The sequence below is a fragment of the Balaenoptera borealis genome (assembly GCF_965194805.1).
Source record: "Balaenoptera borealis genome assembly, chromosome: 3".
NCBI lineage: Eukaryota > Metazoa > Chordata > Mammalia > Artiodactyla > Balaenopteridae > Balaenoptera > Balaenoptera borealis.
Genome location: NC_138866.1, coordinates 87792372 through 88080729, shown reverse-complemented (window position 1 = coordinate 88080729; position 288358 = coordinate 87792372). Strand labels below are relative to the sequence as shown.

General features: G+C 41.6%; 3 protein-coding genes and 1 pseudogene across 16 annotated transcripts; 2 read left to right on the top strand and 2 right to left on the bottom strand.

Moving 5' to 3' along the window:
- Positions 1-127134: 127134 nt before the first annotated feature.
- On the bottom strand, positions 127135-152526 carry SQOR (sulfide quinone oxidoreductase; the record flags this gene model as incomplete). The annotated part of the gene is made up of 9 exons (XM_082388822.1): positions 127135-127473; positions 128713-128891; positions 129188-129255; positions 131319-131502; positions 136972-137181; positions 138796-138990; positions 142636-142689; positions 149567-149737; positions 152293-152526. 9 exons carry the CDS (start codon positions 152524-152526, stop codon positions 127416-127418), a joined length of 1353 nt encoding a protein of 450 aa, XP_082244948.1. The 3' UTR covers positions 127135-127415.
- Positions 152422-245396, bottom strand: BLOC1S6 (biogenesis of lysosomal organelles complex 1 subunit 6). Of its 9 annotated transcripts, XM_082388852.1 has the most exons (8): positions 245180-245396; positions 243266-243533; positions 241558-241716; positions 233165-233363; positions 201259-201400; positions 196532-196619; positions 193847-193933; positions 190356-193113 (listed from the first exon to the last, which is right to left on the bottom strand). In XM_082388852.1, the coding sequence occupies exons 4-8, from the start codon at positions 233238-233240 to the stop codon at positions 192994-192996; spliced, it is 513 nt and encodes a 170-aa protein (XP_082244978.1). In that variant the 5' UTR covers positions 233241-233363; positions 241558-241716; positions 243266-243533; positions 245180-245396; the 3' UTR covers positions 190356-192993. The 9 variants fall into 9 exon arrangements, 6 of the variants coding, with proteins under 6 accessions (XP_082244977.1, XP_082244978.1, XP_082244980.1 ...); XM_082388854.1 differs by lacking the exon at positions 243266-243533; XR_014243538.1 differs by lacking the exons at positions 233165-233363; positions 241558-241716; positions 243266-243533; positions 245180-245396 and adding exons at positions 152422-152543; positions 206663-206859 and having other exon boundaries at positions 192914-193113.
- LOC309627136 (large ribosomal subunit protein uL3m pseudogene) lies at positions 227558-229849 on the top strand (annotated as a pseudogene). The gene has a single exon. The product of its transcript is annotated as a large ribosomal subunit protein uL3m pseudogene (transcript).
- On the top strand, positions 245127-275577 carry SLC30A4 (solute carrier family 30 member 4). 5 transcript variants are annotated; one of them, XM_082388825.1, is made up of 8 exons: positions 245127-245264; positions 245755-246259; positions 254087-254233; positions 267132-267285; positions 268755-268956; positions 269669-269774; positions 270553-270687; positions 271309-275577. In XM_082388825.1, the coding sequence occupies exons 2-8, from the start codon at positions 245869-245871 to the stop codon at positions 271461-271463; spliced, it is 1290 nt and encodes a 429-aa protein (XP_082244951.1). In that variant the 5' UTR covers positions 245127-245264; positions 245755-245868; the 3' UTR covers positions 271464-275577. The 5 variants fall into 5 exon arrangements, with proteins under 5 accessions (XP_082244951.1, XP_082244953.1, XP_082244954.1 ...); XM_082388824.1 differs by lacking the exon at positions 245127-245264 and adding an exon at positions 245448-245644; XM_082388826.1 differs by lacking the exons at positions 245127-245264; positions 270553-270687 and adding an exon at positions 245442-245644.
- The last annotated feature ends 12781 nt before the right edge of the window (positions 275578-288358 follow it).

Here is a 288358-nt window from a genome sequence, read left to right as displayed (position 1 = left end):
TATACACAGCATCCAGGATCAAATTTTAAAAATTATGAGACACACAAAAAAGAAACACTTTCACACACTGTCAAGGTGTAAAGTAATCAACAGAACCAAACCAGACTGTGGCCTTTTCTTTACATCCTTAGTTGTAGAAAGTCTGTTCTGCTAGTCTTCAGTTGTTCTCAGAGATGTTGTTCTATATGTAGTAGGAGTTTTGGTGTGTCTGTGGGAGCAGGTGAGCTCAGGATCTTCCTAGTCCATCATTTTGACCTGAGAGCCTAAAGTTTCTTTTTTCTCTGGCTGTCTTCAAGATCTTTTCCTTATCTTTGGTTTTCATCAAGTTGATTATCATGTACATATTGAAAGGAAGAAGTAAAACTGTCACTATTTGCAGATGATATGATACTATATATAAAAAAACCCTAAAGAGTCCACCAAAAAACTATTTGAACTAGTAAATGAACTTAGTAAAGCTACAGGATGCAAAATTAATATGCAGAAATCTGCTGTGTTTCCATACACTAGTAACAATCTAACAGAAAGAGAAATTAAGAAAAGAATCCCATTTACAATTGCATCAAAAGAATAAAATACCTAGGAATAAATTTAACCAAGTGGGTGAAAGACTGGTACTCTGAAAATTACAACATACTGATGGAAGAAACTGAAGACAACACAAACAAATGGAAAGATATACTGTGCTCATGGGTTAGAAGAATTACTGTTGTTAAAGTGTCTATGTTACCCAAAGCAATCTTCAGATTCAATGCAATCTCTATCAAAATGCCAAAGGCATTTTTCACAGAACTGGAACAAATAATCCTAAAATTTATACAGAAACAAAAAAGACCTCAATTTGCCAAATCAATCTTAAGAAAGAAGAAAAAACTGGAGAGGAAATCCCACTCCCTGAGTTTGAACTACACTATAAAGCTATAGTAATCAAAACGGGATGGTACTGGCACAAAAACAGACATGTAGATCAATGGATCAGAACAGAAAGCCCAGAAGCAAACCCACACTTATATGGTCAATTAATTTTCAACAAAGGAGACAAAACTACACAGTGGGGAAAAGACATTCTCTTCAATAAAAGATCCTGGGAAAACCAGATTGCTCAAGGGATCAATCCAAGAAGAAGATATAATAATTATAAATGTTTATGCATCCAACAGAGGAGCAACTCAATATATAAGGCAAATGTTAACAACCTTGAAAGGGAATATCGACAGTAACACAATAATAGTAGGGGACTTTAACACCCTATTTACACAAATGGACAGATCAGCCAAACAGAAGATACAGAAAAGTTATAAGAAGATAAAAATCAATCATCTTACCAACTATAAATAACCACTGTTAAACAGTTGAAATGTTTCCTTCCAACTTTAATTCGGTGTATGTATCTCTACAAATACATGCAAAATGTGAATGATACTTGAAATAGCTTTGTAACCCATTAATTTCACTAAACATAATATTCTGAGCATTTCTCATATCACTAAATATGTTTTGTAAATAGCTTTAATCAATTCCCTTTTGGATATTTAATTCCAATATTTTGTTAAAACAAAACATGCTCTGATGAATATTTCATCCTCCTATATAATCTTTACTCACATCTCTGAATATTTACTTAGGGCAAATTCCTAGAAGGAAAATACTGACTCAAAAGGTATGAACATTTTTGGTGCTTTGATTTATATTGCCAGAGTATATCAAAAACTTTCTGAACTGATTTTCACGAACATCAGCAGTTTTCCTTTCGGTGCCAGAATGACAATTCTGCCAATCTTTCACCAACATAGGATGAAAGACTATCATTTTTAATTTTTGATTAAATTGAAAGGCTAAACTTTATATTTGCCTTGTAATAATTTACAATTCTTTTACACTTTGTGTGAATATTTTTTCAAATATTTGTAGCCATGATAGCTCTTGTTTTGTGACTTTGCTTGTTCCTACACTTTGCACATGTGATTTATAAAATCATTTTTATAGTAATCCCATGTTACCTATTAAGTTTTCTACCCAGCTTATCTCATGCAGATAAACCTACTGGGGTTTGTTTTTTGTTTTTTGTTTTTTTTTTTTTTGATAGATGGAATTTTAAAAATTCCTCTTTTGTCTAGAGATCTTGATCAGCACCTACTTTTTCCACACCGCCTTTTGAGTGAGTCAGCAGTCCACGGTTCCTGTTGCTTAGCCCCCATACTTTATACCAAGTGACCCTTCCTTGCTGGTCACAGCTGGTGGATGAGGCATATGCACCTGACCCGAGAACAGCTTCTCCATAAGTTGACCTGCAGCCCATGCCTATAATGCAGCCTGACATCAGAGCAGAGATGTGGTTATTAGTGGAGCTCAATTTCTCTGTCTCACAGATAGCAGCAGAGTGGGATCTGAAAGGAACCGATTCCACAGGAAGAGCTGACAAGCTAAAGGAATATGCAAGCAGAAAGGAGATGGGATCAGAAACGAAAGAAACAGAGGATGCCAAGTGAGTAGAGAGGATAAAGGACAGACGGGCAAGAGAACCGAGGCAGTGCTGCCCCGAAAGAAACCCTGCAAACCCTACCAGAGAGAAGCCAGAGTCAGCCCCTTAGCCTGCTTTGTTTCCTTGAAATTCTACATTTCCAAGACGAGGCCTTGTGTAGGTATATGATAAGCCCCCACGACTTGGCTATGAGACGGCTTTTTTTCCCCTTGCATCTAAAACAATCATTCTAGAACAGTGGTTCCCAAGCAGTGGAGATTTTACCCTCTTGGAAACATTTGGCGACATCTAGAAACATTGTTGGTTGCCATGACGGGAAGGCTACTGCTAGCACCTAACGAGTCGAGGCCAGGGATGCCGCTAAACATCCCGCACTGCTCAACCTCCCACAACACAGAATTATCCAGCCCAAAATGTAAACAGTGCTGAAGCTGTGAAACCCTGTTCTAGAACAAGTCAGATTTTTTTATGGCTTCTCCCTTTGCGTTTGTGCTGAGAAAGTCCTTCTTTATTCTGTGATAAAACAAATATTGTCCTATAGCTTATTCTATTTCTACGATTTCATTTTTAGAGTTTCTTTTTCTTCGACACTTTTAGTAACAAGAAAGCCATGGGAATGGTGAGGAGATCAGGAAACTGACTAAACTCATACAACAGATCACAGTCTTGCCTGTGATTAGCATTTATCCCTAGAAGAGAGTGTGGCAAAGATTCTCAGAACTTTCTTAAGTCCACTCTTCTGTGAAGGTGAACTGGAGAGTGTGAAAATCTGTACTCCCTCTCAGTGAAGAAGCAAATGCTGATAAATTCCCTCAGCAATTGTACTGAAAATATAGAGTCTACTTACTACAAAGTTGCTGACATACAGGATACTATATTCACTTGATCGATGAGATGTTCAAAGTTGCCAGGCTGGAGAAGGTTCAAGAAGGTGTTACCCCTAGGACTGGTGTCAGTATGCTTGCTGATCATTGGGCTTACGGGACAGAAGTCACTTACTCAAATGAGTTTTTAGAGGTGACATAAGTGGGTGGAACTAGGTGAATACTCTCAAAGAATATGCTCTGAAGGGCTTCCCTGGTGGAGCAGTGGTTGAGAATCTGCCTGCCAATGCAGGAGACACGGGTTCGAGCCCTGGTCTGGGAAGATCCCACATGCTGCAGAGCAACTAGGCCCGTGAGCCACAACTACTGAGCCTGCGCGTCTGGAGCCTGTGCTCCGCAACAAGAGAGGCCGCGATAGTGAGAGGCCCGCGCACCGCGATGAAGAGTGGCCCCCACTCGCCACAGCTAGAGAAAGCCGCGCACAGAAACGAAGACCCAACACAGCCATAAATAAATAAATAAATATAAATAAAAATAAAGGAATTCCTTTAAAAAAAAAAAAAAAAAAAGAATATGCCCTGAAGAGTGGAATGTAACTTACATAAATCTTGGTGAAAGTTTACACTTTTGAGCTGGTCTTCAGACATCATATCCTCTTCTTCCTTCTTTTTACCAATACTATGAGGCCTATAAAGTTTTCTAAGATTCTGCAAGGCAGATGGTTCCTGTCCTCACATCACCATAACAACCCATATTCCATAGTAAGTAACAAGCATGATTAGAAAAGACAGATGGTATGAGCCTGCAAATGAAAAATATGCCCCTCAATTTAGAACACTTTGTCCCCAGGAGGGGTTCTTATCTGGAAATCCAGGTATCTTCTTGTGAACTCTTGGGAGCTCATAACAAACAGCACTCTCACATTAACCTTGCTCCTTGAGAACTCAGATTCTCTTCTCTGCATTTACCCTGAACCAAAGATTAATTCATTCTATCCTTCAGTGACCTGGGAAGTGGGAAAAAAAATAGGCATTTTCTGCCCAGTTACCCCAGATTCTATCCCTCCTGCAATATAAACTGCAACCCAAGCAGTTCCCTGAAATTTCAAATAGCAGCATTTTGCTGGTCTGCAGTTGCTGACAAATTATCATCATGACTCTATTAAGGACTTCCATCTCCTTTCTCCTGCCCCTCAGAACGCTGCGTCCTTGTATTCAGTCTTTCTTCCATGCATTCCTTACTTCTGATACCTTTAAGCCTCAGCACACTCACTTCCCCAGTCCTTATGAGCTAAATCAACATACATAAACCTGGCTCTGTGCAAAACATCCACGAGCAGAAACAGGGAGAAAAAGTAATAACTAGGATACAGAATATGACTTTTTCCAAACAAACAGTAAAGATCAGTCCAATAATTGGAAAATGTGCCTTTAAATGAAAAAGAAGTGGAGAAAAAAAGGTTTAAACCCCTGTCTAGTCCTATCTATAAGATCAGATATGCTGATTCCAAAGGATACTCCCAGAAAAATATTAGAATAAGTAAGTGTTCACCAGCAAGCAGTCAAAATTCAATGAGATTATTTATTAAGGTTAAGTTCTTAAACTTTTTCTTGTATAACACTAACATAGAGACCAAAGGTTGGCATGTCTTTTCCGCAAAAAGCCAAATAGTAAATATTTTGGCCTTTTCAGGGTACAAGGTTTCTATTCCAACTACTCAGCTCTGTCATTGTAGCGCAAAACAGCCATAGACGATACAGGAATGAATGAGTGGCTGTATTCTAATAAAACTTTATTTACAGACAGTGGAATTTGACTGTTCCATAGTTTTAACATCTCATGAAATATGATTATTCTTTTGATTTTTTTTAACTGACTTAAAAATCTAAAAACTATTCTTAGTAAGGGGACATACAAAACAGGCAGCAGACTGGATTTGGCCCATTTGCCATAGTTTGCTGACACCTGAAATAGACTGTCATCCTTTGTTCACTTAAGTGATTCCCACAATGCCTCACTGAGAAACACAGCCTAGTAATGTCCAACTCTTCTTGCCCTGTTCCCTGAGCAACAGTCTCCTGAGCTAGAATCTAATCAGGTTTGCATGCAGTCCTTCCTTCTGCTGAATTGGCTCAATCAGACAACCAAAGAATGGATTCTAGGAGCAGAGTTCTCTCTCCCGGTGCATTAATAAGTTGTTTCAAGATTCTAAATAGAATTATGAGTTTTTCCTTTGTTCCCCCAAGTTTATATACCCATTCAAAGCTCCAGATCTCACATCTGAGGGAGCAAAGGATATAATATGGAGGGATAACAGCAGCAATTAAATCCCCAGACAAAGCAGAATCACCCAACATCATTACTACAAATTCTAGTATGTCGTTGTCAACTCAAAGGAAGTCCAAATTAGAACAAGTTATGAGCTTAATCAATTGCTAGTCTGATCAGTGATGATTATAAAGGCATGAATTATAACCATAAAACTTTAGGATCTGCAGCATCCAAAGTGCACACAGAGTTAAAATATGCTAAGACTGTACCTATAGGATAAAGGGAAAATTACACTTTGTCACAGTAGAGTGGAAAATAAACACCTAATAAGCAAATAGCTAATAATATAAGCATATAAGGATGAATCTCGTAAAATTAATGGAAGCATAGTTATCCCCAAAAGAACTGTATAATAAATAAGAACCTAGTTTAATCTGTGCTAAATTTGTCCTATTACACAGTTGATCACTCATGGAATAATGTGAAGCCCATGATTCCCCAGATCTCACCTACTGGGTGATAAAAATGGGTTCCATTACTAATTTTCTCTCATTCTTGTCCTCCCACACTGTTGAGCCAAACTTATATAAGTTTCAGTTTTTAAATGCAATCCTTTTCATGAGGTTTGACTGAATAAAAATAAATTTCCTGTGTGGCTGTCCCACCAGCTCTTGACACAGTGGGAAAAAATAAATAAAATAAGCAAAACTCTGAAGTCAGTGGCAGAGGTGAGATGCAAACCTAGTCTACTGAATCCAATTGGCTGTATGAATTTAGGACAAACTGTTTTACTTCTTTGTGCCATGAAGCAATGGAGAGACCTTGGAGCTTGTCCACTCTAGCAATTTTCTAGCTTTTCTTTAGCAAAGGAATCTTTGTTTAAAATGTGGTTTAACACATAATCCCCAATGTAAAACTGGAAGAGCATAGCTTCTCTATTAAGAGGAGGTCAGGGCATCAGGACCCCTGTCCATTCTGCCTCCCCAAGCCACCTATGGTGGCCCCAAGGCTCCCCCACAGAACCTTCTTCGGAGCACAGTTAGAAAACCACTGATCTTATGTTATCCTCTCATTTTACAAATGAGGAAACTACTGAAAACATGAAAAATGACCCTGCCAGCAGCCAGCAGTGCTGTTAACAGCTGAACAAAAACAACGAATATAAATGGTGCTCAAGGGACTTCCCCGGTGGCGCAGTGGTTAAGAATCCACTTACCAATGCAGGGGACACGTATTCGAGTCCTGGTCCAGGAAGATCCCACATGCTGCGGAGCAACTAAGCCCGTGCGCCACAACTACTAAGCCCGCGTGCCAGAACTACTGAAGCCCGCGCACCTAGAGCCCGTGCTCCGCAACAAGAGAAGCCACCGCAGTGAGAAGCCCGCGCACCACAACCAAGAGCAGCCCCTGCTCACCACGACTAGAGAAAGCTTGCGTGCAGCAGCGCACACCCAACACAGCCAAAAATTAATTAATTAGTTAATTAATTAAAATAAATAAATGGTGCTCAGACAAGGCCACACAGCTGCTATGTTTGGAACAAGATAGAGACATGGCCACTCTATAACCTCAACAATGATGAGACATCCCCTCTTCTGACTAACAGAGTGCTGTTTCTCTACTAATAACTACTCGTAGCCCACCTTTAATCCACCAGCCTCCTTGATAAAATCTATTAAGATACCCAGTCGCCCAATTGCCCCTGTTTCTTGACATCATCCAATCCAGAGCTGGCCCCTGCTCTCCTAACCCCTCCCTAGAATCATCCAACACAAACCTGAATCCTGAAAGAGGGCTCTGCCCACAGTTCCTCTCCAGGGCTTTCTCCTTTGCTCCAGCAAATTCAATAAACCTAACTTTTCGTTTTTCTTCCAGGTGTATCCCTGGTGGTCTTTGGCTTCAACACTAAATTATTCGCATTCTAAGTAACAACCTTCAGAAGAACAGGATTGTTTAAGAGAACAGATAGCTCAGCTCCTAGAATGGTAAGTAAACATGTTAGAAACAAATAGAGGATAATTCAGATCTTTAAAAGACCAAATGCTATTAATCCTGGCATATTCAGCAATGGCAGGGTGGGGGACATGAGCTACTTTTGATGAAAATCCAGGGGCCACTGCTTGACAGCCCCCCAGAGGTGGAAAAGAGACCCACCACCAACTCTGCCTGAAATGCTCTGTGCCACTCACAGCATCTGGGACAGCAGCCAGGGTGGATGGATATCCCCTCCGAGATCAACCAGGCACCCAGAAAAGTCTGCCATTATTTAACCCACATTTGCTTTACAGAAATTCAAAGATATGTTGATCATAAGCTTCTACAAGCAAAGCATATTCTGATAAGCATCCTTCTAGGTTGAATAGCGGTAGAAGGCATGCTCAGAATGACGGACATGAAGTCATAGCAGCTTCCATGCTGGTCCTGAAAGGGAGGATCTGATTTTCTCTGGGACTTGCCCATAGTATGGATTCAACAAACATATCTTAAATTGGATTTCACTGAGCAGAATCATCCTGACAGTAACCCAGTGAGGTGAAATCAGCCTTGGATTCTGTGTGCAGTGTCCTTGGCTTAAGAGGGCAGCTTTTGCCAAGTCCTACTTTGCCAACAGTATTGCTGGTCCGTGAACATTAGGATTTATTTTCAATCTTTCCTCTCTTCATGCATGAGTAATGACAACAGTTGAAGATGTGGGAGAGAGGCTAAAGCAGTAACTATACCAGGAATAAGGGCTTCAAATCCCAGCACAGGCCCAAGACCTCATGGTGACTTTGTAGCCTCCACCCCTTGGGTCCTCAACTAGTTTCCTTACTGTTCACTGAGAGGCTGGCAGGCATGACCCCAATGAGGTCTTTGCTAGTCCAACAGGCTAAGTTCAGGTCTCTGAATACTGCGTGTTCCTCTTAGGATTAAACTCTCTAAACAAAGCTGCCTACCCGGGTCCTGTTTGGACATCACCAATTTTCAGCCCCTCTGTTATTGCCCTTCTTCTCAGAGCCGCCATTTGCTGGGAGGCTCTGCTCACCCTTCAAGGCCAGCACTAGTGCCACCTCCTCTCTGTGCTTTCAATGACTTCCTCCTCCCAAAACACAGCCCACGGAAGAATCAACTGCCCTCTCAGGTTTCCAGAATACATTATGTATTCATTGGTCTAGACTTATTTTGTTTTTTAAGTCATCTCCATGACCAGGGCTCTTCATTTTGAGAGTGGAGTGTCATATTCACCTTTGATCTCCAGACATACAAACAGGACTTTTGTCAACAATCTATGTGTTAGACCGAATTGCCTTCCAAATTTGTGCTTTGACATAACAATGAACCTCGTCCTCTCCCTCAAGGAAACAGAGTGTGACTGCATATAAAGATACTCATATGCTGCTACTTCAACCCTCAGGCTTCGTGCTTTTTGTTCATGGCAGAGAAGATGATCATGGGCTCCCCAGCCAGTTATCCCATCCCACTAAGAAGAACCTAGAAACAACCTCCAAACTCCCCAAAATGCAGGTCTGGCTTCCCAAACCCCTCAGAGGCTTCAGTCTGAAATATTTAGAGTGACTTTCACGCACTAGGATTCTCCCCCAGATACCCACAAAGAGAAAAACACCTCTGATCAAAACTTGCTACAAACAGCCAAAGCTATTCAATGAGTCTGCACCTCCCCGGCCATCTTCACACCAATACATGCTCCCTAGAGCCTGGAGTCTAAACACTTAACCACTAGTGAGATCCCAGGAAAGTCTCTCTCCTCCAACTTCACTTTGAACAACGGAGGGTCTATTTCCCAAAAAGGCAGTTTACCTTGAAAGGCAGTGATGAAACAATGAAACTTTAGCCACCTGTTCTGATAACTACCCTCTCTCAATTTTACTCTGTAAAATGTCTCTTTGTGAAACTGTTCAAATAATGCTAAAGGAATGTATTCCCAAACCCTCACTAGACAATAGCCATGTGGAACCAGCCTACTACCTTGTGATTCTATCCTGCAACCCCACAGGCTATGTTCATTCACAAACCAGAGCTGATTTTCCAAGCAGAAGCACAAGTAAGTCACACCATTAGTTTACCTAGGCATCTATTAGAAGCTCAATGAATGTTCTCTCTATGATATCTTCTTGAAACTTCTATTAGAGTACTTAAAATTTAGTAGTTAAAAAAAATTTAGTAGTAGAGTTTATTTATCCATCTATGTCACCCACCAGACAGAGAACTCTAGAAGGTCAGATAATCAGTTGACACAATAAACGTGTGTGTTTGTATCCCTAGTGGTTGGTACAGTTCCCAGCATATCATAGGGGCTCAATAAGTGGCTGCATCTGTAGACCTGTCTTCAGCCAACCTGAGGGCAGTCCAAGAGACAGAGTGCTCCATCCCTGCAAACTTATTGAGGTGCAGGGACTTCCTAGAGGTCGAGGTGCTACATTTATTTATCTTTAGAGCCCTGGTGCCTTGCATAAACAAGGCATTCAAGAAATATTTGTTGAAATGAAAAATGAGTTGCTTGAACACAAGCCATCAAGTATTAAGGGAGAATCTATCAATACATTTGACACACTCATGAAGCTGCTCTAATAGCACCAATAATCTCATTGTCTTGAGAATGACCTGATTATCAAGTCCAGGAAATCTTCTCGCCCACATCCTTCTTGATTTCTGTGTACCATCCCTTGGTGCTCTTTTCTCTTTGGCATCTGTGACACCCTCCCCTCTACTTTTCTACTTACCTCTCTGGCTACTTCTGCAAGTGTCGACCTCTCTCTGCATCTGATCTTCAAATGATGGATACCCCACACAAAGCTCTCTACTTTTCTGATTTTTTACCCTCTCCTTGGAAGGATTCCTATAAATTCAAATACACATAATTGATTACTTTTTTATTTATTAATAATTCTCAAATCTACATTTCTAGGCCAGACCATTCTTCTGAACTTTGATATCCAACTACTTCCAGGACATCTATAGTAGTTCATCTCACAGGCAACTTAACCATGTAAAAGTCTTGTTCATCTTCTCCTCCTTCCCCCTTTTCTTTACTCCCACCCCAAGCCTGTTCTTTCTCCTATATTTTATATCTTATCTTTGTGAACGGTCCACCATCCCCCAGACCACACACCAGAAACCTTGGGATCGTTCTAAACTCCTCCCTCACTATCTTCTTTCATAAACTAGTCACCAACTAAGTAATTTTCAATTTCTCTCTTCCTTTCCATCCTTCCTGATGTTCACATTAGTTTGTTTCTTCTTCGAAATTGTCCCCAGGGTGTTCTCTCTGCTTTCATTCTCCTCTACCTTCAAGGGATTTGCTGCATCAGCTGGAAGACAGAGCTTCCTAAAATGCAAATCCAATTACATCATTCTCCACTGAAAACACTTTTTTCAGCTATCATCCCACCCCACCCCCACTGTCCCCGAGATGAAGTACGAACTCCCAAGCATGGCAGAGGGGGCCCCTGCCTCATCTTCCGCAGCCCTCCCAGCCCTGGGCTCCCCCCACCGCCCCGCACCGCCTTGCAGTTCCCTCCCCTGGGGTCAGTGCGTCAGGAGAGCCCTTCAGCTCCTCTCTTCCTCGAGGACCCTACATGTTCTCCAAGCAGTTCAAATATTACCTCCAGAAGGCTTTCTCTGTACTTTTCTTCCCCCAGCTGAATTAGAGGCCCATCTTCTGTCTCCCATCCTGCACAAAGACACACGCCTCCACTCTGTGCGAGGCTAGAGATTCTCAACTCTAGCTGCACGCCAAAATTCACCTGAGCAGTGAGTACCCAGATTCAACCACAGTGATTCTGATTTAATTGCTGTAGGAATCAATCAGATTCTCCTGTGCGTTGGGCTTTATGCTTCTCGAACTTTAATGTTAGTACCAATCACCTGGAGGTCTCTTAAAAATGAAGATTCTAGGGAGTTCCCTGGTGGCCTTTTGGTTCGGATTCCAGGCTTTCATTGCCATGGCCCGGGTTCTATCCCTGGTCGGGGAACTGAGATCCCACAAGCCACATGGCGCGGCCATAAAAAACCAAAACAAAAACAAAAGTGAAGATTCTAATTCAGCAAGTCTGGCTAGGGTCTGAGATTCCACATTATAAATAAGCTCCCAGGTGATGTCAATGCTACTGGGCCATAGACCACACCTGGAGTAGCAAGGAGCTAAATAAACTGCATTGGCTGGTCCATCTGGAGGCAATAAAGCTGTAAATAACCAGAGCCACTACAAAAAGATTCCCCCTGTCAAGGAAAACAGAGGTTGCTACAACACCTGACACAGCCTGGTTCCAGAAAAATTTGAGTGTCCATGAGAACGGCAAAACCATAGGTTGTAGAAGCTATTGTCATCTAAAAGTGTAAAGCCCAGAGAGGGAAAGCAATTTGCCCAGGATAACACAGAAAGTAAATAGCAGAACTGAGGTCCAAACTCAGGACACTTGATTCCTCAGTCCTGTATCCTGTTCAGTATACTGAGTGCTTGGGAGAGATGTTGAAGGCTCCAGCACACTAGGAAAGTAGCCATCAAGCAGGACACAATCAACATGAGCAGGACCCAGCCAAGCACTTTGATGCAGAAGTGGCTGGAGCAGCTCCCCTTCAAAAGCGATCCCAGCCAAAAGTTGCTGATGAGAAGGACAGTGCAAAACTGGTCACTTCAGTCCAAGGTTGATGAATGTGTGTTGGGCTCCTGAATGAACTTAACCTTGCCCCAAGAGGGAAAATGTGCACTGTAGAACTCTGGACTATTCTAATGTCTTTAATCACCTTGATTCTTAATACTCCCAGCACCCAGCATAGTGTTTGACACATCAAAATTCACTGGCTATCTCACTGGATAGCTGTTAAATAAAGCCTAACCAGAGAAAGTCTTGGCTTCCTTTACTTTACATAACAGTTTATCTATCTATGTTGTGGCCAACGTCCTTCCTATAGGGTGGTATGATACCAGCTTCTGCCTGGCCACCCACTGTAGAAAGTTCCTCAAGTTTCTGGTGGGGACTGGATCTGGTAGAAGTGTGATATAGTGCGTGATTCCCCAAGCCCTTCACACATGTGCATCTAAGATACAAGGGTTATAGGCATAAACACAGTAGTATTTATTCTTACTAGAGAACCAGGAAGAAGTCAACTGCTTAAGTTGTAGGCAGCTGAGGGACTGGAAAAGGTGACCTCACTGGCTCTCCAGCCAGCAGAATTGTTTGCCAAAGAGAACGTTGAAACATAAGTCATTATTACCTAAAGGTCAAGAGCACAGGCATTCATTTGCAGCAACATGGAGGGACCTAGAGATTATCATACTAAGTGAAGTAAGTCAGAAAAAGAAAGACAAATACCATATGATATCACTTATATGTGGAATCTAAAATATGCCACAAATGAACCTATCTACGAAAAAGAAACAGAATCACAGACATAGAGAACAGACTTGTGGTTGCCAAGGGGGAGGGGTGTGGGGGAGGGAAGGACTGGGAGTTTGGGGTTAGTAGATGCAAACTATTACGTATAGAATGGATAAACAACAAGATCCCACTATATAACACAGGGAACTATATTCAATATCTTGTGATAAACCATAATGGAAAATATAAAAAAGAATTATATATATGTATAACTGAGTCACTTTGCTGTACAGCAGTAATTACACAACACTGTAAATCAACTATACTTCAATTTAAAAAAAGAAAGAAAAGAAAAGAAAAAAAGAGCACAGGCTTTGGGCACAGAAAAATTTGCATTTGAGTGTCATCTCTAACAATTACTCATCACTTTGGGCAAGTAACTTATCTTACTAAGCTGAGGCTTTTTCAGCTGTATAGTGGAGAAAATAAGTAACTTCCTATGAGGATTGCTACAAGGAATAAGTGAAATAATTGTGTAAAGCACCTAACGCAGTGTCTAGGACACTGCAGATGTTAAATAATAATAGTGCAGCAACAGCACCAATGGAGGAAGCCTTCAATGCCAGCTGTGGCTCTGTGACTAATTCTAGAAACAAGGATTGTGGTCACCATCTATATTTTAGATTGCTTTTTTTGCTAGAGAGTGCATGAACTGAAAAAGTACCTTCCTATTTTTTTGTTTTCCATTTTTTAAAGACAAGATTTACCATTTCATTCTAATTGTCTCAATTATATTTTGTTTTTCCTCCACTACTACATTTGAAGTGGGGAAGTGATAGATTTACTGAATAGGCAAGGGATAGCAAATTTCTTCCATCTCAAATCAATGCCAGTTGATTGGGGGTGGCTGCCTGGACCACTGTATTAAGAAGGATGTTGATACTAAATCCAAGCTGAGTGAAAAAGAGAGCTATGATTGATTAGCAGTATCTTCAATGAGCATTTGTCACACTTCATTTTAATCCATAGATGGAAGAATGGTGAATAATAACAGCTGGGTAAGATCACAATGGAACCAGAGGGATGGACAACAGTGGTAGATTGTAAGGGGAGAGATTAATGAACACTCTTACACTGACCCTGAGACATCTTTTGATATAGTCGCTGTGTGTCTGTGCCAATTTTCCCTCCCATCCTTTCTCCACCCTTCTCCACCCATCTCTCTGCCTGGAGGCTAACATGTATGCCGTATATAAACAGGGCTGTGTGCCCTCTGGCTCCAGTTGGTTTGGCCAATGGAGAGCCCCAGTAGGAGATATGAGTGAGGAAAAGTGAGAGCAAGGTCATTATTTCCCTAGATCTCTCTCTGCAGAGTCGCTTGTCTGGCTATGGCCCTCAGTTAGAAGTCATTGATCCTCTCAATGCCCATGACTCTATGCAATTCTCTCTTCTTCCAGGTTCCAAAAATCATCCTCTCTTCCCATCCCTTTGGGACAAAAGGTGATAACAGCTCCAAAGCCACAAGCTCTTGGGTACTGCACTATTCTTGGTGGTTCTTCTCACCCACAATTTTATAGTCTTTTTATAAATGAACCTCATCAAACTATATTATCTTGAAAGGATCACCCATTCCCCCTTGCTACCCTTGGGTTTCCTCTATCTTGTAAGTGAAGTGAGCACCCAAGGCATGCATGTGATAGAACACGTTAGGCAGGGCATCTTTGTACAGCTAGAGAGAAGGGGTGTGTCTGGCAGCCAGAGATGAGATGGACTGAGAAAGCAATACAGATACCTGCCATGCCCACTTCTCATCTATCTTCTCCTTCTTTTTTTTTTTTTTTTTTAAATTTTATAGCTACTTTTATTTTTATTTATTTATTTATTTTTGGCTGTGCTGGGTCTTCGGTTCGTGCGAGGGCTTTCTCTAGTTGCGGCAAGTGGGGGCCACTCTTCATCGCGGTGCGGGGACCGCTCTTCATCGCGGTGTGCGGGCCTTTCACTATCGCGGCCCCTCCCATTGCGGGGCACAGGCTCCAGACGCGCAGGCTCAGTAGTTGTGGCTCACGGGCCCAGCTGCTCCGCGGCATGTGGGATCTTCCCAGACCAGGGCTCGAACCCGTGTCCCCTGCATTAGCAGGCAGATTCTCAACCACTGCGCCACCAGGGAAGCCCCTCATCTATCTTCAATTGCCCACCTATGATGTGGACTTTGCTCTGAAGAGTAGTGTCAACCGATTGAGCAGAGGTAGGTTCAACCATTAACACTTTCTCATTTGACCTGGTGGGACAAGATGTCCCGGACAATTCTGTTTCCCTTACTGGGAGATTAAAACTCAAAAATGTGTTATCTGGATGCCAATGAAACGGAGAGGTACAGACATGCAGATGGTGGCTGAGTTAGGTTATCAGCAGAGAATCTGACTGAGGACAACGCCCTGCCCTTCTAGTCACCTGCCTTTCCCACCAAGCCCTCCCTTCCTGGGGCCAAGTTGTATAATTCTTCTTAGGTCTCTACATTTGAAGAAATAAATACATCTCTGGTCCTATTCAAAAAGAAAATACTAATACCTCGTTGTTTACCACTGACTGCCTCAGTGATATAAGAACCCACACTTCAATATAAGCAGTGCAGATAGAAGCAGGAGAGAAGTAAGCCTGTGAATGTGACCTCTCCACCCTCAAGGTAAGGGTACTTGTCCTTGAGTATCTCATCCGGTGATCTTGTGAATCAATCACACCTGAAAACCCCCATCTGGACTAAGGTGATCCCACTTCTTGGTAGAAGAGAGACCCCTCAGAAGCATTAAGCCTCCTCCCAGTGTCCAGCACCCAGAGATAAGGTCTCCATAGTGAGCACAGGCGAGGTAAAGAACTACAGCTCTGACCCTCTCCTATAGAAAAGATGACAATAAAGCATAAATAATAAAGAGATAAAGAGAAAAGGTAAGGCAGTATACCTCTGAGAAAGCAGACTGTGAGAGAGCAATCAAAACCCTATTTAGGAGATTAAAAGGGAGAGGAATTAGGGCCAAGGAGGGCTGCAGGCCTCTGCCCCTTAAGCTGGGAGGACAGTAAAACTCACCCCAATTCTACTTAAGGAAGATTCTTTTCAAGCTTCTCCAGCTCTTTAATTCACTATCTTCAATAGCCTTTCCATCTCTCGAGGTCCAGATCAAACGCCTTCTCTTCTCTGGAGGCCTCCCTGACCCTAAGCCTTCCCACTTCCAGTCAAAATTAACTGTTTCTTTCTCTACACTCTTAATGCATGCTAACCCTCCCGTTAGCACTCTCCACTTTGTAAGCTGTGAACACGTTTGTCTCCCCAAATGATTTGTGAGCTTGCTAATGTCAGGGATCTGTCTTAGTGATTTCTAAATAAAAATAGTCTCTAGATCATAGTGAAAGAGTATTAAATGTTCACTGAGTTTGACAATAACAGATTTTTACTATCAATTAGAAATTGAACAATCCCTCTCCCCCACCAACTCTCACGTTTTTCCAGGGATGTCATTGGTAAGAAAGTAAGGGGATCTCCAATGCATGTAGAGCTCTTTCACCTTGTCTTAGACTGGGTTCCCCCAAAAAGTGGAGCCTGAGACAAGGACTTCTGGGAATGTGGGTGGAGGGGCTGGGAAGAGTGAAACAGGGAAGGAGGAAAAGCCAAAATAAAGTGTGTTATCAAGCTAGTCCCCTCTTGGGCAACTGGGGTCCTTTCCTACTGGGGACACTCTGAAGAGCCATGTAAGAAGTATTTCAGAATTGTCCCCACAAGGGAAAGAAGATGAGAGAAATTATCCATATGCTCCCATTACCCATTGGTCAAAGGTTATCTATGGGGTCCTACCCTCCTCATACTTTTGAGTATATGGCTGTGTCAGAATGACTGAGCAGATTTCTGCAGGTGTCCCAGGTGATGGTAGCAGAGATGCCCCAGGACAGAAAGCAATTGATAAATGATGCAATTGAGGTGAGGTGCGATCAGGTTACACCTGAGCACAGCTGGTTGCCATAGCAACACCTAGAGTAGAAAGGTGAGCCAAGAGGATGTGAGGCGGGGGCACACACCTTATCATAATTTTTATTGGCCCTTTGTGATTTCTACTCACCTAAGAGAATAAATCTCACTAACCCTAGCATTAGTCATTGGTATATATTGCTAGCAAAAAGAAAGTGTTGGGTAATATAACTAGAATTTTCCCAAGCTTCACCAGGCTGTGGGTACAGAGCCATGACAAATACCAAAATTTTAATGTCTCTAACCCTCTAGCTTCTAGCCAGCTCTGGCTTCTAGCTCTAGTTCTCAAGCTTCTGCAGGCTTCTCCCAGCTCTATCTCTGAGCGTCCTGAGGGCACCTCACACATACTTAGAAAACAATCTGTTGGCAGTGGTCACCACGTGACACCAGCCATATTTTTCCTCTCTTGCTCCAGACCCCCTTCCACAAGCAGCTCCCCACCACCTCTGCCGCCCATACCCACCATGAGACCACACTGAGGGTGTAACCTTCCTTGCTTCCAAAGTCACCATACCCTCCTGATGACACATTTCTTCCCATTCTCCTTGTGCCAGAGCCATGTTGCAGCTCCTACAGAAATGGGAAGATGCTCCTTTCCCTCCAGGTCACACTCAGAGCCGGGAGGGTATAAGAAGTGCTATCTCAGACCCAGTGGCTCTGTCACTGAGGACTGCTCCCTCCGCCTCAGCTCCAGTCAAAGGTGTGATCCCCCTCTCTCCCTCGTCCTCTGTCTCCCCACCTTCACCACCACCACCAACACAGCTCACACAAAATGGCCTCCTTCCTCCTTCAGCCAAAATGAGACTCCCTTATGCAAAAAAGAAGATAAAACTCAAAAAAGCCAGCAGCTTGCAGCCCGTCCTGGCAGTACACAGGACAAGCCCAGGCAGGCCTGAACTCCAGCGGTGCCCACAGCCTTGGCACGGGCCATATCCTCCCTATCATGGCAGCAATTAGAGATCTTCTGTATACCAGTGATTATGTGCATTGAGGCTTAGAGTCACTAGGATGTAAATAGTTTGGCACCAAAAACTCCCAAGGGTTTCGTGGGGTATTTTTCCTATTGCTCTGAAATGAAATCTCAGCAGATATCCTAAATAGCTCTTTATCCTGGCATTCTCTCACATCACTTCACTTTAAAGAGAAATGGTTTTTTGGTTGACAAAGGTACCCAACCTCCAAGTGACCTTATCCTCCAAGATCTATGTGGTATGAGTAACTCTGGGGCACAGCAAGTTTCACTGGATATATTTATAAATGACAGATTTCCCTAAAAGTGAGCTTAACAGACATGCAACAGCAGTCCTTAATTTTGCCAATAGAAAAAAAAAATGTGTTCACAACATGCTGCAGCTTGGTCCAGCTATCTGAAGAACAATGGCTGATGAAAGCCAAGAGCAAAAGAAAATAGCAATGAAATAAGATGGCATGTTGACAGCTGAGATCTAGTGTGACATCTGTAGCTGGTTCTGTGGCTCCAGGATTAGATTGTTCTCACTTCAAAAGAGCCAGTCATGAACTCTGTCAGTCAGCAACTCAGTCATACATACATAAAACTCTTTTCCCCATGCCCTGCTCAAAAAACAAAAAACCTTAAAGGTGATGCTAAGACACAGGGAACTATATTCCATATGCTGTGATAAACCATAATGGAAAAGAATATTAAAAAAGAATGTAAATATGTGTATAACAGAATCACTTTGCTGTACAGCAGAAATTAACACATTATAAATCAACTATACTTCAATTAAAATTTTTTTTAGTTTTTTAAACATGGTGCTAAGAAAATAATGAATAGACCATATGCATTCCATTAGTGAAAGGCAGCATTTTTCTCCTTGACTAACTTACAAACTGAGCTGAATTTTTATCCAACCTTTGCCTTGTCTCACTTTTATAAAAGGAATTCAATTTGTTATTCTTTTCGGACTCCAAATAAAAAAGTAACCTCAAAGTCGAACAGAAAATGAAAGCTCTGGTTCAGACATTATTTTGTTTTCTTCTCCCTCCAGCACTTGCTGGAGGAGCTTATGCTGATGCGTATGTAAATTGAATATATATTTTTATGAGAGGGTAAGTAGCCAGAAACAAAGGGACACAAACCAAAGTTCCCTGGTGTTCTCTTCCAAGTGACCTCCAGCTGACTGTGCAAATGACATGTTTAAAAGGAAGAGGATTTGGTCTCCATGGAAGCTCAGTTTGTGGGCTCTGCTTTGGCAGGTTGACAGCTGTGCTAAATGGTGTTGAAATTACGTGTAATACATTTTAGATTATGACTATTGTCCAGGAAGGACTGAAGAGCCCCACGCAGTGAGAGGGGGCTCAGTTTAGTTATATTCTTAAGGTTCATTCCAGCATAAAAAGGCATGGGGTCTTCTTATTATAAATTGGACTTTTTGTTTGCTGGGGGAGGTGGGAAGTACTAAAGTGGTTTCACTAATTAGAAGCCATAGGCCCAGAATAACCACTGCAGCTCTTTCCTAGAGTGAAACATACCATGCTCAATACATTTCTAGACACAACTCTACCTCAATTTAAAGCTAGAAATAGGGACCTCCCTGGCGGTCCAGTGGTTAGAACTCTGCACTTCCATCGCAGGGGGTCCGGGTTCGGTCCCCAGTCGGGGAACGAGGATCCCGCAAGTCACGCAGTGCGGCCAAAAATAAAATAAAATAAAATAAAGCTAGAAATAAATGAAATGGTCTATTTTTCAATGTCATCATAGTAAATTAGAGTAAAATTAGCCCAAATTGGCATTTGGAATTTAACTCTTTGTAGGACTCGTGGGCTGCTGACCTCCTCCGGGTATTTATTTATTGATAAGCATGATTTTCTGTTTTATTTTGTTTGTGTAAGTGAGGTTTGTGTGAGGAAGCCCAGGAGAGAGATGCAGGTGTCAACCCCCAAGGAAATGAAACAGACGAACAGGAACAGACTTGAATCTGAGCACAGTTGAAATGGGCCCCAAAGACTTCCAGAAAAGATGTGGGCTGGAGGAGGGCTCTGAGGAGGGGTTGAATGGCTGCATAAGGAGGCAGAAGTGTAATAACTGGAAAATGTGGATGTTTAAAGCTACCATACCTATTCCCAAAGACTGGAAACAGGAGGACACAAATGACCCTAAGTACCTGGGTTTAAATGGCGTTCCCTTTGTCATAGTACACCATGACATGGGTCACACCCTACCTTTCTCCTTTTAGAGCAAAGTTGATGTTAATAATTAACATCCCTGCTCAAATGACTTGAATCTCTTTGCAAGGAAGAAAAAAAAAAAAAGCAGTTTATGAAGCCACTGGACAGAGAAGTAGGAAGGGAACCAAAGAAGAAACTAAGTAAGAAAGATACTTCATACGTCACCAAGATATGAAAGAACGTTTCGTGTTTATCTCCTCCAGCAAACTATCACCACCAGCCCCAAAATGAAGCACCGGCCATACAGAGACCAGCTCCTCCTCTGAACTAAGCCAACAAGTTTAGACAAGTATGTGTATTGGTTCTAAAAAGACATTTCAGGAACTGTGGTCTGAAGCTCATTGAGAGCCGAGGGAGACTGCCTGTGACGCAGTCTAGTCACACCCACGTGTGTGGCCCGGGACCAGCAGCCTCAGCAACACCTGGGAGCTTATTCCAACGGCACAGTCTTAGCCCCACCCAAGACCTACTACACTAGCCTTTTTGCAAGATCCCAGGTGATTCGTATACACAGCATAATTCACAGCCAGCTCAGATGATGAGTCCTCTCTCTTTAAACGTATTGGGAGAGGCAAAAAGAACTTAAAAAGAATTCTGAAAATAGTGAAAAGTGGTATCTCACCCTTTCTTTCTTGCCTCTCCCATTAAGAAAGAAGCTTCCCAAAGTGCAAAAGAGCACATTTTGTGTAACAAAGAAAGTGAAATAAGAAGCATATATATATATATATATATATATATATATCTGTTGGTGTTTACAAAAAGAAACACAGGACATTTAAAGCCAAAAACAACAAATCTGGTTACCTACAAGGTGTGAGGGGAGAGAACAGGGTAGAAGGGATAAAAATGGGAGTGACATCTCTCTAAGTACACCCTTTGGTATGTTTCTGACTTATGGGAGCATGTTAATATGCTGCATATTCAAAAAATGAAATGAAATCAACAACTATGAGAGGAGGAAAGAAAAACCTAAACGCAAACCAAAACAAATTACCTAATTGTATTTCAAGTGAATTCCATCTCCATAGTGAAGGAGATAAAAACAAAACAAAGAACTCATCCAAGTAATTTAAAAGCATAGTGTTTGACTGTACATCCGCAGCCTTGGGTAAGATTGAGTGATAACTAGAGCTGCAAATGAATCCTGAATGCTTTCAATATTGATACATTTGTTTCTTGTACCGGTATTGGTGCAGCAATTCTGTAACTATTTTAAGTTAATTACAGGATTGAACAAATGAAGAAATGTATTGGTGTTGTTGGGAACCAAGGGCCAGTGCCTGCTTGAGACACACACCAACAGCCACAGGGCAGTAGCTGTTCCCCTGAGCCTAACAAGAGTTATGGTTTACATGGGAATCAAGACAGAATAAGAGACAGGCAGAGGGAGTTCCCACTACACCCACAGAGGAGAAGGCAATGTGAAGACAGAAGCAGAGATTGGAGTAATGCAACCACAGGCAAAAAAAAACGCCTGAAGCCACCACAAGCTGGAAGAGACAAGGAACAGATTCTCTCCTAGAACCTCCAGAGGGAGTCTGGTTCTACCAACACCTTGATTTCGGACTTCCAGCCTCCAGAACTGTGAGAGAATAAGTTTCTGATGCTTGAAAGCCACCAAATTTGTAGTAATTTGTTACAGCATCCCTAGAAAACCTGTCAAGTAGATGTATTATTATCTCCACTTTCCAGGTAAGGAAATAGAGGCATGAAGAGTTCAAGTAACTTGCTCAAGTTCCAGAACATAAATAGTGGAGAAAGTATGCTAACCCAGGAAATGCAATTCTAAAGACAGCCCTTTACAACCTATTTCAGACTCTTCCTGCCAAGTAGTCATTAAAGATGATTAACTGTCTAGAACAGATATCTTTCCATATCAGAATGACTATGCAGAAAACCAAGTTACAAACTCTATGTAGGGATACTTCGGTATGTGAACACAGAGACTCACCTCAGTAAAAGCTCATAGAAATGCTGGATAAAGAACTAAAAGAAATAGATACTTAGCAGAGCTCAAAAGAAAGGAAAATCTCTAGGAGCCAGAAATGAAGGAGGAACATAAAGCCAAAGTGATAAACTTATGAGCAAGGACCGGGGCTTAACATCCATAAAGGAGCAAGAAGCTTCGTCTTGGAATGTACAATGCAGGAAGTAGGAATTGAACACCCTCTCCCCTCCCCCCACCCCTGTAAAAAGCCAGGACTCTTGAATGGCTATCAGTACAGTGGGGGCTAGAGATGAGCTTCACTCATCAGCTCAGAGGAAAGATCTCCCACTAGAAACAGCAGGCCTAGGCCTTTCCCACACATGTATGTGGAGACTAAATTCATACAACTCACATGGTGTGGGAATCTCCAGCCAAGAAATTAATGTAAAAATGGGACCCAAATAAGTGAAATCCTTGGGGCTTCCAGCAAAAGCAAACACAAAACCGTTTAGAAGCAAGCCTTCTAGGGACTTCCCTGGTGGTCCAGTGGTTATGACTCCACGCTCCCAACACAGGAGGCCTGGGTTCAATCCCTGGTCAAGGAGCTAGATCCTGCATGCCACAATTAAGAGCCTGCATGCTGCAACTAAAAAGATCCCACATGAGGCAACTAAGATCCCGTGTGCCACAACTAAGACCCGGCACAGCCAAATAAATAAATATAAAAAAAAAAAAAAAAGGAAGCAAGCCTTCTAAACCCCCAAACATACAGAACATTCTAAGGCACACAAATACACAAGCAAATATATTCTGGCTGAAAATGAGCTCACAATTAAAAATTACAAAATACAGTCATTGCAAAAAATTAAATTTTCATTGTCAATAGTAGAACAAGCTGAAAGAGACTATGAAATAATTATGTTTTAAATGATAAAATAAAAAGACTTGAAACCCTAAGGAAAGAACCCTAAGGCACTGTGTAAAAAGAACTGGCAGACCTGAAAATGACCAAACAAAACTTCTAGATGTGAAAACATAAAATTCAGCAAATGAAAGAGATTAAAGATGATTGATGAGAACATAGATGTACGGACATCATCCCAAATGTAGCAAGGAGAGATAAAGAGATGGATAAGAAAGAAGGTAAGAGAGATGAGAAGATTAAAAATACATCTCACTGGAATTCTAGAAGGGGAGGAATTAGAGAATTAGGTAGAAGCAATAATCAAAATACAATGACTGAGAAACTGTGAGAACTGATGAATGATGTGGGTATCGGTCAGGATCCAGGCAGAAAGCCCTTGGAGCTTCTGATGTTGCCTCTCATGGACAGAACTCTACTGGAAGCCAAAGGGCCAGGGAGGATGCAATCCACCCATTAGCCTTCCCAGATCAGGACCTTCAGGTGAAGGAGTGGTAATAGCTCCCCACTGTAGCCCCAGGAGACTTTATCAGTTTTCCTGAACCCTGCCCCACCTTTGAAAATAGTCCCTAGGCAGTGTAAATAGGCAGTGTACTACTGCTTCCTGTCAGAACTTTGACAGCCTGATAGAGGTGTGTGTGTGTGTGTTATTTATATAAGTAGAGAAAAAGACACACGGGGGTGGAGGAGGGTCTACAAGTAAATATACCAAAATGTTACCATTTTGGTGATTTGTGGGGTTTTTTTCTTTTTTAGTTACTACATTTTCTAATTCTTCTACAGTGAACATGGAGTACAATGATGCAAAACATCCGTCTTTTAATCAGGCTAAGTGTTCATAGAAAATCTGGATTCTTAATCAATTCATTCCCCACTAGACTGACATCAGCCCTAACCCAGACTCCCTGCCTGATATCACAGCTAGAGACACAAACCAGTGATGTAGCTGGAAAAAAGAAGAAAAAAAAATGAAAAATTGAGCAGTGGTTTGTAAATAGTGAATTTCTCATAGATAAGATTACACATAGCCTTGCTTAAACTCAGTAAAATATAGTATCCCAAATAGGGCATGGCCAGGTTGTGAAGCTGGCATCCAGGCCTGTGAAAGACAACAAGAAATCCTATGAAACATAAGTTGTATCTTAAAAAAAGCTGCATCTTAGGTTTCATAGATGTAAGAATAAATTTTGTATTTTAAAAGACAACAGCTAAATTCTGACTATCTTGAATGCTCCACGAAATAGGGAGTTAAGACTTTACCTTGGCCAAAATTGAATTTTGAAGCTATATGTATAAATGCTTTCTAGGTTTTTTTATTAATCTACCCACATAGCTAATCATTGCTTGCAATTCAACTATCTGTACTGTGAGGCTTGGGGTGAAATCTGGCTTTTGATAGATTTCAGGTAGGTCCTCATTTCAGCTCTTGCTTCCTGGAATGTGACACAGTCCTTAGCCAACTGCAGTACCGGAAATTGGCTTGGATTCAGAGGAAAAAGCGCCACCTACTGCAATAACACTCAACTCTAACAGTTCACTGGGCATTTTCCCCAAAGGCCTTCCACTTGGTCATTCCAGCTCAGACTAGCTCGTGAGAATTAACAAGATTTCAGCTGGGGGTTGGAGGGAAGGGAACCTATAGCCACAGACCAACACTTAACTATATTAAAAATCCCCAAGTCTTTGGCGAGAACTATTTGTTATTAACATTGTAATGCTATTAGGCAGGGATAACAATTGATGGAAGTCATTTTACTAGGCACTCAGATACAAGTGTCAATTTCTTGGAGTTTATATGAGAAATGACATCATCAGCCCAATTCTCTGCTGAGGAGTGCAGAAGGATATAAAACCAGTAGATCCAGTTATAAGCCTTTTGGCCCTTAACAGTAACCACTATTTCCTGACACCCCTACCTACACCCCTGGAGAGAATACCTAAATCCTACTTTCATCCTCTATCTAAGATAGAAACTCATGTTCAGGTGAAGGAGACAGGAGGAGGCATTGTAACTACACCTCGGTGATCCTATACTCTGCAAAAAGTAGACTTTTGTACATCTCAAGCAGGGCAGAATAACAGGCTTAAGCTTAGAGAGCAGGCAAGCAATGGGACTTGGTGGGTCAGGCAGAATCACAAAAGAATCCACCTATCATTGACAGAAAGCTTCACAAGAGACCTGCAGGCAGTCCCCTATGAGATGAAGTGCAAATGCAGCTGTCTTTGGGCTATGACTCAAACCCTGACTGGCATGCAAATGCCCGTTTACCCCCTCCAGCTCTAATTCTATGGCAACTTACACCCACATTAAACTATGTGATAAAACACAGCTCCGAGCAACATCAAAACCAGAGTCCCCTGAAATGCAAATCAAAACCACAATGAGATATCATCTCACACCTGCTAGGTTGTCTATTATCAAAAAGACAAGAGATAACAAATGCTGGCATGAATGTACAGAAAAGGGAACCCTTGTGCACTGCTGGTGGGAATGTAAATTGGTGCAGCCACTATGGAAAAACAGTATGGAGGTTCCTCAAAAAATTGAAACTAGAATACCATATAATCCAGAAATTCCACTTCTGGGCATATATCCAGAGAAAATGAAATCACTATCTCAAAGAGATATCTGCACTCCCATATTCATTGCATCATTATTCAAAATAGCCAAGATATGGAAACAACTAAGGGTCCCTCGACAGATGAATAGATTTTAAAATGTGGTATATATACACAATGGAATATTATTCAGCCTTTAAAAAAGGAGGAAATCCTGCCATTTGCACCAGCATGGATGAACCTGGAGGGCACTATATTGAGTGAAACGTCAGACAAAAAAAGACAAATATTGTATGGCATCACTTATATGTGGACACTTTTTAAAAAAAAAAAGTCAAACTCATAGAAACAGGGAGTAGAATGTGATTACCAGGAGATGGGGTGGGGTGCGGGTGTGGAGGAAGTGTGGAGAGGTTGGTCAAAGGGTACAAAGTTTCATTTATAAGTTCTGAGGATGGTGTCACAGCATGGTGACATAGTTAATAATACTGTGTTGTATACTTGAAATTTGCTAAGAGAGTAGATCTTAAGCATTCACTCACACACACACAACAATGTTGTGAGGAAAAGGATGTGCAAACTTGATTGTGGGAATCTTTTCACAGTGTATGCATATGTCAAATCATCATGCTGTACAATTTAAATATATAACAATTTTATTTGTCAATTATACCTCAGTAAAGCTAGAGGAAAAAACAGAGCTCCCCAGCCTTTCTTCCTGCTTGATGAATTCTTACCCCATCATCCAAAAGGCTAGAGGAGTGTCTTCTTCAACAGCTGTGCCCTTAGGTCTATGCCGTTTCCCTGGTGGTGTGACTTATCTCATCAGATCCTCTTTATTACAGAACTGAAAATTCAGAGTTTGGGGAAAAAATATCTCGGTGCCTCCACAAAAGAAGTTAATGTATTCAATACATAGCAAGCAAATATAGGAATGCCACATTCCACACTTTCCATTGCTTTGTATTTCATTCTTCCTGCCCAGTTAAGAGTCACCTCACCACTGCTATTTTCACCTGTTCATTTGCTGGGTTTTCCAGCCATCTGTGTTGAATTCTACCATCTGGCTGTCTTAATGCAATGACCTAGTAGCTGGGTTTTGAACAGAGTGAGTGAGGTACTCTCTATTTCAGCAAAGTTTTAGTCCTATGAATTGGCAGTATGCTTGCAACTCTTTTTAACTCATCTTTGATAGTTTTACCCAAGGATTAGACTTTGAAGAGTCTGTCACAAATATTCAATGAATCACCAGCTTGGCTCAGGGCCACTTACTACCTTTCCATTCCACATCAGGACCATTAGAGAGAGAATCACACACACACTTTTGTGGGGTGAGAGGGGCAGCACAAAATCAAAAGCTTCTAATTTCTGGGGTGCTTTGCAATCCTCTGACGAGTCCCATTCCCATTCCTCACTTTAGCAATTTCTAAACTTCATCTCCCTTCTTAGGTACCCTGTCTCACCATCTCCCCTCTTTCTGCACAGAGAGAAAAATGGGGCCATGAAGAATCAGCTCCTTTCATTTCCTGCTCTCTGATCTCCACCTCCTTGCCTCCATTCCTAACCACACTTCTGTTCCTGTCAGCTGTTCCTCCTCTTGTCCAGAACACACCCACCCCAACCTTTCCCACTTCTTCACTGATCTTACCCTGTCAAGGAAGGAAGGAAGGAAGGATGGAAGGATGGAAAGGAGGGATGGAGGGAGGGGGGAGAGAAGGGGGAATGAGGGGGGAAAGGAAGATGAAATGCAAAGTGAAGGGAAGGGAAGGGAAGGCAAGGGAAGGGAAGGGGAAACTGCCTCAAGAGAATAACCCTCTGATTTTCACTCAGTCTCTTTCCTCACCACCCTCCCCCAAAACTCCTATCCACAGAATTGTGCGCTCTACTTGTTTCTCCATTTTCTCATCAATTTTTCTTTTTTTTTTTTTGAACATCTTTATTGGAGTATAATTGCTTTACAGTGTTGTGCTAGTTTCTGCTGTACAAAGTGAATCAGCTATATGCATACGTATATCTCCATATCCCCCCTACCTTGCGTCTCCCCCTCCCACCTTGCATCTCCCTCCCACCCTCCCTCTCCCACCCCTCTAGGTGGTCGCAAAGCACCGAGTTGATCTCCCTGTGCCATGCAGCTGCTTCCCACTAGCTAGCTATTTTATATTTGGTAGTATACATATGTCGATGCTACTCTCTCACTTCATCCCAGCTTACCCTTCCCCCTCCCTGTGTCCTCAAGTCCATTCTCTATATCTGTGTCTTTGTTCCTGTCCTGCCCCTAGGTTCATCTTTTTTTTTTTAGATTCCGTATATATGTGTTAGCATACTGTATTTGTTTTTCTCTTTCTGACTTACTTCACTCTGTATGACAGACTCTAGGTCCATCCACCTCACTACAAATAACTCAATTTTGTTTCTTTTTATGGCTGAGTCATATTCTATTGTATATATGTGCCACAACTTCTTTATCCATTCCTCTGTCGATGGACACTTAGGTTGCTTCCATGTCCTGGCTATTGTAAATAGAGCTGCAATGAACATTGTGGTACATGACTCTTTTTGAATTATGCTTTTCTCAGGGTATATGCCCAGTAGTGGGATTGCTGGGTCATATGGTAATTCTATTTTTAGTTTTTTAAGGAACCTTCATACTGTTCTCCATAGTAGCTGTACCAATTTACATTCCCACCAACAGTGCAAGAGGGTTCCCTTTTTCCACACCCTCTCCAGCATTTATTGTTTCTAGATTTTTTGATGATGGCCATTCTGACGGGTGTGAGGTGATACCTCATTGTAGTTTTGATTTGCATTTCTCTAATGATTAGTGACGTTGAGCATCCTTTCATGTGTTTGTTGGCAATCTGTATATCTTCTTTGGAAAAATGTCTATTTAGGTCTTCTGCCCATTTTTGGATTGGGTTGTTTGTTTTTTTGATACTGAGCTGCTTGTATATTTTGGAGATTAATCTTTTGTCAGTTTCTTCATTGGCAAATATTTTCTCCCATTCTGAGGGTTGTCTTTTCATCTTGTTTATGGTTTCCTTTGCTGTGCAAAAGCTTTTAAGTTTCATTAGGTCCCATTTGTTTATTTTTGTTTTTATTTCCATTTCTCTAGAAAGTGGGTCAAAAAGGATCTTGCTGTGATTTACATCATAGAGTGTTCTGCCTATGTTTTCCTGTAAGAGTTTTATAGTGTCTGGCCTTACATTTAGGTCTTTAATCCATTTTGAGTTTATTTTTGTGTATGGTGTCAGGGAGTGTTCTAATTTCATTCTTTTACATGTAGTTGTCCAGTTTTCCCAGCACCACTTATTGAAGAGGCTGTCTTTTCTCCATTGTATATTCTTGCCTCCTTTATCAAAAATAAGGTGACCATATGTGCATGGGTTTATCTCTGGGCTTTCTATCCTGTTCCATTGATGTATATTTCTGTTTTTGTGCCAGTACCATACTGTCTTGATTACTGTAGCTTTGTAGTATAGTCTGAAGTCAGGGAGCCTGATTCCTCCAGCTCCATTTTTCGTTCTCAAGATTGCTTTGGCTATTTGGGGTCTTTTGTGTTTCCATACAAATTGCAAAATTTTTTGTCCTAGTTCTGTGAAAATGCCAGTGGTAGTTTGATAGGGATTGCACTGAATCTGTAGATTGTTTTGGGTAGTATAGTCATTTTCACAACATTGATTCTTCCTATCCAATAACATAGTATATCTCTCCATCTGTTTGTATCATCTTTAATTTCTTTCATCAGTGTCTTATAGTTTTCTGCATACAGGTCTTTTGTCTCCTTAGGTAGGTTTATTCCTAGGTATTTTATTCTTTTTGTTGCAATGGTAAATGGGAGTGTTCTCATCAATTATTCTTTCATCAACTCAATGCAATCCGGATTCAGCCTCCGCCACTTCACTGAACCCTAACTGAGGCATATTTGTGCCATTGTATATGTGACACATCACACATGCCTGGCACATGGTAAAAGCTCAATATTAAACTTATCTGGCCAATCTCCCTCCTAACTGGTAAACTAGCTGGAAGCTTTCCAGTTCTTCCTTTATTGACTTTTTTCCATCAGTAATGCCTCCTTCTCTGGCATCTCCACCATTGGCTTCCAGGTCCCTTATCTCTCCTGGAGTTTCTCCTACCTCTGACAATTCATTATGCCTCCTTTTCAGGCTCCTATCCCCCATGCCTTAAATCAGGACCACTTTGAGTCCTCATCTCTTAGCTGTATACTCGTGCTGAATGACTCTATCAACTCCCATAAAAGCAACAACTATCTTTATGATCATAAACATAATGTGGTGCAGTGATGACTTTAACAGGTCTATACTTGAGCCCCAGAGCTTTATCATTCTCATTTATTTGATAAATACATAATGAGTTTCTACTATGTGCCAGTTCTATAGCCCTCCCCACTGGGCATCTCCACTGGAATGATCCATAGCCATCTAAACTCAGCATGTCCAAAACTGAAATCGTCTCTCTAAACACACACACACACAATTATTCCCCCTTCTCTAGTTCCTATTTAAACAATAGATACCACCCATCCACCAACTAAGCCAAGTGAGAAACTTAGTAACTCTCTTAAAGTTGCCTTCCACCCACCCCCACACCCGAAAGAGTCACCATGTCCTGTGGATTCTACCTCCTAAATTCTCTAGAATCACTCCCTTCCTCTCCAGCCCACTGGCCCTGCCTCAGTTCACACTTCCTCCTTTCTCATCTAAGTTACTGCAATAGTCTTTAACTGGCCTCCCGTTTTAGTCTCCGTCCCTGTCAAGCCATTCTCCACACTGGCCTTTCTAAAACATAGTTTAATAATAGCATTTCTCTGTCTAAAAAAATTCAGTGGATCTCACTGCCTCAGGATAAAATCCAAACCCATTAAAGTGCCAGTGATCTGGCTCCCACCTAGCTGTCAGTGTCACATCTCAACACCCACTCTCTCACGTGTCCATGCCTGTGGTTTCCCACATTCTCTCGTCCCTCCATGACTCTGTACATGCTGGGGTGTCTAGTCAGACCCTCTTCACTCTCTTCCCTGTCTGTTCAGGTTTGCTCACATTTCCAGACTCAGATCAACTGTCATCTCCTCCGGGATATTTTCTCAGCCTTCTCCTCACAACCTCAGTCTGAATTAAGTGCTGCTTTTTTGGGAATCCCAAAGCACTCTGTACTTCCCTCTATCCTATAACCTATCACATTTTTGTAATTAATTATTTACACATTCATATCCTCTACATTTTAAGCTCCATTGAAAGCTCCCCAAGGCCAAGGATATTGATATCCGATATCAATAGTACTTATCACAGTGCCTGAAACATAGTAGGTATTTCAATAAGTGTCTGTCAAATAAATGTTTGTATAGTGAAAGAATTACATTTCCCCAGGCCTCACCAGGGATGGCACCAATGAAGTCATATTAACAATATTAACTCAAGTCCAGTGAACGAATCTAGGCTCTGCCTTTTAATGCTAGATCTCAGACTCTACAAATACACATGAACACAGACACACACGTACACGGAGTGAAATGTGCTCAGGAAAGTGCTGACGTATGATTCATTCAGCCTGCAGGGGGTCTCTGTTACACATGACCTCACCATGGTCTCCAGCAGTCACTGCTGCCACTTTCTGGCGCCCCCACTGTTGCCCCAAAGCCTTCATGATGGTGGTCCTTAGCAAAGGAGGAGAGGAGGAGATCAGAGAAAGCCGGTCTCCTCTGTTAAAGGTGCCCTGAAACACCAGTACAGCTCATGCCAGAGTTTTACATACCTGTGGGTAAACCATCTTTTTAACCACTAATTTGCACACCCCTGCTCTGCATGGGTCCCCAGGTAGGATGAGTAGGGGTGATGTCTGAGAGAAAGCTGAGTGATGGACACTGAGCTGACTCAGTCCCTTTTCCTTTCCAACAATTACAGTTCTTTACAGAGGAAGCTCATCTCCCAGGCTCCTCTCTCCCTCTGCCCTGCTCCAGCAGTTCACTGGAGATGGTTGATTCTCACCTACACCAACAGGGACAACTGTCCTCACCATAGCATGCAGCAGACACTGTGCTGGCACTGGGTGCAAACAGTGAAAAGGCAGACATGCCACCATGGAGGCAACAGGGCACTGAGGTGAGAGGTGGGGGTGCTGGAGCTGGACCACCTGTGTTCACAGCCTGGCTCTGTCTGTGTGACCTTGAGCAAGTCACTGTACCTCTCTGTACCTCAGTTTCTCCATCTGTAAACTGGTGATACTGTAGTACCTACTTCATAGGATCATTATAATGAACAAGTTAATTCATGTTAAACACCACGGCCTGGCACATAGCAAGGTCTCTATAAAAGTTATCTGCTATTATTATAGTCTGGTGGGAGACAGACAATAAAATAAACAGACAAATAAGCCAAATAGTTACTGATTGTAATAAGCTCCAAGAAGGAAATAAAAGAGAAAGCATAACAAAGAGTAACAGGAGCCATGAGAGGGCCAGAGAAGACTCTCCAAGGAGGGAGCTTAAGCTGAGCCCTGAAGGTTGAGAAGGAGCCAGCCACACAAATAACCAGGAGAAGAAAATTCCTGGTAGGGGGACAGAAGAAACAGCAGTGCAGAGTCCCTGAGATGGAGAGGAATTTGGTGAATCCTAACACTGAGAAGGGGCCAGTGAGCTGAGCAGAGTGAGCCAGGCACAGAACAGCGTGGGAGGAGAGAGGGAAGGTCCCACTGGGCAGGGCTGATGGGCCACGGTAGAAAATTTCCATTTCATCCTCTGTTAAATGGAAAGCAACTGGAGGATTTCAAACCAGGGAGTGACGTTATCTTATCTATGTGTTTGAAGATAACTCTGACTAATGGACTTAAGGGTAAGCAAGAGTAGAAACAGGAAGATAATTAGGAGGCTACTGTGGTTTTCCAGGATAGAAATGATGGTGGCAGTGGAGATATAATGAATAAATCATATAAAGTGTTATCTGCAAAGAAAATGCAGTGGTCTCAGCAACAGGACAGAACTGGCTGAGGCATTAAAGGTTAAGAGAAGGTGAAGTGACCTTCCTACTATAACCTGAAAGGGAACAGGCCTTTATTTGTAAACATGCTTTTCCGTGGAAGACAAACCATCACTGTTGTCCACAACACAAAGCAATGATTTACTGGGAGGCCACATGAGGAATAGCTCCGGGGTTGGTGGAAATGACTTTGTCCCAGGATAGATGCATAGACACCTCCCTTTCTTCCTGATCCATTTACCTGCAACCAGTTCTTTAAGTCATCAAAATTATTTTAATAAATCTTCTAAATAATAAAAAAGCAAACAAAATAAATATTAGCTGTAAAAACCATGAAGGAATTAATTGACATGTTTTAAGTCATTTATGAAGCAGTAGGTTTATATCTGATACGTTACATGTGCTTTTGTAGTACTTTGTAGGCTTTTCCATAGTAAATAGATACAGCATATTTAGGTATATTTTCTATAAATTGAAATGTAATTTTATTTTAAATGATTATATTGATTTTATAATATATTCTCCTTTGTAAATATTGGTGACCATGTACATGGCTGGCTTTTTTTTTTAAACAATATTTTTTTTTTTTTTGGCCGTGCCACAAGGCTTGCGGGCTCTCAGTTCAACCAGGGATTGAACCCAGACCACAGCAGTGAAAGCCTGGAATCTTAACCACTAGGTCACCAGGGAACTCCCTACATGGTTGTTGTTGTTTTTATATAGTTTTTTTTTTCTTTTTTTTTGGTTGCTTTGGTTCTTTGTTGCTGTGCGCGGGCTTTCTCTAGTTACGGCGAGTGGGGGCTACTCTTCGTTGTGGTGTGCAGGCTTCTGATTGCGGTGGCTTCTCTTGTTGCAGAGCATGGGCTCTAGGCGTGTGGGCTTCAGTAGTTGTGGCACACGGGCTCAGTAGTTGTGGCTCACAGGCTCTAGTGCACAGGCTCAGTAGTAGTGGCGCACAGGCTTAGTTGCTCCGCGGCATGTGGGGTCATCCCAGACCAGGGCTCAAACCCATGTCTCCTGCATTGGCAGGCAGTTTCTTTTTTTTTTTTTTAATTTATTTATTTTTGGCTGTGTTGGGTCTTCGTTTCTGTGCGAGGGCTTCCTCTAGTTGCGGCAAGCGGGGGCCACTCTTCATCGCGTTGCGCGGGCCTCTCACTGCCGTGCCCTCTCTTGTTGCGGAGCACAGGCTCCAGACGCGCAGGCTCAGTAGCTGTGGCTCACGGGCCCAGTTACTCCGTGGCATGTGGGATCTTCCCAGACCAGGGCCCGAACCCGTGTCCCCTGCATTGGCAGGCAGACTCTCAACCACTGCGCCACCAGGGAAGCCCTGGCAGGCGGATTCTTAACCACTGTACCACCAGGGAAGTCCCCCTACGTGGTTGTTTTTTATGTTACATTCTTAGTCAAGAATGTAGGCCCAAAGAGGGAAATGAAATTTCCTTCATGAGAGTTTTTAGAAACCCACTCTGGCAAAAATGGGGCCTGCCTCCATTCTCTACTTTTTTCCTGGCTGGGATTCACACATAGCAGAGATTTTAAAGCCATTATTTAGTATCCTCTTCTCTCTGCTCCCAAATAATCGAAGCTTTCTCTTTCATAATCTCTTCTGTCACTTAAAAAGTAGGGCCCGTCTAAGAAAAGTATTACCAAAATATTGCAAGTAAAAGAAAAATAATCAAATCAAACCAACATGTATTTATCAAATAACTAATACTTGAACTCCCTTCTCTGTATATTCTACTTCCCAACTCTCTATTTCATTCCATTATTTTATAAAAATAAATTTCATGTAGCAGTGGTCCACATAAGAAAGTAAATCGTTTCTTAAATAGAGTAGAAGAGAGCTACAGTCAGAGAGAAATAAAGGGAAATAAAAGCACCCAAACTTAAGGGCCACTGGCTCCCTGTCCACTTCTCTCAGGATGGTTCTTAAGGTAAAAACTCAAGGGAATTTGGGCTTCCCTGGTGGTGAAGTGGTTGAGAATCTGCCTGCTAATGCAGGGGACACGGGTTCGAGCCCTGGTCTGGGAAGATCCCACATGCCACGGAGCAACTGGGCCCGTGAGCCACAACTACTGAGCCTGCACATCTGGAGCCTGTGCTCTGCAACAAGAGAGGCCGCGATAGTGAGAGGCCCGCGCACCGCGATGAAGAGCGGCCCCCGCTTGCCACAACTAGAGAAAGCCCTCGGACAGAAACGAAGACCCAACACAGCAAAAATTAATTAATTAATTAATTAATTAACATCTCAAGTCCTGGAATAATCCCTTAAAAAAAAAACTCAAGGGAATTAATATTTGTTGAGAGTATAAACTTGGGGAACACTAAGCTAATGTTAAAGCTAATGACATTCTTACGAAGGTCACATTTCTTACCATCCAGAGAATAGGCAAATTCAGCAGATAAATGAATGACACAGTGAAGAGAATAAGCAGCGCCAGCACCAGGAGATAGGACAGAGTTTGCGAGAAGTCAAGTCAATTTTCATTTGTTCAGTCAGTGCATGGATGAAGAAAAGCAGATGGGAAGCCAGCCAAGGGACTCAAGGTTAAAATGTATACTTTGAGTTAAACATTATGCAAACAATAATTCACAGGTACTTGGCTGTTTAAAAATGTCTGAACTGGAAGGTTCTCAAATCCATTGCTGAGCTAAGAATTCTATGCACTAAGTTTATAAACCTATATAAGCAGGGGAGAAACTGCATGTCTCCAAAATGGTCATCCTTCACGTCTATGTGTGGAGGAAGATCTGCTTCTTAGCTGGCTGAGCTGATATTGAAGGATCCTTTTCACCCATTTGGTCAATATCCAAGAAGGCAGACCTAACCGATTTTCTAAGACACTGACTCCTAGGGCCGGACTGGAAACTGGCCAAAAGTGCAGGGAAATTATCAAATCTAAGTGAAAGCAGATTCAAAATGGCTATTTTTAAATGGGGCACATTATATTTGAAAGCCAAGAAAAACAGTAGGTTAGGGAAGGAGGGTAAGAGTGCAGAGGCATGTGACACTGTTAGAAATCCCAGCAAAATAATAGGTTGCCCTTCTCCTAGAAAGTTTGAAGAAAGACCCAACTGGTCTCCCTTGCTTTTGCTCCCATGCTCCTGCAATCTATTCTCAACACATAATCTAAGTAATTCTATTAAACACAAGTCAGATCATGTCCTCCATCTCATCTAAACCTACCAATGACTTCTGATCTCACTCAGAGTAATTGACAAATACTCCAGGGCCCCATGTGACGCTAAATGGTGCAGACCAGAACAGAAGACTTCACGGGACATTTCCCCCTTTTTTGGATCCCCAGCATCTGTATTTCCTTGCAGGTTGGGGGAAATCACCCCGTGATATGGTACTTAGTAGGAAGCAGAGCCTACAGCAGTGGAGGAGGGACTGTTCCCTATCATCACTCTCTAACCATCAAAGCAATCACATGACTCAGGCTAGGCCAGTCCAGTTTGAGTTTCTGCATCACTCCCTCAAGATTTAAAGACAGAAACTGAGAGAAACCTTCAAGATGGAGGAAGAGTAAGACGTGGAGATCACCTTCCTCCCCACAAATACATCAGAAATACATCTACATATGGAACAACTCCTACAGAACACCTACTGAACGCTGACAGAAGACCTCAGATTTCCCAAAAGGCAAGAAATTCCCCACGTACCTGGGTAGGGCAAAAGAAAAAAGAAAAAAACAGAGACAAAAGAATAGGGACAGTACCTGCACCAGTGGGAGGGAGCTGTGAAGGAGGAACAGTTTCCACACACTAGGAAGCCCCTTCACTGGCAGAGACGGCAGGTGGCAGAGGGGGGAAGCTTTGGAGCCGTGGAGGAGAGCGCAGCAACAGGGGTGCAGAGGACAAAGCAGAGAGATTCTCGCACAGAGGATCAGTGCCGACCAGCACTCACCAGCCAGAGAGGCTTGTCTGCTCACCCGCCGGCCGGGATGGGTGGGGGATGGGAGCTGAGACTCCAACTTTGGAGGTCAGACCCCAGGGAGAGGACTGGAGTTGGCTGTGTGAACACAGCTTGAAGGGGGCTAGTGCACCACAGCTAGCCAGGAGCGAGTCCGAGAAAAAGTCTGGAACTGCCGAAGAGGCAAGAGACTTGCCTTGGCTATCAGCGCAGACCCCAGAGATGGGCATGAAATGCTAAGTCTGCTGCTGCAGCCACCAAGAAGCCTGTGTGCAAGCACTGGTCACTATCCACACCGCCCCTCCCGGGAGCCTGTGCAGCCCGCCACTGCCAGGGTCCCGCGATCCAGAGACAACTTCCCCGGGAGAACGCACGGCGTGTCTCAGGCTAGTGCAACGTCATGCCGGCCTCTGCCCCCGCAGGCTCGCCCCGCATCCGTACCCCTCCCTCCGCCCGGCCTGCCCCCGAATCAGCTGCTCCTTTAACCCCTTCCTGTCTGAGCAGAAACAGAAGCCCTCAGACGACCTACACACAGAGGTGGGGCCAAATCCAAAGCTGAACCCCAGGAGCTGTGTGAACAAAGAAGAGAAAGGGAAATTTCAGCAGCCTCAGGAGCAGCGGATTAAATCTCCACAATCAACTTGATGTACCCTGCATCTGTGGAATACCTGAATAGACAACGAATCACCCCAAAATTGAGGCGGTGGACTTTGGGAACAACTATATATATATTTTTTCCTTTTTCTCTTTTTGTGAGGGTGTATGTGTATGCTTCTGTGTGTGATTTTGCCTGTATAGTTTTGCTTTTACCATTTGTCCTAGGGTTCTGTCTGTCCATTTTTTTGTTTTGTTTTTTGTTTGTATAGTTTTTAGTGCTTGTTATCATTGGTGGATATATTTTTTGGTTTGGTTGCTCTCTTCTTTCATTCTTTCTTTCTTTTTTTATTACTTTTTAATTTTTTTAACTTTTAATAATTATTTTTAATTTTATAACTTTTTATTTTATTTTATTTTATTTTATTTTATTTTATTTTATTTTATTTTATTTTATTTGTTTATTTCTTTTTTTCTCCCTTTTATTCTAAGTTGTGTGGATGACAGGGTCTTGCTGCTCCGGCCAGGTGTCAGGCCTCTGCCTCTGAGGTGGGAGAGCTGAGTTCAGGACATTGGTTCACCAGAGACCTCCCAGCTCCATGTAGTATCAAATGGCAAAAATCTCCCAGACATCTCCATCTCAACGCCAAGACCCAGCTCCACTCAACGACCAGCAAGCTACATTGCTGGACACTCTATGCCAAACAACTAGCAAGACAGGAACACAACCCCACCCATTAGCAGAAAGACTGCCTAAAATCATAATAAGGTCGCAGACACCCCAAAACACACCACTGGATGCAGACCTGCCCACCAGAAAGACAAGATCCAGCCTCATGCACCAGAACACAGGCACTAGTCCCCTCCACCAGGAAGCCTACACAACCAACTGAACCAACCTTAGCCACTGGGGGCAGACACCAAAAACAACAGGAACTAAGAAGCTGCAGCCTGTGAAAAGGAGACCCCAAACACAGTAAGTTAAGCAAAATTAGAAGACAGAGAAACATACAGCAGATGAAGGAGCAAGGTAGAAACCCACCAGACCAAACAAATGAAGAGGAAATAAGCAGTCTACCTGAAAAAGAATTCAGAATAATGATAGTAAAGATGATCCAAAATCTTGGACACAGAATGCAGAAAATACAAGAAAGATTTAACAAGGACCTAGAAGAATGAAAGAGCAAACAAACAATGATGAACAACACAATAAATGAAATTTAAATTTATCTAGAAGAAATCAACAGCAGAATAACTGAGGAAGAAGAACGGATAAGTGACCTGGAACACAAAATAGTGGAAATAACTACTGCAGAGCAGAATAAAGAAAAAAGAATGAAAAGAACTGAGGACAGTCTCAGAGACCTCTGAGACAACATTACACACACCAACATTTGAATTATATGGGTCCCAGAAGAAGAAGAGAAAAAGAAAGAGAATGAGAAAATATTTGAAGAGATCATAGTTGAAAACTTCCCTAATATGGGAAAGGAAATCATTAATCAAGTCGAGGAAGTGCAGAGTGTCCCATACAGGATAAATCCAAGGAGAAACACGCCAAGACACATATTAATCAAGCTATCAAAAAAAAAATACAAAGAAAAAATATTAAAAGCAGCAAGGCAAAAGCAACAAATAATATACAAGGGAATCTGCATAAGGTTAACAGCTGATCTTTCAGCAGAAACTCTGCAAGCCAGAAGGGAGTGGCAGGACATATTTAAAGTGATGAAAGGGAAAAAGCTACAACCAAGATTACTCTACCCAGCAAGGACCTCATTCAGATTCGATGGACAAATTAAAACCTTTACAGACAAGCAAAAGCTAAGAGAATTCAGCACCACCAAACCAGCTTTACAACAAATGCTAAAGGAACTTCTCTAGGCAGGAAACACAAGGGAAGGAAAAGACCTACAATAACAAACCCAAAACAATTAAGAAAATGGTAATAAGAACACACATATTGATAATTACCTTAAATGTAAATGGATTAAATGCTTCAACCAAAAGACACAGACTGGCTGAATGGATACAAAAATAAGAGCCGTATATATGCTGTCTACAAGAGACCAACTTCAGACTTAGGGACACATAAATATTGAAAGTGAGGGGATGGAAAAAGATATTCCACACAGAAGGAAGACAAAAGAAAGCTGGAGTAGCAATTCTCATATCAGACAAAATAGATATTAAAATAAAGATTATTACAAGAGATAAAGAAGGACACTACATAAGGACTAAGGGATCAATCCAAGAAGAAGCTATACCAATTGTAAATATTTATACACCCAACACAGGAGCATCTCAATACATAAGGCAAATACTAAGAGCCATAAAAGGGGAAAGCAACAGTAACACAATCATAGTAGGGGACTTTAACACCCCGCTTTCACCAAGGAAATATCATCCAAAATGAAAATAAATAAGGAAACACAAGTTTTAAATGATACATTAAACAAGATGGACTTAATTGATATTTATAGGACATTCCATCCCAAAACAACACAATACACTTCTCAACTGCTCATGGAACATTCTCCAGGATAGATCATATCTTGGGTCACAAATCAGGTCTTGGTAAATTTAATAAAATTGAAATCATATCAAGTATCTTTTCCGACAACAACACTATGAGACTAGATATCAATAACAGAAAAAAATCTGTAAAAAATACAAACACATGGAGGCTAAACAATACACTACTAAATAACGAAGAGATCACTGAAGAAATCAAAGAGGAAATCAAAAAATACCTAGAAACAAATGACAATGAAAACACGATGACCTAAAACCTATGGAATGCAACAAAAATAGTTCTAAGAGGGAAGTTTATAGCAATACAATCCTACCTTAAGAAACAAGAAACATCTCAAATAAACAACCTAACCTTACACCTAAAGCAATTAGAGAAAGAAGAACAAAAAAACCTCAAAGTTAGCAGAAGGAAAGAGATCATAAAGATCAGATCAGAAATAAATGAAAAAGAAATGAAGGAAATAATAGCAAAGAGCAATAAAACTAAAAGCTGGTTCTTTGAGAAGATAAACAAAATTGATAAACCATTAGCCAGACTCATCAAGAAAAAAAGGGAAAAGACTCAAATCAATAGAATTAGAAATGAAAAAGAAGTAAGAACTGACACTGCAGAAATGCAAAGAATCATGAGATTACTACAAGCAACTATATGCCAACAAAATGGACAACCTGGAAGAAATGGACAGATTCTTAGAAAAGCACAACCTTCCAAGACTGAACCAGAAAGAAATAGAAAATATAAACAGATGAATGACAAGCACTGAAATTGAGACTGTGATTAAAAATCTTCCAACAAACAAAAGCCCAGGACCAGATGGCTTACAGGTGAATTCTATCAAACATTTAGAGAAGAGCTAACACCTATCCTTCTCAAACTCTTCCAAAATATAGTAGAGGGAATAACACTCCCAAACTCATTCTACAAGGCCACCATCACCCTGATGCCAAAACCAGAGAAAGATGTCACAAAGAAAGAAAACTACAGGCCAATACCACTGATGAATACAGATGCAAAAATCCTCAACAAAATAATAGCAAACAGAATCCAACAGCACATTAAAAGGATCATACAACATGATCAAGTAGGGTTTATCCCAGGAATGCAAAGATTCTTCAATATACGCAAATCAATCAATGTGATACACCATATTAACAAATTGAAGAATAAAAACTGTATAATCATCTCAATAGATGCAGAAAAAGCTTTTGACAAAATTCAACACCAATTTACGGATAAAAACCCTCCAGAAAGTAGGCATAGAGGGAACTTATCTCAACATAATAAAGGCCATATATGACAAACCCACAGCCAACATCATCCTCAATGATGAAAAACTGAAACCATTTGCACTAAGATCAGGAACAAGACAAGGTTGCCCACTCTCACCACTATTATTCAACATTGTTTTGGAAGTTTTAGCCACAGCAATCAGAGAAGAAAAAGAAATAAAAGGAATCCAAATTGGAAAAGAAGAAGTAAAACTGTCACCGTTTGCAGATGACATGATACTATACATAGAGAGTGCTAAAGATGCTACCAGAAAACTAGTAGAGGTAATCAATGAATTTGGTAAAGTACCAGGGTACAAAATTAATGCACAGAAATCTCTTGCATTCCCATACACTAATGATGAAAAATCTGAAAGAGAAATTAAGGAAACACTCCTATTTACCATTGCAACAAAAAGAATAAAACACCTAGGAATAAACCTACCTAAGGAGACAAAAGACCTGTATGCAGAAAACTATAAGACACTGATGAAAGAAATTAAAGATGACACAAACAGATGGAGAGATATACCATGTTCTTGGATTGGAAGAATCAACATTGTGAAAATGACTATACCACCTAAAGAAATCTACAGATTCAGTGCAATCCCTATCAAACTACCACTGGCATTTTCACAGAACTAGGACAAAAAATTTCACAATTTGTATGGAAACACAAAAGACCCCAAATTGCCAAAGCAATCTTGAGAAGGAAAAACGGAGCTGGGGGAATCAGGCTCTCTGACTTCAGATTATACTACAAAGCTACAGTAATCAAGACAGTCTGGTACTGGCACAAAAACAGAAATATAGATCAATGGAACAGGATAGAAAGCCCAGAGATAAACCCATGCACACATGGTCACCTTATTTTTGATAAAGGAGGCAAGAATATACAATGGAGAAAAGACAGCCTCTTCAATAAGTGGTGCTGGGGAAACTGGACAGCTACATGTAAAAGAATGAAATTAGAACACTCCCTAACACCATACACAAAAATAAACTCAAAATGGATTAAAGACCTAAATGTAAGGCCAGACACTATAAAACTCTTACAGGAAAACATAGGCAGAACACTCTATGACATACATCACAGCAAGATCCTTTTTGACCCACCTCCTAGAGAAATGGAAATAAAAACAAAAATAAACAAATGGGACCTAATGAAACTTAAAAGCTTTTGCACAGCAAAGGAAACCATAAACAAGATGAAAAGACAACCCTCAGAATGGGAGAAAATATTTGCAAATGAAGCAACTGACAAAGGATTAACCTCCAAAATTTACAAGCAGCTCATGTAGCTCAATATCAAAAAAAACAAACAACCCAATCCAAAAATGGGCAGAAGACCTAAATAGACATTTCTCCAAAGAAGATATACAGATTGCCAACAAACACATGAAAGAATGCTCAACATCATTAACCATTAGAGAAATGCATGTCAAAAGTACAATGAGTTATCACCTCACAGCAGTCAGAATGGCCACCATCAAAAAATCTACAAACAATAAATGCTGGAGAGGGTGTGGAGAAAAGGGAACCCTCTAGCACTGTTGATGGGAATGTAAATTGATATAGCCACTATGGAGAACAGTATGGAGGTTCCTTAAAAAACTAAAAATAGAACTACCATACAACCCAGCAATCCCACTACTGGGCATATACCCAGAGAAAACCATAATTCAAAAAGAGTCAGGCTTCCCTGGTGGCGCAGTGGTTGAGAATCTGCCTGCCAATGCAGGGGACACAGGTTCAAGCCCTGGTCTGGGAAGATCCCACATGCCGTGGAGCAGCTAGGCCCGTGAGCCACAACTACTGAGCCTGCGCGTCTGGAGCCTGTGCTCTGCAACAAGAGAGGCCGTGATAGTGAGAGGCCCGCGCACCACGATGAAGAGTGGCCCCCGCTTGCCGCAACTGGAGAAAGCCCTCGCACAGAAACTAAGACCTAACACAGCCATAAATAAATAAATAAAATTAAAAAAAATAAAAGAGTCATATACCACAATGTTCATTGCAGCTCTATTTACAATAACCAGGACATGGAAGCAACCTAAGTGTCCATTGACAGACAGAGAAATGGATAAAGAAGATGTGGCACATATATACAATGGAATATTACTCAGCCATAAAAAGAAACAAAATTGAGTTATTTGTAGTGAGGTGGATGGACGTAGAGACTGTCATACAGAGTGAAGTAAGTCAGAAAGAGAAAAACAAATACTGTATGCTAACACATATATATGGAATCTAAAAAAAAAAAAATTGTTCTGAAGAACCTAGGGGCAGGACAGGAATAAAGACGCAGACGTAGAGAATGGACTTGAGGGCACGGGGAGGGGGAAGGGTAAGCTGGGACAAAGTGAGAGAGTGGCATGGACATATATACACTACCAAATGTAAAATATATAGCTAGTGGGAAGCAGCCGCATAGCACAGGGAGATCAGCTCGGTGCTTTGTGACCACCTAGAGGGGTGGGATAGGGAGGGTGGGAGGGAGACGCAAGAGGGAGGAGATATGGGGATATATGTATATGTATAACTGATTCACTTTGTTATAAAGCAGAAACTAACACACCATTGTAAAGCAATTATACTCCAATAAAGATGTTGAAATAAAGAAATAATGACAGAAACTATTTGCAACAATGGAATCAAGGATGCAGCGGCTATCATGTTTCATACAGTGGCTGCAGCACCACCAACAGCAAGTTGTCTATCTTCAGTGGTGCCCACAGGAGCATGCCAACCAGACCACTGGTGTACGACCCTGGCAGTGTCCTTTTTTGTTTTTTTTAATATTTATTTATTTGGTTGTACCGGCTCTTAGTTGTGGCACGCAGGATCTCTAGTTGCAGCATGCAGGATCTAGTCCCCTGACCAGGGACCAAACCCATGCCCCGTGCCTTGGGAGCATGAAGTCTTGGCCACTGGATCACCAGGGAAGTCCCCTCTGGCAGCATTCTTGCTTGCTGAGCTTTCTTTGATTCCTGCCCATTTTCTGAGCCTGGTTGTAAAGCTTCTCCTTTGATTCTGAGAGTTACTTATGGCCTTCCAATAAATTCCTTTTCTGCTTAGATTAGCCAGAGTCATTTTCTATTGTTTACAACGAAGAATCTTGACCAGTAAGAAGAGCTTTGTTGCACGTTGATGAATCTCTGAATATGGAAAGTAAGGCCTAGAGTCTAGTAGGGTACAGGGATAATAAAGTGGACAGAACTGAGCTTCTTGGCACACCAAAGGGAGGTGGCCTGGGGTGCAATCTTAAAGAAAAGAGAGAAGTCTGGTTAGTAGGGCTGAAGAGCCTGTGGAAGAAAGGGAACAGGAAAAAATCCCAAGGAGCAAAAAGAAAAAGGACAAAGGAAAGTGAAATGATAAATAGTTTATCAAAAAAGCTTAATCTAAACAGACTCACTGTTTAGAATCCTGCCTCCTTCCTTGAATCTGCTCTGCTCGTAGCTCCTTTTCTTACTGGAACTGCTCTTGTGAGGTTTGCAGTTTCAAAGCCTCGGGTGAGATGCCATTTGCTACAGCTGAATTTTTTTAAAAGTCAAAACCTAAGTAAATCTGACAATTTTTTTAAAAAGTGGAATATGACGCATGGGTTATGCTTCTACAGGACCATCGATGAGTTCTGTTGTTTGGTTGAGTAATTAATGTATTTTACTGCTTGCTGGTCGTTATTCAGAGATCGATTAACTGAAGCATGAAACTTTGGAAAAATCAACAAAGAATGCTCTATTGATGAGGTTTATGAGGTGAGTAGTGATAGGAATTCCATAAATCCCACATGGAAGTCTGTATTATTCCAGTCTCCCCTCCTGGATTCCTCTCCATCCCTGTCTGTGTCTCTCCTTTCCTAATCTTTTCTGCATGTTTCTCTCTCCCTCAGCCTGTATGTGTCTGTCTGCATCTGTTTCTGCTTTGCCAATTCCTCATCTCATGTTCAAAAAGGGTTTACTGTTCCTCACAAAAATGCATACAATATAGCAAGATAACAGATTCAAAGTAGATGAGAAAGGAAAGGAAAACCACAAAGTAGGGTCAGAAATGAGACTAATACAAAATTGCAGACTATGAAGCCCTACTCTCAAGCTGTGGGTGCTATAAATATCCTCTATGTTCTCCAGCAGGCATTCCAAAGACGGAAATACAATTCAGTGTCCATAAGATCAAATTATACCAATTGCTCAAGCTTCCTAAATCTGCATGATAACATAATTTATGAAAACGACACGTCACAATGACACAATTGTCAGCAAATTCCTCCATCTCACAAATGGCCCTGCCACACTTAAGAAGCAGAAATCCCTGACAGAGAGTTCACTCACCTTCCCTGGCTGGAAGAGTTGGTTTCCCAGTGTGCTTGATGGGAGTATTACTTCACACAGCAGGTAATAAATTTGTGGAATTCATTACCCCCTGGAGAAGGTGCAGGCAGGAAATAGAAATGGATTAAAAAGGGTTCATCAAATTTATAAATGGTGAAGCCATAAATAGCTCTTACTTTGTTTGCATTTAATAATATTTCATTTCATGACTGACCCCACCCCCATACCAGCTATTCTAAACTACAATCTTACAGCTCCTTACCACTTTCTCCAGTAAGATTTCTGATGATGTATATAACACAATATATACTTATGTCTAGAAATATTATATTTTTTTATTCTTTGTTAGTAGAAGTATATTTCAAATTTCAGTAGCTTTGTTTAAATATAGATAAGATGCTTTAACAGTCTTTACATTTTCAGTGTATTTTATAACTCTACACAACACATAACTAAAGTAATAATTTCAATGCTGCAATTCCGACTTATACCCTGATTTAGCACAAATTCATCATGCTTTGACAACCCAACTGAAGTAAACCTGGCCCTGGGAACATTTTGGAAAACTTTCTTATTGCTCAAGGCCCAAAAGGGAGTGAGGAAGGTAACTGGGGTTGGATTAAGCTTGAGCAGCCCTTTGCCTGGGCAAGGAGAAAGTGAGGTTCTGTGCTTTTGTGTAGCAGCTGGTGCCTCTCTATCCTACGATCCCGCCTGCCTGAAAGAGGGGAGATACGCAGTCAGTGTTTGCAGGGAACCAGCATGGCTCCAGCTGACCCCTTCCAGGAGTCACCCATCGGTGTGACCCATGTGGCGGTTCTGGGAGCCAGGCCCTCTGCAGCCAGAGCTGGGCTTTGCCTATCCTCTCAAAAGCCTCTGAGCATAACGATGAGAGACAGGACTCTGCTGAGCTTCAGGTCACTTTCTTATCTTCAGTTTGGGAAAATTCTGGAGAATTTACCAAGTCTCTGAGTGGCTGGGGAAAAGTAGCCAGAAGCCACTGGATTCACTGTCTTCTCAGAGAAAGAACTTCTGGGCACCCTGGGAAGGAATTGATACCAGGGTGTCTAGTTTATACCGGGGAGAACTGAGGCTTATGTGCATGGGGTTCTTTGGGCCTTTAAATTCCAGGAGTTATTTTTTAGAATGACTTTGGAGGTGGGAATGAGGGTAGTAAAAATAGTTTTGCTGCCATAAACATCTGCTCTCTGTTGTGTCCAGATTTTTGATAACTGTCACCAACACGGCAGAAGCAGGTCTTGAGGCCTAGATTCAGGCCGAGAAAAAGAGGCGAGATGTTCTCCTGGTGTACCTTCCCTGAAGTCCCACTGGGGCTTGCTCTGAATATCACCTTGGACAAATTGCTTACCTCCTTTCCATCTTCTTCCTCAGCCCTAAAAACAGGCAGTGACCTTATGCTGAAGGTCGTTTTCAGCTCCAGCTCCCATCCCTCCTTCCTGGGCTCTTGGCGCCGCTGGAGTAAACAGCAGTGCTAAGTGCCCTGTTAAGGGTGCTCCTGCCGGCTACCTGCTAAACTCACATGATGTTCCTAAGTACTGACTTTTCTCCTGGTGTGCATCTCACCAGAATAGTCCTGCTGAACTGTAACACACTAACATCTGTACTAAGCAAGAACTGTTTGAAGGTTTTCAGGAACCCACCAGAAGAGAGTTGGGAAAGCAAATGCAAGCCACCTTCTCTTTAAAACAAGGAGGAAAAGGAGACTTATCTCAAGTTGTTGTAAAGATCAAATGAAATATTTAGCCACCACGGTGTCCTGTGTACACAGTGCTGTGAATTCTACGGTGCGTGTACTGGGAGGTGACCAAGACTGTCTTTGCACAGAAGAAACTGAGGTTCAGAGAGGTGAAGAAAATTCCCCAAGTTGACACAATTCGGAAGTGGTAGAACTGGTTCTTAAACACACAAATATTTGACTCCAGAACTCTTGCTCTTAACCAGTATATTTATGAGTTGTTTGGCTTTGCAGTGGTCAATGTGTGTGGGCTTTGGGGTCAGACAGGAAGAGATTTAAAAGGTGACTCTACCACTCACCCGGGGTGACTCTGGACAACGTAACTGATTTTGCTGAGCCTTAGTTTCCTCATCTGTGATAATTAAATGAGATTATATGTATAAAGCACCCAACACAAGGTAGGCCTTCAGCAGATGGTTTTTGTCCTGAGTCTGTCATGTCCCTAAAGCGGACCCTGAGAAGAGGCTTTGGAGGCAGTAGTTTATCAGGGAAGTGATCCTCAGAAGTACAAATGAGGAAGTAGGGAATGTGTGACAGGGAAGGAACAAGAGTCAAAAAAGGGTATGTTATTGGCCAGCTAACCACTGTGAGCAACTGGGGCTCAAACCCATCTACACTGTCTGAGGAAATGTGTGGAAGCCAGCACAGAATCATGCCACTAATGCAGCAGTTCTCAAACCTGAGGACACAATAGCACCTCCTGAAGGGCTTGTTAACACCGGCGGCTGGGCTCCATTCCCAGAGTTTCCCGACGAGAAGGTATGCGGTGGGGCCCAAGAGTTTGCATTCCTAACTAGTTCCCAGGTGATGCTGAGGTTGCTGGTCCAGAGGCCACACTCTGAGAACCACTGCACTAAAAGATGGGAGGCGGGGGTTTGGAGACACTGACTTGTTCCCTACTGATTGAGACGCTCCATTGTTCGAGGATGCAACTCCCACGCACATATTTCCACGTCGGCCTGCCGTGGTGAAGCAAATTCAAGCAGCACCTGAGCAAGTTTTCAGGCCGAGCAAAAGAGAAACAGGTGTTTAGAGGTAGGAAGCAACTGTCTCTCACAGCAGCTGATAAACCCAGGTAAGCTGAGGGATAGGGGCAGGGCATCAACAGTATCTGCTCTACTTTCTCTTCCCCATTGTGGCTGCATTTGTGACCATTACTAGTCTCCAAGCTGAAGGGCTATAGTCTCAAGGTCATTGATGGAGAAATCCCTGAACCCAATGGTTGTGAAGGTGGAAAACTCCCTCAGCCTGAGGCTGACAACAGCCCTAAAGGACTCTTCCAGGTCAGCAATTTCTTCAGTGAATCAAAGGAATGAGGAGGAGAGGAATGGAGCCAAGGCCAGAGCAGTCAACAGTGACTCTGCAGTGATCATCAGACCCACAATGACCCAACGCAAACTCCTGACCCCACCAAGGCACTCTTTGCAGGCACATCCTGCAAAAAGGATGCATTTTACATGCAAATCATGCAGGGTACAGAGCTCTCCCACACGTTCTTTGTGCCCTGTGGAGCAAATGGCTAACACTGGCGATAAAATGGGACTGTTCCATTATTCTATTCCACATATATATTTGTCAGCATTGCAATAACTTTAACTGCAAATAAGCACAATCTCATTGCCCATCAACTGTTTGATGGGAGGAAAAAGGGCAGTTTGGAGATGATTTTGAGATGAGAAACATCATTATTATCTTTTTGTATGAGGTTTTGTTTTCATTCTTCACTTCCCTCATCCTCTGCTCAGTGCTTATATTTTTCTACAAATTCAATATCAAAATACTACCGCCGCTACAAGATATTCTAGCATTCCTCTGAGTCCCGAGGGGTTCATTTACTAATTCCAGATAGCTGTAGTAGTATTTTTTTTCTCCTCTCAAAACACTTTTATATCTCTTAATTCCTTCATCCTCTTAAGAATGCCTTGGGCTTAGAGAGTTGGCAAGAACACTATTTGCAAATGAGGAAACTGAGGCACAGAATTGCAAATTGAGTTGTTCAGGAATTGACTGGCAGTGATAGAGCTGATTTCCAATAATCTGCAGAGTATCATGTTCAATTTTGCTCATGTGGCTAGAAAATCTTTGGACATATTAATCAATGAGTATAGAGAATTCCCCATAGTTCCTTTTCCTTTATTCAAGCTAATAGCAGAGCTCTCTGCTCAGTACCCCAGGATAAGTATGTGGTTCAAAAAGTAAAATTAGCACTGGAGAATTCCACTTGTTTCTGGAAGAAGTAGGAAGGAAAGTAGAAGAGCAGAGATGGGGTGTTGGAAAGGTGCGGCAGAGACTTAAGAGGATGGAGAAACATGGAAAGAGAAGACTGCCCTCAGACCAGAAAAGGACTCCCTGAGATTTGGGAAGAGTGGGAAGAGAGGGCTGTGTCCCAAATCAGCAGGGATCCAGACCCCCACTTCCTGGCACTGCAACCAAGGAGGAGGCCAGGCCCCAAGAGGAAGTGCTGTGCGAGGTTCACACCCTGGACTCAACAAAGATTTTCAGAGCCCCGGCATATTCAGGAAGTTACAGTGTCCCAACAACTGAAAGGCCCATGAGGACAAACACATAGGATGTCTCAGTTTAGAGACGATGAGCAATCACAGAGGTCCCCGCAATTCTCCCCATGTCCCAAACTCAGCACTGAGTAATACCTGGATCACTGACCCAAGTCCAGGAGGCAGAGGCTGGGGGGCAGGGGGCAGTGTAAAGGGGGAATCCTCAGAATGGCTATTAAGTATCTATCAGAGGAAGAGTGACTCTGACTTATAGGATATAAAGTAAGTGATATTTCACACACCTGAGTTTGAGGCTGAGCTTTAAACTTGTAATATTTGTTTTGTGTTGGGCTGCACCCTGCAGGCCAATAAGGCCTACACTTGCCCAGCTTTAAGCCTGAAGAAAGAGCCTGGAGTCAGCAACAGAGACCTCAGTGGTTTAATGAATGGGGAAGCTTACATGTCTGAAGCAAGGTCCTGGAGCAACATCCCACCATATGTGTGGTGGGTGGCAGGCAGGCAGGACGTGGAGGCAGTCTTCGCTCCCAGGGAGAAGGGGAGACTATCAGTTATAAGGGAATTGATGTCAGGTGGGCTCATTAGTTACCAGGGAAACCAGTAGACGGGCACGCCCCTCACCCCCCCTTTGATAAGAACAATCACCAGCTGGGGGGTGGGGCAAGTATGTAGGAAGGTCAGTCACGTGCATAGGGTGTAGGTGAAGCAGGGACTGGTGGAGCAGGGGATGTACAGAGAACAAGAGAACAGCCATCTTGAGGGCCCTGACCATACATTTTGGTACCAGCAACATTCTTGAACCAGGGAGAGTCTTAGGTAAAAGAAGTGAAAATTTCTCTAGACTCTTCCATCCTGAAATGCTGGTGCCCCTCCAGGGCTTTCCTCTACTGCCTCCTGGCTCCAGGGCTGCATCTTCCTAGATGCTTGCTCAAGGCACACCTTCCACTACCACCATCAACACACCACCCTAGAATACCAACTAGATTATTTAATAATCTTCATCGTTCTTCTCTCCACCCAACCCCTAGGAGCTATAACACCCAAAGCACAACTTCCATCAGAAAGAACAGATGACCCTTCAGAAATTCTCAAATAAGGATGTAGGAGTAGGGATCCAGATGTAGGGATCTAAATAGAATGATAGGAATAGAAGTGAGGCATGAGGTTCTTATGTTGACCAAAATGGACATAGTAGGAAGAGCTCAAGAAGAGCATCTTCAAAAGCAGGGCATGGTTGTTAGGATGCTGTAGACACATAAGCCATGCAGGACAAAAGGTTCAGAACCACTGCATTATGTTAACTCATAAAAGGCTTTGGAACTATGGAAAGTCAGGAGAGCAAGGAAGATCCCAGCTCTACCATTTATTTACATTGTGCAAGTTAGGACAAGCATCACAGGTCATTGTTATCTCACAGGGTGATACTAATATAGCAAGAGCAGCATCTCATCATTATCATTTCTATACTACCACTTACAGGTAATTCTTAATTGAGAATTTATCATAGAATAGGTATTGTTTTAAGCTACACACAAACTGTTTGTAGAATTATTTTTATTCCTAGTTTCATATGAGGAAACTAAGGTACAGAGAGGTTTAACGGCTTGCCCACACAGACACAGTTGCAGACACAGAGAGTAAACCCTGTGTGTGAAGTGAGGGCTCTGAGCCACTCTGCTGTCCTGTGCATAGAGGGGCTAGGAGGATTATAGGAGACAATCTAGGACAGTGTTACACACATATTAAGCCATGCCAAGGGGATATAATCATAAGAAAACCAGGTTCCTTCCCAATTCATGATGTATTGGTCAGGGTTCTTGGTTGTAAAGAGGCAGCATACCTCTGGGAAATCTAAGCATCAGGGAGTTTACCCAAAGGATATTGAGTGACTCAGAACCATGGAAGGCCTGGCCAACAAGACTTGGGTGGACAGTAAGGGCAGGGAGGCATAGTGAAGACCCTGCCATAAGAACAATCTACTCAGGACCCACCACCAGCCCTGTTGACTCCAGCCACTGACCACAGCTCCACAGAGCTTTGCCACCCCCAGAACCTCCCTGCCATGCTGCCTGACTCTAACAGAGTCACAGCCGCTGGGCAGAAGGTCTGTCTAACACCCACCCCTCTGCCCTGCATCTTTTGCACCACACTTAGGTCACAGACTCACTCCTTATCTTGCTAGGGATCTATCACAGTCAGCTATTGCCACAATAATGCTGCATAACAAACCACCCCAAAACTCAAGAGCTTGTGTCAATAAGCATCTGCTTTTCTGGCTCACTACAGGTCAGCTGGGGTAGCTCTGCTTCAGACTGCAGATCAGTGGGGATCAGGTCTGCTCATTGAGTCTCCCATCCTCCTTATTGGCTATAAGGGGCATGTTTTTCTCAGGTACAACATGCTCAGTGCAAGAGCATAGCTGAAACACATGATGCCTCTTGAGGCCCTGGTTTCAAACTAGCATATTGCCACTTCTACCTATATCCCATTGGCCAAAGAAAGCCGTGTGACCAATCCCAACATCAACAGAGTAGGGAAATACACTCTCCTCACTTAATGGGAGGGACCGCAAAGTCATATGACAAAGGGCATGGGTGTATAAAATTCTAATGAGGGAGGGGGTAACATATTGTAAATTCATTCTATCACATGGGCCATAAAGAAGGGATATGTTTCCATTCACCAAAAAGTAGAAATTGTGTTCAGCTTCTACTCAGCCAAGATCAGCTTCTACTCAGCCCACTACTCATTTCAAGGGGGAGGCCTTCTGGAGACAAGGGGCTCAGACTGAGGAACCTCAGAAATGAGGAATCCTCCCACTTCACACAATGAGTTACAATCCCAGCACGAGGTCCAACTTAGAATCAAGATTCTATTGTAAGCTTTTGAAGATGTGTACTTATTTGGTATGTTTCAGCTTGTGATACCCATCAACTGTGTTATTTCCCTGGATGATTTTTTTTTCAATTCTTATTAGAAATGACAGCTCTTTTATTAAAAAGCAGGAAATATGATATTGAAGGAAAATACAAGCAACAGTAACCAGGTAATAAAGGATATGAAAGTCCTATCTTGCAATGAGAAGAACTAACCACATCTTTAGAAGATTTGCACTTTAAGTGGTTTATTAAATCTGACACCTGGCCGGCAATCACCACCAATTATTTGGTCATTGTGTCAGTTCCATTTAAAGTGAGAAAGTTACTGATGGCAACAGCTTATTTTTAAAAACTGATTTCAGAGAAAACCATTTCGTGTCCAATTGCTACTTCCTGACCTCCTGAACTCCAAAGGAAAGACTCATACCTGTGGGGTTACTGACGTGAACCCCAACCCAGGAGAGCAGTCACAAGATGCTACTGCAGGCTGACAATAAGTTATGTATCCCCTCAACTGCTCATCCATCCTACAAACACATGGGTGCAACCACTTGATGCTAGCCCCTGCAGCAAATTCCTCCTAAATATGCCACATTCATCTAAAATGCTGAGCCTGAAAACTCCCACCCCCATTATGAAGAGGAGTCCATCCTCGGAGCAGGAAGAGATTTCACAGTTTCTTGTGGGGTGGTGATTATGCGTGAGGAAATGCAATTTTCCAGGTCTATAAATCAACCCCTGCTTTACTCATTTAATAAAGAGCTGAGTGTTTTTGTTTGATTGCCTTTGTTTAAATTTGTGTTCCTTGGGATGAAGAAATGGCTCTCAAGTCCCAGGAACACTGGCAGGACAGCATCTTACCTGCACAGGTTAGTGCATGCCATTGGGGGAATAACTCCCATCTTAAGTTGCCCAACTTAAATGAAGTCACCTTTTTAAAATCCACATTTCTTTCTATTTTAAAGCCCCACCTCTTATAAATTACATCAAATTTATATAATTTAGGGACTAAGTATTTTATACCTTAATATACTTCTCTTCTACTTCTAGGCACTTGTGTTTAATATTATGTTCAAGCCTCCCCCTACCCCCCAAGTTCCTTGCTTGACTTGACTTTTTTTATTCTCTGACTCCCTTAACTCACTATTATGATTCTGGAATCTAAACAACAGCAACAACAAAAACCCAGAAAGCATAAATTTAAGACGTTTTAACCATCCAATCTACCAAGATGTCTGGATAGAAAAGGTGTCCAGATTCAGGTTTGGTGTAGAGTAACTACTGGTAAGAGATGAGACTGAGGCCATCTTTTTCAAATTTTGTCAATTTTGATGGAGTAGGAGAGAAGGGAGAGATGGGGGAAGAAGGAAGACATTAGGGGAATCCTACATATTCTTCTTTTTATTTACTTATTTATTTATTTTATTTTTGGCTGCGTTGGGTCTTCGTTGCTGCACACGGGCTTTCTCTAGTCATGGAAAGTGGGGGCTACTCTTCGTTGCAGTGCGTGTGCTTCTCGTTGTGGTGGCTTCTCTTGTTGCAGAGCACGGGCTCTAGGCATGCGGGTTTTAGTAGTTGTGGCACGCGGGCTCAATAGTTGTGGCTCGCGGGCTCTAGAGCGCAGGATCAGTAGTTGTGGCTCACGGGCTTAGTTGCTCCGCAGCATGTGGGATCTTCCCGGACCGGGGCTGGAAACCGTGTCCCCTGTGTTAACCACTGCACCACCAGGGAAGTCCCTGGATATTCTTATTCAAACAGACAAGCAAACAAAGACTGAGAGGACCTTTAAGCCTTGTGGTAAAGGCTTCTCACTTGAGGCAACACATGTCATCATCTGACTCGAGCTCTGAGCCTCTGTCTCTTCAGCATGAGCACAGCTGCTTCAGGAGAGAGAGACCGAAATAGAAAACCAGCCATGGTAATGAAATGTGACGACTTGCTTGAGAAAAGACATGTTTGATGTGTTTTCCAACTGGATGTTTCTAAAATTTATGGCAGTTTCAGACAAGATTTCCAAAGAAGTCCTTTCTCTTACTCATTTCAAGCTTCTAAGTCTATACTACCCTTATCACTGCTGCAGAGAGGCATCAAAGAAAACGTTTCTTCCCAACAGGGTTCACAAATTACATTTCACTCTTCGGAAGATGTGTCTCTCCTTGGCAAACTCGGGTCTCTCTCAGATGGCTCTCGCCCACATTCCCCAGCAGCGCCACCCCTTATTGTAGGTAAATTACTTGCTCCCTCGAGGCCTCGGTTTTCTCATCTGTGCAATGAAGAGGTTCAGCTGAAAAATCTTTAAGCCCCCTTCAACATGTAACAACATTCAGAGACCCAGATTTTACAGCAAGCCTGAAGGCTTTTGAAGGACATATCATATCCATAAGAGTGGGGAGAGGGACGTTCTAGAAACATGAAGAGAAAAAACAAAGAGATGTTTTAAATAAGGATTGAGCTTCTAGTAATAGCCAAGGAAACATCCTGCCCCACATAGGATAAATCCTCTACATTATCCACAGAGAATAAACCCTCCACAGGTAGCTACTAGGAAATCTGGACACATACAGGAACGAGCTATATGGAAGCACAAGAGGGTGAAGAAAAGTAGATTCCAGTGAGAAGTCTGAGCACACAGGAGAGAGTTAATACAGAGTAAACACTCCAATTTCCTGCTTGTCTTCTAGCCTGAGGGCAGGCTCAGTAGCATACATGAGCACCAAGCATGGCTGGAAAAATCATGATTTTTTTGGTCTAGGGAATCAGTACGAGTCCAAGGTAACTACGGTCGTTGGAGAAAGGGAAAATTTTGGAAGGGAAAGAGTCAGAAAGGGAATACCCAAGTTCTGCCTGCCCACAGGTCTGGCTGAGTCCTGACCATGCATGCATAGAGCAGATTCAAAGCCCCTCACCTAAAGGTAAAAGGTATGAACTGAACTGACATTGGTCTTAAAAAAAAAAAAAAAAAAGAGTTTGGAGCTCATATCCAACCAAGTCATGAAAATACGTGACTCACAGAGGAAATTAATAGAATCCATTCTCTACAACATGACATTCACAGTGTTCATGATACAATCCAAAATTACTCAGAATATAACAAATCAGGAAAATGAGGAGCCTTACCATGTCAGTCAGAGTGAGAAAGAGGCAGAAGGGGAAGGCTCTGATATTTACCACTTGTCTCCCTTCCTATTAGGTCTGGCTATAGCAGCCCATCCCACAGTATTTTAAATTTTCATCCCCTTCACACTCTTCAATCCCAAGAGCCATTTTATTTTTCTAAACTTTGTGTTCAGTGAGCTCTCCATTCCAGGTGATAAAAAGGGATTTTTTTCACCACTGCATGCCCTGAGCTGCCAGAAGACCATCCCCTAACATAAAGGGAATTTTACTGCATTTTGCCCCAACTAGCAAGCCTGGATTCCTCCATTTTCCTTGAGGATCTATTGTTTACAGTCTGCTCCCGGTACCAATATTGTACCACCAAGTTTCTTGATGGCAAATCATAGAATTAAACTCCAGCTTGTTAAACAGAAAATAAATTTACAGGAAGGAACAAAGTAGTTCAGAAAAGTAACAGAGAGGCCACTTCTGCTTCTAGCCAAGAGTAACAAGAAATCCACTTTAAATATAAAGACACAGATAGTTTAAAATAAGAGCATGGGAAAATATACCATGCAATCACTAAGCATAAAAAGCTAGAGTGATCACGTGAAGACACAGCAAAGAAGAGGGGCCTCAGGAGAACCTAAGGATACCTCCATCTTGGACTTACAGAACTGTGAGAAAATAAATTTCTGTACTTTAAGCTCCCTCCCCACCACCTCCCAAAAAAGAATTTTAAGATGGTGACAGCAGAGCATTAAACCAAGCTCAGAATCCTCTGTGACTACACAGGTCACACACCCACAAAGCATGTCTACAAAGCTGGCATACCCATGAAGGTACATGTCCATGAAGGCTACTTGTAAATCATAAAAGCCATTCTGTGCAAAGAAAGTGCTATACATATAATTTTGGAGTTTTTTATTATAATATTATTTTTATTACTCTATAGCACTTCTGATGGTATTTCTCTTTGTGTGTTCAAGAATGCTTGAAAAGACCAACTGGTGTCATTTTTTGTAATTTTATTGCAGCAAGTTGAACTAAACTAAAGTGTACATATTCTAAGTGTAAAACATGGAAATTTTCAGCATATGCATCCACCCAAAAAACCATCACCACAAAAAAGAATTATTTCTATCAACTCCCCTCAAAAAAAGCTAGTGACTACATCAATATAAGACAAACTAGTATTCAGAACAAAGAATATTTCAAGAAATAAAGAGGGATATTTCATAATGATAAATGGATCAGTTCCAAGTGACAGGGAGGCTGGAGAGCCAGGCTTAGAATACAGGCAGGAACCAGGAGAGTTGGTAGCAGAGAGCAAGGACATAGTCAGGCAAGGCAACAGCTGGGGCCACGTGCACAGGATGCTCTCCTGTGCCACTGTTTCTGCTCCCATGGTAACCCTGCCACTGCATTTGCAATTCTGCCATCCCATCCTGCTGTGTATAATCTCTAAGTGTCACTCACATCTTCTGATCCATATTCCTCTCAGATTCAAGTCCAGGGCAAGAACAACTAATGGCAAAACCTGCTTCATGTACCCAAGTGTTTATTGTCAGGGAGTAAAGAAGAAATATCTGATTCCTTCATTTCTAAAGTGAGAAGTAGGGCCTTACTTATCACCAAGATTCACACTTTTAGGGTTCTCCCCACAGGAATGAGATTCAGATGTTGAGCTTTCAAAAGCAAATAGCAAATGACTATCTACAATAGATATTTCACAGTGGAAGGCAAGTTGGATATATGTAAATCACCTTACCTCATTTTCCTTTAATTTTTGACCAAGTAATGCTAATTTTAGAATTTTTTAAAAAAATCAGAAATTAGCACCAGGATCTAGGTACAAGAATGTTCAACTGAAACACTATTTATACCAATGTAATCCCATGAAATGATTAAACTGTGGTGTATATCAGTCAGGGTCTCAACAGGAAAAGACGAGACACTCAAAAAAGGATATTTAAGTGACTATTTACAAAGGTGTGTGTCAGGAAACTACAACAGATAGTGTAGTAACCCTGGCCAAAGCCCCTCCATCTAAAAAGGCAAGGGAGAGAAGGGTTACTAGATCTCAGAAGGAGAGAACTCTGTAGACTTAGCCTTTGGTGGGAGGACACAGCCAAACTGAGGTGACCTGCCAGGGACAGTCAAAGGAATAAAATACCTGCCCTTTATATCCTCCCTCACTCTCTTCTCTCCCATCTCCTGCCAGGGCTTCCCATGGACCAAACCCAATGGGAAGCCAAAGGGCCCTTGATATGGTCCATGAGATCAGCCTCTAGAAGCAGAAAATAAGGTGGAGAAGGATAGACAGTGGATCTGGAAAGGCAAATGGAAGATAATACATCTCATATGATGAACTCTCATGCAAGTATGCACTTAAGGTTATTCTGGAAGAATATTTAATAAGGGGGAAGATTCCCAATATAATAACAAGTAGAAAACATGATCTAAACCATCTAGAAATTATGATATCAAATGAAAAAACAAAAAAGCAGACAATTAATTAATAGTTAATATGTAGCATTGTTTTATTTACTTTTTAATTTTTTTCTCTTTTCCAAAATAGCTATAAGTAATGCATGTCATTTTTGTCATCATGAAAAAAATATAGTTAACCAAGAGTTAACCAAAATATCTCAACTAATAAACCTACAAACAATGTTAAGAACTAAGACCCTTATGAAAAGGGAGGGAAAAAGTAAATAGCATGGTTTCATGGATGTACCATATTTGAATCAGCAAGCAGTTTTTGACCCTTTGTCACATGACAGGCACTACTCTGGGTCCTGGGGACATAGGGGTAGAAGAATTTGTCTTCAAGTAGCTTACCTTCACTAAGACACTAAACTTTGGGCTGGAGTGTGGAATTGGGAGGGAAAGGACAGTGGCTGGAACATAGCTGCCCACGATGGCATTTGATAGAAGTTATCAGTGTTTATGGCGTGCAGAAACCTCACAGAGGCTTCCACAGAGTCCGATAAGAGCTGGGAGCAGCTGGCTGGAGCCTGTGCTGAGACTATGCCTCGTGTTGCAAAAACCATAAGGACTGGAAATGTTTTCGTTCCCAATTGCTGTTCTGGGATCTAAACCAGCAGTGTTACATCTGACCACAATATGATAAACAGGGTGACCACCTTCTAATAGAGATTCTTACAGACTGAGTACATGATACCTTGGGGGATGGGGGTAGCAGGCAGAATTAAATTTATGTACCTCTCACATAATAGGTGTTTAATATATTTGATATTGATAAAAACAGCAAATAAACCAATCCTTTACACTTTTTTTTAATGAAGAGCAAGTATAAATGCCCTAGGATTGAGATGTCCTATAAATGTGATTAGTTACCTGAAACCATTTTTAACACTATGAATTAGATATATATTTTTACAAAAATTATAGACTTCAGAAATTTTATGGCAAAAGCATCAGAAAGAAATTAAGCAATGAGTCATAGCACCGTGTAAAGACAATCCACCAGAACCAATTTTCAGGCTTTTGTCAAGGCTATATTTATGGTATGTTACAGCTGGGTCAGTCCTCTTCGAATAAAGGCCATGCACTAAGTCCTAATTACCATTCCCAAATGCCTGTTAGCAGGACCTGATCAGCTTGACAATCAAGTGAGACTGTGATTATATTGAAGAGCTGGCGAAGAGAAGGTCTGAGGCAATGAGGGCGGGTTTGGGCTTTAATGAAAGGATGGGGATGTGGCCGTCATTCCCCCCTGGGGGCTGCACCTCACTTTCAGTCTTTAAGACAAGAAACCAATGACACCAGGGATGTGCCTTCAACTGAAAGGATGCTTAAATAAGCCTATAATCATACAGAACACAAAACTTCACAGGTGTCTTTTCTATGTTGTATGAGGTTTGTTTTCAATCTGGATTTTATAACACTAACAGAAAATATTCTACAAACAATATAAACTTTTTGAAAACTGAATTTATAAATATCTCTTAGTAGGCTCTAGATTTTTTCAAAGAAGATATATTTTTAAAATCTTGAGTAATTTTGTTTAAAATACAGCTTAAATGTGTTACAGCTCTGGAGCCAAACCAACTGAGTTGAAAGTCCGTTTAAGAGGAATGGAGTGACCTTGGGGAAATTACAACCTCTCTGTGCCTCAGATTCCTCATGTAAAAAATGAGAAGAGTAATAGTAACATTCTCATGGGGTTGTTATGAGGACTAAATAAGTGAATACACTTAAAGTGCTTGGCACATAGTAGGCATTTTTTGAATATTACCTATGACTATTATTTTTTTAAGTCATATTCCAGAGAAACCACAAGCCATCAGTATTTCAAAATCTATTTTTAGTCTTTATAGTCTTAATATTAAAAAGCATTATCTTTTGTATGTCTTAAAACATTTTAGAAGACCTCAACTTTCAAACAGTTGAGATTGGCTTTCAAGAACCCAGTAGATGATAATATTGTGGATCCACATCTAATTTGATTTAAGAACAATGAAGGGAGAATTCTTAAAATATAAACAATATTTTATAGGACTTTTAAAATAAATTTTAAACTACTCCTACTCATAGGTAATAGAAATAATAATCTATGATAAAATTTAAGAGACCTCCAAAAACCCATCTGCCCTCAAAATATCTCCTACATTTATTCAAAAACATTTATACAAAACTGAATATGATATGGTCTTGCCCTTGAGGAAATCATGAACCAGGGGAGACCAATATACAAAACTAATTATAATATTAGTACAATATGTTTCTTAATAAAAAGAAAGACCATATACATATTGCCTCTTGCCATCCATTGATGCAGTATATCAGGTATTTGAAACTTAGTTATTCTTGAAACAAGAATAACTACAAGGACGATGAGATTGGGTAGTTATTGTCAAGGTGCACTGATGCTTCTCAGAAATAAACTAGATGCTAAGGGAAATTAATAAGCAATTGAAAACAAGTGTGAAAGACAGAGGACCTCTGTGGTAGCACAAAGAATTCCTTGTCTCCTGCAGTTCAAGGACAAAGAAAACCAAGAGTCAAGGCCAGGATTTAATGGTCCAAGTGACTAAACTTCAAAAATGTTGAATGCCCAACAAGGTGTATCTATTATGCCAAGGTCAGGGCAAGTATTCCCTACTTATGAAAACCTAGGACCTGACATGAAATGAAGACGTCTAGGAGGATACTCCTGAAGATTTTCATTCCCTAGGCTCCTCTGAATTTTCTGAAACCACAGAAGTGGCCCGCCCTCCCTATTCAAAGCTAGTACTCCCCCTTCTACTTCATCCTGGAAGATCTTTCCACAGCAGGGCAGTAGCATCTGCCCTTCCTCCCCTCCTGACCACTAGGTCTATACCTAGGGTTAAATCACAGCATAACCCCGCTGGCAATGTGCTAGGCTTGTATAGGAAGGAAAGGGACTATACTCCCAAAAGAGCTGTAAACCTAGCTGACAGGCATCTTCATGTACCAGCATGTACCAGGGTAGTACATGTGCACACAGGAATGGATTCTGAGGGTGCTTAATCCAGGTGACTGATAAACTTCAAATAGAGAAGTGTTCATTAACTTGGGGGTGGTCCCCCGAGATACAGAGTTTAACACCTTGACAAGGACCCCCAAGAGATGGTGCAAGTTTGCTATGAAAATGACTCACTTCTTACAGTTAGCTGACACCTCTAAGGAGGGGTGCCCAAAATAAAGGAAAGGGACATGGTCTTTACAGGAAATATGTGTGTGTGTTGTCTTGAATATTAGAAGTAACGTGAACTCATTTTGTACCTCCAAACTGGTGAAACAAAACATACTGACTACAACTACTAAATGAAAAAAGCAGATTATATAGAATAGTATGCTTTGTATGAATCCACTATTATGAAATATATATCAATATCTTCACAGGAAAAAATGGTCATAAGGCCAAGAAGTTGTTAGCAATGGTAATGTCAGGGTGGTGGATTCTTATTGCCTAATTTTTCTTATCTGTATTGTCTGAACTTCCTGTGATGACTGGATTTTGGTAACAAGGAAAAACTTGTTGTTTTAAATTTACTAAAGTGCTAAATCTGTTTTCCTTCAATAGATTTACCTTCTTTTTAAGGAGTGATGTGTATTCTTTTCCCAAGAAATACAAACATTTCCCCTTTCTTTCATTTTAGATCATTAGAACAGGGCTGCCAGGTTGGAGGCCATTTCAGATGTCAATCTACAAAGCGGCCTAGAAAGGTAGGAAATAAGCCATGGAACATTTTAAATTGCCTTTATAACCCTGATTACAAAAAGGAGACATCCCCTTTGTGATTTCTGCTTCTAAGAGAAGGGTGTTATGGCCAAGGGCTTGGATGCTCACCGAATCCTCCTTCCCTTCCATAAGCATTATTAAAGAGAAGGTATCACACAGAGGAATTGTGAAAATAAACATGGTATCATTCATATGCTCTGTGAGCTCATCTACTCCAAAGGGCCATCCCTTCTGCAAGATGACCAACATCTGCCCTGCAACATGAGCGTCTCTGTAATGGGGAAGTCACCCCCTACCACAGTTCTACTTGTATATACTACAGGTACCTCAAACACAAAGAACCCAAACTAAATTTATCAACTTTTCTCCCCAAGACAGTGAGTGCATTTTATGTGTTCTATCATTGCCCCTGCTTTGACCGCTGCCCCACTAGCCTGTAAGCAGGTCAGTGACCCTTTCTCATTTCTCCATGTTACCAGTGCCTACAATAGTGCAGATAATATAGTAGTTGCTCAATCCATGCTGTGGAATTATTATTGAATGAATAACAGGTACCCCAATGGTTTTCTTTAAAACTCCAAGTCTCTTGGTAAGCGTTTATCTCTGATCAGCTTATCTGTTCAATTTCTGCCGCCCTTCTTTTGATTGTGATCCTGTGCTGTCTCGGAAGCAATTGGTCTCTGTCAATTCTCTTTTGCTAATTATCTCAGTGCCCATATCCAAGGTCATCTATTTCCAGGAACCTGTTGGGTGTCAACATTCTACATGTAGTCATCTTCTTCGGTTAACCCTCCTAAATAAGATTTGACAGAAAAAGGCATTTTTGAAATTTAAGGGTGAAAGAGTGGCTCAATACAATAAAAGCTCAGTAATTTGAACTAAGTAGAGGAAAGGTCAGTCTGACAGTGAGAAGTACAAATTATTAATTCTTTTTTTTTAATAGAGAGTGAGTATTCTCATGTTTAGGAGGGTTATAGACCAAAATAAAAACGTATCATTAAAAAACTGATGATATATTATGGTTGGGAAGAGAGAGGGACAGGTAAATGCAACCAGAGGCAGAAAGGGGCAACGGCACTGAGGCTAGGACACAAGATACCAGGAAAACACCAAACGTTAAAAACACAACCTCTCTATAGAGGCTGCTGAACTATCCAGAGAGATGAGAGGCAGCTTAGGAACATGAGAGAGATGTTTTGACCTGAACTGAAGTCATGACCAAACAGATGTAGCCTTTAAGGTGAAGCAGGCATAACTCACTGCAGTGGAGAGGAGAGAGGCTGTCAATCAGCAGTGAGCATCTGCTGGACATCTAATCCAGCCCCTGTGCTGTGCCCGGTCCTTGAAGGACCACATACACCCATACAAGTTTTAAGCTGCTCACCTAGGCCCAAACTCCGTGAGGACAAATACCATCTCTCACGAAAGCCTGAAAGAACTAAGCAAGACCCTATGATAGCACATGATGGCAAGATACAGATTATGGAAACCAGGAGTGTGTGCGCCAGTGGAAACCATTATGGAGGACATGGATCTCGAGTACAGTTGACTGGGGAGGATTTGGTCAGACAGAGAGGAGGAGGGAAGCAGGTGCAGGGGGAGAACCGTGTGAGCACGACCCAGGAGTGAGGAGGGGTGTACACTGCACTGGGGTGACAGCTGAGGAGACAGTGGAGGCTCCACACAGGGGATGGGAGGTCAGAAGGCTGACCAGCTGAGGCAGGAGGGGATCATTATGCGGTCACTGTGTGCCGGGCACCGCTCACAGCCCTGGGCTCACAGCAGTGAACAAACAGGGCCCCAGCCCTGAGGAACTCATCAGGAATTACACCAGCTACCATTTATTACACACAGAGATCTTGTTGAAAAACTGGTAGTGAGATGATACGTACCCATAATAAAAAGGGAAGACATCCAAATAAATCTACCCCACCCCCAAAAAAACCCCACAAGTTTTATCCAGCTGATACTGGCCAAGGAGAAGGAAGTAGTTACATCAAATGGTGAAAATAACCAGCTCTGCCATTGTATTTCTTTACAACTCTGAGTAATCTGACAAGATAGGTGAAGCAAAGTTAAAGAAAGAAGGAGGTAAAGGTGGAGAAGAGCCTCCAAAATAATTATGTCACTTTAAAGAGATCATCAAATCAGAATAAATATACTAATGATTCTTTTTTTTTGAGAAATGCTGATTCATGCCTTAAATCATATCTCTATTTACTTACAAAATAATTAACATGTCAAACATTTGCAAACCAATCTAGTTTCAAGGAATATTTCAAATTGAATATTTTCTCATTTGCATGGAAAAGCTCTTCTTCATAGGATAAACTAAGTTGAGAATATGAATGTCTTTAAACGCTTTTATTCCTAGCTGTTCCTTTTCTTCTTACCAAAATAAAGAAAGGGTCATTTCAATTTTCAGCAGCAAATATTATTTTAGAGAGCTGCTACCAAGTGTAAACATTTTCATTCGTTTTCCTTTAAATTGCACTACTTTATTGAATAAATTATTCGCTATCAGGGACTAAACAAGGAACCACGTTACTCTGAAAGAAGTTGAAATATTGTATTAGAGACTGGCAGGCTGTCATGGCAAATTGGGCATGACCCACCACCCCTACTCCCACCCCTAACCCCTACCATGATTCTTAAGCTTCTGTGACTGAATCACAAGTCTGGAAAACTCAATTTGGAAATTGTGGGAAGACAGATCTTAATTGAAAAGTTCATTTCTAATGAAATGCGAGGTGGTTAAAGGTTGGGCTGGCAGGGTAGATCATTTGAGTCTTTATTAATAACACCAATTCATTTTAATTCAGTGAAGCACATAATTGGCATCAAGCTTTTCAAGTTCACCACACATCCCTGTTCTTGGAATCCCTAATATTTAAAACTTTTCTTATTTGGTAATAGATGTTTTAATAATTTGCATCTTTTTAAAATTTAAATCAATAAAGAATTATAAACTTTAATTACATCAACAGGAAGAATTTCAAACCATGTTGAGAATTTATATTTTAAAATTTAAATCTAGTTAATATATTCTAACTGTAACATAGCCCTCTAAAGATAGAAGTATTTGTGATGGCAGATGGGTAGAACAATCATTTAGGTAGCATCTAGGAATATTGTTACAATTACTTTACATAAATAGAAATCCATGTCTTTATTAGTAGGGTGCCAATAATTTGCATTTTAATAAGAGGTTACTTGCAGCTGGCTTATACTAATTATAAGTGCATTGAGTTTTACTAAGCCAGTAGTACCCACCGGTCAGTGAAAAACTTTCTAAGTCTTAACTTGAATTCCCTGTAATTATTCTGCAGTCAGCTAAGACTCCAGCAAAGAGATGAATGAAGCCCCTTGAGATTATTGTACCTTGAATAATCAGAGGTGGTTGGTGGGGTCAATTACTGTTTGAGTTTGTTCCATAGCTGCTATGTGTAAATCCCTTTACTAGGAGCTTAGGGAAAGCCTTGATAACATTTGTTTCATTGCATTTATCTCTGCAACTGCATCCATTCTGTGATGCAAGACCTGGAGGGCTCAAATGGACCATCTCCATGGGAAGTGAGGGCATTGTAGAAGGGCTGTGTTTCTGAGGAAACAAAAGAAAACTTTCTCTTACTTACAGGATGGAAGAGAGGCAGAATTGTTGGCTTAGTGAAAAGGACTTAGGACTAAGAGTTCAGAGACATGAGTTTTCTACTCTTCCTTGGCTGAGATAACCAACCAAGATGAGTTTCTTCTGCAGCCTTGTACTATCATATGATTCTCTACAAGCAAGAAATACAACATGGAGCAGCAAAGGAAAAGAGGCAAAAGGAAAAAGAAAGAGAAAGAAGAAGTCCTATCGGAAAGTAAAAACAAATAAGTGAACAAGTAACCCATGAAGCACCCACCAGTGCAAAATCTAACATACCAATGCCTTCATATGAGCTGAATAAACGTGCACAGTGTTTCTGGTTTAATTTACTGATAAAATTAATACCTTCTGGATGTTACTGAGGTTATAAATATAACTAAAAATAGCCACTTGCCCTCAATCTTACAAGCCCATAGAAAAAAAGACATACACAAAAACATTATTAGTAAACAAATGATGTGAATAAATACTGTTCATTCAAATAAGGTTCAATAATCTTGCAAGATCTGGGAAGTAAACTTTAGAACACAGAGGTTTCCAAGCCCGGCTGTGTGTTAGAATCATAGCACAAAACTTTTTTAAAAAATACAGATGCCTGGATCCCAATCCAAACTTCAGAGCGTAGACCCCCAGAATCTGTACTCTTAACCTGCCTCCTAGGTCATTCTTATTCAGTCACCCTGGCACCAGAAAAGGTGCAAATTCTGAAACCAATGCAGCCACTTTCATAGCTTTCCCAGTTCTAAAGAAAGAAAAAAGGCACCTTCATTAATCCTCCAGGCAGAGAAATGGAAAAACTTCCTTAGTCAATCCAGAACCCAGAGTAGCTTTATCCCAATTCACTTGACCCCCAATCCTTTGTTCTTTACCGTTGGTTTTCTTTGAGACAGTCAGGGATAGGAAGGACGGAGAGAAGGTGTTAGAGTCTCGACCTTGATGGATATTTCTGGGCAGGCTCAGCAGGCAGCACTGTACAAATGCATTGAGATTGCATCTGAGGACAGCTGGAAACACTTGGGAGGGAAAAGCAGCTCGTGTGGCTTTTAACGCCTGCCAAAATGACCTTACTATAAATGAGGAAATAGACAAGGAGCTCACCACAATGACCGTACCTCCACGTGGTGACAATGACAGGACTAGAACGCTGACCTCTGAATCCCCAGTGAGCTCTTTCCACAAGGCCTTCCCCATCTCCCTCCCAGGCTGCTGCTGGCAGTAATGGAAGTAAAACACACATGGCCTAGTTCTCCTGCCAGGACACTTATTTATGTAGGAAATGGATGACTAGGAAAACAATACATTCTGGCTATGCACTTAAGATACATTGTCTCAAGGTTGTTCACCTATTTATTCAGCAGTCAGAAAGCTAAAAGTTCACATTTAGCACTTCCATTTCCCCCTAAAAACGTGTTTGTGGCTAGGAATATATACTGCAACAGCGAGTCATCGTCCCTGGCCTCTGAATTCACCGAAAGATGGGGGAGACCAGGCCTGACACTCTGGGCTGCTGGGGGCCATGGGGCAGGATTGTTTAGCTCCCACAGTAGGACCCATATGAAAGGTATAAGCTGAAAAAGTCCTTGGCCCAGGAAAAAGAAGTGAGGGTAGACAAGTCCATATCCTAGGTCTGTGTAGTCGAGGTGGTGATAGCCAAGATGGGGAGGACCCTCAGTGCGACAAGACTGATGCAGGGGCATCAAATTGTTGTGTTTTTATTTCCATGTGCTTTTATTTTTATGGGGCTATGCCCCTGGGTCTCCACATCACTCCTCCCCCACAGATTCAATGTCCCACCAGATAAAGTGGCTAAACCTGGGTTGAGTGCCTACACCTAGGTACCTAGAGCTAATGAGAGGCCTGGCCCCTCCCAGCCTGCTCCTTAGAAGGTAGAAACCTGCTCCGCATAAATTCCCACACAGTGGGAAGTCCAAAAACACAAACGATAACTGCCTACTATACACACCATCTTTGTCCACATTACCAAGGTGCAAAATCTTCAACTCATCTTGGAATATGAGAAGAAAAGGTTTTCTGTAGCTCAATCTTATAGCCCCTTTGTCCACAGTGTCCCTCCCCCGAGACTCTTCTTGCATTCATAGGCCCTTGTGTAAAGCCTATTTCAATCACCTCCAATTGATTACCTCATCCCCTCCCCTGTCAGTCAACCCTCTGTCCTGCTAGTGGCAGAAAAATATGTCAAAGGCACAGACCTCTGATCATGTACGTTCTCCCTCAATAACAATTGCCAACCAAATTAGATGTGTGCTCTTTCTTTTTTTTTTTTCACATAAAGTCTTCCATATCATGGTCCACCCAAGTACCTTTCCAGCCTCTACTTTCCCACCACTCGCCTGTAACTACAGCTTCCTGCTTCTGTATCTTTTCTCCTGCCAGACCTTCTACCCAGAAACCTTTCCCCATAATTTCTGGTTAACCCTGCTGATCCCATAAAGATCACCATAAATATCTCTTCCTTCAATGAGCCTCTCACAATGATTCCCCCAATTGTATCCCCGGCCCCTGAGTTCAAAATCGTTCACTTGTCCCATTTGTCTTTCTTAGAGCACATTTTACATTGTTTTTATGATTATATCCTATTACTGTCCCCACCCCCAGATCCCATGCCTTTTGAGATCAGGAATCATATCTTATTCATCTTCAGGTCCCTTTTCTCCTCTCTTCTGAGCCCTGTTCCCCTAGCATACACCACAATGCCTCCTATCAGTTAGTTAGTCAATAAATGTTTGTTAAATGTAACTAAATTTTGTGGGTTAGGCAGAGAAAAAGAGCCAGTATTGTCTGAGTTTTATGGTAACTTGAGCCAAAATGAAGTAACAGCCCTGGACTGGCCTTTGCCTTTTCTCCTGGATGTAGAACACACCTGGAAAGCTTTGGTGTCACCCAAACCTTCTCTCATAACTGTCATTACTTGCTTTATGTCCAGCCTCCCCATTAGAATATCAACACTGCTAGGGCAGGAATCTTGCTTTATCTGATTCATCTCTGTATTCCTTGTGCCTACCTCAGTGCTCAGCACATACTAGGTACTCAAAAAACATTTGAAGAGAATTGGATCAAAGTGAAGTGAATCTTATCTAATCTGATCTAACTGCATGGAATCTAAGGGAGGAAAGTGGTAATGGGGTCTTTCACTTCTTACAGTTAGCTGACACCTCTAAGAAGGGGTGCCCAAAATAAAGGAAAGGGACATGGTCTTCACAGGAAATATGTCTTAATAGAAACTGACCCAAGCAGCTGAAGCATTGCCTCAGGGCCACAACTGACAAGGGGGAAAGCATGTAAGACAACATTTCTTTAAAAGAACCAGATGGGGACAAGTAATATTTTACTAAAGGAAGGTTCACCTTAAGGCCTTTCTGTCTTTTCGCTTTTGCTTAAAGCAGTTTTAAATGAAGGACTGCAGTCTAATCTTGCAATTCCATAATAATTAATTCAGAAAAGAGCTCATCTTTGGAGGTAGCTGAATAAATTACTACTCATCTGGTAAAATTTTAAGATCACTAAGAAGACATCCCTCAAAAAATCCTTATAAATGTATCTTCTGATACCGATTATTGTTCCTGTTTTGCACACATTAATTGGGTGACTTTGAGCAAATAGTGTCCCCTCTCTGGACTGCAGAACTAGAGGTCACCCAGTCCTATTTTGCCATATTACAGATGACAAAATCAACCATCTGTGGCCCTCTTATAATTCTAACATTCTACCATGAGAGATCCATTCCTTTTGGTTTTGGAGGCATTTTGTTCTAAGGAGACCACTGTAAAACACAAATGTCCCTGGAAAGGGTTGTGTTGTAATCATGTTTTTGTCTCTGCAAAATTTTCTGACATCCAGTTAAGAGGGAGTAATGAGAGGAATGTAAAAATAGGATAGATAGATGGTAGATTGCCAGAGACAAGAGAGATATTTGAAAGCACAAAGAATGGAGGAAGGACTATTAACAGCAACAATAAAAAAAGCGAATATGAATTGCTAGTCACTGACTTTGTTGTAATTTCACTTACAGCTGGAACAACTAGGAAACTTCTCAGAATCAGTCTAACTGGCTGTGAGGAAAGTAGTTCCAAGGACTATCTATTACTTTTTTAAAAAGATCCAAATAAAAAGCCACCTTCATTATGTAGCAAAACCCTTTTTAAAAATGTAATACCCTCTAGACTAAAGTTTATAGACAATAGATCAATGGAATAGAATAGAAAGCCCAGAAACAGATACACACATATATGGACATTGATTTAAAGCAAAGGTAGCATTAAAGAGCAATGGGAAAAGGACAGTATTGTCACTAACAGGTGCTGGGACAATGGAATGTCCACATGGAAAACAATAGAATTTGATTCCTACCTCATTCTATGCAAAACTCAAATCTAGGTACCTTGTAAACCCAAATGTGAAACAAATAGCAACAGAAAAAACACTTTAAAGAGAATAATAGGAGATTGTTGTTATCCAAGTCAGAAAAAATTTTCTTAAACACAACATGCACACACACACACACACACACAGACACACACACACAAACAAATCAAATAGTAAAAGGGAGGGAAGATGGGAATGATATATTTGACTATCTTTGAATTAAGAACTTATGTTCATGAAGAGACACTACAGAAGAGTATTTTAAAAAACTACAGTGTGAGAAAATATATTTGCAATACATGTTTCAACAAAGGGTTTTATCCAGTATACAAAAGGAACTCCCACAAATCAATTTTAAGTCAGATAACCAGAAGAAAAATGGGCAAGAGATTTGAACACATACATCTGAAGAGAGAATATCTAGATGGCTCAAGTAAACACATGAAGTGGTGTTCAATTTCAACGTCATTGTTATTAGAGAAATACAAAGTAAAACCACAACAAAATACCAAAGTGCCTGCCAGAATAGCTAATTTTTTTAAAGGCCAAGTGTTAAAGAGAATGTAAACAGTAACTTTTATGTACTGCAGGTGGAAGTGTCAATTAGAACACCCATCTTGGAAGAGTTTGGCACTATCTACTGAAGATGAACACACACATACCTATGATCCAGCTAGTCCACTCTTAGGTATATACCCAACAGAAATGTGCACACATACAAACAAAGAAAGTACATACACTTCTGATAATAGCAACATTATTCTTAAGAGTCCAAATGGTAATAACCCAAATTATCCAACAACAGTAAAATGAAGTATATATTTATACGATGAAATAATAAACAGTAAAGGGAAAAATTGACAGGAATACAATAACAGTAGGAAACTTTAACACCCCACTGACATCAATGGACAGATCATCCAGAAAGAAAATCAGTAAGGTGACAGAGGTCCTAAATGACACGATAGACCAGTTGGACTTAATTTATATCTACAGGACGCTACATCCAAAAAAAAAAAAGTACACAATCTTTGCAAGAGTGCATGAAGTATTCTCCAGGATAGACCACATACTAGGTTACAAAACAAGCCACAACAAATTTAATAATTTAGAAAGTATTTCAGGCATGTTTTCTGATCGCAACAATATGAATCTAGAAATCAACCACAGAAAGAAAAATGGGAAAAGAACAAACACATGAAGACTAAACAACATGCTACTAAAAAACCAGTGGGTCAATGATGAAATCAAAGAATAAATCAGAAAATACTCTAAGACAAATGAAAATGAAAATATAATCTAACAAAATCCGTGGGATTCAGCAAAAGCAGTTCTAAGAGGGAAGTTTGTAGTAATACAGACCTTCCTCAAGAAACAAGAAAATCTCAAACAACATGACCCACCACCTAAAAGTATTTGAATAAGGAGAACAAACAAAATCCGAAGTCAGCAGAAGGGAAGAAATAATAAAGATCAAAAAGGAAATAAATAAAATAGAGATTGGGACTTCCCTGGTGGTCCAGTGGTTAAGACTCCGTACTTCCACTGCAGGGGGCATGGGTTCGATCTCTGGTCGGGGAACTAAGATCCCACATGCTGTGTGGTGTGGCTAAAAAACAAAAAATAAAAATAAAATAGACTTGTGACCACCTAGAGGGGTGTGATAGGGAGGGTAGGAGGGAGATGCAAGAGGGAGGAGACATGGGGATATATGTATATGTATAGCTGATTCACTTTGTTATAAAGCAGAAACTAACACACCATTGTAAAGCAATTATACTCCAATAAAGATGTTAAAAAAAACAGAAATTTGGTAATTATTTTTCCAAATTTTCTACAAACATAGATTATGAAGGTTATAGATAATAATAGCTACCATTTATTGAATACAAATTGTGTGACAAATATTGAGAAAGACATAAAACATATTTTTCTTATTTAATCTTTAAAAAATATTCAGCAGGATTGGGCTTCCCTGGTGGCGCAGTGGTTGAGAGTCTGCCTGCCAATGCAGGGGACACGGGTTTGATCCCTGGTCTGGGAAGATCCCACATGCCGCGGAGCAACTAGGCCCGTGAGCCACAACTACTGAGCCTGCGCGTCTGGAGCCTGTGCTCCGCAACAAGAGAGGCCGCGATAGTGAGAGGCCCATGCACTGCGATGAAGAGTGGCCCCCGCCTGCCACAACTAGAGAAAGCTCTCACACAGAAACGAAGACCCAACACAGCCAAAAATATAAATAAATAAATTAATTTTTAAAAAAAATATTCAGCAGGATAAATACAAGTATCTGCATTTTGCAGCTAAGGAGACTGAGGAGGAGTAAATATACAAGATCAAAGAACAGAAAATGGTCAAAATATTTAACCAGGTCTGTCTGGCTCCCCAACAAACACTCCTTTCCACCACAATACACAGTAAGGTTGTATTAAGAGTGAGTTTTATAGCCAGGTTTTAAACCCAAACCTCTCCATTCTGTTTTAAAGCAAGAATTTCTATAAGCTCATAAAGTAGCACACAAAGACCAGCTTAGAAAACAAAAGACCTTAATAGATGCCAGTTGTGATATGAATAGGGAATAGTAATAATAACAACAACTACCATTTATTAAATGATCACCAAGTGCTGAGTACTTGCTGAGTATTATCTCATTTAAACTTCATTATCCTGCAGTAGACTGATTGCATTAATGGCCCCAACTCTCCCTCTTTCCTTGTAGCTGCATTCTTTGCATGTAACTGTGTAGTGTCCTCCCAGTCTGACTTAGAACTTAGCCATGTTGCCTTGGCCAAAAGAATATTAGCAATCACAGGCTTGAAAAGTGCTTCTGTGTTTCTGCTTACTGATCCTGCCCTCTGCCACCACCATGAGACTATGCCCAAGCTAGCCTGCTAGAGGATGAAAGACACATGCAGCACAGCCAGTCACCCAAGTCATCCCAAATGAGGCCATTTAGATTAGCCAATAGCCAGTCAACACCCAGACAAGTGATTAAGTCCAATCAAGATCAGCAACACCCTTGCCAACATCCACATGACTCCAGACACATGAGCAATAAATGTTCTATGCCACTGTTGTTCTATGCCACTGAGGTTTTGTGATTATGAGGTTCTATGCTACATTTCTTATGCAGTATAACTGTAGAAAGAGCTAACTGATACAAGTAGTACTATTATTATTCCTATTTTACATACATAGGAGGAAACAGAGGCTCAGAAAAATCACATAGCTGGCAAGTGGTGGAGCCAGGATTTGAATCCAGATATGTCTTAATCCACAAGAATTGCTTTTAATTACCATACTATATATATTGCCTCTACAAATGCACTCCCAGCTATACTTTTAAACAGAGTACGCATGCACGCAGGTCTTTCTCCACAGCTGCTCACTGACTAAACATTTAAAATTGGGAAGCAGTATTTCTGACTAACTCAAATATCTGAGCTACATTTAGCTCTTTTAAAAAGCTGACTGATTGTATTCTTTGTAGTTTAAACCAACAATTTTGTGCATGGGGACCCTGGTATATTTTTCCTCTCTCTTGCACTCTCTCTTACGTAGTCCACAAGCATTTAATTTCTCAGATGCCCTCAGTGCTGACATGTATCCCAATATTAATTTGTGTGCTTCAAAGATTTATCCTAAAAATGCTGATGACACCAATAGAAGATGTAACGTTTGACCTTCACTTACACAATGATTAGCATTGACTATAATTCCTTATGAGATTTCACATAATCAACATGCTGATATGTGTAGCTAGAGTATGTAATCAGTTGTTCTGTATCAATAATCACTTTGCAGTTGGGGTAAAGGAACAAATTCTCATATTAAATGGTCAGGAGAATCAGTTATTAGATACACTTTCAATAGTCCATGTTAAGTATGTGCAGGGATGATAAGTGGATAAATAATATATCTACCCAAAGTTTTGCCTTCCAACCAGAAATCCTCAAGATATAGGGATCAAAGAGCTCGCAGGTGGTTTGGGGCCAGGTGCTGTGAATTCAGATTCTCTCATTTGGAGGAAAGCATGGCATGCGGACAAGTAGTGAGAGGGAAATCTGGAGACGTGACCTCTAGTCCCAACCCACCTCAGAGTGGTGGGTGTGACAGACCTCTTCCTGAGTTTCTAGATCACTCTCCACCCTTGCTCAACCTACTGGCTGCCAGGAGATTGACAAGTATGGACTTCCTTGCCTCTGCCTTCCAGTTGGGTTTGTTGGAGAGGGAGCACCAACAACAAATCAGCAAGATAGAGGAGATGGAAGCAGAGGTGTTTGTTCCCTTGGCTTTCCCCCTGTGGTGTCACAAACAGGTGGTTGTGTCTTAGTTCCTTTCAGGTGGTCCCCTCCGCACATCCCTCCCTATTGCTGGGTTCTGTTAATCACTTCATGCCTTCAGACTTACAAGTAACAACAGCCCCACTATGTACAGCTCTAGGATTCTGCACTACTTCTTAAGATTTTTCCCTACACCATGTACAAACCTCTGTACAGAGTCTCTTCATTACACCTTTCTTGATGTATCCAACTTTGAGGGTGCTGGGAGTGATCCCCTCTGTGACCCTAAGGAAGACCTCTCACCATGTGTCATCTTCCTGATCTAGAGAATGGAAAATGCCTCCCCTTTCATGAAGGGTGGGAAGATTTGTGGGTTTTTTGTAAGATCCTAATACCAATATCTTTGAAAGGGTTAAGCGCTACAAGATGTAAAGATATTACTATGTCAAGTCAAGTTGATATCTTAAAGTCTTACTGGGGTTGCAGAACAGAAGGGAAATGTACGCTAGAAATATGAAGTGGGAGGAAGTATCTGACTAAATGTAGGAATTCGATATGAAAAGTAACAGGGAGGGATGAGAAAGAACGAAAATCAGACTTTCTTTGAACTACTAGCCTCTATAGGATCTTTTCTGATAGTGAACCTGATGTCCTATCCACCTTCTTGGTTTTTGCTTGTTTCCATCACTATCTCCTACTTGGAGTCCACTCAGGAAAGTCTTTGCTTTGTTAAAAATAAGGTATGTCGGGGCTTCCTGGTGGTGCAGTGGTTAAGAATCCGCCTGCCAAGGCAGGGGACACGGGTTCCAGCCCTGGTCTGGGAAGATCCCACATGCCGCAGAGCAGCTGGGCCCGTGAGCCACGGTTACTGAGCCTGTGCGTCTGGAGCCTGTGCTCCGCAACAAGAGAGGCCGCAATAGTGAGAGGCCCGTGCACCGCGAGGAAGAGTGGCCCCCACTTGCCACAACTAGAGAAAGCCCTTGCACAGAAACGAAGACCCAACACAGCCATAAATAAATAAATAAATAAATAAATTTTAAAAAATAAGGTATGTTAAATTTGCTGACATAAAAAATTAACATACCCGATGCTGAAAAATCTGGATAAAAAGTGAAAACTTCATTCAGATCAACACTTGTTGACCCTATGCCCCACACTTCCTCCTGGCACTCTCACCTGAACAAGGGGCCTGGCCTCTAAAACTGTGCCCCATTGGCTTTTCACATTATGATGTTAACTAACAGGTAATTTGTTAATTTTTAATAAAATTTATTTATTCATTCAGCCTTATTTCTCAGACACCCACTGTGTGCCAGGAACTCTCCTAGGAAGTGGTAAACAAGAAGGACAAGTTTCCTTTTCTCTTTTTTTATTTATTTATTAATCTTTGGCTGCACTGGGTCTTCGTTGCTGTGCGCAGGTTTTCTCTAGTTGTGGTGAGCGGGGCTACTCTTCTTTGCGGTGTGTGGGCTTCTCATTGCGGTGGCTTCTCTTGTTGTGAAGCACCTGCTCTAGGCGTGCGGGCTCAGTAGTTGTGGCACTCAGGCTCAGTAGTTGTGGCTCGCAGGCTCTAGAGCGCAGGCTCAGTAGTTGTGGCGCACAGGTCTAGCTGTACCGCGGCATGTGGGATCCTCCCAGACCAGGGCTCGAACCCATGTCCCCTGCATTGGCAGGCTAATTCTTAACCACTGCGCCACCCAGGAAGTCCCTTCCTTTTCTCTTAGAGCTTATATTCTAGTTCCATAGCCCATGGGATATGCATAACTTCATAGAAAATCTTAAAGAAGGAAAATAAAAGCACTAATATTGATTTACAGTATTCTTTACATACATGCACAGACGTAAGAGACTACTGCGTATTCAAAAATAGAATTCAGATCACTAAATTCAGCCTGGAACCTCATGCTCCCACCATTTCCCACATGCAGAAATTACAATGAGAAAACAGACCGTGTGACCTTGAACAAATAGCCCAACCTCTCTGTTCCTTAATAAATGTCAGAACCAACACTAGAATCCAGGCCTCCTGAATCCCACCATGCGTCACCCGAGAGCTAATTTCTCTTGATGTTTCTGTGCTGTTGTTACCCTTGTGGTGGCTGGGGGATCGTCTTAGAAAAGCATCTCCCCTTCAGGAGGCTGAACACCTGTTGTTTTTTCTACCAGGTCATCTCTCACTCCTTCTTCAAGGCTCACCAGGGAGCCTTCTTGGAACTTCCAGACCAGCCTGGTTCCCCCTGTCATGTGCGTCTGCAGTAACCTACCCTCCCCCATGGCACTGCCCATCCCCCCACTAGACTATAATGTTTGCAAGGTTGGCACCTGTCTCGCCCCTGCACCCAGCAGATGGCAGGCATGCTGAAAGGATTTGTGAATAAATGAAACTTTTATTTAATTTATAAAGGAAATCAGTGAGAAAACTGAGATGTGTTCATAGATTTTGCACGGTGGAGAACACTTAAGAATGCAACAGTTCTACACCTTAATTTTTTTAAGTAATAATAATAAATTATGGGGACACACAGTTTTGAGGGCATTTGCCCACTGTGGCCCCCTTTGCCTGGAAAAGAAATAAAGCTATTCTTTTCTATTTCACCAAAAGATAATAATAATAAATTATGTTTTTGAATAAGAGAAAATAGAAGGCTACCCTCTTTGGTCTTACTACATGAGGAACTAGGTTCTCCTTCCACTCTTTTTTCCCATTCCCTGATGGTGGCCCTTCTCTTGTGCCAATGGTAATGAACACAAACAGTCCCTTTCCTTCACTTCACCCAGAACAGTGCAGAAAACGTCTCTCCCAGCTTAGGAAAAAGCAATTTCCTCCTAGATTCTAAATGGGAGGAGAATAGAGGATTCAAAGGGAGGGAGCCATTGCACTGTCCTCAGGGTGGAAGAAAGACTACAGAGAAGCACAGATGGCATGCTGGCAGTTGGATGAATTAATGTGATTGCATCCCTGTAATGTTTCAAGTGAGATATTCATGTAATTCAGGCAAATTCAGAAATAACTGAGGTTCATGTTTCTAGGATAAAGTCATGGCATTTTGCTTTTCCCTGAACTACCCCCAAAAAGGGTCATTTTTATTATTCCATTTTCAATTATTCATAACCACACACTCATGGATTTTAGAACCATAAAAGGTCAGCCCTTTTTGATTCTGCAATTGTTTTCTTCTGAAGTCAGGAAGCAGCCCATGAATATGCACGTGCACACAATCCTGACCCTTCCCTCACCGTTCATTAACAGTGCGTTCACTGTGTATTTCAAAGTCAAACAAATAATACCTGTCATGAGCATGAATTTTTAATATCTCCTATATTTCGTTTTAAATGAAATGTCAAAATGATGGAAAATATTTCCATGGAAGTTTGGAAAGGGCAGCGTCTCACCAATGCTGCCTTGTGAAAATCAGCACTGGTACAAAAACACCATTAAAGAGATACCACTGCCACTGGAATCAGATTGTTTTGGGTATTTTACTGCCTTTGTCATTGCTGGGAAATGTCAACGTGAAACCTGTTTGTCCAGTCGATACGCTTCTCGGGGCTGATGGGACCCGCTGTCCTCTTTTCATCTGAAAATGGATGCCGTTTGTTTACAGCCTGTTTCAATTCCCTGCTTTTGGGCTCAAACTGCATTTCATTTGCATGTGGTGCTCCTCTTAGCATATGTCCCCTTTGTCCCTCTTCATTCTTTAAACGCTACTTCCCATTTTTAATGGCAGGGAAATCAATCAGCTCTGACCTCCCTTTTCCCTCCAACGCGCAGTCAGAATTTCTTAATTTTCAGCTCCCATCTACTCTCCCAGAAATAGTCTATTTCTTTCCCTAGAAATTGTTCCCTGGAAATTGGGATAGGTCAAGGTCAGAACACAGCTGAGATGGGCTTAGGGGGTGAGAGCTTGTGATGGCAAGAGATGACCAGGAAGGTCTACAGCAGTGTCTCAACCTCAGCATTATTCATACTTGGGGCCAGATAACTCTTTGCTGTGGGGCTGTCCTGTGTGTTACAGGATGTTTAGCAGCAACCCTGGCCTCTTCCTACTAGACGCCAGTAGCACACAACCCCTCTTTAAATTGTAACAAGCAAAAATGTCTCTGGACATGTCAAATGTGCCTGGGAATGGGGTTGTGCTGCGGGAGGGCAACCTCCCCACACCCCTAGTAAACCACTGATCTACAGGTACAAGCAGAAATGACTTTTCCCGGAAGTGCTTTCTCCTCTCAGCACTGAAGACAACAGGAGCCCCAGGAGCTCCAGTGAATTGCACCAGAACTGAAGTGCACAGCTCTCTGATACCCTGAGCAGCAGAGGTTTTCTGTTCTCCACCACTTGGAGATCTGGCCAGGCAGACGTGGCCTGAGACCATGGCTATGACGGTCTACCAACCCTACTCTTTCGACCAAAAGCAGTTTTCTGGTCTCCAGCCTAAAAACGTTTACCCCATCACATAAGAGACTATAATTTTTAGCGTATTTGTGCGTGCCTATCCTTCCACTGCTCTGGTCCTCTAAAGAGGTCTCCAGCTTGTTTATCATCAGGCTCTTCTGCCTGAGTCATGAGGAAAAATTAGGGTGGGCTGTGGCAAGAGCAAGGAAACTGGGGATGACAATTTATATCCTCTTCATGGCGCTCGTGACATCCTAGCACAGGACCTGAGTTAGTCTCCTAGTTCTGAGGACCATGTTTTTTCACGCTGTTGCTGCTCTGGGACTGAACCACACGGGTTATGGACTTTCTAACTATTACACTTTTATTTGGATGGAATTTAATTTATGCAAGGAATCTTTGGAAAACGTTATCTCAGATGGAGTAGACAAAGAGATATTGTAATTCTCATTTTACTGATGAGGAAACTGAGTCCCAAAGAAGTCAAGGAACAAACTATAAGTAACTTCAGTACAAGTGTTTCCCATTTTCAAGTCTGCTTTCTCCACTTAAACATCGCCTTGAAGACAAACATTTCTCAGGCACACTGCTGAGCTTGTGATATCTTTCTGTCTTTTTTAAATGGTCTATATATGTTGGTTGGTTTTAAATGGTTTATGTGTGTTAAATAAGTATGTCTAATGTGTTGGGAAAGTCCTCATTTTCATAAGGAGAGAGGATTCAGCCTCGGCAGCCTCAGTTAACCCATTAATAAATCCCTCCATGAGGGACAATGTGTCAGGAATGGGAAGCCTCCTACCATTCCAATGGGCAGTTTGCAGAGCCCAGACTCTCAAGGAGAGGGGAGGGGCTGGGGTATGTGGTGGTGAGTGGTGCTAGGATCCTGGGCCAAGCCTGGGTCTCCAAACAGCAACATTTCTTCATAGGAGTAAGCGTGGCGGGTATGAACCCAGCCTCACTGTCGGGGTGTGAGAGAATAGGAGGATCTACAGCTGCTTTTTTTATCACAGCTTCAGTGAGCTCAACACTTAATAACTGAATGTGATTGTTGGTCAGAAAATAAAAAGAAATGCACAGCTTCCCTCCCCCCGACACACATCCCAATAGGGAAGAGGGGTGGGCACAGTGCATTCTTTCTGGGAATCAGGAGAACATGGGAGCTAGTCCCACCTCTGAAACTTACCTTAATCAAAGCACTTCTTGCACACATTCTACAGGTGAGATTTAGCAAAGGTAATGCCCAATCCAGTTGTCTCAGAGGGAGGGGCTCGAATTAGATATCAGATGAAAAAGCACTTGCAAACAGTAAGGTATTTTATAAGGCATGATGATACCACCAAGTGGATGAGGGACTGACTTTCAGAGGAAAGGAGGGTCATGCTAGGTTGACCGCTATAGCGGATTGAATAGTGCCCCCCAAAATCCATGTCCACCCAGGACCTCAGAATGTGACCATATTTGGAAATAGGCTCTTTAGACATATAATGACGGTAAGGATGGAGATGAGATCATACTGGATTAAAGTGAGCTCTAAATCCGATGGGAGTGTCCTAATAAGAAACAAAAAGGACACACAGAGACACAGGTGATGCAAAGATGGAGGCAGAGATTGAAGTGATGCATCCACAAGCCAAAGGATGCCAAGGACTGCAGCTCAGCACCAGAAGCAAAGAGAGAGGCCTGGGACGGTTTCTCCCTCTGAGCCTCCAGAAGGAGTCGACCCAGCCAACATCTTGATTTCTGACTTCTGGCATCCTCAACTATGAGAGAATAACTCCTATTGTTTTAAGCCACCTAGTTTGTGGTCATTTGTATGGAAGCCCTAAGAAACTAATATAGCCACTGTGAATCTAAAGGACTAGAACTTTAATTTTCACTCCAATTTGGGAGGATTGGAGCATCTTCAGCCAAACTGCCCCTAGCCTCATAGTGTGGGTAGGGGTAGCCACTAACAAACACCAAACCCTCCTACAAGGAATCAGGCACCACTGAAGAAGGCTTTCTCTTTCAGCCAAGGGAGGCTCACAATTAAACAGCCACAGCAGTAATCTGAAGATGCTAAAGATTTAACGGGGGCTTCCCTGGTGGTGCAGTGGTTGAGAATCTGCCTGCTAATGCAGGGGACACGGGTTCGAGCCCTGGTCTGGGAAGATCCCACATGCCGCGGAGCAACTAGGCCCATGAGCCACAACTACTGAGCCTGCGCGTCTGGAGCCTGTGCTCCGCAACGAGAGGCCACGATAGTGAGAGGCCCGCTCACCGCGATGAAGAGTGGCCCCCGCTTGCCGCAACTAGAGAAAGCCCTCGCACAGAAACGAAGACCCAACACAGCCAAAAAAAGATAGAAAGAAAGAAAGAAAGGAAGGAAGGAAGGAAGGAAGAAAGAAAGAAAGAAAGAAAGAAAGAAAGAAAGAAAGAAAGAAAGAAAGAAAGAAAGAAAGAAAGGAAGAAAAGTGATGTGCTTAAATAAAAAAATACACTTTAAAAAAAAAAACGATTTACGGGAACACAGATTTAGAGGAAGGTTTTCCCATTCTACCTTCCAACTTCTAGATCACAAGCATGTAGGAGTCCTTCTCTAAGTGCATCAGACCAAGGGGTCCAGAGGGAAATTCTGCAACCCCTATAACAGAGTTAGACTTCCGGCAGAATCCCAGTTGTCCTTTGTACCCTGCTACCCACTGCCCTGTGGACAGACACCTTTAAGAATGCTTAGGACAGGTCTGCAAGGATGTATGTACACACTGTCCCGCACTCAACTCCTACCACAGCAGAAGACTAAGTGTACCTATGAGATTTTCTGTGCCTTGATAACGTGACCTCACACAGAAAGGATGAAATGGGATTTTTTTTCCTGCATGGAAGTCAGTGTGAATGGTAGAAAGAGATAAACATTTTCTTAGCAACTAGGCTTTGCTGGGAACTTTGCACATGAGCCAGCACAGGACCTAGAACATAGTAGGAGCTCTGCAGTAACAGAACAACTGTAAAGGAGAAATCCTGATGAACCAGGACTAGAGGGGAAGGTTGGGAGGTGGATGGGCAGGAGCCATGGAAATGTATGTGGAGGGAGAGAAGCAGACCACCCACAGATGGCAGGAGAAAGAAGCAGATGGTAAATGAAGATGATGGGGGAAAAACGTCAGAGATCCAAAGAGTCCTAGGTCCACAATGCTATGGAGGACTGGTCCAAGTTCACTTAATGAGAACGAGAATGATTAAATGTCCATCAACAAGGAGGATTTAAATCTTCTACTCTTTTGAAAATAAGTCTATTTTGATTTACTGATTTAAAGAGCAGCTCCATCAGGAGACAGCTGGCCGCCAGCCATCTGCACAGCCCTCAGGGACAACGCTGTTGAGCTGGGCAGCCAGTCACAGGGAATGACTGGCTACCTGGCTTCAGAGAATATGGGAGACAGAATCGTGTCCACAAGGGTTCCCAGCCATTTCCTGAGAACTTCTTTTATAAATGCCCCTACCCAATACTATGTTTTGGCAGTGTTTTTGACCATCAAACAAACTATGTTTGTTGAGTCATTGTCTCTCCCCTTTTTCTATTAATCACTGATACACCTTAGAAGTATACATGGCTTCTGATTAGTGTTGGATAATCACTGTTCCCACTCTCAAGCAATAGAATCCCACACAAAAGCAAAGAGACGTGCTCTTGCTAGCCCATACAGCCATTTCAGAGGGAAAAGCATGATTTCTGTCTGAATTTTAGAGATTCAGAAAATTGCTCGAAGAGTCCCAGCACCATTCCACTGACCTCTAGGGGCTCAGGATCCTAGACTGGGAACCACTGATTAACTATGATTTTTTCTAGAAGCTGGTTAGCCCCCTGGTAAGTCTGTAGAGTGGGTTCCCTCTAATCCCCTATTTCTAAGACTTTTTCCCTTCCTGTCATCTCCCCTCCAATCCTTCCTTAGAGATCTAATATCTCCCCACCATATCAGAACTTTGATCAATTTATTTTCTTTCCCCTTTTTTATAACATTATTACATAGGTCAGATAATCCTAAATAATAGTATGAGAGACACTCAAATTCTTAAAACCTGGATATAATTATTTTCTATATTATAATCCTTTTTTCAGTTGTAATAATTATAGACAGTGACTCAGTCTTCAGATGCAAGGAATGTCACATTTATTTTTCTCAAGATTGGTCCAAGTTCAGCATTACCTTCTAGGAGTGCCCCATTCTCCCTTGGATGGTTCAAGGCCCCCAGGAACTTACAGAGTCTGGAAAGGAAGCCCCTTCAACTTCCTGTCTGAGAGGAGGCACCATGGGGTCTGTTTCAGCTGCCTCCCCTGCCCTTGCCTTTCTTGGCCCCGCAGTGGTGCAGTCAAGCCTTCCTAGTCACTACTGGTCTAGGCAACTTTGATTAAGCAGATCCCACTCCACTCCCTCTGTGATGAGTAACCTAGGCTCAAAATGCCACCACCATTAGTTACCAACCGGTTCAGGGCCCCAAGAGGTCATTCTCTGAGATCCTGCTGCCTTAGAGGCACGATGCCAGCATGAGTACAGGCATCCACCCATCCATCCATCCTTGTACAACTTGCAACTGCTCTTCCTCTCCCAGGGGTGCCTTTTTGCCCCCCTGAAACCAAAGTGTCCTGCCATTACCTTAATAAGATTGTATAAATAAATAAAACACCAAGGCCTGTTTACCCCCCATAAGGGTCAAGGGGTGGACAGAGGAAGAGGAGGTTGGTGGGCAAGGAGGGAATTCCTTCCACCTCTTCCTAATGAGGTGCTCACAGACAGGAGAACTTCATGCTACAGCAGTGAAAAGCAAAATCAAAGTTAAGTTTTCATCAGGTCTCTCTCTCTCTCTCTCTCACACACACACACACACACATACACACACACACACTAAGTATGGGCATCCTACTGCCCCAACTTCATAAAATTTCAAGTGAATTTTATAATATATTTTTAATTATAAATATATATTCACTGAAGAAATTTAGAAAATGGAGAAAATTTTTAAAGCCTTATGTAACTTTTATGATTCAATAAGCTACAGAAGCATGGGTTAGTATAAAGATCAAAATGAGATCTTCCATGGAAGCCACACTAAGAAGATTGCCACTGAACAGCAACAGGACTATGGTTCGTGTATAGGTTTATAGTCCCTCATCCATAATTCTGACATCCAAAACCAGAATCTTTTCTGTAATTCATTTGGCATTAAAACCTGACCTGAAGCCAAAGCAATCTTGAGAAAGAAAAACAGAGCTGGAGGAATCAGGCTCCCTGACTTCAGACTATACTACAAAGCTACAGTAATGAAGACAGTATGGTACTGGCACAAAAACAGAAATATAGATCAATGGAACAGGATAGAAAGCCCAGAGATAAACCCACGCACATATGGTCACCTTATCTTTGATAAAGGAGGCAAGAATATACAATGGAGAAAAGACAGCATCTTCAATAAGTGGTGCTGGGAAAACTGGACAGCTACATGTAAAAGAATGAAATTAGAACACTCCCTAACACCATACACAAAAATAAACTCAAAATGGATTAAAGACCTAAATGTAAGGCCAGACACTATAGAACTCTTAGAGGAAAACATAGGCAGAACACTCTATGACATAAATCACAACAAGATCCTTTTTGACCCACCTCCTAGAGAACTGGAAATAAAAACAAAAATAAACAAATGGGACCTAATGAAACTTAAAAGCTTTTGCACAACAAAGGAAACCATAAACAAGATGAAAAGACAACCCTCAGAATGGGAGAAAATATTTTTAAACGAAGCAACTGACAAAGGATTAATCTCAAAAATGTACAAGCAGCTCATGCAGCTCAATATCAAAAAAACAAACAACCCAATCCAAAAACGGGCAAAAGACCTAAATAGACATTTCTCCAAAGACATACAAATTGCCAACAAACACATGAAAGGATGCTCAATATCACTAATCATTAGAGAAATGCAAATCAAAACTACAGTGAGGTATCACCTCACACCATTCAGAATGGCCATCATCAAAAAGTCTACAAACAATAAATGCTGGAGAGGGTGTAGAGAAAAGGGAACCCTCTTGCACTGTTGGTGGGAGTGTAAACTGGTGAAGCCACTATAGAGAACAGTATGGAGGTTCCTTAAAAAACTACAAATAGAACTACCATATGACCCAGCAATCCCACTACTGGGCATATACCCTGAGAAAACCATAATTCAAAAAGAGTCATGTACCACAATGTTCATTGCAGCACAATTTACAATAGCCAGGACATGGAAGCAACCTAAGCGTCCATCGACAGGTGAATGGACTTCTTTATCCAAAGAAGATGTGGTACATATATACAATGGAAAATTACTCAGCCATAAAAAGAAATGAAATTGAGTTATTTGTAGTGAGGTGGATGGACCTAGAGTCTGTCATACAGAGTGAAGTAAGTCAGAAAGAGAAAAACAAATACCATATGCTAACACATACATATGGAATCTAAAAAAAAAAAATTGTTCTGAAGAACCTAGGGCAGGATAGAAATAAAGATGCAGATGTAGAGAATGGACTTGAGGACACGGGGAGGGGGAAGGGTAAGCTGGGACGAAGTGAGAGAGTGGCATGGACATATATACACTACCAAATGTAAAATAGATAGCTAGTGGGAAGCAGCCACATAGCACAGGGAGATCAGCTCGGTGCTTTGTGTCCACCTAGAGGGGTGGAATAGGGAGGGTGGGAGGGAGACGCAAGAGGGAGGGACTATGGGGATATATGTATATGTATAGCTGATTCACTTTGTTATACAGCAGAAAATAACACACCATTGTAAAGCAATTATACTCCAATAAAGATGTTTAAAAAAATTAATTAATTTAAAAAAAAAAACCTGACCTGAAGAAACAACAACAGCAACAAAACCTGACCTGAACTGATATGTGGCTAGTTGTGGTCTTCATTTATCACACTTAGTATGAATATTCCTATTTTGCTATAGATATACTGGCATATTTGATTATTAGGTGCTGTTCCAGACTGTACAGGAAGTGTTCCATAACATATATGTTACATTTCCAAAATATGAACAATTGTGAATTCTGAAATCTATCTGTACCAAGTATTGGGGAAAGGCACTGTGAGCCTATAATATCCCAGTCTTTGAGGAACAACCACTGCCAGTAGGAAATAGGACTAAGAACACTCATTTCTTCAAGATCTTAAGCAGGATATTTTGTTTTAACTTTGGGTCATTTCACAAAGCCTAAAACTTAAACCATCAAAATGCACACCTTTTTGTCACTAAGATTTGTGTGTTACAGACATTCTTATCTCTAAACTCCTGTCACCTCTGGGGGTCTTGGGATAGAGTGAGATTCAGGGACACAAGGATGATAAGGGCTTGAAAGTCAGGGATGGAGTGAGGGTTAAAGACATCACTTGATTTTTTTTAAGTTCAATAGTTATGTTTTATGGCCACAAATTAGATATGAATATCATTACAGCAACGAAATGGCTAAATCGAAATGTCATGAACCCCATGAGAGAAAGAAGGAAATTTTTATAGCTACTAAAGGAGAAATTGTAGCTGTTCCCAGGAGGCCTAAGACCCCCGAGAGAGAAACAGCACCCAGAAATCTGGCCAATAAAACATATAAGCCCATAGGTCAGAACCAGAAAGCCACAGGCCTGCTTTGTTAACACAGCACAGCATTGGTCCTCATGGGCTTTATTTTGTTTTGTTTAATGTGAAGAGCTTGCCACCATTAAAACTTGGAAGTTTTCACATAATACCTTGGTATCTGTCTTCTCTTGAAAAATCTAAAGACCTGGCAACATTGGGCCCATGTTCATGCACAGCAACGATCATCTTGAGCTCGGAATAAGCCATTGCACCATTTAGACAGATGTGCCCTCTCCATTTCACTGCAGTACCCATACTTTCCCGGGAGGTCCACATGGTCCTGCCAGCATTTGGGAGTGAGACACATGTTTTGGCCACCCAGGACCTCTGGGGTACATGCTAAGGATTCTGAGATATACCAGGACACATTAGGGCTACACATGACTGTGGAAAGTGTCAAGCTGGGGAAAGGGTCTTTTTCTGCAGGGGGTACTGACAGCCTTGCTCCAAAATATATATTTGAGCAGTAAGGACTAGTAAAATGATCCAGAGAAATCCCAAAGGGAAGCGCTGAGCAGAACTAAGAAATCAGTGAAGATTTTTGCAGAAGTAAAATAACAGGATTGGAGAGCAGTGTATCAGGTACTCTTAGTGACAAGAACCTTAAGGAACAACTAATATAATTATTTTCACTAATGAGCAATTTGTTGCTTTTCTCCCAGTCATATACAAACATCCCTAGTAGTAATAGAATACCTACTAAGTACAGGTGTTTTACATCTGTTGCCTCATTTACTCTTTACAACATCCCTGGGAGGCAGGTACTATTATGTCAATTTTAGAAATAAAGAAACTGAGCCCTAGAGATTTCAAGTAACTTACTCAAGGACACTAGCTTATCATTGTTATAACCAAGATTCAAACTTAGGTCTTTATGACTCCCAAATTAATTCACTTTTCATTATACCACTAGACCAAAAGCAAATATTTATCTTTGCTCACCAAGAAAGTAATTACTCAAATAATGGAGACAACTTAACTATCTCCTGTCTCCTTTTAATAAACATTACTCTCAGGATCTGACATAAGCTAAGTATAGCTTAATGTGAGTTTGACTCATTTTGGAGTCTTAATGGAGACTTGAAAGATTTTTCACCCACACAAAGAGAGAGAAATATTCTAGGGAAGAAGGGCACTTCCTCGTGTCGCTGAAGTCACAACAGCCTTTTTTAACCACATGGAAGTGTTGGAGGAGGTCATCCAGAGGACGTGGCCACTGGTTAACCCGAGAGCTGGACCCAGGCAATTGGAGGCTCCTCATCCCCTCCCCTATCTTTGTAATGTATGTTCTGCCCACGGTTCCCAGAGTGAGAGCTGTTTTCAAGGACGCAGCCTTGAGAGAACAATGTGCTGTTGAGACCATCTGGATGGTATATGTGACTGAACCCAGTAAAGGCTTCTACATAACTTTTAAGATTTGGCGGGTGAGTGCAGGGATCTACGCATCTTTCAGCATCTCAAGACAAGCCTCGTATATGAGCTCCCTTGCTTATTAAGCCTGCCACCTACCAATCTGGAGTGCTCTGCCTCATTCTTCAGTCTTGTTATCCTCCCTGTAGGGGGCCAGCTTGCAGACCAACATTAAGTCCTCACCAAACTTACAAATATGGTCTGGGAGGCATGCTCAGGGGTCACGTGTTAAACCCGATGGGTCTGGTCACAACCTCCTGAGCAGGAGACAGTTTAAAGAAAGATAAAGCATTGATTTTTCAGGCAGTGCAAAAATCTCTGGCATCCAGGTACCTATCACATGATCTCAGAAAACTCAATTATTAATATGAGTATATGAACATCGTTTTGTTGTGATTAGATTTAACTTTAATTTAAATTCTGTTACAACCACAAGGGAGCAAAGCAGCGGTCTCGTGAAATAAACGAGTCAGTCTCAGTTTTATTTTTCATGTTTGCAAGCCAGGATTATCGGTAAATCTTATCAGTCAGGCGGCAAATTACCGAGAACTGCATTAAAAATGTGTATAGTCATTTTCATTTTTGAAAGATTCAAGACTATAAATAATTAAATGCATTAGACATCTCTTATTTATGAGCTGGAATGACAGTTTTAATTTAGTTCTTCCTTTAGCCGAGCCTGACGTATTGTGACTCTAAAGGAAAACACAGGAAATATCTTAAAATGACATCTTTCAGAGCCTGCAGTGACCATAGGTGCAAATCAAAACCTGGTTATTTTCACTTCCCTTCAAGGCCTGTCAAGACACAATCTTCATCCGTGACCTTGTGTTGTCTGTCCTCAGGAATTCTGATTGGCTGACAAGGCAGCCCTCATCTGCTAGTTTCACAATGTAAATCAGGCTACTTAGTAGGAGCTGTGAACATGCTCCCAATTAATTATGCATGCAGAACTAAGTCACTAGATCAGATCTACAGACCACTTCAGGGAAATGCCAAAGAATTTTAAATGCCTGCTCTTGCCTTTTCCCACACTAGAGAAGGGTTGTTATTTGGGTTTCCCAAAGATGGGCAAAACCTCATGGATATGGAAAGAAAGAGGCAAGAAACAGATGCAGGAATCGTGATTTGGAAGCCAAGGGATAATATGTTAATAATTAAGATGCACTGCAGTCACTAACAAAAGTCGGAAAATGAAGGAATCATTTTTGGAAATGTAGGCTCCCTAATCACAAAGCCCCATAAACCCACACACATCAGCCTGGTGCCCTGTGACAGGATACCTTTGGATTCCTGGCTCAGAGGAATTGCAGTTATCTGCAGCTTGGAGCATTTCAGAACTGCCATGAATCCTGAAGTGACCCCAGCCTCCGGTGATGAGGAATTACAACACCTTGGCCTCTCTCTGAGCCTCTGGAGGTAGGACAGGTCATATTACCTGTGCTCAGCCAGCTAAGATGTGTGCCTTTTGATTGAGCACGCCAAGCATTGGCCACAGGCTATAGTTTGGAAATTACTACAATGCTTAAATGTTTGCTGATTCCAAACCACAGATTGACTGACTGATTTACTGTTTGTAAATTTTAAACAATTTGCCTGGGGAATTTTTCTCTATGTGTTTGTGTTTCATGTGTACTATGCTTAAAGCACTAGGACTCCTGAGGAAAAAGGACCAGTGCAGAATTCGGTGAATTCTGAGCCTCTAGAATTGTTTAACAAGCTAACATGGATGTATGTTTCAGGATCATTTACAAGCACAATCTCTTTGGAGAAAGGAGGACCAATATGTTGTGTTTTCCAATATATAAGATAGAAATCAGGGAGCAAACCAATGCATTCCAGCAGAAATGGTGCACATAAGGTAACCAACTCCTCTGGCCCCCTACTCCTGTGCCTTTCCAAACCCCCAGCTGGGGCCACTCGGCCCTTCCTCGGGCCCTGGGGCATATCCTGTGGTCAAAGAAATAGAAGGAATACTGGAGCTCAGGGACTCACAACCATTGCGCCTGCGGTGCTCCTGCCCCTGACCATGGATCCCAGACCCAGTGCTGGGACTCCTTCTTGCCTTGCATCTTACAGCAAAGACCTGCCTTATCTACCAGTGTTGTCCTCAGAGCTCCCAAACCCTTGCCTTCAACTCCTCTAGTTTCTCTGGGAGCTGAAGTCAGCCTTGCTTGACCTTCTATACTTGTTCCCCCAGAAACCAGTGTCCTAGCCTTTAAACCTACTGCCATTAATGAGGTCACACTGTGCTGCAGCCAGCCTGGATGCCTGCCCTGACCTTCCTGTGCCTCCCAAGGCCACCAGCCAGGACAGCCACCAGGTGCCTCTGCTGAAACTGCCCAGGGTCTGTTTTGTCCCCGTTCCTTCTCCAGGGCCGGCCTATTCTCACACTAGCACCCCAGATCTGATAACTAGGCATTTAGCCTTTCCCTCTGCTCCATCCAGCAAGCCGATTGACAGCTTTTCCGGGATTCCTGACTTCCCCAGCTGCTAATCCTGCTCCCCGCCCAGCTCTCTATTCCCCTGCTCCCAAGGAATCTAGGCAGGAGCTGACTCGGCTTGTGATGTGAGGTTAATTACAGAAGTGATAACATTTCTAAATAAAAATGAGCTCCTCGGTTTAAAAAAAAAATAAATTAGGGCTTCCCTGGTGGCACAGTGGTTGAAAATCTGCCTGCCAATGCAGGGGACACGGGTTCGAGCCCTGGTCTGGGAAGAGCCCACATGCCGCAGAGCGACTGGGCCCGTGAGCCACAATTACTGAGCCTGCACGTCTGGAGCCTGTGCTCCACAACAAGAGAGGCCGCGACAGTGAGAGGCCCGTGCACCGCGATGAAGAGTGGCCCCCACTTGCCACAACTAGAGAAAGCCCTCGCACAGAAACGAAGACCCAACACAGCCATAAATAAATAAATAAACAAATAATAAATAAAGGCAAAATCTTATACACATCTTTTGTTATGTAATTCCCAACTCTTCTGAGCAATGAACAAGTTCTGGTTGCAGTTTGTATACTTCCTTTGAACTAACACCAGAAACTATCTGCACACTTGGACACTACTATGCGTAACCCTGGCCACCAAGCCTGAACATCCCAGTGCATCATCCCTGTCTAAACCTGCATTTCATATGACTGAGCAAAAGAGAGAGTCTGGGATAGAATTTTTCTGAATGTCTAAGTGAATAGATCTCAAATAGCCAGGGATGGCGAGTGTCCTAAAATGCTCAGTACCATGTGGAAATTCATGAGATTTCACATAGAACTTATATGTGCTCCGAGCCTTACCTGTGAGCTGCAAAATAAGTGGGCCATGCTTGATGGTGAAAGTAAACTGTTAATAATGGAAGCTTTGGTTAAAAAAATTATTATTCTCGATGTGCTTCGACTGCTTGTCTGTAAACATTTTATCACCTCAGAACTCAGGCAACACAAGGTCATGGCTGATGTTGTGAAGGTTGTTGACCATCAGAATCTCATGAACGCTAAATGTAAAACAGTAAAGCTGTCCAAAGATTAATTCACACTTGCGGCATGGAACATCCTTGTACTAGGCAATAGCTTATGGTTCTAAAAACACTAACGTGGGGAGGAAGAATGGAACATTCCACTCCATTAAAGCCTTCTGACAACTGTTCTTCAATGAAGGTGAGCAAGTGTGTCTGCATTAGTTATCTACTGCTGCGTAACAAGTTACCCCAATATTTAGCAGTTTAAAAAAACACACATTTATTATCTCACAGTTTCTGTGGGTCAGGAATCCAGAAGAGGCTGAGTTGTGTCCCGTGGCTCAGGGTCTCATAGCTGCAGTGATCTCAACATTCAACTAGAGGAAGACCACTTCCAGGCTCACTCACATGGGTGTTGGCAGGATTTGGGCTGAGGGCTGTTGGGCTGAGGGCCTTGGTTCCTCACTGACTGTTGACTGGAGGTCTCCCTTAGTTTTTTGCTTTGTGAGCCTCTCCACTGGGAAGCTCACAGCATGGCAGCTGGCTTCCCTGAGAGTGAGCAAGCAAGAGAGCAAGAAAGGGGCAGCAAGATGGAAGCCAGAGTCTTTTTGTGATATGATCTCAGAAGTGACAGTCCATCAATCTTGCTCATCGATCATCATTTTATTATTTAGAAGCAAGTCACTAGGTCCAGCCCACACTCTAGCAGAGGAGTTTACTGAAGGGCTTAAATGCCAGGAATTGGGGCTCATTGGGAGCCAACATAGAAGCTGCCTGGCCCGGTGTCATTGGACTTGGTACAACAGAAGCATTCAGGTCAGGCCTTAGGATGACCCCTTCCCTCTTTTGATGCATAGACTGTAGCTCCCACTCAGTCCTGAATGACACACAGGTATTCTAGAGGGACCTATTCCTGAGGAAGTGGCCTTTTGTTTCTGTTGGGTTGATTACACTTTGTAATAGTCCACAATAATCTCTGCTTCATCCTAATAGAGTAATACTACAGAGAAACATACATGCATTTGGAGCAAGCAGACACACACACAAATGACAGCTTTTTCTCAGTTTTTGAATGTAGACAGGAACATCCCTAAAGAATGAACCTCATAAAAGTGGTGAAAAAGAAAAGACCTTTTAAATATCAGACAAGAGACCTGAGTTCAAGTGTTGCCTTCAACAGGAACTAACTGTATGACCTTTGACACATTCCTTAACTTTTCCTCACCAACCAAAAAAAAAAAAAAAGAGAGAGATAGAGAGAAAAAAAAAGAGGGAAAAAAAGATGATTCTAATCCAACTCCCTCAGAGGTCCTCATCCAGCTCCTTTCTAAGAATTCTCACAACCCCTCCCTTAGGGGCCCAAGGTCAAAAGATGTCATTTGCCCTATTTTTTACACACCCCCAGGGCACCCTGGAACCCTGGTCAGCCAGTCACTTCTGTCAGTGCATTTAAATTCCCACAGGAGCCAAAGGATTTTTTTTGTTTACATGGATATAGCTTTACATTTTTTTATGATGAAACTGAAGCACTGAGTGATTCAATACTTTGTAGGACCACGCAGTAGCAGAGACCAGGCTACCGTAACCCCAAGAATTGTGCTATGATGTGTCAGGCCTCTAGTAAAATGAAAATATAATTGCAAATGTGGATATAGAGCAATCTCATTATCAATGAATATTCTGAAATAAAAGCTGTTTTCTAAAGAAGCTCCTTCTATTTTTAAAATAATAAATCGTATACAATCAGCACCATACCATTTGGCCCATGTGTGACTTTGGATAAGTTACTTAACTTTCTGAGGGTCAGTTTGCTCATGGTAAAATGTGGAAAAGAAATTACTCTTTGGCAATTTGTTGTGAATACTGAATTACATATACTATCTAAAGTGCCCATCATAATACATGGTTAAAACACTGAATCTGTAATTATAATATATTCTATAATTATATTTTTATTATAGTTATTCATTCTCTCGACTGGTTCAGAAAAAATAATTCATGTAGTGTGTTTAAGGTGATGATATTAAAATCTGAGGCCATAATGGACAGGCTTTGAATAATTTCTCTTCTCAAATGATCATCTATCTATTCTTCTTTCAAGAATCAAAGAGTTAATCTAGAAATATTTGAGATTGGTTCGCAGGAGCTTCTAGGGCTAAGGAGCCTGGGACCCCATTAAGTACAGGAGTTTTCAGGACCTGGAATTCCCCTCCCTCAGTATAGGCCACCTTTATAAGCTTTATAATCCTTCTAAATTCTTTAAGTTCTTTCTTCTTTCTTTTTGTCATCAAACACCTAGATGCATATTTTATGTTTTCTCAGGCAGGTTAATGTAATTTCACTCAGCACTTAATAATTAATTTTTTTTTATCTTAATCTTTCTATGTAGTACCTTGGAATGTAACTCCTGGTCTTCTGTATTATTTTTATTTTATGGCAAGGAACTTTCTGATAATGAATATATGAAATGTGCTTATAGCAGTACCTGGCACAAAGTTTTCCATGAATGTGGCTAGACAAACAATAGGTAGCTAATATTGAGAACTAACTCTGTGCCAGGAACTGTTAGGCAAAGACTTTTTTGTTGGGGCCAGATTATCCAGGATCAAGGCATTTACCAGGACATTTCTAAGCCATTTAATTAGTATTCAAATTGATGGTCTAGATTCTTTCTCTCACAAAAACAGACGCTGGCTGAGGCACAGGATGCTGAGATAGTCCTGCGGAGGGTGTACTTTGGAAAAGTTCTTGCAATCTCATCATTCCCAGCAGACTTACACGTAAAAATCTTGATCGCTGACAATTTAACACATCCAACCAGCAAAAAATCATCATCCTTAAGCATCACTGATAGGCCATCTACTAAGCAGATTCATAAGGAGTTCTGTTGTAATCACCTTACAGAAGAGTTGCCAGCAGCTATTTACACACCCCCAGGGCACCCTGGAACCCTGGTCTGCCAGAAAAAAATTTTAAGCACAGAGGAGCATTTTATACCTATTGTCTAATATGATGGGAATCACAGGTACTTTAGCTGCAGTATTAGCAATCCAACTATCTGTAATAACCTCTTTGGTGCCCTGAGTCTCCAACCATCCTCTTCCCAATTACTCTTAGGTCCTAAAATTTCACTGCTCATCTTTGGTTGCAACTGTATTTCTGATTCATCAGAACTTGGGGGTGAATGTTAAATGGCCCGCCTCCCTGCTTCTAGGGGTAGCTCCCCCCACCCCATACAAAATAGCGATAAAAGCCCTGCCCTTGTATTACCAGCGTATGTAGAATCCTTCATATCCACGCCAAAACCTTGGAATGGGGTAAATTACACTAACGCATCCAATGGCAAACGAACTCCTCTCAGCAGTGCCCACATTTCTATCCCTCCCCCCACCTCTGTCAGTGCCTGCCTCTTTGCCCCAGTGACCCACAATTACTATCCTAGATTCAAATGAGAGTGCACAGTTCCCTTTCAGACTCCTTTCACTCCTATCCACCTCTACTTTCCCCTTCCCCGGGCTGAATGAAGCCTTCTCTTCTCTCCCACTATGTTTAATTCAGAAGAGAGGTTAGTTGAGTTCATCTGCCTCTCATCCCCACATTTTCTCCCCTTCCACCTCACCTCCACAACTGAGAAGTACCTTCCTCCTTCACCACATCTCCAAGGAAGACCATTGCTTCTCCTACTTACTCCAATCCAAGGATCCAGAAGGAAGGATGCTCATATTTCTCCTTCCCTAGTCCATTTCACCAACTCCACTCATCTCCTCTTGAATCAATTATTCCACCTTCTCCCCTTTCCCATCACCACTGTATACAGACATTCAGAACTCTCCCCTGCCTTCCTCAAGAACTTTCCAACCTCATTCACATCCTTGTGGCCAGTAACCCCTTCTAACATCCTCAAAGATGCGAACATCATTCATGGCCTTTAAAAACCCAGGGGGCTTCCCTGTCCCCTTCAAACGCCTTCATGCACTATGTGAGCATGGACCTGTCTTACCTCCAAAACATCACAGTAAGTGCTGTTGCTCTGAAAGTCCCTCTGGACTTTCAGAGAGGTCGCTCCGACTGCTACCTCTCCCCTAGGGGACCAGTCCCCTTTCTCACTGAGCCTGTTCTTTGCCCTCATGTAAACATTCAGTGCTATTCTCCAATCAAATAGTCCCCTCTGGCCTGGCTAACCCCAATCTCAACCACTGAACTCCGGTTCTACTAATACCCCAGGATCTGGCTGTTCTTGACCTTCCACCTGCCTATCCAAACACCTTGTGACCCCACAGGGTAACAGAATCAACATGGAAGTGTGATGTTGTCAGGCAACATTAGGCAAAGTCAGGCTGTCCAACCATAGCTGGGCCCTGACTAGGGGTGACGTGTTGAGTTGCAGGGTTCTTTCCTACCCCTTAGCTGCACCCAATCCTTTTCACTCTCCTCATCCTTGGTCCCACCCTCTCACTCTCAGAAGATAATCTCAACTCCAATTTCACTGAGTAGAGCTACATTTTTTTTTTTAATTTCCAGTTTTATTGAGATATAATTGACAGACAACATTGTGTTAGTTTTAGGTGTACCACATGATGATTTGATACATTGAAAAACGATTACCACGATAAGTTCACTTAACATCTATCACCTCACATAGTTACAAAATTTTTTTTCTTGTGATGAGAATTTTTAAGATCTACTCTCTTGGGGCTTCCCTGGTGGTGCAGTGGTTGAGAATCTGCCTGCCAATGCAGGGGACACGGGTTCGGGCCCTGGTCTGGGAAGATCCCACATGCCGCGGAGCAACTGGGCCTGTGAGCCACAACTACTGAGCCTGCGTGTCTGGAGCCTGTGCTCCGCAACAAGAGAGGCCGCAATAGTGTGAGGCCCGCGCACCGCGATGAAGAGTGGCCCCCGCTTGCCGCAACTGGAGAAAGCCCTCGCACAGAAACGAAGACCCAACACAGCCAAAAATAAATAAATAAATAAATAATTTAAAAAAAAAAAAAAAAGATCTACTCTCTTAACAACTTCCAAATATACAATACAGTATTATTAACTGTAGTCATCATGCTGTACATTACATCCCTAGAACTTATTTACCTTATAACTGGAAGTTTGTACTTTTTGATCACCTTCACTCATTTCCCCCAACCCCGAATACCCACCTCTGGCAGCTACCAATCTGTTCTCTGTTTCTATGAATTTGGGTTTTTTAGATTCCACACATAAGTGAAATCATGCAGTATTTGTCTTTCTCTGTGACTTACTTCACTTAGCACAGTGCTCTCAATGTCCATCCATGTTGTCAGGAATGGTATGATTTCCTTCTTTTATGGCTGAATAACATTCTGTTGTGTGTGTGTGTGTATATATATATATATATATACACACATATATACACATATATATATAATGCTGCAATTAACATGGGAGTACAGATATCTTTTCAAAATAGTGATTTCATTTCCTTCATATATATAGCAAGAGATGGGATTCCTGAATCGTATGGTAGTTTTATTTTTAATTTTTTGAGGAACCTCTATACTGTTTTCTATAGTGACTGCACCAATTTACATTCCCAACACTGCATAAGGACCCCCTTTTTTCCACATCCTTGCCAACACTTGTTATTACTTATCTTTTTGACAATAGCCATTCTAGGTGTGAGGTAATATCTCCTTGTGGTTTCGATATGCATTTCCTTGGTGATTAGTCATGCTGAGCACCTTTTCATGCACCTCGTGGCTATCTGTATGTCTAAGTAAAGCTACTTTTAATTCCTCCTCCCATCCACCCCCATCTTTCTCCACTCCACCACCTGTGAAATTACTTCCCCACGTGGTTTTTGCCCAAGACGATTGCATAGTTTGGACTGGCCCCTGCTTATGTCCCACCCCGACCCCAGCTGGTTGAGTTACGGAGCAAGTGCCAAGGTCATTACTGCAAAAGAAAGTGTTGAAGGCAGAGAGTGCAAGCTTCCAGGCAAAAAGTAAAGAGCATCTCATACCCATCCTGCTTTTTTCATCTCGCTGTATACGCCACTGCTACTACAACAGGGGATCCTCCAGAGTACAGACCCAGACCCACCTTGGGAATTGGTAATAGATAGATGTTGTTTTTATGGTTGTTGGGTTTTTTGTTTACCAGGGAAACATTCTGGTTTCTTACATAGCTTTTTAGGTTTTTTCTTTTTTACTCTTGCTGAGAATTTTGTTTTCTGATTTGTGCTCATTTAAATTGTCCTTTCCTTTACTCTTACTTTATTTTATTCTCTCTCCTTCTCAGTTCAAGCTTCTTTCTTTTATTTTGTTTTAAGAATATTTTTCTCTCAATCCTCTTTGTTATAGCACTCAAAGGAGCATTCTTAATTCCTTAATCTTGTACTTAAGCTTCAAACCCATCTACTTCTATATTTTTTAACATTTTTTTCCATAGGTTTTAGCCTGTTATCCTCTTAATCTTTTATCTCTTTAACTTTGATGTGTTTGACCTTTTACAAGGTTGATTTGTGTTACTGTATCTTTTACCTTAAATCTGATTTATTACCTAACTACTACTTTTTGATTTTAATTTTTTAAATTTTATTCATAGCTTGCTAGTTTTTTTAACTCTAATCTGATTTTCGCTTTATTTTTTTAATTCCTCTCACTTTCTTTCAATGATTCCATTCTATTTCCTTTATCTTAAACCTTATTTAATTTATCTCTCATGATTACTAAGTCTTAACCTCTTATCTGTATTGGCTTTTATTCTCCTATCATAATATTTAGTCTACTCTTTTCCTTTCAACTTTCTCTTACCAAGTCTCAATGCTTTCATTTTAATGTTCTCTTAGCCTTCTACCCTGCTTTTATTATTTTATGTTAAGTTTTCTCTCCTTTCTTTCTTCTACATTTTTATCTATTTTATGACCTGGTGTAAAATCACCAGCAGGAGTATGTGAGAGAAAACTCCCACCTCCCTCAGGCAGAGATTGGAAAATTTCTCCCCCAGGGAGTTCTCCCTGCAGCTGCCCCCGTGATGTCCCCCTCCTTGGATCCCCAGCCCCTTTAAAGGGACTTGAGAGACCCTTGATTAACTCTTTCCCAGGCTAACATTCTCTGAGGGGTCAGGGTGGGGCAGTGGGCACAATGAGCTTACTAAAGGGCATTGCTTCCTAACATCTCGTATTATCCCACATATATATTTTTTTAAATCTATGTTTGGATTTGGGGCTGCCCCAAGCCTCAGCCTACATGAAGCATTTTAAAAGAAACAGACCTATGGAATCAAACCCATGAGGACCTCTGAAGGTGAGGCTTGTTATATTTTTGAGAGCCCATGAGAGGAACCTTTTCCTGAGCTCAGCGTTAGGAATAAGAACAGTGACACGGGTTTTTCTCTCTCTCTCTCCTATGAAGCACTCCCATTTCCCTCATCATCTTAATGCCAAATATGTGACCAGCCCCAGGCAAGTTCCCAGACCTGAGGGCAGGCCCTGGGTGCACTAACCTCCCCATCACCTCACCCTGCCTTTCTCTCAGCTGCAATTTCCTAGCCTAATTATTTTATTCTATTTTGTGGTGTTCTGTGCATCATAAGTCCTTTCAGAAACAAGGCCAATTTGAGTTACTACTTGACTGACCTCAGGCAAGATAATTCACTGTTCTCTCTGTACCTCATCTTCCTCATCAGTGAAACGGAGGTGATAGAATCTACCTCCTGGGTGATTGTGAGGATTCGATGACCAGGTGCTTAACAAATTGTAGCTAAAATCAAGAGAGGGACCCTGAGAAAGAACTGGAGCCATCTAACAAAAAGGGCTATGTGAATAATTTGCAAGAGACTGTACTTTCCAAAGTTGGCACCAATGATATTTTCCATCCCACCTGCTCTTCTGCAGTGTGGACTTACTACTCCCCCATCATGAGGTGGAGACTGTGTCCCCACCACGCTGAATCTGATCTGGCCATGCAATTGCTTTAAGTAAATAAAATTCAATAAAATAAATCCAATAAAATTCAGCAGAAGTGAGTGTGCCCTTCTAGGCATAGCCCTTAACTTTCCTGGCAGCTTCTGCGTCTCTCCCTTACGGGGTCAACCACCATTAAAAAGTGCCTGAGTCCAACATACTGTGAGAATTCCAAGACATGTGGAGAGGCCCTGGAGGATGAAACCATGTGGAGAAAGAGGGCCACAGAGCCCCGAGGGCACCAGACATCTGAGTGAAGAAGCCATCTGGGAAACAGATCCATCCAGGGCCAGCCACCCAGCTGACACTCAGCCGAGTCCTCCCCAGATTCCTGACCCACAGAACTGTGAGCAAAATAAAAGGGTTGTTTTAAGCCACTAAGTTTTAGGGTGATTTGTTATATGACAATAGACAACTGAAATGGAAATGAAAGTTCTTTGCAAAATATATAACCTCATTGGATCCTCAAACCAAATCTTAACAAGTGAGTAGAATCAAACTAAACGTATTGTTTTGACCATATGCTAAAAGTAAACCTCCCTGTGGACAAAGACCACATCTGACACTTCTTCAGGCCCCCTGGACAATTCCTAAATTCTGAGCATTTTGTTATAAAGGCTGTATGTCCCGTTACTCAGGATATTTACTCACTCATTCAACAGACATGTACTGAATACTTACTACGTGTCCAACTCTGCTCCAGGTATTGGAGACACAGCGATGAACATGTCGGATGAAGTCCCTGGCCTGGTGCAGATACCTCTCTGTGCTGCTTACTCTTTGTCCCACCCACCAGGCCCATTCTCCCCCCTTCTCTGTATCCCAGCAGTTAACCTCTGTGGTCTGTACCACCTGAGCTCCTCAGCCTCTGGCTTCCTCATTAAACTGCAGAGAATTTACTGAAGGGGCTGTTCAGTAAACAGGGTTCAGACATTAGAAGGCACCAAAAGATCAAGTGGTAGCAGTAAAGAAGGGTCAGGCTGTTTCGCCCGCAGCCCTCTCCCTGCCTCATCTCCCTCAGTATGTCCCTCAGCCTAAGGCTACAGATCCTATAGAGGACATGGATCCTAGGCAGATCCCCCTTCCAGGTCCCCAGTTCTCCCCGGGATCCTGTAACGCTGTCCCTTCTGCTGGCCACTCACGCCAAGGGATGAGAATGGCTTCTCACTTTTGCTAGTACTTGGATGCTTCACCATCCCTCTTTGGTTCCCCTGACCTCTGTCAATAGCCCCTTCAGTAAGTTCTCTGCAGTTTCATCACTTTGGGTATGCCATGTGTCACCAGATCCTGAATGTGTCAGGATCTTCACTGATACATTCTCATTTCAAACACTCAGCCTCACTAGGACTTTGATGTGGAACACATTTCTAATTTAAGCCTGAAAAGTGTGGTCAGCATGGTCATTGTGGGCCTCCAGAAGTACTGACCACTCAGTTACCAACTTTACCACAGCTCTAAAACCCAACATTGAATCCCAATCATTACTGATTATGCATAAAGATGATTTAAAAAAAAAGAGGTCTCATTTCATGTGCTAACACCAATTAGTTGGAAGAGGCTGCCTAGAGCACTGTACTGAGAATTGTAGAGCTACATCTGGGCTCTGTGGAAATGAGTTCTGTGATCAATTAACAATGTCCGCTGTGAGCACAGGATAGGGAATGGCAGCATGTGAAACACATATATGCCATTTCAGGCCATGATTTTAGTATCACTGCTGCATCACTGTATTCCATTGATGTCTTCCATAAATATCTTTTATAAACATAAATTAATATATGAAAACCCACAATAAGTAAACCCTGTACTTTGTACAAGTCTAGTTCCATGAGTCAGAGATTTTTTTTCCTAGTCACCTAGAGGATCAAGGAACTGAGCTGAACTGAGGCCTATGGCCTTGAACCCATCGATAAAGAGCTCTGGCTAGATCAAACTAAGCTTCAAACTGCAAGGACTTCATATACTCATAAAACCTGTATTTCTTTGACCATGGAACTATCACAGTGATTTTAAAATTTTCTTTAGCAACAGAACTCTTCATTTAAATTAAATCTCACACAGAACCCAAACAGATATAAGAACGAGTTGCTCTGATTAAACAGAGAAAAGCCAAAGGCCCCCTTGCCCTTGACCCCCACCTCAAACATCTTAGCGAATCTCTGAGACCAAGAGGGCACGGCTTGAACACCAACAGGAAACCTTTTAGGTCCCTTGGGCCCTATGTAATTGCAGCAGTATAATATTTTGATGTATTAACCAATTCTGTTAACCTCCATATTCCCAGTTACCCTGTGAGCCAGCCTCACTAATACATCCAGACGTGAGGCGTCCACTGCCTCAAGGAGGGTTCATCCCATGGAACTGAAGAACCAAAAGGTCAGATGCGTAGCTTTTGTTTTCAAAAGGCAAGGTCCAGCTTGAATTAGTCTGCCTGATTAACATCGGGCTATCCTACAGCAAAAATTGAACCAGAAATATCAGCGGCTTGACACAAGAAAACTTATCTGGGTTGAGCCTTCCTCCTCCATCTTTTAGCAACATCATTTGGAACACATGGCCTTGAAGGTAAGTATAGCAGAGGAAGAAAGAGAAAGGAGAGCTCACACTCAATTTTAAATTCCTCACCCTGTATATTTATTCTGCTCAGGCCACCATAACAAAATACCACAGACTGGGTGGCTCAAACAACAGAAATTGATTTCTCACAGTTCTGGAGAATAGAAGTCCAAAACCAAGGTGTCAGCAGGTTTGGTTTCTCCTGAGGTCTCTCTCCTAGGCTTGCCAATAGTTGCCTTCTATGTTCTCACACGGCCTTTCTTCTGTGCACACATCCCTGGTGTTACTTCCTCCTCTTATAAGGACACATGTTGGATTAGGGCCCCACACTTTTGACCTCATCTAACCTTAATTATCTCTTTAAAGGCCCTCTCTCCAAATATAGTCACATTGGGGGTTGGGCTTCAACGCATGAATTTGGGAAGGTTGGAGGGGAGGGAGGGGACACAATTCCATCCACAACCACCTGGAATCAGAAAATGCCACCTCCATTCACATTTTATTGGCCAGAGCAAGTCACATGGCCCACCTAACTGCAAGAGAGACTGGAAAGCTTCATCTTCACATGTGCCCAAGAAGAAAAGGAGAACCAGATGTGGGTGAGCACTAGCAATCTCTACCTCACAAAGGTAACACAAAAAGATTTAGAAAATATATGATTGGGCACAAAGAGTCTTCCCCACCCCTAGGGTGAGTGATGGGGAAGGAGGAGGGAAGGGTGATGAAAGGGAAGCAATGAGGGATTCAACAAAGGGCCCTCACTTGGAGAAACTGTGCGGACAGAAGCACAGCCAGCATCCAGAGGTACGCCCCTCAATCCCCCTGCATTCAAGCAACAACCCCCAGCTCCAGGAAGACAAATGGAAGCTGAGTTCATGCTCACAGATGGCCCAGACTCCATTCCATGAGAGTAAGCACTCTATACCCCCAGACCTGAGGAGCCATGCTAGTCAACGTGCCCTCTGACTTCTGGAGAGGTTCTTTTATCAGCAGTAGCCTGCACACTGCCCACCAACCATCCAGAAGGACTGCTGCCCGTGTGCCCCAGACTTGGTCAGTATCTGACTGCTCCATCACCTGACTGCTCCAGGGGACTACCCCCTACACACACACACACACACACACACACACACACACACACACACACTTGCAGCTCTCAAAGATACAGACACCAAAGGTAGAGATGGTAATGGGGGTGGTGGGAGGTGGGGAGAACCTCCATCCACCATTCTCCTCACCTGTGGGACTGAATGAAACAGCTCAAGATTTCCCCACCAGCCAGGGCAAAAGTGAATGAACTGCAGACATTAAGTGGCACCAAACTAATGTGTCAGATCAAGGAAAGCCATAGAGCCATCTACTGGTCACAAGTGAAAAGGGAAGTCATCTAAAAACAATAAACAGGGGAAAATAAAAATAATCAAATTCGACTATAATAACTTCATTATAGAAATGTGATGGGAACTGTCATCTCATTCCCTTCAACACAGGAAACTATAAGAGACAAGGAGTTAGACATGCCTTGAGTAAATGTGTTTAGGAAATTAGAATTGTAGCAGGTCATCCAGAACACGGTTCTAAGGCGCTTTTCAATTCTCTCAATTCTACAGATTCAAATTCTGTAAAAATAGGACACGGGTTCATTTTATAAAACCCGAAGCCTCCACGTTTAATTAAGGAATTTGCGATCCTGCAGCTCAGCTGACAAATGATACACTTAGCACCCTGCTATTAGGTGCTGTGCAGTACACGATCACAGCCTCCATGACGCTGTGACGTGAGACTGACGCTCCTGAACGGTCAGGGAGGTTTTTTAACAAAAAAGAGCTCCGAAGACCTGGATGTGGGGTGGGAGCAACAAAGGCCTCACTCAAGTCGTTCCCACTTTAAAGGGCAATATTGGATTTAGAAATTGAGCTATGTCAGCTAAAACACCAAGCAGCCTTGCTGCTTAAAAGAAAGCCAATGAGTTACGGTCAACCCAATACCCCCACCCTCACGGGCTTAGAATGTGACTTCAATGTAGTCTCTGCTTCCAAGTACAAAACCCAGAAAAGACTGCCCAGGCAAAGGCTTGGAAGAAACACCTCAGGGTCATTTTCACAGCCTGTGGGCATAATTCCAAAACTCAGCCCAGGATATGATCCAGCCTACGGTGAATGCTACATTTGAGCATGCTACAGAATGCTACAGAATAGCTGACCTTTCGTTTAGGGTCAGAAATTGGCTAATCTGTTTCTCAGACTTGCTGCACATTAGCTGAACAGATAGATCAAGTTTAACTAAAAGGATGCCAGACGCCTTGCCTTCTCCAAACGGAAATCTTGGAGATACGCTGACCACCATGCACTGGTACACAGCGCCACCTACAGCACTACTGGTGCAATTCATCACAGCACTCTTCAAAGGCGGCGTTGGAGTGAATAGCGGAAACAGTCCGGGAGAACCCTTCAGGAACCTGTACAGGGCAGAAAGAATCCAACCCAAACATCAAACTTGGCATATATTATGTTTATTTGGGGGTGGAAAAAATAGAGGAGTTCGATAACAGGGAGGAGGTTGGGCTGATTGGTTACAGGCTTGTCTATTTGCTTTCTTGCTGGCTTTAGGCTAACAGCACTGAATTCTGACATGATGATTTTTTTTCTGATATCTGTTGCAAGAGTTCACCAAGGAGGAAAATCAATCAAAAATAACTGTCAAGAGCAGTTGACATTGATATCTGATGTGAAACAGTCAGTCAATCATATCTGCCATCTCTGAAATTTAGAAAATAAAACCCCAGCAGAAGTCTTCATCTTACAAGTCCTTATGGATTTGAATGTGATCATAGCTGAGAGTTCTAAAAAGGGTTGCTACAATCATCTTCCCACTAATTCCTGAAATGACAAGGACAGAGTGTGGGGTGTCTTGAATGACAGGTAAGAAGCTTGGATTTCCTCCTGCTTCTTCAAAACTGCCAGCTTGATCAAAAGATAATGACAGTAGCCAAACCAAAATTTTAGATTAATCTGGTGAAAGTATAGGATGAATTTGAGGGGAAAGAAACTGGAGCTGAAAGGAGCAGTTACTTTAAAATAAATAATGATAGTGATGGGTTACAACCATTGAATAAAATGGGAATCTATAAGGCCTTAAAGACATAAATAAATAAAAGAGTACAAGTATGAGTCTGGAACATCTTGTGTAAGAAATTAAGGAATCAATGCAATCCCTATCAAGATTGCAATGGCATTTTTTACAGTAGAAAAAGCACTCCTGAATTTATATAGAACCACAAAAGACCCTGAATAGCCAAAGAAATCCTGAGAATGAAGAACAAACCAGGAGGCATCACACTTTCTGATTTCAAGTTATACTATAAAGCTATAGTCATCAAAACTGTATGGTACTGGCATAAAAACAGACAAATTAACAAGTAGAATAGAATCAAAAGCCCAGAAATAAACCCAAGCATGTATGGTTAGCTAATGTTTGACAAGGAAGCCAAGAATACTCAATGAAAAAAAAAAAAACAGTCTCTTCAATAAATGGTGCTGGGATAATTGGATTTCACATGTAAAAGAATAAAGCTGGACCCATCTCTTACAGCACTCACAAACATTAACTCAAATGTATTAAAGACTTCAATGTAAGACCTGAAACCATGAAACTCCTAGAAGAAAACATAGGAATAAAGCTCCTTGATATGGGCCTTGGTAATGATTATTTGGACATGACACCTAAAGCACAAGCAAGAAAATTAAAAATAAAGTGGGACTCCATCAAACTAAGGCTTCTGTACAGCTTTTAAAAACCATCAATGAAGTGAAAAGACAACCTATGCAATGGGAAAAAATATTTGCAAACCATATATCTAATAAGGGGTTAATATCCAAAATATATTAAAAACTCATACAACTCAATAGCAAAAAAGAACAAATAACTCAATTAAAAAATGGGCAAAGGACCCAAATAGACATTTCTCCAAAGAATATATGCAGAAGGCCAACAGGTACATGAAAAGATGCTCAACATCACTAGTCATTAGAGAAATGCAAATTAAAACCACAATGGGGGGCTTCCCTGGTGGCACAGTGGCTGAGAATCTGCCTGCCAATGCAGGGGACACGGGTTCGAGCCCTGGTCTGGGAAGATCCCACATGCCGTGGAGCAACTGGGCCCGTGAGCCACAACTACTGAGCCTGCGCGTCTGGAGCCTGTGCTCCGCAACAAGAGAGGCCGCGACAGTGAGAGGCCCGCGCACTGCGATGAAGAGTGGCCCCCGCTTGCCACAACTAGAGAAAGCCCTCGCACAGAAACGAAGACCCAACACAGCCAAAAATAAATAAACAAATAAATTTAAGAAAAAAAAAAAAAGAAAAGAGCCTCTTATTAAAAAAAAAAAAAAACAAAAAAAAACCCACAGTGGGATAACACCTCATGCCTGCTGGAATGGCCATCATCAAAAAGGCAGGACATAACAAATGCTGACCTGGATGTGGAGAAATGGGAATCCTAGCACACTGTTGGTGTGAATGTAAACTGGTGTGGCCACTATGGAAAACAGTACAGAGGTTCCTCAAAAAAGTAAAAATAGAACTACCATATGACCCAGCAAGTCCACTTATGGGAATATATCCAAAGGAAATGAAAACAGTTACTTCAAAAAGATATCTGCCCCCACCATGTTCATAGCAGCGTCATTTACAATAGCCAAGACATGGAAACAACCTAAGTGTCCATCGACACTTGTATATTTCAATGAAATATTATTCAGCCATTAAAAAAACAACAACAACAAGGAAATCCTACCATTTGCAACAGTATGGATGGACCTTGAAGGTACTAGGCTAAGTCAGAGAGAGAAAGACAAATATTATATGATCTCACCTATATGTAGAATCTTTAAAAGAAAAAAACCTCATAGAAAAAGAGATCAGATTTGCGGTTTTGCTAGAGGCAGAGGGTGGGGGGAGAGGGAATTGGAGGAAGACAGTCAAAAGGTGAAAACTTCCAGCTACAGGCATACCTCTTTTTGTTGCCCTTCACTTTATTGCACTTCACAGATACTACATATTTTACAAATTGAAGATTTGTGGCAACCCTGCAGTCAAACAAATCTATTGTTGCCATTTTTCCAATAGCATTTGCTCATGTCATGTCTCAGTGTCACATTTTGGTAATTATCACAATATTTCAAGCTTTTTCATTATTATTATATTTGTTATAGTGATCTGTGATCAGTGACCTTGGATGTGACTATCCTAATTGTTTTCAGGCACCATGAACCACACCCATATAAGACAGCAAACTTAACTGATAAATGTTGTGCGTGTTCTGACTGCTCCATCAACCAGCCGTTCCCCCTTCTTTCTCCATCTCCTCCAGCGTCCCTATTGCCTGAGACACAGCAATATTGTGATTAGGCTAATTAATAACCCTACAATGGCCTCTAAGTGTTAAAGTGAAAGGAAGAGTTGTACATCTCTCACTTTAAATCTCTCACTTTAAATCAAACAAATAATTAAGCTTGGTGAGGAAGGCATGTCAAAAGCCAAGATGTGCCAGAAGCTAGGCCTCTTGCACCAAACAGTTAGCCAAGTTGTGAAGGCAAAATTTTCTTGAAGAAAATTAAAAGCAGTACTCCAGTGAACACACGAACGATAAGAAAGTAAAACTGCCTCACTGCTGATGTGGAGAAAGTTTTAGTGGTCTGGATAGAAGATCAAACCAGCCACAACATTCACTTAAGCCAAAGCCTAATTTAGAGCAAGGGCCTAACTCACTTCAATTTTACAAAGACTGAGAAAGGTGAAGAAGCTGCAGAAAAAAGGTTTGAAGCCAGTAGAGGTTGGTTCATGAGGTTTAAGGTAAGAAGCCGTCTCTGTAACATCCAAGTGCAAGGTGAGGCAGCAAAGGCTGACGTAGAAGCTGCAGCAAGTTATCCAGAAGATTTAGCTAAGATAATTAATGAAGGTGGCTACACTAAACAACAGATTTTCAATGTAGACAAAACAGCCTTATACCTGAAGAAAATGCCATCTGGGACTTTCATAGCTAGAGAGGAGAAGTCAATGCCTGGTTTCAAAGATTCAAAGACCAGGCTGACTCTCTTGCTAAGGGTTAATGCAGCTGGTGACTTTAAGCTGGAGCCAATGCTCATTTACCATGCTGAAAATGCTAGGGCCCTGAAGAATTATGCTATATCTACTCTGCCTGTGCTCTATAAATGGAACAAAGCCTGGGTGAAAGCACATCTGTTTACAACATGGCTTAATGAATATTTTAGGCCCACTGCTGAGACCTACTGCTCAGAAAAAGAGATTCCTTTCAAAATATTACTGCTTATTGACAATGCACCTGGTCACCTAAGAGCTCTGACAGACATGTACAATGTGCTTTAATGTTGTTTTCATGCCTGCTAACACAACATCCATTATGCAGCCCATGGATCAAGGAGTAATGTTGACTTTCAAGTCTTATTATTTAAGAAATACATTTTGTAAAGCTATAGCTACCATAGATAGTGATTCCTTTGATGGATCTGGGTAAACTAAATCAAAAACTTTCTGGAAAGGATTCACCATTCTAGATGCCATTACAAACATTCGTGTTTCATGGGAAGAGGTCAAAATATCAACATTAACAGGAGTTTGGAAGAAGTTGATTCTAAACTTCATGAATGACTTTGAGGGGTTCAAGATTTCAATGGAGGAAGTAACTGCAGATGTGGTGGAAACAGCAAGAGAACTACATTTGAAAGTAGAGTCTGAAGATGTGACTGAGTGGCTGCAATCTCATGATAAAATTTGAATGGATGAGGAGTTATTTCTTATGGATGAGAAAAGAAAGTGGTTTCCGGAGATGGATTCTACTCCTGGTGAAGATTCCGTGAAAATTGTTGAAATGACAAGGGATTTAGAATATTACATAAACTTAGGTGATAAAGCAGCGGCAGGGTTTGAGAAAATTGACTCCAGTTTTGAATGACGCTCTACTGTGGGTAAAATGCTATCAAATATCAAAGAGCATTGCATGCTAAAGAGAAATTGTTTCCGAAAGGAAGAGTCAATTGATGCAACAAACTTCATCGTTGTCTTATGCTAATAAACCGCCATAGCCCCGCAGCCTTCAGCAACCACCAGCCTGATCAGTCAGCAGCCATCAACACCGAGGCAGGACCCCCACCAGCAAAAAGATTACAACTCACTGAAGGCTCGGATGGTGTTTAGCATTTTTCAGCAATACAATATTTTTTAACTAAGGTATGTGCACTATTTTTTTAGACACAACGCTATTGCACACTGAACAGACTACAGTATAGTATAAATAAAGCTTTTATATGCAATGGGGAACCAAAAAATTCATATGACTTGCGATACTCACTTTATTATGGTGGTCTGTAACCCAACCCGCAATATCTCTGAGGTTTGCCCGTATAAGATAAATAGGTACCGGGGAAGTGCAGCATGATGACTATGGCTAACACTGCTGCTGTATAGGACAGTTGTTGAGAGTAAATCCTAACAATTCTCATCACAAGGAGAAAATTTTTTCCCTTTTTCTTTTTTCTTTCTATTGTATCTATATGAGAAGATGGATGTTAGATGAACCTGTCGTGGAGACCATTTCACAATATAAATATCAAACCATCATGCTGTACACCTTAAACTTATATAGTGATGTATGTCAATTATTTCTCAATAAAACTGGGGTGGGTAGGGGGGAGAAACCGATTTGACCTTCAAAAAAAGTAAGGAAGTGCTCAAAGGTTAATGAAGACATGTCAAAAGAGCTCAGGAGTCAGCTTGAAGGGGTTCCCACCAGCCAAACTTGGGAAATGTGAACTTTAGAGCAAATGATAATAATGGGGTTTACAGCCCATTAAATAAAATGAGAACCCATGAGACCTCAAAGCTGGATGGATGGATGGAAGGGAGGAAGGAAGGAAAGGAGGGAAAGGGAAAGCTCTTCCTCACAGTAAAATGCCAACAAATAAATGCAGCAGGAATGATGAAAATAGACAATCACCACTTGGCAACCATTATGGAGGGTGTCATCAGTTATTGCAAAGACTGTGAGTAGAGGTTTGATGAGAAATAGGATATTGGTGTAATTTCAAAATATCTCCCCACAAAAACACTTACTAATCACAATGGGGGGAAATGGTGGCTTTATGGTGGAGAAATCTGACAGAAGACATTTGAAAGGTGGTCAAGGTGAATATCACCAGTGATGGAAAGAGTTCTCATCAGGTACCTGCTAACGTGATGCACCAAGCAGAGCAGACCGTCATGTCTGTGGAATTACTGCCAAGAATGCGTGGCCTCAGTGGCCATGAGAACACATCAGACAGACCCAGGTTGAAGGCCAGCCTCCAAAATGAAAGGTCAGTGTTCTGTAAATCTTTCTAGGTCACGCAAGACAGCGAAATACTGAGGAATTATTCCAGACTGAAGGAGACTAAGAGACATGATAAGTAAATGCAATCTGATTCTGGACTGGATCCCAGACCAGAACAGCAAAAATGGCATTGTTGGGATAGTTGGAAAAACTTGGGTGTAAATGTATCAATGTTGATTTTTTTTTTTTATTTGGAGGATTATATGGTGGTTATTTAGGAAATTGCTGTTTGGAGGGGGAAGATCCACTGTAGTATTTAGAGGTGTTGAGGCGTCATATCCACAGCTTGCTCTTATTAAGTTGTTCAGGGGAAAAAAAGAGGAAAAATCATGATTCTATATAAGAAGGTTTTGTTTTTAGTTACAACAAGGCGATATATGTAAAGCACCTGGAACATGGTAGATCCTCACTTCAAGTTAGTTGTCTCCCCCAAGAAATTAGGAGGAAATGTTAAGGCTGTGTCTACACACTGTCTGAAATGAAGACTGACATCACATAAACTCTCTTTAACATACAAGGGGAAAGTGATAACGGCAGTGATAATAACTGGTATTTAGCAACATGCAGTATAATAATAGCTCTTTTTGGATTACAAAGCACTTTGGAGAACATTATCTCATTTTATCCTCATAGTACTGGGGGGGGGCAATTATCATTATTGTTGCCATTTTTTTATATTATTATTACATTTCTATTATGAAGAAATGGCAGTTCAGAGGCCTCAAATTGGGGCTAAATAAATAATATTTTCAATGATGGTTTACTTTTTCAAGGAGAGAAGCAAGATTGTACTCATAACTTGCACGCACACACATACACAACCACAAGCTTAACATTCCCTGGACCGCAGAGGCACTTCTCAGGACCCAGAGGAAAAGGTTATAATTGTGCACTCACTATGGACCTTACATTCCTGAGAACAGGCTCGAAGACCCTCCAAACACAGCTGCACGTCTCCCTGGTTTCCACCTCTGCACCTTCGCCCATGTTCTCCCTCCCCACGCACCCTTCTCCAACACAGCACACTTGCTCTCGGCCTTTAGTTCTTGAGCTGAGGTTGGAAGAATGCATCGAGAGACCAGAAGGAACACAAACAGAGAAATCAAGAAAATTAAGTCACGGACTGTATGATATCCTTACATGAGGAAACTTAAAAAGCCAAACTCACAGAAACGGAGAGTAGAATGGTGGTTACCAGGGGATGGGCGGTGGGGGGAAAGAAGAGATGTTGGTCAAAGGGTACAAACTCCCAGTTAGAAGATGAATAAGTTCTGGGGATCTAATGTACAGCATAGTGATTATAGTCGATAACACTTTATTATATAATTGAAAGTTGCTAACAGAGTAGATCTTAAATGTTCTCACCACAAAAAAGAAATGGTAATTATGTGATGTGATGCAAGAGTTAGCTAACTATGGTGGTAATCATTTTGCAATAGATGAGTGTATCAAATCAACACTTTGTACCTCTTAAACTTACATCACATTATATGTCAATTATGTCTCAGTAAAGCTGGGAAAAAGATGTGTTACAAAAGACAAAGAAAAGCTATGGAAATGTTCCAGATTAATGAAAGCTAAAGAGACATGACAACTAAATGTAATACCTGACACTAGACTAGATTCTATACTAGAAGGGGAAAAGTGCTAGAAAAGACAGCTGATAAAATTGGAATATGGACAGTAGATTAGATAAAATACTGTATCACTGTAAATTTGTGAGGTTGATAACTGTACTGTGGTTACATAAGAGACTATCCCTATTGTAGTACACCTAATATTGTAGTTCAGTATTTAGTGTAATATAGTATTTAGGGTTAAAGACCATGATGCATGTAACTTACCCTTAAATTATTCAGAAAAGAAATGTATATACACACATATATATAGTATGTATAAATATATGTATATGTACGCATGTATATAAATGTATGTATATGTATATAAATATGTATGTACAAAGATTCCATATATTTAGAGAGTGAGGAAGAAAGATAAAGACCATGAGTGATACAGTAAACCGGAGTAAAATGTTCCAAATGGTGAATCTCAGTAAATGGTATATAGGTGCTACTTGCACTATTTTATGTTTGCAACCTTTTTGTAAGTTTGAAATTATTTCCCCGAAAAATTGGAGGAAAGACATGGTAGTTCTGGCCCTCAGGGCTGGGTTCTGGAAGAGCTAACAAGCAGGAAGAATTCAGGTATGTCTTTGGCCCTCATCAGACAGACCCTTTTCTGTGCCCCAAACTTTTTAACAATAACATTAATTCACATTAAAATGACTAATGCTTTAATAGCGCTCTTGTGCTTATCAGATACCACTTTACCTTAAGACACCACTTAATGCCTTAAGTATATTAACTCATGTAATAATGGTTCACACACTATTATCCCATTTGATATCATAAGCCCAATTTTATAAATGAGAAGATTATAAACCAGTAAGCCAGTAACTGTCCGTAAAGGGTGGTCACCTTGGGCAAGTGGTGAAGCCAGGACCCACACTTGCCTCTTTCTGTTCCATGTTCCGTCCTTTTTCCACCCCCATATGGTTCCCAAACCTGGAAGAGCACCCAACTTACTCAAGAGCCTTTTAAAAGTATAGATTCCTAAGTCCTCCCTCAGATTCACTGGTCAGAATCACCAGAAAGGGGATCCAGAGACCAGTTTCTGGATTTTGTTTGGTGGTTTGCCACCCTCTTCCATCCCCATTATGCTCCCCCATTACCCCTGCTCCTAGACATCCAGTGTCCCCCGGATCACACCCTCCCAGACCTGCACTCCTACTCATCTGGCCTCTGGCCTCCTCTACGGAAACACCAGCACCCAGAGTCCCTGCGTGCCCTGGAAGGAAGGCCCTAGCTCAAGGATGTCAATGGCCAGCTGATTCCAGCTGAGGGGTAAAAGGCCCCATAGGCCAGCCCAACCTTCTATTTCACTCCCAGGTGATGTGGGATATGGTAAGCCTAGAGGATTCTATGCTCATATGCCCATTACCACACCTCCTTCACTGTAAAATGAGGTTTCTGGTCTGAAAAGCTGTTAGGTAGGCTCCCATGACAGTAAACAAGCACTCTGTGAACACTGGGATGATATTAGCAGAGGCGCAGGAAAGGCCAATGAATATCTGGTGGGATCAGTTCCAAAAAGGATGAATCACTGTCCCATATAGGGTGATAAAGGCCTGAGGGCATCAACTTGGTGACAAATGTATGGCTGGACTTCTTGAGAAATGGTACCATATCAAGAGTTCATCTTTTATCTCTGCCGTTAACACATCAGGTATTCAGAAGTGACAATAACTGGACTAGCTTTGGGCAGAGGAAGCCCATGCAGAGCCTCTATCCCTGCTGCTGTAGCTCCTCCATCCATGGGCCCATTGTGCAAGCACAGGGACTGCCGAGAGCACAGGTTGACAGACATTCATCAGACGAGTCATCTTGACTACCTGGTTGTTGAGTGACCCCTCTGCTGGGTATTGATGGTCAACATAAAGATCTGCCCACTCCCACAGTTCAATCACACGCTTCTTCCCCAGACTCCTGGTCTTGGATCTTCCACTCCTGCTCCTTCCAGACACCTAACCAAATTATTCACCACTGCCCAGGAGTCCATGGAAACTACCTCAGGCCACCTCTCCTTCCATATGAAATGGACAAACAAGGGTACCACTCACAGCTCTGCCTATTGGGATTATCTCCCTCATCACAGTCCTTAAGGCCACTCTTGAGTGGGGCAGTAGTGTGACAGCAGTCCATTTCAACCCCTGCCAACAGACCCAAGCTCTTCTCCCAGCGTCATAGGGAACCTCCACCCCACCCCGCCCCATGAAGCCATAATAAGAGCTGGGGGAGATATTGGTGCAGCAGAGGTAGATACCACAGGGATGGGCACCACCTGTTCATGTAACACAGATTGCCAGGCTTCAGCCCAAAGTGATCTAGACTGAATCCCCAGGCAAAGGCTTTAAAAAGAAAAAAAAAAAAAAGTTGATTGTCTGTACCACCAGGTTTGGGAACCACAGATATGCAGTTGCCCAGCATCAAAACTCAACACAGAACATAGTAAGGCTTCATTGCATAAAGTAGATAGATCTTTGCCCTCCAGAAGCCTAAAGTCTGGTGGGGGGGGAATCAGTGGATACAAACTTCCTTAATGAAGGTTTAAAAACTATCACTTTAAATCGATTGATAATTAGAAACTAGAGGTGGTTACTTACAATCAGAAATGGCCTGTTGAAATGAGGCAATCAGAAATGGCCAATAGCAATATTCTCCTCTGTAACAAATACGTAATTTAGACACCCCTCAATCAGATCAAGAGTTGGGAGCAACGAAAATTGGGAGAGGGAAATAGAAAAAGAGGAAGACTGGTGCCTTTAGGTTACCTCAGACAGAGGAAAGCAGCTACCCCAGACTTTAATCCTAGGTGTTATCAGGGCAAGGGAGAACCCAGCACTAGCCTGCGAGGACGCTCTAGGTCAGTGTGCAGCTTGCATGCATATGCACACGGTGCGGATTGCCAGCCATAACTCACCAAGGCCTCTCGTGGCTTTACAGTTTCCTGCCATACGGTACCGATGACTAACATCCCAGATTGTACAAGACTCCTAAATTCAAAAATTCTGCCTCCTGTCACAGCAGATGTAGTCTAATTTCCAGTTCCAGAAACGTGTTCATCCTACCTACAGCCCATATTCCCAATGCTGTCCATTTCCTCCAATAAATAAACACATACATACATACATACATACATACTGTGTTTATGTGGGTTCTTAACATTTGTCAAAATACATTGTGGGGGCTTCCCTGGTGGCGCAGTGGTTGAGAATCCGCCTACCAATGCAGGGGACACGGGTTCATGCCCCAGTCCGGGAAGATCCCACATGCCGCGGAGCAACTAGGCCCGTGAGCCACAATTACTGAGCCTGCGCGTCCGGAGCCTGTGCTCCGCAACAAGAGAGGCCTCAATGGTGAGAGGCCCGCGCACCGCGATGAAGAGTGGTCCCCGCTCGCCGCAACTAGAGAAAGCCCTCGCACAGAAACGAAGACCCAACACAGCCAAAATAAATTTAAAAAAAAAAAACAAAAAAAAAAACATTGTGGGTTTTCCCCAAGGAAAAGGAAGACTCATAGGACAGTATTGCAAAAGGAGGTGCGCCCTCTTGTGGCTCTGGCCTGACCTTGTCGCTTCCTAGCCACGTGCGCTGGGCAAGTTACTTCCCTAATTTAAGTCTCAGTCCTTCACAAAACACAAGTAAAATGCCCTCCCGTATGGTGATCACGAAGATTAAGTATGAAACTGGGTGCAAAGCCCCTAGCCAAGTGTCTGCCTCAAAGTACTCAAAATTATACCAATTAATATTATTTTGATTATGATTGTGATTATGGCTGAGCCGACTCACCTCTCAGGAACTGGTAAGGAAAGGGAACGCGGCGCCGTCCCTGTGGTCCTTGTGCCGTGTGAGGTGGTGGGGAAGGTGGCTGGACAGACGGGCAGAAGCTCCCAGAGACGCGGAGTTCTGGCTCCTTTACTCAGCGCTCACCTGGCTGCCAGTTAATCAGGTGCAGGTGGTAAACACGCACAGCTTGGCGTTAATTCAAACCTAGCGTTTACTGGGCCCCGTTTGTAAAAGAAGATCCGCAGGCGCTCCAGTTCTCCAGCAGGCGGCGCCCACAGCCCAGCTCCGGGACCCAGCCAGGTGCGCTCTCCTCTTCCCCACGCCCTCTCCACGGGCCAGGACTTCACTGGCTCTGTCACAGAGCCTACTAAGAGACCCTGGGAAGCTGAAAGGGCTCTTGTTGGCAGATCCTGGAAGGAATCCCTGGTGTCAGCAGGCATCCTGGGGGAGCTGCAGTCCCCCTTCCTGGTCGGGAGGATGCTTTGAGAGGGTGCAAAAGGACCATTCCTGAGAACGCAGGCTCCCTTAGGGTCTAAGCTCCTCCAACGGGGGAACCCAACTTACCCACCTGAAGACCCCAGCAGCCGGCCAGAGACTGAGTGAGTAAGTAGACTAATGTTGACAATGGAGAAGAAGATAGGATGTGTCCCCCTTCTTATTCTTGTAGTAAAAAGAGGTTTTTAACCCCAGCATCTCATTGGAGAATCACCACCACCACCCCCATTCTTAGTCCAAGTGGCTCCCACAGGGCTGACCCAATCCTCTCCCCCAAGACTGGTTCAACAAAAGTCACAAACTCAGCTTGGATCATCACATCTTTCCCCAGATTTTTGCCATTTTAACAGTTAGAAAAGAGGGACTGTGGGCTCTAAAGACCAGAGGTAAGCCTGACCCTGCCCCATTTTGTCAGCATGTGAAGTGGTGTACCTGAGGAAGAAACCAACACAAAGAAACGCACAGCAAGAACAAGAGAGGAAGAAAGTGAGCCTCTGTATCCAGCCATGCCTGATCTCCTTCCCAAACTTCTAAGTACATAAGCCAATAAATTGCTTTTTTGCTACTTGGAAAATGAGAGAACTTGGACTAATGCATGGCTCCTTTTTCTTTTACCCCTGAGAAGAAATATGACAGCACTCAAGTAAGAGAAGCCTTCCAAAGTAATCCTGATATCAACAATTTTTCTAAGACACAGTGAGAACAGACTGCAATTCAAATCCCAGTTCCGTGTCTCATTTGCTATGCGATCTTGAAAATCTTTTGGAACTTTTGACAATGAACACATAGTTCCTAGTCACAAATAACAGACTTTTCCTAGATTTATAAATTGGATTCTAGAAAAGTTTCATTTTAACCACAACCATTCAAATTACTATATTGTTTATACAGTTATTGATGTTGAAGCACCTACAGTATTGTATTTGCACAGAAAATCCATAAGAAGGCATTCCTCATTTAGAAGACAACCACTAATTAGTCAGACATACAGTGGGTTCGCAGGATGTATGGATGGATTTACAAGCTGCACTATTACCAATTTGGAGGAAGTAAGCAATAAAATCAGCTTTGCTGGAGTGAAAAGGCCTCCATTTGCTGAGATAAGGAAGAAATAGAGTGGGGAGAGTTTTCTGCCACAATCTTGTTAAACTTCAGTGGATGGTCCCCAGTCAACCTAGGGCATCTACTCTGGGAGGAAGGGCCCTGACTGACCACTGAGATAGTAAACAGGGGTGGGCAGAGGCCAAGGGCTGGTCAGTACTTGTCCCTTTCCCCACGTCCTCCCATTGCCCCCATACAGGGATTAAGTGACCACTGCCCTTTTTAATGAGGTCCTCCCAGGTGCAACGCTTTCTCTCCTCTCCACCCTCTGCCTCTCACCACCTCTCCCTCCACTCTGCTCTTTTCACCTCATTGCTTTGCTTCAGGCCTCTCTCTGCCATTCACAGGACTGCACATGCCAACAGGGCCCTTGGGCCAAAGAGATTGCCAATGTTTTCCATTTCCTGGAAGGTCTTCTTTAAAAGGAATACTTATAACTTGCTTTAGCCTATAAACTTGGAAAGATATGTTAATCCCAGGCTTGTAAATCCAATTTTCTTATGTCAAAACTACTTTATGGTTTCACTCCATGAATATCACTGAGTGAAGGAGTCTGGGTAAAACCCCACCACAGAACTTGGCTGAGACCCCACAGCTGGCAGGGATTTGGGAAACTAACCTGCTGGCAGTGCCTCTCTCCCTGTCCGGAATCTTCTCCTCCACCCCCCTCCCTCTCCGTGGCTGCACTGTCATCCGTCACAGTCACCCAAGCCTGGCAGTCATCCCAGCCTCCCTATCGCCCACCCACTGTAGTCACCCCAAAGCCCTGGGCTTCTGTATCCCTGTCCCTCCTATACTCACCTCTGTATCAAGGAAGAAAGCTGGGAAAAGACAGCTGGTTTCATCCGAGGTCTTCCAGTGAGGGAGGGGCATTTGCACCAGATTGAAGATGGAAGAGAAGCCCTTTCCCTTTGGCAATGGCTGGCATATCAGTCTGTGGACATGAGGCTTGCATAGGTTTGCAGGCAATCACCTGATTTGATGGGGCAAATGCTGAGATCAATGGGGCCAGTATTCCTGCAATTTCTGTAGCCTCTTGATCCCCTGAAAACCAGCAGTACTTGTCCATGATGTTTGTTTCCCCAGCCATTCCTAGAGTTCTGTACGTACCAACTTCCCAATGTTCCAGGAGTTGGTAAAGTTTTTTCTGTAAAGGGCCAGCTAGTCAATATTTTAGCCTTTGAGGGCCACGTTCGGTCTCTGTCACAACTACTCAGCTCTGCCGTTGTAGCGCAAAAGCAGCCCTAGACAATACAGAAATGGAGGAGGATGGCTGTGTTCCAATAAAACTTTATTTATAAAAACAGGCAGTGGGGGCTTCCCTGGTGGCGCAGTGGTTGACAATCTGCCTGCTAATGCAGGGGACACGGGTTCGAGCCCTGGTCTGGGAAGATCCCGCGTGCCGCGGAGCAAATGGGCCCGTGAGCCACAATTACTGAGCCTGCGTGTCTGGAGCCTGTGCTCCGCAACAAGAGAGGCCGCGACAGTGAGAGGCCCACGCATTGCGATGAAGAGTGGCCCCCGCTTGCCGCAACTAGAGAAAGCCCTCGCACAGAAACGAAGACCCAACACAGCCAAAAATAAATAAATAAGTTAATTTAAAAAAAAAAAAAACAGGCAGTGGGCTGAATTTGGCTCACAGGTCATAGTTTGCCAACCTCTGCAATTTTCAATTCCTTTCTGCCTGCACTATTTATATAGTGGTTTCTGTTTGCCTGACATACAGTATCCTAAATATTCATGAATTTTTCCCCTCCTCTCCTTCCTTAGTGCCTTAATTCAAGCCCTCACCCTCCCTTGCTGAAGTTAGTTGGCCCTGGCCTTGGTCAGCCTGTCTGGAGTCTTCTCTCCAATCCATAGCTCACCCAAGCTGCTACAGTCTCCTCTCATTCACGCGTAAATTCCTTCAGTGGCTCTGCACCCCTTTGAGTTTACGTTGTGTCAGTCAGCGGCCCAAGGGAAAGCAGATGACATGGTCAAGTGAGGATAATTCACGAAGGGCTTATGTACAAAGGTGGGCCAGGTTGGGGGAACCACAGGCACAGTGAGGTCCCTCGGGATTTGTAGCCAGGGAGCTGTTTCCACCCTTGTGCCCGTCAGGATGGGTGCAGGGAGAGGGCATCAGAACCCAAAAAAAGAGAGTGGGGCTTCTCCAGCCATCTCTGCTGAAGGACCAGATTTGTGGGTTTTGTTTTCATTTTGTTTGATTTTTTTTAAATCTAATTCTTCTCAGACTAGTACTTCTGTAAAATACAATTAAAAATTATTGGAAAGAAAGAAAACTACAGGCCAATATCACTGATGAACATAGATGCAAAAATCCTCAACAAAATACTCGCAAACAGAATCCAACAGCACATTAAAAGGATCATACACCATGATCAAGTGGGGTTTATCCCAGGAATGCAAGGATTCTTCAATATACGTAAATCAATCAATGTGATACACCATATTAACAAATTGAAGGAGAAAAACCATATGATCATCTCAATCGATGCAGAGAAAGCTTTCGACAAAATTCAACACCCATTTATGATAAAAGTCCTGCAGAAAGTAGGCATAGAGGGAACTTTCCTCAACATAATAAAGGCCATATATGACAAACCCACAGCCAACATTGTCCTCAATGGTGAAAAACTGAAACCATTTCCACTAAGATCAGGAACAAGACAAGGTTGCCCACTCTCACCACTATTATTCAACATAGTTTTGGAAGTGTTAGCCACAGCAATCAGAGAAGACAAAGAAATAAAAGGAATCCAAATCGGAAAAGAAGAAGTAAAGCTGTCACTGTTTGCAGATGACATGATACTATACATAGAGAATCCTAAAGATGCTACCAGAAAACTCCTAGAGCTAATCAATGAATTTGGTAAAGTAGCAGGATACAAAATTAATGCACAGAAATCTCTTGCATTTCTATACACTAATGACGAAAAATCTGAAAGTGAAATTAAGAAAACACTCCCGTTTACCATTGCAACAAAAAGAATAAAATATCTAGGAATAAACCTACCTAAGGAGACAAAAGACCTGTATGCAGAAAATTATAAGACACTGATGAAAGAAATTAAAGATGATACAAATAGATGGAAAGATATACCATGTTCCTGGATTGGAAGAATCAACATTGTGAAAATGACTCTACTACCCAAAGCAATCTACAGATTCAATGCAATCCCTATCAAACTACCACTGGCATTTTTCACAGAACTAGAACAAAAAATTTCACAATTTGTATGGAAACACAAAAGACCCCGAATAGCCAAAGCAATCTTGAGAACGAAAAATGGAGCTGGGGGAATCAGGCTCCCTGACTTCAGACTATATTACAAAGCTACAGTAATCAAGACAGTTTGGTACTGGCACAAAAACAGAAATATAGATCAATGGAACAGGATAGAAAGCCCAGAGATAAACCCACGCACATATGGTCACCTTATCTTTGATAAAGGAGGCAAGCATATACAGTGGAGAAAAGACAGCCTCTTCAATAAGTGGTGCTGGGAAAATTGGACAGATACATGTAAAAGTATGAAATTAGAACACTCCCTGACACCATGCACAAAAATAAACTCAAAATGGATTAAAGACCTAAGTGTAAGACCAGACACTATCAAACTCTTAGAGGAAAACATAGGCAGAACATTCTATGACATACATCACAGCAAGATTCTTTTTGACCCAGCTCCCAGAGAAATGGAAATAAGAACACAAATAAACAAATGGGACCTAATGAAACTTAAAAGCTTTTGCACAGCAAAGGAAACCATAAACAAGACCAAAAGACAACCATCAGAATAGGAGAAAATATTTGCAAATGAAGCAACTGACAAAGGATTAATCTCCAAGATTTACAAGCAGCTCATGCAGCTCAATAACAAAAAAACGAACAACCCAATCCAAAAATGGGCAGAAGACCTAAATAGACATTTCTCCAAAGAAGATATACAGATGGCCAACAGACACATGAAAGAATGCTCAACATCATTAATCATTAGAGAAATGCAAATCAAAACTACAATGAGATATCATCTCACACCGGTCAGAATGGCCATCATCAAAAAATCTAGAAACAATAAATGCTGGAGAGGGTGTGGAGGAAAGGGAACTCTCTTGCACTGTTGGTGGGAATGTAAATTGATACAGCCACTATGGAGAACAGTATGGAGGTTCCTTAAAAAACTACAAATAGAACTACCATACGATCCAACAATCCCACTACTGGGCATATACCCTGAGAAAACCATAGGTCAAAAAGAGTCATGTACCAAAATGTTCATTGCAGCTCTATTTACAATAGCCAGGACATGGAAGCAACCTAAATGTCCATCGACAGATGAATGGATAAAGAAGATGTGGCACATATATACAATGGAATATTACTCAGCCATAAAAAGAAATGAAATGGAGGTATTTGTAATGAGGTGGATGGAGTTAGAGTCTGTCATACAGAGTGAAGTAAGTCAGAAAGAGAAAAACAAATACAGTATGCTAACACATATATACGGAATCTAAGGGAAAAAAAAGCCATGAAGAACCTAGTGGCAAGACGGGAAAAAAGACACAGACCTACTAGAGAATGGACTTGAGGATATGGGGAGGGGGTGGGGTGAGATGTGACAGGGTGAGAGAGTGTCATGGACATATATACACTACCAAATGTAAAATAGATAGCTAGTGGGAAGCAGCCGCATAGCACAGGGAGATCAGCTCGGTGCTTTGTGACCACCTAGAGGGGTGGGATGGGGAGGGTGGGAGGGAGGGAGATGCAAGAGGGAAGAGATATGGGAACATATTGTATATGTATAACTGATTCACTTTGTTATAAAGCAGAAGCTAACACACCATTGTAAGGCAATTATACTTCAATAAAGATGTTTAAAAAAAAAAAAAAATTATTGGGAGAAAATGAAATTTGAAAACACATAAAACACAAGCCCCAATTTTTTTATTATTAGATTCAACAGGTAACAGATATAAAGTATCTGTCAAATTAACTCCTACCCTCAATTTCTGTTCTTACCTCATCATAGGGCCAGGATAGCCCCGCCAGGAGGGAGCCAGAAAAATAAACGCCCCAACCTTACTCTCCTCCCTCCCTCCCACCTCTTACCAACCCACACTGGCCAAACCCAACCAGAAACTAGACAGCAGGGGAGACCATTCACACGGCCTGTGCTGGGCCGCCTCCCAGGGCAGACAGCAGGATGCAGAAGGTCCAGGGTGGGGCTGGAGGAGCAAAAGGCAACATCAGAGATCCCAACCCAAGATCCTCCAGAAGCCCATTTTCCACCCTGTCTTCCTGTCATTCAGTATCCCTCGCATATGTACCAAGTTACCCACAGTTCCCACCGCCTCCCACTTGCAGCCCTTTACACATACTGTTCCCCATGCCCGGGAAGTTTCCGCTCCTCTGCTCCCGGCCAAGTCTTCCTCGTGGTTCAGGACTGCAGCGGTAATGATGGTTTGTGGTGCTGAGAACATTTATCCATCAATCTACTTCTTTAGGTAGCAAACCCCACTCCCCTAGCTATGAAGTGGGCACATGGCCAAAATGTAGCTGGTTCGTTCAGCTAATAAATATTTACTGAGAACTTATTGTGTGCTGTTCTAGGTCATACTGTTCTAGGCATTGCTAATACAGCACTCAACAAAAAGAGCACTCTTTCGGATAGGGGAAACACATTTATTTGTTTATCTGCTGATAATCAGAATCGTCCCCCAGAACTGGCCTGTGGACATTTAGAAAGCCAAGTTCTTTTTTCCACTAAGGAGGCCAAACCAGGACATGCATGTAGCCCTCTTCCCTGGGCAAGGTGAGAAAGCCTGTCTGCCACAGAGAGTGAGTGAGAGGGAAAAAGAATTGAGAGAACTGAAAGGAAAAGAGAGCACCTTGATTATATTATGACTCGTAGATCTAGCCAAATCTGAAGTGAACACCTGAATTTCCCAGTTACATGAGTCAATAAGTTCTCCTTTTTCTCTTAGGCTTATTTGGGTTGGATTTCTGTCCGAACCAAATGAGACCTGGCTAATACACGGATTCATCTCAAACTTTACCTTCTTCTGGATATTCTCCCTGAATGTCTGGTGTAAGACAGTGGCATATTCTGAATTCTATGACCACACACAGATGGGACATCTATCTTGGCGCTTTATGGAAAGAATCCAGCAGAGCTCACTGAGGACAAGGGCTTTCATCTCTGAATCCCCAGGGCCTTGTGTTTATTAGATGGCCAAAAAATATTTGTGGGAGTAGCTGATAGTAATTCTTGCAGTCAGTGAACCCCTATAACCAATAGTATATATCTATCATATGTATTTATATAGCCTGGAGAGAAGGACTGATTGAGATCAAGACAGATTGAATACAAAGGGCCTTCTGTGATCTAAATTAACCAGTGGCCCAGAGAGTTTCAGGGACTTCCTCTAGGTGACACAGCCAGTGAGAGGCAGATCTGGGATTCAAACCAGGCAAGCTGGATCCAGACATGTACTCTTAGCCACTACCCCACATGGGCTAATCTATAATGCCGGCAACTTCCCAACTCTGAAAGTCTGTGGAAATGAGGCAGGGAGCTGTGGTGGTATCAAGTGACAGAAACCGTCTTGCTAGAACCAGGATGTTGGAGAGCCGTCGTGACCCCATTTCTCACAGACAGGCAGGAATTTCTAGTCTAAGGGGAAGCTGTATTTCTGAGCACTTCATTCAACTACTGGAGTTAACAACAACAATCACAGCTACAGTCTATGCGCCAAACTGCTAAAAGCTATACCTCAATTCATTTAACGCTTGTGTTAACCCTGTGAAGTAGGTATTGTTACCCACTCTACAGGTTGTAAAGTGGTGATTAAAACGCACTAGTGGGACGCTATGAGGCACGAGTCAGTGGGAGAGCCAGGACCTGAACCCCCGTCTGTGGCTCCAAATCCTGAGTTCTATCCAGCTGTCCCTCGAGAAATCTGAACCCAGCTTGTGCCAGTACAGCACCAGAGTTCCTGCCTTTTGGCACCACTGCGGGCCTGGGTGTGGCCCCAAATTGCAGCTGAGGGATGCAATTACAGGAGTTTTACTGCAATGCAAACATGGAAAGTTATAACTTCATTTAGGGTTGTTCACAGCGTGCACTCCTCCCGGGAAGTTACTTTTTAAAAATCAATACTGGGGGAGAAAACTGTTCCATATTTCACCATCCATCTTTCTCAGCTGTGTCTTGTGACCTTTCTACCTATCTGTTGCAAAGTATTAGCCTTGACTTTCTCTAGCATTAGACAAGCAATCTCCTTAGCTACTTGGCAGTTAACCTACACAGAGAGACCTGGTTTTCATTCATCCTTTCAGAAAGCCTCATCTTATCCAAAGCATCGCTCTTGTTCCTTCCCTCCCTGAAATGATCACAATGAGCCTATCCCAAACGAAAGTTTCATCTGTGGTCTTAGGGCATAAAGCAGGGACTTTGCTTTAAAATCAGACTGGACTTATCCAGTGCATACAAACAATCAGAGGAGCTACTCTTAACTGTTGCATTACAAAGCCACCTTCCACAAAAAGACCTTCCATGTCTTTGATAATTATCTGTTATTGGAGGATTATGTGAGAAAAGTATCTAGTGCTGACTATATACCAATACTCTCCAAGGCACATGACATATATTTGTTACCTTAATTAATTAGCAGTTTTCTCAGTCAGGACAAATGATCCGTGCACCTTGAGTAATTACTCACCGATCTCCTTCTCCTCTCTACAACCAACCCCTGGGTCTTCAACGCATATTAAGTGTAAAACACAGGTCACAAAACAGTACTTACAGTACGATCCTGTTTGTTTTCAGGAACTTTATATGTAACAGCAATATTAGGACACTAGAGAAAAAGACACCAAGATGCTATTAGCTGTTACAGCTGGGTGATGGATTTGGCGTGATTTCTATTCCTTTTGTTGATCTCTGTTCTCTAAAATTTCTACAAAATTTAGAAATAAGGGGAAAAAAACCCCACCAAAAATGTTTTTAATACAAAAGAAATAAATAAGAACCAACTAAATCTGAAACCCTGTGCCGCCCCTGCTGACTTGTCTCACTTCCCTCCCTGTATCTCAGTGGTCCCTAAGCTGCCACCCAGCTCTGTTTTCACTATATCCACAGCTCACGCTGGGCTGACACCAAGCGTGGTGGGGGGGGACAAGGAGGGATTTCCCAAGTCAGCAGTCCTAGCCCTGTGTCACTTCTGGACTCTGGAGGCATCAGCCTCTGAGCTGGAGCCCTCCACAGGGTGGGACCAGCAACCTCACCCCGCCCCAGGCACCACCTTTGGAGAAACCACCACCTATCCTGGTCTTACCCCTCCCCCCCTTACTGCTGCTGACCCGGCTAACTGGAGGCGGTCCCAGAGAAAGGCCTCGCCTCGGCCGATCCCACATTCGTGGTTAAGGAGATATGGTTTCATTGGAGACCAATGTACTGACCAATAATGGTTACTGCTACCTCCAGCCCCGGCAGTAAACTCTGCCCGGCATAATGTGAACTGAGGCAATTTCCTGACGCTTGGGGGTTTATTCGGAATGCATGATCATAAACAGACCCAAGAAGCTCCAGCTCACCCCGGGAGGGATTTCAAAGTGACTCACCCCGGAGCCTCAGCCATTCCCAGAGACACAGCCTCACTCTCTGAAAATACATTTTGCCCACGTTTAGGGAGAGAGTCATGGCTGGTTATTCCCAGGACTTCTTGGACCTCGCAGAGAAAGATCATTTGGGGGTGAACGGCCCCCAGCTCTCCCTGACTCAGCAGCCCACCAGGAGGCAGGCTGCAGCCATCTCAGGCAGGAACTCTGTAAAGGCCCAGGGACTCGGAGAACAGGGTAGAAACACCCCACCTCCGCCTGTTTCAGAGCAGCACGGAGGGAAAAACAGTGCCACCTATTATAGCACTGCTCTCCCATTCTAGAACTGAGGTGGGAGTAGGAGGGCTGAGTGTGATCACTACAGTGGTCAATATAATCTATGGTCCAAATAGGACATTTCAGAGAGTGAAAGGGGGCGCCACTGATAGCTCTGCCAGAATAACAGATGTTAAACAGGAATATGTGTGGTCATGCAGAAAACACTTCCCACTTCTATTGCCAGATTAGGGGTCTGCTGCTAGGATGGTACCCCGTTCGTCCTCAGAACATGTGCCACTGAGGAAAGTCTACTTTCCAAATCAGGGCAAGGCCTCCTTCGGCAAGCACCCCAGCAAACCAGGGAAAGGAGAGGAAACTGTCCTTCAGGAACCACAAAACTGTGGCAGGGCCCTTATCTGTCGGTTCGCCACTGCATCTCCGGGGCCAAGACAGTGCTTGGCAGCTTGTAGGAGCTCAGTAAATCCTTGCTGAATGAATGAATGAATGCCTAAGCAGAGTTTCTAAAGTCGTCAGGGAACTTCAGGAAACCAGAGAGACTCAGCAACCCTAGGTAACACTGTTACCTAAACTAGGTTAACAGTTTAGCTTTGAACTCTAAACTGTTATAAAAATCTAGGGCATTGCATAGACTGCTAAACAATGCCCTTTGGTGGAGTGTATAAATAAATATGAAACATGCAAAGCTTTCAAATACCAGACTGAACTGAAACTGCAAGCTTCCAAATAAACTGGTTGGGAACAAATGATTTTGCTGCTGAACTTCAAATAAACTGGATCTACTTCCTGCAATATTTCCAATGTGATCTCATTCAAAATTTTATTGGCCAAAATTGGGACTGAATCAACGCCACCCTCGCTGTGTGTATGTTCTCTGCAAAGCAGGGACCATGAGTGAATTAGATTTGCAAGAGATTTATTGGGGGAAATGTCTGTCAAGGCTAAAGAAGGAGGAACAGGGGAAGGCAAGGGAGGGCTTTCAGACCATGATTCGGCAGGGACACCTGGGAAAGGAGGAGGGGAAGGAAGGAGGGATGGGAAAGAACCACCTCAGGCTTGATGCAGTCCTGAGAAAGTTTCAGCCAGGCTAATGGGAAATCCTGGAGCCAAAGTTGCCAGGAAGAAGAGTTCCACATCCTGTAGGAATAGGCCAGCATGAGTACCCACCCCCTGCCCCGCATCAGTCACCGGCTAGAAGAACGTGGTCTCAGCATGAACGTGGTGGCAGAGCAGAGGGGCAGCAGCTGGCTCTCGGTCCACTGCCCCCGCAGCACCAGTTCTAGGCCGCACGTCTTCGGGGCTTTCACAGACACTGTTTGAAATGCTATTCTCCCTGGAATGACTCTTGTTTCCTGTAAATCCAAACAGGTTCTGGTGAAATTACGCCCTCTATCAGTTGACTACTCGAAGTAGATAACAGGTAAGCTATCCCACCACCACCATCTTTTCCTCCCCAGGGCCGTAACTTTTCATTCCACTAGTCAAGATAGAATTTTCTCACAGAATGTCAATCAATGGCAAGCTTTTATTTAAAAAATAGAAGTCTGTTCTTTCATTTGCGTATTTCCAAAGAATCAAGCTCATCCCGGACAGCCTGCACGGTGGCTGTCCAGAGGGACTGAAAAGGGAGGCATCTGGTCACCATCATCCAGCAGTAAATTCTTTACGGGGTTAGATTCTGAGTTCTTCATGCTGCTCGCGGTCAATCAGTGGCTGTGATTTTGGTCCAGGAGCCATCCACGGATGGATGGCCATCCCTCCAAGCCATCCAGAAGCTGAGCCATCCTTAGCTCCTACCCAGATGGAACAACTTCCGCAGAAAGGCTGGTCCTCCCCAGTAACCCCTGTAAGAAATGACACGGAGAAGTTCTTTGCGTCGGAAAAGATGGGGGTGACTTCGGCCAGCCTGGCGGCTCCTCACACAAAATACTTACCAGGCCATACAGCAAGGCTGACAGCGAAGCAGGAAGATCCCAGGACTAGGAGGGGACAAGTCCTGGCTTTGACACTGACTTGCTATGTGAGCCTGAACATGCTGACTCAGTTCAGCCAAACAAAGCCCCTACTACATGCAGACTGCAATCCTTTCTACTTTCACTTGCTCATGAATTAAGTATAGGTCAGGGTTTCTCAACCTCGGCCCTCTTGACATTTTGGACCAGGTACTTCTTTGTGGTGGAGGCTGTCCGGTTTAGCAGCATCCTTGGCCTCTGCTCACTAGATGCCAGGAGCGTCCCCTCCAGTTGGGACAACAGAATGTATCTCCAGATGTTGTCAAACGTCCCCTGGGGAGCAAAACCACCCCTGGCTGAAAAACACTGGTATCGATATTCTGACTTACTTTTCTTAAAGGATTTAGGAAAGTCAAATGAGATCATTTTTTTTTTTGCAACAAAAGAAGAGGAATTATTAAGTTTGGTACTCTGTTCACTACTTGAATGCCTACTGTGTAGCTGTCTCTTCTATGTATTGTCTCATTCTTCCCCATCCTGTGAGGAAGACAATGTTACTTTCATTTTGCAGATAAGAAACTTAAACACAGAGAGTTTAAGCAACTGGCCCTAGGACACACAGCTAGTAAATGGCAGACACGTGATTCAAACAAAGGTCAGACTCCAAAGCTTATGCTCTTAATCTCTATGTTTTCTTTGTCCTATAACATAATAAAAACAAAAGCAAGGTAGCAGATGATAAAGTACTTGACATGTCAAAAGTGATTTACTATGGTGATTACTATTATTTATCCAGCAGCAAGAGAGAACCAGAACCTGGAAGACAGAAGACTCGGTCACTGCCAATAATGAAAACAAGAGGCTGCATCCCCTGTGGGTGGTAGCTGTGCTAGGGCTCCCTTCCCTCACCCAGGGCAGCCTCTTTCCCACCACATCTGGCTGAGGCTTCAGAACCCTTCTCAGGCTGCCATCACTAATCTATGAGACATGGCACAGCAAGGTGGTTCCCTTTCGCCAGTCCTGCTCGGGGTCATATCTCCTGAAGCTGGAAGGCCTTTTGGAAACAACCGCCCTGCACAAGTCGGTGCGATCTGCTGACAGCTGTGCCTCTCCCCCAGGCAATGCACTGACCTTAGCATCACATTCCAATACAGGAACGGCATCATGTCAGCCTTCATGAGGTACATGGAAAGCCTCTCTTTGCTCTGGTCAAAGGGGAAGGTTTCCAGGGGCTGAGCGTTGTAGTCAAATTCCGCAAGAATAACACGGTTGTAGCCAGTCACCAGCGGACACGACGTGTAGCCATCATACTAAAATTGGCCATGAGACAGAGTTGGAAAGTGGCTTCTTTCATGGTGCTATCTAGATACTTTAGAATTTATTATTTACTCTGAACAGTTGTAATTTTTTCTTTTTTTTGTATATTCTAATTTTTTGTACAGTGAAAAAACAGAAATTATATAACACGAATATACCCAAGGCAGAAACTGAAGTGCCCATATTAGACAAACTAATTAAGAAAGTGGCAAAATTGTGGGAAAACACTGTTTTCATGCAGAATGGAAGATGGTCAATTGAGACAGTGATTCTTACAAGGCATACAAACCTTCTTCACTGGTGTTTGATTCTTCATAATCAGAGAAATTGTTCTGTCAAGTATTCCTGACTGGGCAGCTACATGAGAAATGGAGAAGTCAGAAAAACATAAGCATCTAGATTTTCCATGAAAACCAATTTGCAAATAACTTTAATGTGAACAGGTTAAGAAGACCCCATCCCTCTAGATTGTAACTAGAGCATAACTCTTAACCCAGTGATGAAATCTAGCTTCACCAGGGACAAGAAAAACTAACATGAGGGGCTCCTGAGGTGACACAGTGGCAGGTAACACAGCCTCACTGTGGAGGTCTTGCCGAAACGTATGATCTGAATCTGATCATCAAAAACTACTAGACGGTTCTAAATCGTGGGATATTCTACAAGATAACCGGCCTGGACTCTTCAAAAATGCCAATGTCATGAAAGTAAAACAAAAAAAAAATGTCAGAGGCTTCTAGATTAAAGAAAACCAAAGAGACATGACAACGAATACAGAGTGTGGCCCTTGACCGGCTCATGAATTTAAGGGGAATTGGGGCCGGGGGGCAGAGAAAGCTATAAAGGACATTTTTAGGGAAAATGCAGAAATAAAAACTGGATTGTATTGATGATTTTATAATACAATGCTTAATTTCTTGGACATGATAATGGTCTTGTGGGTATAGAGGAGAAAGTGCTTTTTCTTAGGAGATAGAGGTAGAAGTGTTTGAGGGTGAAGTATCATGATGTCAAAACTTACTTTCTAATGACTCAACCAAAAAATGTACATAGTGATCAAGCAAAATATTAATTTATTGGCTAATTATTATGTTAGTCACAAAATATTAATAACTGGTTAATACCTGAAGGGTATATGGGTATTCATTGTACTTTCAAATTTTTAATAGATTTGAGATTTTTGAAATGAAAAGTTGGGGGAAAATTACTGTTAATAATGAAAAAGACAGGTTTCCCTGGTGGCGAAGTGGTTAAGAATCCGCCTGCCAATGCAGGGGACACGGGTTCAAGCCCTGATCAGGGAAAACCCCACATGCCGAGGAGCAACTAAGCCCGTGCGCCACAACTACTGAGCCTGCACTCTAGAGCCCGCGAGCCACAACTACTGAGCCCACGTGCCACAACTACTGAAGCCTGCGCACCTCGAGCCCATGCTATGCAACAAGAGAAGCCACCACAATGAGAAGCCCGCACACCACAACGCACCACAACAAAGAGTAGCCACTGCTTACCGCAACTAGAGAAAGCCGACGCGCAGCAACGAAGACCCAATGCAGCCAAAAATAAATTTTAAAATGGTAATAATAATAATGAAAAAGACATTCAATGGATTTCCTAGAAAGTCTTTCTTAGGTTGACATAGTCAAGCAAAAGTAACACATGTTTGGCAGGTGTGTAATTCACACAAAACGCTCCCATACCTGTCAGCAGGGAGGTCCGTGTTTCATAGCATCTAAAGAAGACAGTTCCTGTCTACAGAATACAGAATCTAAAAGGCAATTCCCTCCATCACTGCTAGAGCAGAACATCGACGTGAAGAATTTAGTTTCCCAGGCTGAGGCCTTAATCATGTACCAATCAGGGCACTCTCCACTGTATCTGTCTTAACAGTGCAATTTTCTGCTCTGCAAGCTTTCATTGACTTGCATGTGTTTTCTGGGGAAACAAATGCTTCCCTAGTTTTACGGTGTTTCGGGCAGAAGAAAAATAGCCAACCTGCCTGGCATCGGGGGCAAAGAAGGCCAGGGATGCGAGCACGGCAGTATGAGAAGTAACAGAATTCTAGAGAGCTGGAAAAGTGGTACCTCTCTCTCTCTAATGCCCCCTCCCCTGAAAACCACCCCTCTGACAGAGAAAAGGCAGATGAGGTCGTGCTACTCTGGTGCAAAGCACTCAACAGATACTTTCTTCTTTACACAACACTAGGTTCACTTGACAACTTGCTTCTGTGTTGGGGAGGCCAAAGTCATTTTTAGGCCACAAAAGTTTCTTCATTATTAATGAAGATAATGAAATATATCTTCATTAATATAATTAGCACATAATGAAATGCCACTTGTGCCCAACTTTTGTTTCTGTTATGACGGTGCCTGAGGATGACATCATGTTGGGTGGGGAAGAAACACAGCTCGTGGTCTTACCTACGGCAGCAGCGGTCTTTGACGTTGGCAGGTTGGTGCAGTCCCCAATCCCAAACACGTTTGGGTAGCGCTTGTGCTGCAGAGTGTCTTTATCCACGTCCACCCAGCCGGCAGCATCAGCCACAGGACTTGTCTTGAGGACATCTGGTGGGCTCATTGGTGGTGTAACGTGAAGCATTTCATACTGCCAAAAAGGAGAGCATCCAAATGTGTGTTTCTTCTGTTATTTCTATAGCCCCACAAGCTCCCGTCCTAACTCCCTAACCCACACACTGTACTATGGCTGCACGGAGCAGTATAAGTTAGTGCTCAAACTGATCCACACCCACTCCAAGATTTTCCATGCTCCTGTGCAATGTCGTGATAAAATAACTGGCATGGGGCTTCCCTGGTGGCGCAGCGGTTGAGGGTCTGCCTGCCAATGCAGGGGACACAGGTTCAAGCCCTGGTCTGGGAGGATCTCACATGCCGTGGAGCGACTGGGCCCGTGAGCCACAACTACTGAGCCTGCGCGTCTGGAGTCTGTGCTCCGCAACAAGAGAGGCCACGATAGTGAGAGGCCCGTGCACCGCGATGAACAGTGGCCCCCGCTTGCCGCAACCAGAGAAAGCCCTCGCACAGAAATGAAGACCCAACACAGCCAAAAATAAATATAAATTAAAAAATTAAAAAAAAAAAATAATAACTGGCATGGTCTCCCTATACAGAGGGCACGTGATCCCTTGGGCAGTAGGCATGGGGGAATCCGAAATACTGGAGTGAACCTCACTAACATTTTGAAAGAACTCATTGATGTTTCTATTTATTACTAAAACAAAGCAGGGGGTGTATCTCATTTGCTCTCTCCCTGACCCTCAGCTGTCGACTTGTAAAGTCTGGTACTTCAGTTTTATTCTGCAAAGAGGTTCTCAGAGCACCTGAAACTTGTAAAGGCCATGTTAGGAGCTCATAAGTGGGCACCATTCCCAAATGTGGGTCAACACTCAAAATACATAAAGGAGACCATCAAAACACCAATTTAAGGTGAAATAAAGGTGGCAAGAATATTGGCTAGCACTTTGAAGAAGGAGGGGTCTGATTCAGTGTTGGGTTTACTGAACCATGTGGGAGGCAGGGTGGATTTTTTTTCCAAAAACCTATATCAGGGTTACCCTTGGCAATAGGGCACTAACCAAACCTGGTCAATTCTGATGGCTCATTTAACTCTTTTGTTTATGTAATGTTCTTTTTTGTTTACATGATATTTTGCAGTTTATCCTTTTTATTCCTTTTATTTAATAAACTCCATCTAGCAATATCAAATTGATTTAAATGTATACAAAACATTTCATTATGGTGAAAACTTTAGCATCTTAGGACAATCCTAACCTTGTGATAGTCAACAACCCCTGGTTTCTATAAGGAGCTCTGTCCCCTCACCAGGGCCTGGCAGTCATTGGTGGCAGAGGGAGTTAGGAAGGTGACTTGTATTTATTCCCACTCTCAGACAATTATAAGCTTAATCAACCTTAAGGTAGAAGGAGTGGGGCAAATGGGCAGTGTTCGGCAAAGTACTCTGGGTGGCTCTTTAGGGGCCTGGGTCCCTGAGGCTGGGTCTGTTCATTTACATGGAGACTGAGCACATGTCTGCAGGACAGCAGATGGAACGGTCAAGAACCGTCATCCACCAAATTATTAAGGCCATGTCTATACTTCTGCAGTTAACCAGACCACTTTTTTTAGCTGAGGACTAAACCTTACTAAAGTTAATGTGCTTGAATTTCACAAATACACGTGAATTTCATATATCTTTTCTAGAAGGAAGGTTAAATATTTCCACATAATCATCATAAAGGTATGAAAGTTTTATTTGAGAAAAGAACTACTGGGGTCTGCTTTATAGATTTGCTGAAAATTAACATTAGCATTCAGTTGTAGCTTGTTCTTTATCCATTATTTCCATAAATTGAATCTGATAAATAACTTGGTTCTCCTTCATTAACATAAATCATCTATTCAGAATATAAACTTTAATGTTTATAAGCAGCATTTGGGAGACTTGTGGAAAATGCAGGTTCCTGGACCCCACCACCCCCAGATCCCAATCCAGTAGGTGTGGGAGAAGAACAGGAATCTGCACTTTAACAAAATCCCCTAGTGATTCTGACATATGAAACCTGTAGATGATAGTCTTAGAAGCTCTGGCTTGAAGGAACAGGTTCATTTACAATGAAAAATGAAATGCTATTACTTAGACAAGTGATTTCACCTTTCCCTTCCTCATCTATAAGGAAATGCACTACATTAGACAGTCTCCAAAATCTCATCTAGTTCTAGGACTCCATGATATAAAAAAAGTTTAGATTTTTAAAAACATAGGAGACTTGGACCAGTTCACAAGCTCTCTATGAAGGATCAGAGACTACAGGCTTTTGGGTACATTTAATTCTTTACAGCAGTGGTGTCCAATCCTGGTGACACAAGAGAATCATTAGGGGAACTTTTGAAATTCCCAATCCTCAGTCCACACCCTAGACCAATTAACCAGAATCCCTGGGTGTTAGACCCAGGCATCAGCACATTTTAAAAGCTCTCCAGGTTATTGCAATGTGCAGCCAGGGCTGAGAACCACTGCTCTAAAGCCTTTTGGTTGATTTTTTTAAATTCATATTTTAAACAGTGGAATTGGGTCTGGAGGGAAAATCTTACCTAAAATCCTATACTTCAAAAGGGCACAAATAATCTTCTTTCCTTATAAACCCTTTAGTAGAACAATAACCATTTATTTATGCAAGTCCCTATCTGTAGCCTCAACTATCCACAGCACAGTTGAGAACCAAAGTAAAAAGGACCAAATAACAAAATTAAGTCCATGCACTCAAGCTCATACACTTTGCTCATAAAAGTATGCTGTGGGCCCTCACACATAGCCCATTTGCTTTTACTTTACATGAAATGTAATGAGTTTGGCTATCTCATTTTCCAGCCAATAAAAAATTAGAAATAGTGACTTAAAAGAGCTGAAGCTGGAGGGACCTTCCAAAGTCACAACTGCCTGACAGCCAGGAAAAAAGAAAACTGGAAAACCACAAAGGGGACACACACAAAATCAAATAAAGAGTAGTCTGAGACTCTTTTGTAAGGTGATACCTAGCCCTAAACAACCCAGTAGGCCCTAAGAGCATAACTATGCAAGAGCTATGCAAAATTATGACCCTGAGGGCTTCCCTGGTGGCGCAGTGGTTGAGAGTCTGCCTGCCAATGCAGGGGACACGGGTTCGAGCCCTGGTCCGGGAGGATCCCACATGCCGCGGAGCAACTGGGCCCGTGAGCCACAACTACTGAGCCTGCGCATCTGGAGCCTGTGCTCCGCAACAAGAGAGGCCGCGATAGTGAGAGGCCCGCGCACCGCGATGAGGAGTGGCCCCCGCTTGCCACAACTAGAGAAAGCCCTCGCACAGAAACGAAGACCCAACACAGCCAAAAATAAATAAATAAATAAGTAAATAAATTTATTTAAAAAAAAAAAAATTATGACCCTGAGCTGGGGCAAGCAGATGAGCCTGAGACATGCTGTGACACCAGAAAGCGAGGAACTGCTCAAAAATATGATGGGGACATGTCACAGGGACATAGGAGCCATCCTGAAAGGGCTCCTACTGACCAAATCTGGGACAACTTGAGCACCAAAATAATTAAGGACAGGGATGAATTATAAACCACTGGGGGAAAAAACAGAAATTCATGAGTTCATACTAATAATTAATTAATTAAATGAGAAGAAAGGGCTTTTGCTGACAGGATGCCAAGAGTCTATCAGTAAATGTGGAGGGAATGCTGGACTGGAACATCATTTTGCAACCACCGTAGTAAAGCCTGGATTAGGCAAAAATCATCAATGGATGTTAAATCTAGTGGGACACTTTACTGAGTAGGGTGTTTGCATGGTCTGAAATTGCACCCCCCCCACCCCCGCCAAACTCCTTATTATTAGCAAGGAAGAAAAAAAATAATAATTATACAGTGGAGGAATTGGACCATATCTTGACTGGCGATCAAAATGAACATCTTCAGCGAGGGGCAGATGAGTACTGTGTGCTTTCCAATGTGATGCCCTAGAAAGACACACCACTTATGCCGTATTTCAGTCCAAAAAGCAGAGCCTGAAACTCATCAGAAGAAAACATAAACAAACCCAAAATGAGGAACATTCTATTAAAAAATAAAAGTGGGGTGGGAGGGAGCTGTATTATTCCAAAATGTCAGTGTCATGGAAGACAAAGAAAGGCTGTGGAAACATTCCAGATTAAAGGAGGCTAAAGAGACATGACAATTATACCGGCTTCCGTCCTGGAGGGGATGGCACTACAAATGCTACTTGTCAATCAACAAAACCAGACTGTAACTCATAGATTAAAATATTGTATCCATGCTAAATTTACTGAATTGATAACTGTACTGTGGTTATGTCAGAGAATACTCCTATCTCTTAGGAAATTCACAGTGAAATATTTAGGGGTAAAGGACCATGTTGTACGATGTACATAACTCACCTTTAAACGCTTTGGGAAAATACATTATATTACATTACATTACATGATACTTACACATAGAGAGAAAGAGAGGGAAACAGAAAGTGAAATCAACGAGTAAAACTTTATAATAAGTGAATCTAGGTAAAGTCTATATACAGTCTTCTTTGCACAATTTTTATTTTTGCAACTTCTCTAAGTTTGAGATTATTTCTAACTCAAAGTTTTTTAAAATATGACCTTGAGTCATTAGCAACATTTTAAATGATAGTCATTACATGCCATTCAAGAAAGGAAAGATGTGTGAAATACATTTTAAAAAGAGCTTGTACTAGGAAGCTTAAAATGCGAAGTTTTGATGTTTACAAAATTAATCTTTGGTTCACTTCAAAATTTCCTTTTATGGACTCCTTCATTCCTCTAAAAATGCTGAATGAATAAACTGTGACTCTATGTACTGTTTCCTCATTGGTAACAGCTCTTGCCAGAATGACATAAACAAATGATGCTTCCATGCATCTTCTCCAGATGCCTTTACATCTTGTTCTTAATGTACTAGTCCCACACTTCACAGAAGAAGAAACAGACACATAGAAGCCAAGCCCATATACAAAGGCTAGATCTTTCCAAGCAGGATGGGGCTCCACCAGATCTTTCAAGGATTTTTAAGCATTTCCTTTCAGGCACAGGCGAAAGATGTTTAAAGACAGCCCCTTCCACAGATGAAAGATACCCATCACTCTTGAACTACCCACAAGCAGGGCTGACTCTCACAAACCATAAATTGAGACAATCACCAAATCCTGCATTTAAGGAGCCTTTCTTAAACTCTAGGCAATAACTGAAGTTGTAAAATATTTTTGGCAGCTTCAAGTGACTCAATGCCAAGGAAGTACACACAAAATAGCATAAAAATTCACTCGGTACCGGTAGATGAACCCTGCTCACCTCCCATAGACACAGTCTCTTATCTCTTTCTCTTCCCCACCCATTTTGGTCCACCGTCTCCCCTGTTGCAACCCTTAGATGCTCACTGTAACCAGCCTCCCAAGCACATGATGCTGATGGACAAGGAAGTGGGGGCCTCAGCGTCGCCTGCATCTATGGCACTGCTCAGCTGACACCTTCACCTCCACACTCACTGAAATCACTTGGGTCTCTCCAGGTTTGTCCAGATTTTCAAAAACAGCCTCTTGTTTATCAGCTCGGACTTCAATGAGGTTTTGCTTGTAGTTAACAGTGAGGTTCCTCTCCCGGATAATCTCCTGCAGGGCTTCTGCATACTTCTTGACCCCAAAAATTGCTCCAAGAGAAGTGTTGAAAATGATATTGGCCTTGGATCGCTTCCCCGTCTGAGAAAAAGAAAAGAATAGAAACAACCAACATCAAAGTATTACTCCAGCCACCCTTTTTTTTTTTAACCTAGACAAGACTTAAAACCCTCAGAAGAGACCTCGCCAGCTTTCTCCATCACTATGCGCTGGTGGGTGAGCTGTGGACCAATCCACTGCCTCCTCATTTTCTGTCAGTGACACAGCAACTAAGAGCAACTTGATTCAGGTGTTGAGGTGGATCCTGTTCAAAGAGGGCCAGAGATGAAAGTCAAGTCCAAGGGAAGAGAGAGCTGAATTGTTCATTCATATATTCATTTGTTGATTCACTCAGTAAACATTTAATGAGGTCCTAGAGTTGGCCCGGTACTATTCTAGGTGCTGAGAGGACAGAAGTGAACAAAACAAAGTTCCCGTCCCCTTGGCTCATACACTCTAGTATTGTTCATATGTTTCAGAGAGGCTGGTATCCTACCAAGTGCCTAAGATCTTAAGTCACCTGAAAGAGAACCTTCCTCTCAGGCCATCTAAGACTTGGGAGATGTTATGCAAAGAGAATTCCAGGAGGGAAGAAAGCTAACCTCTGACTCTTTTCTTTTGTTCAGCTCCTTTTAGGATTTGCTCACCTGGATCACACTATTTGAAAGAAGATGGGTGGGTAAGAACCTCAAAAGGCTGTGCCAACCCGAAATTCTCATGACCCAGGAGTGACCTTTTCTTAGAAACAGCAGCGATGGTGGACCTGTTCCTTAACTGCCCACCCCACAGGGTTGGGGCAGGTTTACATAACCCAGGGGAAGGCCTTCCCAGTGCTGGGCTCCAAGCACACTTTCAACACCTCTTCAGTCCCACCTTCCCCTCCCCTTCTGCCCACCTGTCCCTTTACAGAACCAGAGGCTGCTTTGAATCCTGTCACTGTCTCAAGTCAAACCGTGCTTTGGTAAACCAACTGTGACATCCCACACATGGGCAGGAGGGCGACAGCAGCTTCTCCACAGCTTCTCACCAGGTGTACCTGAGCTGTGGACACCTGAAGGTGTTTGAGGAATGCTGAGAAAGCATCCCCACCCAAACATCTCTTTCCACTAAGGTCCAAAGTTCTAAGTGAACAATTTTTTGTCTTTAGAGTTGGCAGTTTGCCTATTATACACCCAAGAATATACAAAAAGAGCCAAAAAATATTCATAACACTGAAGTTGAGCGGGAGCAGCTGAGGATATTATGTACAAACATGAACAATGTGCAACTAATTGTGCAAATGCACGGATATATTTAAACAATCTCTAACATATCTTACCAGTAGACTTTTATACACACATTTAAAAGCATATTACAAAGACTATTTAATAACATATAATACATATAAATTTGTCTGTACAGTATGATTATAACCATGTTAAAAAAAAAACATGTATAGGGAAAAAAATGGAAGTACATGTCAAATTGATGACAGCAGTTATACCAAAGCAATTGGACTATGAGTGACTTCTTCCTTTTTTTCTATTTTGTAAACTTCCAATTACATAATTTTGTACATATGTAACAAAAATTTAAAAACAAAAAAGGTATTTTGACATGGATAAAAATGAAATTCCTTCTGCCCTCCTTGTCTCCATCCCTGGAAAAGAAGCATACCTTCCTGAAATAGGCCTCTGATAAATACATGATCTTCTGCGGGGCTCCAGCGCACTTCACTGGAGTATTAGGGAAGGTAAAGATGGCATTGCCCTCCTTAAAGTCCTGCAGAGCTTTCCATGTCTTCTCTACCGTCTTAACTGAATAATTGGACCCTATTTTGGGATGGGCAAAACCTTCAGGGAGGCCTTTGATCTGCAACAAAGCACACAAAGAAATTATTATTTAACAGAAGTGCAAATGGAGTCTGTGTTTAGAGTCCTTGTTCTCTGCCATTTCTACAACCTCTCAAGTATTTCAGCACAATCATTAGCCCCAGGACTCAAACACAGTGGAGCAGGCAGGTGGCTGAGGGATCTGCTAAGCCCAGAGCTGTGGTGCCCGCAGTCACCTGTCAAAGCACAGAACAGGCTTGGCCCGGCGGAAACCCTCGGCCTCCCTGGCCTGGAGACCAGGATTTGAACCTATCTCTTCCCACCATCAGAGTGAGGACAAGAAGCCAGGCTTACTTCCTCTTCGGAGAACCAGTTGCCTTACTGGGAAGAAAAAGAACAACAGGCAGAACCAAGAGCCATACTGTCAGTGATTAACAAAATTAAATTACTCTGTATCAGGTTGGACCAGGCCCAGCTCTTGGTAAAGGCCGCAAAGGCAGGAAATTAAAAGCATGGACTTGGGAACCCTACAGACCCAGCCTGAGTCCTAGCTTTTCCACTTACAAGCATTGTGATCCTGTGTGAATTACCCAATAAATCAGCTGGTGGGTCTCACGTGTGGCCCCCAGAACAGGACCACCTGGGAACTTGTTAGAAATGCAAATTATCAGGCCCCACCCCAAACCTACTGGATCAGAAACTCAGAGGCAAGCCCAGAAATCTGTTTTAACAGGCCCTGCAGGTGATTCTGATGCACACTGAGAAGCTCATGTTCAGCATCTGTGAAATGGGGATAAAAGTAACTGCTTTGTGGGGTTGTTGGCAGGAATAAAGGAGACCAAGCGTGTAAGGTGATTAGAAAAATGACACTTACGTGGTAGTGCTTTGTAAGTATTAGTGTATTCCTGCCAGGAAGATTAACTTGGTCCCTGTCTTAAATGTTAGAAGGTTCATACAATGCAATGAAGATGGAAAGGAGTGAGTTAAGAGACTCAAGCACAAGCAGGGAACCATCAAAAACAGTCATCAAGATGGCCTGATCCTTCAGAACCTCCCCAGGCTGTTCTTCAGCCTGTTCTCCAGGCTGTAGGGCACCCACCTGCAGAGTCACCCAACATCTATTCCTCAGGTCTCAAGGAAACAGAGTCCTATGGTCTCCTCCATTGCATCCAACATTAAGAGCAACTATTCCTCTGATTACTGACCATATCTTCTGCTGCAGTTTAAGTAGTTGTAATATTCTCAGTCTCAACAACAGTAACCATTTATTACCATAAAATCACCTTGCATTTTAATGTTTCTGCAGTTTCACATCTATGTTAATATTCACTCCATTCACTATACTCCTCTGAGGGAGGGGGTGGAATATTATTGACCCACAGACACAGACGAGGAAACTGAAGACCAAGGTTGAGACACCCACCTAGACTCTTACAGAACTAGATACCGAGGCCCCTGACCACTGCCTGTGGCTCTTCCCACAGGACCTCCACACTTCCTGGCTCCCAAAGAAAAACTCAGTAGCCAAGAGATAAACAAACAGCAAATCTGCCTTCCTCGTTTTTCTCTAGTCTGAAGAAGTTGTTGTTAAGGAAAAGGGTGCCATAAAGTGATAACCAAGTTCCTTTTAAGGAGACTTGGTCATAAAGGGCAGTTTATGACGCCACTGAATCCAAGTTGCTTCTGGGAACCCTGAAGCAGAAGGAGCTGGGAAAGTCTGAGAAAGAGATGAGATAACAGGCTGTGCGCTGGGAGCTGTGGACCGTCCTACTGCACTGAGCAGACCAGCAAGCAGGACACGGCGCTGCAGAGACCCCCTCGGGAGCTGGTGGGGGAAAGAGGCGGAGGCAGCTGGGCAGAGAGAAGCTGCTGCGGTTCAACAGAGCCCAGATCAGAGATCCAGCCCTTCTGGAGGCCCAACTACATTCCTGCCCCCGAGATCCAAACACCTTGGTATCCTCATCAAAGAAATCCCTTTTTGTTTACACTAACCTGGGTAGTTTTCTAGTATCTGCAAAGAGTGCTAAGTAACACAGTAGCCCTGGTAACGTTATTCATGTTCTCTTAGCCTCAGTTTCCTCATCTATCAAGAGGAGATAAAAATATCTACCTCACAAGCAGTTGTGAGGAATCAGTATTAGATTCCTAGCATGGTCCCTGTACATAGTAGAGACTCCATAGTAACAGTTACTTTTAAATATTATTATTATTATTTTTATTATTTTTATAAATTTATTTATTTTATCTTTTGGCTGTGTTGGGTCTTAGTTGCTGCCGCGCGGGCTTTCTCTAGTTGGTGGCGAGCAGGGGCTACTCTTCGTTTCAGTGCACGGGCTTCTCATTGCAGTGGATTCTCTTGTTGTGGAGCATGGGCTCTAGGTGCACGGGCTTCAGTAGTTGTGGCACATGGGCTCAGTAGTTGTGGCTCTCGGGTTCTAGAGCGCAGGTTCAGTCGTTGTGGCTCACGGACTTAGTTGCTCCGTGGAGTGTGGGATCTTCCCGGACCAGGGATCGAACCTGTGTCCTCTGCATTGGCAGGCAGATTCTCAACCACTGCACCACCAGGGAAGCCCACTTTTAAATATTATTGTTTCTTGGTTTACTGCAAGAGGGTGCTAAGAACTCTCAACGCTGGTCTCTTCAAACAGTCCTCCCCTCACGGCACCGGGCTGTCAGGGTGACAGGATGGTGGAGATGGGCTGTCTTTGCTAAGTCAACTCTGGTGGGCTTTTTAAGAGGCACGGACATCCCAGAAATTGTAACTGGCACCTTTCTCCATAGAGTCTCCTCCACAGTTTGTCGTTATATGAGGCTCATGACCCATGGCACCAAACTCATCACACCTTCACACCAACTCATGGCTTGTGTAAACCTTCACAGAACACGTCCCAGGTCATTTTCACTACACCCTACCCTGGACATGTCATGATTCTGGTTTTTTACACAGAAACACACTTCAAAGACCCTGCTGATCCAACTCAGATGTGGCCCTCACCTGGACCGCATTCCTGAAACCTGTGACCTGGTCATCACAATGCTTTATGTGCTTCAGCTACTTATCCACAGTCCCCAATAAGCTTCTGGAAATCATAATTACTAACTCACCCCATTATGTCTTAGGAAAATAAATTTGAATCTCACAATTGTCAGAAGGCATCTGGTTCTCTAGCTCCCTGAAAAGGGAGGTCTAAGGAACTTCTAGGGCAGCATTTATATTGTGTCGGTCACTTCATACTAAAAAACCCAGCTCTATGCAACAAAACTCAGACATCCTTCCAGCTCCTGGTAAGCTAACTGCTGGTATTCTACCTTTAAAGTCTGCTTAAGAATTCACAATCTAAATCTTACTTTCAAAGGAAAATTTTATCTGTAATATAACCAACTAAGTTCTACAGAGAAAGGTAGTTTTCTTGTAAGTGTGGAAAAGGCTGCTATTTTGCAAGCATTACCATCAGGCCATGGACATGCTGAACTCTGATTAAAGTTTAAAGCTAGAACATATCATGATCATTGACAGAATCTTAGAGAAGACTTTTTTAAAACCATAAAAAGACTGCTGAGAAATAAAACTAGAAGGGGATTTCTTAATACTCTTTCTTGTCAAAACGAATGTAAAGCAACTAAATGCGGTTTTGATCGTAGCATAAGTACGCCAGTGTAACATAAAAGTAGCTTAAAACAGTACCTTCTCGTAGTCCAGCTGAATTCCGAGAGCAATGATAAGATATTTGTAGGAAATCTGCAACACAAAAAAATGACATTTTAGACCAGGACCCAAAAAGTGGCAGCCCAAGGGCTGACTCAGGCCCCAAATGTGCGTGGCCAACACTGCGTTTCCATTTTTTTACCGTGACTGACTTGGGGCTGTGGGTAGTGGGCAGGAAAGCAGGCAGGGATGCACGTTCCAGTTTGCCATCATGCCCACCGTTCTCTGCTGCCTCACACCTCACTGCTTCACAAATATTGTATAACCTGCCTGGCCTCTGGGAGCTCGAGACGCCTGTATTTTTACACAGTGGAGAACAACAGCAAAGAGGCCACAGTGCTTCCCTAGTGCTTGTGTTAACACAACATTTTTCATGTTGAAGAGTGGGAGGATGACTTTCAAGTCTTAAAACAATCAGCTCTCTTTTTTTTTTTAACATCTTTATTGGAGTATAATTGCTTTACAATGGTGTGTTAGTTCTGCTGTATAACAAAGTGAATCAGCTATATGTATACACACATCTCCATATCTCCTCCCTCTTGCGTCTCCCTCCCACCCTCCCTATCCCACCCCTCTAGGTGGTCACAAAGCACCGAGCTAATCTCCCTGTGCTATGCGGCTGCTTCCCACTAGCTTTCTATTTTACATTTGGTAGTGTATATATGTCCATGCCACTCTCTCACTTCGTCCCAATTTACCCTTCCCCCTCCCCGTGTCCTCAAGTCCATTCTCTACTACGTCTGCGTCTTTATTCCTGTCCTGTCCCTAGGTTCTTCAGAACCTTTTTTTTTTTTTTTAGATTCCATGTATATTTGTTAGCATACGGTACTTGTTTTTCTCTTTCTGACTTCACTCTGTATGACAGACTCTAGGTCCATCCACCTCACTACAAATAACTCAATTTCGTTTCTTTTTATGGCTGAGTGATATTCCAAAAACAATCAGCTTTCTTTAAAAGCTATCAGGCAACTTGTGAATCCCAAGCAAATCTGACCTGTCCTATGAATTGGATCAATATCGTAACTGAGAAACTGCTCTTTTGAGGGTCACTGAAAAGGATGTGTGTGATATAACCTACCTGATCTTGTTTAATGATCTGTTTGGAATTTAAAACTCCTCTCTTTAAATATGGGCATTGTGCTTACCCATGCTGAGGGCAAAAGTATCCATATTTATTGTGATGGAAATGGGGGTTTAGGATCAGAAGGAAGACAAGTTGAAGCACAAGAGTGTAAGCAAGAAGGATGTAAAGTGAAAGGACTTGCCTAGAAAACTGGAGAATGACTGCCGTGACAGGAGCCCAGAATGGAGCCACAGGTGGTCACTGCCACATTCTTGTACCAAACAGAGAAGCACTTGTGTTATACAGCAGCAATGTTCTCCTCACTACATCGAACGCTCCTAGACGATAAAGGTTATGTCTTGTTCCCTATAGTCCTAGAATCTAGCACAGTCACTAAATTAAAGTGAGGAAGTTGGTAATGCTTGTTGGATGAAAGGACAGGTGGATGGTTGATTTCAGTTGCTTGTGAAAAATACAGTTTATCAAAGTGGACAGATAATATATACATCTTCACCTGTATGATTTGCCTACCCATATAGAGACCGGGTGCCCTTAAATTCCTTGGTCTGTAGGAAGGTGTACCAGGCCCATTAAATGGCTGAGTGAACTGTGTTGAGTCTTCAGGGTGTGAGGTCAGAGATGGCATGGGGTCTGGGGGTGGTGCCCTACAGGTAAGACATATGCATACTGTCAGCAAGAAAAGCCATTGGTTTGTGCCTGCCTTGATGGTTCTAGTAGAGCATAATATTGATTATTTTAAGGACTAGTAACAGACATGCTTAAGATTATGAAAAAAAATAAATAAATAAGGGAGAATAAACCCTAAAGTAGCAAACAACACAAGAAAGCCTCAAGTCTTTTGAATGAGTTCAAGCTTCCAGGCCAGAAGACCTAACTCTAAGGAACTGCAAAAACTTGTAGACAAAACTTTTGAGCAATTTCAGAGAACAGTGCAGACCCCGCTGGAAGGCTAAATATGGGCAAGTGTTCTAATTTTATACAGGGGATGGGGGAGGTAAATTCTGACACTAACAATTTAGTAAATAGGATGTTTAAACATTTCAAAATTCCAGGCTCATCTACTAAATAGATGTCTCGTAATAATTTAGAAAAAGAAAAGCATCAGCATGTGTTCACAGACTGTAAACCTGCTTTCCATCAGTCAGCAGTCAAATACTCTGTGGGCACAGGGTGGATACTCAATAAATATTTCCTTTTCCTTTTTTCCATGTATTCTTTTGTTTTTAATAGATCTTTATTGGAGTATAATTGCTTCACAATACTGTGTTAGTTTCTGTTGTACACCAAAGTGAATCAGCCATATGCATACATATGTCCCCATATCCCCTCCCTCTTGAGCCTCCCTCCCACCCTCCCTATCCCACCCCTCTAGGTCATCGCAAAACACCGAGCTGATCTCCCTGTGCTATGCTGCTGCTTCCCACTAGCTATTTTACATTCGGTAGTGTACATATGTCGATGCTACTCTCACTTCACCCCAGCTTTCCCCTCCCACCCCATGTCCTCAAGTCCATTCTCTATGTCTACATGTTTATTCCTGCCCTGCAACTAGGTTCATCAGTACCATTTTTTTTTTTTTAGAGTCCACATATATGTGTTAGCATATGGTATTTGTTTTTCTCTTTCTGACTTACTTCACTCTGTATGACAGACTCTAGGTCCATCCATCTCACTATAAATAACTCAGTTTCGTTTCTTTTTATGGCTAAGTAATATTCCATTGTATATATGTGCCACATCTTCTTTATCCATTCATCTGTTGATGGATATTTAGCTTGGTTCCATGTCCTGGCTATTGTAAATAGTGCTGCAATGAACACTGGGGTACATGACTCTTTTTGAATTATGGTTGTCTCAGGGTATATGCCCACTGGTGGGATTGCTGGGTCATATGATAGTTATATTTTTAGTTTTTTAAGGAACCTCCATACTGTTTTCCAAAGTGGTTGTATCAATTTACATTCCCACCAACAGTGCAGGAGGGTTTCCTTTTCACCATACCCTTTCCAGCATTTATTGTTTCTAGATTTTTTGATAATAGCCATTCTGACCGGTGTGAGGTGATACCTCATTGTAGTTTTGATTTGCATTTCTCTAATAATTAGTGATGTTGAGCATCTTTTCAGGTGTCTCCTGGCCATCTGTATGTCTTCCTTGGTGAAATGTCTATTTAGGTCTTCTGCCCATTTTTTAACTGGATTGTTTGTTTTTTTGATATTGAGCTCCATGAGCTGTTTGTATATTTTGGAGATTAATCATTTGTCTGTTGTTTCATTTGCAAATATTTTCTCCCATCCTGAGGGTTGTCTTTTTGTCTTGTTTATGGTTTCCTTTGCTGTGCAAAAGCTTTTAAGTTTAATTAAGTCCCATTTGTTTATTTCAAGTATTCTTTAAAAAATAATAACAGCAACATTTCTTGAGCATTCACTCTGTACAAGGCACTGTTCTGAATGTTTTACATGCTTTAATTCATTTAATCCTCACAGCAACCCAATGAAGTAGGTATTGTTAGTAGTACCATTTTACAGATGAAGAAACTGAGGCACTACTTGATCACAAAGATTTACTGAACACCTTCTATGTGACAGATATTGTGCTAAGTCCTGGACATACAACGCTGAACAAGAAAGACCCAGTTCCTACCCCTCCAGGAACTCAGTCTAGTGGGCAAGACAGACATTACCAGATAATCACACAAATAATTACTAAACCACAGAATGCTGTGATGGCATGTCAAGGGGGAACCTGACTAGTCTGGTAGATCAGGGAAGGCTTGCCTGAAGATGTCATCTCTAAGCTAACGATAAGCAGGAGTTAGCTAGGGGAAGAGGTGGAAGCAGCATGTGCAAATGTCCTGGGGAAGAAGGAGGCCAAGGTATTTGAGAGGCCAGTGTGCTGGAGTAGGAACAAGGAAGAGAACAGAACCAGGTTAAATCTGGAGAAGGAGCAAGGACCAGTCTACACGGGGCCTGGGGGACACATTCCAAACACACAGAACTCTGAATCAGGGAAAAGTCAGAGACACAGACACACTGAGGCTGGATTTCAGCAGTACCCTCACATTGTAAATAGGATAGGAAAGTGTAAACAAAGAGTGGAAATGATTTGGTAAATTTTTTAATATTTTCAAAAGAATATTGACTGATTTATGTAAGCTAGAAAAAAGTTCTCTAGGGGCATGTTAAAGAATTAAAACCTTGAACTTAAATGAAACCATCATGGATAATGGCAAGGAAAAATTGCTAACTGGATGTCTGAATCAAAAATCTAAAAGATCCAGGCAGGCTGGGAGGGTGAACCAAAACCAAGAAGAAGAGACATTGTATGTAGATTTCTGATATCTGGCTATGCAATACTTTTGCTTAAAAAATCTCGGAGAAGAGTCTCACCAACTAATACCAACTTCTTTCGCAGCCCTAAAACAAGACTCTACAACTCTCCCAAGGGTCTAGGCCTTAGACGTCTAAGCAGGACTCAGAAGTGAAAGCACCTCCCAGTGCCTCTCATTCTCAAGAGATAAGACAAGTTTATGTTCCTTAAGATACACACAAACCCAATCACAGAGGACTCTGAGCTATTCCTATAATGCAAAGGGGTCTGACTAGGAGGCAGGCACTGCTGTACCAAAGGGGGATGTGTATTAGAAGATACAAGTCCGCTGGTCCCGTGATCTGGCAGCAGACTGGCAAGGGAAACGAGCCCCAAAACTCAATCTTGTGAATTGAGAACAATCTTGTGTTTAATCCAGTCTGCTCTCCTGGACATGCTGGGGAAAATATGGAAGCGTTTCAACAGGGAGAAAATAATATATAAAATTTTTAATTTAATGTAAATAAATAAATATGTCTGTATATATTTTAGGATGCGGGATGCTTGACTTGACAGTAGATCATGTGAAAAAAAGACCCAGTGGTTTGAACTGACCTCTAGCCCAGCATGAATCAGCACTGTGATAACTTGGCAAACGCTAGCTTGGATTCTATCTAGTTGCGGGAGAGAATGTCCCACTCTATTCTGGGCTGTTCTGTAGTGTTGGCTACTCTTCTAGGCACCTCTAGGGGCCACGGATCATGGGGACAAAACAAGCCAGATGATGTCTCAAGCAGGGTAAAGAGGGTAGTGAGAGGGCTGGAGCTCATGAAATCTGAGGAAAGTGGAGACAGGAGGACAAGTCTACCTGAGGAGAAGACTGACACAGACTCTAAGAGCCACCTTCAAATAGTTGGAGGGTTTCTCCACAGAAAAGAGAGAAGGCTTTCTCTCCCACACTACAGGAAGAATAAGGGGCAAGAACAGTATTATGGCTACTATCACCCTGGAGGCCCAAGAAAGAACAAAAAAAGAGGTTACAGGAGGGTAGATTCTGACTCATTAAAGGCAGAACTTGCATATAACCTGTCTGTCTATAAAAAATGAAGAGGGATAACTTGTCAGAGAAGTCCCTGGCCCTGGAAAGTGTAAATACTAACCCATTTTAAATTCAACCCCCTACCCCACGTGCCTCAATCCCAGTAATTAGGCTCTGTTTTTTTAAATGAATATTCATCACCTTCTAACACATTATATAACTTATTATGTCTACTGTTTATTGTATGTCTTCCTCCACTAGAAATATAAAATCCAGGACAATAAGGATTTTTGTCTGTTTTCATTCACTTATATATCCCTAAAACTGTACCTAGGTTATAATAATGCTTAATAAATATTGAGGAAGGAAGGAAGGAAGGGAGGGAGAGAGGGAGGGGAGGGAGGGAGGGAGGAAGGAAGGGGGGAAGGAGGGTTGGTTCAGGGTTGATCAGGGTTCAGGGAAAGGCTGCAAACAATCTCTGAACTCCTTGAAATTAAATGCAAAATTAGGTACATATATGCATTTTCTAGACTGGGCTAATTAAGATCCACACTCAGAAAGATCCATGACCTAAGGAAAGGTTGAGAATGCCTGGAGCCAATGGTCCCTGCTTAGAGCAAGGGGTTGGATCTGAAAGATTCCCACCAACTCTCAGATTCTACAGTTCTGTGAAAATGCTGGAGTGCCCAGTCTGGAGGGAGCCGGGTCAGGATATTAAGGCCAATAACACCCTGGGGGCCCAAGAACCATGGGAGCCCGGAACAGGCCTGTGCGGCACGATGGCTGTCTTGGGCTCAGCAGCAGATGAGGGGACACGATCCCCCGATGGCTCCTAAGCCTGTCTTCTCACTGTCCTGCCCTCATCCCCTCAGTCAGACACAGGGGCTGCAGTTGCTGAAAAGCTGTGATCCCTGTGTGGCTGGGGGTGGGGGGGGGCGGGGAGGAGACTTCTAAATGGTGCCAAGCAACCATGAGCCTCAAGCTGCAGCAGCAGCAATTCTCAGCCCTGGCACCACCGCAGTCACACAGCTCCCTAACAGCTCTGGCCGAGCTCCCCCGAGTGTGACTGGGATGGACACTTCCCAACACCCCCTTCCTCTGCAGGACCAGGGGTCAGATAGAGAGGCTGGCTGCTTCAAAGGAAAAAGGAGGGAGGTACCTGGTATTTTCACACAGAGCAGTAGTATTTGTTCAATAAAAATTCAGGCATATGATACTGTACCAAGCAATAGGACAAACAGTGGTGTTCAATAAATACTTGTCTTCGTTGTTCATTTATTAATTCAGCATCACTCCGTCCTTCCATCTATCCCATCCTCTGTTCCCCACACGCCTTCCCATCTCACGCAGTATTCAGCACACACACACACGCACACACGTACATGTATACCGCCCTCTTACCATGAAGCTGTCCAGTTTGATAACGGCTGTGCGTTCAATACAAGCCCTCAGGTTAACAAAAGCCAAAGGACGGTTACCTCCTTGTCGTTGTCTGTGTGGATGCAGTTCTTGTCTGGGTTCAGATCAACCACTCTAGCTTTGATCCACTCTACACCAGATGGAATCACACTCGCTGTGGGACGGCCAGATGAGGCTAATGGTTTGGCACCAGCTCCCACCAGGGTCCAGATTGGCTGGTAGAAATGTCTCTAGGGAACAAAGTATTTGGAGATTCATTTCAATGTGAGGCCGATCCAAAGGGTCATAGCTGAAAGTACATGAGCTAGACTCTCTCAATTCCTCCCTCCAGACCCTTGGAGCATCACAGAGAAAAGTCTCCAGAAGGTTAGTCTTCCCGCCACCGACTCCACTGATGTCTCCTACTGTGTTAAGCTCTGAAGGGCAGTCACCTACGAAAGAATTCTGCCAAGATCAGCAAAAAAAGCCATAAACTATCTTTAGTGAGCACTGTATTATTTATTGCTTAAATAATACAGATTTAAGATTTGGTGTTTAACATGTACATGTTACATATACATGCATATAAGCACACACACATTATTAATCCATTTATGTGCACGGATATAAAGAAAAAGTGAGCCCCAAAACCTAAATATGGTTCCTCAGAAATTTGTGAGGTAAGTCTGAAAAGTTTACTGCCGCTTTGGGGATGCTCAAAACTTCATTAACTTCCCACTGTGTTTCCCAAGCCCATGGGGAGGACTACAGACATCCCCCATCAGCACTAGGATCCCTCTTCTCCTTTCTCAGAGGCATCAGATCCTACCATGATACCCAAACTTCCAGTATTTTCTGGAGTTCTTCTGCTTCAGATGGTCCACTCTTGATCTCAGTTAGTTGTGAAAGTTCTAGGCTCGGGGCCAAAGGGCATATTGGCTTAATGGTCTCTGAGAATTCCAATGCAACCATGGAGTAGACCAGGGGACCAAGAGATCTCAACATTGTCAAAATGCCTCATACTGGCCAGAAAGAATTGCCCACACCCCCAGAGAGTGAAGAGAACATAAGGAACAGCTCTGCAATCTCCCTACAGCCATAATGCATGGGATCAAAGATAAGGGGGGCAGAGGTCTCCAGTTGTGAGAGCTCAACGATTTCAAGTCCATCTTGAACAGAAAAGGGAATGAAAATACAAACTCGGATTATTTTTTAGACTGCAAACAAGCACAAGCTCTAGCAGTCACTAAACCAGACACAGGAGGGAAAGTGCCAAAGGCCTGAGCCGCTGGCAGCTCCTGCGACAGCCCCTGTCACGCACTTCCTCACAGAGCGGGACAGACCCCATTCTGGCCTCCTGAATTGTGTCCAGTGCCTTGGAGGGGCCTGTCTCATCACAAAGAGTAGCCCCACCGGGAGGCCTTCCATGCGTTAGCTACAATCCACCACAGGCCACCTGATACAGCTCTCAGACCACTGTCATTTCAAATGTTGTCCCTGAATTAAAGTCACTTTTAAGAGGAAATAGACGGAGAGGGTCCTCCAGTCTCCCCACAAGTCACAACCTACCAGTTGGAGATTGCAAAAAAGCCCTGGGCAGCCTCGTTTGGTACTGAGAAGACTTCCTGAAAAGGACCGTGCCTTTCTTGCTCTACCCTCCTCCACCAAACCGGCACCAGATCCATTTTGCTTTTTCCTCCCAAAGATACAGCTTCCCACTGGTGCACACCCAGTTCCTTAGGAAACGTTAAGCCAACCGCCAAAATGCTTGACTATTTTTTGAAGCTTTGGACAATCTTAAAATATTTTTCATGAAATAGTGCTTTACAAACACTTCCCAACTTCCCTCCTCGTGTCTGCTAGCTTTTTCTGCTTTATAATCTGTTTATAATCTCTTACACTTATATTTCTCAAACCCACTGACACCTTTTCAGTGGGTTTTTACCTTCCCCCCCCCCCCCCCGCCCCTCAACTCATCACCCTTTCTCCAGACTGGAACAGGGAAAGGAAGGTGCAACGGCCACTGATTTTCCTCTGGACATGAGACTGAAGGTGGAGGATGACACGAGTTGAATTGTTTCTCTCCAAAAAATATGCTGACGTCCTAACCCCAGGACCTGCGATCGTGACCTTATTTGGAAATAGGGTCTTTGCAGATGTAATCAAGTTAAGATGGGGTCATGCTAGACTAGAATGTCCTTGACCTCTAATGTCTATCCATCAGACTGTCTAACGTCTAATCCAATGACTGGTGTCCTTATAAGTAGGTCATGTGAAGACACAAGAGCCACACAGAGAGAAGGCCATGTGAAAACAGAGGCAGAGATCGGAGCGATCTACAACAAGCCAAGGAACACCAAGGACTGTCCACAACCACCTAAACTAGGAGAGAGGCATGAGACAGCTTCCCCTTCCCCCTCAGCCTTCAAGGGGAGCATGGCCTTGCTAACACCTTGGTTTTGGACTTCTAGCCTCCAGAACTGCGAAAGAGTAAATTATCTGTTGTTTTAAGCCACCCCCTTTACGGCAATTTGTTATGGCAGCCCTAAGAAACTAACAGAGAGAAGAACATAGGCCAAGAGATCTGTCCTCGCTCTCCCCCTCCCCCCACCTTCTCCCAATTCTTTGGGACAACCTGCTTTTTATGCCCAGAAAGAGAAGCACTAACCTGGGAACATGGTGGCCTAGGCATGACAGTCATCCCCAACCCAGCCCCTATCCTACGCATGCATGTGCACGACACACACACACACACACACACACACACACACACACACACACATGCACTCAAAAGGGGGAGACTTACCTCGCTGGGCTCAATGATGGCCACATTCTCTGCGCCCACTTTCCTCTTCATGCGGGCAGCCATGGTGATCCCACCACTGCCCCCACCCAGCACCAGCACCTCATAGTGGTTCTTGGCTGCGAGGCTGGCCCCTGTGTGAAGCTGAAGTGGTTTGGCCTGCTGACAGCCCAGCCTGAGGAAGCAGGCAAAGAGTCGGACACGGGGGCCAGACACCACAGCGGCCAGCGGGGTCATCTTCAGGCTGGATCAGGCTAGAAAGGAACAGATAAGGCTCTGTGTAAGGAAGGAGCCACTATGGGACCAAAGCATTTTCATTCACGGAGGGAGGGGAGGCTGGCATCTGGCCGGCTCTAGCTGGTTGCCGCCGTTTCAACACCACCTTCCCACCTGGCTGTGGTCAAGAGCTTCTTGGGTATGCTCCACAGATGGCTAACAATTGGCTAAGCTTTCCTCTTCTCCCTTTCCTCCTCCTTTCGGGACATCTCAGACTTTGAACCAAGTAACTCTCATCTTTTAAGTTCTCCTCATAATGTGCCTGTACCTCTCCTTGTCCCTCCCTAAAGCTAGGGCATCATCTACGGTATCCCGCTGTCATCCTTCTCCTCTCAGGCACATTCCTCAATTCTTTCTTTGGCTTTTCAGTCCACCAAATATGTATGAGTCTACAGATAGACATCTGAACAATCCCTTGCCACAAAGGGCACCTGAGACCTTGCTGAAACAGAAATAGTCCAGCAAGAATCCCACCTTCTCTGTAGCTCAGAGTTCAGGCCAAGGTAATCAGAGCCTCAGCCCCACTAAGAAGTACCCGGATCTGCCTGCCCAGCGACACACGATTTAAATCACTGGCTACAGACACATAAGCAAAGGCCCTCCATATCTTTGGCAGTTTCAACCAGATGATGCAAAAGCCATAAAAGGAGCCCTGCCTGGTATCATAAAGTTATATTTTATGAAAAGAATCTGCATATGCTGCTGACCAGTCTTTTATTATAACCAATTCGGTAAATAATCTCCCCTTTATAGTTTTTCCAAGAGACACACTTTACCTTTACGAAAAGGTGTTTCTGCTCTGAGCAGCTGGTGCTTTGGCAGTGAGGAAATGAAGGCGTCTCAGAAACTGGCCTTGGCGTCATCCCATCCATAGATCCGGCCTTACATCTTGGATACAGTCTATTTTATAACTTGAGGGGTCCAGACCAAACTATCTCCCTCCCTGCGTATTACAGCACCCCAAATTCCACCATCAAGCTCATCCCTGTGGGTTCAACAATGCTCCAGGAACCGTTTATTAAAATGCAAGTACCCAGCTGGGGGATAACACTTCTAGCTGCTAAGTTCACTAACTTCTTAATGGGAACAACTTAATTATATGACTTCCCCCGCCAGTGGAGAAGAGGAAGGCTACACGAGGGAATTAGAGAGAGCTGGGAGGGAAAAACCCTATGAAAGGAAGAAAGAAGGGCCCTGGAGGAGTGAGAAGGAGGGGCCGGAGTGATGATTTTAATTAAGATTAACTCTGCTCCAGTGTTTTGGAACCCCTGACAACTTCCTCAATATTTCAGATCTGAAAAGCAACCCAGAGCTGGGGGGAGGGACATGGGGGCCACAGAAAGTGGGGCAGGCTCATACACTGTTGCCACAAGTTTAAATCAGTATGACCCTTATAGAAAACATTTCCATCCTTTGACCCTGCATTTTCATTTCTGGGACTCTGTTCTAAGGAAGTAACCTCTAATACTTAAGAAGACAAACCTTTACAAAGATATATCTCACATATTCATTCATAATACGTTCAACCCTGAGTTAACTGGTTTGTGGATTGGATCTGATTATGTCCTGGTTACAGAAAAAACAACTGCAGGTTCCACACTGGCCAAGGAAGGCTCAGGCTCCAGACTATTCTAACCAAGGCTAATTTATGATTACTTCTCTTTTAAATATGGGGGGGGGGGGTGTGTGGGGAGATGGGCAGGAATAGCCATCTGCATGTTAAAACTTTGGGGAAGGGGTAAGTAAAATATGGTTACAAAAGATGACCTATGTAGTCTTTTCAAATTATGTTTACATAATTAGTTTTCCAGAATAATTATGTTATGATCAGGATATAAATTGGAATTACAATATGAGCAATAAAAAACAGCAAAATGTTAACACTGGGTAAGTGGTTTTTCTCTGGGTTTTAGAATAATGGGTGATTTTGACTTCTTCTGCTTTTCTGTATCTTATAAAATATCTACTGTACACATATATTAATGTTATAATAATGAAATCTATTTTGATGACAATAACAAACATGTACTAAGTCCTTTACATAAACATTTAACTTGTGAGATGGCTGTCATTATCATCCCCATTTTACAGATGATAAAACTGAGGCAGGGAGCTCACAAATGGTGGACTGTGATTTGAACCTGGGCACTTTAGTGCCAGAGCCTCTGCTTTAAACCACTATATCTATTATCTCTATCAACAACAACAAAACAGTGCTTACATGATAATCTTAAATGAAAAAAATCCAGATATCTTTTCCACACTTCCCACAAAAGGGAAACCATTTTTTGCACGGTACTGACACCTAAATATTAGCAATGTTTTGATAACACAATAATTGATTTTTTTGCCTCTTCTTTACATGTGCTTTTCTCACGTTTTCTTTAATGAGCTTTAAATTTTAAAAATCACTCAATTTGGTTTTATTTGTTTGGTTGGGTATTTTGTTTGTTCGTTCTTTGTTTCTTAATCATTGAGGAGTGGAGGAAATCACCAAGTAGGATATTGCTGTTTGCTAGGGAAGAAGATATTTTATGGTGAATAGACAGTCGTCACATCCTGCCTTTGTATATGTCCACAGAGCAACGGAATCACAGCAAAACTCCTCGCTTGCCTTTTAGGGAAACCACTTTTTCATGGTCCTGACACAACATCTTAACTCCATGGAAAGAGTTACAAAATAATGATCTAAAAGGAGGCCTGGCTAAGTTTCTGATTTCCAGCCACGCCATCTGAGGCTCTTCAACCTCCTAATTCCCTTCCAGCCTAATACCCCATGGTTCTCCTCTTGAAAGAGGAAGAGGTTATGCAAATATTTCCTTCATTCGGCCAAGAAGGCTAGTTCTGTTTTATTTCAGCAGTTACCCGTAGCCTATTTCTGGATTCAGTGTAAATAAACACAAAGTCCTCTGAACCAGTTCTATCAACTTCATTAATAACAGTCATCAAGCAGAATATCCTGGCCTTTGCAGTCAAATTTCACTTGTGAACCATAAACAAAAATTTCACAAACATAAAAGAACGTGTTAGAGGAAATGTTCCAAGTTTGAAAACACTTGAAAATCTCAGGAACACTCTCATTCTAACAATGTAATGTCGTCCTCACTTTCGGATCAGAAAAACCAGAACCACAATCTAATGCTATTTGTGGAGAAGGTAGGGCATGATACAAAGTCAAAGACCAGAAAAAACCCAGGACAATAATGCATAATCATAATTTTTTAGTATCCCACTTTGGAACTGTGGTATAATAAAATATATATATTTGGACTTTATTCCCCGTTCATGGTACAAAGCTCCTAAAACCCTTGGAATTTCCTGGGTGATAGGAGTTGTTATTCAATAGCAAATAATAATAAGGAGCCCCTTTCAACCATAACTGTTTATGTTAATGAAGAGACTCAGGATGGGACCCCTAGATAGCTTCACGATGGAGGCCGTTCACCAGAAAGACCAAACATGTCATTAGAGGGTTGGAATTTTCAGCCCCGCCCCCAGTTTCTATGAGGAAATGGGGCTGGAGATTGAATTCTATAAAAACTCTTGCACAGGGGCTTCCCTGGTGGCGCAGTGGTTAAGAATCCGCCTGTCAGTGCAGGGGACACGGGTTCAAGCCCTGGTCCAGGAAGATCCCACATGCCGTGGAGCAACTAAGCCTGTGGCTAAAACCACTGAGCCTGCGCTCTAGAGCCCGCGAGCCACAACTACTGAGCCCGCGCGCCTAGAGCCCGTGCTCCGCAACAAGAGAAGCCACCGCAATGAGAAGCCCGCGCACCGCAACGAAGAGTAGCCCCCACTCTCCGCAACTAGAGAAAGCCCACGCGCAGCAACGAAGACCCAACGCAGCCATAAATAAATAAATAAGTAAAATTTAAAACAACAAAAAAAACTTCTTGAACAATGAGATTCTGAGACCTTCCAGGTTGGCGAACGTGCTGAAGTGCTGGGAGGGTGGTGACACACCCAGAGAGGTCATGGAAGCTCTGTGGCACCTCCCACCCTCTCCCCCGACCCCACCCCATACCTTGCCCTACACATCTCTTCCATTTGGCCATTCCTGAGTTGAAATAAGCTTTATAAGAAACTGGTAAGCAGGGCTTCCCTGGTGGCACAGTGGTTAAGAATCTGCCTGCCTAATGCAGGGGACACGGGTTCGAGCTCTGGTCTGGGAAGATCCCACATGCCGTGGAGCAACTAGGCCCGTGAGCCACAACTACTGAGCCTGCGTGTCTGGAGCCTGTGCTCTGCAACGGGAGAGGCCACGACAGCAAGAGGCCCGCGCACCGCAATGAAGAGTGGCTCCCGCTTGCCGCAACTAGAGAAAGCCCTCACACAGAAACGAAGACCCAACACAGCCAAAAATAAATAAATTAATTAATTAATTTTAAAAAAAAAAAGCTATGGATTCTTATAAAAAAAAAAAAAAAGAAAGAAACTGGTAAGCATAAGTGAAGTGTTTTCCTGAGTTCTGTGTGTCATTCTAGCAAATTATCAAACCTAAGAGGGCATCCTGGGAGCCCCAAAATTTGTAGTCAGGCAGGCAGAAGTGTGGGTCGCCTGGGATGCCATTTGCAGCTCTGGGATCTAACATCAGAACTGAATTGTTGAACACCCAGTTGGCGTCAGAGAACTGGTTGGTGTTGGAAAAGACATACACCTGGTGTTAGAAGTAGTGTCAGAAAATATCAACAGGAACCAAGAGAAATTTCTGACATTGACCTAAACCAAGTCTAGAGCAACAATCAAAAAACCAGACAATTGAAGAAAGCAGGTCACACAATCTTAACCAGAATGAAAAAAAAAAAAAAAAAAAGAAAAGGCCAAACTTGACCCTGAAGTCAACAGAAAAGAAATAAAAAACCTCTGTCAACAAAATAACTAAGGAGCATAAATGTAAGTCTCTGAGTCTCCCTAGAAGGTAGCCTGAAACACATCTACCTGTTAGGTTAAGAAATAAGAATTACCCACTAAGGATGCAGAAAAATGCAGCTGCTTTCTCTCTACCCTCTTACGAGGTGAAACACACACTTTTTAAAAGAATCAATAAATAGGGCAAAGTTAACTTTCATTTAACAAGTGGCACATTTATTTAATTGAAATAAATGTATTTCATATAACAAATACATGTCCTAGTTAAATAACGTTATGCTTTTAAGTTAGATAAAAATTCAATTAATGCTACATCAATTGAGTGCTTCCTTCAAAGAATCAAAATAAATGCTTTGTTATAGCTGTAGTAAAATCCCTGCTGATTGAAAGATAAGACAGCCTGCTAGGCATCTCCTACTTACATTGCTGGCTGCTGACTCCAGACCCCCTGGTCTAGACAAGTCTTTGGGACTCCACACCTCTCACAGCCAGCCTTTCTGGGACAAGCCGCAGACTGCCAGTGTCGAGAGCTCCCTAATCCTATGCCACGTGCATGCCACTCACTGGGTGTCAGCTAGGACACTTGGCTCAGTTCAAACAGAGCTGGCCTCTAAACAAGGATTATTCAGAGCATCTTAATGAAAGACCCATCAGGCCAGCAAGACTTAGTCCACCTTTCAGCTATTTTTGCTCTTGAGGAAACAGGGGGTCTTTGTATGGGTCACAATTGTCTTATCTCAAGCCCATGCCAGGCTGGGCCCTCATTGCTTTCGGTTTCAATAACTACAAGGCCAACCTTTATTATATCGTCTTTGTAGAAAACTTCAAAACTCAAAGAGGAAAACAGACAATGAACAGCCTCCACCTCTCACCACCCACCCCGTTCCTACCTGACCTCTGGGCCTCCAGCTTCCCAGCCAAGCTTATGCTGAGCTGTCTGGATCCCTGTGGGTCCTAGTCTCTGAGACACAAGTGAACCTTGTCTACACAGCATGGGTTGGGCTTACACCTAGTGCCCAGGTGGTAAGACTCCTGGAAGGCTATTCCTCCTCCATTAGCTCCTCCCCCTTGGGCTTGCTGGGCCTTTTAACTTAAATCAGCCAAGGCTATCATCAGTTATTTACATCTCTCAACAAAATTACTTCCAGAAGACAGGGTACAATAAGAAAAAGTAGGGAGAAACTATCATAATAATAATAACTAACATTTACTGAGTGTTTACTAGTTGTACTTATGCTGTCTCAGAGACAATAACTTCGTAAAGAGGGTGTTAGTATCCCCATTTTACAGACGAGAAAATTGAGGTTTAGTGTAAAGTTAGAGCACCTGCCTAAGGTCACCTCACTGATTGAAGAGCACACTTTAATTCAAACTTACTCCTCAATTGAGTTCTCACAGTGTTAGACCTAAGAGATAATTCAGGGAAAATGCCTACCAGCTGAATTTTATTTAATTCAAATGTAAAGTAGCTTATGCCCCAGGGAGTGAGTTGGGAGGGAATATATGATATTAAATTTTAGCTTATTAAAGAAATTGGAAGAAGAAAATTTAAGTTTTTGGGGGGATGAGTGAGGTAGAATAATAGTATTGATGTAAGTTTTTATGGGCCCTTAAATTTTTAAAATACTGGGATTCTTGCAGTTTAAATGATTTGGAATTTGCTCAGAAATATTACAGGAGGTGAGTAGGTGGGAGTGTAGATGACATCAGATTGGCCATGAGTTGATAATAATTTTTTTTAATTGAAGTATAGTTGATTTACAATGTTTCAAGTGTACAGCAAAGTGATTCCATTATATATATATATTCTTTTTCAGATTTTTTTCCATTATAGGTTATTACAAGATATTGAATATAGTTCCCTGTGCTATACAGTAGGTCCTGGTTGTTTATCTATTTTATATATAGTAGTCTGTATCTGTTAATCCCAAATTCCAAATTTATCCCTGCCCCCCCTTTCCCCTTTGGTAACCATAAGTTTGTTTTCTATGTCTGTGAGTCTACTTCTGTTTTGTAATTGTAAATAAGTTCATTTGTATCATTTTTTTAGATTCCACATATAAGTGATATCATATGTTATTTGTCTTTCTCTGTCTGACTTACTTCACTTAGTATGATAATCTCTAGGTCCATCAACATTGCTGCAAATGGCATTATTTCAGAGTTGACAATAATCTGAAGCCAATTTATGGATATATATACGGGCATTCCTTGTGATAATCTGTGAATTTTTGTATATGCTGGAAAGTTTCCTCAATAAAAAATTAAAATGAACGAATGAATGAAACAGCAAAAAACAGTGTGTCAGGGTGGACATTACCTTTGCTCTTTAGTCACTGAAATGTTAAGGTCTAAGCATATTTCAAGTAATAGCAAGATAACAGAAATACAAGTAGTAGCAACACAATTATAATACTTCCCTCCCATGTGCCTAGAGCTTTACAATTCACAGGACCCATACCTGAGTCTACACTGGAGGTATTGATACCACTTTACAAATGGGAAAACTGAGGCTCAGAGGGCCAAGGTGATCTTCCAAAGGTCACTTGAATCTGCAGCAGGGTCAGAGCTACAGTGAGTCCTTTCCGTGAACAGCAACTTTTTCTGAATGCCCTTTGGAGCAGCAATGCAGGCATTAGCGGGAGCCTGCAATTCTGAGGTGGAGAGCTCCCAGTCTGGACCTTCTCCCAGCTCCGGATCTCAGGATGACCTCTTTGCTGGGGCCCCACATGCCATCTCCCAGAAGGGCAGCCCCCCAGGCAGGGGCAGATCCAGGCGTTATGGGCAGTGAAGCCTATACAAGTTGGGGACCCAAAATTACAAATACAAAATTAGATAGTTAATATTAATTTTGAATGAGAAAACAAGTCCAAATAAATGTCTGGATCCTTGGTGAGTCAAGACCCTTCTGAGATCTCTTTTAGGCAGTTTATCAGAAACATAAGCATAATGCTTTCTGGTTATAACCTGGCTACCCCTCCGCTCCTGGCACTCCCAGCACCCACAGAGACCCGTGCAAGAGAGAGGCCCTGAAGCTTAAACTTCATTTGCTTCTGGGTAAATCCACGTCTAGTGCCTACTGCACTCCTCTAGGGCACTCTGCCCGCCCACCCCTCTGGGACTCACTGAACTGGCCTGGGCCCTCCCTCTACCAGTTCTGAGCTCTGCCAAAGCCCCTCCCACCCCTTGCCAGCATACCATGCCTCCTTTGGACAATCTGAAGCTGGATCCTGATCCCTATTGGAAAACTGGCTCATCACTGTACCATCTCAGACTCCTATGTGCCAGGCACTGTGCTAGGTACTAGAGGTAGACATATCCCCATTTCACCAGCTGAAAAAAGTGAGGCTCCAGGAGACTGGTTACATCAAGGCCACACAGCCAAAAAAGGACAAAACCAGGATTAAACCGGAGTGGATGGAAAGGAGAGAGGGAGAGAACCAAAGCAAACATCATCCCTTTCCCTATTATACAAAGGGCACTCCTGGAAATTGGCTCACACCATTATGGAGGCTAAGGCCCAAGATCTGCAGTCAGCAAGCTGGAGATCCAGGAGAGCCAATGGTGTCGTTTCAGTCCAAAGGAACAGCAGGCTCAAGACCCAGGAAAAGCTGATGTTTCAGTTCAAGTACCAAGGCAGGAGGAAACCAATGTCCCAGGTCAAGGCAGGCAGACACGAAGGGTTCTCTCTTCTTCGTGGGAGAGTCAACCTTTTTGTTCTATTCAGACCTTCAACTGATTGGATGGCACTACCCACACTGAGGAGGACAATCTTCTTTACCCAGTCTACTGATTCCTCCGGAAACACCCTTATAGACACACCCAGAATAATGTTTAACCAAGTATCTGGGCACCCTGTGGCCCAGTCAAGTCGACACATGATATTAGCCATCACACCCTCTGACTTAAACTATAAAAGGGCAGGTCCAAATATGGAAAAATCTCAGGAAGGAAATTGTCACTGTGACTGGATTGCCAGGAAAATACCAAACATTGCCCCCCAAATGCTATGGTTCCTTAATGTGATCTCATCTCAATCTGAAGTACATGCAAGTATGTAGGCATATTTGTGGCACTTATCAATGGCACTGAATAAGACACTTCATGAAACCTTCCTGGAGATATTTTGAATCCTACTGTGTTAATCATGTTTTTAATTTCTGTATTTTATGATTGTTTGACATTTGGGGGCTTTGTTAATCCTAAAGAGACTGCCCCTCTCAGGGCTAACCAGCTCCTAAAGACAGTAAACAACTCAGTCTTAGGAGCACACTTTTGATAAGTAAGCCAACAAACCCAGAGTCCATACCTGAACCACTTCCTCTGTCTGGCTTTTACATTCGAGAAGGCAACATTCTTTTGCCCTAATCATCCCAGGACCAGACATCAGACAACTAGGGCAGCCCCTATAGGCCAGAGCCCACTAAAATTATTCAAATTAGCCAATCCCAAACCTGGTCCGTCTGTTCCCCCTGCCTCATGAAAACCACATTACAGGTTTTCCTTAATTTTTCTGCCTCCTGACCAACCTGCATGCTTCCCCATGTGGCCCTGGTACATGGTGTACCAGGCCTCCCATTCCTAGGGAACTAGGAGTCAAATCTTTGTCCTTCATGGCAGTCATCTCCTGATGTGCTGGTTTCACCATGCCTGATTGAAAACAAATCCCAGGTACATTTTAATACACTACATTAAAGTGCATTCACTACTGTCCAGTCAGATGGAAGATTTTACATGTTTAACAAATTTTGCTCTACTCCTTCTCCTTACAAACTCGCTGAACTGTCAGGTGGCATTTAAAAAGCAATTTAATTACATATTACTGTCGAATGCTATAATTATGTGAGTGAGTGAGCCAAATTTTGCAACTAAATAACATAGCTACGGTATGATTTTTTAATGCAATAATTACTCCTGAAGAATACAGCACTGGGCCGTCCTCTCTTTTGTCCCACTCTATCAATGTATTGAAACGAGATATCTTCTCCAACAAGGAAAGTTTTCACATATATTTTAGCCATTTAACGTTGATAAAAGAGAGGTGTCACCAGCCAGAAGTGCTCAAAAAACATCACCTATTTTTATTTACAGATTTATTTCCTACACAAAAGGCATGCAGATTAAATTACATTTAGCTATGCTAAATGTGCAATCGTTATCTTTATGGAAAGAAAGAGTTACATGAAATCTGCATGGTCACAATTCTGCTGTATCTAAGAATGTTTCTACAAGTATTCGTTAAGTACCTACTACATACAAGGAGGACCTGTGCAGATGGACAGAAATTTCCCCACCCAGTCCTGGTCCCATTCCCAGTCTATTAGCTTTAGATGCTAATGGACGAACAGCAGAGATTGCCAGTTACTGATAATGTAGGCCAATAATAAGGTGAGCCAAATTTCAGGGGAAAGGTGTTTGTTTGTTTGGTTTTGGCCGCACTGTGTGGCCTGCAGGATCTTAGTTCCCCAACCAGGGATCAAACCCAGGCCCCCTGTAGTGGAAGCGTGGAGTCCTAACCATCGGACCACCACGGGATTCCCCAGGGGAAAGTTTTTTTTAATGTTAGAAGGTCTAATTTAAATATTGGAAGGTTAAAGGTAGTGAGATGTGTGTACATCTTTCCCTTTCTAGCTTGAGTAGGGATGTGTCCTAGTGCTTTGTGTTTTCCTGTATATTCAACAGAGTTTTTCTGAATGAATTAAGTTCTACCTTAATTCACTGTGTACACATCTGACATATAAAGGTATTGAATAAATCCATCCATCTGCTAATTCATTCTATGCTCTAAATGTTTGTGCCCTCCCAAAATTCATACGTTGAAATCCTAACTCCCAAAGGTTATGGTATTAGTAGGTGGGGCCTTTGGGGGTGATGAGGTTATGAGGGTGGAACCCTCATGAATGGGATTAGTGCCTTATAAAAGAAGGTCCAGGGAGATCCCTCACCCCTTCTACTATGTGAGGACACAGGGAAAAGACATTGGCCCTGACTCAACTATGCTGGCACCTTGATCTTGGACTTTCCAGACTCTAGAACTGTGAGAAATAAATTTCTGTTGTTTATAAGCCACTCAGTCTGTGGTACAGTAGTCCCTCCTTACTCACAGTTTTGCTTTCTGTGGTTTCAATTATCCACAGTGAACTGCAGTCCAAAAATACTAAATGAAATTAAATTTTTAATTTCAGAAATAAAAAATTCATAAGTTCTAAACTGCATGCCATTCTGAGTGGTGTGATGAAATCTCACGCCATCCCACTCTGCCCCACCTGGGACATCAATCATCACTTTGTCCAGCGTATGCTGCCCCTTAGTCACTTAGTGGCCACCTCGGTTATCAGATCAACTGTATTTCAGTGCTTGTGTTCAAGTCACCCTTGTTTCACTTAATGAAGGCCCCAAAGCACAAGAGTAGCGATGCTGGCAATTTGGATTTGCCAAAGAGAAGCTGTAAAATGCTTCCTTTAATTGAAAAGGTGAAAGTTCTTGACTTAAGAAAATAAAAGAAATCATACACTGAGGTTGCTAAGATCTACAGTAGGAATGAATCTTCTATCCATGAAATAATGAAGAAGGAAAAAGAAATTCGTGTTAGTATTGATGTTGCACCTCATACCGCCCAAGTTACAGCCCCGGTGTGATAAGTGCTTAGTTAGGATGGAAAAGGCATTAAATTCATACAGCAAGATATTCTGAAGACCACATTCACATAACTGTCATTATAGTACATTGTTATAATTGTCCTATTTTATTATTGTTGTTGTTAGTCTCTTACTGTACCTAATTTATAAATTAAACATTATCACAGGTATGCACATAGAGGAAAAAACATAGTATATACAGGATTCGGTACTATGCATGGTTTCAGGCATCCACTGGGGCGGGGGCAAGGGGGTGGGTCTTGGGACGTATTCCCCGACTGATAACAGGGGGCTACTGTGTTTGTTATAGTGGCCCAAACAGACTAAGACAATTACTGAGATCCTATCCTTCATTACGCCAGGAGATGTGCTGGGTGCTGGGGAAAAAACCAGTGAACGTGTCACATCAGGTCCTTGTGCTGACGGAACTTACATTCTAGTGGAATGCAGTACACGTTAGCCCCTCACCGCCGACTATTATTCCCTTCTGAAGTGCCCCTTCCTGTTTCCTCATCTTAGCCGTGGCCCAAAGTGCAGTCCAAGTCGCAGCTTCTCTAGTCCCTCCAGCCCAGGTTGCTTCTACAAGTCGTGGTACCTGTCTTGCCCTTCTTGGAACCTTCTTGTGGTCACTGTTATTTGTTGGCATTTTGATGCATCTGTTTTCTCAGAGAGATTGAAACCTCTTGATGGTTGGAGACCCTGGTTCTAACTCTGGTCCCATCTATCCCCACAACACTTATCGAGTATCTGGGCCCTTCTTGTCAACCCTGGGGTCCAAACAGTTGGTGGCAACAGGCAGAAAACCTCTGCAGCCTACCAGGAGTGTAGCACTCTCTAGCCACCTCCTCAGGGACAGTTGCCAAAAAATGAGGCACCTGTATTTTCTACCACCTACATCATCTCTGGATTAGGGGAAGGAAAGTTGGCGTTGGCTTCCAAAAATCTGGGTTTATATCCCATATCTTAGATTTAACTACCAGAAGCAAAGTACAATGTAATCAGTATGAGCTAAACACCTTAGGTGTTTTGAGGAGAGAAGAAATAATCAATGACAACTTGGTGAAACAGAATGTGAGCAGCAGGTAAAAGATTGGCAGCATTTGGACAAGTGGAGATGCTATGGGAGGGAACAGCATAGGTAACTGAATCAAAGAGTAAGCTACTGCCCTCCAGACCTCTCTCCAGCCTTCTCTGCCCTCTCCAAACCTGAGAGCTGACCTGTGAGGTGGGCATCAGCTGGCCTCCCTGGTCCTCTGGCTTCCAGTTGGATTCAGCCAGTGGGAGGCACCAGTAGATCAGAGGATGGGAAAAGAATGAAATTAGGATATTTATTCCCCAGACCCCTCCCAGCCAAGCCTCAGCTGAGCAATGCTGGATTCCTCCAGCTGAAGGCCTTGGCTCCTGTGGGGTGGCCTTCTCCTCAGCTACTGCCCTTACTCAGAGTTCTAGTAATCACTCCCTCTACTTGCTTCTTCAGGCTCCAAATCAATACCATTGCTTCACCACTCTTGTTGGTTCCCTCTAACCCTGCCCACATCTTCGTAAATAGTTGTTTCATTAAACCCTTCTTAACAGCACTGTTTGAGTGTGCCAAGTGTTTCACAAGACCCTGACTAGTAAGCTGGGAAGGCCAACCAGATATGACTGCTATTGAGAGGAGTAGATAATAAAGAAACATCAGAGCCCGATTATAAAGGGCCATGCTAGGGAACTGAGGCTTTATATCAAAGTTTTCAGAACAGAGGGGGAAGCTTTGAGAAAATCAATCTAGTGTCCGGGAGAAAATTAAATCAAAAGAGAGACAAAACGAGTTCTGGACATCAGTTAGGAGACTAGTATAGAGGTCCAGGTATAATGATAAGGGCCTGATTCAGTGCTAGCATTAGAAATACAAATAAAGATCCAGATAAGACAGAGGTAAGGGAAAGAGAATGACTGGATGAGAGGTAAGAAGGGCCCCTGCGGGGACGGAGCCAAAGTTGAATCTAGGCAGCTAAAGAGAGAGGAATTGTGTGGGCAGAAACAGGGATGTCTAGGCAAGGGCCTGTCTGAGCTAGTTTGGGACAAGTTAGGGATTTGGGAAATAGAATTCCAAATGCTAGAATGAGCATGGCATAACTGTGGACAAGGAGAAGGGAGCCTAAGCTGGTGCCAACTGGGAAAACAGAGAAATAAGACTGTATAGGCATATTAAGTAAAATTTGAGGTTGGAAGCTTAATCCTAGACAATCGTAATCTCATCTAGGGGTCACAAAGTAGCAACATGCAGGCCCAATGCAGACCAGAGCTGTGTTTTGTTTGACTCACAAATTCTGCTTAAATTTTGAATTAGTGCCAACGTTAAAAATTTTGGATATCTTACCCTTGAGATTCCAGGTCATTGGCCCCTCTGACAACACTGAACCCACATTCTCACATGTCAACTCTCGGCTGGAGCTGAGCCGTCACTGCCCATGTAGACCCTGCACAAGGTTCCCTCTCACCCAGCCCCACGTGGCCTACAATACTCCTTTGTTACTGCTCAGCCCTAGCTGCACATGAGCTGTGGTCCCTGCTAAAGGCAGTGAGAGTCCTTGGAAGTTCTTAAGGAAACTGAAGAAGACCCCCTGGGGGGAGTCGAGAGGATGACTTAGAGCAATTCAGTTGAGTTCAGCATTTTTGAGTGTTCACTATGTCCCAGGCACTGTGCTAAGCACTGCGGAACCTGGGATGAATAAGAAGAGTCTGTCGTCACAGGGAAGACCAGGAATATGAAGGTCCATTAAGTGGCTGATTCAGAAATTCAGGCACCAGCAAGGGCTTAGAATAGACATGAGAACAGAGATGAAGGTGTGAATGCAAAGCAGATGTTGAAGGAATTTTTGTGACAAATTTGCCACAGGGGATAAAGAAGGAAGGATGTGAACTGGGACCTTGTTCAGGTGGCTATACTGAAGAGACGGTGCAAGTAACAGTATTGGATCACTCCGAGTGCAGTGAGGATCCAAAGCAGGGTGAGAGAGAAGGAAACCACGCCCCTTGAGGACCCTGAGAACGAAGGAGCCGAAGGAGCTGAGCCCCAGAAGGGATTAGGCAGGTGGCGCCCTTCCTCTCAGCTCACACCTCCCCTTGAATTCAGCAACTGGATTACTATTTTGTTAACAAATAAAGAAAATGGGGCAATCTTCATTTAGGCCTGCAGGGCCATGTTGGAACTCTACCTCTAGAGCTGTTACAATGCCAAATATTTGTTTAAACATGAAGCTGTGAAGGTAGTGCTCTAGTAGTGGACCAAGAGCAAATCGTCCAGGCAACAGAAACAATCCCGTACAGCTCCCTGATGATTCAGGGTTTAGTCACATTGGGTTTTTTAGTTCCCTAACTCTTTAGGGGGAAACCGTAGGAATTTTCTTTAAAGAATTACTGATTAAGAGTTACGAATGAGGACGTGGCAATGAAACAGTGGCTCCCTTTGCTACTGAGAAATTTCCTACAAGTTTCCCCAGCCTATATTCATTTTACAATCAGGGAGCTTTGCAATAGGGAGGGACTGACAATTTCACCAAACCATACATCTGCTAAGCAGAAAATAAAAATCCTATTTACAGAAAGAGAATTCTCTCACATTACAGCTCCAGAAAAAGAAAAAATAAGACAGTCAATTGGATTATTTCAACTGAAAGTTAAAGGTTTTGTCTGAATTATATGGGGGGGGGGGAAGTGCCTTGTTTCTCTGTTGTTTTAGCCAGTGGGAGCTTGACCACTCATGTTCTAGTGTATAAATCATCACAATTTAGCTCCCCTTCAACCCCACCATTCACAGTTGGTCTCTAGTCAAGTATACTGAAGGTTTCAATGTTTGCATATGCCTGTGTGTGTCCATCCCGAGGCTGTACAACAAGACACACAGGAGAGGGAGGCCTAATGTGGAATTAATTTGCTTCCAGTCACACAGCAGGGATCCAGCTTTGCCTTGATCTCCTGAACCCATTCAACGATCACAATAAAATTACTCATCAGCCTCTGGAGTGCTGGAATTCCCACTCAGAGTATCACATACAAGAAGACTCTGAGGAGTGGAGTTTCATTATAAACAGGGACTGGCCAATTTGTCAGGCATATTGTTCCATGGGATCCAGCGTGTGAGGTCTTAACACAATGAGAAGAGACTCTTTAATTACAAGTTACACATGTGTTGTTTGAACGTGATTGAAGAGATGCCAAGTTCAATACTTTAATGGTTAGGATAGAATGAGGGGGTAGACACAGTAACAGGTGTGCCAGGTTCCCTAAGCTAGTGTCTTTCCTATGTCTAAATAAATGACACAGTTCCCCATTCCTGCAAAAGCCTTGTCTGAGGACATGTCAGGAGTTAGGAGACCCAAGTCCACATTCCAGGTAGTGCCAGGTAGGGCTTGTCCTGAACTATTCTGGGTCATGTTTTCTTCATCAGTGGAATAAAGGATTGGACTGGGTAGTTTCAAAGGTCCCTTCCTTTTCCAAACTCTGTGATCCTCTAAACGAGGGGAAAAGGGAAACAGAGGTTCACAAGCAGATACTCAAATGGGAATACTTGTCCTACTAACTCCATAACTTGACTGGAGCTCTGAACTACTGCAGCAAAGAATGACAATGGTTTGTAACCAAGCCTTGAACATAATCAGAATGGAAAACATATCTCCCTTTCTCTTCCCCCAAGTCTGACACCAGGACCACTACTGACCATGATTCACTGGGCAGTTGCTGTGCACTATCCCAGACACAACAAAAACATCAGAAGAAATTACTGAAGGTTTTCTATGTGACAGGCATTACACCGTGAACTTCACATAATTTCTCACAACAACCCGAGAGCTTGGTATTATTATCCCTGTTTATAAGTGAGGAAACAGACATTGTGGAGCCATGGGCAAGTCGCAACCGCTTTGAGTCCTGTTCCACAAGCGTAAAATAAGTGGATGTGCCCAGTTGACTTTAAAGGCCTCGCCTACTCTATGACTCAAAACAAGCTTGGATTTGATTACCTAGACCTTGAAAGGCTCACGATTATCGTGCAAACCCAGTTGGCCAGAAAATAGGATGGCCCGTCACCCACTTAAAGCACCATGCACATGCTCACAGAAACACAAAACCACATTTCCTAAACGCAGCACCTCCTTGGGATGGTCTCACAATCTATACTGTAAACAAGGTGATTGTTAAAACACATCAAGACACCATGGGCTGCCTTACAGCAAACTGCCAAGGGAAAAAGAAAGTATCATAGATTGAAATCACCATAGGCCCCACTATTGAGGTCTCCCCCTTCCAGAAGTCAGGGATTGGTCCCAGGACAAAGACACAGATATTTCCTCTCCATTACTGTAGATTGGGCTAGAGCTGCTGGTTCCCAGCTACACAGAATGAAAGCTCCCTGAGGGCTGGGCTAGGGTCAAATTTGTAAATTCAGTATGACTGGAAAGGAATTACCCCATGGTACTTAAGGATGATCACCAACACCATCATCCCATCACCCACCATGCATTTATAAAAGCATCTGCTCTGTACACGGCTCAGCAGCTAGGCTGGTCATTTGCTTAAGACTGTTTTTCCTAACAGTCAGGACCATGAAGGTGAAGAAGGCCTTAACGACCTCAGACAGGATCCAAGGGACAATACAGAGTGTCTGTAGAAAGAGAGCATAAGATATTCTTGGGTAGGTAAAGGAGAGGGGTCCTAAAAGAAAGTGATGGACCTGCTGGGATCACGACTTAGAATAGAGTGCCAAGTTATATTAACTTGTTAGAGCTGCCATTAAAAAAGAAAAAAGAGAGAGAGAACCCACAGCTAAACAACAGAAATTTATTTTCTCACAGTTCTAGAGGCTGGAAGTTCAAGAGCAAGGTCTCTTGGGGCCCTATGTAATTGCAGCGGTATAATATTTTGATATATTAACCAACTCTTTTCACCTTGAGATTCCCAGTTACCCTGGGAGTCAACCCCACTCATGCAACCAGACATGTGGCACCCACTGCCTCCAGGAGGGTTCATCCCACGGAACTGCAGAACCAAAAGGTCAGATGCTTAGCTTTTGTTTTCAAAAGGCAAGGTCCAGGTTGAATTAGTCTGCCTGATTAACATCAGGCTATCCTACAGCAAAAATTGAACCAGAAATATCAGCGGCTTGACACAAGAAAACTTATCTGGGTTGAGCCTTCCTCCTCCACCTTTTAGCAACATCATTTGGAACACACGGCCTTGAAGGTCGGTGCAACAAAGGAAGAAAGAGAATAAAGAGCTCACATTCAGTGTAAAATTCCTCAGCCTGTATATTATTCTGCTCAGGCCGCCATAACAAAATACCACAGACTGCGTGGCTCAAACAACAGAAATTGATTGCTCACAGTTCTAGAGGCTAGAAGTCCAAAATCAAGGTGTCAGCATGTTTGGTTTCTCATGAGGCCTCTCTCCTAGGCTTGGACCTTCTTATGCCCTCAAATGGTCCCGTCTCTGCACATCCCTGGTGTCTTTTCCTCTTCTTATAAGGACACTAGTCATAACGGATTAGGGCCCCATGCTTATGATCTCATTTAACGTTAATTACCTTTTTAAAGGCCCTCTCTCCAAATAGTAAGATCCTAAGGTACGAGGATTAGGGCTTCAACATATGACTTTTTGAGGGGACACAATTCAGTCCATAACACCAGCATTTGCCCTCTTCAAAGTTACAGGCATAGACAGGCCCAGCGTGGTCTAAATTTACTGTTCTTTACAAAGTTCTCTCCCCATCTCTCTGCCCCAACTTAGCAATTTTACAAAGTAAACCACAGGGTTCACTGGCTGGATCTACTTTTCTTCTTCCTATTACCATCCACATTTATTGGATTACATAGACTTTTAAGGCTGGGAATTAAGAAGCAACTAGTTGGCTTTAGGTCTAGTCTAGGCAGCTTGTAGCAACTTTCACCTTCTGCTCCTATTTACCAAATCTTCAAGGGTCATAGAGGAGTTATGTAATGGGTGACGGAGCAGGGAAACATGAAAAGAAAAGAGGAAAGAGAAATGTGCATCTGTGCCCAGAAATGCCTCATCATGGGTCTGTCTCCATGCACTATAAGACAATTTCCTGCGTTACATCACATCAGATTAACAGGCCTAGACATGGGCAAGATGGAGGAGAAACTGTTCTGCAAAGGAGTTCTAGTTTCCTATCAACACTCAATTTCATTTTCTCTGGCAAAACACCAGCCACACAGACCCACACGCACAGACCCATAGGCCCTGATTGACATTTCAAGCCCTCCAGCTCCAGATGTGTTTCTACATTGTTCAGCCAGTAGGAAAAAGCAGCTCGAATTTTAAGCAGAGTCATTTCTCAAACCACCAGCTGTCTCCTGGATAAATTCTGGGTTTTTTAGATGTAGTTACAAGCAACCCTCTCCAATGCACTTATTCATTCAAAAAATGTTTATTGACTACATTCCATTTACCAGGATTGGGGACATAATGGTGATGGCCACAAGCTTGGGGTCTAGTGAGGGAGACAAATTCTAATAAATGGTACTTATTTCACCCCTCTGTGCCAGGTGCAATACTGGACACCTTAAATACTTGGGAAGGTACGATTATCTCCACCGTACAACGAAGAAGCCAAGGTGAAAAGAAGTCCAAAAGACAAGCTCGTGCTGCTAGTCAGTGGAAGTGTCAAGACCAGAAGCCATGTGTCCTGACTTCCTGAACTTGGGTGGAAGATAAAAATTTATATCTTTATTTTCACTAATCTCTAACTGAACTTTAGCACTTTCTTCATATATTTATGCAAGAAACCCCAGCAGTACTAACAGTACCTATGACTTTGTCACCAATAGAAATCACAGATATTTTCTTATATTACAAACATTGCCCAAATCTTGAAATATTATTTATGTTCATTACTATTTCAAAATTATGATAGCTATTAGATCCACTGCTAGATCATGTTACTTAATGCATTTGTTTTTCTAAAGGCACATATACCACTAAATAAATTCTTTTCATATGTTGACAAGTGTTTTGGAATAGGTTTCCTTTATAATACTATGCCTTTTATTTTACACCTTCAAAAGCACTGCACCAAGAAGTGGTCCTTAGTCTTCCCAGAAATGCCAAAGTGGTACTTGGGAGAAAAATGGGTCAGAACCCTACATTACAGCAATGGGCAGCCCAGGCAAATCCAGAGGCTCTGCTCACTGTGTCTTTGAGTAAGAAGCTAGGTTGGGATTCTTTTATAACTAAAAGAGAGGAGAAGCGAAGAGGAAAGGAAAGGACCCCAATTCCACGAGAGGACCCTTTCTACCCTTTCCACCAGTTCCTGCTCAGCACGTGCCCTAAATGCTCCCCTCTGCTGGTTCCAGCCGCAGCTGAAGCTGACTCCTTGAGCCCCACTCCGTGCCACGAGCTGTGTGGATAAATGTGCCCCACTGTGGGCAAGCAGACGTCACTTCCTACCCCCGGGGGGCTGAGCACCCCTCGCGCCCTGGGAACCATGCTGAGTGTCAACAAGCGGAAGGTGCCAGAAATTCCCACACACTAAGATACCAAGAAATTCCCATACACAAGACAACGGATACTTCGGGTTTTTAACCGCCCCTCGCAGGTCAGCCTCTCCGCGACCCCGAGGCCCGACACTGCCGGAAGGAGTCCCAAGACCCGGGTTCCAGGAAGGGCAGCACTAGCTGTAGATGCCGGGGGTGGGGAAGAAAAGTGTGAAGAGGGATGTAACCCGACACACAGGGGCCGCGCAGTCTCAGCTGCTGGGACAGAGCTGGGTTAACAATCGGCCTTAGGGGTGATCTCTGTCCCCGCCCGGTCCCCCTCCCCTGGTCAAGTGCCCGATATAGGCCGCGGGATACCTCTTACCCAGGGGTGCGCAGAGCCTCCGGCCACAGCGTTGGCGCAGCAAAAGCAGCCGCTCCCTGCGAGGGCTCTCGCCTCTGCTGGGACCCGCCCGGCCCTGGGCGGAAGCTGGAGGCGGGGAGAGCGAGCCCACCCCCACCCCAGGAAAGTTCCGGAAAGGTCCCGCCGCTGCCCCGCCCGGCGCCACAGGCCGGGGAACCAAGGCCAAGTGCAAGCGGCACCCGGGCTTCGAGCGCGCACAGGGTACAGCCAGGGACGCGAGTCCAGAGGGCCCGGGGCGCTGCCGGCAGGGCAGACGCCCCTACCCGCAGCGCACCCTGGAGCGCGGCCGGGTGCCCTTGGCGCGACATAGGAGGGCACGGAGGCCACCTGTCGCTCCCCCCATTCCCGGGTGCCTGCACTGTTGCGTAACTGGCAGGAACAAAGGTGAAGGCGGGGCTGTGGATAGAGGCCCTGGCGGTTTGCTTCAGGTCGTCCAGTGAGCCCTACTGGGCTTCTCATCTGGTTCCCAAGACTGTCCAGAGAGACAACTGTTCCCGCGTTCATTTCACAGATAAGGTAACGGAGGCTCAGAGACGCCCCCAAAACTTGCCTTGGTAAGCGCCGGAGCAGCGCTCTTCCCTCAGGGTGGAGGTCAGGGTCAGCTGGCTTTCAGACACTGGTCTCCACACCACGTTGCGTCCTACTTTCATGACTGGACGTTTTCAGCTGGCTGCTCTAAGTAGGTGCGAAGTGTAGGTGAGTGGTCGTCAACCACATCAGATCTAGAGCACCTTTTTATAACATATATAGGGTGTCCAGAGTCTTACTGCAATTTTAAGCTTTTATAACTTCAGATGTGAGTTACAAACTTTCCTTTAAAGTCCCTTGAAAGTATAATTATTTACTTTTCTTTTACATTTATTTCGTTCTGTGAATTTTGAATAATTCTTTTTGAATTTTTTGTTTCAGTCAACTTTTTTTTTTCTTTTTTTTTACTTTTTAAAGAGGAACCCTAGCAAACTTAAAATTGAGGCAATCACAGAGGTAAGAGCTCGGAAAAGCAACCTAATAAAGTTGTCCCCCTGCTTTGGGCGCACAGAGTCTTAACCACTGGACTGCCAGGGAAGTCCCCATGTACTGTCTGTTTTTGTCACTTGTTATCTTTTTTGGCTTGAAGTCTATTTTGTCTGATATGAGTATGGCTACATCCACTTTTGTCTGCCATTTGCTTGGAGTATCATCTACCACCCCTTCATTTTTAGCTTATGCTTGTCCTTGGAGCTGAGGTGTGTCTCCTAGAGGCAGCATATAGTTGGGTCTTGTTTTTTAATCCATCCAGGCACTCTGTGTCTTTTGATTTGTGAATTCAATCCATTTACATTTAGGGTGATTATTAATAGATGAGGACTTAGTACTGCCATTTTACCTTTTGTTTTCTGGTTGCTCTATATCTCCATTGTTTCTTTGTCCTTGTGTTTCTGTCTGCTATTTTAGTTTGGGGGTTTTCGATGATATTTTTCTGTTTACTCTTTTTTCATGTTTCATGTCTCTGCTCTAGATTTTTGTTTTGTGGTCCCCATGAGATTTGTATAGAATGTCTTGTAGGTAAAATAATCCTTTTTCTGCTGATAGCATCTTATCTTCATTGACCTATATGGGTTTCTTCCTTTCCCCCCTTTTTGTTTTTGTTGTCTCAAATTATCTCTTTATGTTGTGAGCTTGTTACAAAGTTGAAGTAGCTATAGTTATTTTTTTCTGCTCCCCCCTTTAACCTTTATGCTATAATAAAGTGTTTAAAACCTATTCTGATTGAGAGTTGCAATTTTCTGGTTCTATTTATCACCTTGCTCAAAGTTTTATGTACTTTTGCCTTTTTGTTTCTGGTAAAGAGCTCTTTTCAACACTTCTTATAAGGAAGGTCTAGTGATGATGAACTCTCTCAGCTTTTGTTTGTCTGGGAAAGTGTTTATTTCTCCTTTATATACGAACTATAATTTTGCTGGATAGAGTATTCTTGGACAACAGTTTTTATCTCTCAATATTTTAAGAATGTCATTCCACTTCCTCCTGACCTGTAGGGTTTCTGCTAAGAAATCTGCTGAAAGCCTAATGGGGGTTCCTTTGTAGGTTACCATCCTTTTTTCCCCAGTTGCCTTTAAAATTCATTTTTTTGTCACTGACTTCTGACAATCTTAATATAATGTGTCTTGAAGAAGGTCTTTTTGCATTTAGGTAATTAGATGTTCTCTTAGCGTCATGGACTTCTATAACCAGTTCCTTCCCCAGGTATGGGAAATTCTCAGATATTATTTAAATAAATTCTCTGCTCCCTTCTCACTCTCTTCCTTCTGGGATACCCATTACCCTAATGTCACCCTTCCTAAAAGAGATAACTCTCATAGAATTTCCTCACTTTTTTAAATATCTCATTTCTCTTTCCTCTTCTAGTTGTATCATTTCTAGATTTCTATCTTCAAGCTAATTCTGTCTTCCATATGGTCTGCTCTATTTTCAATGCTTTCTAATGCATTCTTCATCTCATTTATTGAGTTATTCAGCTCCAGAATTTGTTTGGTTCTTTTTTAGAGTTTCAACATCTTTGGTAAAGTATTCCTTCTGTTCACTAATTTTATTCCTGAGCTCACTGAACTGCCTTTCTGAGTTTTCTTGTAGCTCATTGAGTTTCTTCATGAGAGCTATTTTGAATTCTCTACCAGTGAGATCGCAATATTCTGTGACTTTAAGTTTGGTTCCTGGAGAATTGTCATTTTCTTTTTGTGGTATGGTGTTACTGTGGTTCTTCACAGTGTTTGATGAATTGTTCCTCTGCCGGTGCATTTGAAGTAGCCAACAACTTTCTGCATGATTCTAACAATTCAACAGTTTAGAAATTAGAGGCTTTTCTTTTGTTTTTCCAGTAGGTGGCACTATAGCACAAGTTTTGAGTTTCTCTTACCTGCACTGCCTCTGATAAATTATGTTTGAGAATCAGTACTCTCCACCCTCTACCACCTCTGTCACAGGTGTGGCCCCATGCCCTCCTTATCATTTCTGTTCCTCTGGGGTCAGTGTTGCTGATGTGGCTACTTTGTGCACCAGGATGGTGGGCTCTTCTGTTGCGTCCAAGATCCCCTGAGTCACAGGCTCCATTACCACTGGGAGGGAGGGTGGAAGCCGGCTGGGGTCATGCAGGTGCCTCTGCCATGTCCAGTGTTGTCAGGTTCGCAGGGTCCACCACTGCAGGTGGTAGACCACGGGGCTAGAGTCACAGGCACCTCAGCAGCTGGTGGGCCGGTATCCTAGGTACCACTGCCACTGCTGCCCAGCTACTTGTGGCTGCAGGCACTGCCGTGGCCAGGAAGCCAGAGTCATGTGTACTGCCTCCCCTGCTACTCCTGGGTTCTCTGGGGCTGCAGGCTCAGCTGCCATGGTGGGGAAGGCCGGGATTACAGGCACCACCTCCACCGTGCCCTTGGTTCTGCCTCTTCTCTGTGTTCCAATCAACCCACCTGTTTTTCTTTTTTTTTTTTTTCATACTTAAATGTTGGGGCAAGAGGGGGCACCAGAAATCATGCAGGACTCAGGACAATTAATTGTGTATGGCACTACCCAGAGTACAGGATGTTGGTACCCCGGCTCCCACCCTCTAAGTGCCAATAGATCGTGTCCTAATCACCTTGACAAACAAAAATGCCCCTGTGTATTTCCAAAATGCCCCACCTCACCTCCCAGTTCCACCACCTGAATGAAATTACAACATTTTCTAACACCATACACAAAAATAAAATGTATTAAAGACCTAGATGTAAGGCCGGACACTATAAAACTCTTAGAGGAAAACATAGGCAGAACGCTCTCTGACTTAAATCGCAGCAATATCTTTTTGTATCCACCTCCTAGAGTAATGAAAATAAAAACAAACAAATGGGACCTAATGAAACTTAAAAGCTTTTGCACAGCAAAGGAAACCATAAACAAAACAAAAAGACAACCCACAAAATGGGAGAAAATATTTGCAAATGAAGTGACCAAGGGATTAATCTCCAAAATATACAAACAGCTCATGAAGCTCGATATCAAAAAAACAAACAACCCAATAAAAAACTGGGCAGGAGAGCTAAATAGACATTTCTCCAAAGAAGACATACAGATGGCCAAAAAGCACATGAAAAGATGTTCAACATCACTAATTATTAGAGAAATGCAAATCAAAACTACAATGAGGTATCACCTCACACTGGTCAGAATGGCCATCATCAAAAAATTCTACAAACAATAAATGCTGGAGAGGGTGTGGAGAAAACAGAACCCTCCTACACCGTTGGTGGGAATGTAAATTGGTACAACCACTATGCATAAGAGTATGGAGGTTCCTTAAAAAACTAAAAATAGAACTACCAAATGATCCAGCAATCCCACTCCTGGACATATATCCAGAGAAAATCCTAATTCAAAAAGATACGTGCACCCCAATGTTCATTGCAGCACTATTTACAATAGCCAAGGCATGGAAGTAACCTAAATGTCCACTGACAGAGGGATGGATAAAGAAGATGTGGTACATACATACAATGGAATATTACTCAGCCATAAGAAAGAATGGTTTATGTTGTTTGCAGCAACGTGGATGGACCTAGAGATTGTTATACTAAGTGAAGTAAGTCAGACAGAGAAAGACAAATATCATATGATATCACTTATATGTAGAATCTAAAAAAAATTATACAGATGAACTTATTTATAAAACAGAAACAGACTCACAGACTTTGAAAACAAACTTATGGTTACCAAAGGGGAAACGTGGGGGGGAGGGATAAATTAGGAGTTTGGGATTGGTATATACACACTACTATATATAAGATAGATAGTCAACAAGGACCTACTGTATAGCACAGGGAACTCTACTCAATATTCTGTAATGAGCTATACGGGAAGGGAGTCTGAAAAAAAATGGATATATGTATATGTAAGACTGAATCACTTAGCTGTATACCTGAAATTAACACAACATTGTAAATCAACTGTACTCCAATATAAAAATAAAAATTAAAAAAAAAGAAAAAGCATCAGCAGTCCTGCTTTTAACAACAACAACAACAAAAGCAGCAGCAGCAGCCCTGGTTTAGATGGGAAGGATGCAGGCAGGAAAGAATCACAAGAGATGTGCTGCTTGCTGGGTGGTTTGAGGTTGGTGGTGTGGAATCAGATTCAGAGTTAAGAAAGGTGTCCTGAGCAGATCCCACATGCTGGGGGCTTCTACCTGTATTCATCCTATTATCTCACCGAAGCCCTCTCTTTAGCCTTTGAAGAAGAGCTGGGACTGTAACATGAGACAGCCAGGAAGGGGGGCTGAGAGTTCATTCACTCGCTCGCTCACTCACACAGTCATTCTTCCATATGATGGATGATCCCTGGGTCCCTGCCTGCTACGCATCAAGCAAGCCCTGTGCCCACTGCCTGGCCATACACTGTTGAAAAACTCAAGACTCGGTTCCTACCCATGTGGGGCCTGCCAAGTAGTGCAAGTGCAGCTGGGGAGATGGGAAACTAGGAGACGCACTGTTAAGGAGTGGGAAGAGGAAGTGATAGGCGGGGCGGACACGAAGAGGAACACACCCCAATTCAAGAACATCCAAGAGACAGAGTAGTAAACTGACAGGGCTCTGGGAAGACACGCAGGCTAGGGAGCAGGAAGGGCTGGCAACAGGAATGGGTGGGCGTGGGGAACAGAACAGAGGAAAGTGCTCTCTGGAGAACAGGAAAAGGAAAGTGCAGGAGGAAGCATTGTGACGAGGCTGCTCCTGCAGGCATGCAGCTTTAAATAGTACCCCCTGCTTTAGCCGGATCAGCCCGCCCCACCCTCGTCCCTTCCCCGTAGCCAACTGTCCCCTCCCTGAGCAGCTAGAGAAGCAGCCTCAGCCGCTGGCCCCAGCAAACCCTCCCTAGCTGAGAGAGCAGCGCAGCTGACAAGAAGCTTCTGAGGAGCTGCAGCGAGATGTGTGTGAGCTGGGGTGAGTTCCTAGTGCAGGGACCCGCCAGCACACAGGGTTCATCCTGCCAGACCACCAGGCACCCTCAGAAGCGGAAGTGGGTGGGCAGACAGAGCAGAATGACGGTGTGTATTATGCCAGGTGTTTTTTAAAGGCAGCCCCAGCACCTCCTGAATGTACTGTTTTCATCACAGTCATTCTGCATGTCAAATAAAAACTAGAATCGCTATCAGGCTACAGGGTGGCTGGAGTTTTCTCATCTGTTACATAGAAGATGAAGCTGTTTTTCAGACCAGAGGCACTAATGCATATGCAGGTGCTTCACAAACTACAAAGAGCTCTAACTCAGTCAGCACTCTTGGTTGAAGGCAAGAAAGCAGCTCTGGATAACATACAGAAAAGGAATGTATTAAGGCTTTCAGGGGTTCACAGTACCATCAAAATGACAAAGTAATGAAGGCAGGAAAAGTGCACAGGAATCAGCAGCTCTGCAAAATCAAAAAGCAGAAAGCGTGACACCATCTTTCAGTAGAACAGCCTGGCAGCCCTCAGAATACTCCCCCAGCCTTGGCAAATGACTCCAGAGTAAGTGACACAAATATAAAGGGAACGAGAATTCAAGTCCTCACGGAAGTGTCCACTGACCAAATTGATGTCAAAGGCCAGCGCCACAGCTGTCAGAGGAAGGAGAGAGTGTACATGGCCCCTCTGACTTCCACCAGGATTCTTATGATGAGTACTTCCCCCAAATTGGGAAAGGGACTGAATACTAGGCGGCCAAGAGAAAAAAAGAAAAAAGAAAAAAGGAAGATGTCAACTATAGGCTCCGTAAACATTAGATCTTATTATATATTGTTTTCTACTTACATAAGCAAGGTGGTATGATAGTGAAAACCCTCAGCCCTAGAACAAAGACTTCTGCTAAATACAGGTGCAGTAGAGGGACTTCCCTGGTGGTCCAGTGGTTAAGAATCCGCCTTCCAATGCAGGGGATGCAGGTTCGATCCCTGGTCAGGGAACTAAGATCACACATGCTGCAGGGCAACTAAGCCCTTGCACTGCAACTACTGAACACTCGAGCCACAACTAGAGAGCCCATGTGCCACAACTACAGAGCCCACACGCTCTAGAGCCCATGCACCACAACTAGAGAGAAGCCTGTGCGCCTAAAGGAAGAGCCTGCATGCCGCAACCAAGACCCGATGCAGTCAAAAATTTAAGAAAAAAAAAAACAAAACACGTACATTACAGTGCTGGAGAATAACGGTGTGGCTCAGGCAGACTCAGACTCTCCATCCAAAGGGGTCTCTGAGGACATAAGACTGGAATCAAGTCTTTCTCAGAAATTTAGCTTCATAAACTCAGTTTTGGGGAATTCCTTTTGCCTGAATTTCCTCATCTATATGATAGGAATAAATATGTCCTCCTACCTCAAGGATATGTGGAGGAATAAACACTATGATTTTTGGGCCACAAATACCTCAGAGTATGTGGGACTATGAAGACCAAAGGTTACCTTTGTGTTCATACACCACCACTCTCAGAAAGAATGAACTGACGTGCCTCGGTTAACTGTATCGGTAAAATGGGTATTTTTATGAGTACCTACCTCATAGTATCCTTATGAAAATTAAATGAGTTAATATATATAAAGTGATTGGTACCATACCTGGCATAGAATAAGTATTCAGTAAATTGTAGTTACTAAAGTAACTGTAGTATTACAGGAATTACTGTTATCCAGTGTTCAGGCAGGCGTTATACGAAGTACTGAAGAGAAAAAAGTTCTACAGGTCTGCCCTAAGGCAAATGAAACAGTATAGTATTGAGTCTAATATAAGAATATTAGACCTCATTTCTCAAAGATGCGAGTAATCGGAAATGTACAAAGCTAACTATTTACAGTACAGACAGATATACTGCACTGCAAAGTGCCCCTTAGACATAAAATTGAACCTGAGAGTGGAACTGATATTCCCAAGAGATGAAGCAAGAAGTGGGGGAGGTCTCAATGTATCCTCCAGGGCAAATAAATGCTTGTGGGTGTTCCTTTTGCCTCAAGATCAAGAGCTGGTGTGTAGGAGGGGCTCCCTGTCAGCTGAGGGCTGGCGCCCTGTCAGCATCGGTTCCTTCAAGATGCTTCTTCCCAAACCTGCCTTCGTGCCAGCAGTGAGTCCCATCATTACCAGTTTCTGTTCCTTTGGTACTTTGTGTCATGGTTACTTATTACCCCCTTTAGTAAAGTTATGCATAATGCGACAAACTGCGTCTCTCCATGATAAACATAAAGCCACTGAGGGCAGGAACTGTGTCTTCTACATCTTCTTGTCTGCAGGACTTAGCAGTGTCTTTTTCCCAATAAAAGTGTGTTGGGTTCCACGGAATGGTTCCCAGGTAGGAGTATAAGTGTCAAAAGAAGCTAAAACAGCCTGCCTCAAAGGGCTGTTAAAGGCCCAGTAAACTTGTGACTCGCATTTGATAAGTACCTGGAGAATAGTAGTCAACGAACAACTCAGGAGTTGCGGAGAGTATTAGGATCTAAGGCCTTCCTGACCACTGGAGCAGGTAGCAAATCTTCTACTAGTTCATCTATCTCTTTTCTATGCACGTTTGAACACCACAGGAAAAGTCCATCTGTAAGGGAGCAGCGGGAGGCTCTCAAGTTGCGCAGCTGAGGTTCTGGGCAGCAAGCATTTCCCTGGAGGGGCTGGGAACCATGTCTCCTGTCCCCGCCATCAGCCCTTGTGTCCTATAGATCTGCTTCTCCACGCAGGTGCAGGGAGCGGCTCCTCGTGGGCCTGTGGGGCTTCCCTCCTGAGGGGCAACTCAGAAGAGGGAGAAACTGGGTAAATTACTGTCCCCTGAGATCACTAGAGTTGATCCCAAGGCCACATTTTTACTCACCGTCTCCCCTTTCCCCCCCTCCCCTATCCATTCTACATCCCCTTTACCCTCAGCTCTGATGTAGGCAGGTCCTGGTGGCTTACCTGGTGGTGTGACCCAAACCTTTATTCCTGAGGGGTCTGAACACTTGATAATCAAACCCTCCTCAGGCTGGGTTGCTGCATGTGTCTATTCACAGTTATAACGGAGCAAAGGAGTCCAGGAGATGCCCACCTGAACCACCTGCGTCTCACACATATTCCTCTTCGCTCCCCTTGTGTAAAAGCAGCCTTCCTCCTCCAGATGACCAGGGTCAGTTACGCCTGCTACCATGGCAACTCCTCTCTTGCCTGCTGGTCCCTGGACACAGAAAGTTCAAAGTGCCCTTTGAACTTTTTACCCCATAGCAGCAGCTTTACCATATAGTTCAATGGGCCCTTTATTGTGCCCCTGTCAAGAGTGTGTTCTCTTTGGGGGCCAGAAACTCCAACCATGCAGAGCCCAGAGTTGCAGGGAAAGGAAGCACAAAATCCCGCAGTGGGTCACTAGGAATGACAGTAAACAAGGCCATCCCTGCTTCTACCGCTTGGTTTCCAGACCCTTATAGCCTTCCTACTGAGGACACAGCACCATATAGAGGTCTCCAATCTAATAAAGACACCTTGTTCTGAATGACGGCACTCCATCCTTTCAGAGTGCTTTCTCAGAGCTGGCACTTCAGTTGTGAGTCGAGAAGGCCCTCCCAATCCACTGGGCCGGTTACCTCTGAGTGGTGCAGTACACAACACAACCAGAGGACCCCTGGTCATGACCCTCTCCCACACCCCCTCCATTTGAAAGTATATCCCCTGGTTGGATGCTCTGCTATGTGAGATTCCATACCTGTGGATCAGGCATTCCTTAAGCCTCCAGACAGAAATGCTGGTTGAGGCCCTGTAGGCAGGAAAAACAGACAATATTCATTTACAGTTTGCCTCGGGGTTATGTTAACTCTCCCACCTCCTATCATATTATAGTCTGAGAACTCTGGACCTCTTAAATATCCAAGAGAACATCACACTGATCCATTACACTGATGACTTCCCTGATTGGACAGGACAAGCAAGAAGAGGCTAGAATGCTACAGTCAGTAAGATGCTTGTGCTTCAGAGGATGGGAAATAAACCCTATGGAGAGTCAGAAACAGGCCATTTCAATGACGTTTTTAGAAGTCTACTGGTCAAGGGTATTCTGGGATAGCCCTTTCTAAAGCAGAAGACAAATTGCTACATCTTACAACCATGTCACAAAGAAGGAAGCACAATGTCTTACAGACCTCTTTGTGTTCCCCAGGGATATTTCTCTGGCCCACATACTGAGTGACACAGCGTTGAGCGGGGCCGGCGCAGGAAAGGGTGTTGCAACAGGTCCAAGTCCAGTTCAGGTAGCCCTGCCAGCTGACCCCCACGGTGTTGGAGGGGTCAGTGGTGGGAAAAGATACAGTGTGGCCACTACATGGATCTGTGGATCCAGTGGGCCCACTGTAAGCTGGACTTTATCCAGGACCTCACTTTTCACCTGGTCCTCATAGGCCCCCAATCCAACAGGAGGGCCAGGATGCTCCTTTGGGTCTCTAGGTATCAGTGTCAGCTCAGAACCTTTGTCCAATAGTCCTAGTGTATAGTCACCCAAGTAAATGGCCATAGGTAGATTCTTTTGAGGAAAGACTGGAGGAATCGCCACAGTATATACTTGCCACAGTGTTGCAGGGTCCCTTCTCCAGCCACTTCTTCAGTCATTGGGTTCCAGATCTGAAAACTGACTCAAGTCTGAGAACTGAGCAAGAGATCATGACTTTTTCTTAAAGTGACTGCTCTCAGCCTCTCGCTCCAATTTTGTTTTTGTTTTTGGTTGTTTTGGGGGGGGCACACCACACGGCTTGTGGAATCTCAGTTCCCCAACCAGGGATTGAACCTAGGCCACAGCAGTGAAAGCACCAAATCCTAACCAGTAGACCACCAGGGAACTCCCGTGTTTTGGGGCTTTTCTTTAATAGATAAAAGATCAGCAAACATGGCCCCATGGGCCAAATCCAGAGAACCACCTGTTCTTGTAAACAAAGTTTTATTGAAGGACAGCTACATACATTTGTTTACATATTATTTATGGCTGCTTTTGTGCTATAACAGCTGAGTGGAGCAGCTGTGACACAGACCATGTGACCTTCAAAGCCTAAAATATTTACTCTCTGGCCCTTTACCTAAAAAGTTTGCTGACCCTGTTATAGATGCTAAGCAGCAGCCTTGTCAACTGTCGGCCTATTTTGCCCCTAGGTGCAAAATCGACACCGTGTCCCATTAGCCATCTCCACAACCCCCTGCTGGCAAAGCCCACTGACTGCCCTCCAAACTTGCCTTTTGGTGAGCGAGGTAATTATGGCCTCCTGACTTCTGGCAGGTTAAGTGCCACCTCTTGGCCTCTATGAACCCCGTAGATGCTAACAAGCCCAGTTTGTAACCGTCTGTCCTTCCATCATCCCCAGCCTCCAGAACTTCTTAAGTGATGTGGGTGCCCCTCTCATCAGTACATTTTGATGGCTTGGTGACTGGTGTTTCCTCTCATGGGATGCATCCTCTGGTGGGTCTTTTGGCTTACATAATAGAGCCCTTCCAGCATGTCCACTTTCCTCAGCCTCTTTATTCCTTCCTGGACTGTCTGAAGGAGAGAAGGAGAGGTTGGGGAGAAGCATCCTAAACTGCTAAGCAGAATTTCATCAAAGCCAATGGGGAGTCCCTGAGCCAAAGCTGACATCATAGAAGACCCATGTCTCCCGGGGAGCAGACCATTGGCTGGAGGCAGCCTGGAGAAAGCGTGCCTCAGTACAAATGCAGGGGGGTCTCAGAGCACTGTGGCCAGAGCCCTTGGTCAGCTATGGTCCCTCTAGTTAGAGGTGTGTGAGACATAGTCTCACGGTGACGACAGGAGCACAGGATGAAGATTAGGGTGGGTGTGTCAAAGCCTGATTTACATGCCAGTCTGCATCCTTAATAACAGGTCTAACTTCTAAGGGGGCACAAGCTGCTGCTCAGAACGACACCTCTCTTGGGAAAGGAGGGTGAATCAGTAGAATAAGAGGCTCCAGGATGGACTGCAGAGAGGCAAGGTGTCTCATGTGTGCCTCTCCTCCTCTCTCCTCGCCATTATTCTTTCAATCCAGACAGGAAAGGTACATCTGCCCTCATTCAGAAGCCATCTCTTCCCAGCTCCCTCATTGTGCGAGGGTAAATTCACGGACCTTAGGATTCTTCTGAGGCCCAGGCTGTGAGGTAGTTAAAGGCTACAAAAATCTCATCTGAGATGAGGGCTTTTGTCTGGATGCTGCCACTGCACCAAGCAGATGGACTGGTGAAGCAACAGCCCATAAGCCAACACTCCTTGAGAGCCATGGGACACAAGGTGTCTCATACTGTTAATGCCGGAAGAGTCTTAGGGATCACCTCCTGTCTGCATGTTTACCCCTGAGGGAAACTGAACTGCTCAGGGGCCTCCAGTGAGGAAAGCTGGCTTCTCCTCCTGTGTTCTTCCCCCAAAGCCATACAAGTGCAGAAAGAGATGGAGCTGAGTGGTCAGCTGAAGACCCAGAAATGCAGGCCGAGCAAGGCAACATCCATGATAGCTTTCTCGAGGCGGTGGTGGTGGTGAAGGTCTCAAAACAGCTGTAATGGGAATGTCCTGGCCCTTCTGGAGTCGCTCACTTCTCCCGGCAGCTTTGCCCTTCTTCCGTCTACTCCAGCAGTAGGTAGCATCTCAAGGGAAGGCTCCTGAGCCGCATCTCACGCAGGTGCAGTCTCACTGTTGCTTGTTTCTATTGCAGAAATGTGGAGCTTCAGAGTCAATCTGAAATTAAATCAGCCTTGCAGGAAAATCAAAGAGTTCTGTGCATTCTTCCTACTAGGCTCTCTCCTAACAGGGAAACACATGCTTCCTCCACTTCTTCCAATATTATCAGACTGGATTAAACGAATTAGCAGATGGTTCGTCCACATAATTCCCTATCATTGGTATAGCTTTAGAGAAAGAGTTAAAGTAAAACTCCCAAACCTATTTCTATCTCTGGTCCTAGGGTCTCTAGCCCAAGAAAATTCCCCAGCAACGTGGTAGTTTTGGGTTTCTCCCAGAATCAAATTCAGCTCCACCACTTGCAGCTGTGTGATCTGGGCAGTTACTCAGACTCAATGTGTCTCAGCTGTCCTCATCTGTAAAATGTCCTCATCTATAAAATGCTGATAAGGATATGGTGTTAGGGTGGTAACTCCTAAAGTTGCCGTTATGAGGTGATGTGTATAAAGCACCTGGCATATAACAGGTGCTCAACAGAGCTATAGGGCTCTGAACTTTAGGCTCGGGAATGAGCTGGAAGTAGATGTGGGATAAGAAATCCAGCCAGAGATGAGAACACTCTAAGAAACTGGATAAAACAGGAGAAAAACCGCAGCAAGCAATGAGAGTAAGTGTTTGGCTGGCTGCAGCACTGCTCCTACCGGGGTGCTGGTCAGTGCGCTGGTCAGTGTTATCTTCTTCCTTGAACTCCTGGATTAGCAGGCGTGGAAACACATAATCTCCTAAATAGCATCCTTATTATTAAATTAGATAGTGCACACTAAAACACTTTGAAAGATATAACATGCTAGGGAAACTAAAAGACAATGACAATGCTAGATGCCTAACGTTGCAATAAATAAAGAATTGTTAAGGTTATCTCATAAATAAGGGGAGTAGGGGACGGGAGGGTGGTACTGTGGAAAACAGGAATCTTAGCCCAGTAATTAAATCCCATAGGGACCTAAGAAAAGCCCAGCACCCAGGTCACACAGAGCCTTATACAGGAAAATAGCTCGGGATCCCAGATATTTTGAGGGGTCTATGACCTTGTCCCCTTTCAGAAGTAGAAGTTCATGGATTCCCTACTCCTCCCCACATAACACTCAGCTGTTCTGTCTGCTTCTGTGTGTCTTCTCATTTCTCCTTCAATTACTAAAGGGCTGATTCTCTCCGAGTATTCTAATACATATTCCCAAGACAGTAACCGACTAGGCCAATGAGATACTCTATGTCCCCATCTAGGCAGAGTTTTTCCTGCTAGGCTAATTTTTCCACCACTGAGCCCATGGGTTGGCTGCCCTTGGACCAGGTGTTCACCCCAGATCCTATCAGCAAAGGCCCAATGGGGACAGTCAGGTGAATAAAAGCACAGAACTCCTGAGACCTTTGCCCACAGCATAATCTTTGGCCTGGAATGTTTTTCTTAGAACAGTATTCTGAGCATGGTGGATGATGACAGATGATTGGAGAAGGGCAGGGGGAGGGGGGAGGACCCTCAAGCCTAACATCAAACTAAAAGATTCAAAAAGTTAGAAAAATGTAGTTTTAAACCTGATGTTTCACAGATCACTTTCAAACATCTCACTGTTTAAGCAAAAGTTCAGACCATACAGAAAACCCTGACTTACCAAAAACACTATAGTTGAAAACGCTTAGGCCAAACTTCATCAAACTAGTTGAGACAATACAGAATTTGTAGACTAGGGGAGCAGAGTACCACAAGATGGCAGCATTGTCCCGTCTGTGCTTCATCAGGTTTTAATTTTAAGATGTGCTCATCTGTTGAGCCTGATCTAAAACTGCCCACCTCTTCCTAGAAGCCATTTTTAAGAAAACTGAACAGCCCCTAGTTAATAGAGAAGGTATAAAGCTATAACTGATGTAGCATCTATTTTTCTACAGTCCCGTACACATATTATCTCTGAGCTCATTTTATTCCCAAGATCTTGGGACTTGCTATCATTTATTTTTTTTTTCTTTTTAGTCTAATTGAGTATGTAATCAGGGATGGAAGCAGTGGCTCAGATTATCCAAGGATTACAGACTCCCAAGACATGTTTCAATTTCAGGAACTTAATCTTTTTATTGTAATAGTCCCTATTTGGCATTTATGTAATCCAGGTTTTTATTATAGCTATTTTTAATATGTTTATTTCTCTTACTAGATTCAATTCAGTCTCAATCATGATGGCTAATTTTATGTGACAACTTGGCTAGACCATGGTACCTAGATATTTGGGCAAATATCAGGCAAATATCAGTCTAGATGTTGCTGTGAAGGCATTTTTTGGATGAGACTAACATTTAAATCAGCAGACTTTAAGATTACCCTCCATAATGTGAGTGGACCTCAACCAATGAGTTGAAAGTCTTAAGAGAAAAAGACTAAGAAAATTCCCCCTGAGAAAGAGTGAATTCTGCCTCCATACTGCCTTTGAACTCAAGCTGCAACATCAACTCTTCCCTGCGTCCCCAGCCTGCTCGCCTGCCCTGCAGATTTTGCAATTGCCAGCTCCCACGATCATATAATAGCCATTTCCTTAAAATAAATATCTCTATCTCTACCTCTACCTCTCTCTCTCTCTCTCTCTCTCTCTCTACACACACAGACACACACACACACACAGAGATTCATTCTGTTTCTCTAGAGAACCCTGATTAATAACTATAGGCCAGGCACTACTGCACCATGGAACAGAAATGACTACGAAATATCCTCGATCTTGAGAGACATGTGAACACGTAACAATACTGTAAATGCTAAGGCAAATATATTAAGTACTATAGAACACAAGAAAAAAATTTCTTTGGGAAGTGGTTTGAAAAACCATAAAGAAGAGACATTTGAGTTGCAAAGAACGAATAGGTGTCTAACAGGAAGATATTAAAGAACCAAGGATCCTAGTGGAAATCCTGTGAACAAAAACAAGCATGCACAAAGGGGCAAAATAAGCACCATCCCCACATGTGAATATGTGACTTCAAGATACCATGATATAACACCCAACATTTCTTGAGCTCTTCCTATTTTTTTACGGGCCTTTATATGGATATCACACAACCTCATAACCTTATGAAGCCAGAAACACTTACCCCAACTTTACAGTTTAGGAAACTGAAAGGTACACAGGGTTTAAGCAAGTCCAAGGCCCTAAATCAAGCAGGAATATAAACCACAGCAGTCTGACTTCAGGTCCACAGTCCTAACCACTATATTATGAAGGTTCTATATTCTTTAAAATTTAAAGGTTTATGATCAAAGCAGAGGCCAGGAAACTTCAGGTCTATATACATGCGTTTATTTCTTAGTATTTATTCTCTTGTACTAAGTGTTCAATATACTTTTTGACTCTCTTTTCCAAAGTCCTAATAAACGTCAAACCTGGAATAGGAGTGAGCAGCACCCATACGCGCTTATCCAAATTTGAGCACGACAGGCCTCCTGAAGCACTTTAGGAATATACATCATCTAAACCAGAACCAACTGCAGGCTACAACCTTTTCTTCAGTTTACGACGAAGTGACAGTAGGGGGCGACCTCATCTTAAAACAGGCGGATATTATTAATTTATTATTCTTCACAAGCCTATAAGCCTCCTTTATTCAAGGTACACAAAAGACACATCACCTTTCCCTTCTACCTCGGACGTGGCCTTTCCTTTTCTTTTTCTCTATTACCATCCCCAATCCACCCCAAATTTCACCGATCTTCTCTTTGACTGCCCTTCCTTCACACTGTATTTCTTTGGAATTTCTGCTTTAAGTGCTTTTTAAACTAGTCATTAGAACCATCACCCTTGACTACTCCCCTTTACTCTCTTAATGGCTTTGAAAATAAACCTAGTTTCACCCAAATGTTAACCTGAAGACTAGATGGCACCTGGCCTCATACATGCAAGCAGAGCTAAAACAGTGTGAATAAGCTATCAATAGAACAAATCTTAAATATCTGATTCATCTGTACAAGCATAATATCTGAACAAATATGTAAAATAGGAACTATCTTGATCCAAAAGGAAAGCCTAGAAACTAAGTAACTTTTAAAAATATGTGCACAGTGAGGTCTGAAGGTTTAATGATTAAGAATCATTGCTTTAGGGACTTCCCTGGTGGCGCAGTGGTTAAGAATCCGCCTGCCTATGCAGGGGACACGGGTTCAAGCCCTGGTCCGGGAAGATCCCACATGCTGCAGGGCATCTGGGCCCGTGAGCCACAGCTACTGAGCCTGCGCTCTAGAGCCCGGGAGCCACAACTACTGAAGCCCACGTGCCTAGAGCCCGTGCTCCACAACAAGAGAAGCCACCGCAATGAGAAGCCCAAGCACCGCAACAAAGAGTAGCCCCTGCTCGCCACAACTAGAGAAAAGCCCGTGCGTAGTAACAAAGACCTAACACAGCCAAAAATAAAATAAATAAAATATAAATAAATTAAAAAAACAAAAGTAGTAGCTATATTCTTATTCTCAAATAGTGAAGAACTTTATGAAGTTGGGTTATTTCAGGCAGAATCTTCTCATAACACTTTCTATCACCTTTCCGAAAAGGATTTCATGAGCCGACCAGTCATTTTGTGACACAACCTACAGAGAACATTAAGAGGAAGATGACAGGAGAGGAAAGCAAAGGAAAGGAATGTCTGAAGTAAAGTACATAAAGGGAAGTATACCGTGCTGTGTGCACACCAGTGCTTGATAAATGATACTGGGTAATTCATAGACCTTTCTTTTCTTTATTAAATGTGTAAAAAGGAGTCCTCATTTTACAAACTCAAAATCAGACAAGTATATGAGGGTATATAATTGGCATATTTATAAACTGTATCCACCCAAAAATTCACTGAGGACACAATCCATACCATATTCAACGTCTGCATATTTACATGATACCTCCTACAAAGTAAATAGAAAATTAACTCCCATCACTTTAGTTCAGTCCATATATGATATAGTTTCAAAACAAAGGCAATTTTTTTCAACCAAAACACCATAGGCAATTTTTTTCAGCTCAAGTACCAATTCATAATTTTGTGCAAAAATACAGCAAGACTAATTATAAGGGTTCTGTTCAGTTTTAGTCAGTAAGATATGCTTGTACACTACTGAAATACAGCTAAAGTTTTAGATTTTAATTGCCAAAGTAACAGTACTTCTGATTTACAGTTGACCTAAAAATAGTGGATCCTAATATATATTCTTGACATTTTAAAAAATCTTCAAAATGTAAATAATACATTTCTAAAAGTACATGTGCCTTGCCATTCATTCAATAAACATGATTTATTTAAGTACAGGTCACAAAAGTCCAATTAACCAGAATTCTATACCTATTTCCGGCCTGCTATTTATTTCAGTCTTAAATCTGACTTTATATCAAAAGCAGCAGTTTAAGAATTTATTTCATAAGATTAATCCCAAGAGTTACTGGGTAGCTTTCAAACTATTTCACTCCTTATAAATATAAATCACTAGACAGTCTAGACCAGTGGTTCCTTGCATTGGACTTATCTGGGGGGGGCTCTTTAAAATGTGCATGGGCCCTACCTAAGAACTAATGAGTAAAAATCTTCAAGAGTATATTTTTTTAAAGTTTCCAGGTGCTAATATGCAGCCCAGTGTGGAAACCTCTGACCTAGATCACTAGACCAGCGGTTCTCAACTTATAAGGTACATCAGAATCACTTGAGGAAACTTTTTGAAAAGGAAAAAAAGAGAAAAACAAACAGATTTGCTTCAGTAGATTGAGAGTGGTGTCCAGGAACCAGCATTTTAAACAATCATTGCGGCTGGCCACCACAAATCACTCTAAGAAACAATGCACAGCCTCTGTCAGGTTATAAACGAGCACATTCAGCAGTTTAGGTGACACTGTCCTGCCAGTGCTAACGATCCTGCCCTAGGAGTTTTAGCCAGTGTTTGAGGGCAACACATAGCCTTTAAAAATAAAATATATTTACACTCTTAAACATAAGGTCAAAACCAAGTGAATTGTGAGATCATAATTCATTCACTAAAGAAGGGAAAGGTTTTCAAACAAATTTTTTAAACCTTTAAACAGACCAGTTCTTAGCACTCGACGTAAATCTAATGCCTTCTCCATCATTGGTTAGCCTGATATGTGATCAGAGGTAGTGAGTGATTCCAGCTTACCAAATGTAACGTAGATTATAAAAGATACACATTCTAATCATAATCTGTAATCTAATCTGTACAGTCTCTTATGTAATAGAGATTGGACATCATGGATATTAAATACTACTAAAACAGTGAATAATACACTCTCAATTTAAAACAATGAAACTTCATAATATTTCCCTCACATAATAAATTTCTACGTGTAATATTGGGGGAGGGGGGATCTAGAAAACACTAAAGGTAACATGCTGCCTCTTTTGTGAAGAAGCTATAATGGGTAGTTGGTATGTATCATTCTACTTTAAGAATTTTTTTTAAAAGCACAGAAAAAGTAACCACATGTAAGACCACACAGCAAATCAGAGGATAGCTAGAACTAGCAGTGAGACTTTCCACTTGGAAAGTTGGGTCCATTATCTTATCAGCTTGACAACTGTACCTCACAGTGTGTGATGACTGTTACTAAGAATTATAAATATTTAAACACATTTGAGTGTGTGAAAGCTACACCACCCCCGCCAAACTTTAGGAATAGATATAATCTACTTTGAACCCAGAAGCAGAATAAGGAAAAAACAGCAACAACAAAGCTAGGAAGCAGATATAGTATATGGTTAGTGGAATCTACATGGCATCTTGCTCACCTATGCTATGTCTAAGATGCTACTATTTCCTGTGTACACACTTTTCTATCATGTTCTTCACAAAGGCTTATACCACCTCTTTTCCAGTGGCATATGTGATTAAACAGCTGGCAATTCTTCTTAACCAAACAATGAAAAGGCAACTGCCAAAACCCAGCGCTGTATTGCCAGAAAGGCAATTCATTTCATAAAATAAGAAACTGAAACTTTTAAATCCACACTTATTAAGAAGCTAAACAATTCATACTAATTTTTAACCACTTATAGTCTAGACTATTAAAACAAACCATTTTCCAGTTTATAAATGACTTAACGCCAAAATAATGAATTTTAAAAAGCAAAACAAAGTTGAAAAATTACATATAAAATATCCAAACCACGTGATATTATGTCTTCTACTTAGGAAAAAAAGCTTCTTGAATGGCTGAAATGAAAATAGAGAGACAGCACTCGTGGGAAAAGGATTTCAAAACATAACACAATGGTATAAGGCACTACCTTAACTTCAGTCTACACTGGGTCATCTCAAATCCAGAACATGAACAGGGGAAGAAGGAAGGACACAAACATCCAACTTCTCACGTCCTTTTAGCTGGTTTGGCAGTTAACTGCTTTTCTCTTTCAAATTCCTTCTCTCGTTGCTGCTCCCTTTCCAGCTCTTCTTTTTGCCTCTTCTGCTGCAGTTTAAGTGCTCTTTTCTAAGTCAAAAAAATTTAAAAACCAAGAGAGCAAAAGGCTTATAGGTTATGGCCTAATTTAAAAGTAGTAGTGTTTTTAGAGAACAAACTAGTGGTTTATGGGGGAGTGCAATATAGGGGTGGGGGAGTGCAATATAGGGGTGGGGGAGTGGGAGGTTCAAACTACTGGGTGTAAGACAGGCTCAAGGATGTATTGTACAACATGGGGAATATAGCCAATATTTTGTAATAACTGTAACTGGAAAGTAACCTTTATATTAAATTACAAATAAAAAATTTTAAACAATTTTAAGTAATAGTGCTTTGATTTAAGGTAATCAATACATAATAATAAATTTCATGTTTAACTTTTAAATTTCTTCAGGGTAACTTTTTTTTATTGAAGTATAGTTGCTGTATAGTATAAGTTACAGGTGTACAATATAGTGAGTCACAATTTTTAAATGTTCTGGGTAATTTAAGGTCTCCTTGATAAAAAAATTCTGTTACTCAAAACTCTTATTAAATGAGAAATACAGTGACATATTCAGAGAATGTGAGCCCACCAGCCCAGCTATTAGTAGAAAAGCCCGGAGTGGGGTTAATAAGAATGTGTTTTAAAAGAAAACAATGTACCATGAATTAAGTATCCTATTGTATATGAATATATAAGAAGTCAGAAAATGAATACTGAAGAAAAACAGACAATTAAACCTCTACTTCTATAAAGACTGTGAAAGAATTTTCGACTCACTTTTAACTTTGATGTCTTTTCATGAAGCATCAGCATCTCTTTTCTTATATTCACCAACTTGGCATGATAGTGTTTAGCTTCAGTGAACTTAAGATGGAAAAGTAAATTTAAAAGTCAATTTAAAACAGAATGAAATATCAAAATGGGTAAATAAATCAATACCTAAATTACAGTTCATTCTGCCTAAATTTGTCAAAATTTTTTAAGATCTAATTATCTCCATATTTTAATTCCAAGATTCAAATTTAATTTAAACCACTAGTAGGCTTTTGAGAATACTTGATTCAGTTCAGATTGATTAAAAGTTACTAAACATAAAATAGACATTTATATTCTGTAAGATAACATTTTGCCTTAAAAACATGCAATATAATTGGGAGATTGGGATTGACATATATACACTGATACGTATAAAACAGATAACTAATAAGAACCTGCTGTATAAAAAAAATAAATAAAATAAAACTCAAAAACTCAAAAAAATAAAAACCATGCAATATAATTCTAAAATTTTAGTAAGACTATCCAACAATGCTATCAGTTTCATTTAAGAAAAGTAAAACACTCTCTACTGCCTTTACAAGGGAGAGACTGAGCCAGGGTACACAGGACAGTTTAAGTGAAGTGTCTGCCCATCAGGAAAAACCAAGCTGTGGCCAGAGAGCCCTGAGAAGGCTGTGGACAAGTCGGATCATATTCTTTGGGCTTCTGAAGTCAGACCAAGGAGAACAATCTCTGTAAGGACACTTTTCTTCCCAAGGAGTGATAAGTATAGACTTTCCATCTGAGCCAGAGATGGACGAGAAGGAAAAAAAAAACACCTCACTCTCAGGAAGGAAGGTAACAGAAAGAGAAGATCAGGTAAAAAAAAGGAAAGAGGGGCTTCCCTGGTGGCGCAGTGGTTGAGAATCTGCCTGCCAACGCAGGGGACACGGGTCCGAGCCCTGGTCTGGGAAGATCCCACATGCCGCGGAGCAACTAGGCCCGTGAGCCACAACTACTGAGCCTGCGCGTCTGGAGCCTGTGCTCCGCAACGAGAGGCCACGATAGTGAGAGGCCCGCGCATCGCGATGAAGAGTGGCCCCCACTTGCCACAATTAGAGAAAGCCCTCGCACAGAAACGAAGACCCAACACAGCCATAAATAAATAAATAAATAAATAAAAATTAAAAATAAAAAAAAGAATATCCTTAAAAAAAAAAAAAAAAAAAAAGGAAAGAGGTGTCAGTACAGAGATTAGCAGCCTTAATGTAGCTACAAGTAAAGTCAGAGTCTGATGAGCTCTAGAGCTTACAGACCCTCTTTCTCTCTCTCTGGGCTTCTATTTTTCAGTTCCTGAATGACAATCAAAACCACTCTTGGGGGGCTTCCCTGGTGGCGCAGTGGTTAAGAATCCGCCTGCCAATGCAGGGGACACCAGTTTGAGCCCTGGTCCAGGAAGATCCCACATGCCGTGGAGCAACTAAGCCCATGCGCCACAACTACTGAGCTTGTGCTCTAGAGCCCGCAAGCCACAACTACTGAGCCTGAGTGCTGCAACTAGTGAAGCCCGCGTGCCTAGAGCCCGTGCTCCGCAACAAGAGGAGCCACCACAATGAGAAGCCTGCGCACCGCAATGAAAAGTAGCCCCAGCTTGCCGCAACTAGAGAAAGCCCACGCACAGGAACAAAGACCTAACGCAGACAAAAATAAAAAAATAAAATTAAAAAAACAAACAAACAAACAAAAAAACACCACTTATGGGCTGAGAGAAGGAAGAAGAGCAAGACTTAGTTTCTGCCCTTTCAGATGGAAGCGACAGTATTACATATGCTTGGTTCATTCATTCAACAAATATGTAGTTCTGCTGCAACATGAACTCAATGGAGAAGACAAAGACCACCTCCTTCACAAATCAAGAACTACTGAGTAGAAGACTTTGTATTTACTACCACAGGCCTCTGCCTAATACTAGAGAAGGTGGACTTGGTTTTTGATTGTTATAAAAGGAAAACATTAATAAGCCACATTTTTCCAATGAAAAGTCCATTCTTTGACGTATATATGAAAGTCCACAAAATCATGCAAATGAAGCTATTTCTAATGTTCCGGGTAAAGAGAAAGGTAACCACAAGTTCCTTATTTCTGTTAATTCTCCATTTCCTAAAATAAAGAGTATTAGTTCCTCTCATCAAAAAGCTATAAAGTTTCTGATGAAATTCAACTACTGTCACTTACATTGAAAGATATAAAGGGGACGTAAAGGACCCTCAAACAGTCTGTTTCAGCATTAATTTGTTATGGCATTATGAAAATGCCATACAATTAAATAAATGCTAATTTTAAAAACCATGTACTTGATAAAGAGAGATGTGCTTTCCTTAAGGGGAAAAATAGTACCTCCAAAGTTCCTTACTTTTACTTCTCTTTTATTAGTCTTTAATTACGAGCAGATCTATTCCAGACTTTCATATATAAGCTCAATTTCCTATCACAAGTTCAACATTTGAAAGCTAACAATTCAAGACAATAGAAGGTCTAATAAAGTAAATCAAGGTTTCCTGTTAAACAACAAATTCTAAACTTTAAAAATTAGAGGAAAACATACGTAGGTATCTCAAACATACATAAGTACAGTTGGGAGTATAAACCTAGTTATTTCTAAAACAAGATGTCATTAAGCTATGTCAACTAAATCATACTTACCAAAGCATTAATATCCAACATAGAATGACATTCTTTAAATTTTGAAATCTCTTGTTCCAGTGTGTCTAATAATACAACTTGGTTCTGTCTGAAACAAAAGCACACAGCCAAAATAAACTTTACATACTTTAAGTGATGGTTCATTAAAAGCAATCACATTCATCTTGGTTAATGTTAAAAGTAGAAATTAAGTTGGAAATTTATTGACTCTCCAAGGCTTATTTAGTTTATCATAATCTTTTTCAAAATAATATTCCAAAGCCAAAATAATATTCCAATATTCTGATAATTAAATACATCTTTTATTCTTGCCTCAATTTCAGATTTGAATAACATCAAACCATTTTAAATTATTTTATTACTTATTTCTAACAACTCTCTGTATTAGCCCCAAAAAAGTTTTTTTTATACTATCTTGCCCAAGAAACTTGATGTTTTATATATATTAAAATTGTAACATTACCATAAAGGAAGAGGAGCAGTGACTTTTTAGATTAGAGTTGGAAAAAAAGCAGTATCAAGGGATAATAATCAGTTGGTGTGATCTCGGAAATTTAGTTTCTCTGGACCTAAATTTCTTCATTTACAAAGTGAGAAGGTCAGACCAAGTAATTTCTAAGACTCCTCAATAAAATCTGATTCAAAACTTTCTACTGAGGAAGAGAAGCCAACTTCTCTGATATTCTTCTCCAGATCAACCAATGCTAGGATCACAGGAATAAGTGACACTGTGGGGGGTCACTTAATTAAATATTTTAAAGAATACTATAGACAAAGAAAAATATGATATGATGTGCTTGCAGAAGTATGCTAAACAGAGAACAACAATGAAAAAAAGAAATAGCAATGAAGAGACTGAAGGGCAGTTAAAACATCTCCACCACCCAGCACTGAGTATGGCATATCCTACAGGTCGTAAGTGTCCCTTCAGCTCTGACTGGAGACCACAGAAGGTGAAACCAGAATGGATGAGAGGAGAACCCAGCAAGCCAATGATCCAAGACAAGCAGGACAGCAAAAACAGGCTGTTACAACTGGAAAACAATAAAAAATAAACAAAACCAAAAGTCGGTTCTTCCAAAATATTGATAAAATTGATAAACTTCTAGCTAGACTAACAAAGAAAAAGAGAGAGGAGATACAAATTACTAACATAATTTATGGAAGAGGGGTCATCACTACTTATCTCATGGACATTAAAAGGATAATAAAGGAATACTACAGGTAGCTCTATGCTCACCAATTTGATAACTTAGATGGAAATGACTAACTCCTTGAAAGACACAAACTACCAAAACTCACACAAGGAGAAACATAATCTAAGTAAGCCTATATCTATAAGTAGTAACCTTCCAGAAATCAAAGTACCAGGAACAGATGGCTTCATGGCGATTTCTACCAAACATTTAAGGAAGAAATTATACCAATTCTCCACAATCTCTTTCAGAAAACAGAAGTAAAGGGAGCACTTCCTAACTCATTCTATGAGGCCAGCATTATCCTAAAATCAAAACCAGATAAAGACATTATAAGAGGGACTTCCCTGGTGGCACAGTGGTTAAGAATCCACCTGCCAATGCATGGGACACGGGTTTGAGCCCTGGTCCGGGAAGATCCCACATACCACGGAGCAACTGGGCCCGTGCGCCACAACTACTGAGCCTGTGCTCTAGAGCCCATGAGCCACAACTACTGAAGCCCGTGTGCCTAGAACCCATGCTCCGCAACAAAGAAAAGCCACCGCAAGGAGAAGCCCACACACCACAACAAAGAGCAGCCCCTGCTCACTGCAAGGAGAGAAAGCCCGTGAGCATCAACGAAGACCCAACACAGCCAAAAATAAATAAATAAATAAGTTTATTTTTTTAAAAAAAGACATTACAAGAAAGGAAAACTATAGATCATTATCTTTCAAGAACATAGATGCAAAACTCCTCCACAAAATATCAACAAATCAAATCCAACAATGTATAAAAAGAATTATACACCACAACCAAGTGGGATTTATTCCAAGTATGCAAAGCTGGTTCAACATTTGAAAATCAATCAATGTAACCCACAACATCAACTGGTTAAAGAAGAAAAATCGTATATGGTCTTATCAGCAGATGAAGAAAAAGCATTTGATGAAGTCCAACACCATTCATGATTAAAAACACTCTCATCAAACTAGGAGGAGAGAGGAACTTCCCCAACTTGATAAAGAATATCTTTTAAAAAATCGTACAGCTAATACTGCACTTGTGGTAAGAAACTAGATGCTTTCCTCCTAAAGATCTGGAGCAAGGAAAGGATGTCCGCTCTTACTACTCCTATTCAACATTTTACTGGAAGTCCTAGCTAATGCAATAAGACAAGAAAAGGAAATAAAAGGTATACAGATTAGAAAGGAAGAAATAAAACTGTCTTTGTTCACAGATAACATGATTGCCTATGTGGAAAATCCCAAAGAATCAACAACAACAAAAACCCAGGAACGAATATGTGAATATAGCAAAGTTTCAGGATACAAGGTTAATATACAAAAGTCAGTTGCTTTCCTATATACCAGCAATGAACAATCAGAATTTTTAAAAATACCATTTACAATAACCCCTGTCAGATGAAATAATCTGGTATAGACCTAACAAAATATGTATAGGATCTACATGCAAAAACTATTAAACTCAAATGAAAGAAATAAGAGAGATCTAAGTAATGAAGAGATATTCCAAGTACATGGAATAAAAAACTCAATAGTGCTAAGATATCAATTCTTCCCAACTTGATCTATAGGTTCAATACAATCTCAATTTAAATCCCAGAAAGTTATTTTGTAGATATCAACAAACTGATTCTAAAATTCACATGGAAAGGCAAAGACCTATAATAACCAAGACATACTGAAGAAGAACAAAGTTGGAAGACGTACATTACCAAATTTCAAGACTTACAGAAACTACAGAAATCAAGACAGCAGGATATTGGTGAAAGAACAGATACATTGGGGCTTCCCTGGTGGCGCAGTGGTTGAGAGTCTGCCTGCCAATGCAGGGGACACGGGTTCGAGCCCTGGTCTGGGAAGATCCCACATGCCACGGAGCAACTGGGCCCGTGAGCCACAATTACTAAGCCTGCGCATCTGGAGCTTGTGCTCCACAACAAGAGAGGCCGTGATAGTGAGAGGCCGGCGCACTGCGATGAAGAGTGGTCCCCACTTGCCATAACTGGAGAGAGCCCTCGCACAGAAATGAAGACCCAACACAGCCATAAATAAATAAATAAATAAATAAATAAATGGATTATCACGTTAAAAAAAAAAAAAAGAACAGATACATTGATCAATGAGACAGTGTAGAAAGCTCTTAACTAGACCCATATATTTCTCTTTGTTCTTTCTCTGAAGTTTGCTTATCTTTCCTTAACACTCAAGAAGTTTAATAACTGCTTATTCATCATATTCAGCTGTTATAAACAGTAGTTGATTTTACTATCATCATCATCATCATCATCATCACTGTCTAGACGCCTAGGAAGATAAATGGGGTTATTGAAACACTAAATTTTAGCCAATGTCCTCATCAATTAAACTTTCCAATTAAACCTTGATTCCTAACTTCCTATAAATAAAGTGTTACCAGATATGTTTTGTTTGCAGAGTTTCTTACCTTCCTTCAGTCTATCATATATCATCCAAACTCACCCACAAAATCTTTGACTTTTCTGCCACAAGGATTGGCTGGTGTTAAAATACAAGACATACCACACACCGGGGAATAAAAAAAATCTTACTTGGAACTAGCAGAAAACTAAGAATGTTACCAGCTCCCTTAACTACAGTAGGGTACCACATGTAGCAGAACACAGTACCACTTTTATATTCATTTATCATCTTCAAACCCAAGGATTATAACATTAGTTACTAATATTTTAAAAATGGACATAGTTGTTGATTATTCCTCTCCTTTTGCCCTAATAAAGGCCTCTGAGATCAGTTTTCAAAGAGTAAGTCTTAGAGCAGCAGTGGTTCATAGCCAGTTTAAAGGTGACCACCACAAAAAAGAAATAATAGGCCAGCTTGGGCAATCCAGAGAGGTCCTGACCCAAAAGGAAGAAGAAGCTCAGACTGCTGTTTCTGGGTGACAGCTGATAAAATCAGAGTGTATATTTTTGCATATTGATTACACTTTATGGATTACATTCTTCCTTATCCTGTTCCTCTCTTAGCTTATTCTCCAATCCTTTATTTAGCTAGTAGAGTTATAAACTAAGAATGAAATGGGTCATCTCCAAAAAAGATAATTAGGGATTTCTGGCAACTCATGTGAACCAGCAATTGAAAACAAATGTGACTCCTATGGAGGCAATTTTGCAGCTCTACTCAGAAACAGGTGTATACCCATTTGCAACATCCCCAAGAGGCGATTCTTTCCTAAAATAGTGGAGAGACACCAAAACTAATCAAAGAGTCTAGATAAGATTTACGGGTACTTCTCAGAAGAGACCAAACACTCTAGGAGCATTCATTTCACTTTTTACATTTAGATTACTGTGTAATCTAAATTACACGTATACTATGTAATTTAGATTACTCCACTCCCATTTGCTAACACAAAAGATACAGAAATACTCCATTGTATTAAATGTTACAAAATATTATCCCTAATACAGTATATACTTTACTTATACAGTAAATTATGACTATGCCAGAGAAGAAATGCGTGCATCTATGGTCTTTTTCAGCTCACGTGAGTTCCTGGAGAGCTTGTTTTGATCTCTGCAGATCTGGCAAGTAGTGAGAAAGCAAGCCTTCTGCCAGTTGCTCCACAGCTTTGTCTTCTATGGTCAAGTCTTCTATTAACCCTTCATCTGGAGAAGCGTCACTTAAACCTGTCCCCAAGCAAAAAATCAAACTTAGGAAGCTTTTAAATTGACACAGGGGTAAGAAAGTAGCAGGGAGGGAGGAAAGGAGGCTGGCAGTGGAGTTCAGAGCACACACACAGGATACTATAGGTATCCTTTTTTTTTTTTTTAACTTTTACTTCCTGAGCATCCTCTAAAAATCGAGTTATGAGCACTCAAAAAATATTTTTAAGCTACTAGTACAACGTAAAGTCTAGCTGAAAAGAACATTAACACACGCAAAATTCCATATGTGTATGTATTTTTCAGGGAAGTGGATTTAGTTTTCAATGAATTATTAAAGGAGTCTGAGGCCTAAAAGGAAGGAACAGTTACTGAATGGAAGCAAGAAATTCTTCTTTCCAAAAGCTTGCAGAATTTTTTTTTAATTAATTAATTTATTTTTGGGTGTGTTAAGTCTTTGTTGCTGTGCGTGGGCTTTATTTAGCTGCGGCAAGCGGGAGCTACTCTTCGTTGCGTTGCACAGGCCTCTCACTGCGGTGGCCTCTCCCGCTGCGGAGGACGGGCTCCGGGCTCATGGGCTTCAGTCATTGTGGCTCGTAGGCTCCAGAGCGCAGCCTCAGTAGCTGTGGCGCAGGGGCCTAGTTGCTCCGCAGCATGTGGTATCTTCCCGGACCAGGGCTCAAACCCGTGTCCCCTGCATTGGCAGGCAGACTCGTAACCACTGCGCCACCAGGGAAGCCCCTAGGGATTATATATTTTTTAAATGCAGGGACTTCCCTGGCAGTCCAGTGGTTAAGACTTCGCCTTCCAATGCAGGGGGTGCAGGTTTGATCCCTGGTCAGGGAGCTAAGATCCCACATGCCTCGCGGGCAAAAAACCAAAAGGTAAAACAGAAACAATATTGTAACAAATTCAATACAGACTTTAAAAAAATGGTCCACATTAAAAAAAAAAAAAAAACTTAAAAAAAATTCTTTTTAATAAATGCAATACCTAAAAATATTTTTTTTCAATTCTATGGAGGTAATATGGGTCAACATTTATTTTGCATAGAGCTTGATATATTATTTACAGGTAAAGGGAGGGTCATTTGTTAGCAGGAAAGAAATTTTCTAAGAATTTCTCCTCTCTTGAGATTCAGAACCTTAATTTACCATAGAAAATAGTGTATAATAATTGTCTTCTGTGTAAATCTACATTTGATGCCAGGAACTATTTTATTCCTACCTTTCCTTTGAATAATAGGTGTAAGCATTGTGCCAGGCCTTCAAAAATGTCTAACATGAATACCCATCAATCACTACTCCTACCAAGAAAAGTACAAAACAATTTCTAAACAGGGTTCAATGAATGGTTTGTATGATTTTAGAATCACTGGTTTAGAATTAAAAAAAAAAAAAAGTGAAATGGCCACATTACTAAAATGGTACTCCAAAAGCATTTTTAAACTAATATTAAACTCTGAAACACCTCTCTTTAATCATAATCTGGTAATAATCCATAACATCAAATTAGATCATTATACAGAATACGTTCATCACAATATATTGCTTATAGCTCATTTCCAAGTATAGTTTTTACCACAGATCTAAATTTTGGCAAGATTGAGGAAAACAACATGCTGTCATATTCAAAATTAGCTTTTAGAGATCAAAATAAATTAGTATGGTTTTTATTTGGATCCTGAGAAACATAAACAAACTTTGGAATTCTCTAGATTGCAAGGCAATATTCAAACAAGTAAGAGCTAACTAGAAACTGAAGCACTCCACAAGTGAAAGAAAAATATAACGGGAAAAGTGAAGCATTTACAGATATTACCATTGATGTTCCATCAGATGGGAAGTGAATAAAATATATCATTAATGTTATACATTATATATTATATATATTATATTTTATTATGATTAATGTCATTGCTAAAGGCTTGATTACAATAACAGTGCAAACAGCAGCAACTCTCTTTAAAAAATATAGAAGGGCTTCCCTGGTGGCGCAGTGGTTAAGAATCCACCAATGTAGGGGACACAGGTTCGAGCCCTGGTCCAAGAAGATACCACATGCCGCGGAGCAACTAAGCCCAGACACCACAACTACTGAACCTGCACTCTGGAGTCCGCAAGCCACAACTACTGAGCCCGCGCGCCTAGGGCCCATGCTCCGCAACAAAGAAAAGCCACCGCAATGAGAAGCCCACGCACCGCAACAAACAGTAGCCCCCGCTCACCGCAACTAGAGAAAGCCCACACGCAGCAACGAAGACTTGACACAGCCAAAAATAAATTTAAAAAATAAATAAATTTAAAAAAAATATATATATATATACATAGAAAACATAAGTATTACAGATAAACAGAAACAACCAAATAACGATATTTCAACTTTAAGGAATAACAACCAATACACCTTCCTTAAACTATATATACATTTTAACTCACACACACAGCAACCCCCTTACCCTGTCCCAGTTTTCTGGTTAAATTATTGGAAGAGTCGAAGTTACTCATGTTTTTACACACATTTATTCACTAAGTTCAAGGTATTTTATTGTGGGAGACAAGAAACATTTGCTGCACATACATTTTATGTACTAGTTTTTGAGGTTACAACAATAAATTAGGCAAGTCCCCTTCCCTGAAAAAGCTCAATACAGAGGAATCAGAGAACGTGAGAAGTGCCATAGATTAGAGAAAGATCACTTTCACCAGGGATATCAGGGAATAATTCCTAAAGGAGGTGTGGGCATCTGAGCTGAAGCTTGAAGAATGGATAGAATTTTCATTCCTTTCTTTTTTCTTTTTAAGTGTTACTCATTGTAAAAACTTAAAATACAAAAGAAGAGGGTATAACCTGAAAAGTAAAAATACTCCTCACTACCTTACTCCACAGAGAGTCACTCTGGAGTTTCTTACATAGCCTTCAAGAAATTGTCTTTGCATACACATGGTTAAACCCTGTTTTTATCACAAATGAAATCTTGCTTATACTGTTCTACAAGTTTTCTCATAAATATATATCTCAGATATGGTCAATATGTTTGAATCTACTCCATTCTTTTTAACAGAATTCTACCACATTTTGTTTAACCAGTTCCCTATTGTTATGGACTAAATGTGTCCTTCCCCCAAAATTCATATGTTGAAGCCCTAACCTCCAATGTAATGGTATCTGGAGGTGGGGGTCTTTGGGAAATAATTAAGTTTAGATGAGGTCTGAGTGTAGGGTCCCCATGATGGGATTATTGACCTTAAAAGAACAGGAAGAGAGACCACAACTCTCTCCTTCCACCATGTGAGGACACAGTGGAAGGCAGCCATCTGCAAGATCAGAAGAGGGTCCTCACCAGGAACATAGTTTGCCCACACCTAGACCTTGGGCTTCACAGCCTCCAGAACTTCAAGGAATAAATGTCTGTTGTTTAAGCCACCAGCCTATGTTATTTTATTATAGCAGCCCGAGTAGACTAAGACAAAGAAAATAAGACACCTATTCCGCTTTTTGCTTTTTCAAACAATGTTGCAGTGAGCTTCCTTGCTTGTCTTTGCATATTCATGTCACTGTTTCTATAGAATAAATTCTTATAAATAGATTAATGGAACAAGGTGTTTATGCATTTTTAATAGACATTGCAAAACTGCTTTCCTAAGAGATGTCACCAATTTACACTTCCATCAGCAACCTATGAGGGCTACTATTTCCAAATGGGTAAGAATTCTAAGGCAGGAGAGGAAGGGATGCAATATGGTAAAGGAAGCAGCATGAAGAAAGGTGGGAATATAGGATGGCTCTGGAAAGACAGGTTAGTTTGGGGTGTCTGGAGCATGAGACATATGCAGTAGTGAGCTCTAAGGCCATGTGGCCAGCCTATGAGGACCCTTGAATGCGAAGATAATGTGTTTGGCCCTTAGTTTAGTAAGGAGCCATTTAAGGTTTTCAAGCAAGGAAATGACATGATGGGAGCTTTATCTTGGGGCAGTGATGTGACAGTGGGATAGATGGAATGAAGAATAAGAGACTGGAGGTGGACTAGCCTTACAACTGTTGTTGTAAAGGTGAAAATACAAAGAGGAGATGGAAATTGTACAGTAGAATCCCCTGGGCTAAACAGAGGTAGGAGGCAAGTGGGAGGAAAGAGTCAAAAGTAATGTCAAACACTGATGTGTATAAAATTGATCTGATTAAAAAAGAAAATAGAAGATCGATAATTTCATCAAACTGAGAGAGTAATTGGGACAACTTTAGGATGCTGTGGTGTTTTGTTTCTTGATCTGGATAATAATATTCATCAAGTTATACCCTTTGATTTGTGAATCTAGATTATACCTCAATAAAATAATTTATTCTTGAAAAAAAAAAGAGTAATGTCAAAGTTTCAAGTGATAGTGACTTGGCACCATTAATAGGATCAGACATCTACTTTTATTTATGTACATGCTGTGTGTGAGATTAGTGCAAAATAACCATGTCAGAGTACCCAGCAAGCAGATGGAGGAGCAAGCAGAGAGAGACCCAACCTGCACTTATATACAAGGAAGTGATATTTATAGATGCAACTTAGGAAGGTGTGACGAGAGAGAGGTCACTGAGGAAAAGCACCACCAAGAAAGGGCTGAGAGCACTATTTTGGGGTAACCCCTATATTTCTGGAACAGGAAGTACAAGTAAAGGTACATCCAAAGTCCTGAAGCCTTTCTCACCTAGGGTTCCTCATCTGAACCACAGAACACAGAAACTGCTTTGAGTGACTATCTTCTCAGTTCTCCCTAGCATAGTACAAACATAGTATCATTATGGATGCAGAGCAAGTCGATTCATTACATTCAATAGATACTCTAGGCCATTAGGGTTTAAATCTCTCCTCGAACTCGGGTTGAGAAAGACTGCTGGAAGAAGGACGCAGTAAGGTCAAAAAGCAAGATAATCATTTCATGAGTGAGTGTGCAATAATACTGGATACATCAATTCTCTTAATTACAAACCAATCATCCTTCTGGTAAATTCATCCTCAACCACTAACGTGTAACAAATAGCCAACAGTGTGCTGGAGTCAATACACAAACTCAGAATGGCTTCACCATCAACCCCCACCAACAGCACCCCAAACACCGCTTCCCCCCAGATCTCGTTTCCTGCCTCCTCCTCTGGCCAGGAGGGTCGGCAAGGTTCCCTAGCTCCGCGCTGGGGCCAGAGCCTCGGGTCGGCAGCTGCCGAAAGCATCTTATTCCCGCGGGGCGGCCCGGAGACCCACCCACTCGGGTCCCGCCCGCCCCGCCCCACAGCACGTACCCGGCGTCGGGCCCCCGGCCTCCAGGCCGTCGGGTGGCCCTGCCAGGACCCCGTCCAGGGAAGGCGGCCCAGGGACACTCATGTCCCTCCCGCTGGGAACAGGGAAGGGGCAGTAGTACAGACTGTCAGGTACAGTGAGGAAGCACCGAACGCGTACAGATCCCACCGGGACAGAAGCGACGGTCGCACCCGGAAGTGACGGAAGCGGAAGACGGGTCGGGGCACGTGACCACGGGCCCGCCCTCCCTCTTTTTGCCTCCTCCATCCACCCACCCCCGGCGCTTCGGGGGTTCCGGGCGGACGTCCTAATCTGGTCGGTCGGTGTCAGTAGAGTCAGCTGGGCGGGGCTCACGTGCCTGCCTCCGATGGTGGTGGGGGGATGGAAGGGGCGGTGACGGGAAGGCGCAGCTTTTCAGTTTTGTGTCCTTGTTAAGGAAACACCTTAGGAAGAAGGACTGCGTGCTTTCCCTGAGATTTGGACCCATAAAAAATTCAGTGTTTAGCTCTCTTTAGCCTTGCTAATTGGGGGTTTGCCAGGATTCATCTCTCCTCTTGTTGATTGTAGGTGAACGATTTAAGGCCTGCGTTGTAGCATCAATCTACCTGAACAAATTCAGCCAAATAACCGGAAACTGCATTTGCTGAGATCCCGTGGGATGATGTCATGAATTTTGATGAAAAACACTTAGAAATGGGCAGACGCAACCTCAGACCAAATAAAGTGATCAGCTATGCCCTCCTTACCTTAGACCCTCTTAGGCTGTAATCGTGGCCTCCTAATGTTGCACCCCAAAATTGCCTGTCCAAACAATTTTTTCTATGTTGCAGGCAAAGCTGTTTTCAAAAAAAATGAGAATTTATCTCAAACCTCAGAAACTTGCACCTGCTCCCCATTGCCCTTATCAGTGCATTCGTACCCCTTCCTCTTTTGGCCTTCTTTCCTCTTAAGATTAGCTGCTCCTTACTACCTGTGGTAAGCAGAATAATGCCCCCACCAAAGATGTCCACAGACTTCACCCCCAGAACCTGTGAATATGCTGTTTCACTGCAAAAGCGTAATTAAGGTTGCTAGTCCCATGACTGTAAAATAGATTACCCGGAGTTACTGAGTGGGACTAACATAATCACAAGGGCCTTCAAGCTGGAAAAGGGAGGCACAAGAAGAGAGTTAGGAGGGAGATGTGACTTTGAAGAATGACTAGAGCAATGCAACATTGCTGGCTTCGAAAATAGAGGAAGAGGGTTACCAGTGACCTCTAGAAGCTGGAAAACACAAGGAAATGGATTCACCACTAGAGCCTCTAGAATGGAACTCAGCCCTGCCAACACCTCAATTTTATCCCAGTGAGAGCTGTATTGCACTTCTGACCTACAGAACTCTAAGATAACACACAAATTTGTATTGCTTTAAGTTTGTGGTTATTTGTTACTACTTCAATAGGAAAGTAATGTACTACCCTTCAAACATCCTTTGAAAACTATGCCCTTTCATGCCTGGAATATTTTATTCTTTTCAAAGTCCTACTCATCTTTCAAGGCTCGGCCTAAATAATACCTTTACTGTGAAATCATTCACAATCCTGCCTCCCCTTTCAACTCTCAGAAAGTAATAACCTTTTCCCAACTACAAAGCATCCTCCTGCTATTTAGCACTTAATCCATTCTTGTATTCGTTACTTCTCTTCCTCTATCAAATTGCAAACTCCAAACAGAAATTCTTTTTTTTTTTTTAACAAAACAAAAGACATGTTTATTGCTCTCATCAAAGAAAATTCCAAGGATTTTAAAAGCTCTGTGGAGGATAAAGACCAAATATATATTTCTTATTATGAGTCACAATACTGCACATAAAACACGTGTGTGTGTGCCCAGATATATACACGTGTTCAAATGGCTCCTCAGAGTCCACCAGATGTCCACAAAGGCTCATCTCATCTCATCCTCAAAACCACCCTGTGAGATCAGCATTTTGTTGACCTCCCTTAAATCAGCTGGATCAGCTGGGAAGATAACTGATAAGGGAAATAAACTATCCCAAACAGAAATTCTTATTCACAGAAAACCATAATAGGTTCTCAATGAGTATTTGCTGAATGAGGTATTGATTTTCGAGCCCCAAATTCCAAATATCTATAATCTCCAAAGTCTGAATCATACAAGATGGCACCTGATAAATGCCTGGTAACCTTAGCTGATTGTTAGTATTATCTCCTAACTAGATACTAAGACCTTCTGGAATAGACCCTTGTTCTACAGGTGGTCTGTAACCTCTTTATCTCTTAGCACAGTATTAAGCATATTACTTGGATTTTTAAATACTGGTTATTTAAATTTAATGGATGAAATTAATTGAACATTAAAATGTTAAGCAAAAAAGAACATTTAAAAGAGTGAATGTTCTTGTAAAGCATTTTAACTTTACTTAATGTGACAAAAATGAATTGGCCAAATAGACAAGGAGGACTTTCTGCCAGACCCACGTTGCTTTTCTCTTTCTCCTTTTCCTTCTTTACCCCCACAGATTTCAGCTCAGTGCATCAAGTGCTTGTTGAGGGCACTCTGTGTTCCAGCCTCCATTAATCAAATACTGTGCACCTAGCACTGCATGTGACACAAAGCTCAAAATGAAAAGGTTGGAATTTGATGCCAAGGAAGTAAACAGTTTGTTGAGTTATATATTTCTTTTGAAATGCCTTTCATTTCCCCATTGCTAGTGGCCATTCTCTTTTATGCACCAAAGTTATAACCCACTTCAAACAGCTGAGTACCTAAGACGGGACTAGACACTGTAGGGTGTTTAAAAAAAAAAAAAAAAGGTAAAAATGCTTGTTCCTGCCCACCAGGAATTTATATTCTACCAATTACACATAGTAGAATTAGAGAGGATGACAGTAAAGTACTAAATTATGTGGAACAGACCTAGAAGAATATAAAATACATAATGATGTCATACTGGTTTCCTATTGCTGCTGTAACAAATGACCGCAGACTTGCGTAACACTACACAAATGTATTACCTTACAGTTCTGGAGGTCAAATGTCCAAAATCAGTCTCTGTGGGCTAAAATCAAGGTGTTGGCAGGGTTAGTTACTTCTGGAGGCTCTGAGAAAGAATCCTCTGCCTTGCCTTTTTTAGCTTCCAGAGGGCAGCCGCATTACTTGGCTCACGGCCTCACATCACATTGCCTTTTCTCCCTCTACTACCATTGTTGCATCATCTCCTCTCCTATCCTGGCCTCTTTCTCGTAAGGACCCTTGTGATTACGCTGAGCTCACCAGCATAACCCAGGATAATCGCCCCATCTCATGGTCCTTAATTTAACCACATCAGCAAAGTTCCTTTTGCCATGTAAGGTAACATTCACAGATTCTGGGGAATTGAAAGTGGACACCTTTGCAGGGGGCATTATTCAACCAGCCACAGATGTGCAGTTGTGTAGTGCATGATTGGGAAGTAACTAGAGAAATTTTAAAAACCTAATAGAGGAAATTAAGCTGTACCTTGAAGGACAGGTCAATGTAATATGCAGACAAAAACTAGTAAAGACTTCCAACAGGAAAAACAAAGACACCATAAGTAGCAAAAGTATACTTCAGACTCAAGGACCTCAAGGTGCTGTCTTTTGGGGAAGACAAGAATAACATAGATTAAATGGTTAGTAAAAGAACCTAATGGAGAAAGGTGTTGTATAATCTTTTAGAGCAAAAGAACTTACAATGACAAAAGATAACACAAAATGTAGTCATATAGCTCTGGAGAAGTTAGTACAAAGAAATGATAGTCAGAAAGAGCTAAATGCTGTATATATTCATAGCAAAAGGAAACTAAGTCCATTGGATTTCAAGAAACTTAAAATCCAAAAGAGGGAGAGCAAATCTTATGCAATAAATACACAAACCCTTTTATCCATTTTTCAGTTTTTTCTGTTTTCCTTAAATTTTCCTACATTATTTTTGCTAACAAAAGGGGAGTAGGTAGGTAGCAGATTCAAGTAAAGAAATAAACATGTTAATACATGAATATTTTCTATTCCTTTTGTTGATCAGCATGTCCTATATTTAGAATGTGCTAAGATTTGATAAAAAATCTATCCCAGTTTGACCTAATTCTCTCACAGGATTTGCTTGTACCTTCCCCTCATCTCTCTCCATCCTTTTCCAAAAACAAAAGAAAGAATGGGGGTAGGGAGACAAAAAGATTTGAGCAAGAAAGATGCAGGGATCAGGGGCTGCAGAGAAAAGGGATGGAAAAGGGGAAAATACACAGGAGAAAGATGTTACAGCCCATGACCTTATCCTTCTAGTGGATTAAAGTGTTGAAAATTTGAAAACATTCATACAGGGTGATGTGCTTGCAAAATAATAAAAAGGAAAGAAGGAAACTGAAGGTAGAAAACCAGAGAAGTGGGGGTATTAAAAAAAAAACAGTTTACCATTTGTCTGTGGTTAACCAACCCGAAAAGGTGTCTCAGCAGTTTTAACCACTTTTCTTACATTTACATGAGAAATATTCTTTCACATTAGCAAAGTACTAAAATTCTTCCACCCAATGCAACTCTACTACATTTCCGTCATTCCTTTCTTGCATTATCTAAAAAACATATTCTTCCATGGATTATTTCACCAACACATTCTCCTAACCTTGCCACCAAAAAGTTTGTAAAATATATGCAGTGGTCAAAAGCAATAGCTTTTGATATTTTAAAATAGACTTTTTTTTTTCTTTTTTAGGTGTGTTAGTTTCTGATTTATAACAAAGTGAATCAGCTATACATATACATATATAGAGAGAGAGACTTTTTTAAGAGCAGTTTTAGGTTCACAGCAAAATTAAAAGGAAGGTACAAAGACACCTTGTACTGTCATGCATTATCACGTCCCCCACCAGAGTGCTACCCTTGTTACAATTGATGAACCTACATTAACACATCATTATCCCCCAAAATTGATAGTTTACATCAGGGTTCACTCTTCATGTTGTATATTCTATGAAACTGGACGCGTATAATGACATGTATCCACCACCATAGTATCATGCAGAGTAGATTCACTGCCCTAAAAATCCTCTGTGCACTGCCCATTCAGCTCTCCTTCTGCTCTAATCCCTGGCAATCACTGATCTTTTTACTCTACAGTTTTGCCTTTTCCAGAATGTCATGTATTTGGAATCATATAGTATGTAGCCTTTTCAGACTGCTTTCACTTAGCAATATGCATTTAAGGTTCCTCCATGTCTTTTCGTGGATGGATGGCTCATTTTGTTTTTGGCAAAGAGTAATAATCCATTGCCTGGATGTACCACAGTTTATTTATTCTTTCACTACTGAAGGACATCATTGCTGCTCCCAAGTTTTGGCAATTATGAATAAAGCTGCTGTACACATCCAGGTGCAGGTTTTTGTGCATACATAAGTTTTCAACGCCTTCAGGAAAATACCGAGGAGCAGCCTCTGCATCCAGGGGGATATAGAGAGATCTGATGGGCTAGTGTGGGTCATATGTAACAGAAAGAGGCAAAGCCCCTTGATTGACAGTCCTGCTAGGAGTTACAGAAAGGCACAGGTGTAGTTCCTTAAAGGAAAATCAGAGTCATGTTACCAAAATGAGAAAGGAAATTGGCCCAACCAAAGCAACAGATATCAACTATATCAGTTATGAGATTTTAGTCAAGTCACTTAATCTCTCTGTATTCTTTCCCATAAGTAAAAGAGACAGGGAGATGATAATACCAGACCCATTACTTGACATATTTCTTGTGAGAATTAAACACTCAATAAGACATATGAAAAGGATCTGTAAGCTGTGAAGCACTATTGCAAATAATAGCAGTCCCTAAGTACGTATTACGTGCCAGAAGAAACAGTATTATTTCTGTTATTAGTGCCTCGTTTATGTCAAATGACAAAACTAGAACAATTTAGTAACGAGTTTGATGTCCTTTATTTAAAGGAAAACAATCCATGGATTGGGGGAGTACAGAGCCTTTTGTACAGAGGGATTTAGAGCAAGAGTGAGTTTTATAGGACATTAGAAGAGGCAATGTTGCACAGCAAAGGAAACCATAAACAAAACAAAAAGACAACCCACAAAATGGGAGAAAATATTTGCAAACGATGCGACCAACAAGGGCTTAATTTCCAAAATATACAAATAGCTCATATAACTCAATAACAAAAAAAAAGACAATCAAAAAATGGGCAGGGACTTCCCTGGTGGTCCAGTGGTTAAGAATTCACCTTCCAATGCAAGGGATGCAGGTTCGATCCCTGGTTGGGGAACTAAGATCCCACGTGCCGCGGGGCAACAAAGCCTATGCACCACAACTACTGAGCCTGTGTGCCGCAACTACAGAGCCAATGTGCTCTGGAGCCTGCATGCTACAACTAGAGAGAAGCCCACATGCCACAACTAGAGAGGAGCCTGTACACCGCAACAAAGAGCCCATGCACCACAACAAAAGATCCTGCATGCTGCAACTAAGACCTGACGCAGCCAAAAATAAATCAATATTTTTTTTAAAAAAAGATATTTAAAAAAAATGGGCAGAAGACCTAAATAGACAGATGGATATACAGATGGCCAACAGGCACGTGAAAAGCTGCTCAACATCACTAATTATTAGAGAAATGCAAATCAAAACTACAATGAGCTATCACCTCACACCAGTCAGAATGGCCATCAACAAAAAGTCTAGAAATAATAAATGCTAGAGAGGGTGTGGAGAAAAGGGAACCCTCCTACACTGTTGGTGGGAATGTAAATTGGTATAGCCACTATGGAGAACAGTAAGGAGGTTCCTTAAAAAACTAAAAATAGAGCTACCATATGATCCAGCAATCCCACTCCTGGGCATGTATCGGAAGAAAACCATAATTCGAAAAGATACATGCACCCCAGTGTTCATTGCAGCACTATTTACAAGAGCCAGGACATGGAAGCAACCTAAATGTCCATTGACAGAGGAATGGATAAAGAAGGTGTGGTACATATATACAGTGGAATATTACTAAGCCATAAAAAAGAACAAAATAATGCCATCTGCAGCAACATGGATGGACCTAGAGTTTGTCATACTGAGTGAAGTAAGTCAGACAGAGAAAGACAAATATCATATGATATCGCTTATATGTGGAATCTAAAAAAATGGCACAAATGGACTTATTTACAGAACAGAAACAGTCACAGATTGGGGGGAGGGATAAATTGGGAGATTGCAATTGACATAAACACACTACTATATATAAAATAGATAACTAATAAGGACATACTGTATAGCACAGGGAAATCTACTCAATACTCTGTAATAGCCTATATGGGAAAAGAATCTAAAAAAGAGTGGATATATGTATAATTGATTCACTTTGCCACACACCTGAAACTAATACAACATTGTAAATCAACTATACTCCAATAAAATTTTTTTAAAAAAGATACATGCACCCCAATGTTCATAGTGGCACTACTTAACATTAGACAAGACATGGAGGCAACCTAAGTGTCCATCTACAGAGGAATGGATAAAGAAGATGTGGTACATATATACAATGGAATATTACTCAACCATAAAAAAGAATGAAATAATGCTATCTCCAGCAACATGGATGGACCTAGAGACTGTCATACTGAGTGAAGTAAGTCAGACAGAGAAAGACAAATATTATATGATATCACTTATATGTGAAATCTAAAAAATAGTACAAATGAAATTATTTACAAAACAGAAAGAGACTCACAGACATAGAAAACAAACTTATGGTTACCAAAGGGGAAGGGGGAGGAGGGATAAACTGGGAGTATGGGATTAACAGATGTACAATACCATCTATAAAACAGATAAACAAGGATTTACTGTATAGCACAGGGAACTATATTTAATATCTTGTAATAAACTATAATAGAAAGAATCCAAAAAAAGAATATAGATATATATATAAAACCAAATCACTTTGCTGTACACCTGAAACTAATACAATGTTGTAAATCAACTATACTTCAAAACAAAAAAATTTACAAATAAAAAAAATAAAGAAGAGGCAATGTGGAAACAGGGCATGATTGGCTAGAAAGTTGGGACTTCCCTATAAGGCCAGCAGGTCCTATTTTCTAGGGTAAGGTAAGCTAGCTAAAGCTGAGTTGGAGGATTGTGAGTGGTATACGTTAGGATTCCCTGACAGGTGTTTCTGTAAGTGTAGGCTGACTTAGGTTTTGTTATGTGACATGGGCCAGGCCACTGGGGTGGCTTCCATTTTGTGGGTCCCCATATACAAATTAACTTTATCAGTTACATATATTCACCAACCTTAATTTGGTTTCTTAAATAGGTTTTAGGTTTCTTAAGTAACCCTTCGACTGTTATTTGGCTTCTTAAGTAGACTTCCATGGTGAGATAAGAGAGACTAAATGAATTAAGTGACTATCAGAGGGTTTGGCAATTACGTTTTATTACAAACTCACTTCTTTTGTACAAGTCAATGTCATACAATAAGGTAGCTTTTTAGGGGTAAATCTCCACTGGCTAAGCTGGCAACTGAAGTTCCAGGCTTGCAGAGTGAGATGATTGTTTCTTGAAGTATAGAGATCACTACCAACACCCACGGCTTTCTTTACCATGAATACCACTGTCAATATTCTGCCTCTACTGGGGGGGACGGGGAAACGAGGTGTCTTATTTTCTTCTTCTTTTTAGCATTATGATGTCTGACTCATGATGTTATTCATGAGTAAAGGAATATTCATAATATTGAGTGGTAATCATTTTAAATATCATCATTGCTTCTGGACTATTAGTAAAACTAGTGGTGAAACTTTTATTCATTGAAGAACTTTACATCTTTAAATTCTCTTTTAATATGCTTATATTGGTTCAAAAGACAATGATTCTTCCACTTTGGGGTTTTCACAAAATTCATTTATTATCTTAGTGTGTAGATATCAAAGTGGCCACCAACCATTTCTGCTTTATTCTCTTCCTATGTGATGCAGAAAGTGGGATTATCAGTGACTATAGGCAGCATAAATTATTCCAGTACTCAGCTTTCTTTTTAGGATAGATTTATTTAAATTAGCTAGGATATATTAATCATGCTTAATTCAAAATTGCTAAAAGTAGTACATACATTAGCTTTCCAAAATAATCCTTATTTGTTACTATAAATGTTCAAGATCTTCAAAGTATTTCTGTTGCTAAACAAGAATAATTTCCAAAGATTCTTCAGACCAGATGGTGAAATGATATATAAAAATTCAATTTCTTGTAATATGAGGTCAATAATACAGAAAGTTCAGAGTCTCCAATTCCTTTTTCAATTTAAAAATTCCAGTGGATCAACTTATTTTTAAATTATTGCTCTAGTCTTTGGGCTTCCTGTACATTTCTTGTCAACATCTTTTGAATTACTTTATGAAAGTGCTGTCTTTAAAATTAATTATTTACTTATCTTCATCCAAAGTATTCTTTTCTAAACTGCTCACTTAATTTACTAATGAAAGAGCACATTAAAAGCATTAATTTTTATTAACAGCTAAAGATTTCAAAATGTCATTTTTCCTTTTAAGATTTCATAGAGGTCTTTATTATGTGTTTCCAGGAGAAAAATAGACTCATTTAATTTACTTAGAGATAAATATAATCCCTCTATATTTCATCATTAACCTAGCACAACTAATTCCTTAATGTCAGGGACTATGCAGGATTTTTCCAGCCCTGGTGGCCCTCAGACCCACTCCTCACCTTTCCCTGTTCTGCTCTGTACTGCAGGCACCCATGTTCTCTGGCCCCTGTGTCAGCTGGCTTCCAGATGGGTTTGGCCAGTGCGGGGCACTGATAGAGACTGGAGGCTGCGATATTGAGAGATTGGAAGGAGAGAGGAAAGAAGAAATCAGGGCCTTTGTCCCTCCTTCCTCTCTGCCTCAGGAGGCAACTGAAGCAGCAACTGGCTCTCCTGTCTGGTCCTAGCTCCCCACTGGAGTGTCCTACCAGGATTCCAGCTTTGTCGGGTATGCCAGTTAGGGTCCAGTCAGGAGAGAAAACCCACAAGTAATGTGAAGGGAGAAGGTTTAATATAAAGAATTATTCACTGTAATAGACACTGGAGTAATGCAGGACTGGCCAGTAGGAAATGAAGAGAAATCTAAAGAACACAATAATAGCAAATATAAGGAGCAGTTACAACTCTGGGGCTCAGAGAGAGCAAGTATGATCCGCCCCCAGCTCACCAAGACTAAGATCCAGATCTTGCTGGAGACAGAATAGCTATGGCTCACTGGATGGTGGAGAAGTTTGCTATGGTACCACACCAGCAGAACTTGCTGAGATACTGAGGGAAGCCAGCTACAGGGAGATACCCCACCTCGTAACTGCAAAGCCACTCTAGGGGATGCTAGAAGAAACTACCCACAGGGAGGTACTGTGTGCTATTGGCACACAGTAGCAGATACTGCAGAAATTGCATGCACGGCAGGAGCCGGGAGCTGTAGAAGCAGCATACACTTCAGGAGCACCAGTGAGAGAAGCACATGGGAATCAAGGAGAGAGAGGAAAAAACCCTCCTCTTGCAATGTCTCTCCAGCACCTCCTACTGACAAAGCTTAATATCATGCCAATTGACAAAGGAGAAACACTTGGAGGGAGAAATATTTACAAGGCCTGTATTACTTTGCTACAGCTGCATAACGTATTACCACAAACTCAGTAATTTTAACAGCACAGATGTATTATCTCAGAGCTTCTGTGGGCTAGGGGTCTGGCACATTTTGTCTAGGTTCTCTGCTCAGGGTCTCATAAGGCTGAAATCAAAGTGTCAGCTGGCTGCATCCTCATCTCGAGGCTCAAGGAGGAAGTGATCATTTAGGTTGTTCAAATAATTCAGTCCCTTGCAGGTGTAGGACTTGGAAGTCCTTATTTTTTTGTTGGCTGTCGACTGAGGACCACTCTTAACAAACAGAGGCCGCTCTTGCCATGTCGCCCCCTCAACAGGCTCTCTTAAACAATGGTTTTTCCTTCCAGTGTTATTGAGATATAATTGACATACAGCACTGTATAAGTTTAAGATGTACAGCATGAGTTGACTTACGTGCATCATGAAATGATTATCACAATAAGTTAGTGAGTATCCATCATCTCACATAGATACAACATTAAATAAATAGAAAAAATTTTTTTCCTTCTGAGGGGAACCCCTAGGATTGCTCTCTTAACAACTTTCATACGTAACATACAGCAGTTAATTATATTTATCACATTGTAACTTACATCCCTAGTACTTATTTATCTTATAACTGGAAGTTTGTACCTTTTGACTCCCTTCCTCCAATTTCTCCCACCCCCACCTCTGGTAACCACAAATCTGATCTCTTTTGCTATGAGTTTGCTTTTTGTTTTTGAAGTGTAATTAACCAACAATACTGTATTAGTTCCTGTTATACAACATAGTGATTTGATATTACTATACATTTCAAAATTATCACCACGATAAGTCTAGTTACCATCTGTCATCATACAAAGATATTACATAGTTACTGACTATATTCCACACACTATACATCTCATACTGTGACTCATTTATTTTGATCTAAACGTCTGTACCTCTTAGTTCCCCTCACCTGTTTCTATCCTGCACCCACCCCCCTCCCCTCTGGCAACCACCCTTTTGTTCTCTGTGTCTATAACTCTGTTGCTGTTTTTCATTTCCAATATAGAAATCCTTAATTACTGTCAACCCCTTTTGAATAGTTTTTAGGGATGAAAAACTCATTACTTCACTAAGTGGCCTGTTACTTTTGAGGATTTATAATTGTTAAGAGATTCTTCACTGTGATGAACTAAAATCTGTTTTGTAATTAATTGAGGTATAGTTGATTTAAAATATTATATCAGTTTCAGGTGTGCAACATAGTGACTCAAAATTTTTATAGATTATACTCCATTTAAAATTATTATAAAATATTGGCTGTATTCTCTGTGCTGTATAATATATCCTTGTAGCTTTTTTTTTAGTATTTATTTTTTTAATTTATTTATTTTATTTTTGGCTGTGTTGGGTCTTAGCTGCGGCATGCGGGATCTTTGTTGTGGCGTGTGGACTTCTCTCTAGTTGTGGCGTGCGGGTTTTCTCTCTCCAGTTGTGGCGCGCGGGCTCCAGAGCACGTGGGCTCTGTAGTTTGCGGCACGCGGGCTCTCTAGTTGAGGCGCACGGGCTTAGATGCCCTGTGGCACATGGGATCTTAGTTCCCCGACCAGGGATCGAACCCATGTCCCCTGCATTAGAAGGCAGATTGTCTACCACTGGACCACCAGGGAAGTCCCAGCTTATTTATTTTATACATAGTACGTTGTACCTCTTAATCCCCTATCCCAATCTTGTCTCTCTCCCCTTCCCTCTCCCCATTTGTAACCACTAGTTTGTTCCCATGTGATATCTTGCATCTCCAGGTGATCCAGGCCCCTTTGTTCTATATTATAACAGAGGATGGAAGGTTAACATAGCCCTAGGACAAGAACATAAATGTATATTGCTGTGTCCATCTGTGTGCAAACTGCTTCTTATTCTCCTTACCAGGACAGAAAAAAATGAATTCATCACATCAACAGTCTGTACCTGAGATCATATTAATCTTCCCTGGCAAGGATACAGCTAATAAAGCAGACTACACCCTTTGGGCTTTGGATCTGAAAACTGACAGAGACTCGGCATGGAATCATGACTTTTTTTTTTTTTTTTTTAAAGGTAATGGGATAAATGGGGAATCCTGTTTAGAAGGCTTGTCCTGTTCAGAGTTTTAAAGCCTGATTTCCTTTTTTTTTTTTAAATTAATTAATTAATTTTATTTTTGGCTGTGTTGGGTCTTCGTTCTGTGCGAGGGCTTTCTCTAGTTGTGGCAAGCGGGGGCCACTCTTCATCGCGGTGCGCGGGCCTCTCACTATCGCGGCCTCTCTTGTTGCGCAGCACAGGCTCCAGACGCGCAGGCTCAGTAGTTGTGGCTCACGGGCCTCGTTGCTCCGCAGCATGTGGGATCTTCCCAGACCAGGGCTCGAACCCGTGTCCCCTGCATTAGCAGGCAGATTATCAACCACTGCGCCACCAAGGAAGCCCCCGTAATCACGACTTTTTATTTGGGTGGTGGCCCTCTGCCTCCTGATCATCCATTCTTGATTTCTTTTTATTTTACAGATTGAGCAATACTCAAAACTCTTTATTGGTTGTCCATTCATCTTGACCCTAGACACACGATCTCTTAACCTCTATAGCTCTCTGTGTCAGACTCCTCTAAGGGCCACTCTACCCTTTCTGCTTATCATTATAATTGCATCCACTTTGCTTCTGATGGGTTTGGTGCTACCACTTGGCCTATGTTACTTTAGGATCCTACCATCCCCATGGCTATCACTTCTGAAGCCCTGACCTAGTTAACACTGAGGTAGTTACCATTAAGTTTCTCAGTGATTCTTGTGCCCCGTTTACCAGCACATTCCTTACCACTTTAGTCAATGGAATATCATCTGGATTTTTTCAGAACATAGGCAGCAGGAAGGTTTTTCAGACTCATATATCTACTCTAGAATGCACATATCTCTGAGCCTTTTAATCTCTTACTGTCTTCCAAAGCAGTGTGAATCTTCTATTTCACTTTTTCAAATCTTCCTCAAAAACCATCCTTGCAGCAAGTTGACACTATTTTCCAAGGTGTTAACGCCTGTGTTATAGAAGGATGCTCCCATATTCATAAATTCTTCCTTATCCAATGTTATACCTTATCTCACCCCCAATAAACCAGCATCCTTAGAATCCAATCTCATATATACTCATTCAGCTCCTGCCAATACATGTTGGCTACATCCGGTAGCTCCTTTAGCATATGGTCCATTTCCTCCCTTAGAAGCTAAGGAAAGTGCTAGGATATATTGTTATTTGACCCTACTAATTAGTCTGGTAGCCAGGATGGGAGATGGGGGTTGATTATGGGGAGTGGGTGCATATTATCTTACAAGGGAAGGGCTTCTACATCATCTTCAAGTACAGGAGGATCACTGGCCTTTAAAAGGAAGAAAAGGACTACTTGTTCAGGCCCAGAGGGTCCAGGGGAATCTGAGGATTCAAGATTTTTAACTTCATCAACCCAGGTGAGATATCCCCACCTCAAGTTTCAGGCTTCCACTCCTACTCATTCGAGACCCTGATTTGTCGTGGCTCAGAATTCATTCTTCGATGGAGTTTTGCTGCTATTAAAAAGTCCTGGCCTTGATCTTAAACTTTTGCTGATGTCTGGCTGCAGGATTTGAGAGTTTGCTTGTATGCTGCCAAGGAGGGCTTTTGGCTTTCACATTTCATCATGAATTGGAGGTTAATCGCCCTCAGTATTTCACTATTTTTTCTCCAATGTTTCAATAGCATACAGCAAGAGCCGTTTAATTCTGTAGCCCTTATACTTACTACTTCTTTCAAACATCTCAAAGACCTAAGTTATTATACCTTGCAGTACATCCCTTCCACTAGAGTTCTATCCCAGCTCACCACCAGTGAAAGTTTTAACAACTGCACAGATGCAGCATGCCATGCACCATCAACATTCCATCTACTACCACTGATGGAATCCACATTGCTAGCCAGCCAATGGGCTGTCATTGCTAAGACAGCACGGGCACCAACTTTCCTAGATGGAATTCCCTCAGAAACAGATTCTGAAGCACAGATTTCCATGCAGGAGGCTTACTGGAGGGTACTTTCAGGAACAATACCTGTAAAACAGTGAAGGAAGTAGGATGGGGTGGAAGGGGATGAGTTGAACTGCTTAGGAGTTGCATCAGAGGCTTCAGGTGATCTTGTGGGGAGCTCTGGAGCTACAAATGACACTTTGAGTTGTCTCAAATAGAGGCAAGGGGCTGAACCTTTGTACCCCTGCATCAACTAATCACTGGATGCAGGCATACCCTGAGAACAGGTGTGAATTCGGGCAAATTAGCACCCTTCAGCAAGGAACTCAGATGTGTGAGCCATCAGCAGTCAACATGCCCAACAGCTAGGAGAATTAGCACCTCTGTCCTGAAGGAGGGATCTGGGCAGCACACCATAGCATCCACTATGGTTAGTTTCTGCTCATACCCTACAGATTCACAAGCCAAGAGAAAAGCAGGATGTATTGAAGCAGTCCAAAAGAATTTAGATAACTACTGTATTCTTTTTTTTTTTTTTTAAAGTAATTTATTTATTTATTTATTTTTTTAATTTATAGCTGTGTTGGGTCTTCGTTTCTGTGCGAGGGCTTTCTCCAGTTGTGGTAAGCGGGGGCTACTCTTCATCGCGGTGCGCGGGCCTCTCACTATCGCAGCCTCTCTTGTTGTGGAGCACGGGCTCCAGACGCGCAGGCTCAGTAGTTGAGGCTCACGGGCCCAGTTGCTCCGCGGCATGTGGGATCTTCCCAGACCAGGGCTCGAACCCGTGTACCCCGCATTGGCAGGCAGACTCTCAACCACTGCGCCACCAGGGAAGCCCACTACTGTATTCTTGAAGAGATCTGCTTCTAAGATGGGAATGCTGACGAAACGATGGGTTAATAATGAAAGTATGATTTTGACACTACCAGGGAGTAAACTGAGGTCATTTACGACTTCCTTGATGTCCATGACCATACCTTTCCTTAAGTCTGATCACCTTCCTATCTGATCACCCTCTGGTTTCCTTCACTGACTCCTTTTCTGCCATCTTCCCCTTCCCCACACCTCAAAAGATGTGGCCTATGTTTCCTCCTCACCCTCTTCTCACTCTGCACTTTCTTCCTTGTCTATTTCACTTTGTCCCTTAGATATGGATGACACCCAGATCTACATCTCCAGTTCTCACCTCACTTCTGAGCTCCTCACTTCTGAGTTTCAGAATCTAATTTCCTGCTACCTACTGGACATTCCTTCCATTCCCACCTCAAGTTCAACACATCCAAAACTAGATTCCTTAATATAACATTCAGGGGCCATCACAATCTGGTCCCTATCTAATTGGGCTATTCCTCCTCTGCATTCACTGACATTCTGCCTTTTCTGCTGGTTATTTTCTATATACGTGTGCATTTTTTGTCTTTTTGCCTTTACACATACTATTCCTTCTGCCTGAGATGCCCTATTTATCCTCTTCCATTTATCAGAATTCAACTCACTGTCCAAATCCCAGGTTGCATGTCACCTTATTTAAGAAGTCCTTCCTAATACCACAACCAGAATTAATCTCTTCTACCAGGTTTTATTTATATCTCCAATCAGACAGTTACCATAGTCTACTCTTTATTATAGTTATTGAGATTTTATTTGTCTCTCTCACTAGGTTGTTAACTTTCTCAAGACTTGCACTGTCGGGCTTCCCTGGTGGCACAGGGGTTAAGAATCCGCCTGGCAATGCAAGGGACACGGGTTCGAGCCCTGGTCGGGGAAGATCCCACATGCCGTGGAGCAACTAAGCCCGTGTGCCACAACTACTGAGCCTGCGTTCTAGAGCCCGCGAGCCACAACTACTGAGCCTGCGTGCCACAACTACTGAAGCCTGCACGCCTAGAGCCCATGCTCCACAACAAGAGAAGCCACCACAATAAGAAGCCCGTGCACCGCAATGAAGAGTAGCCCCCGCTCGCCACAACTAGAGAAAGCCCGTGCACAGCAACGAAGACCCAACGCAGCCGAAAATAAATTAAATAAATAAATAAAGACTTGCACTGTCAAGTTGTTTTACTCATCTTTAGACATTCATTGCCTAGCTCAGTATTTTGCCTATGGTAGGATTTATATTAGTTAGGGTACATATTCAGCTGCTATAACAAAGACCAAGGTAACAGTGGCTCAAACAAGATAGAAGTCTATCTCTCACACACAGGGACATAGACTCCTTGCAGCTTGTTAACTCAGTCATCACTTGAGTGTTGGCCTCATCTGTATGACACAGAGAACCCCACCATGTCCACATGTCAGGCAGCAGAATGGAAAAGGAAGGGTTGGAGAGAGAGGACACACCCTCTCCATGCCATGACCTGAAATTAGGTATATACTTCCACACAAATCCCATTGAACGAACTTTGCCACATGCCACACTTAGTTGTTGAGAGGCCGCAAGTGGTAGTCTTTCCAGAACAACCATGTACACAGATAAACATTGGGAAGAAGGGGAAAGTGGATGTTGGAAAGCAACTAGCAGTCTTGCCACAGAATCAATGGATGCCTGCTTTAAAAATAACATTAAAAAGCATTCGGGGACTTCCCTGGTGGTACAGTGGTTAAGAATCCACCTGCCAATGCAGGGGACACAGGTTCAATCCCTGGTCTGGGAAGATCCCACGTGCCAGAGAGCAACTAAGCCCATGAACCACAACTACTGAGTCTGGGCTCTAGAGCCTGCGAGCCACAACTACTGAGCCCCTGCACTGCAAATACTGAAGCCCACGCGCCTAGAGCCCGTGCTCCGCAACAAGAGAAGCCACTGCAATGAGAAGCCCATGCACCACAATGAAGAGTAGCCCCCACTCGCCACAACTAGGGAAAGCCCGCGCGCAGCAACGAAGACCCAATACAGCCAAAAATAAATTAAAAATTAAAAATTTTAAAAAGCTTTCGTTTCACTCACAGGAGTATGCTAGCAGACTGGGAAAAAGGGAAAAGAAAAAAGTAGGCATGACTGCAACAAGATAGCTGCTGAGTGGGAAAGAGAAGAGAGAATCAGTGTACCCTCCTCCTCAGCCACCATTAACACTAGATGCCTTCTGCTGGCTGGGGTCCAGTTCTCTCTCAGTAAGATGGCCTTTCCCCCTTCAGCAAGGACTCCTTTAACGTCACTTGGGTCTTGCAATGGGATTCACACAGACACAAGAAACAACTCAGGATTGTCACAGTCAATAATGATTCCAAGTAACTAGATATTTCATCTACTAAGATGAAAATACTCTTTAAATACTATTTGCCCCAAATCTTCTAGAGTAGCAGTGTTTTCCCTTCTACCTGTGGGCAGTCCTGGTCTTTTGAATAGGCAGTGGTTTTCATTCCCATCCCTACTCCACCCCAAATCACACATACCTTAGCTTTTTTTAGTATTATTATTGTTTCATTCCTTTGGTTCATAAAGATTTCTTCATAAAATGAAAATATCCCTGAGAGGTATTCAGCTTCCGTCAATTAACATTCTAGTTACCAATTAAGCCAGTATGTAAAAGCCAAATCTTAAAGGAAATGAGGTGTGGTGGTCAGTTCTATACGCCAACTTGGCTAGACATAGTCCCCAGTTATTTAATCAAACACTAACTTAGGTGTTACAGTGAAGGTGTTTTGTAGATGTGAATTAAATCCGTCATCAGTTGACTTTAAGGAAGATTCTTTAAGGAAGATAATCTGGTGGGCCTGTTTCAATCAGTTAAAAGGTTTTAAGAGCAGAACTGAGGTTTCTCTGAAGAAGAAATTCCTCTGTGGATAACAGCTTCAGCTGATGCCCAGGAGTCCCAGTCTGCCCTTCCTGATGGTCTACCCTACCAGTGTGCCTTGCCAGCCACCACAATCATGTAAGCCAATTCCAGGCATAAATTTCTAAATATATCTCCTACTGGTTCTCTTTCTCTGGTTGAACCCTGACTGAAGATTGGGGGCTGGGCAAGAAGAGGGGAGAGGCCTGCACAGAGGAGTAAAGGAAGAGGAGTAGGCAGCAAAGGGAATGCTGACAGGGGAGTTCATTTGACAATTCTGCCCAAGGAAGGCTTTGTTTGAGAAAACAAAAGAAAGGACAGGAAACTCTCAGAGGACACTGAGAGTTCAAAGTAAAGAAAGGTAGAAAAGGTGGGGAGACACACCACAAACTCACTCTTCTTCAGCAGCTTTAGTTATTGGCAGCAGTGGGGTAGAGAGGGGATACTGACTTTCTAATGGAACCTAGTATCTGCAGATTGCATGAAAGCTCTTCCTCAGAACAGCACAAGCTTACTTTAGCTTCTTTGTACATTTCTATACTCTCATGTAACCAGAGAGGCAAATGCATACCTTTGCAACTAATGCTTCCAGACTCATCTACAAAATCAAATGCACCTGAAAAAAAAAAAAAAGAGCAGAGAGGGAATTGGTTTCCTTCTATATCTAGAAGGTTTCCCCAAATATCATGAATAATTCTGGCAAATTTTCCAGAAACTAGTAGGTATTCTAAACTAAGTATGTATTTGAATAACTCAAGAGCGAGAATATAATCTAAGTTGGAAAAAATAAAATGCTTGGATAAATACACACTTAAATAAGCAAGTTAGTAAAAAGACGCCAATATACATGAGCATTGAAAGGAAGAAAAAAATGGTGCAGCGTTCAAGGGACTCTAAGACGAAAACTACATGGGCATGATAAAAAACCAGGGATAAGCGAAAAGTTAGAGATCCAAAACTAGACAGAGTTAAAACTGTACCAAAAATTAAAGGAATCAGCAATTGGATGTTGCTACCAAGAATGGTTAGTAAACCTTTTAGAAAAGACAAACTGATATTTATTGAGCACATAGTATACAACAGGCACTGTGTTACATGGTTAATCTCATTTAGGCTCCACCAGAACCCTAGAAGGAATATAACAGTAATATCGTCTTTATTTTACAAATGGAGTAACTAAAGCTCACAGAGGTTAGCAGCTTGCCCATGGTCACCCAGGTAAATACGTGATTATACATGCCATGGTTAAAAGAAGTAAGTCTGTCTCTTTTATCTTTGGGTTTCCAATGTCTAAGCACATATTGACTATATAAATTATTATAATGATCATATCAATTGTAGTGAATGGTGTAAGACTTGGCTGTCTGACCTTAGAGAACACACTATCTCTATTCTACACTAACACTAACAGCCCTATTTTCTTAGTTATCACTTTTTTTTTTTTTGGCTTCTTTGGGTCTTTGTTGCTGTGTGTGGGCTTTCTCTAGTTGCGGTGAGCGGGGGCTACTCTTTGTTGCGGTGCGCGGGCTTCTTTACCTTACTTAGTTAGACTGAGTAAGGTAAAAAGAAAAGATTCGAATAAATAAAATCATAAATGGAAGAAAAGACATACAACTGATGTCATGGAAATTAAAAGGATCATAAAAGACTACTATGAACAATTATACACCAACTGGATAAACTAGAAGAAATCAGAACTCTGGCACACTGTTGGTAGGAATGCACAATTGTACAACTGCTATAGAAAACGGTATGAAGGTTCCTCAAAAAATTCGAAACAGAACTACCATATGATCCAGCAATCCTACTTCTGGGTATTTATCTAAGAGAACTGAAATCAGGATCTCAACGATATTAGCACTTCTATGTTCATTGCAGCACTATTCACAATAGCAAAGATGTGGGAACAAATGTCCAATGACAGATAAATGGATAAAGCAAATGTGATATACACATTCAACAGGATACTGTTCCACCTTTAAAAAGAAAGAAATCCTGCAATATGCAATAAGATACATGAATCTGGAGGACATTGTGCTAAGTAAAATAAGCCAGTCATAGAAAGACAAATACTGCATGATTCCACTGATATCAGGTATCTAAAATAGTCAAATTCATATAATCAAAGAGTGGAGTGGTGAGGGGTTGGGGGGTGAGGGAAATGGGGAGTTACAACAGGCCGAAAGTTTCAGTTAAGCAAGAGGTGTAAGTTCTAATTCACAGATTGTTGGGTGAATGGCTCCCGGATATCTGACTCACAGCAGGGAAGCCCTGAAGACAGAGTGGTAGGGCGCCCAGAAGTGTCTCAGGAGGACCCCTGCCCAGCCACAGAATGCTTGGCTGGAGGCTGCCGACACAAACCAATGCCCAGGTACCGGCCTGAGGCACAGGCAGCCTGGCTGCTTGCTCAGGGCTTGGGGAGGAGAAGAAACATCTGGCTTCTGCTTAGAAGTCTCCACAGCAAGAGCTGTACTTGCTAGGACAAGCACCTTTGCAAAGAAAATGTCCCATTCGTTAAGCAGTTGATCTCTGATAAAAATAAAGCCCAATTAGTAAGTAAACTGCGTCCTCTGAAAGATGAACCATGGCCTTTATATCCTTGGGAACCGGGTTTCTCTAAAGTTGGCCTTATCACACTGAAGCTGGGCATGATGCCTTTATGGACCAAGGATGTTCAAAAGCATATGCTCACATTACTTCAGATACAAGACTGCCACATCCTAAAATATACTCCAAAGGAAAACCATAATGGGAAAATGGCAGCCCTAACTGTAGGAGGAAAAACTGTAACACATGGCTATAACTCCGCATCTCTGTTGGAAATGTACTGAGAACTTGGACTGCTGCCAGTATGGAAAGTTAAAACCTTTCATGCAACAGACAGCGCTGTCATTAAACCAGGCACTCCTCGATATGCTGCTCATTTTCTCCCAGACAGTATATGAATGTCACAACAAAAACGATATTGGTAAAGGTTTTCAAGGCATCAGGACAACATGGGGATTTAAAGGCCAGCCTCCTACTCATGGTCAAGCAAAAATCCACAGGAGACCTAGAACAATTTCAACCCGTGATGTTACCAGAGTCTGGCCTGGAACTAAAATGCCTGGACAAATGGGAAGCACAGATAGGACGGCATATGGACCGCAAGTGTGGACACAAAGCACAATATAAGCTATGTAAATGGCTCTGTACTTGGACATAAAAATTGCTCAGAGATTCTAAACTGCCTGCATATAAGGATTCCTATTAAAATTTATTATTGCCTATATATTGTCCTAATGGAGAAGAAGAGGAACAACCAGACCATTTATATGATAAAAACATATAACAACACAGTATGTAACCCTATTACATTTGCCTAACCTCACTGGACATGACAGAACCTCACATGTTCTTTGAGTCTTGATGAGCCAGAACAATAAGATAGCCAGGATTTATATTCTCTTTTCTCAACCACAGCAATACCATACTTGTTATCTTTGTCGAAGACATAAATATATCACTGGTTCTCCAACTGAATTTTGTTAGAAAAATTACTACTTAAACAAATTACTACTTAAACAAAAATTACTACTTAAGTAGATTGGATATGCCAAATTTAGATGGATTGGCAGTTTGCATATTACCAAAATCTTTGTAATTTGAAGGATTTATTCTCTTTTACTGCATATTTCCCAAGTTGTCTTAAAGTGTTCATAAATATAACCTCTTTTATTTAAAAGAAAAATGAGGGAGTGTGGCCAGGATGGTAGAGTAGGAAAACCCTGAGCCAACCTCCTCTCATGGGCACACCAAAATTACAACTACTTACAGAGAAACTATTGATGAGAAAGACCTGGAGGCTAGCAGAAATAATCTCCTACAACTAAAGATATAAAGAAGGAACCACAATGAGAGGGTAGGAGGGGCAGAGACGTGGTGTAGCCAGGACTCATACCCCGGGGGTGGGTGACCCACAAATAATTACAATTGCAGAGGCTCTCCCCAAGGAACACGAGGTCTGAGTCCCATATCAGGCTCCCCAGCCCAGGGGTTCTACACCAGGAAGATGAGTCGCCAAAACGTTTGACTTTGAAGGGCAGTGGGGCTTACTTTCGGGAGACCCAGAGGGCTGTGGGAAACAGAGTCCACTCTTAACAGGCGCACACAAAATCTCACACACACTGGGTCTCAGGACAGAAGGAGTAATTTAAAAGGAGCCTGGGTCAGACCCACCTACTGATCTGGGAGAGCCTCCTGGAGAAGCAGGAGGCAACTGGAGCTCACCCTGGGGACACAGACACTGGCAGCATCCATTTTGGGGAATCATCTACCAGAAGGACATTGGTGCTAGCAAGTGCCACCCTGGAGTCCTCCCTCTAGCTTGTTAGCACCAGGACTGGACCCACCCACCAGCCTGTTGGCACCAGTACTGGGATGCCTCAGGCCAAGCAGCTAGCCAGGCAGGGATTCAGCTCCAACCATGCAGTGGAATACTACTCAGCCATAAAAAGAATGAAATCTTGCCATTTGCAACAATGTGGATGGACCTAGAGGGTATTATGCTAAGTGAAATAAGTCAGACAGGAGAAAGACAAATACTGTATGATTTCACTTATATGTGGAATCTAAAAAACAAAACAAATGAACAAACATGGTAAAACAGAAACAGAGTTATAGATACAGAGAACAAAAGGGTGGTTGCCAGAGGGGAGGGGGTGGGTGGAGGATAGAAATAGGTGAGGAAGATTAAGAGGTACACACTTCTAGATGCAAAACAAATGAATCACAGTATGAAATGTACAGTGTGGGGAATACGGTCAATATTTATGTAGTATCTTTGTATGGTGACAGATGGTAACTAGACTTATTGTAGTGATTATTTTGAAATGTATAGCAATATACAATCATTACGTTGTATAACAGGAACTAACATAACGTTGTAGGTCAACTATACTTCAAAAACAAACTCATGAAAAAAGAGAACAGATTTGTGGTTCCCAGAGGTGGGGGTGGGAGGAGGGGGAACTGGATGAAGGCAGTCAGAAGGTACAAACTTCCAGTTATAAGATAAATAAGTACTAGGGATGAAATGTACAACATGATAAATATAATTAACACTGCTATATGTTATATATGAAAGTTGTTAAGACAGTAAATCCTAAGAGTTCTCATCACAAGGAAAAACTTATTTTTCTATTTCTTTAAACTATATGAGATGATAAATATTCACTAAACTTATTGTGGTAATCATTTCATGATGTATGTGAGTCAAATCATTATGCCGTATACCTTAAATTTATACAATGTTTATGTCAATTTTATCTCAATAAAACTGGAAGGAAAAAATAAAATTTAAAAGATGAATAAGTTCTAGAGATAGGCTATACAACTATCGTACCTATATTCAACAATGATATACTGAATACTTAAAAATTTGTTAAGAGGGTAAATCTCATGTTAAGTGTTCTTTCCACATAAAATAAAATACAAAAATAACTGAATTGCCAAAGGATTCTAACAAGTATTGAGGTTACTCAAGACCCCCAAGTCCAGAACTCCAAAGTGTGAGACAGATACCTTGCCACGATCATCAGATACTAGACTTGGAGATTTAAATCCCACACACTCTTGGTGACATTTGCTCAAAACCGAGCAGAGGAAGGAAATAGAACTATATAAAAAGAAACACGAATCAGACTTTTGGTTACCTCTGTGGTGACGTTAAGGCATGACAGTGGAGTGATTCAATTCACAAACTTCCCTTTGGCAACAATACTAAGGAGCAGAGAACCAGTGAATTTCCTCCCTAAAGGTCAGTGTAATATCCTGACCCTCATACCTAACACAGTACCGTGATGCTTGGCTCTTCCATAGCAAAAAAGAAAAGGGACACACTCAGAATCACTTTAGCTTTGAACCTGCAGAACGTTCCATACATTCATATTCAATGCATGCTCCTTGAAAAAACAAACAGTAATAACAACATTGTAAATCAACTATACTCCAATATAAAATAAAAATTTTTTAAAAACGGTATACAAAAGTGTAGAATATTTGAAAAGTCTTTTCTCTCCTCCCCACTTTGCCATGTATCCCCATACTTGGCTATCACTTTGATATACATCCTCCCAGCTTGGTGTGCAGGTACACTCACATGCATATGCACATACACAATATTCAAAATAAATGATATTATCCTAACCACACCATTCTGCAGTTTGTTTTTCTTACTTAAAATTTGTATAGATGGACCTCGGTTTTTCTACTGGCTGCCTAGTATTACATATGACTAAACAATCCCTCACTGATGGGATACTTTTTATTTTATTTCATTTTTTTCCTATTTTTAAATTCTTTATTTAAAAGTAATACTCACCGTTAAGTCTTTAATCCATTTGGAGTATTAAGTATTAATAAAGTCTTTATTATTTTAAAGTCTTTATACTTAATACTTAAAGTATTAAGTCTTTAATCTATTCGTGTATGGTGTTAGGGAGTGTTCTAATTTCATTCTTTTACATGTAGCTGTCCAGTTTTCCCAGCACCACTTATTGAAGAGGCTGTCTTTTCTCCATTGTATGTTCTTGCCTGCTTTGTCGTAAATTAGGCGCCCATATGTGCGTGGGTTTATCTCTGGGCATTCTATCCTGTACCATTGATCTATATTTCTGTTTTTGTGCCAGTACCATACTGTATTGATTACTGTAGCTTTGTGGTATAGTTTGAAGTCAGGGAGCCTGATTCCTCCAGCTCCATTTTTCTTTCTCAAGATTGCTTTGGCTATTCGGGGTCTTTTGTGTTTCCATACGAATCGTAAAATTTTTTGTTCTAATTCTGTGAAGAATGCCATTGGTAGTTTGACAGGGATTGCATTGAATCTGTAGATTGCTTTGGGTAGTATAGTCATTTTCACAATATTGATTCTTCCAATCCAACAGGGAGGGGATATGGGGACATATGTATGCATATGGCTGATTCACTTTGTTGTACAACAGACACTACACACAGTATTGTGAAACACTTATACTCCAATAAAGATCTATTTAAAAAAAAAAGTAATACTCGCACATGTTCTAAAAACTCAGACTGTACAGAAGTTCCTAAAATGAGAAACAAAAATCTCCCACCACCCATCCCCACCAACCGCACCACTCCCACGCCCATTACTCAAAGGTTTTATTAGTAGTTTCTGACTTAAGTTCTACTGTTGATTACCACTGAAACTGTATGTAATATATTTATACCTCTTTTTCTTGATTTATCAACTATATATATTATCTATTGACTCCTCGTGATGAAAAATTAGGAAAAAATAGTACATTCACCACATGGATGAAAATGAAATATGGCATTTGGCTATTGGAACAATCTCAGCCTGCTACTGATAATGAGTCATCTTCTATGGTAATACAACTTGGTTGCTACAAATAATATTTTAATTATAGAAATATAGTGGTTTAGTAATAAATTGGATTTAGATACAGATAAGCTCCCGCAGGAGACAGAATACCTCACTTCACATCATGGTCTTGCTGCCAATTAACTCTGTAACTGTAAACACATTACTTAACCTCATGTTGCCCTAACTTCTTATCTCTTTAAATAGGAATAACTATCTCACAGATCTGAAAGAGGATCAAATTAAATCATGCCTTTGAAAATGCACTGTAAACCATGGGGGTAGCATTAGCGTCTCTTTAGCCACCTCTGTCATTCCTGGAGCTGGTGAAGGGCAAACAAGGCAGAGAGTTGGGCAGACAGGTCAGGCTGCAAGGCCAGGAATCCTCACCTTGCCCTTCGCTTCTCAGGTTTCAGCCCCTAAGACATCTGATGGAAGGGAGCTGCCAGCAGGAACAGGAGCTGAACCAGCAGTTGAGTTAGCAGGGTCTGTCACGTATCCCAAGAATATGAGGTCTTAGAGCAAAACCAGAATCTGGAAGCAGGAGAAATAGATCCCTGCTGCCGCTGGTGGCAGCACTAGAGGCACCCACCCCCTCAGCCTGGAACAGGATTTAAGTGCCTGACATGGGGATGGGGAGTGGGATGGATGTAGACATCAGATGTCTAAGTCTTGAGACAATCCCTGGAACTTACCTTGGGACAGAAGAACAGAAGGGGAGACAGGAGCTCCTGGCCACAGACGGGTCAATGTCATTGCCTGAGTGACCATCACAGTCCCAGGGTACAGGGGTCACACGGGAGAGCTCAGACCCAGAGGCCTCTGGAGCCCGCACTCTATGCTCTTGAAGCGAACTGTCACTCTGTAAAAATGATCTCTCTGGTGCTAATTCATCTGTAGACATGTGAGGAAAGTTCATTCTGTAATTAATCTAAACATCCCATGAGAATATAGCTGCTAACTCACAGATATAGAGAACAAACTAGTGGTTACCAATAGGGAGAGGGAAGGGGGGGGGAGGGACAACATAAGGGTAGGGGATAGGAAAAAGAGATTATTATGGGATTCTATGAAAACACGTGTGAAACTTTTGAAAATTGTAAAGCACTATAGAATTTAAAGAATCTTTCATTCAATTAAAAAAGAAAAGAAAAATAATGTTACAGTGAAAAAAAAACAGAATACAGCTGCTAGAGGTCCTTTGTGGAGGGCAGCACGTCACAGCTCTGTAGTGCACCCCCTTGCCGTGAGGCTGATTTTGTCAGACTACAGGCTTGTTCCTGCTGGTCTTGAGCTGATTAGGCTTTAACTGTGATGGATAATGGACAGCTCCATCGGAGACATGGCTGGGATGGGAGGGAACAACCATGAGGTGCCCCTCAAGACTTGAAATGAGAGACTAAGCCATCCTCTAAAAAGTTAAACACAAAGGAGAGGATCAGTTGTCTGTTGGAGTAAAGTAGGAAGCTGTGAATGAGTAAGCAGAGAGTTCGGGGGCACTCAAAGATGCTCTGGTTGTATTCTTAGGGAGATGGGACCATACTGGGGTTGTAATTTACTAAACAGAATTGTTTTTGGAGGAAGATGTGGAAAACAGAAAGGATGGTTCAGTCATCTTATATGGTTAACAGGACAATCGTCTTTTGTGGTACACATTGTCATGTTACAAAAATAACAGAAATTATAGCAATATAGTAGTGAGGTGATGTTCTGGATTTAGACACAGATAGAATCCTACAAGCCAGAAGACTGAGCTTCTATCTGGACTAGGGCAGCTCAGAGAAAACCAATATCTTTTCAAGCAAGTCTGAGGGATGGGAGTCCTGCCAGGCCCCCCCAGTGGGTGACTCTCCTTGGTGGAAATGACCCCAGAGCATGGAACCATTAGCTTGGATCCTCCAGCTAACGCCCCTTGCTAGGACTGCAGGTGTACCCAGCAGTCTTAAATCAAATTAGCTTTCCATGGTGTATTCCTGGTGAAGGTAACTTGAACATCCAGGTAACTTATTTTACTTCTCTCTGTAAATTATTGTCATTTTCTTTATATTTTTAATTTTTATTTTAAGAAAATTTCCAACACAAAGAAGCAGAAAAAGTTGTATAATGAATATGTATAACATTATATAATGTATAATGAATAATGTAGAATACTCATTAACCAAGTTAAATCATTATCGAATCCCATACTTGCTTCACTTTCCTGCACTTTTAAAAACTAAAATATTTTTTTTTTAAAAGAGAAAAAAAAAAAAAGGGGACATCCCTGGCGGTCCAGTGGTTAAGACTTCACCTTCCAATGCAGGGGGTGCGGGTTCGATCCCTCGTCAGGGAGCTAAGATCCCACATGACTTGCGGCCAAAATATCAAAACATAAAACAGAAGCAATACTGTAATAAATTCAATAAAGACTTTAAAAATGGTCCACATCAAAAAAAAATCTTAAAAAAAATAAGAAAATATTTTAAAGCAAATGCTAGACCAAAGTCATTTCATCCCCACTTACTTCAGTATGGATCTCATAAAGGATTAGTGTTCTTATAAAGGAGAGCCCACTGAGCTCCCTAGCCCCTTCTACTATGTGAGGACACAGCCAGGAAGGGCCAGCCATGAACCAGGAAGAGGGTCCTCACCAGAACACAACCCATGCTGGTACCTTGATCTTGGACTTCTAAGCCTCCAGAAATGTGAGAAATAAATTTCTGTTGTTTATATGCCATTTGATTTGTGGTATTTTGTTATAATAGTCCAAACAGACTAAGCTAACCTGTTAAGAAATATAGGTTGGAGAGACGGATGATGAGTGGTTTAAATCAAAGGGTAATACTTCAAGACCTACGTGAGTTTTGATGGAACTCTAATGTGACACTGAAGGACCATTCGCCAAAATGGGTAACCAGTCATAACAAGGGGCTGCTCCCCCCAAAGATTATATAAGTGAGAATGTTACATACACACCTTCCCACCACCATCACCAACCACCAAGCATAAGAAGGGAGGAAAATGTCAGATTGGAAAGATGATGGACACTTGGCTGGGACAAATCTTGACTCCACCACTTCCTAGTTGTGAGGCTAATAAATTTCATTTATTCCATTATTTCATTTTTTACGTGGAATAAATTTCATTCCACATACAAAAATGGGGATAATAGTATCTACTATGTACAGTTGGTATAAGGATTAAATTAAATGATGTATGTAAGGGCCCTAGCACAGTGGTGGACATGTAGTGGGCTCAAAATATTGTAATTTTCTTTGAATTGTATTTTTTTTTATATTTTTATACAGCAGGTAAAATATCATAATTTTTATTACATGATAATATTCATTATCATTGGGACTTCCCTGGTGGTCCAGTGGGTAAGACTCCATGATTCCAATGCAAGGGGAGTGAATTTGATCTCTGGTCGGGGGAACTAAGATCCCGCATGCCACGTGGCACGACCAAAAAAAAAAAATCATTATCATTAAGAAATCTTGGAGGGAACCTGGGAAGTTATGGTTTCCTTGTGAAATAGGCAGGCTAAACACTTAAAATTAACTTCAGAGAAGAATGGCAAGAAGGGTAAAACTTGACAAATTTAGTTAATTTTTGAGGAGTAAATAGCATGTGGTAAAAGGGAATTGCATAATATCATCCACTTTGAGACCTTAAGAAAACCTTTGACAGGTTTCCAAAGGAGAGGCTGAAATAAAAGTCGCATGAGATTGGAATGTTTTGTGAGGCAATAAGGAACTAGCTCAGCAGCAAAAACAATGGGGGGGGCCTGTTGATTCCAGTAGGGGGAGGGAACTCGAGGGTCCAAGTGACAGCTCCTGGAAAGGCAGTAGATGTGTGAAGGGTGTGGTAGCCACATTTCTAATTCTGGACTTCTCAGAGGAAACGCCTCTTCAGGAAGGTGGAGTCCTGTGCGCTTGAGGAATCTGGGCAAGAGGTAGTTAGGCGTCAGGCAACCATGGAGTTGACATCCATGAGAGGAAGCGGGGAAGGGGACTAACATTAATCTCACCATGACTGGGGCAAGCCATGTGCCAGGCACATTATCTCTTTAAGTCACCACAACCCGATGATAATAGTTATTACCTCCATTTTACAGAGGAGGAAACAGGCTCAAAGAGATCTTGTAATTCATGCCAATTCGCTCTGCTGGTGAGGGGGGGGCGGGGGCTGTCATAGACAACAATGCCCCAGCCAATAGGCTGAGGTCTACTGGGGTTCTGGCGCCTCTGTTCAACAAATGCTTGTTGAACACCTACTATGTGCCAGGCAGAGGGCCAGGTGCAGGAGATACAGTGGTGAGCAAAGACAGACAGCCCCCCTCTCATAGAGCAGAGCCTAACAAGGGAGTCAGAGGCAGCTCTTAGTCGAATAACACCACTAATGAAAATAAAAGCACAAAATGAGGCATTAGCTCATGTAACAGATGGACTCCTCTAGACCTGGGGTGCCACGTGTGCCATGGGGGAGAGTGGTCCCAGAGTTCACCCAGAATTGATTAGGAAAAGGAGTGGCGCAGCATTCCAAATTAGGCACCTGCACTTACAAGGGCTGTGGTCAAAGCCTCAAACAACGCAAGTTCAGTGCGGCTTCCCTTTATAGAGTGACTCAGCTGGGGGTGAGACGATGGTGGAGACACAGTCAGATTTCCATTCTGAAAAGTTCAATGCATGTTCACAGGAGTCACTGGGAGGCTTGGGCAGCCACAAGCAGAGCACTCTGGTGGGTTCTGGGACCCCAGCTGCACCCCACCTATATGAGGACAGTTAGGCTGCCTTAATAGAATGTTGGGAAGCAGGGATTGATGGACACAAGTAAACAGCCTGAATCCTCCAGCACATGTGTTAGGAAGGGGCTCACTGATATGTGTATGTGATCAGGTGGAGGGAGTATGCAGTAAAACCCCTAACAACACTTCTAACTAGCGATGGGTCTAGATCAGGGTCAGCAAACTACAGTCCAAGAGCCAAATCCAGCCAGCATCTATTTCTGTGCAGCCCACAAGCTAAGAATGGTTTTTAAATGGTTGGGAAAAATCAAAAGAAGACTAATACTTTGTGACACATGAAAATTATAAGAAATTCACATTTCGGTGTCCATAAATAAAGTTTTATGGGAACACAGCCCTGCTCATTCGTTTACTATCCTCCATGGCTGCTTTCACGACACGGCGGCAGAGCTGTGCCACCGACACTGGGATATTGCTGCAAAGCTAAAATTATTTATTATCTGGCCCTTTACAGAATAAGTTTGCCAGTCCTTGGTCTAGTCAGAAAAGCCTATAAATCTGAGCATGTGTTCAGACAACTGACAAATGATCTTTAGCAGGAACAAGTGCAAAGTAATGTACTTTGGGATAAAAATACCCAAACTATTTATAAAATGAAGACAGGGCTCTGAGCTGTGAGGTCACAACTCAGAACTAAGCACAATGGCAAGGACTGAAGGCAGCTAGAGTAATATTGTGTGAATTTCCTGCCCCAGACTATAAGAATCAGTATACAGTGTATGGAGTTGGTTATCTGACGACTTCCCTGGATGGGGGCCCGGGGAGTGATTTCAGTAAAACTAAACTAAAATTCAACTGAGAAGAAAGGCTATATTATTTTGCACTTTCACTTAACTGTTATATATAGATATAGATATCAACAGTCTGCATGTAATCTCGGGAAAAATTAGTGATAAAGATTTAGAATGTGTGGTGTGCATACAGGACTATTGCGGGATGGGTTATCAGCTAGACTTTGCCTTGTTCAACTTTATAGTTTAATTACTGGCATATGATAAGCATTCAAATAGTATTTATTGAATAAGAGGAAAGAAGAAAAGGAAGAAGAGAAGGAGGGAGGGAGGGAGGGAGGGAGAGGAGGGAGAGAGAGGAGAAAGGAGGGAAAGAAGTAGGAAACTGGGCAGAACCTACAGGGTTTGAAGGCTGAACAGGAGTTAGCCAGCCGCCGAGGATGAGGAAGAACACCCCAGCGGGAAAACAGGAGCATTTAAGAGGCCAGGAGAGCCCAAGAGGCCTAGAAATAGTATCACATAAAACTCCCTGTCACCTTTGCTCTAGCTCTAAGGTAACTTGATTTCTCATATCACTGGTCCTGTGAAGGGGGCATCAGGAGAGGTGTATCCTTCAGGATAATTAAGTTATCAGCCACACAGGAATTTCCTCAGTCTCTCTGGGCAGTAGGGCGTACACCGATTGCTTCAGCCTAATCCTCAGGGGTAGTTTCCACAGCTGCAAAGCTTACCGAACTGACCTGGGACCTTGGAGGCTCTAACGGGGTCACTGGGGGCGCTACCTGGTGTGGCTGGCCTCCCTCTTGGACACCTCTGATCTCCTCCATTTCAGTGTAACAGGAGTCACATCCACAGAGTTCCCTGAGAACACCCAGCCCAGTGTGCTGCGGGCCCAAAAGGAATAAGGTGTCTTTCTCAAGTAAGATACTCTCCCAGCCCAGCAAAGACACAGCCAGCATTCAGGAATCTAAATATTCAGGGTTCCAGAATCTGTTCTCGCTGCGAGGTAAACTCATCCCAGTAAACCGAAAGTCCCATGCCCTGGGAATCCCCTCTGTCCCAAGCAAATCAGGACAGTTGGGCACCTGTCAGATGGGTTCCCCATTTACAATGGGTCTATTGGGGAGGGGGAAATTTCCCTCTCTATCCCTCTTGAATTCGTGTGGTTGGATTAATAATAAAATTAACGGAGAAAAAGAAACAAATTTTAATTCATGCCCATGGAGGACCCATAGAAATGAGACCTAAGAAGTAGCCAAAGCAGGCAGCTTTTATACTTTTTAGACAAACAAATTTGTAAGGAATTGACAGGACAAAGAAACTTAGGTTCTGGGTGCCCAATTAGTGAAGAATCAAAACAGAGTTTGGGCTTAGGGTAGTAAGCTAAAGAAGTAGTAAGATTTGTTTATATAGTCTTCTCAGCCCAAATTCCCTGTCTTTGGCGATCAAGGTGTCCTATCTCCAGACGCAGGGAGTGCACCTTTCACATGAGAGATTTATTTTCTGCTTTTAGGAAGACAGAAGATTCAGAGTGTCCCTTCTTCTGTTGGCCATAAATTTAATTCAAAATAAATAATATGCCATTGAGGCGCATTTTGGGGTGGTCTACCCAACAGGTCTTTTTTTTTTTTTTTTGGCCACGCCATGTGGCACGTGGGATCTTAGTTCCCCGACCAGGGATGGAACACGTGCCCCCTGCATTGGGAGCTCGGAGTTTTAACCACTGGACCGCCAGGGAAGTCCCCCAACAGGCCTCTTGTCCTACTGTACCCCAGACCTCATGTGGGCCTGCTCCAGAGAGTCTGCTGCCTCAAGCCCGTCAACCAGAATGTGCAGAGTGGCTCCTTCTGGGTCAGGGGAAGGGACTGCATGGGCCGGCTGGGTCACTGGGGACAAAGGAGACCAAGAAACTGAGGAAAAGGGGTTCCCAAGGAACCTCAACTGTTGGAGAATTGGATCTAGGACTCCTGTCTTTTATCTGGTGTCTGTATGTGTGTCTGTGTAAATAATGAGGATCGAACAGTACCTGGTATCAGGGAAAATTTTCAACATTCGCAATGTTTAAAGATAGGGAGGAACTACTAAAGGGAAGGCTGCCTGAAACCCTATTTGTAAATGAGCAGAATGTGAGTTATTAAAATATAAATAACAAAGAGGAGAGTAAAACTTTGTTGCTCAGTATAAAACAGCTGTAATAATTGCAGTAACTTATATCTAATGACCATGTAGCATAGTGATTACAAGGCATTATTGTGTCATGTAAATCATACACCAAGGATCTTTGTGATTAGGGTACTAAATTCTGCTCAGTCATGTGTGCACTGGTAGCCCGCTTAAAACCATTAAAGGTAATTTAGGTTGGCTTAGTCTGGCTTTTTGCTTCAGGGAATACAGAGGGTTAAACAGTAGGTGAACTTGTTTCATTTGATTCTAGGAGGACCAATATAAAGATACTTTTAAAAAAATTAAAGCCATCTTTATTTATAAAAGAATTCTGGGAAAAAGTCAAAGCATTTTGTAGATTTTAATCTAATTAATCCTCACAATAACCCCGGGAGGGAGTTCTTATACAATGGCCTTCATTGTTTAAAGCCACCAGTTGTCAGAGGCCACAAAAGAGTCACTTTGTCTGCAGTTGCTTCTCTGTCCCAGCTTAATTCATAAACGTTATAATGTTCTTTGAAATAAGTCTAGTATAAACACAAACTGACTACTAGTGTAACAATAATCTCTAATCATTATGAGACACATTGACCTCACCAATAAGAATTTCTTACAAATGACTTTACACACCAGCTTAAAGAAACAGAAATGTTTGTTAGAGGGGAATTTAAAGTCATGAATGAGCTCTCTATAACCAGAATATTTTCATCTATTAATCCACGTGTATTTACAGGGTTCCTGCTCTGAGCACGACGTTAGGTGCTATGGACACAAACAGAGCCTAGGATAGAAATAAAGGAATTTTAACAGTGAAACGTATGTGGTGGTGACCTAGAGGTCTAAGTGAGTCAAAACATGTTATTAATAAACCAAGGATGGAGTGTAGCAGTCCTCAGAAGGGACAGGCACAAGTGGAAGATATTTGAGGACCAGCATTTGTCTGTACCCCTGCTTTGCAGTTTGGTTCAGATGGCATGGTCTTTAACAGTTCTCACTAGTGAAGTAGGTAAGGGGACGCTTTCACATACAAAATCTCATTGGATTCTTACAGTGTCCCTATGAAATAGGTAGGACAAATATTTTCCACTGATAACGCACAAGAAAATAAGCTCAGCAATAGTACACTGCTAGAGATCATAGTGAATGAATGACCAAATTATAAGCTGAACCAGGCTCTACAAGTTCCACCCTCAACTTCAAGCTCCCTCAGCCCAGCCGCCACCTCCGGATTCCAAAACTGGTGTGCTTAGTTCTCAAATTACCGTCCCAGCTGGGACCTCATTATTCCCTCTCATTTCAGCCAGATTGGTTAGAGAAATCCATGGGAATGTTTAATTTAAACACTAAGCAAAGACAAAAACAAAGATATGAAAACAATGAACTTGACTAAGTGTAGGTTTTGGCTCACAGGTTGGTGACAGGGTAGATGGTCTCCAGGGCCAGAGATCTTCTCCTTTATCTCCTCCCCGTCCAAGAAGGCAACTGCCTGTCCTCAGGCAATCTATTTCTGGTATTTCTTCTTCTTCCCTGGAGGAGGGGTTAAACTGAATCTCCAGCCTCTCTGTTACTAGAGTAACCCACAGAAAGAAGAAATGATTACGTTCACCGTTCACCGCAGTGATGTATCACATCACTAACCCTCGTTCATGCCCACCCAACAGCTTTCATCCCCTCCTGAAAAAGATAAGGGAACACATTCCAAAATCATCCTATGGGAACCTCCTATCGCCACATATTCCAATGGAGAAAGGAGTTCTCATGATGCGGAATATACAGCATTTGAACCTGTCAACTAAGTAGATGAAGCACCTTTTCCACATTTCAGTTTTAAAAAGGCTTTTCCACTTTTTTTCCCTCCATTCCCAAGAGGGATTTCACCGGACAATGCAGAGGTCTCCAGGTGCTGGCAAATCTTTCATATATGAAACAGGGATCTCTCCTGACATACCGCAAGAAGTCTAGATGCTTTTTTTGCAGATCATTCCATTTTTATGCAGAAAGAAACCGAGAGGGACAGTGTAGAGTGATGGTTAAGAGCTTGAGCTCTGAAACCAAACTGATCGGGAACTGAGTTCCTGCTCTGTTTGCTAGCTTCACGACTGTGGCCAAGTTAACTTAATCTCCCTGAGGTTCCATGTCTCCACCTACTTAAAAAAATAGTAATAGCTGACATTGACTGAGCACTTACTATGTGCTAGGAACTAGGTATGCTAAGTTTTACGTGCTTTACATCCATTAACCCCCATCACGGCCCTGTGAAGCAGGTACCATTATCATCCCCGCTTCATAGGTATGAAAATTGAAGCACGAAGAGGTTAAATAGTTTGCCAGAAATTATACGACTCTCAGATGTAAAGCCAGGATTCTAACACAAGCAGTCTGACTCCAAGACCCATGCTTTGCATCAATACCTTCTTCATGATGTTGTAAAGGATTAAATGTCAGATAAATCAGGTCCCCTGCATAGTGCCTGGCACATAAACAAGCCTTAAGTAAATGTTAGCTGTAGTATCATTTTTAGCACTGTCATGTGTTCTAAGAGATATCTGGGCCAGAAAACAGGTTTTGACATAGGGTATTTTGCATCTATTCCAGTTAACTGCCCCCAAGATATGTGTCCTGAAGTTAAAATGACAGGCCTCTGTTACTACCTAAACAATCTGTGTATTATGGGTTACCTGGTTAAGAGATAGCCTAAATCGCTGACAACTTTTTCCATTTGCCCATGCAGACAAAAGCTCTTCGTACTAAAAAGAAGTATTAAGTCTCTTATAAAAGAATGGCATACTGAACAAGAGCTAGCAGAATTGCAGGCAGTACTCAGCTTATAAATCGGTTGTGTTTCAAAAGTTGGTTTGTCTACTGTTATAAGCTCTGAATACACAGACATAAGGTTGAAAATGGTGGTTACATTCCAAGACTATTCACAGAAGTCTATTTATTTAGCCCATTTTAAAGTTCAATGATAGAAACCATGCCACTAGCCCAAGGCAGGCCTAGGAACAAGAGCCCATGTGATAAAAGACTAAGAAAGGTATCTTTCCTGGTACAGAGGAAAGTTGACATAGACTATATTAGCCATCTATTGCTGTGTAACGAAGTACTCCAAAACTTACCATATTAAAACAATAAACATTTATCATCTCAGAGTCTCTGTGGGTCATCTGAGAATGGATTATCTGGGTGATTCTGCTCAGGACCTCTCATGAGGTTTCAGTCAGCATCACCCAAGCTACAGTCACCTGAAGGCTTTACTGGGGCTGCAGGATTCACTTCCAATATGGCTCACTCATATGGCTGTTGGCAGGAGGCCTCAGTTCCTCATCATGTGAGCCTTTCCACAGGGCTGCTTGAGTTCCTCATGACATGATAGCTCTGGCTTCCCTAGGTACCAGTGATCCAAGAGTGAGAACAAGAAGGTAGCTGCAATGCCTTTTATAACCTAGTCTTGTAAGTCACACACTGTCACTTCACCCATATTCTGTTCATAATGAGCCACAAGTTATACATTAAGAGCAGCCCACACTCAATGGGAAGGGGAATTAAGCTCTACCTATTGATGGGAAGCATATCACAGAATTTGTGGACATACCTTAAAATACCCTATAGTTTTTGTTGTCCTCCCATTACTCTCTCTAGGTACTCAGTACACAAAATAGTAAAAATAAACCGGGGTGCAGAGCTGCAGAGTTTACTGTAAATACCCCCCAAAATCCATGCTCTTGCCTCATCTTGCTTTAAAAACATCTATCCCCATTCCTTAAATGGAATCTCATTTGCAAAATGTATACTAAAGAGTGATCACATTCCTGAAATACTTGCTCTATTCATTTGTATCTCTCATTAGTAGAATTTCAGGCAATATAACAAACTAAAAGTAAAAACAACAAATAAACTACTCCCAATCTGGGTGGATTAAGATATTTGGAATTAAGAAAGCAACATTCAGGAAACTTTCTCCCTTCTGTCGATAATGACCTGGGTCCCCTGGTTATTGAGTATTCTGGTTCTAGGGAACTAGGGGATCTCTGACCCCCAGTTCCCTAGACCTGACCCCCATGGCTGCAGCTCTCCAGGAATATTGTGGGCATTCAAAAGTGATGGACTGCCCTGGATTCCAAAAACAGTTGCTGCTCTTGCACCAGAGACATGCAAGATTCTAAAGTATCATCCGGATCTTCAGAGGAAAATGATGTTTCATATGACTTTCTATTGTATTTTTTGTAACTTGAAATTTGGTAATTCATGTAGACTGTTGTCAAAATACATTGATAAACATTGGATAAATGGGAGTTTGCACTGTAATTCAACTCCAAGTAGAAGCTAGAGGCTTGATCTATGAGTTCTTCTAACAGTGTTGCTGTTGTTTTAAATCTTGAGTGCCCATTTGAGAATATGATGAAAGCTAAGGGACTTACTCAAGGAAATACATATACCCACAAAATTTTGCACATAATTTTAAGGCCTCCGAATCCCCTAAGACCCATCCAGGGAATCGCCGGAGAAGCGGGAGGGGGGGGCTTACGGTCACTTCATTTTGTCCTGAGAATGTAGATCTAAATTAGAAGCTACTACTAAAAACTTAATTCTTTTTAAATCTTGTTGTTAAACAAAACCAACGGCCAGTACAGATACCTCTACTAGATTTTCTGTGCTGGGGTTTAGTCCATACTGTAAATACCTTGCAGGCAAAAGGAACCTGGCGGTGAGCACACACAGAGGACAACACACATTTGCTGAAAAAAACAGTAATACAACGCAGGACACAGAACTGCTGACGACCACAAGCCTTGCCCCCTCCAAGCTGACCTGACTGTGCAGCAAATTCTGCCAATTTGCCAGAGAGGCAGCGATTCGAGGAGACAAAAGCGGCTCAGCAACCCACTTAAAAGAAAACGCTAAATTCGTTTTCTGCCGAGCATCCGAAACCCAAATCCCAGCCCAGGATTCTCTAGGCCCTCCTTCGGTGGAGCGAACTCCCGGCAGCAACGCCCAGCCCCGGGTGGGCGGGACCACTCGAATCTACCCACTTAGCCCGCGGACTCCAGCTCCATCCGCTCATGCCTCGCAGCCTCGGGAAGTGGAAGGGCCGCGCGGGAGACAGGGGCTTCGCCTGTGAGTGTCCCCCGGGCAGAGGCGCGCCCGCGGGATCCGCATCCAGGAGCGGGACGAGGGGCGCCCCTGTCCCGTCCCTCGCAGGCGCCCCAGCCCAGCGCGCAGGGCCTGCGTGTCCTCGTGCCGACCCCTCCCTCGCGCGCCTCGCCCGCGGCTGCTCCGGCGCACGCGCGCGGCCTCGCGCAGGGCGGGGAGGGGCGGCGGCCGCGGGCTCCCGACACCGAACCTGTCAGACCCGGGGAGCCGGCCTGGAGCTGTGGGCGCCGCAGGCGCGAGGACGGCCCCGCTGCCCCGCAGCTCCGGGCAGAGCTGTGCGTGCCGGCCCCGCCGAGCCGGCCGGGGGCGGGGAGATGAGCGGCGGCACCGCGGCGGCGCCCCAGGTAGAGCGCTCCCCCCTTTCGGAGCCCCGGCTCCCCCGCCGCCCCGGGCTTCGGAACTTGTGGGCTTTGTTGGGGCGCCTTTAATTTATACTGAGTTTCGTTTTCTACAGGATGGGGAGGGACGCGCGGCAGTGCCATCGGGAACTGGCACTCGGGTGAAGTAGGAGCCGCCGGCTGTCCGCCTGCACCGAGCCGTTCGGCGCCGCGGCCGCTCAGCCTCTGCCATGGCCGGATCCGGCGTGTGGAAGCGCCTCAAATCTCTGCTGAGGAAGGATGATGCGCCGCTGTTTTTAAATGACACCAGCGCCTTTGACTTCTCGGACGAGGTGGGGGATGAGGGGCTTTCTCGGTTTAACAAACTTCGAGTTGTGGTGGCCGACGATGGTTCTGAAACCCCGGAAAGGCCTGTTAACGGGGCGCACCCGGCCCTCCAGGCCGACGATGATTCCTTGCTGGACCAGGACTTACCTTTGACCAACAGTCAGCTGAGTTTGAAGGTGGACCCCTGTGACAGCTGCAGCAAACAGAGAGAGTTGCTGAAGCAGAGAAAGGTGAAAACCAGATTGACCATTGCTGCCGTTCTTTACTTGCTTTTCATGATTGGAGAACTTGTAGGTGAGTTGTGTTGCCAACTCACTTTCCATTTACCTTGCCTGGAGAGTCTTTGTCAAGCTGTAGTTACACATAACCTGGCGTTTAAACTTTCTTTTTAGGAAGCTTGTTATTTATCAATATACTGATCTGGTGATGTGAAAAGGTCCTCACGGTTACAAAGTGCAGATCAACGTAGGTACAACAAACTTCCAAAGATAACTCTGACCTTTTCTTCTAATTCTCCAAACACTGTGTCATCTACTGTAAAGTTAAGGACATTATCTTCATTATATATCATGTAACTTCCTCTTTAAAAAAAAAATCTGATAAAACACCACGTTAATTTTTGCAATGTTTAAAATAGTAAATGATTCTAAAATTATTTAGAATCATAAAATTTTACAGTATGAAGGGACCTTACTGAACCACCTTTTTCTTTTTTAAGAGATCGGAGGGCCCAGAGGTTAAATATTAATAAATTATGAGGACACTTAAGTGGGTAATTGAAGAGCTACATGTACAGTCCCATAGTCTTGATTTTTTTCCCTCTACATTTGAATTAAGTGGTCTCTTAACTATTTCCTTTTGTATTTATATTCAAGAAATTTGCAAAGCTAAATAATGCTAACTAACCTCACCATTTTTCATTATAAGGAGGCTCTGAAGGCCAGAAGGCTCCCCTGGGTTTTATAGAACTTGGTTTTATTTTTCATTTTTTAATTATTCAAGTAATGCAATCTTATTATAAAATACATGCTCAGTTTAGATATTAATTTCAGAGTCACATTAGTATGACTGCTAACTTCTTTTAGTGACAGTTGATAAAGTGACATTAAAGCAGGGAGATTATTCTCCTGTGTTCTCTTTTTTTTTTTTTTTTGGCCACACCACGTGGCTTCTGGGATCCTAGTTCCCGAATCAGTGACTGAACCCGGCCCCTCGGCAGTGAAAATGCAGAGTCCTAACCACTGGACCACCAGGGAATTCTCTCCTCTGTTCTCTTAATGATGAACCATGACAAGAACAAAGGGGGCAGTCCAGATTTAAGATGCTGGCTGGAGGTTATGTGCAGGAAAATTATATACATTTCCTACCTCTTTTCATACCACTTCTCGCCAGTGCTCGCTTCAGCCATGCTGGCCTTCTTTCTCCCTATGACTCACAAAGCTCTTTTCCTGCCCATAAGACCTTCAGACTGAGTGGTTTCTCTGCCTCTGGCTTTCAAACTTTTTTGACTTCGCTATAGTAAGAAATACACTTAACATTGTGACCCGTGTAGGCATGCATGCATACGTATGTAGGTATGTACACACACATATACATTTGTATAAATATATGAATAACTAAAACAAAAATTTTACTTCATGTGATGTGTTCTACTGTTTTTTCAATTATGGTCCCAGCCCACTTAATTGATTTCATGGTCTACAAATGCGTCACGGCCTGCAATTTTAAAAGCACTGCTTTGTATGGACTGCCTTTTCCCAGATCTTCTCTTGGCTGCCTTCTTGTCATTCATGTTCATCTCAAAAGATACCTCTTAGAGACCTTTCCAACTGCCTAAAGTCAGCCTCTTTTCTCCCCTGTTCCTTCCCCAACTTTAAAAGCCCTCAGCACCTGAGATTATCTTGTTTGTATATTCACTTGTTTAATATCAGTGTCCACTGAAATATAAGCTGAATTACCAGCACCTAGCACAATGACTAGCACAGAGTAAACACTCAATAAAATTTTGTTTAATTAATTAATAATTGCTGTTAGAGAATTATAAATGTTTAAGCTATGAAGAAATTAAAGACAGAAGTGAAGCTGAGATCAGATAAGGCATGGTCAGCAGATTAAGAGTCAATGACTTGGGGCTTCCCTGGTGGCTCAGTGGTTGGGAATCCGCCTGCCAATGCAGGGAACATGGCTTCAAGCCCCAGTCCGGGACGATCTCACATGCTGCAGAGCAGCTAAGCCCGTGCGCCACAACTACTGAGCCTGCGCTCTAGAGCCCGTGAACCACAACTACTGAAGCCCATGCGCCTAAAGGCCGTGCACCTAGAGCCCGTGCTCGCAACAAGAGAAGCCACCACAATGAGAAGCCCGCTCGCCACAACTAGAGAAAGCCTGCGTGCAGCAACGAAGACCCAATGCAGCCATAAATAAATAAATAAATAAATTTATTTAAAAAAAGAGTCAATGACTTGCCCAAATTCACAGTTAGAATATTGAGTCATTCAGACTTAGTGATTCTTGAAGTTAATATTTAATATTTGAAGTTAAAATCACATTAATCACAATTTCCCCCTTAAAATTAGAGTTTACACCTCTAAAAATTACTAAGATATAATTGTCCTGACTTACCATTATTTAAATCTCTTACTTGGTAAATGATGTTTTGTGAAAGCTACAATAAGTATTTCCTTTCAAATACTAACTTTATTTTCAAATATGAAAATCTTTTGTTAAACACTGTAGAGATGCTAGTACTTAGAATAGACATTAACAATATTATTCAGAATGTTACATAGAATTAAATTGTATACAGTAGAGCATTTATTAAAGTGTGTCAAAAGCACTTAGAAATAAAGCATCTTATGTAGGAAGTATGGAGTAATTTTTAAAATGAAGTATTTTAAAGATCTGAAAGGGGAAACTTGATTTTGAATCTTGGATTTGCTCTGAGACCTTAGGCAAAGTCAATTCTTTCCATTCAGCAAGTACTTTTTGAGTACTTACTATATACAATGGAGAACAAAAGTTATGCTCCCTACTATCTAAAACAATCTAATGTTTGGAGGACATCATATCTTCCTGTAGTGGAGGACACAGGTATTAAACACACAAGTAAATTTAAAATTCAAATGGTCTTAAGTACTATGAAAAAAAAGAACAAGATACTATAAGACATAGTAACCAGCAGGACATGGTTTATGTATAAGCCACATACAGTTAAACCAAAAAAAGAATATTAGGAGTTATTTGAGCAAAGGGAATGGAGGAAGATTTTTTCGACCAAAGAGAACACCAAGTTCAAAACTCCTAAAACCTTCAATTCTTTAAGAGGATCTAAAAAGACCAGATTAGCCAGAATGTAGTAAGAGGGAAAGAGACAGGGGGACCAGACCAGGGAGGTCATGATAGACCATATTAAATGAGTTCAGTCTTTAATTCTAAGTACAATGGGGAGCCAGTGACTGCTTTGGAGTGGAGATTGACATGATGGGATTTATCTTTTTAAAAGATTACTCTGACGCTTATATGGAGAGTGGATTGGAGGGTACAAGAGTGGAAGCAAGTATACTTTTGCAGAGGTCCAGACAAAAAATGATTATGGCTTGAACTAGAGTGGATGGAGAAAAATGTACTGATTGAGAAACATTCTAGAGGTAACAATGGCAAAATGGCTAATGGTTTGAATGTGAGAGTTGATGGGAGAGCAGTATCAGGAATGATTCTGAAATTTCTTACCTAAGCAGCTGAGCGTATGGAAATGTATGTCAGTTATGAACCAGGGAGAAAATACAGGGCAGGATTTAAGCATGGGCTCAAGGGTTGTTTTAGGCATGTTAAGTATCATATGTATGTGAAATAGACAAGTAAAGATGTCTAGTGAGCTGTTATATATAAGTCTGTCATTCAGAAGGGAGGTCAAGGCAGAGAGAGAAACAGTATGTAATGCCATAGCAATAGAAAAAATTATCTAGAGAGCCCCAGTTTTGAGGAACTACAACTTTATAAGTCAGGCAGAAGGCAAATGGGTATCCCAGAACTGAAGAAAAGAGTATTTCAAAATGGAAATAAGTAAGTGAAAGCTGCTGAGAGGCCTGATAAGATGAGAACTAAAATATCCTTTGGATTTAGTAAGTTATTGATTGCTTTAACAGCTGCATTTTATTGGGAATGAAAAAGCTTAAAGAATGAATGCAAATAGACTTCCAGGTAAAGATGGCAAATGAACTCATGCATCTAGTTGTACTCTCTTAAACTACAATAAAAGGATTTAAAAAATACACACACACACATATATATACACACACACATATATATACATATACATGTAAATATATATCCACATATATATATGGAATATATATTTATATATATCTCCACACAGATGGGGAAAACTGGAGAGGAGACTCTAGCAACACAAACTAGAAAGGAATCAGGTAAAAGAGGTAACTGACTTGACCCAAGAAAGCCAACTCCTAAACAAGCAGTGGGGAAAGCCAAGAACCAATCTAGTTTACACTAATGCATCAGAAACACCTAGATAACTTATTAAAACACAAATTGCTGGAACAGAGTTTCTAATTAAGTAGGTCTGGGGTAGGGTAGGGCCTGAGAATTTTCTAACAAGTTCCCAGGAGATGCTGATACTTTTGACCCAAAGGACTACAATTGAGAAGTACACTAGAGAATCCTAAGCAGGCCCAGAATTGGTTGTACCAGGTACCCCTATAAGTGTGGGTAAAGAGGAAGGCTAAAATAAGGAAAGTTCATTAAAACCTATTTAAGAGCCAGTCAGATATAATAGTATAATAATACAATAAGTATCCACAGAGATAAAATAAGATCATGAATCCGTGAAACAAGAATAGGCTACTTTTTAAAAGAAATTCAGAGTAGAAAAAAGTGCTTTTGAATAATACAAACATTTAAAAAAATTTTTAACTCCAAACAAATTAGAAGGTGAATTAAGGTCATCTCTCACAGAATATAGCAAAAAGAGAAGATAATAGGAGAAAAAAAGGCAAGAAAATTAGTATATTAGTTCAAATTACAAATAATAAGAGTCTGGGGAATAGAGAAAGCAGATGGAAAGAAGTTATCAACAACATAGTTTAAGAAATTTCCGGGGGCTTCCCTGGTGGCGCAGTGGTTGAGAATCTGCCTGCCAATGCAGGGGACTCGGGTTCGAGCCGTGGTCTGGGAAGATCCCACATGCCACGGAGCAACTAAGCCCGTGCGCCACAATTAGCCTGCGCGTCTGGAGCCTGTGCTCTGCAACAAGAGAGGCCGCGATAGTGAGAGGCCTGCGCACCGCGATGAAGAGCGGCCCCCACTCGCCGCAACTAGAGAAAGCCCTCGCACAGAAACGAAGACCCAACACAGCCAAAAATAAAAATAAATAAATAAATAAAAGAAATTTCCCCAGGGACTTCCCTGGTGGCACAGTGGTTAAGACTCCACGCTCCCAATGCAGGGGCCCAGGTTTGATCCCTGGTCAGGGAAATAGATCCCACATGCATGCCGCAACTAAGAGTTTGCATGCCACAACTAAGAAGCCCACATGCTGCAACTAAGGAGTCCGTCTGCTGCAACTAAGACCTGGCGCAACCAAATAAATAAATAAACTTTTTTTTAAAAAAAAAGAGAATCCTTTCTAAAAAAAAAAAAAGAAAAAGAAATTTCCCCAGAACTGAAGGGTATACAATCCAGATAGAAAGAGTCAATAGGGCTTCCCTGGTGGTGCAGTGGTTAAGAATCTACCTGCCAATGCCAGGGACACAGGTTCGAGCCCTAGTCTGGGAAGATCCCACATGCCGCAGAGCAACTAAGCCCAGGCGCCACAAGTGTTGAGCCTGTGCTCTAGAGCCCACAAGCCACAACTACTAAGCCCGTGCACCACAACAACTGAAGCCCGCACACCTAGAGCCTGTGCTCTGCATCAAGAGAAGCCACCGCAATGAGAAGCCTGTGCACTGCAACGAAGCGCAGCCCCCACTCTCTGCAACTAGAGAAAGCCCGTGCGCAGCAACGAAGACCCAACACAGCCAAAAAATAAATAAAATAAATTAAAAAAAAGAGTCAATAAAAGCCCAAATTGGATGAAAATAATCCCACACCAGGTACATCATTGTAAAATTTCAGAACACAGGATACACACTTATTATTGCTTCAGGCAGCTGCTGTGTTATTAAACAATTGCCTCTGATTGTTTTTGACAAACACTGACCGGGGTTTGCACCAAGGCCAAGCTCCAAGTCAAGTCAAATAAAAAGAGCCTTGCAAGTATAGTCTCCCAGGGAACCACCAGACAGGTCAAATAATGACAATTTCCTGGCAATGGAGCTTTTAAGGAGCTCTAACGCCATCCTATTCCTTGCAGTGGCTGCCAGACTGAGGTTTTCACTGTGGTTGCTGCTTGTTAGTTTTCAAGGCTACCATAGAACTGAAGAGGGGGAGATTGGGTATAAGGCAAGTTAAAATGCCACAGAGCTAGTGAGCTTCTTACCAAGATTCAGCCTTTTTCCTTGAATAAATGCTACCTGTATCAGTCTTTAATTTCCATAGTTTTCAGAATGCTGATTTGGACAATTTTTGCCCATGTCCTTTCGACTTTTATGGAGGAGATGATTTTCATAGGTCCTTACTCTGCTGTTTTTGCTGGTGATCATCACATGTGGCTCTTCAGGTTAACAAAAATTAAGTAAATTCAATTCCTTAGTTGCACTAGCCGTATTTCAAATTCTCAAAAGCCACCTGTGACTAGTGGCTGCTCCATTGGCCAGCGCAGATAGAACATTTCCATCATCTCAGTTTTATTGCACAGTGTGGCTTTAGGGTATTATCCTTATTTTATAGATGAGTAAACTGAAGCTCAAAAATGGTAAGTAACTTTCTCAGTCTCTGAGATTTCAAAGCCCCATGTTATTAACCGCCAAGCTGTATTTTCTGTCAGTGATTCCAGCTTTTTCACGTAAGGGAATATATAAAAAATGATATTTCTATAGAGCACACTGGAGTAAATGGATGTGACTACAAGATCACCAGCCCCAGTTCTCCTGCTGCTCTTGGCTCTGCATACCCATCCCAGGAATAGGGGAATCAACAGCTCAGCACACTTATGTGTCACAACATCCTGATCATGAAGTTCTGCTATACATTATAACAGTAATTCTCAGTGTGGTTCCAAGACCAGAAGCATCAACATCACCTGGGAACATGTTAGAAATGTAAACTGTCAGGCCCCATCTAGACCTACTGAATTAGAAGTTCTGGGAGTGGGGTCAAGAAGTCTATAGTTTAACAAAACTTCCAGGTGATTCTGATATACATAAAAGTTTGAATACCCTGTATTATATTATAAAAACTTATTCTATGGTGCTAGGAAAATTGGTTGACCATAATGGTCATAAATAAATACATATATATGTATATATGTACACGTATTCTATATATATTATGTATATATATACACACATATATAAAATACATAAATATACATATACACACATACCCACATATATGAAATATACACATTATTATTATGTATAATAATACATAACACTGGAAAACTAATACAAAAAATTGTATTCTAAATACCATCTTTTATCCCTCTACTAGGAGACATTGCTGTTTATATCTAAGAGAATCAGTTAATTCTTATCTTTTGTTTTGAACTAATGAACATTTTGTGAATTTCTTCAGTTTATGTTCAAACCCGCCCAAATAAGTGAATACCTACCTTTTATTCAGCTTTATTGTAATATTTAGATATGGCAGTTATTAATTTCACTAATAGTAGAATTAGTAGGTTGAGTAAAAGCTGCATTGCTAAAACACAAAACTTCTCTTTGTGTCAGCCCCCATTTAGTGGCTCTTAACTTTTTTAAGGTCATTTACTCCTCAGAGAATCTGTTCCTGGAAATGGACATCTTCACCAGAAAACAATATATGCATAGTTAATGTTTTGCATAAAATTTCAGGATACCTTGACTTAATTGCAATAGGATAAGTATTTAGTTAACTTTAGTTAGAAGTTCATGTTTTGTAGGATGCTGCATATTTCTGGTTTGATTGCTTATGTTTATTATTTTAATCAACTTATTCCTTCTTTCCTGTCACCCTTACTCTAAGGTGGATACATTGCAAATAGCCTAGCAATCATGACAGATGCACTTCATATGTTAACTGACCTAAGTGCCATCATACTGACCCTGCTTGCTTTGTGGCTATCTTCAAAATCACCAACCAAAAGATTCACCTTTGGATTTCATCGCTTAGGTAGGTAATTGGGCGTTTCTTTGGTTTATAAAATTTTATAGTAAAACCACAATGAACTATAACCTTTGAGTAACTGAAATCTTTCTGGTGATAGTCTGAACAAAGCAAATGAAAATAGACAAATAAGATTCATTCAGATATATATCTTCCAGGGTACATTCAGTTCAGTCAGCTAAATAGTTTATACATATAAAATTATATGGTAATCAGGGACTTCCCTGGCGATCCAGTAGTTAAGACTCCACACTTCCATTGCAGGAGTCATGGGTTCGATCCCTGGTCGGGGAACTAAGATCTCACATCCCACATGCCGCATAGCGCGGCCCCCAAAAAAAAATTATATGGTAATCATTAATCTTCAAATGTTGTTCCCTGTGTCCTGAAGGTGTTAACAGAAAAAAAGTTTACCTTCAGTTTATCGAACCAAGCAAAACCACATGGATTTAATTCATCAATGAGCATTAGCTTTTCTTTCACTTAAGGTATTCCAACCAAAGCGACTTATAGCCCAGGTTTTAGGCACTACTATAATATGTATAACATACTGTATGGCTGACCTTCATTGTGGCCATTAACTGTAAATGCTAACAAAGATTCTTTGCTTGACCAAACCTTTGTCAGTCTCCTGAGCTGTCTCCCAAGCCCACCTCTGTACTTCCTTGTAAAATCTAGTTTTAGGAAGAACCTTGCCAAACCAATTTAACAGAACCTCCATTCTCAATATTTGATGGGTTATTCCCAGGTGATGTCTCATCACCCTGGCCTGTTTTCAACAAGGCTTCCCTATACCCATCTTGACAGCTTCCCCCCACCTTTATTAAAGTCTTCTTTACCATGTTTTAATAAGTGTCATTGAATTTTTTTTCTTTAACAATGCACACATATTTATATTTTCCTATTTTGAACAAATATTAATATTTAATTAAGAGAGGTTAAAATCATACATTGTTATCCACACAGCTCTTCTTGCCATGTTAGTGGGTTTTTTTATTTTTACTTATTGTTAAAATACATATAAAACAATTACCTGAATTAGTATATGAAGTGCCATATGACCAATTTTTGGGTTTGCTTAGAACCCAAAAATTGATATAGGCAGCTTCAGCAAAACCTGTCTTAAAGAACCAGAATTAACATCTTGTAGTTTTATTTTGTGGAGACACTGACACTCTTGGCTAATATTTCAATCAGTTCCTCCCCTTCTTTGTTACTTTTTAGCCTAATCTTAACTCAACATCTAGGTCTCCTATAATTTAGTAGCTGGGTCTTCTAGTGTAAAACTTGACATTTTACCTGAATGGCTGTATTCCAAGTAGCTATCCAGGTTATAAGTTTGGGAAATTATCTGGCATCCCCATTTCTTAGCACCCTCAGCTGCTGTACAAGAGCAGTAAAGCCCTGAGTGAGGTCTTTCTGTTACTTGTTAAGCAACTGAATAACACATAATGCATTTGGATGTGTTCCTAAAAAAACTCCCACTTCTTTTTTTTTTTTTTTTAATTTATTCATTTATTTATTTATGGCTGTGTTGGGTCTTCGTTTCTGTGTGGGGGCTTTCTCTAGTTGCGGCAAGTGGGGGCCACTCTTCATCGCGGTGCGTGGGCCTCTCACTATCGTGGCCTCTCTTGTTGCGGAGCACAGGCTCCAGACACGCAAGCTCAGTAATTATGGCTCACGGGCCCAGCTGCTCCGCGGCATGTGGGATCTTCCCAGACCAGGGCTCGAACCCGTGTCCCCTGCATTGGCAGGCAGATTCTCAACCACTGCGCCACCAGGGAAGCCCCAAAAAACTCCCACTTCTAGCTGACACATTATACATCCATTTTGTTTACTGATTGCCTTGGGGTTTTTAAAAAACCTCAAAATTATTCTTAAACTTTAATTTTTTTGTGTGATTTAAACACCTGCAATTTAAGATCAAAACTCAAACATAGCATCGTGGAATGGGGATTTTTACCCTGTAACACTGTTTGAGAGAGTGCATTCATTTTAGGTTATAGACCCCTTGGAATTCTAATGAAAACAGTGGAATTCTCCCCCAGAAACATGCAATACCAGAACATAGAAAGTTCTACAAATGATAAGTTAAGAACCCATAATCATGAAAATTCTATTAAATATCAGAGAAGTACTTAGTGTTTATCTAGATAGTCATAGATAACAAGCACTATGAAAAGATGAAAGAAAATAGAACTGACTGGTCCTATTGTATTTCTGTACATTTCTATAGAAAGTCAAATTTTTCCCTTTCCTTAAAAGTACTACTTCAAGATGGTGGACTAGAGGTCAGCATTTGAGAGTCCATTGAAATAAAAAGTACCAAATCAACACAGAGAAGCAAATGGTTGAATCACCAATAAACAAGACATTTCCAGAAATTTCTGGAAGTTGGAAAGTAGATGGGAGTGGGTTGAAGAAGAAACAAGCCAAGAAGCGGCAGCCTGGAGAACACTAGGGTAGAAACTGGACCAGCCCAACAGAACTCCAAAGAAGACTCAGGGACAGAGATGGCAGAAGTGAGAAGTGCTGAAAACAAGACTAATTGAATGACTGCAGATGAGAGACTGCTCCCACTGGTCCACTGTGTCCCTACCTTCCTCCCACCGCCACCTCCACTCAGGCGGTCCGCATTTTCCCCCATGTAAACACCACAGAGTTCTTCCAGAAGGAAATTGAACCAAATGTTTGGAGAAAGCTGAGGCGTTTAGTGTGAATGTTGATGCTCCAAAATAATTCTTTTTCATACTAGAATTCAGGGTTCTGCAGCCTTATAGTTTGCTTCCCCACATACTCACACTAAAGTAATACACTTGTCTTAGTCTTCCCTGCTCTACACCCCTTATCAGTAACCATTTTAAATAGTTATGAATTATCCTTCTAGCATTTCCCTTTTGCAAAGGACAGTTTCCCTATCGTACTACCCTAAATGAACGGACAACCAAGGATCTTTCAGAAAATGGGGAAAACCAGCAGCATGAAAGAAATTAAAAAAAAAAAAAAAACTAACAAAAATTTGTCCTACAGGAAAGAGAGGTGACTTAAGAAACAGAAGAAAATGTTTTCAATTATCTTATTAATATACCCAGAATAATAAAACAGTAAAATGTTTTGAAAAAGAAAGATACAGAAAAAGCTCTTTGAAATTGAAACATTACTAAAATTTTTTTAAAGTTGTTTTCAATAAAAGGACTAGAAAATATAATCAAGAAAGTCTCGGACTTCCCTGATGGCACAGTGGTTAAAAATTCACCTGCCAATGCAGGGGACCCGGGTTCGAGACCTGGTCCAGGAAGATCCCACAGTCCGCGGAGCAACTAAGCCCTTGCGCCACAACTACTGAACCTGCGCTCTAGAGCCCGCAAGCCACAACTACTGAGCCCATGAGCCACAACTACTGAAGCCCGTGCACCTAGAGCCCATGCTCCACAACAAGAGAAGCCACCACAATAAGAAGCCCGCACACCGCAATGAAGAGTAGCCCCTGCTCAATGCAATTAGAGAAAGCCCACCTGCAGCAACAAAGACCCAACGCAGCCATAAATAAATAAATAAATAAATAAATTTATTTTAAAAAAAAGAAAGTCTCCCAGAAAGACAAATACCATATGATATCACTTATATGTGGAATCTAAAATACGATACAAATCAACATATCTATGAAACAAAAACACACCTACAGATATAGAGAACAGAGTTGTGGTTGCCAAGGGGGAGGAGGGGTAGGGGAGGGACGGAATGGGAGTTTGGGATTAGCAGAGGCAAACTATTATATATAGGATGGATAAACAAGGTCCTACTCTATAGCACAGGGAACTATGTTCAATATCCTGACAAACCATAACAGAAAAGAATATGAAAAAGAACATATATATATGTATAACTGAGTCACTTTGCTCTACAGAAGAAATTAACACAACATCGTAAATCAACTATACTTCAATAAAGTTTTTTTTAAATAGTTAAAAAAAAAAAAGGTCTCCCAGATTACAGAGCAAAAAAATAAAAACAGGAATAAAAAGTTTAAAACTATAAAAGAATAATCGGAGGTCCAAAGTTGTATTATTAAGAACCTCAGGAAAAGAGACTTACAAAATAAAAGGGAGTGACTGCTTAAGGGATACAGAGCTTCTTTTTGGGGGTGATGAACATGTTCTGGAATTAGATAGTGGTAATTGTTGCACAGCCTGTGCGTATACTAAAAGCCACTGAATGTGTCCACTTCAAAATTGTTAAAGTGGTGAATTTTGTTATTTGAATTTTATCTAAAATTTTTTAGGTCATCTAAAAAAATAAAAGGGAGAGAATTGTTAAGATATAGACAGGTATTTTCCAGAGCTAGGGAGGGAATCACATCCTCACATTAGCAGGGCCTTTTGGGATCTTCTTTTTCTTCTTTGTATTACAAAAGCTTATAAGGATATATCTAGATAAGACTTATTTCACTTATCCTGCTCTTTGAAGTAATGGAAGAAAAACTTATGATTTGGGGAGGATTAAAAAGACAACAAAGATATGTAGAATTGAATAAAGCTATAAACCAAAGCAGTGGCTGTCCTTGTGTGCTGTAAAATTCCACCACTTCACGAGTAATCTCTCTTAAGTTCTGTAGGGAAAGGTTTGTTTACACTGGACACATTTAGATAGTGTGCCTCTTATGACCTCTACTACCAAGACTTGGGAATTCAGGTCTTAAAGAACACTGCAGAAGGAATCCCCCCTAAGAAACTTCTGGTTTGTTACTGTGTTGTTGAATTTGGTTTGTTTTAATGGCATGGGTGGAAGGACAGGAGTTGGTTTTATCTTTGTTGATTTATTTTGTAAATATGTAAAACATGTCACAAAAGTCAAAAATTATTTTTTAGAAGAAAAGATTTACTCAGAGAAGCCTCGCTTTCATTCTGTCCCCTCCAACCCATCCTCCCGCCCCACTCCTAATTAGCAATCATTTTAATTAGTTTCTGGCCTGTCCTTCCAGCATTTCCTTTTGAAAGTATAAGAAAATACATATTTATGTTCATATCCCGCTCCCTGCTACCCCTTCTTATGCAAAGCCAGCATACTGGAGGTGTGTGTCTGTGAATGAGAGTCAGATATTAGTAGTACCATACCCTAAATTTTCTTTTTGTTTTCTCATAATACTTTATACATGCCTAATAGCATTTATCACATTTTTATAGATATTTTTATGAAACAATGTCTCCTTCTAGACTGTGAATTAAGTAGGGACAGGAACAGAAAATATTAAACTCCATGGGTCTGGCACTAATAAGTGCTGTATAAGATATCATTAATCAAATAGTTGCATATTCAAGCTGAGTAAATATGGTTATGAAAACTGAAACAGATAATCTGGTATAGCTCATGATCCACAAATCATTTGTGTTTGGGTTAAATTAAACCAATTTCTAAACTGAGAGTAGGAGTATTTTTGAAATTTTGGGACAAAAATATTTGGGACTTGAAAACATTTATCTGTAATTCTGAATCTGTTTATGCTCACAAACTATAAAAATTCATTTGATCTGTAACATAGCTGGGATATATAGTCTGGCTTATAGGTCCTTTGGACCAATTAAGAAACTAGTCAGAAGGGAATTTTTTCTTCCTTATCTCAGTCAGGGGCTGGTCCTATTTGTTTTGGTACTTAACCTCTTTTAGAGTTTTGTGGTTAAACTGTCTTTGGTTCACATCTGAGATCTGCACTTTTACTAGCTGTATGACCTTTGGAAGAATGATTTAATCTAAGTATGGGTTTCTACTGTAAAATACGGATGATAATGCATAAGTTCCTAACATGGTACCTGGCACAGAGTAAATTCTCAGTAAATTTAGTTCCAGTCTTCTTTTCCTTCCCTCTTCTACCTGCCAGTTTATCATCTTACCCAGACTTTTTATATCTCTCAAAATGCTCCATGCTCCAAAACTACCTGCCTTCCCCCCTCCCCCTAATCGGAATTCTTATTCTCTTAGCAAAACTGTCTCAGCTAGGTAGTAGGAGAAAAGTAAGATGATTCACCCTGATGATTAAATAACAATTTTTAAAGATGTGCTTTTTAACTCAGGTCTTTGGTAACATTTGGGACAATATAACAAAATTTATTTTAGCAAAAATCATTCAGTCAAGGTGAGAGAAAGGTAGTTTTAGATTTGAGGGGTAAGCCAAACTCGCTGTCTCAGGAGTCAGGTCCATTCTTCTGGTACTTTCTTTCCTTCATGTGAACTCAGAGATTGTGTAAAATCATTCAAGGTTTTTCTTTTTCTTTTTCTTCTTTCTTTATTATATTACACTGAGCTACAATGGCAGCTCTTTTGTGGGAAGAGAGAGAGCAGGGTAGGAACTATATGTGAGTTATTTTTAAACGCCTGGATTTATTTGACTTTGGGTATGTCTTCTTATTCTGGAAGTTACTAAAACTTAGAACTTCATGAAGCCACACTGTAGGAGAAATCCCACAAATCCTTAGGAAGAATAGCCTATGTCTCAGGGGACATGCTATTCTAAAGAGAACAGCCCAATCCCTTGCTTGCTTTCTACTTTTATCTTTCTCTGTGGATTATGAGTGTAATTGACTTTATTTATATGACTATTCCAGTTCTTGGGCTGAAGAGTCTGCATGGATTAGATAAAAGATAGTGACCATGTGAAAGGACCATAGTAAGCAGAGTTGTCTGTATTTGAAATAAAAAGCAAGATTTACTTTGGTAATAAAATCATCAGCCTAGGTTAATGATGAAGTGACAGTGCAGGAATCTTTTGTAGCAGTGTATCATTCTACTGAACAAAGACCTTGGCAGATCTGACTAGATGATGGTTGTCCTGAGGTAGGTATATGGTTATAATGCTAGTTCTACGTAGTTTGTTATTTTTCTCCTAATACTTACTAAAGGAACAGAAAGTATTCAGCTAAAAAATCTCTTCCCCCATACGTGCAGCAAAAAAAAACCCCACAACTCTTCTCCCTAGTGATTCATTTTAACAACTTCCTCCCACCCCTGACAAGAGTTATGCCTATTAGTTATATTCACGTCTTAGAGTTATTTAATATCACATGAACATCTATAGGAAAAGAATAGGTACATGCTAGAAATGGGAATTTTTACTGAGGCAGGAGTAAGACAAGAGTGAGGTGGTCAACACTGGATAGCCAAAAGTCAACTTGAGCACACTGGGCACCTTGGGTGTGGGCTATAGGGGATGGTATAAAGGCAGGAAACAGGAGGTGATTTAGAGTGGGAGGTGAGAGGGTCCAAAGACAAACTTTGCAGTTTAGCTTAGCATTCTGGTGGCAACAGTGGGCCCCTGAAATCCTATATGATGTCTTTATCCTGAGTGCATCCTCATCTGTGGATGAGGTGAAATTAAAATACTATCAATAGTTTGGAGGTCCTAGGCAAATCCAGTACAGCCCACTGATTTCCTTCTTTTCTCCTTCCTATCTGCTTTTAGAAGAATGTAGAAAAGAGAAATAGCAAAAAGGAAGTAGAAGAGAGAATATATCTCCACTTTCCTTCCCTATTCATTTTTATAGACCTCTGAAACCTGAACTTTAGATGTTTACTATGAGGCAATAGAAAGACAAGTGTTATATAATTTAAGGGAAATATACATTATTGGCATCATAGCATTAGCAAAGATAACAGTTATGATAGGCTAGTACATCTAGGCAGCACTCATAAAAAAGCAAATATGCTTGAGTTGAGTGTGGTTTACATAGCTGAAGCAGATTGTTACTCATTCACTGAGTAGGTGCTCAGAAGTTACCTGTTGAATGAATGAGTAATGTTATAGGGTGGGGAAACAGGCAGTAAATATGTACATAAGCACAACATAATCATAAATTGTATTAAATGCTATGAAGAGAAAGAATAAGGTACTATGACAGAGAATAACAGGATGTTAGAGAAAGACTCAATATTCTTCATATGAACCTTGAAAACCTCTAGTTTTGGCAATTTATAGATGTGTTAAAATGTGCAATAAACATTTTTCATATTTTATCCTACCAAACCTTGATAATCATCTGTGTTTTCTCCCATTTAATTTTTGCTCTTACTATTTATTAGCCATTCAAATCAAAACTGTTTATTCTCTGTATGCGAAACTCACGGTATATTTTGGTCTTTATTAGATCATTGACTATAAACATTTGTTTATATTTCAGCTGAATAAAAAGACCCAAGTGATGTTATAACAAAAAACACATATTCATTCATCTTACTCCATCCTCCAATGCTACAGTTCAGCCAGGTGGAGTGATATAATTATTTGTGTGTAGAATAAAATAGCAAAATATGTTAGAACTACTATAATAATAGGTTTCTAGAATTTCCATAAAAATCTATTTCAAGAGTTTTTCCTTTATGCTAAATTTCCATTTAGTCAAGTTTGTCTAAAATGAATAGGGTAGTAACTTTCACAGAAATTCAGCGTTTTATTTATGAAAGTTCCTGGGTCTCCTTTAGAAAATGAAAAATCCACCTGTCGTGCACTCCTTTCATCTTGAAAAATTTTACTGTATGTTATGTGACCAGATACCAACCCAGGGCAACAGGGCAAGAATGAGAAGATTGGAGCAAGTCATAATTTGGTTGTTGATTGAAAGCTTCCTTCTCTCTTAAACGTTGTAGGAGAAAAAAAATCCTGCCTATATTTATCTGCATTCCATCATATTTAAAATACTACGAAAAAAATTCAAACACTAGTTAGTTCTACTCATGATATTTCACCAAAGTTTAATTTATTCACAGTGAAAGAGCTTTTTGTTCGTTTTATCAGAACGATCATACAACTACTATTAGGAATTTTAGCTATATGGTATTACTGTGCCTTATACTTCTCAATTATAAATCTCAGCCCTAAAAATCTACTTAAAATTTTGGGTTTTTTTGCTTTTGCATTTATCAGTATTCTGTTTAGAAGACATTTTGACAGGTCATTAGAATAAAAAAATAACATGAATGTCTTTGCTTTTCACCAGGGAAACTAGATATGAGGCATATTCCTATTAATTGCTGAATAAGGCATATCTTTGATAACAATATCCTAATATGTCATTTTGGGAATTTCTAGGAATCAGTTGAATTCCATTACTCTTAACTATGGGCAGGCATTAGGATCCTTTATGCTACTCACATGGGTGAAAACTGTGTGGTGGAAAACTGAGTTTTCAGCTGCAGGGGCCTAGGGCCTTCTAAGGGTGGGAATCCTCCTTGTCAAGAACTTTGTTTATGCTTTAGTTTGACTTTCATTTTACTTTGTTTTGAATGTGGTTTTGCCTTATCTGAGAGTTCACAAAAAGATCATTTTCAGTGTTTAGGAAAACTATCACTGGGATGTGGGTGTTGCCAGATTTAGCTCTCTCTCTCTCTCTCTCTCTCTCTCAGGATGACAGTATGTCTGAAATATTGCATGGGACATACTTATATGGAAAAAATTAGTTGTTTATCTGAAATGAAGATTGGGCATCCGCTATTTTATCTGGCAGACCTACTAGGGTAACAATATATCTTATCATCCAAACTAGGACACTTTTGAGAGTTAAATGGGACACTTGTAACAATTATGCCAAGATAACAGGCATAAATTGGAACTATCTGGGAAAACTGGAAAGTATGGCCAACCTAATTACAAGGGGTTTTCAAATTTTTAATTATTGGTTTTAGATTTTCATAAGCAATCACATCTCTCTGTCATTAACTTGTATAGCTGTCAATCTTTATAAAATATATTGCTTTATAATTTCATATTAAAAATTTGATTAAGGCACCTTTAAAACTATGGTGTCCTAATTGCTAGCTAGCTTCAAGCTTGACACAGGGTTAGAGTTCTTTTTTTTTTTCAGAAGAGTTTGAGAAGGATTGATATTTTTTACATACCAATATTAAAGAGAATTAAAGTTCTCTTTCTTCACGAGTAAAATGAGGAGCCTACCATTAGTACATGAGATTTCACAGTTCAAAATTTTTTAATTATTTCTTCTTTCTTTATATTATTTATATATGTATATGTTGCCATCAGCAGTTATAACTTAAGACAAGAAATTCCGTGTGTTTTCAGTCTTATATTTGGCTGCTTTTTTTTAAAAATAAATTTATTTATTTATTTATTTATTTTTTGGCTGCGTTGTGTCTTCGTTGCTGCACACGGGCTTCCTCTATTTGCCGCGAGCAGGGGCTACTCTTTGTTGCGGTGCGCAGGCTTCTCATTGCTGTGGTTTCTCTTTGTTGCGGAGCACAGGCTCTAGGCGCGCGGGCTCAGTAGTTGTGGCACGTGGGATCAGTAGTTGTGGTTCATGGGCTCTAGAGCACAGGCTCAATAGTTGTGGCGCACGGGCTTAGTTGCTCCGCGGCATGTGGGATATTCCCCGACCAGGGCTCGAACCCGTGTCTCCTGCATTGGCAGGCAGATTCTTAACCGCTGCGCCACCAGGGAAGTCCCTATTTGGCTTAATTCTTTTCTTTTAACCTATTCTTGTTTTGGGGGATTTAGTAAATAATTATTGTTCATATTTAGCTTAACCTTCTTAATTGTATATATACCCTTTTCTCTTCCCTTGCTCAGCCTAACTTCAGTCTACAGATCCATCCATAAATATATGAGTGCATGCTACATGCCAGCCTTTCTGCTGAGTGCTACCGTAAATGTGATGTGGAATGTAACTTGGTCATATCCTTAGGGGCTTAGAGTCTAGACTTCATATGGTAGTCTCTCCACAGCTTTGTATATTTCAGTTGGGTTTTTTCTCTATCTTCTTCAAGCCTGTGTCTCCTATGAAGTATGATAATTAGTATGTCAGGAATACATGAATCATGGTTTTGAATAGGAGTTGTATGTTTTTTTTCTTATTCCAGTATCTGTTGATGCACAGAATTTTATTAGGGTTTTGGCTACATTAATGAAATGTCTTTGGGAAAGAACTTTTTACTGCTAGATAGTTTTTCTGTGTTGTAATTTATGAGGTGGAATAAAAATGTATCATAGTCCAATATACTTGAACTGCCTTTAACCTTTGAGCAATGAGTTGACCCAGATAACAATTTTCCAGATTGTTTTAACTTTTAACACTTAAAAGTTTAATATCTGGTTTCTTTAAAGAAAAAAAAATTTGTGTATTTTCTTGCTATTATTGTTTTGAGTGTCAACACTAGTTTTATATAATATTTTAAAATGTACATTGCCCTATTTTTATTATTTTGAAAAGATATAAAATTATTTCTACTTCATACTCACATGGTAGAAAACTCACATGGTAGAAAAGCATATATAGTGCAAAGTCATCCCTGTCTCCTAGCCACCCATTTTCCTCATAATCAGTTATTTTGTATATTCTTCCAGAGTTTGCATGTACAGATGATTATTTATATATTCTTTCTTCTTTTTGCACAAATGCTAACATACCATATATACTGTTGTATACTTTTCTTTTTTCACATGACACTGTATTTTGAAGATGACTCCTTATCAAAACATAAAGAGCCTAGTGTGTTTTTTCCAAGCTGCATAGTATTCTATGTTACAAGGCCCCTACTAATCACTTTTTTTTAATTGTTTTCACTTGTTTGCTATTATATACAATGTTTGATAAATAGCTTCATAACATACCTCATTTTGCACATGTGCAGCTCAATTGGCAAGAGTGTGTATATCATTCCTGGAAAAGGAATTCCTGAGTCAAAGTGCATACATGAATACTTACATGCCTTAAAAAATGGATTTGTTTTTCTTTAGTCTAAAGGTAAATGTGTTTATAGTAGAAACTTAAAACTTCAAGCGTTACCAAAAAGAATAAAGTGAAAAATAAATTCCCCAAGCTCTTAGTCTCACTTCCCAGGTATAACATTTTCTTGTCTATCTTTCTTGTGATTATCAATTTGCCTGATTTTTTTTTTCTTTTTTTTAAATGTAAATGAACCAACAAGGACCTACTGTATAGCACAGGGAACTAACTCAATATTTTGTAATAACCTGTAAGGGAAGAGAATCTGAAGAAGAATATATATATATATATATATCACTGTACTGTATACCTGAAACTAACATGATATTGTAAATCAACTATACTTCAATTTTTTAAAAATACTTATTTATATATATGACTCTATGGTATCCCATTATATGTATATACCATAATTTATCCATTAAGTTCCTCATTGGTGGGCATTTAAGATGTCTCCAGATCTTTTTTTATACTACAGACAAAGCTACAGTAAAAAACCTTGTAGATATCTTTGCATACATATGGATGTGTTTCTACTGGATAGATTTTTAGAATATAAGGAATATATGCGTTTTAAAATTTTATTAGTTTTACTAACTGCTCTCTAAAATGATAGTTCTATTTTATACTTCCACCAGTATATCCTTGCTAACTATGGCTGTTATCAAACTTTTTAATCTTTGCCAATTTAGTAAGGGGCAAAAAGGAATTCTTATTTGAATTTCTTGTATTATGATTGATTTTGATAAATTGGCCATTTCTGTTTATTTTCTGTATATTACTATTTGTGTCCTTTACCCATTTTTCTTATGGGTTGTTCACTTTTTTATTGATTTGTAAGTATACTCGTCTATGGGGAAATTAGCCTGTGGTCAAGTATGTAACAAATATTTTTCTCAGTTTTTTCATTTTTTTATCATGTGTAGAGTCTGTAAATATACATAATTTGACCCTAAAGAGATGAGGAGAAGGCGGGGAGTTGTGGGAGTGAATTAGTGGAGGATCCAAAGCAAACTACTAATCACTTTTTAAGTAGGAAGAATAATATGACAAAAATAATGTACTGCTTTTATCTCCTTAGAGGAAAGAAGATATAAATAAGAGATTGTACAGTATTGAGTATATATGAAGTATAATAACCATTCTGCAAATATATTTATTTTTTATATTTTTCCCTCCAGAGGTATTGTCAGCTATGATTAGTGTGCTGTTGGTGTATATACTTATGGGATTCCTCCTATATGAAGCTGTCCAAAGAACTGTCCATATGAAATATGAAATAAATGGAGATATAATGCTCATTACCGCAGCTGTTGGAGTTGCAGTTAATATGATGTAAGCTCTATTTTTAAAAAAAAATTTAATAGGCTTTATTTTTTAAAGCAGTTTTAGATTCACAGCAAACTTGTGTGGAAATCACAGAGCTTTCCCATATATACCCTGCCTCCCCACATGCATAGCCTCCCCGGTTATCATATCCCCCACCAGAGTGGTACAGTTGTTACAAACCATGAGCCTACGCTGACACATCATTATAGCACAGAGTCCATAGTTCACTTGAAGGTTCTCTCTCGGTGTTAAACTCATTCTATGAGTTTGGACAAATTTATAATGACATGTATCCACCATTATAGTATTATGTACTCTATATTGTTTTCACATTAATATTTGCAAGTACTGTGAACTTAGAGACTATTATGTATGCATTCAGTAGCGTGCAGTGATATTTTAATGTATTTTAAAGTTATGTAGTACATTAATTTTTCTTCTAAATGTTAATAAAACACTATTGGAGTTATAAATTTCTCATGGGTTTGCTCAGGTATACCGAAGTTTGCCTAACAATCAGGAATTTAAGTAGGACAAAGTTTTTTTTAACTTTTATAATATTTTTATTTTAATAAGATTTTTTGTAACTACCTACTTTTTTCCTAAAAACTACAAAATCTTTAAGTTACATACCTACTCATTTGGACCAGGGGTCAGTAAACTTTTTCTGTAAAGGGTCAGATAATAAATATTTTAGGCTTTGAGAGCCATACAGCCTCTTTGGCAGCTACTTAACTTTGCGGCTACAGAACAAAAGCACCCACATTCAGTATGTAAACAAATGAGCATGGCTGTGTTCCAATAATACTTTATTTACCAAAAAAAAAAAAAAAACTTTACTTATATAAACAGGCAGTGAGCCAACTATGGTCTACAGACCATGGTTTGCCAATCCCTGCGCTAGTGGCCTCCATTCATACTTAGAATAAAATCAAAAGTTTTTACCATAGCCACCCCTCCAACTCATCTCCCAACACTCTTGCTCACTTTATTCTAGCCACCATGGCTGTCTTGCTTTTTTAAGCACACACACATACAGCACATTTTCACCTTAGGGCCTTCGCCCTGGTGTTCCTTCTGCCTAGAACACTCTTCCACCACCATTTGCTTCCTGACTTCCAAGTGTCTACTCAGAATCTTAGTGAGGCCTTTTCTGATCACTCCCCATCACTCTCCACCTCCTTGCAATGCTTTACTTTTCTTCAAAGCATTCGCATTGCCCACCAGTACATTATGTACTTATTTGTTAATTCTCTGCCCTCTCTACTAGAACATAAGTTCCATAGGGATAGGGATATGTCTGTCTTATCACTGTTTTGACCCCAACACCTAGAACAGTGCCTGATACATAATAGGTGCTCAAATATTTATTAAATGAACAAGTTCCATGTTGCCTCATTAGTGTCTGATTAGTAACAAATGTTTCTGTCAATAATATTAGGAAGAATAATAATCTTTTCTTTTCTTTTTAACAGAATGGGGTTGCTGTTGAACCAATCTGGTCACCATCATGCCCATTCCCACTCCCTGCCTTCAAATTCTCCTACCACAGGTTCTAGATGTGGACACAACCATGGGCAGGATAGCTTGGCAGTGAGAGCTGCATTTATACATGCCTTGGGGGATCTGGTACAGAGTGTTGGTGTGCTAATAGCTGCATACATCATACGATTCAAGGTAACATGATTGCTAGTTTTTTTATTTTAAAATATATATTTAATTTCAACATTAAAACTAAAGGTGGCTGTCTTTTATCAGTATACTAGACACCAGTGCCAGTCCTATTCATTTTGCATTATGCAAGCATACTTGAACTATCAGTATATCTCTTTTATTAGCACCAAACACAATAGTATCAACCTCACGGGGTAACTTATCTGTTGGCTTTGGTGGTGCCTTCACTGAAGAACTCAATTCTAAGCCTTGCCACTCAACTGCTAGGTACTGGAATGTGCACTGGAGTGGAAATCCAGAGATCTGAGTTCTAGTCTTGGCTCTGCCTTTAATGCTTTGACCTTGAGCAGGTGCCTCAACTCTAAACTTGAGTTCCCTCCTCTTTAATATGAGGGGCTTAGACCAGATGGATGGCTGCTAAAACTCCTTCCAGCTCTGATAGTCTGTGGTTCTGGGTGGAAGATTTAGAGAGAGCACAGAGGAAAACAGTGGAACAAATGACTAAACTTCTGGAAATACCATAGATTTCACAAAGAAAGGCATTTAAATAGTCTAGGAAAGAGTGAAGACGTTTCTCAATTGGCAATATCCAAGTTTTAAAGATGTGCTCCAGTCCTGCTAAAGAACAGGGGACAGAGTATGCCTTGCTTTGCTTTACAGACTGTTTTATGACTGTCTGTATTTAATCACACAATTTTGATCTGTCATCTTTCAGCCGGAATACAAGATTGCTGATCCCATCTGTACATATGTGTTTTCATTACTCGTGGCTTTTACAACCTTTCGAATCATATGGGACACAGTAGTTATAATACTAGAAGGTAAGATCTCTAGTATCCCCACTGTGGGTTTATTATTTCCCTAAATCAGATTGGGGCTGTTGGTGGGGGGCAGGAATACTCCAGGGTAGGAGCCATGTCTTTCTTTTTACTGATACTTATTAGTCTATAATACCACCTTACATGTAAAAAACATGTGAGAGTCAATGCACTCTCCCATCTATTACCCATTTGATCCTTATAATAGCCAAGAAAAGTAGGCAAGGCAGACATTATTTCCATTTACCAACAAGAAAATTGAGGCTCAGCGGGGTAACATAACTTCATTAAGGTCATGCTGCTAATAAACTGTGGACCTAGGACAAGAATGCAGCTCATGATTCTTAATGCAGTTATGTTTAGTAATTTATTTGTTAAGTCTATAATTCCCATTTAACTTGCTATTCTATTTCCAACATCCCTGCCTTACTGATATTAAGTATAAGCATTTAACTATAAGTTCTCAGAAGTAGGTTTATCTTTATTATATGTTCCTTTTTCTTTTTTGTCTATCCTAGCTTGTTTATTAGATGAAGTTGTCTGGTTTGAGTGACATTTCTTTTTAGTGAGAATGAACGTATTTTAAGTATTTATTAACCTCTTGTATATATCCTGCTATATGTGTGCATAGTTTATCTTAAAGTTTTAATATATTTTAAAGTGTTCATTTAAACTGAATTTGGTAAAGCCATTTGGTTTCTTTTTTTTAAAATGTCCTATTAGTAATATATAAATTTTTTCTCAAAATAATCTTTACTTATAAATGATACATTCTGAATAGGTGTACCAAGCCATTTGAATGTAGACTATATCAAAGAAGCTTTGATGAAAATAGAAGATGTATATTCAGTGGAAGATTTAAATATCTGGTCTCTCACTTCAGGAAAACCTACTGCCATAGTACACATACAGCTAAGTATGTTGCTGACGGTGAATGCTGGGGTTGGTGGACTTCTATCTTTGGAATTAAACATCTGTGCTTATGATTAAATAGGAAGACTTTTCTGCTGGAAAGATATGTTTTAAGGGAAGGGTGAGGCTCTTCAAAATGTGAGTTGCAGGTCAATTTATTGTTGGCAGAGCAATAATTTTCGATCTCTTTGATGAGATATTACAAATTGATTTTTTGCCTTCAGATAAAAGGTACAAAGTATATTTACCATGTTTTTTCTATATAAGAAAAGCTAAACTATGTTTTTATGTCTTTAAATCATTTCACAGATTGATGCTTTTTATTTTTTTATCAAAATAATACATGCATATGGTTTATTTTAAAAACTACAAAAGATGAAAGACTTGTAATTGATGTCTAGTATTCTTTCTCTACCCAAGAGTGGAATGGAGAGATTGGAATAATGAGAAGTCATTCTGGCTTTGTAAACTGAAATACTTCTCTAACAGAATAGCTTCAAGAGGGTAGAAATCAAACTAATAAAAATCTGTTCACAGTATAGTAAGATTGTTTTTGCCCTTTGTCTTGTTCACTAATGTGTAACTGTATACAATGAATAGTAATGATATTTTCTTGACCTTGCAGTTCCTGGAAGTTCATCTAAATGGGAGGAAGTACAGTCCAAAGCAAAGCATTTATTATTGAACACGTTTGGCATGTATAAATGTACTATTCAGCTTCAGAGTTATAGGCAAGAAGTGGACAGAACTTGTGCAAACTGTCAGAGTTCCAGTCCGTAATTGTATACATTTTGGGGACTACCGCCTTATTTATCCTGCAGTCACAGATGTAAGAGCAATAAATGCACACCTAAATGAGAAATGGAATCCCTGACAGCTGTGTCAGTATCAAGCACCGGTCTCTCAAAACAGTCACTCCAGCCTGACAGTGATAGTTTCTGTTTAATGGCGAAATGAGACTTCACCATGATTTTCAGATGAAGATGTTTCTAAAACACTGTTTACAGAATGAGACATGACTCTACAGATACCTCACAGAAGACAATCCAAGACTGTACTTCATTAATTATGACAGTACACGTCTTAAAGGAAGCATCAAGAATTCAGTATTTGCATTTAAAAATCCTTTTTAAAGACCATTTTATATCAAGCCAGTGCTGGAAAACTGAATTTTTTTATTATGTAATCTTGAACCCAGCTTCTGGAATTTGACTCCCAGCTCTCTTTTTACCAAAATTATTTCTCAGCAGATTTCAGAAAGTACTACTAATTATCCAGAGAGTGGAATAAGCATGTATTCCTAGAGTTTCAGAAATGTTTGATTTCACAAATAAGTCTTAATCTTACTGGTAACAATTTGTAATCAACTTTTTCCAGACGTTACAGGGTTTTGAATCTCAAAGTTAGCATTTTTGGTTATTTGTAACCTTATCAGAACCAAATCTTTACATATTGTGGTCACTGTCCTTAAATTGTTCAGGAAATATTTTCAATATTATTCTGAATAGCAGAAGTTAATCATAAACTCAAATTACTATATGATAATTTAAAACAAAATATAGGAGTGAGGATGAGGTGTGGAGTTTCAGATTTAAGTCTTCCCGAAATCACTTGTTGTTCATGGAATTATTTTAAGAACAGCAAGAGACTGCAAAAGGTAAACAATGATCCTCTGTCCTTTTAAGAACTGCCGTACCTTTTGTACAGAAAGTTTGCTTGGTACCTTGCTTCCTTCCTGCTTCCATACCAGTTAATCTGTGTGAGCCCTTTCAGGGTAAAACTCTGGGAAGCTAAGGTTCAGTGTGCCCTTCACCTCTCATGTGTAGATTAACCACATTCCTCCAGAGAATTTTGGCTGGATGATATGGGTTAGGGATTCTCCATGGACTCCAGAAACCCTAGGATGTAATTTTGAAGTTTTTCCAATAAAAATACCATAACAGAAATTCCCAGAGGGATTGGGGCAAGATATTACTCTGAGAAAACAAAATTTTCAAGGGTTTTTGACCTTGTGTGTGTGTTTTTTAAAGCAGGGGAATGGGGATGGACATGACATCTGTGTTGTAGGGAGGCTAAGCATAAAAGTTTTCAGAGCGAATGCAACTAATTGGTAACAGTTGTGTTAAAGAGGCAGCTGTGAATATTCATGTTTCATTTTGCAACTGTTGGTTTTGAGATTATCTTTATGCACATTAGAAATCCATTTTCAAGAGGAACAGTTTCTTATCCCGAGAATGGATACGGTTCTTTGACTCCTCAGAATCAGAGTAGAGTGTACCAGACAAGTTGTGAACTGAAATCCCAGGTGGGCATGCAGTTGACTTCTGATATAAATGAAGAATAGGAAACAGATTTCATCTTCCTACCAAGAAACTCACTATGTAATAAACCTAAGATAAAACCTAGATTTACCCAAAAATTCATTGAGTTGATGGTATCCAATAAAAAGGTTGATGAGGATTAATGGCTCCTAATAAAACCCAGTGTCTGTTGAATTGATTTGAAAATTCACTTTATGGGATTCTTATTGTGAATCTATTTAAAATAATACTTTGAATTTTTCAAAAATTTCAGTAGCATATAAACTGTTTAAATCAAAATAAATATAAAATTAAAATACAGAGGGCAAGTAAGAATAAATGAGAGGCATTTCAGTGGACATCTGGGTATTTATGGACTTTGAGTACCTAGCAAGAGAAACGAAAAGAATATGCGTTTTATATGCTAATTATGCTAATGGATTTTCCCATATTTGCAAATTGTTCCTCATATCTATGGAGCTTGTTTCTTGTAAACTTTCCTTTATCTTAAATAGCTATATATGACTTTTCATAATGACCCATTCCTTGGAAAGTTATTTGATGAAACAGTCTAAAATCCATTTGAGGATTGAAAGGATCCTCTTGTAAAATGCAGAAACACTGAAAACTTTTGTAAATCTTAATTAAAGTGTTCTCCTTAAAGTGAGGTACACATGAAGTTTCCTGTGCTTTGCTTTTTGTAGCAAAGACTATAGACTTGTACTCCACTGGGTCTGTAAGATTTGAGGATTGATAGATTTAACTTTTTGTAACTTCACAAGACCCACAGAGAGGGATGTGAACTTAGCAGATACGACCAGGAACTGCACAGCTGGTCTGTCCTTCACCCGCTTAGTTACAGCCCTAAGTTACACTCCTCAGCCAGCCCTCAGAAAGGGCTTTCCATTGTCCTGGGAAAGGCAGTGGCTGTTTGTATAAATACCTAGCATTGTTAATTTTGCACAAGGAAAACATCACAACATAAAAACTGGGCAGTTCTTCATTGCAATATGTTTCAGTTAACATTTGCAAATAATCAGTTACTTGTGTATAGAACCTGTGTTTCACAGCTCTGGCCAGATGCAGCATTTCGATTTATTTTAGGAAAAAGACCTATTGTTTCATTAATGACCATGCTGCTTTAGAAATATAATGTGAGGAATGCAGTTGAATAAGGCATATTTCAGAAGGCTTTGAAATGCAGAACCAGTAGTGCTTGTAATTCCTCCATACATTTTCCATTAGCTATTTCTTGTGTAATGTGAGCCCGGATTTTCACAACTTGCAGCTCCTATCAGTATTATTTGCCAAATCACTGGATTTCTTATTTTACTGTTTTCAAGTTTGGGTGCTTTGTTCCCATTTTCTAAAACTAGTTTTCTGCTCTTAGGAGTCTCAGTGTTCTGGTTCTGTCTCTTGAACCCAGGTGTCCTCACCGACAGTGTTCGTCTTTAGTAGAATTTTCCCAGAATAGACTCAGGCAGGATCAGATCCTTGAGCTTCCCTTTCATTTTAATGTGAGGAAAAACCATCTTTCAGAGACAAAGCACCACTTATAAATGTGTTTCTGGGTAGGGAAGAACCTTTTTTTAAACAGCCGGTTGTTCCTGATCCAGATTTCTCTGCATGCTGAGGTCTTTAGAGTAAGTGTGGTAGAAGTGGGTGCCCTGTGCAACAAACAGCAAGCCAAGATCACAGCTGATAAGACTCGGGGCTGTGTTTCTCAAACCACCACTCTTACTACTTTAGAAGAGAGAAGAATTCACTTCTGAAACAAGCACAATTAGCTAAATTTATTTTCTTCTTATGTGTTTATATTCATTGGTTCACCGTAATGAATAAGGCGTTCTTACAGAATTTGAGCCCCTTTGGAATAAGGTTTTAGGCACTTTTGCTGTTGCCTCTACCTTACATACAGTAAATTTAAAGTTACAGAATGTGTTCATAGATACAAGATTAGTTCATTGGGTTCAGTTTGTCTTTGAACGAAGCTTCACTTTTGAGCCTGTTGGGTATTAGTCACAAATGAATAGTGACACCTCGCTATATGCTGTGTTGAGGGGAGGCCAGCCTGATCCCCAAATTGATGATTAAGCTTAATGTCTCTCTAACCAAAATACCATTTGCAAACCCTGGCTACAGATCTATCCTGTGAATCCCACCAGACAGGGCTTCAGATTTATGTTAACAGATCGCTAGCCAGGGATATTTCTTGTGATGTTGATAAGAGCACGCAAATTGGAGAGAAGAATTGTTGTGAGAGTTCCTCGGTGTTGAATTGTGTGTGTGCAGCTGGGTTACACATTCGGGCCAGCCTGTCATTGAATTCTTGCTTACAAAAGGTTTAACACGTTCTTCCAGTCATGTGGTGAGGACCAACAAACATTTTCTGATTTTTGGTAAGATTGGAAAACATTTATGGAGACTTTCCCAGTTAAACCTGTGACAATGTCAATTTAAATATTGCAATTAAGTATATTATGAAATAACTGCAACACAAAATTGAAATGTGCCAGCATGTCAGCTTTGCACCTGAAGATAATGTATATTTGGAAAGCTTATGCTTCTCTAAATAAACGTATGTTAATAAGTAAGCCATATCACAGTTTAAGAAATTGTATATACTTTTCCATATACACCTTCAGAAACCAGGTATTTTGCATAATGATTGATTTTAGAAAGATTTTGAAGCTGGAGTTTGTCCATGTAATTTAAGATCAAAGTACAATATATGTACTGTATTTGCAATTTTCAAATTGTAATTTCCTATACATTTATTAAATAAAGTATTGTTTTGCCATGTGGTTTATTAAAAAATGAAAGTGTACATTGCCTTAAATTAAATTTCTAGGTTTTTAAAATTGAATAAATAATCATAATAGGCCTTAAAAGATAATCTTCTTAGAAAGAAAAGCATTGGAAAATAGATTTTAAGCTATCTAGTTTTATTTTTAATTAATTTAATTTATTTATTTTTTGGCTGCGTTGGGTCTTCATTGCTGTGCGTGGGCTTTCTCTAGTTGCGGCGAGTGGGGGCTACTCTTTGTTATGGTGCACGGGCTTCTCATTGCGGTGGCTTCTCTTGTTGCAGAGTATGGGTTCTAGTAGTTGTGGCATACGGGCTCAGTAGTTGTGGCTTACGGGCTCTAGAGTGCAGGCTCAGCAGTTGTGGCACACGAGCTTAGTTGCTCCACGGCATGTGGGATCTTCCCGGACCAGGGCTCGAACCCGTGTCCCCTGCCTTGGCAGGTGGATTCTTAACCACTGCGCCACCAGGGAAGTCCCCCTATCTAGTTGCAGAATCTCTGATTGTAATGCCTTTTAGATGTTTAAGAAATAAACCTGAAAAAAAATCTTCCAGATAGGATAAAAGAGAGATTAAAAGAACCTTTACTTTTTATATCAGTCACTTTTAATGTCCCTGCAGCCCCAGCAACAATGGCAGACAGGAAAGAAAGAGGCCCTAGTGGGAGTGAGTTTGGTGAGGACCATCGGGAAGTGTGAGCGTAGTGACCTGAGGAGCCTCCAACAGTGCAAACCAGGGGTCGTCGGCACGCCTCACGGGCCCGTCTGCCACAGCCTGTTTGTATGGCCCAAAGAGCTGAGGGTGGTTTTCTCATTTTTTTAATGGTTAAAAAATCAGAATAATAATATTTCATGAGGTGAAAATTATGTAAACTTTAAATTTCAGTGTCTGTAAATAAACTTACTGAACACATCCACACGCATTCAACCATGGCTGCTCTCTCATGCTGCAGTGGCAAAATTGAGTAGTTGTGACAAATATAAGATATTTACTATCTGTCCCTTTATGGAAAAAGTTTACTGGCCTCTGGTGTACCCTCTTATACCATTTTAGGGACATAACAGCATAAATGGATGCAGCAAGCTCTTGTAGAGCCCCCTTGGAAGTTTCTGTGACTGGTTGATCTGACGGCTACCCGGGTCACCAAAAGGTCTTCTCCTCCCTTTACCTTTCTTCTTTTCTTTATCCACCTTGGAGTTTGGGGCCGCAATATAAGGAAAGAGTAGCAAGATTTCAAATATTATCTACGTACCATGTGTTCCATGTCATGTTCAGCAGCAAAGCCATTTTCTACCCAGAGCACCATGATCACGAGCATCATTTAAGAATATTCTTTGGGACTTCCCTGGTGGTCCAGTGGGTAAGACTCCGAGCTCCCAATGCACAGGGCCTACGTTCGATCCCTGGTCGGGAAACTAGATCGCACACACATGTCGCAACTAAGACCCCACGCAGCCTAAATAAATAAATAAGTAAAATATTTCTTAAAAAAATATTTTTGGGGGGCTTCCCTGGTGGCGCAGTGGTTGAGAATCTGCCTGCTAATGCAGGGGACACGGGTTCGAGCCCTGGTCTGGGAAGATCCCACATGCCGCGGAGCAGCTAGGCCCGTGAGCCACAACTACTGAGCCTGCGCGTCTGGAGTCTGTGCTCCGCAACAAGAGAGGCCGCGATAGTGAGAGGCCCGCGCACCGCGATGGAGAGTGGCCCCCGCTTGCCGCAACTGGAGAAAGCCCTCGCACAGAAACGAAGACCCAACACAGCCAAAAATTAATTAATTAATTAATTAATTTTTTTAAAAAAAACTATTTTTCAACATAAAGCTTATTCACCTGAATTTTTTAATTTTTCACTTAAGTTATGACAAAAAAATGAAGGAAATAAAAATGTATATATGTTGAATACCTTATGTAGTTGGTGCCGACTGGGAGTTCACAAACAAAAAATAACATTTTATCTGCTAAGTAAATTGAAAATTGGCTGTAAGTCTTTTAAAAGAGTGTGTTCTTTAGAGTTTTCCAGTTACCTAGCTAGTAAAAGACAACTATTTTTGAAAACAGTAATAAATACAGTTTTAGATAAGTTATACTAGTAAATACTGATATGTTACATATTCTTTGTGATTATATGTCTAGCTCTATTTCTGTTTTTGATGTGTTATATTTTGGAGTCCATGTCAGATGCTAAAACAAATCCTAATCTGGGCTACCAGCCATACAAACTCTTATTTATGCTAAATTTCAGCTTTATTTAATATATTAGAATAATATTTTTTGATTATAATTCAGTTCCAACTACGATCTATTATAATTGCTATAAGCTGTGAAATAAACTAAGCATAAATAGGAATTACGAAGCCTTACGACATCTCTATGTGAATCGTGTTTAAGATTAAGATGTTCTCCTAAGATTAAAAGGTTCAGTGAAATATCACCAAAGATGTCATTTTCAAGCAGCACTCTGGTTTAAGGCTCTCATGTGACTTTTACAGAACGTAAACTGTAAAGTTTGGCCTGTGGGTATTACCCAATAAACATGAAGATGATACTTTGTAAGTTACCAAATAGCTTCGATGTCTCCTGTCCTGGACTTTTCAAAGACTTATTCTGGCTTGACTTTTAAATTCCTATTGTCTGTGTTTCACTTGCCCGTTTCTGCACATTGGTTTGTGGGTTGTTGTTGTGGGTTGTTTTTGTTTTTTCTTTTTTAATTTTATTATTATTTTTTAACATCTTTATTGGAGTATAATTGCTTTACATTGTTGCTGCTGTATAACAAAGTGAATCAGCTATACGTATACATATATCCCCATATCCCCTCCCTCTTGTGTCTTCCTCCCTCCCTCCCTATCCCACCCTTCTAGGTGGTCACAAAGCACCGAGCTGATCTCCCTGTGCTATGCGACTGCTTCCCACTAGCTATCTATTTCACATTTGGTAGTGTATATATATCCATGCCACTCTCTTACTTCGTCTCAGCTTACCCTACCCCTCCCCGTGTCCTCAAGTCCACTCTCTACGTCTATGTCTTTATTCCTGTCCTGCCCCTAGGTTCTTCAGAACCTTTTTTTTTTTTTTTAGATTCCATATATGTGTGTTAGCATACATTATTTGTTTTTCTCTTTCTGACTTACTTCACTCTGTATGACAGAGGTCCATCCACCTCACTACAAATAACTCAAGTTTCGTTCCTTTTTATGGCTGAGTAATATTCCATTGTATATATGTGCCACATCTTTATCCATTCATCTGTCGATGGACACTTAGGTTGCTTCCATGTCCTGGCTGTTGTAAATAGTGCTGCAGTGAACATTGTGGTACAAGACTCTTTTTGAATTATGGTTTTCTCAGGGTATATGCCCAGTAGTGGGATTGCTGGGTCATATGGTAGTTCTATTTTTAGTTTTTTAAGGAACCTCCATACTGTTCTCCATAGTGGCTGTATCAATTTACATTCCCAACAATAGTTCAAGAGGGTTCCCTTTTCTCCACACCCTCTCCAGCATTTACTATTTGTAGATTTTTGATGATGGCCACTGTGACCGGTGTGAGGTGATACCTCATTGTAGTTTTGATTTGCATTTCTCTAATGATTAGCGATGTTGAGCATCCTTTCATGTGTTTGTTGGCAATCTGTATATCTTCTTTGGAGAAATGTCTATTTAGGTCTTCTGGCCATTTTTGGATTGGATTGTTTGCTTTTTTTGATATTGAGCTGCATGAGATGCTTGTATATTTTGGAGATTAACCCTTTGTCAGTTGCTTCGTTTGCAAATATTTTCTCCTATTCTGAGGGTTGTCTTCTTGTCTTGTTTATTGTTTCCTTTGCTGTGCAAAAGCTTTTAAGTTTCATTAGGTCCCATTTGTTTTTTTTTTTTTAATTTCCATTTCTCTAGGAGGTGGGTCAAAAAGGATCTTGCTGTGATTTATGTCATAGAGTGTTCTGCCTATGTTTTTCTCTAAGAGTTTTATAGTGTCTGGCCTTACATTTAGGTCTTTATTCCATTTTGAGTTTATTTTTGTGTATGGGGTTAGGGAGTGTTCTAATTTCATTCTTTTACATGTAGCTGCCTAGTTTTCCCAGCACCACTTATTGAAGAGGCTGTCTTTTCTCCATTGTATATTCTTGCCTCCTTTATCAAAGATAAGGTGACCATATGTGCATGAGTTTATCTCTGATTCCACCAGCTCCATTTTTCTTTCTCAAGATTGCTTTGGCTATTCGGCGTCTTTTGTGTTTCCATACAAATTGTGAAATTTTTGTTCTAATTCTGTGAAAATGCCATTGGTAGTTTGATAGGGATTGTATTGAATCTGTAGATTGCTTTGGGTAATATAGTCATTTTCACAATGTTGATTCTTCCAATCCAAGAACATGGTATATCTCGCCATCTGTTGGTATCATCTTTAATTGCTTTCATCAGTATCTTATAGTTTTCTGCATACAGGTCTTTTGTCTCCTTAGGTAGGTTTATTCCTAGGTATTTTATTCTTTTTGTTGCAATGGTAAATGGGAGTGTTTCCTTAATTTCTCTTTCAGATTTTTCATCATTAGTGTATAGGAATGCAAGAGATTTCTGTGCATTAAATTTGTATCCTGCTACTTTACCAAATTCATTGATTAGCTCCAGTAGTTTTCTGGTAGCATCTTTAGGATTCTCTACGTATAGTATCATGTCATCTGCAAACTGACAGTTTTACTTCTTCTTTTCCAATTTGGATTCCTTTTATTTCTTTTTCGTCTCTGATTGCTATGGCCAAAACTTCCAAAACTGTGTTGAATAATAGTGGTGAGAGTGGGCAACCTTGTCTTGTTCCTGATCTTAGTGGAAATGGTTTCAATTTTTCACCATGGAGAACAATGTTGGCTGTGGGTTTGTCATATATGGCCTTTACTATGTTGAGGTAAGTTCCCTCTATGTCTACTCTCTGGAGAGTTTTTATCGTAAATGGGTGTTGAATTTTGTCAAAAGCTTTTTCTGCATCTACTGAGATTATCATATGGTTTTTATCCTTCAGTTTGTTAATATGGTATATCACATTCATTGATTTGCATATATTGAAGAATCCTTGCATTCCTGGGATAAACCCCACTTGATCATGATGTATGATCCTTTTAATGTGCTGCTGGATTCTGTTTGCTAGTATTTTGTTGAGGATTCTTGCATCTATGTTCATCAGTGATATTGGCCTATAGTTTTCTTTTTTTGTAACATCATTTTCTGGTTTTGGTATCAGGGTGATGGTGGCCTCATAGAATGAGTTTGGGAGTGTTCCTCCCTCTGCTATATTTTGGAAGAGTTTGAGAAGGATAGGTGTTGGCTCTTCTCTAAATGTTTGATAGAATTCGCCTGTGAAGCCATCTGGTCCTGGGCTTTTGTTTATTGGAAGATTTTTAATCACAGTCTCAATTTCAGTGCTTGTGATTGGTCTGTTCATATTTTCTATTTCTTCCTGCTTCAGTCTCGGAAGGTTGTGCTTTTCTAAGAATTTGTCCGTTTCTTCCAGGTTGTCCATTTTATTGGCATATGGTTGCTTGTAGTAATCTCTCATGATCCTTCGTATTTCTGCAGTGTCAGTTGTTACTTCTTTTTCATTTATAATTCTGTAGATTTGAGTTTTCTGCCTTTTTTTCTTGATGAGTCTGGCTAATGGTTTATCAATTTTGTTTATCTTCTCAAAGAACCAGCTTTTGGTTTTATTGATCTTCACTATCATTTCCTTCATTTCTTTTTCATTTCTTTCTGATCTGATCTTTATGATTTCTTTCCTTCTGCTAACTTTGGGTTTTTTTGTTCTTTCTCTAATTGCTTTAGGTGTAAGGTTAGGTTGTTTATTTGAGATGTTTCTTGTTTCTTGAGGTAGGATTGTATTGCTATAAACTTCCTTCTTAGAGCTGCTTTTGCTGCATCCCATAGGTTTGGGGTCATCGTATTTTCATTGTCATTTGTTTCTATGAATTTTTTGATTTTGTCTTTGACTTCTTCAGTGATCTCTGGGTTATTTAGTAGTGTATTGTTTAGCCTCCATGTGTTTGTATTTTTTACAGATTTTTTCCTCTAATTGATATCTAGTCTCATAGCATTGTGGTTGGAAAAGATACTTGATACAATTTCAATTTTCTTAAATTTACCAAGGCTTGATTTGTGACCCAAGATATGATCTATCCAGGAGAAGGTTCCATGAGTACTTGAGAAGAAAGTGTATTCTGTTGTTTTTGGATGGAATGTCCTATAAATATCAATTAAGTCCATCTTGTTTCATGTGTCATTTAAAGCTTGTGTTTCCTTATTTATTTTCATTTTGGATGATCTGTCCATTGGTGAAAGTGCGGTGTTAAAGTCCCCTACTATGATTGCGTTACTGTCGACTTCCCCTTTTATGGCTGTTAGCATTTGCCTTATGTATTGAGGTGCTCCTATGTTGGATGCATAAATATTTACAACTGTTATATCTTCTTCTTGGATTGATCTCTTGATCATTATGTAGTGTCCTTCTTTGTCTCTTGTAATAGTCTTTATTTTAAAGTCTATTTTGTCTGATATGAGAATTGCTACTCCAGCTTTCTTTTGATTTCCATTTGCATGGAATATCTTTTTCTATCCTCTCACTTTCAGTCTGTATGTTTCCTTAGGTCTGAAATGGGTCTCTTGTAGACAGCATATATATGGGTCTTGCTTTTGTATCCATTCAGCCAGTCTATATCTTTTGGGTGGAGCATTTAATCCATGTACATTTAAGGTAATTATCGATATGTATGTTCCTATTATCATTTTCTTCATTGTTTTGGGTTTGTTTTTGTAGGTCTTTTCCTTCTCTTGTGTTTCCTGCCTAGAGAAGTTCCTTTAGCATTTGTTGTAAAGCTGGTTTGGTGGTGCTGAATTCTCTTAACTTTTGCTTGTCTGTAAAGGTTTTTTTTTTTTTTTTTTTAACAGCTAACATTATTTATTTATTTATTTATTTATGGCTGTCTTGGGTCTTCGTTTCTGTGCGAGGGCTTTCTCTAGTTGTGGCAAGCGGGGGCCACTCTTCATCGCGGTGCGCGGGCCTCTCTTGCTGCAGAGCACAGGCTCCAGACGCGCAAGCTCAGCAATTGTGGCTCACGGGCCCAGCCGCTCTGCGGCATGTGGGATCTTCCCAGACCAGGGCTCGAACCCGTGTGCCCTGCATTGGCAGGCAGATTCTCAACCACTGCGCCACCAGGGAAGCCCTGTAAAGGTTTTAATTTCTCCATCGAATCTGAATGAGATCCTTGCTTGGTAGAGTAATCTTGGTTGTAGGTTTTTCCCTTTCGTCACTTTAAATATGTCCTGCCACTCCCTTCTGGCTTGCAGAATTTTTGCTGAAAGATCAGCTGTTAATCTTTATGGGATTCCCTTGTATGTTATTTGTTGATTTTCCCTAGCTGCTTTCAATATTTTTTCTTTGTATTTAATTTTTTATACTTTGATTAATATGTGTCTGGCGTGTTTCTCCTTTGATTTACCCTGTATGGGACTCTCTGGGCTTCCTGGACTTGATTGACTATTTCCTTTCCCATATTAGGGAAGTTTTCAACTATAATCTCTTCAAATATTTTCTCAGTCCCTTTCTTTTTCTCTTCTTTTTCTGGGACCCCTGTAATTTGAATGTTTGTGCATTTAATGTTGTCCCAGAGGTCTCTGAGACTTTCCTCAATTCTTTTCATTCTTTTTTCTTTATTCTTCTCTGCAGTAGTTATTTCCACTATTTTATCTTCCAGGTCACTTATCCGTTCTTCTGCCTCAGTTATTCTGCTATTGATTCCTTCTAGAGAATTTTTAATTTCATTTTTTGTGTTGTTCATCATTGTTTGTTTGCTCTTTAGTTCTTCTAGGTCCTTGTTAAACGTTTCTTGTATTTTCTCCATTCTATGTCCAAGATTTTGGATCATCTTTACTATCATTACTCTGAATTCTTTTTCAGGTAGACTGCCTATTTCCTCTTCATTTGTTAGGTCTGGTGGGTTTTTACCTTGTTCCTTCATCTGCTGCGTATTTCTCTGTCTTCTCATTTTGCTTAACTTACTGTGTTTGGAGTCTCCTTTTCACAGGTTGCAGGTTCATAGTTCCCGTTGTTTTTGGTGTCTACCCCCAGTGGGTAAGGTTGATTCAGTGGGTTGTGTAGGCTTCCTGGTGGAGGGGACTGATGCCTATGTTCTGGTGGATGAGGCTGGATCTTGTCTTTCTGGTGGGCAGGACCGCATCTGGTGGTGTGTTTTGGGGTGTCTGTGAACTTAGTATGGTTTTAGGCAGCCTCTCTGCTAATGGGTGGGGTTGTGTTCCTGTCTTGCTAGTTGTTTGGCATGGGGTGTCCAGCACTGTAGCTTGCTGGTTGTGGAGTGGAGCTGGGTCTTAGCATTGAGACGGAGATCTCTGGGAGAGCTTTTGCCAATTGATATTACGTGGGGCTGGGAGGTCTCTGTTGGTCCAGTGTCCTGAACTTGGCTCTCCCACCTCAGAGGCTCCGGCCTGACACCCGGCCGGAGCACCAAGACCCTGTCAGCCACACAGCAGTGAATGTGGTGTTCTCCATTATGAAGTCAGATTACGAGGGTCTACAATAGCTGTTCAGCTAGAACAGGCTGACTTGGTAGCACTTTGTCTACAAGGCTGTCTCCAGCAGCTGGTGGCTAAAAGCGTAGGTCTCCGCATGTGCGGCCAGAATCTTAAACGTTTATAGAGAGGTCTTCACTGGGTTCAGTCACGGATTCGGTACAGATGGTGTCAAGAACACCTTACTCTCTCAAGGTTGTGTGCTTGAAACAGCTCCTAAGCCTGAGGGTCTACAAGCTGCAGGAAGACGAGACCACCCGGGGCGGCCTGCAAGCCGTGATTCTTGCTACGAACCCTGCTGCTGCCGTCGTGGAATCCGGCTTCCTCCCCGCTCTGCAATGAGTTTTCAGTGAAGCTTTCTCTCTGTGCTGATGAGATTCATGCTACCTGAGTTGCCCAAAGCCACAGAGCACTTAAATGTTGGGGCGGGGGTACAAACCCAGCAAATCTGGCTCCAAGGTCGGTGTCACCTCACCCTGTCTGAAGCAAGGTCCTGGAGCAACACCCCACTGTGTGTGGCAGACAGCGGGCAGGACTGTTTTTTTTTTTTTTTTAACACTTTTGTTCACTTTAACAAAATGCTGACAGTATGGGTAGGTTTTTCTCCAAAATATATTGAGGTATTTCTTGTTAAGAGAGTAGGATTTTTTTAAATAGGAAACTTTTAGAGACCTCATGAAGCAAGGCTAGCCCTAGAGCAAGACAGACCACCTCTGTTCCCTTGACTTTCCTAGGATTGAGGCTCTGTCCCCACCTTCTTCTATCATCTTTCCCCTACTTCCTTTCCAGAAGAAACTTGCTAACAGCATAAAGGTAACAGCGATATTTACCTCTGAACAGTGATTACATTGAATGTTTGGCCTCAAACTTCAGAACTGGGGTGAAGATAAGAGTTTCCTGGACTTCCATTTACTAATTATCATATTCAACTGTGAAGGCTACAAGGCAAATCCTAGTTCCAACAGGAACATTCAATCTTACATAAGTTCATGCATGATTGGCAAAAAAAGGAGCCAAAAGTTTACTCTGTTTCTTGAGTTCTTGTTTTTTGAGGTACCAGAATGGCACTTAATCGGGTCCCAGCATGTTCCCTTCATTGGCCCTTCCTGTCCTTATTCCTCAGCCCTCACAGCCATGACTGGGAAGGGTTGGGATCCAAGCCACAGGGCTAGGACTCCTCCTGGCCTTCCCTCTGTAGCCAGCCACTCCTCTAAGGCCAGGACACTGCACTTCCCAGTCCACACCTGGTCTTGTTTGTGAGGGGGGTGAGGGCAATCCATGTTACAGTCAACATACCATGGCACCCACTGGTCACAGCAGCCCCCCAAATCTTAAGTCAATTCATGCATGGTTTGGGGGGAGGGAAGGAAGGCTAAATTAAGAAGGGACTGTGCCCACCAGTCAGCCATCACCAAGACAGGACAGAGACAAACAGCTCAGAAATGCTGCATAGAGAATGTGAACCCACAGGAAACAAAACAAATGAAAACACAAGCCTCTGGTAAATTTCATAGAAATTTCCAGGAAGACAATGAACTTCCCACAAGTCATGGAATTATGGGTTAAAGTTGAACTCATCTTGGTTGGGAGTGCATAAAATCTAGTTGATATCTGGGTTAGTTACTAGGTAGCTCCAAACCAAATAGATGCTTTCATTGTGAGCTCACACAGAGGCAGGGACTCTGGCAGGCGGCCTAGGTTTCCATCCTCACTCTCTCACCCTAAGAATTGGGGAACTTTACTAATCTTCTCCATGTCTCAGTTTCTCCATTTGCAAAATGGGGATAATAATTGTCTCTACCTAATGTGACTTTTACAAGGATTAAATGAACCACGTAAAGTATTAAGAATACACAAAGCTCAAATGTCAACTATAGTCTACAAGTTAATTTCTTCACAAATGCACTTTTATTTATTTATTTTTTTAAAAACACTAATTGAGCACTGCCAGTCTTGCAGCTCCCAGAACAAGACAAACTTTCTTATCCTCTGCTCCCTTGCCCCCTTCTTTATCTGAAAGATCTTTTCCCCAACTTCTTTACCTCACAGAAACCAACTCATCCTAAAAGACTCTCCTCAGGCATCACCTCCTCCAAGAAGCCTTCCTTGCCCTCCCTAAGTGAATTAGGAGCCCCTCCTCTGTGCTCACTTCCCTAATTCTGTCTCCATCACCCTGGAGAGCCACCACTGTCTGATTACCCACAAGCCCCCTGAAACCTAAGTCTGCTCTTTGAATTTCCAATGTTAGAGACACAGGAGGGATGGGCGAATGTTCCCATGGTTGGAAACAATACAGTTATTAAATATCTATTTATACACAGAAAATTTTTAAGGAGCCCTAAGAACCCCCACTGTCAATGCTCTAACCTCTTCCCTGTAATGTAACAGAAACCCTATCGTAAAATTACCCTTCTGGAAAAATGTTCCAGATTGGCCATCTCCCAATGACAAATTGGTTTTTTCTACTTAGGATATGTGTAATTATACTGCAGCTATGCAAGTATTTATGGTTTTCTTTATCTTTTTAAGATTGCAACAGAAATTAGACACTTTTCTGAAACACCCAAGACAAGTATGCAATTAACCGCAACTAAATTGGTGTTAACAGCCAGCAGTTTTTATCACTTATAGGGCCTGATGATCTCTCTTGGAGCCCAGTGGTAGGACTGAGCTGGTTCCTATCAGTTCTAGTCTTCTTGATGACAGCTTCTTTGTTCTTATAAAAGACCCTTTCTTTTTGAAAGATGAATTAATAAAGTGATTATTTTCAGCATGGGGGAACAGCTCAGGCTACTTTCAAAGTATCGATGGATTTTAAATCAATAATCTTAGTGTTAAAGCGTGTAGCCAAGTATACACAAGTGCTCTGGATTAAGAGGCAGGAGAACGGGTTCTGATCCCAGCTTTGCTATGTGTGTCTCATCGGACAAGTTACTCTGTTTTGCTGGGCTACAGTCTGGCTGTCTGAATAATAATAATAATAATAATAATAATAATAATAGGGACTTCCCTGGTGATCCAGTGGTTGGGACTCCCCGCTTCCACTGCAGGGGACGGGGGTTTGATCCCTGGCTGGGGAACTAAGATCCCACATGCCACGTGGCATAGCCAGTAATAATAATAACAATACTTATTATTATTAATACTTAATAATACTTATTATTAATAATAATTATTAATACTTATTATTATATTATACTTAATAATAATACTTATTATTTTTAAAACATTGATTGAGTGCTTAGCGCTGTACACACCAGGCATTGTTCTAAAAGATTTTTCATTTGGAGTAATTAACTGTTCTAAAAGCTTTTCAGGTTTTTGAGAATCCTACCAAATAGCCCTATGAGTTATCATAACCCCAGTTTTACAGGTGAGGAAGCTGAGGCAGAGAGAGGTTAAGAAACTCACCTAAGGTTGACTAGTAACCTTGAGCTGGGATTCAAATCCAGGTGGTCAGGCTCCAGTGTCCATGCTGTTACCCTTTATGATGTGATTAGAGCTGTGACTGGCCTCATGGGTTATCTAGTGCAGTATTGTGCTATGCTCTCTGAGGGCCCAGGGTAGCTGCCCTGGGCCACAGCAAGAACCTGCCTCTGTGGGCAGCTGTGTGGGTGGGATGGATGTGGGTGAAGAGGGGCACAGCAGGAACGTGCCTGCTTCATCAGTGATTGTCCAACTGGATGGGCAGGTTACCTTAACTCTGCCCCCATGTCTCCCAGGACTGCCTGAGGTTTTCTAACACGTTTTGCAAATAAAGAGCCCGAGGGGCTATGCTCTTACTGTCTCTTCTCTTGTATACTTTGTTGGTGAGACACTAAGGAGAGACAGCATGGTGCAGTGGAAAGGAGAGGGTTTGGATCCAGCCTGCAGTCAGTTCAAATTCAGCTCTGTGAACTTAATAGCTATGTGATCTTAGCAAGGGCCTAAAACTTTCAACTGTGCAAGAGGATAACACCCTGGGCCTCACAGGCTTGCTTTAGGGATGAACTAAAGC

Bases quoted from the DNA above. Each gene is read 5' to 3' on its own strand.
- SLC30A4 (XM_082388825.1), top strand. From the start codon at position 245,869: ATGGCCGGATCCGGCGTGTGGAAGCGCCTCAAATCTCTGCTGAGGAAG. The intron at 269,775-270,552 runs GTAAGATCTCTA...CATTCTGAATAG, and splicing joins AGTAGTTATAATACTAGAAG to GTGTACCAAGCCATTTGAAT. The intron at 270,688-271,308 runs GTATGTTGCTGA...TTGACCTTGCAG, and splicing joins CATAGTACACATACAGCTAA to TTCCTGGAAGTTCATCTAAA.
- BLOC1S6 (XM_082388850.1), bottom strand. From the start codon at position 206,744: ATGAGTGTCCCTGGGCCGCCTTCCCTGGACGGGGTCCTGGCAGGGCCA. The intron at 201,401-206,662 runs GTACGTGCTGTG...GCTTGGGGACAG, and splicing joins GGCCGGGGGCCCGACGCCGG to GTTTAAGTGACGCTTCTCCA. The intron at 193,934-196,531 runs GTAAGTATGATT...TTCCATCTTAAG, and splicing joins TGTTGGATATTAATGCTTTG to TTCACTGAAGCTAAACACTA.